Genomic DNA, 206,544 nt, shown 5'->3' with positions numbered 1-206,544 from the left:
ACTGGGAACCCCCAGGACTGAACTTGAGAGCCACATGTCTACATAATAAAGAGTCTAAAAGGGAAAACAGGGTCACCTCGGACCCTACCACGACAAAACACTTTCTGTTGGAATGTTTTGCCCTTCCTTCTGATCACAATTTGGTTTTTGTCACCGACTAATTTTGACTTTCTGGTTCTGCCCTTCTACTGCGTTTAAAGGACTACTCATTGATTTCTGCTTTGGTTCTCCAATCATAATCAGAAAATCAGAATCTTCCGATTTATTGATTTAAAAAAAAAAAGTCATTTTTCAAAATATTTACATATTAGACATTACAAGTTCACAATTACTCAACCTCCACTAAGTATTATTACAAATCTATATTTTACTTGAGCACAAAGGCAGACATTACAAGTTCACAATTACTCAATCTCCACTAAGTATTATTAAAAAATCTATATTTTACTTGAGCACAAAGGCTTTCCTGTGGTAGGCTGGTGCCCTGCCTGGGGATTTGTTCCTGCCTTGTGCCCTGTGTTGGCTGGGATTGGCTCCAGCAGACCCCCGTGACCCTGTAGGATATAGCAGGTTGGATAATGGATGGATGGATGGATAAAGGCTGTCACATTCTAACAAACTTTCAAAACATGGGCAGATCAGGGAACCTCTCCTTAGCTTTGTGCTGTTGTACTCTATATCAAAATGTCTGAAATCAGTGAAGCCATAGTATCCGCAATACAAACTTCATCCAGTGTCCATCAATGCCGACATATTTCAGAACTACTTCATCAATGCCAAACAAACTTGGACATAAAGATTAAAGCTTTTAAAATTGATAAAGTATTACTAACACTACAGGATGTCCTAAGGCAGACAGTCTTTACCTTTACTTACAAAGGATGCCTAAAGTCAAGTTCTGCTCTGACAATAACCTCAGTGTATCAATTAAATTATTAGGAGCGTCTTAAGACCACACAGCTTGAGGATTGTTATAAAATATCATTAAATAAATGACAACTCAAATTCCCAACAGAGTACATGAAGTGTATACTGATTGTTCTGGTTTGAAATTGTGTATAATCCAGCTGGTTTGTTTTAACTGTGATGCCTTATAATTAATTGTCCATTTTGGGCTGGCTATTTTTCTCCTTTTTCGACCATAACAGAAAGTTCTGAATTTGAAAGAAGGAAACGGGTGTCTATATAAATCCAAATCATTTCTGATCACTCAACCCAGTCCCTAAAAGATACACACTTTACGTACAAATGCGCCACCTTACTGAGTTTGCACATTATCTCCATGTTTCGCATTTCATTTTTCTGGGTATGCGGATTTCCTCTCATAGCCAAAAGACAAGGATGTTATAGTAATTGGCAACTAAATTAGCTCAGGTAGAATGAGAGAAGTGTGCTGTTAACTGGACTAGGATGACATTCGGGAGTGATTCCTACCTCAAACACACTGCTTCTGGGATTGCTCTGAAAACAGACAAAGTGGCTTCATTAAATCAAGGAGTGGTTATTGTTAAACCTTGGTTTACCACGTACAAGCCCTGGTGACATGAACCAGTACATCACACTTAGAAGGCCAGCTTTGAATAAAGCTCACCTGTTGGTGAGATCGAACACATCAGTGCAGGTCTGTGGCACAGGTGATTAAGTGGCAGCCAAAAGCATGCAAGGGCCCATGAATTGAACATGTATCCTCCAGACAGTCAGTCTACAAAAGGGGATGCTGGATGTCCAAAAAACTCTACAGCACGTGAAAACGTTTCCAGGTTATGCATGCCCTTTTGTAAAAAAATCCACTTGCCTCTGGTCTTCTCCGTTTATTTTATGAGTTTTTAATTTACACAAAATAAAACCGCTTATTTAATACTTGTGGCCATACATACAGTAGCTGCATGCAATACAATCTATGCCCTTAACAAGTCAAATTCCTCTATAAAATGTGACGTGTTCTCCCTTTTTATTCCACTTTCATGCTTGCTTTGCTATTAAAAAAATAGAAATGTTGAATTCTTAGCCTATTTGATGGTATTTTCAATTTACCAATATAAAAATCTGTGAAACATGTCAAAAATCTTCTAAAAACCCCTTTTTTTAATCTGGCTTTCCAGTAATTATCATAATATAGTGATCTAATTATAAGCTTAGCTCTTTGATGTGTTAATAAGTACCCTGCATTATTCCATTGCTTTTTTTATTTATTTTTGTCTCCCATCCTGTGTGGTGGTGGCGCTATGTGCCCCCCGCACCTGCTCAGAGTACTCTATTCTGCAGTCAACTGGAATACTGGAGGAAACGTGGAGGACTTGGAAACCTATCGACTGTGCTAACTGTTACAAGTGTGCCCAGTGGAGGGTGGGCGACCAGCTGCTGTAGATCATTCTGAATTTCAAGATGCAGAAACTGATTATCATCAGACCTAACTACTGTATTTGATTTGCTCGTTTCTGTCTTCTGACCGTGGCCCTCCAGAGGTTGATTTTTCTCCTATTGCCCCAATCTTAGGAATTTTTCTTTTCTTCTCCTCTGTGCCAACTGGTCAACCAATTACATTCAGGAATCAAGAACTTCACCTACATCCTAAACCAACGGAAAGTGCTATGGACTGTTTTATTTGCTTTTGTATCTTTTCATTGACTTTAATAACATCAAATTGATTCTACTGTTTCTTCATTGGGTTGACATGTACATATGGCTAGATAAAATGTAGGTATATATGGTATATATGTATTTTTATATATACAGTATATTAATTAGATCTGGTTGTTCTATTGTGAACATTATTGTATAACTATTTTAATTAGAAAACCTTTTTCTGATAAGAGTGAAGGTTTGTTTTGCACTTTAGTGATTAGATATTGCTTTACAATAACTGGTTGATTTTGTATTTAGTATACTTAAATTTATTAGAAATTACCATTATTAATAAATGATAATAAATAAGTAAACGTGGTATATCTTTGTTTTTGTTGATTAATCAGTGGAAAGCACCATGAGTTGCATGTAAATGTATGATAACGTACTATATAAATATAGTTATTATTTTTTAGAAGGCTGCCAGGAGGACACACCCTTATCATTATATTTTTTTACTTTACATGATAAGTTGGCCAACAGCATATGACTGCATATTGCATTTGTAAAATGCCATTGTGAAAAAGGATGATATTCTCATCATGAACAAACGCTTAATTTATCTCTACAAGGTTATTTTATAATGCAAAGTTAGCTCAAGTGTGACACTGAATACATTAGCTATTAGAAGCAACCAAAACTTTCCACTTGTCTATTTTATTAGTGGTTCCACACTAAATAAAATAAATCAGTTCAATAGGGCCATAAACTAGCATGTGCTTTATCATTTAATCATATAGATCCATCTTTTCCCAAAATACTACAAGTACATGTAATAATTCACTTCACTTACTATCACCTACCTTGTCCTGAGTGGCATCTGGTAACATTCTCAGCTAGACAGACAACATTACCCTATCCCTGGCTACTTCTTCCAAGCTCTCCCTGAGAAATACCTAAATGCTCCCGGGCCAATTCATAGATATAATTCCTTCTTGATTTTGGAGAAGCATTGGGTTTACTTTCAGTTCCTCTCATTTTGCTAAACCCCTCACCTTGACCTTGATTTTGATCTCCACCCAGAGCCCATGACAATAGGCGAGAATGGAGATGCATACTGACTGGTAAATCAAAGGCTTTCTCTGAGGGCTTATCTTCCACTCTACCACTACTGATTAATTGGTCAATCTCATGATCAAAGACCAAGAACTTGAACTGCTCCACTCAATACCTAACTAGAGTGGAAAAACCACTGTGCCAGCAGAGGGCCATGACCATTTCAGTGCACATCAGTGTTCATCGTCTGTTGTGGCCTAAACATCATTATCTGTAAATACTACTTGATAGAGATGCAACACTTTAGGTGCCCAGACTTGCTACGTCCAATCACCTTGATATTCAGTTCATGAAAATCTTGAAAAGGAGAGCAGACAATATAAAGCACTGGCTGAGACTAAGGCTTATAGCAAACAGACTCAAGTAAATAACAAGTCTGTACGTGAGCACAACTGTGACTGCAAATACAGAAACTGAATGGCATGTAGAAGCACCCCTAGACTCCCATACTCTTGTAGCACGTTTCACAAGATACTATGGGGCACATGATTATAAGAAACATTCAGATAGGGATGACAAACTTTCATCACTGCTGAAATATCTAAAGAAGGACAAAGAGTTGGTGCATATTTCCAGAACCAGGAAATGATGAGGTTGATGTCTCTTTCCTGGCATAGTCTTTCTTAAGGAGGCAGAGGAAAGTGAATGTACCCACTTGGCTCCCTTTAAAATGGGAGCCCCCACTCCAAACTGGCAGACCCAATACACTGTCCCTATCTTCCATGCTACAACAAAAAGTCATATTACCCAAAACACTTCCACATTATCCAGTATTTCGTCCACCACCATGCAGCTTTTAAATATCTACAGTAACCTTAGTCTTAGAGATGAAGCCATACCCAAACAATGCTTCTGGTACTACTGAAGCAGGTTTTATTACACCCTCTACTGCCAACCTGTTTGTCTGAAAAAAAACCCATCCTTCAGCTGCCATGTATCATGTTTTTGGTTAAAAAAAAAAACATTATCTAGTCAAACTCCCAACTGATTGTATATTATCTGAAAATGAATTTAAGAAAATGTCATCTATTCTTAATTTTGCTATAATTTAAACAATTAACAACACAAGCTTCAATAGGTTTAATTTAACTTTCATCCCCTCTTAAATGTCTTCATTAAATCTGGGAATATTAACAGGCATTTAAGATTGAATTAAGTGGGTTCAAAAAATGAATAGAGAGACAAACACTTGAATCTCTGCAACCTGCCATACTTAGAAAAAAAATCCCAGCACTTAACATTTTCATACTTTGTTAATCAAGCTCAGGAACTCTGGGAGCCAGAGCCTTTCTTGGCAGAAACATAGGAACCGATTCTGGAAGGAATATTGTCCATAGCAGGGCTAACTTGTGTACAAGCAGACAACCACATGGAACAGATTTAAAGCTACCATTATGTGTCAGATTAGATTTTTGTGTATTTTAGTTTTTTTGTTTATATTTAAAGTTATTTATGTATTATTCCTTTAAATGTTCTTATGTTCTATTATTCATTCTTTATGGATGGAGCCCCATAAGGGATGGGTCCACCCTGATGTCACTGCTAGTGAATCCTCCCTTTAGCTATAAAAGGCTGACAGCCACAGAGATCCAGTAGTGGTTCACCAAAGTTGTTTTTTGTAAGTATTCTTTTTTCATTGGAGTTACTCTTTCTTCAAGTGATGGGCAGATGAAGCCCCATGAAGCTTTTGAGGCATCTTTCTGATTATGCCTGATAATAATAGTGACATCTGGTGGTTTGCAGAAATCATAGCAGCCATGAGCTCCACACAGCCTGAGGATGAAGCACACGTACAACATACAAAGCCTTGCTTAGTGCATAGTTTCAGTTTGACTGGTGCGCTAAAATCCTAGGAATGCTCTGTGGGTTCATTTTGATCTTATGATAATCATGTTGTCATTAAAATCCTGCAATAAATGTACATGTTAGTATGGGTGACAAGTTTCTAGTATAAAGGTATGTTTACATGGGTTGTCCTGAAGTGTAATTTGTTGCTTTTATGAATATTGTAGCACTATGTCATGCTCACCTGTGCTGTGTCAAAAGATTGTTTGCTCTTTACATTACTATTTTAGGTAACTCACTAACCTTTGATGGACGGCTCACTTTTGCTGCAATACTTTTAATTCGTATGCAGCTTTTGCCGTTTTTCTCAGGTTCTCCAGCAGCTGGCTCAGAAGATGATTGCTTGCATGATGGGATGCCTGCTCATTCTCTTAGCAACTCATCCCCAGGCTGATGCAAGTTCTCGGCACTATTGGAATAGCAATGTAAACAACGAGAGCTGGCAAGCACTGGCACAAGGCTAACAGTACATTATAAGCCACCACTGACTTATAATTTTGTGATGACATTTTCACGTCAGGGGTTTTTGCTGCATAATATTTTTCCATCAGTATCTGAGAAATAATTGAACTGCGGGACAAAGGCAATAACAACAGGACTTTACAAATGTGCTTGTGGAACTGGGCACATATAAGGGGGTTTAGAGAATGTGCCCACAATTGACTAAAGAATTAATGGCATGTTTTAAGCTCCAGTACTGAGAATAGTATAACATTGTATTTATTGTCAGATAAGAAGTTCCACAATTCTGGACTCCAAATTTATTTCAGTATCTTCTCTGTATAAAATATGAGCATTAGTTATGAATCCCTTTTTATAGAATGAGGGACAGCACAAAACTTCAAGGCAATCAGAGCACTCTCGTTGCTTCAGTGACATTCAAAGATCTGGGCATCATCAGTTTTGAGGAAATGAAGCTTCGATACAAGCTTTAATAAACAAATTCAGCACAGTGTGTTTTTATTAAAGAGATACAAGCTTCAAAGCTTGTGTGTTAATTGTCCTATCACTAGTTCTTTTTTGGTATCAGCTTGCTCTATTTCTTGTATTAAAGCTCTCGGGTTAGGTTTTGAGACTTGTTTCCTGTCAATTGCCTATTTAGGCAGATACTTCTTTCGTTTTTTTTTTTGCTCTGCTGAGCATTTTGCCTTATTTTTCAATATTTGGTAGTAAATCTCTCAATTTAAAAAAATACCAATTGGATCTTTCAAGAGTTTCTAAGGTTTTACCTCCCTTGTAAGGCATTTTTTTATAATCTCTTTCTTTTATAGGCTTTTTCAATTTTCAAAGTCAAGTTTGCATTCTGGGGTCTGCTTGGCTAGAAGCTATCAGCTGGTTGTTGACGGCAAGATGGTCTGAAGTGAGCCTCGTCTGGGCTGGCCATGTTTCATGGTTATTTTTGGAGGCCTCACCCTAATTTCACCATGTTTGTGACTCCTAGTCCTAATGTCCCTGCAAATGTTGTTCTTATTATTTTTCTCCAGCATCTCACACCTGTATTTTTACATTTTTTTTTCTGTCCTCCCCAGGTATCTGATTTTATCATTATAGTCCTCTACATATAAGGACTCTACTTTTCTATTAATTATACAGACTCACCATCCACTTTATTTGGTAAACATTGTAACAAAGGCGCTATATAGGAGCCGAACCGACACAGACTGACACCGGAGGCTCGTATAAAAGTAAATAAATTTTTATTTTTCTTCACCTGTGAAGCATTTCTTCCCCATGTCTCACAGGCAGTACACAGTCCCAAAAGCACCAACTAAAGCAAAACACACACCACTCTTTGCACCTCCTCCCGACTCAGGCTCCCGGAGTGGTGGCTGCTGGCCCCTTTTATAGCTCACCCGGAAATGCTTCAGGTGCTTGACCACCTGTCTCCCATTGCACCTCCGGGTGTGGCTGAACTACGGCCCAGATGGGCCCTGGAACCCTTGCAGAACCTCCTGGTGGCCACATCCCAACAGGGCTGTGGAGAACTCCATCTCCCATGGAGCCCTGTGGGTATCTGAGGCACCACTGTCACCCTGGGGGGCTGCCACCAAGTGGTCTGGGGGAGGTACTATGCAGCCCATGCTTCCTCCCCTAGAACATTCACAGAAGGGGCGTTCCATGCCCAGCCGTCTGTCACAATATGTTCAACTGCTTGTTAATGCAAATACCTAATCAGCTAATCACATGGCAGTAACTGAATGCATTTAGGCTTGTAGACATTGTCAAGACGACTTGCTGAAGTTCATGAAGTTCAAGCTGAGCATCAGAATGGGGAAGAACGGTGATTTGAGTGACTCTGAACTTGGCGTGGTTGTTGGTGACAGACGCGCTGTTTTGAATATTTCAAAAACTGCTGATCTACTGGGATTTTCACACACAGCCATCTCTAGGGTTTTCAGGGAATGGTTCAAAAAAGGGAAAATATTCAGTGAGTGCCTTGTTGATGCCAGAGGTCAGAGGAGAATGGCCAGGCTGGTTCAAGCTGATGGAAAGGCAACAGTAACTCAGATAATCATGTGTTACAACTGAGGTATGCAGAAGAGCATCTCTGAACAAACAACACGTGGAACTTTGAAGCAGATGGGCTACAGCAGCAGGAGACCACACCGGGTGCTACTCCTGTCAGCTAAGAAAAGGTAACTGAGACTACAATTCGCATGGGCTCACCAAAATTATACAATAGAAGATTGGAAAAAAACGTTGCCTGTTCTAATGAGTCTTAATTTCTGATGCAACATTCATATAGTAGGGTAAGAATTTGGTGTCAACAACATGAAAACATGGATTCATTGTGATGTGTATCAACAGTTCACTCTGGTGGTGGTGGTGCAATGGTGTGGAGGATATTTTCTTGGCACACTTTGTGCCCCTTAGTACCAACTCAGCAATGCTTAAATGCCACAGCCTTCCTAAGTGTTGTTGCTAACCATGTCCATCCCTTTATGACTGCAGTGTACCCATCTTCTGATGACTACTTCCAGCAGGATAACATGCCATGTCACAAAGCTCAAATCATCTCAACATGGTTTCTTAAACATGACAATGGGTTCACTGAAATCAAATGGACTCCGCAGTCACCAGATCGCAGTCCAATAGAGCACCTCTGGGATATGATAGAATGGGAGATTTGCTTCATGGATGTGCAGCCAACAAACCATGCTATCATGTCAATATGGACTAAAATTCCTGAGGAATCTTTCCAGCACCTTGATGAATCTATGCTATGAAGAATTAGATAGATAGATAGATAGATAGATAGATAGATAGATAGATAGATAGATAGATAGATAGATAGATAGATAGATAGATAGATAGATAGATAGATAGATAGATAGATAGATAGATACTTTATTAATCCCAATGGGAAATTCACAGTTGAATGAATGGCAGTTCTGAAGGCAAAAGGGATTCCAACCCAGTACTAGCAAGGTGTACCTAACAAAGTGGCCAGTGGGTTTATTTATGTCATGGAAGTGCATATTGACTTATTTTTATGTATTACTTTTTGCATGTTATTTACTCGTCCTTATTCTAATCTGTTTTTAACTTTGAGCTACATCCTGTCAATGAAAATGTGCTATAGACATAAATATTGTTGGAGCACTTGGAAGAAAAAACTAGCATGGGCACAGGGACAACTACAAACTCCGCACAGACAAACTTTTAAGATTTAAACCCAATCAAGGAACAGCACTAACCAGTCCACCACTAGACCTCCCTGAAGAAAATAGGAATGGTTTGATTAGCAGCATAGTGTCACTGGTGAACACTGCCACCTTAGAGCACTAACAATGTGTGCTCAAATCCTGACCTGGTCACAGTCTGCATGTGGTTCGCACTGTGTCCCACTGCCTGCATGAGTTTTTCATCAGATACTCCCACATACTGTACAGTACCTCCAAAATTGCCAAATACATCAGTGTTAAGTTATTTTTTGACTGACCTCATATCAGGAAGCATATCTGTGTTTGGGATCATGCTGTGTCCTGGACTGGCTCCTCACTCAAACATGGTCCCTGCCTTGCACCAAATGCTACTGGGAAAGGCTTTGGCCTCAGCCCTTAAGAACAAAGTTTTGAAAACGGATAGATGACAGTACTTACCCACACACAATGAGATGCACAATCTTAACTGGGCCTTCAAGTCTGTTATACGGTTTCATATTGGGCTTAAGAGAATTAGTTAAATTCACTTGATTGTAATTTGCTGGATATTAATGGTTACTGGAGTCTATATTGTATGTCTGAACTGATGTTTAATTTGTATAATCTTCGTAAAACTAAAGTCAATACAAGTAACGTTGCCATGAGCAATTAAGCAAAGTAATCTCAAAGAAATAAAACTTTTATTTTTAATGTGGAGGCTTACGATATGATTAAAATTTTGCTTAGAAGCGAACTGAACAATGCCACTCACAAAACAAACATTACCGCCATCTGTCAGAATGTCACATGCAATAAGATGAGAACTCCCAATTACATGTCTCCTCTATAATGACTCCCTGCATTTACAATGTAAAATATTAAATACAGTTTAACTTATCACTGAAAGGTGACGTGAACGAACCTAAACACAACAAAGTACCGGTGCCTGTTTGTGCCTCTGACGCAGCACCGTTTCTCCCAAACAAGAAAGCAAAAAATACATTTCCCACAATGCAACATGAAACATCGCACCGGTCTTGCACTTTCTGTTGTTTGGTTATTGGCTGTTGGTGAGAGGTCGCTATGGGTGACGCGGACGCTCAGAAGCGATGCATTTTGGGTATCAAGGCCAATGTAAACGTTAGCGCTTCCAATTACGAGAAGTTGAAATATGAAGGTAAATTAAAATTGTTTTGCATTTTATCTTTGCAGCTTGTCATTTTGACTAATATGCTATTCAAAAATGTGTTTTAATTGTTGAATACAAATATATATGAATATTTGTTTGAAAGAAAAAAAGCAAAACCTGCGTCGCCAGTGGTAACTGCAATGTAGCAATACATTTATCAGTTTATTTAAAAGTAGTTTTACATTTAGTTGTTAACAAACTTGAGAATATGAACAGTAGCGGTTGTTTTCTAATTAGGTACTGTAGGTAAGCTACATCATATCCGAATTTTAATGGTAGCAAAAATAAACGTTTTTAGAAGCCTGTGTGCATTTCATTCCAGACGCTGTCATCCTGCTGCACCCAGGGTCCGAGTAGCCGCTCAGTGTAAGGTGCTGTCCTCCTGCTACCTAATAGATCTCACTGTATATTCATTTACAGAGAAGTTCGGTGTGAATCCAATAGTGTGTTTTACCAGATGTTCCCCTGCTCTTTTAAGTCACTGAGTCACCTTGTATCAAGAGTTGAAGTGCTACTCCAGATGCTGAATCCCGTTCTATTGGGTGTTTTAACGGTTTATTGTTCTTGTTTCCACGCAGCGCGTGTTCTCCCTTTCAGAGAAGGCTTGGCAAGGCTCAGCTTTGTTGTACAGGTGGCAAAGAACTTTGGGGAATTATCTTGCAGTCGCTGGGTAAGTCAAGTTTTCATCCTTTTCACGTTTGCCCCTTGCCTTTTTATGTGTGTTCAATAAGGTGCAAAACAGCAAGCTATTTTTATTGCTCAGTTTGATCATTCTTCACAAAGATGTCTTGTTTTCCTCAAAGCAATTTAAAAAAATCTGCAGATTTTATTCACATGGAGAATAAAGACTTATTCTGAAGTCATGGAGCTATATAAGAACATAGACCTAGTAACAGATATAAAAATCAGAACACTGCAATTACTGGGATCCATGGAAAGGTTAGATGGTGATAGATCCCTTAAGAAACATGTAAATAGTAATTCACAAGGCAGCAGAGGTGTTGGATGACCAAGAAAGTACTGGAAGGTGGAACTGGAGGCTGATCCGAGGAAACTCCAAGTGAGAGGATTGAGAAAATGGGGCAGGATCATTAAGCTGGCCAAGGCTGTCCATGGGCTATAACCACACTGGGAGCGCATGATGGAGCATCTGATGCTTCTGTTACAGACTTTTGCTCTATACAGCACTGAAGTGTAAAAGTTGGTTCAGAAAATTGATTCAGTTTAGTTCATATTGTGTTCCATTATCCAAATAGTAACGTCATAAAAAAGACTTTTCATCATTTTCTTTGGAAATTTAAGTATAATGTATTTCTTCAGATCAAGGATATGGCATTGCAAACTTGCAAAAATTATGCATATATTAAGCTAAACAAGGTTTGTTTTTAAAATCATTGTAGGTTTCTTTCAAAATGTATAGACATTTTTTTCCATTGGTTCAGCCATCCATTTTCTGATCCCACTTATTCCATTATAAAGTCATACGGGATGCCAGAGTCTACGCTTGTAGCTTCATGTGCGGAGTAAGGCCCAGTCCAAAATGGGACACTAAGCCATTACAATTTATATCAAGAGTTACAGTTTTGTAAAATGTGACAGGAAACTGGGGCATCAATAGAGAACCCATTTAGACAATGGGAGAAAATGACCAGTTTAGCATATGAACTCAGCTTGTTGAATTTGTCATAAAGCAGAGTTAACATATGTCCTACTATATCACTAGCTAAACATTTAAATGGGCAATAATATAGAAAGGATGAAATTGTTTGGAAGCAGTGATTTGTGATACATAAGTTAACTATCTCCGATGCCATCTATCACTTTTAGGGCATGTTGATAAATTAGTGAGAATTTATTCACAAAGTATAGCCATTGTTCATAACATAGGTTCATTTTTATACTTTACTAGACAAAGAGCCTGTTTCGCCAACGTAAGATGAAACGGGCACGAGTGGAATAATATAATATATAATAAGTATAAGCACCACAAACCTGATATAGGTGTATTGAATGAATGTGTAATTAGGCCTTGAGCTGTAGTCGAAATCGCCTTTCAGGCCTCTAGAGCTTTAATCGAAGTCGCCTTTCTCTTTGAATTTTCACGGCCGTAAATCTGCCGCCTGCCGCGATGTCGGTCTTGTAAGGTTTTTCGGGCAGCTGCGCTGAAGGCGACTGCACATTCGGCTTCGGACGGACGTGAGTGAGTGAGTGAGGAGACTGGCGAATTATGTATTAAGATACTTTACACTATGCAGCTTTGTTTTTATATTGGATATGGGGAGCACTTGATTGATTTCATTGCATTTCGCTTTCTAGAATCCCTTAAGGTTTAACCTTTCATTATTTAGATATGAAATAATAATCATTGCATTCTAAATCTTGGTGAAGTGTGAGAATTTTACTTGTAACTAAGATCATTAGTTAAGTGAATTGTCCTGAGCACAAAGTTATGAACTATATATGATATATATAATATATATATATATGATAAAAACTGATAAAGATCAGTTCAGACATCTTGAATGTCATTTGAAAACCCGCGGATTGAGCATGACAGTAGATACTGTGTTTTTCATGCATCCAGTGTTTTAGCAGATTTTACTCGACTGCTGTTCAGAATGCTATTTGAAGGTTTTTTTAAAGAGACATAGTAAAAGTATTTAGCTACAAAAGAACAAAAAATCTTTTTCAGAAAGTTTTTTTTTGTGTCATGTGTTTATAATAGACCTCACACAGTATACTTAGGACTCAATGGTTAGATGAGGTCCAAAAGCTCTCAAGCCTATGCTACTCTCCTGGATTTTACTTTACAGTCCGCTTTGAATGACTGCTTGATAATGTAAATTGCATTAATTACTCGACGAGTCATTTTATTTGATCTACTGTGAATTATATACTATGGGAGCTGTTATATGCATGCTTGCTTTTCTAAAGGGAAAATGTGAATGTGAATTCTGTTACCTTTGTTATATAGTATATAGTTCAGCAATTCTGCAGATAACTATACTTTGAACACTAATAACAGTTGTTAAAGAAAATATGCTTGAAATCACAAAATCTGTACATTTTAAATATTTGCCTAACTTGCAGCTTTTTTTCTTGATTAATAAAAATGCATCATTGTACTCTCTCTTTCATTTTAGCAGAAGTAATGAATTAAATGTGGTTTAAGGATCCAGCTTTTACTGTATGTAAATAATCCACATTTGAGACCCTTTCTTTTGACAGAGCTGATCAAGTGGTGAAGATCTTTGACAGACATGGACAAAAGAAGGATGAAATTAATCTTCCAGGGTATGTACTAATCTGTTTGAGGTTTTCCATAGCTACCCTTCACCGTCACAAAGTAGGCTACCTTTTTCAGGCAACTGTAAAGCAGAATTTACAACTTAAAATAGTCCATTAATCTTCAGGAAAATGTGGGCGAATCTCATCTGTTCAACTCTTCCATTTTTAAAAGCATTATCAGTGCTGCTAATCTCCATATACAGTGTGATAATATTTCTGGGTTCATTTTTAGGAATTGTGTCGCCATGGACTGGGACAAAGATGGAGATGTACTTGCAGTAATTGCTGAGAAATCTAGTTCCATTTACTTGTGGGATGCCAATACACTCAAAAGCAGCCAACTGGAGAGTGGGATTAGGTGAGTGATGAAGTTGACTTTTCTGTTCTTTACAGAATATCATTGATTGTAGTTAGCAACAACCCTAGGATCTGCACTGAGTTCCCAGTCTGTTCTTTGTCAGTGTCGCATTTCTATATTATCCCCAAGTCCAAGTGCTCCAGTTTCCTCCCATCCTCAAAGACTTGAATGCTATGTTAATTGTCAACTCTAAATTGACACAATACTAGTGAGTGTGCATAACAGTAACCAGCAATAGCCTGGCTCATCAAGGACTAGATACTGCTTTGTATCCAATGCTATCATGATAGGTGGCACTTCTTGGCCTTCTGCATCTGAAAAATATGGCACCAAAATGGGTGCTTCGGTTGGGATTAGAGAAATGACAACATGTACATGTAGTTTGTTTTGCATGTGTCATTTGCCTAACAAAAATCATTTGCTAGAAAATACTAATTTACTTGTGAAAGTTATAAAATTGCTAAATATATAATATTTTGTCATATGTTAATATGCCATAAGTCAGCATTAAAATAGAGATTTACAGTAAATTACACATTTGCAGACATAAAAAAACTGTTTCAGGATTATGCTTTAGTTGTATCACTTTTTATTTATTGACTAAAAATATTACTTTGTTTTTAGCTTGTTATCGAAAGGTTTGCTGCAGGTAACAGGCGCTGATAGTCCAATCAGATCTGTTATCTCCTTTAGTCGTTTTCATGGCTTTCCAGATCTTTTTCTGGTTCTCTCAGGGCAGTTCTCCCCATCATGTCCTTCTACTGCACCATGCTGGGCCCACATCATGCAAGGTCATCCTTATCAGATGCCTTCACTATCTGAAGCAGCAGTGACTATTAAGGTTATCACCGTTAATGAAAACTGTAATCTAAAACAACTGAAAAGCTTAAAAAAATTAACTCAGAGTGTAAAATTAACATTAAGGCTGATATTAAAATCACATACAGTACTTGAAAATTAAGTGAAATACAATTAAAGTGGGTGGAAGCTTATGCTCGATTCATCAAAGAGAGGTGAAGACACTACCATGATAAAATAAGTAGTGATACCCTTTTAAATGTACCAGTTGACAGTGGTCTACTGATCAAGGTTCCTTTCAAAGACACACAGAACATTTTGCGGAAGTGCTCGAAAAAAGCAAGTGTGGAAAATCTCTCAACCCATCCCCTGACTTGTTAAAACTCTGCAAAGGAAGGGCAGCACAACAGCCCTCCTTCTGTAAATCAAATATTAAAACTTGGAATGTCTGAAACCCATAGGTAACGTCTTTGAAAATTTACATTAAGGTGACACAGTTGGTTGTTTAATTTTAATCATATTTCTATCCAGGTCAAGTCAAGTTGGGGAGCATGCACTGGTATAGTGCGTTGCCGCACCCACCACACCATTTACCAGCTTGGGATCCCAGTTGGCAACCCCCCAGGCAGATACGCAGTCCACTCCCACCCTCCGGAAATGACTTTCTATCTGCCACAGCCAGGTGTTATGTGGGCGACCCCTTGGCCTGGTCCAGTCACTCAGGTCCCCAACAATGAGGATCTTACGAGCTGGATCACCCTCGGGGAATCACACCACATGGCCGTAGTGCCGTATCTGACTTTCCACTCATTCGACACAATTTCAAACCAACAGTACCCAAGGATTTTCTGGAGAGACACAAGACCGAAGGAGTCCAGTCTTCATCTCAGGTCACTGGTTAGCATCCATGTCTCGCAACCATATAGCAAGACAGTAAGCACCAGTACTCTAAAAACTTGAACCTTTATCCTTTTGCATAGATATCGGGAGCGCCACACTCCCCTTTTCAGCGACCTCATGACCCCCCATGCTCTCCCAATCCGCCTACTGACTTCATACTAAGAGTCACCAGAGACATGAATGTCACTGCCTAGGTAAGTAAACCTCTCAAAAAGGTCGACACTCTCTCCGTAAACAGACACACTGTTTCTGCCCAACCGTTATAAATGTTGTTTGTGCACAGTTGGTCAATTATTCACTTAGACGTATCATCAGTATGTGGAACATAGCAAAGCAAAGCCCAGATGACCAAATATCTTTACCCTAAGTTAAAAAAAGAAAGCCCTAACATTTGTTGTAAGATCAGGACATGGGCTAAGACAGGGAGCCCTAGCAACTGCAGATCAGGACAATTTATGTCCACCAAGTTGACAAAATTTATAACAATTAGATTATTCTGATAACTCACACTGATTTTAGTTGTAGTTGTATTCATATTGTAACTGTTTTGAAGACAATATACTGTAGCTGCAAGTGCCACTTTCTGTAAAATGTACCAACACAAAGATGCACTAGTATGCATTAATGCTGGATGATGACATGAAAGTCAACTCAGTCCTCCCTCGTCGGACTCCATTTGCAGTAAGCTTAAACAATATATAATACTTATTGTCTGCTGCTAACTTTTTTTGAAGGTGGCTAAATGCTTGGACAACCGTTTTCCCCTCAATTTTCTTTATTATGTTTTTCTTTTTTGAAATCTATAGTAACTTTTTGTGTCTGGGTTTGGTTTCTGCCTTATACCTGATGCTATCCAGTTAGGCTTTGGCAAATTGAAAAATTTAATCATGAATGAATGACCTGATGGGAGAAATTATTTATTAAAAAATGAGATACTCTTCAGGCCAGTAGTTATTTCAGCAATTCCAAAATTGGATGAGACAGGCAACTCCCATTTCCAATACAAAGGTATGATTTTTAGCAATTTTATCGTTAACCTCATTTAAGTAATTTATATTGTTTATAATTGTACATTTAGGGGTGGCATGGTGGCGGAGCAGTAGCACTGCTGCCTCACAGTAGAGAGTCACATCCCTGGTGTTCCCTGCCTGGAGTTTGCATGTTTTCTTGGTTGGTTTCCACAGTATGCTCCGGTTTCCTCCCAAGGGCATGCAGGTTTGGGTATTTGGTGATGCTTAAATGACACCAGTGTGTGTATGTGCTTGCATTCACCTTGGGATGAGCTGATGACCTGTCCAGAGACTGTTTCTGCCTCGCACCCGGTGCTTGCTGGAATGGGCGTGTCCCTTAATTGATGGATTTTAATCTTTAAAAATCCATCCTTTTCAGAGATTTAATGGATATTTCGGCAGATCACAACACATCGAAGCCAAACGTTGTGTTCTCACTGTGATGATATCTCGCACTGCCACCTGGTGGAATCTTCCAGATTTACATAAAGTACACGCGCAAGTATAAATAGTACACTGCGTAGCAGAAGCGTCCTCAGGTGCAAGCGTTGTGTCGCGTGAAGTATAAACCGAGCCTTGTAAAAAATGTTAATATGTGTAACAGAAAAACATATAAATATCAAAACGTCAACATAATTAGAGTAGGAAAGGTACATATAGTGTCAACTGTACAGATTTAGTGTATATGATGTTTTAGTAAACAGTACACATATGTTTTAAAACTGTCATCAGCACACATTGGCACTGTTCAAGCAGACATCAAAAGAAGTCTTGTGCAATATTCCAGATGTACGCAGAGTTTGCTTCACACAACATGTAGAACTTGGTACTGAATGGTGCCCTTTTGGATGTGATATACTGTCTCCACAACAGCCTTCCCTTGTAACCAAGAGACTTGTCAATACTTATGTCATGATTAGGAATATACACCTTCTGCATATTTTTGATGATCACCTGATACACATCCCACAGTTTATACAGGGTCAGTGCTGTGCAATTGGCGTCATCATTTTCAATGAAATGCAGATATTTCATGAGTAATAAACAATACTCACTCATAATTTCACCCAAAACTGGTGTCAGCAACAACCGGTTTGTGGACCTGTACCATCTCTGTAATGATTTACCCACATGACCCTGCAGTTTCAGGAGACTGAAAAGCACCCACATGTCCTCTGCAGTGACAAGGCTGACAGCGACTACAACAAGCAAATGGTTTACTGTGACTTTTCCATCACTACACAGCACAATAGTTCATTTCAACAGTTAATTTCTCCACCAAATTATCATCGATAAATGGTAAACTGTCCAGATAATCATGATCAGGGGTTTACCTGTAAATGGGAAACAAAAAGGTACAGGATTATCAGCAGTAGTATTAAGCCAGCTCCGACACTGCTGAAATTTGGCAGGTCAGAATCTACAAAGCAAGTGTCAGTTTCCCTGTTTCCTGTTCCAGAATTCACATCATCATCATTATTGCTTGATTTGAGTGATGGTTCAGTTTCAGTTCATTCTTACACTGCCATCGCAGCGTTTCTTGTTGGAGGCTCTGCCTCACTCATGAATATTGATGAGTTACCATAAAATGTCAGAATGCATAGAAATATTCATTGTTGTTTACAGCAGCATTATGTTATTTAATCCACTTGATGGCAGCAGAATACTGACCTATCAGTTATTCAAGCTTAATGATGTAAAGGGAGATCGTTACACCTCACTCTGAGTCTGATTCGGGCTTGACCATATTTACATAGAAACCTGAGCCCGAGTAGTCATTCTCAGGCTAATGCTAAGATGGTTAATTTATCTGCAGATGACTCATTTTTGTAATTTTTGTTTTTTACTGAGCATACGGTTTAGTGCAAGTGAAATTTATAATCTCACAACATTTTAAAAATTTTAAATGATTTGAATTCTTGTACAAGGCACTGAAGACAAGATTGCATTTTGTAGTCTGTGATTCAGTGTGGTAGTACTATGAATGAGTTTTTTTGCTTTGTTGAATACAGTCTAATAGTTTTTTGCTTTATATACTGTATAGCACTTTTCATAGTGAACACAACTGTTATCTGCTTTGTAAGGCAAATTAAAAGAGTGGAAAACAAAATTAATTAAATAAGAGCTTAAATGTATCCTGTGTGCAGAGAGTAAAGTCAGCTTGACAGCATGTCAGAATGGTAAGAGTTAAACAAAGCTCAAAAATTCAGTCACCATTTTCATGCTGGGATGATGGAAAAATAATGTTCATACTGTGCAGAAAGAGAGATTGAGGTTTATAACTCACAAGAGACAGAGGAAAAAAAACATGAATATGCATACTGAATTTTAAGAGCCAAAGTCTCTATGGAAATTTGAACAGGAGCTTTTTAGATTGGATCACATTGTGTTGCTTTTTGAAGACTCTCTCTTGAGGTCTTGTTGTGGAAAAAATATAGTGCAGGCTTTTCTGACTTACTTTTGGGATTCTTTGTTGTTTGTTATTTTCATTCCTTTTTAGGTTCCTTTCTTCAGTCTGTATTTGAGGTGTTATATGTCTTCACAGCTACATAATTAAATGCAGGGTTATCAGGGCACAGAGCCTGTCATGGAAGCATTGGGTGTACATGGCCTACTCATTTACACACCCACATTCACACTGGCATAGACCAATGTAAAGTTGCTAATTAACCTAACAGGCATGTCTTTGGGTTGTGGCCATAGAACCAGACTGAGCAGAGGAAAATTCATGCAGACTCAGGGAGAACGTGCAGCCTTTATGAGAACAATGACCAAAGTGAGGATTCAAACCTAATGTCTCTGAGGCAGCACAGTTAACCACTGTGCCATGTATAATATTACTAAAAATAAATGGAGAAGAATATTTGCAATGATCACAGTGGCCATTTAAATATTCAAAATATCACCGTTTGAATTATGAGTTTATATTGTTTACCAGGGGTTTACAGTATATGAGAAGATCAGTTCGAGATATTTTTAAATTTGCGCCTATTAAAGGTACTTAATATGGAGGCAAGAATTTAGGGGTACATATGGATGGCAGTGCAAATAAAATAATGTCCTTAAGTTTAAAATACTGTATATTTACTAGCTGTAATGCCAGTCTAAGATGGGTTGAATCACCGTAGACCTCAGCATTAACGTTTGTAGTGCACCGTCTATTGGAACGCATTTTGTAATGCATGTAGTAATAAAATGCACTGCATTTGTCATTCCAACAGATGGTGCATTGAAAACATTTGTAGTGATAAAATGCATCAACTACAAATGTTTGTCATGCACCATCTGTTGGAATGAAAATGCAATGCATAAATTTCTATTATATGCCATTTGGTATTGCACTTGTAAAAGCAGTGTAAATATTTGTCATGCGCCATGTGTCAGAATGACAATTGCAATGCATTTTATTACCACAAATGGACAAACACGTAGACACTCTTCATTTTATTAAGGTGGATGTATACAGTATAGTTAAGAATGCTAAACAGCAATAAATTAAATGAAATTGACTAATGTATTTTTGCATTTTCTGTAGTCAGTATGACATGTTTGCATTAGTCATTTGCTTGTTTTTTTTATAGTAAGTATTAGTATTATTTTAAGGGTTCCATCTTTTGAATAAAGTCATGGACATGCCACTTCTTATTTAGATATAAGGTTGTACAGTATTACTAGTTCTTTATAAAACTGCAACATTTGCAAAAGCAGCCATGGAAGAAGTACATTTCCTTTTTAATCTGCATGAATTATATTAGAGAAGAATACAAAAAATATGGATTAATGTCCCATTTACTCAGTCTCAGTAAACTAATGATTGACTTGAGTTAAGTTTAATTGAAAAAGTTAAGCTGGAAGTTACAGTGATGCTGCTTTACAGCTCCAATGTCTGGGGGTCAAATTCCATGCCCAGTCTTTGTCATTATGTGTGGAGTTTAAATGTTCTCCACGATTCCAGGTGGACTATCAAAGATGCACAGGTTGATTGGCAAACCAATATGGCCCTTTGTAAGTGTGGGAACATGTGTGAGTGGGCCCTTAAATGTGTGCCACCACATTCATCAACGGTTCTTGCCTTGTGCCTAGTATTGCCAGGATAGGCACCAACATCCCATGACCTTGACATGAATTCGGTTTGTTTTTTATGCTGTGTTAAAGTTAACCAAACATGAATATGCTGCCAAAATGGGTTAAAGGGCTTAAATGGTTATTTTCAGTACACCAATTAATAAATTTTTTAAATTTAAATTTGATCTCAAATGGCAAAAACTGCCTTATTTTATTTATTTTAAATTTTCTATTTTAAAACGTTTAAACATAAATTAAATCTCTGAGAACGCTTCTGTTGTAAAGATGGCCATGGACATGTACAATATTATGTGTATTATCCTATTAAGGTAATAATATATGATGTCAAATGAATTTCAGTGTATTTAAAAATATATTGCAGAGATCAGATGTCTTTTCTTCTGTGGTCAAAAGTTGGAAGCTTGCTAGCAGTCGGCACTTCTAAGGGGAACCTTCTGATTTATAATCAGCAGACTTCACGCAAGATTCCAGTTTTAGGTAATATACTTTTTATATTTCCTATTTTAAAATCTCTCTTAATTAGTCTGACAGCATGATGCCTTTAAAGATGAAAGAAAATTTACACATACTCTTTAAGTAAGGCTTGTGCACACTATTATTTTTTTGAGATGTTATATGATATTCTGTTGCACATGTTCTTACATTATGCTTATACAGTACAAAACTGAAGTAAATGTCCTTAATTGTATATATTAACAGATTTTCTAATTTGTGAGAATTTTCAAAGCTCAAAATTGTTTTTTTCTTTTCAAAACTGACAAATAACAGCAGATAGTCCCTAGGCTGTCATTTGTTCCTGGCCTTTTAAATGTGGATCAAAGCTGTAGACTTTATTGGCTCAATCTTAACCATAAAAATTTTTTTTAGAGATCTGGTAGCCTCAAAGTAATTTTAAGATGAGTTTAGATGGTAGTTTCTTTCCTATGCTTAATCTACAGTTTAAATTTAAAATGGTGTGGGGAGTTGCGAAAGGGAATTCAGTAGTACTGAATCTGAGATGGGAAAGTGGGCGAACCACCCTCTTTGACAGTCAAAAACAAAACCTTTGGCAAACAGGCAGTTTCAGTGAATTTGTAGGGTTTAGTTTCCTTTTCTGTTTTGTTTGCTACTTAAGTACTATTTTTTTTTCTTTTTTTTGTACATCATCAATGACCTCCTGTGTAATATTTAGAATATAGCAAACTGTTTTGTCCCTTTGGTATTTTTTAGACCAAAAATTGTTTTGTAGAAATTTACAGCAATAATTTAATTTTATAGGAAAGCACACAAAGAAGATTACTTGTGGCTGTTGGAGTTCTCAAAATTTACTTGCCCTCGGGAGTGAAGATAAGATGATTACTGTGAGCAATCATGAAGGAGACACAGTTAGACAGGTCAGCTGACATTTTGCTATTCTCGCATTATTTATTGAAAGAACAAGAAAGGCAAAAATGTGATCATTCCTACTGACTTCTTCTACTGTTATTTTTTTAGTAAACAGACATTTTTGCTCAGAAAGAAAAAACTTTGATCATATCGGAAGTTATCTTATTATATCTCCCATAGCACTATGTGTTTCTTTTCTCTTAGGCTACAGTTCGGGCAGAACCCAGTGAAATCCAGTTTTCACTGATGAAGACAGATGAAAGGGCCACTTCGGGAGAAAGTACTGTAAGTTTTAACATTTTTGTGTACTTAGGACACTCTTTATAACTCACACTATATTTACTTTTTGCTAATTTATTTTCTGAATAAGGTTAGATATGTTACACTGAGGCACATATAAGATGTTACGTTGCTTTCACATCTTGTTTAACACCACATTATATAACTCTGATATGTTAAACACTCAATAAGATCTTTAAGAAGGTGTGGTCTCATCTCTTGACTCTTGCTGATGTTTGTTTTTGTTTTGTTTTGCTTCTTATGGCTGTTATTCCATGACAGAAAATGTATATGCTGGTTAGCAGTCTCCAGTGTATCCCAGCACCAGTAAGGTAACACTGAAAATGGTTACAGATAATAAGGTCTTACAGGACTTTGTTTCATCCTGGTTGAACATAGTTCACTATCCTACTTGTGAAAATTCTTCTTCTTGTGGGATCAGGGATCACATTGTGTGTGTGGTTTTAAGAGAGAGGAAACGCACCACAGTAGCAAATATTTGAAACATGCTATTTCATACTACATTCTTTTCTTTTTTTATTGACTACCAAAACTGTGAGAGAGTAAGAGATTAAAGAAACACACTTCTGCTGTCACTGTTGCAACATTAGGCTGTGTGTTGGTGAATGTTTCAAAATATGTCACACAAAGTAGGTGTACTAAATCTGCATCAGTACATCAGTGGACACTAGATATACCTTTCCTATTGTATTTATGTTGATGCCCTGCAGTGGGCTAGCGCCCTGCCTGGGGTTTGTTTCCTGCCTTGCGCCCTGTGTTGGCTGGGATTGGCTCTGGCAGACCCCCATGACCTTGTAGTTAGGATATAGCGGGTTGGATAATGGATAGATGGATTTATGTAGATGTTTGGGTATTTTATGTGTTTCTGTTACAAATAATACCATGTTATTGTTGGAAAAAAAATATACATTTGCCTTGGTTTTTCTGGGGGTAAACATAATGCTAAGTAGGATACTGGGAATCATTGTAACAATTTTTTTTTCACTAACTTATTTTCATTTTAATTAATTATGCTGTTGTACATTTGCAATTTAAACTGGCTAATGGTCTGTCATTAAGTATGAAACGAATACCTGAAAATATGATTGTTTTGCTAAATCAATAAAGATATACAAAAATACATTTGATTCTACCAATAATGTACATGAACTTTTAAATCTCCTGAAAGCGCATATAAATAGTAGACTAGCATTACATTTTAAAAATAATTATTACAAAGGTTTGGTCCAGCATAGCATTCTGTTTATTTAATGGCTCAGCTCTTTATCAACTTCAGTATACGTTGCATAAGAAAAACTGGGCCAAAATAAAGTTTTGCAGATTTTAAGGGAAGGTAAGCTAAATTGTTGGGGACAGAAAGAGAGCCCTCCAATGAGAGCCAGGCAGGGATATTGGAAGAGAAAACCTCAAATGTATTGTTCTGACAACAAATGTCTGTAAGAGGAACTCTGCTGTGTCCCTGGGGTGATTAATTGGGGCACTTAAGTCTAGGCCTCTTTCCATTCTATATAAAGTGGAGGAAAGTATTAATTTCACCTAATTCCAGTAAGGTAAAGTAACTCTTGTGGGGAGAAGGGAACAATAATAATTTTAATAATGGTAAAGCAAGCCTAAAGTGACAAAGCACATTTAGTAGAATTAGTTGAGAATAAAGCAATAATTAAATTTGGCTATGAAACAGAGGGACAGACCATTTCAATTTCAAAATAATTAAATTGATTTAGGATTGGGATAATGAAGATCAGCCACTGGACATTGACTATGTAATGGAAGTGGAGTTGGCTTAGTCCAGTTTATTTATATCCAGATACTGTTTCAAAATTATACAATAGGTTTAAAATGTGGTGAAAGACTGTGGGGGAATTCCCTATAAAGAGATCATCGTCTGTGTATAATGATAGTGATTTATTTGATCAGAGCCACTGGAGGAAATGGCCAGTGGTTGTAGTGATGATACAAAAAATAATAGTGACAATGGGCAGCACTATCTCATGCCTTTCATATTGTGAGAGGAAATGCTTGCAGCTGTTATGGCAATTTGTGCTTTGCACTCACCCAGTTTATTCATTATTACTCCTATTGCTATTGGTTTGCTTTTCAATTATGTTTTCCTGATAGAATCTTGTAACAAGCCCAATGCAGCTTTTCCATGCTACAAAACCCGTACTTTTTCCTCAATTTTCTGTCAATAATGTCAGAGTTGAATATCATTATACAGTAAATTTATGCTGCATTTACACCCCTACTTTCATCCAGCACAGTTCTTTTTTGTTTACTGGGCATAAATTGAATTTACCAGTTATCTTTATCATCAGATTATCAGATGCTTATTCTAAATAATCTGAAGTAGGATGTAATAAATTAGTTTATCATCAAATTTAGCGTTTATGTCTATTGTTTGTTTTTTGTCAACAAATTATGGCAAATAGAAAAAAAATTTAAGAGTAAGGAAGTTTGATGGAAGATGAAAACATTAAGGCTGGTGCAAGCTGAGCAGATGTACATTATAGCATTTTACTTCTAAGTAGAAGTGTACAGTTGTGACAGGGATGCTGCTTAGAAGTTGTGGGCATGGGATCTTCCAATCTCCTTGTGGGCAGAAATGGATGGTCAGAATTGAGAATACAGGACAAATGCGGGTTGACAAATTACCTATAATATTCAATGAAACCCTAGTGAAAAATTGCATCGCTCTGAAGAAGGACAAAAAGCATTGCCTTATAAACTTTTGTCTTGTAACAAGGTAAAAATCTGATTGTAATGCATTTATTTTTGTAATGTCATTCCTGAGTTCCAGAAATGTGACTGGCAGATCTGCTAAAAGGCAGTCAAAATCAACCAATGTAGCACAGTTAAAAAGATGGTGAGGTTGAAGTTTTCGCTGCCTTTAGATTCAGATGGAAAGGAGCTGCGACAAGTGAGGCAAAGTTCTAAGATATAATGGACAATATTGGGTACCTCCAACTTCATTTAACATGTTTGTATAACTGTCTGTGGCCTATCCAAATTTTGTTTCAGCCCTATTAAAATTACATAGGAAACAACAGCAAAATATGTTGAACCTGTGTGTCAGTTTGGTGACTATGATTTTGTATTTGGTAAAGACTTTGTGCAGCATGATCATTACTTTATTGGTAAAGCTGTGACACACGGAAAATTCAGTTTATCTAAAATATTGCCCTATAGCACGCTCTTTCTTTCTTTCTTTCTTTCTTTCTTTCTTTCTTAATTCTAAGACTACCACATTAAAAAACCTTCTCACGTTGTATATCACAAAGTTGTTTTCTAATGTGCTGTGTTATTTGTATGTCTTTTTTTAACTTTTTACATTTTATTTAAAGTGTTAAAATAATCATGTATATTTAATTGTAGTGATTTGTATTGTTGTCTGAAGCTTCATTGTAAGCAATGCTGAACAAAACAGCATTCTAGTTTTTTTTTCTAAATAAACCCCATAACCCCTTAGATAAGCTTCTGTTAATTGAAAATGGTTTCCTAGTTAATTATATAAGCTGATTAGTATGAAATTGATTGTACCATTAATACAGAGAGGAAGTACACAAATCGGACACATGTATTTATCTATCAATGCCCTTTATCCAGCAATAAATCGTAACATCCTGATCCTAATGATAATACCTATCTTGATGGAATGATGCAGCTTTCTATAATTTATTTCATAGGTCAGTGTTGTAGTTGGAAAGAAGACCTTGTTTCTCTTGAATCTGAATGACCCTGATAACCCAATCGAACTGGCATTTCAACAGCGTTACGGCAACATAATGTCCTACAAATGGTAAGCTTTCACCTGAAAGTAACGCGTGGAAGTGACTTTTTAGTTAGCTATTTTTGATTTTTTTTTCTCAGAGTATAATTCATAATTCATTGAAGTAATCCTGTATTTTGCAGAACAGAAAATGGTGAGCATTATTAGATTTAGAGAGTTTGTGCTGATAGTGTTATGTGCAGCAATGACCATAGTCATTATTGTGTGTGTGCCATTCCTTTTTAAAGACCTAGACAAAAAACAGTAATTTGAATATGTCTGTAAATGAAAGGATCAGTGCAGCTTAACAATGTATTTCCTTTGAAAAACATACCAAATGTTTGTAAAAGAAATAGTTAACTATGTTGGTGCTGGGTTTTTCAGGGTAAGTGATATAAGGTAATGATGGGTAAGTCTACTTTATGGACCATACTGATAATATTTCTATTTTCTTTAATGTCTTCTTGTTTGTCATTAACCAAAGCTATGTATATAACTATAAGAAATATATGCACTAGAACAGTTAACTCAGAAACAGTAAAAATTAATCTTGCTAAAATAGAAATACAAATATCTTAAAGGCTACTAATGCGGAATATCAACATGTTCCTTTGTAAATCTTGAACAGAAACAAATTAATATACTGTTTTAAGCAATATAAGAAAAACGTAATGCAGGATAGATTAAAGCAAATTACAAAATAATTAGCCAATAAATGCTTGATGTTTTTACAATGATCCCAGTCTTGGTGGTGGGTTCCAACATAGGAAGCTACCATCAACATCAAAGTACATTTCATTCACTTAGTGAAGTTGAACTTTCATAGATCCCTCCATTATCAATCTCATAAATTGCAGACCTCAGTCGGAATTTCTGTTTTAAATCAACCTTGATATCAGCGCACCTCTGTCAAAGGCCATTCCCTTAATTTCACGCAGATGATGTAATATGTTGCTTTTTCTGCATCACTTGATCCTCATTACACTATCTTAAGGTCAAGAGGTTATTATAGATCACTGTCTGCAGTGTGGGACTTTGAAAATGCAAATCAAGCAACATTGAATTTGAATGTTAGCATTTTTAAAATTAGTACATGTAGTGGACTAAGTGTGGTAATCATACTGTCATACTCTTCAAATATACATAGTTGTCCTTGGTTTGAAAATCTGTGCAGAATCTTGGGGGGTGGATGCATCTAAAATAAATAAATAGTTAAACTGTACATCTGACATGAGGTGGCACTATTTTAACAGTAGGTTAAACTACTAAGTGTTCTTGCTCTTTAATCACTAGTTCCAGTTGATTTAAAGTGTGTAGTTCCGCAACTCTGTCTTTTGTTTTAAGAATATAAGCACAGGATTTTAGATTAACAAATGCAAGTAGTGTTAAAATGACATAAAGTAAGTTAGATAACCTAATTCATACAAGGATACTGGTTTCTTTGTTTTGTAGGTATGGAGATGGGTACATCATGATTGGATTTTCTCAAGGCTACTTTGTTGTCATTTCTACCCATATTCGTGAAATTGGTCAAGAACTCTTCCAAGCACACAATCATAAAGACAGCCTTACAAGCATTGCCATCTCACAGTCCCTCAACAAAGCAGCATCTTGTGGTGATAACTCGTAAGTTTGTAGAATGTCAGCAAAGTGCAGTTTAATTATTGTGTACAGTCATTACAATTTTAAACTTGGGTTGATTTTGTCTTTTTAACATTTGTATGACTGTTGTGTTGTCTTTGTTATAATTTTTACTTCTCATCAAAACATAATTATTATATTTGCTTACTACATTTTAACAAGTCATTTTTTTGTACTTTATTTACAGTATAAAAATCCATGACTTATCTGAACTGAAGGAAATGTATGCAATAATCAATCTGGATGATGAAACCAAAGGTAATCGGCTTTTCTAGGGAATTTTAAGTTCTAACTAAATAGCAAATGTTGCCAGTCCAGTCTTTGATCTTGACAGTATAAATCTGCTGCGTGCTTTGAAGATCTCAGCAGAGGGTTCTCTCCCTAAAAACTATCAGAGCTAGGATTTTTATTGTAAAGATAAGAAATGGTGCGTTTATGGAGCCGTATGATATTAATCTGTTTGTACTTTTTACAGTTAAATATTTTATAAATAGCATTAATTATGCACTGCGGTGGGTTGGCACCCTGCCCGGGATTGGTTCCTGCCTTGTGCCCTGTGTTGGCTGGGATTGGCTCCAGCAGACCCCCGTGACCCTGTGTTCGGATTCAGCGGGTTGGAAAATGGATGGATGGATTAATTATGCATTATGTGTTAATTTTTGAATAACTATAAAATATTTAAGTAAAATGACACCTTTTATTGGCTAACTAAAAAGATTACAATATGCAAGCTTTCGAGGCAACTCAGACCCCTTCTTCATGTGAGATGTAGCCTCGAAAGCTTGCATATTGTAATCTTTTTAGTTAGCCAATAAAAGGTTTCATTTTGCTTGACTTTTCACTACATTCATAATGGCTAACACGGTACAACACCCTAGTACTATAAAATATTTTGAATTCTGGTTTTACTAATCTTCTAAATAATGTTAATCTTTTTTTGGTACCTTTTTTTGTATGTATACTTAAAACCTAAATAATTTACTCCTGATGAGATATGAAGTATTCCCAGATTTTTCTTTTAGCCTAAAGTTGTAGGACAGAATCATTTTCAGGAGGTGATAACACATAATCAAATAATGGAAAAATGACAATCCGGCTGTGTCAAAGCTCAGGCATAAAATGTACAGGATGCAGTGTAATGAAATTGTTATAAATCTAAAAATTGTTTTGGACCATTAGTTTAAAAAAATGTAGTTGATGCTCTTTTCCCAAAGCACCCATTTCTTCTTTAGTCCATCCATCCATTTTAAGAATCCACGTTTTCCAATACTTGCTCGATGAATTGCACTCACAGCATCAGACACAAAGTAGTGTTCACTTCATCACAGGTCTCACCTGCATAACCTCACACCCTTTTTATATAATACGTTTCTCAAAAGATCTTCTCAGACCTCTGTCCGAACTGTACATTTGAAAAAGATTATTCATAATGTAGAATTGGTGGTGTAACTACAGTATAAAAGAATACACAATATAGAAAGACACTAACTAGAAATGTGCAAGGTGCAAAAGAATTAATGTCAGCACAGGTAATATATGCAGTTCAGCGGTTTATTTATGACATATACTATTTTCAAACTGAAACAAAGGCATTGGCTTACCCTTAATTACCACTGACTACAGTAGTGTGCACATGATATTAATACCATGTGACTGCTTTGGATTTGTTGCTCATGTCTATGTGATTTCATACAGTGTTTTAAAAAGAATCTTGCAGAGTTTGCCTTCAGGTGTTCTGGGTGAGAGCCTACAAGACACATTCTTTTTTTATTTGCCAGATCTTAAGGTAGACACAAATTTAAATTACAAAAAGTATGTGACCACTCTTTCAAACATTTATATTTGAAATTTTTTAGCACAGTAGAAAATAAACATCTCCTCTTCCAATTTTGAGCTTTGACTAGATATATTAGGCACTTATTTATTTTAAAAAATTACCTGGCCTTTTATACTTTCCTCTGTTTTGACACATCAGTAGAGGAAATATTTTTTTTTTGTGTAATACAGTATAACACTCTCGGGAATGAATGAACTGAAAAGAATTATGAAAGACAGGGTTGGAGATGAGCAGAGGGTAACATGAACTGTCAGTAGCATTTCATGTCATGCCAGTGCAAAGACAACAACACTGCTGGGGTGCTGTGCTGTCTGGACATACCAACAATTAGAAGTCCAAACATTAAAGATTGAGAAGTTTGACCTGGGCAGATGCATGTAATGTCCCTTCTGAACAGTAGGGGGCATATTTTCCCAAGAGCTCTCCCTAAAATAAGCAGGCAACTAAAAGCCTACCTGGGAGACTCTAGGATGTGCTCTTCTGCTGAGAAAAGAGGTCATGGCTTGGAGAGAGTAAGATTGGAGATAAAGAGAGTGTTGTGAAATGGTCATTTTTGAGAGAGCAGAGAAGGGTTAAGTACCCAGTGAGGTTTTTGATGGGAAGTGTAGATTTAGTACTTTGTGTTCTCCTGTATTGTTTCAATAAATGTCTTATATGAAAACGTTGGCCTTTATAGCTTTATTCCGGAGTGAAAGGTTCCTCATAAAATACAAATGCTTTTTTTTTATTCCATTTAAGTAAAAATAAGCATGTAAGATAAAAAGATGTATTGCATTTCATGTCTGAAAGTCAATGTGTACTTAACATTTTTTTAACAGTTTAGGGCGTATTAGCTCCCAAGTAGTGTATAATATTTTACTTTATCCAACAATCAGTCTTCATAATGATAATAGCTTGTATTAGAGAAAGATGTATTTTGTACAATTTTTTTTAAAGATATGATCAAAATAATAATGCTGATAGCTAAAACATTATGTATAATAAAGATAGCTTGCTACCTTAGTCTTGCAATATTCTCCATATTACTTATGAATTTATTAACCTAAAAGTGTATATTATGATGGAACAATCATCATGTAATTTGTGCATGTAATAGCACTACCTTATGTTCTACATAACCATATTCATGCAAATAGCTTAAATTTTGGAGCCGTTGATATCTACAGAAATTGGAAGACAAATATCACTATGCCAACAATAAATCAATAAAGAAGAAAAATAAACCAAAAAAAGACAGTCACACTACACTTAAATTAAAATTTAAGGTCTCTTCTCTCAAATGCATGTTTACGGCTGATTTGGACTTTTGGCAATTTTCACATTGCATGCATGCATTATTATAGCTACAGTAAAGTCAAAGTTAGAGCTGAATATGTCTGCAAAAAAAAAAAAAAAAAAAAGTGTGGAGTGCTGCTGTTTATGACGGCTTACGGTTCTTTTTTTTTACTTCACATTTACAGAAGGCAAACTGGATATATGAGCTTCTAAACTTTTCTCCTATGTCCAAAAGTTTAAATCTCAAACACTCAAAAGTAAAACACTTTCTCATCATAGATTTGGATATCATAAACTCAGAAGCACTATTAATACTGTACATGCTTGCTTTGCACATGAACTGGATGAAGCATATTTGGTTATGTAATGTTATGTTACTGATTGAATAGACTTATACCATTTATATGTTTTCCAGGTCTTCATTACTTGTCATGGACAGATGATGGACAGTTGCTTGCTGTTTCTACAATGAGAGGGACACTTCATGTTTTCTTAACAAAACTTCCCATTTTAGGAGACACCTGTGGAACACGTTTGGCATATCTCACGTCACTGCTGGAAGTTACTGTCGCCAATAATGTTGATGGGGTATAAATTATTTTTAATATTGCTACACAGTAAAGCAAGTCTCCAAACTAAGGACCCTGTGGATTTTAAGAATTTGAGCAGAATTAATTTTATTTAATAGAATTTTATTATTATTATATATTTGCTTTCTTAATTTTTCTGCTCTAACTTTTAATGCCAATATGATATTTTAAATGCAGTGCTTTAAATACAATTTTTATTTATTTATTAGTTTGTTTATTTATTTCGTAGGATCTTCCAATTACAGTATCAGTAGAGGTAGAGCCTAATTTCATTGCTGTTGGCCCTTACCATATTACTGTTGGAATGAACAACCGGGCCTGGTTCTATGCCATTGGTGAAAAGGGTATGTAACAATATATATATTTATATATATAAAATATATAAATACTGGCAATTACAAGATGTTCTCAGAAATTAAGAGAAATGATACAGTATGTTAGATGTAAATTAAATTTGAAATATATAATACACAACACCACCAGAGAAGTTATACAAAGATTTTCTAAACTAACTGCAAAGCTACCGAGTATGAGATATAAAGAAGAACTTTAGAAAGAATTAAAGGCTGATAGTTTTAGTATACATTCAGTGTGGAAATAGTAAAGAGTAAAGTCATTTTAGAATACATTACATGATGTGCAGAACTGATGTCGCTGAAAAGAGCATCCTTATGATGTGCCGCTGTTGTCTTAAAGTCATTTTAGAAATGCTGTTTGAGTAGAGATTGATGTTTCAGTATTGACACATTAAAATATGCATTTGTTTCCTACTGAGGTTTCACCAAGGTTTTTTTTTTTTTTTTTTCATTTCTAAGAAATTCATCAATATTTGTATTCCTTGCTGTACCCTAGCTTTAAATACTTACATTTCTTTTGCCATTTTCTGTAAAGGTTGCTCCCTTTTTTCTCTCCAAATGTTGATTAGAAATGACAAATGTACACAAGATTGAATGCTAAAGGAGAGCAATGACTTCACTGCCATTTTTCACTTTACTTTTTACTACAAAGCACTTCTTATAACTAAGCAGACAAATGTATATTACACTAAAGTAATTGTTCCCCTTTAGCATTCAGTATTGACAGCATTTGCATACTTGTAATTTTTATATTACTTTAACTGTATAATCATATGACTGATATCAGTCTAGCGTACGTACACCTTTAACTTGGATGTCTTTTGGTGATTTAAATAATCAAAATTGTGTCATCTGTCAACGCAACATAGAAAACATGACATTACTATAGATTACTTAGATTCTACTATAGATTACTAGATTCTATATGATGTAGAAAAAATAACTATCACAGAGAAAGGAAAAGATTTAGTCTGTGAATAAAGCTAGGTTGGAAGGACAGCATGTGTGCATAGAAAAAGAAAGAAAGAAAGAGGTGGTCAAAGGTATATCTGAATTAAATTTCAAGTTTACTTTTTTGAGTATATTATACAATTAAATTATTACTTCCATAGACTAGTGACAGTAATAAAATCAAAAACAGACAAAAAAATTAATACACAGGATATGTTTAGGAAAAAGATTTACAGAACTTCGTAATCTGGCTCCAGTACAAAAGTAGATGGGCGCAACACTTTTTTAACCCTTTTCCTTGGAGGCTGATGAAAAATATCATTAACTTCACAATGTCTGCTCCTTTAAATATGTTGCACTTGGTAATTTTATTAAACTTTTATTAAAGAAAGTTATAAATGATTATTCTGATACTCAGTCACATGTAATTTGTCTTAATATTAAAAGTGTGCAGATTCAGTTCAGTCACAGTTCTTAAATCTGTGAAGTTCAGGTTGCAGAATCAATAGACATTCACTTCTGGGCCTCATTTTTAGGTGTGGTTTTATTGTTTTGGTGTGCCCATGAAGAAATCTACTGTACATCAAGTACAGAAAATTGATAAAGAGGAAGAAAATGTATTCAAGAAAAATGAATGTCAGAAGACTATTAGTTTGATTCAACTGTACAAATAACTAGTAAATACAAATTGAAAAACATTAAAGCAAAGAGAATAATGTCACAGGCAAAAAGATTTCCTTGACAAGCAAAGAGTAAGGAAATTGCTCAGAATTTCTTCACTATTATGTCAAAACAAGCCATACAAAATTCAAGAAATGTTAGGGAAAAAAAACTGTAATCAATGTCCTTCTGGTGCATGCAGCCATTTTAATACATCACCTGAAATATCACAGAATACCCACTGGAGGGCACTAAAGATCCATACATACATAAACTGAACAACCTCTGTAAGATTAGGGTTATGGGCAGCCTGAACCTTTAATGTTACTTATAAAGCAATTGATAATCTCGTTTCACAGGGTGAAGAAATGACAGTCTGAACATGAGAATCTTATTTAATACATCAGGCATAACATGTTTTTAAGACCCGGGCAGGGGCTGATTTCAACATCCATATTGACACCCCCACATCTAAACTGAGAAATGAATTCCTATCCTTACTGGACTGTTTTGACTTGACACAACATGTTGATTTTCCAACCCATTCTGGCGGTCATATATTGGACCTGATCTGCACTTCTGGACTATCTGTTGCCAACATTTACAGCACTAATTTGGGACTCTCTGACCATAAAGCAGTATTTTTCACTGTCTCATTGCCTCTCCCACCTCTTACCTGTAAACGACAAATTTCTTACAGAAACCTTAAAAATATCTGTCCCTCTATCCTTTCTGGATCCATTTCTGATCTTTTACTGTCTGCACCTATTCCACCAACACTAGATAGTTTTGTTGACCACTATAACTCAGCCCTTCACTCAGCATTAGATAAAACAGCTCCTTTAAAACATAAGGAGGTTTCCTTTAAACGCTCAGCTACTTGGTATAACTCAGAATTGCGATCTATGAAAGCAGCTGGCCGACGCCTTGAGAGAATGTCACGTAAGACTGGCCTCACCGTGCACATCCAGGCTTTCTCTGACCACCAAAGAGCTTACAGAGAAGCACTAACTTCTGCCAAGAACACCCATTATGGCAGAATAATAGAAAGTGGCCATGATAAACCAAGGGTTTTGTTCTCTGTAGTTAATAAACTACTCAAACCCGCATCTGGTCCAACTACCTCTTCTACTGAAGTCTGTGAGGAATTCCTCCACTTTTTCCGTAACAAAATTAAACATCTAAATAATTCAACTAACATAAATATATCATCTGTTTATATCTCTCCCTGTTTTCCCACTCCATCCAGCTCCTTCTCTAAGTTCTCACCAGTCACCTCTGCGTTTGTTAATAACCTACTTTGTAAGATGAGGCCGACTACTTGTGTACTGGACCCCATCCCCACCACACTACTTAAATCCTACCTTCATGCCATAATCCCGACTGTTACAACAATAATAAACTCATCCCTTGACACTGGCTCCGTGCCGCTCACTTTTAAAATTGCTTCTGTAACCCCAATGTTAAAAAAGTCTGGTCTTGATGCTGACAATCTTAACAATTTCCGGCCTATTTCCCACTTACCTTTCCTGTCAAAAGTTCTTGAGCGTGTTGTAGCTTCCCAACTCACCAACTACTTAACCTCTAATAATTTGATGGAACCCTTTCAGTCTGGTTTCAGGGCACGGCACAGCTGTGAAACTGCTCTGCTACGGGTAACCAATGATTTGCTTATGGCAGCAGACTCAGGACAAACTAGCATATTAATTCTGTTAGACCTCAGTGCAGCATTTGACACTGTTAGACATGACATCCTACTGTCCAGAATGGAGAACATGCTGGGTATCTCTGGCACTGCCCTCCAGTGGTTCAAGTCCTATCTGACTGATAGGCAAGAGTTTGTTAGTCTTGGCAACAGCAGATCCAACTCCGTGCCAGTCACACAAGGAGTCCCTCAGGGCTCTGTCCTCGGTCCTCTGCTTTTCTGTATTTATATGCTTCCCCTTGGCCATATTATCCGTAGTTATGGATTGGGTTATAATTTTTATGCAGATGATACTCAGCTCTACTTCAATGTTAAAAGTGGAACTTCATCAGAGCTTTCTCAGCTCACAACCTGCCTTAGTGAAATTAAAACCTGGATGGAGCAGAACTCTTTAAAATTAAATTGCAATAAAATTGAACTCCTGCAAATTGGGACTAAAATGCAACTTAATAAAATGAGCTCCTTCCCAGTCCATCTTGGCAGTGATCTCATCAGACCTGCCGCTACTATAAAAAATCTTGGTGTCATTTTTGATTCCTCCCCTACTTATTCCGCTCACATAAATCACATTAAGAAACTTTCTTACTTTCACCTCCATAACATATCCCGTGTTCGCTCCTTCCTCTCCTTCTCTAATGCTGAGAAACTTGTCCATGCTTTTATCACATCCCACATCGATTATTGTAATTCCCTACTGGCAGGTGCCCCTTCTAATCTTATATCACAGCTCCAGCTTATTCAAAACTCAGCTGCAAGAGTCCTTACTCGAACCAGCAGCAGCGAGCACATCACACCCATCCTGCTCCGTCTTCACTGACTCCCTGTGTCCTACAGAATCGAATATAAAATCCTACTAATAACCTACAAAGCTTTAAATAACCTCGCACCAAACTACATCAGTGACCTTCTCCATCACTATGTGCCTGCCCGCCCACTAAGGTCCTCTGATTCTGGTAATCTTGTTGTGCCCCTCACTAATCTACACTCCATGGGTGACAGGGCCTTCAGCTATATAGCGCCTGGACTCTGGAATGACCTACCGAAATTAATCAGGTCAGCTGACTCCATGAATTCTTTTAAAAAACAACTCAAAACTCATCTGTTCAGGAAGGCTTTTAGCTCTACTTGACTTTATTACCCTTCTCTCAGTTTACCTCTCTGTCAAGATGCCAATGTAACCTGTGTGTGTGTGCTAGACCATCAATTATGTTGTCTGTTTTTTTTTTCAGAATTTACTGTCTTAATCTTCTTTATTTATTTATCTGGTTTGTACAATGCTATATACAGTACTGTATATTCTGCCGTTCTTTATTATATTCTGTAAGTGCCTTGAGCATGGGAAAGGCGCTATATAAATAAAATGTATTATTATTATTATTATTAATAAGCAAAATATTAGGTCTCCAATATTGGAATAAATTTTTTTTTTAAATACTAATATGCGTAATGATTATTATTTAGAAACATTTATTTAACGTAGTTATTATAAATGTACCTTTTTAGTTGTGTTTTAATAATATGTGTGCACCAATTCTATTTGTATATCAGACAGTCATGTTGTAGAGTCTAATGTTTTTATATAATACAGTATATATTAAACTAGTCAATGTCTAATATTTAACTTTTTGGAGTCTTTCTACTGAGTAACACTGAGCTATTTTTTTTTTTGCAAGATAACTGTACTTTACAACTAACCTTCTGCTTACCTTTTCTGCTTTTGTTACATAATTCACATTTGTTGGTGCTCCTGATTCTCGTCATTTGCTAATATATTTTTCAAGAATATTGTTCTTTGGTTTTAAAAAGTAAAGGCTGACAGAACATCGTTATCATCTGTAAGATTGTTATTTGGTAAACTGCTAGCTTTGCGTTTTCTGTTGCTGTCTTAGAACTTCTTTGACACAGTCAGAGTAAACTGTATTAACCCCACCAGTTTTAAAAAGAAATAGTTTTCTATCTGGTATACACGTAAACCTACCTACCCTATTAGATTTGTCGCTGAAGATTGTCTTGCTTTACTTATCCTTACGTTTTGCCCTGTTTCTCTGTCAGACCCTCATTTGACCACTGTTTTGTTGTGATTGACACACTGCGTGCATATCTATTAAATTGTACTGTCAAATCTTTTTATTTGCAGGTGTGAAAAAGCTTAAAGATATGGAATACCTTGGAACTGTGGCTAGTATGTGCCTTAACTCCGATTATGCGGCCGCACTCTTTGAGGGAAAGGTTCAGTTACATATGGTGAGAAGATCAAACAGAATATGGATTTACTATTGGATAAGTTTTCATTAATACTTTAAAGTAACATTCTTGTTACAGAAAACTCAAACGTTTTTGATTTCAGTGCATTTTTAAATCCAGGTTTGGGTTGCAGGTGGCATGTGCTTATCTCAGCAGCATTGAGTGCAAGATAGAAGTTAGCCTGTGAAGGAACAAATATTCATAGCAGGACCTACTAACATTCACAGCTTTACACACACAGGATCAGTTATAATCTGGAAATTGGGTAGTGCAAGGAAATTTGAATACTTATCAACTGGTGAATGATTTGAATCCAAGAGATGGGGGAAGAATTCAGACATTTAAGTATTGCACTTTTTTACATCACCATATATCATTGATATGCTAGGGATAAATATCATGAGGTCTTTGCCTGTTTCGCAGCATATATGGTTATAGATACAGTATGTAGAACTTAAATGATCCCCAAAGGGAAATTCACTTTTGTTAAACAAGATCCATTGATTCTACAGTCTCACAGATGGGACATCAAAAATATTAGTACTTATGCACAGCTCCCCATAAAAATACTTTGTCAATGGTTATGATAAGCTTTTGGGTTTATTTTACTGTTCACAGTGATACAGCAAAGAAAAATCTTCATATGAAACATGTATTTTGTAAGGAGTGCCTTTTTAAAATCAGCTATTCCAGCACTATACAAAAAAGGACTGTCTCTTCAGCTTCAATTGAGCGATGCATTTGAATGTTGATTATATTGAATCTAGAATTCTCAAAGAGAAGGTGGTGAAGCAAAAATATTGGAAACTGAATATTGCTCAGCACATTTTGCTTAGAAATAAAAGTTTGATAATTTATTGTAAAAATAGTGCATTAATGGTCTACCCATAGTACTAAAATGGAGTTTCAAACATGGTGAAAATGGGGAGAGGCTTTCAGAAAACTCTAGAAGGGCAGACTGGAACCTTCTCTGTCATGCCCAGATGAGGCTCACCCAGTCCGGCTAACTCCCAACTACAAAAACTACTGGATTGAAATGAAGAACTGGCTTAATGTTTCAAAAATGTCTCACAATGAGGTGAAACTGAGGAAAATCCAGCTTACGACCAAAAGGCATCAAGAATGCTTTAGAAATGAAAACTGTTGTTAAAGGAAACAAAAACGCACAACCATGTATATTGTGGAACCATATAACAATCATGATTTAACATTTAATGTGAGGAATGTCTACACAGATGCAAGTCTAACATTAGAGGCTGGTGAAAAATGATGAGGGTGCCAGTTATAAAGGCAGTAAGGTGGAAGAGGTGAATCTGGGTAAGGCAGTACCTACCCGTGGTTCATGGTGGAATTACAAATTGTTAAGCCCTGAAATTTTCTCCTAGGCATGTGTGTGTGACACTATTTATTTAAACACAATATAAATAACAAACTGTGTTCAAAAGAGTAGAAGGGAGTTGTCAAAAAGGCATTCCTAAGGCAAGCAAGTCATAATTCACTATCCAGAAATCTAAATCCAAAGATAATCAAAGAACTGGCAAAAAGCAAAAAAATGGCAATACTTACAAATCTTCAATGAAATCACTGTCCGAGCTCTAAGTCAGAGGGCAGGCACAGGACTGGTGAGGTCGAGGTGTCCCTGAGTCACCCACAAAGCTGACTGAAAACTAGGGCATTTATATAAATGGTACATAATTACAAACATAACAGAAGTACATAAAAATATGAAAAATGATCATTCAAAAACAGAAAAATAATAGACCATAATATATACATAAATTCAGACTGTAATATAACAATGCCTAATGGCAACAGTTATGTAGCTCCAAGAATTTTAAACACACATTTGCATTTATTCAAAAATATTTTATATACAGTATAAAACATTCTAATCTTTATTATCGGTTGATCAGCTTACACACAGGAGGGTTTATGTCACAAAGCTTCCAGAGATAAATTTAAGTGATGCTACTGTGTGTATCTTATGTACTATAATAAAGTATTCCCATTCTGCTAGAGAGTGCTGAAATACTTGAAATCCATTTCCACATTTAAATGAGGTTTAAGTTGTACAACCTGAGTGAAGGGTTTTTCTTACTTGGTTCATTGACACATTTTTTCATAAAGGTATATGATTTCAACTTCAGTTAAGTATAAGGGAGAGTGACATATTATAAAATTAGTTTGCAGTCCTTAATATGGCAATATTGTGATTTCTTTTAATATATTCAAGTTAAAAATCAAAACGTGTTAGTTCCAAAAATAAGACACATGAAATTGCTTTCATTACTGATGCATTTTATATCTTAATGTGTAAGAGAATATAAACTCACACCAGCTCCTTTGTAAAACGGAATCCATTATCCATGAATTTGTCCATTCCTTTGCCATGCTTGCTTAGTCTATTTTAGTCTCATATGAAGCAAGCAGTAAGCCAAGAATCCACCCAGTATATCAGTGTCTGACTGGAAACATGAAGGTCACAACTGTATATCTGCTGTTACTGTAGCAGTTTAGAATTGGCTGGGAACGGACTGAATATAAAGTGCAAATTCTTGCTGAAAATCTAGTGCCTGTCCCAGCAGCATCAGACCCATAACAGGAAGCCAGGAACCAGTCCTGGGCTGGGTTTCACTTCTCCACATGTACTACCACAATCATTCATTCTTGGCCCCACCCCATGCCATTAAGAACTGTAAAAAAGACAACTCAAGGATAGAGAATACATTTTTACATTTTGCACACAGAACTTTTACTTTTAGCATTGGTTTTCCAAAGAAATTTTACTTAAAGGCATGGATGGCCTTTATAGGTTATGGAACTCATCAAGTCTCACTTTTTCAAAATACATTTTGAGTTTCTTCTATACATGTAATATTAGATGCAGCTTTTGGAAAATGGGTATGTTTATTTTTAAACTTGTCTGCTTGATTGTCCATGTTAAATTTTTTGAAGAATGATTAGCCCCTGAGGGTTAAAATAACATATTGTCTATGGATTTAACCATAAAAATGTTTAATTTCAGATTGAGAGTGAAAATTCAGAAACTCAGGAGGAGCGAGAAACCAGACTGTTCCCAGGGCGAGATGATAAGTGTCGAATTCTCTGCCATGCATTAACTGCAGACTTCCTTTTTTATGGAACAGATGTAAGTTTTTTTTTACACTGAGCTACAATAAGAGGATTTAAGATGTCAGGGTTTTTTTTTGTCTTATTAGACTGAAATGCATTTGGAGCACATCTGTTTTGCTGTTTTTATAGACAGGTATGATTCTGTGTTTTTACATTGAAGACTGGCAGATTGTGGATGAATTCAAACATTCAGTGGGCATCAGAAAGATATTTCCTGATCCAAATGGGACCCGACTGGTGTTCATTGATGACAAGAGTGATGGCTTTGTGTATTGCCCAGTGAGTAACTTACATTCATTCATTCATTTTCTACCACTTATCTGAAGCTGGGTCACAGGGGCAACAGTCTTAGTAGTGTGGCCCATACATCCTTTTCCCCAGCCACACTTGACCACTCATACTGTGGAATACCGAGGCGTTCCCAGGCCATCTGCTATATTTAATCCCCCCCAGCAAGAAATGGATCTTCCCGGGGTCTCCTCCCAGCTGGTCTTGCCCACAAAACCTCCACAAAGAGGCATCCAGGAGGCATCAATTTCAGATGTCCAAACTACCTCAATTGGCTATTCTTCATTTGGAGGGTCAATAGCTCTCCTGCAAGTATCTCCCGGATGTCTGCGCTTCTCACCCAATCTCTAAGGGAGAGCCCAGCTAACCTACGGAGAAAGCTCATTTCAGCCATTGCACCTTTAATCTTATTCTTTCAGTCATTACCCAAAGTTCATGACTATAGGTGAGGGTAGGGATGTAAATCGACTAGTAAATCAAAAGCTTCACCACTGGTGATCTGTAGAGCAACCACACAACTGCGCTCACTGCCCCAATCTGTCTGTCTGATCTCATTGTCCCTTTTCACCTCATTCGTGAACAAGACCCAGAGGTACTTCTCCCACTTGAGGCAGTAACTCACCTCTCAACTGGATGGGACAGTCCACCTTTTACCTACTGAGGACCATAGTGTCAGATTTGGAAGTGCTGGCGGAGTCCCACAAACACTGGAAACAGTGCTGATGTTTTTCAAGTATGCGGACACAGCTCTCACTGTGATTATACAGGGACCAAATAGCCCCTATTAGGTGCCCCAGAACCCCATATTCTCCCAGCACACCCCACAGAATCCTTTGAGTAACATGGTCATATGCCTTCTCTAACTCCACAAAACAAATTTAGACCAATTAGGCGTACTCCTATGCCCCCTCCAGAATCCTCATGAAGATAATGATCTGGTCCACTGTTCCACAGCCTGGATGGAATCCACATTGTTCCTCCTAGATCTGAGGTTCAGCAACTGGGCTGAGTCTTATTTTTAGTACCCTGGCATAATCTTTTCCAGGGAGGCTGAGTAGTGTCATCCCCCAATACTTGAAGCACACCTTCCTGTCCCCCCTTTTAAAAATGGGGACCACCACCCCGGTCTGCCACTCCAGAGGCACAGCTTCAGATGACTACGCAACTCTGAAAATGCATGCCCACCATGACAACCCAACAATGTCCAGAGCCTTCAGCATTTCTGGGAGGATCTCATTCACCCGCCTGGGACTTGCTACTGCGGAGTTGCTTACTACCTTGGTGGCCTCCCTCAGGTAAATAGGCATTGATCCCCCATCAGCTTCTGGCTCTGCCTCCTCCACAGAGGGCATGTCCATCAGATTCAGGAGCTCCTTAAAGTGTTCCTTACACCGCCAGACAGCATCTTCAGTCCGGATCAGCACTCCTCCACACTTGCTGAGAACAGCCTGGATGAAGCCCTGCCTTCCCTTTCTGAGTAACCTGATGGTTTGCCAGAACTTCTTTGTGTCTGATTGATAGTTGCTTTCCATGGTCTCTCCAAACTTCTTCTACACCCAGGTTTTTGATTCTCTGACCTACAAGGCTGTAGCCCTTTTGGCCTGTCAGTACCACTCTACTGCTTCAGGAATCTCCTGTGCTAACCATAACCGGAAGGCCTGCTTTTCCAGCCTGAAGGTCCCTTACCTCTTATGTCCACCATTGAGTCCTTTGGATGCCACCTCGAAAGTCACCTATGGGCAGCCACTTCCACAATGGAAGCTTTGAACTTGCCTATTCGGACTCTATGTCCCCAGTCTCCCCTGGGATACAGGAAAAGCCCTTTCGGGGGTTGGAGTTGAAAGCCTTCTGGACAGGGACCTCCCCCAGACATTCCAATTCCACCCTCACTACTCGCTTGGGCTTTCCAGACCTTCCAGTCGCCTTCCCCACCATCTGATCCAACTCACCACCAGGTAGTCATTAGTTGACAGCTCTGCCAATCTCTTCACCCAAGTGTCCAGATCATACATCTGCAAATCAGATGATACGATTATGAAATCGATCATAGATCTTTGACCTAAGGTGCTCTGGTACCAAGTACATTTATGAGCCACTTTATATTTAAGCTTGGTGGTCATTATGGACGAACCATGCCTAGCACAGAAGTCACATAACAAAACACCATTCGGGTTTACATCAGGGAGGCCATTCCTCGCAATCACGCCTCTCCAGGTGTCTCCATCGTTACCCCCATGAGATTGAAGTCTCCCAGCAGAATTTTGGAGACCCCAGCTTGGGACCCTTTACAGTATCCCCCCTTCCTGTGACTCCAAGCAGGCCTGGTACTCCGAACAGACATATGGTGCATAGGCACACTCCGCAACCTTCTGCCGCACAGAGGCAGCCCTTTCATTCTCTGGGACAAACAACAACACGGCATCTATGCCTTCCCCTCTGGGCAACTCCAGAGTCAAAGAGAGTCCAGCCACTTTCTAGGGGTTTGGTACCAGAAGCAAGCGAGTGTGTGGACATGAGCCCAACTATATCTAATTTGTAGTTCTCTGCTTGACCCATCAACTCCGGCTCCTTCCCCCCAATAGAGGTGACATTCCACGTCCAAAGAGTCAGTTTTTGTGTCTGGGTTCTAGCCCGCCTAGGTTTCTGCCTTCACTTGCCACCTAGGTCACATTGCACCTGGCCCCAATTTCTCCTGCTGGTGGTAGGCCCACAGGAGGAGTAACCTACATGATATTTTTTTTTCCTAATTTGTATTTTTTTATGAAGTCGACCAATCTTTAATTGCTCAACTATTTTTTGAAAATTAGTGAATAATTGTAAATAACCATGGCAATTCTTTGTTGATCTTAATATATTGTACTTAGATATGACAATAAAATTCAGTAGTCGTGTAAATGAATATATATTGCTTCTATTGACTGAACTGTTGTCTCTTTATTGTAGATTCATGACTCTCTGTTTGAAATTCCCAACTTTTCTCCAACCATCAAAGGCATTTTATGGGAAAACTGGCCTATGGATAAAGGCATGTTTATTGCTTTTGATGATGATAAAGTATATACTTATGTATTTCATAAAGACACAGTTCAAGGTATCAGTTACTTTTCTCTATGTTTCATTCTCGGTAACGTGGTGAATGTATTTCAGAGTAAATATTTTCTAACATTTTTGTTTATTATTGGTCATTTGTTTTATTTAATATTACAGTATTCTAATAATAAATTTTGACTAAGTCAAATCACAATCTTATTTTTTACATATCATATAAAAATTAACAGCATTTGTTTGCATATAGTATTCAGTTTTTACGATTTACAATCTCGTTTGCTTTTTTTAATTCCATAGTTAGACCCTGCCAAGTGTGGAAAACAGATGTAGCTGCTGATTGTTTGGCAAAGTTCAGGAATTCTAATGCTTTCCCTTGATTTTTCTTCTTTGTACCGTTATAATAAAGAGTGAAACTCGTTGGGCACTTTTGAAATAAAAATAAATTATTGGGTATTTCAGTTTCATTTGATATCTACAGTACATATCCTTGTGTCCACCAGTTTTACTGATGACATGCGATTTTAATTTGATAAGAGGAAAATAATCTCACAAATTTTTTATACTTTTACAGTATCAAGATTTTTCATTTTTGGTCAATTATGCAAATGTGTATCACTTAAATTATTATTGTTTTTCCTTTATACCCAGGAATAAGATTTCAGCAGTCATTGCAAATCGTGTATTTCCAAATTTGTAATATAAAGTCACACATTTCTTTAAAGTTATTTATATATTCTATAGACTTGAAAGATATATATAAATTATATTTCCTTATTTTTCTCACCTGGTTATTTTTCTTTATATTTTACCCAGGTTCAAAAGTAATCCTTGCTGGAGGCACTAAGCTGCCATACTCTCATAAGCCGCTGCTGTTGTATAATGGAGAGCTGACTTGTCAGACGCAGAGCGGTAAATGCAATACCATCACCTTAAACACTCATACCTTCTTGAACACCAATAACGAGACTCCCATCAGTGATTTGACACGAATGCTAACTCAAGCTCTCATGCTCAAAAGGTGTGTCTTCCTATCATTTGTGTAACAGTACCAAATCAGTATTAAACCAGTATTAAGTACTAAATGCTTTTTCATTTTTGCATTCCCTTACTAAACATAACACCAGTGTCTTAAGCAGTCATGAACTGGAGAAATTTAACAGTTTATTGTATACTGTACATTACATACATTAGCACTCAATTTCATTTACTATCATTACACATAAGTATTTAGTGTAATATCTACTGTTAGTAAATTCATTATAAAACAGTTTAGTAGCAAAGGTGACAAGCTTAGAGAACTTCCTAGTAAATGGTGGCATACAGTCCCAACAAGCAGAAGTATCTAATCTAATATTTGATGGCCTTTATAATACTACCTGTTGGTAAATGACCACAATATGTTTTTATGCTTTTATATTCATGCATTGCTCCTGCCCTGAATAAAACTATTGTCAGTATGCTGTCCTCAGTTACCTTTATAATAAGTAAAGCAGAAAATCTTGTCTTTTTTTTTTTGACTTGTTATTTTCATAGCCTCAGGGCTGTTTTATAAAGTCCATTTGGAATTTACATTAGATTTCAGGTAGCCTAAAATCAGGCCCGGTCTTAGGTATTATGGGGCCCTAGGTGAAAGGGGGGTCCAGGGGCCCCCTGAGGGGGGCAGAGCCCCCCTGGAAGCTCTGTGAAATGCGTGACAATGAGACCAAGGAGTCGATCCAGGGCCCCCCAGACGCCGGGGCCCTAGGCGGTCGCCTACTTCGCCTATGCCTAAGGCCGGGCCTGATTGGGACAAATAATGCTGTAGTATATTTAAGTATATATGACAATTGCTCACTCGGACAATTTGTTTTGGGGGCCCCCAAGAAGGCGGGGGCCCTAAGCTATAGCTTGTGTAGCTTATACGTAAATCCTGCACTGCCTAAAATAAAGGTGTAATCTATAGTTCAGTTCAGTCCAGTCCAGCTGCTCCCCCATATTGGTGTTTTGTCTGGCTGTACACTGGGCAGTCGGCGTTACTGTTTTTTGCTTGGTACCATGTGAAATCACTGGACTGTAGCAGTATGTAGCAGAACATTCCTGTATAATATCACATGTAGAACTCCCCTGATTAAATGTGCTCATCCTTGACCATTGAAACTGAAATTTGGTTTGTTAGAAACTGTTTAAACTCCTATTCACTTTATATACAGAAGCGACCTATTCATTTGAGTAAAGAAGTCGTCCTTTTTCCCAGGGGCACAGTTAGTTTCATTATTTTCTGTGAGGGGTCGTTACATCACTGTATAGTAAGCAGGCTTGCATTATCATTGTTACAATATGGTCATTGTGCTTTTCATTACAGAAGTAAAATATGAGTAGGAAAGATAAACTTTAGAGTTGTGGAAAAGGTTAGGGATTTAAAGGTGTACAGCTGTCAAAGTAAACACAGAAAGCATTAAATTGGTAAAGAAGGGAGGGAGGTGATGTACTGAATGTCAAGACTGTCGCTAGTAATGACATTCTATCTAATTCTAAGTGACTCAAGAAAATCTGCTGCTAATAAATGAATGCGTTGTTTATCGTGCTTATTTTTAGCCTTAATTATGATCATGTGTATATTTAAATATTTATTAATTCTTAATAAATTACGTGGTCATCCTTAACAGTCTTTAAACAACCATGGAATGGATTTTCCTTTTATCTCTATATTTTATTTACCATTACGTATGCTATAGTTAGATTTTTGTTACTATTAGTGCCTCAATATCTTTCACTCATGACATTATTTTGGACATGAACTACTGTGTTAATATCCTAGCACAGAGACCGTGTACAGTAGTTTAACAGTTATGGTTAGTACAAACATTAAACTGGTTGACTGCTTGTATGTATATAGATATTAACTTTATTGTCCTTAATGCTTTTGATAGGTGAGTTATTACAAAACAATTATTCAGGTCACATTTTTATTTTTATTGGTATGTTAATGCCGTTATACTTTATTTTGGTCTCGATATTTTTTCCTCTCAGATTTTCCGAGGCCTGGGAGTTGTGCAAGATGGTAAATGATCAGACATCCTGGAATGAACTAGGCAGAGCCTGCCTTCATCACATGGAAGTGGAGTTTGCAATTCGAGTCTACAGAATGATCGGGAACGTCGGGATGGTTTTGTCTCTAGAGCCAATTAAAGTAAAATAACTTGTTTGAAACATATGGAATATTATTTCTAGCATTGTTATTATATTTTACCTCTCTTACCATTCTGCTTACTGTGCTTTGGGGGGGGGGGGGGGTGGAGAGTAAACTTGGGTCCTCTTCCTAGCAAGTTGGTAAAATTTCCAGTTGATGTTAACTTTTTAATTATTGCCTTAACTGTATGTATGGGCATTTTTAGGTGAGTAGCAATTTTTTTAGCCATTGTCTGACTTATGAAGGTCAACACACTTTTCTCTCATTTGAATTGTGTGTTCTCTTGTCTTTCACATGTTCATGAATGAATAAAAGAATTCCGCCTCTGCGCCACCTCATATATATTCCCCAATAAAACAGGAAATCATGGGTTACTGCTTCAAAGTTCCAACACACTCTGAATAACTGAAATAAATGAAAGATACAGATGGAAAAAATGCTCCAGTTACACTTTGTACAATAACAATTTTTAGGGGTGCCAATAATCGTGGCACATGTGGTTTTGTTAAAAAATAGTTTTATTTCTTGGTGAGGGATTAGTTTGTGTTTCTCCAATTTTTTTTCAGTGCAAGATTAAGCTAATTCACCAAAACTTTTTTCAACTGTTTTTACTTATCTTTTCAAGGGGTACCATTAATTATGGAGGGGTCTTTCTCTATAACTTCCACAATTCTACATGTGTATAATGTAATATTTTGGTGAATCAAGCAAGCAGTTTGGCTATAAAATTACAATCCATATCAGAACTAGGCAGTCATACCCAGTATATTACAGGAGAAGTCTAGATGCGTTTCAACATGTCTGTATTGAACATTTTTAATGTATTAATGCTTGATCCACCGATTTTTGCGGTTATTAAAGACACAGCCCCAACAAAGTAAATTCACTCAAGAATGTTGATATAATATAAAAAGTGTGTTAATTAAAAAAGGCTTAATTGTACAAGTGACTGAAAAAAGTTAGAAGCCTGCCAGTCTGAGCAGGCGCATTCAATGCTCATCAGTAAAAAAAACTTTTCTGTAGCTTATTGAGTGATTTGAGAAGTTTTTGGGAAGCCAAAGAGACAGCGTTGAAAACCAGTGCCAAATATTGGGATTTTCTTTCTCTTGAGTTAACAGAAAATGGGTTAACTGTTGATTTACTTTTGTTTATATTACATACATATTATAATTTTAAATTAAGCATCAGTTAAAATTTTCAATCTGGAAGCATTTAGAGTTTTATCTGAAATAAGGATGGACCCATGACAAAGTACTAGAAAAGTAAAAAAAAAAAAACTGAAAACAAATGAGTGCATTTACCTTTACAAAATAAATAATTAAATTATGACTTGGGCATGAGTAATATATTTTGCCATTGGTATGTATATTTTATGGACACATTCTATGTTTTTCGAGCACTAGATAGCAGTATGTTTCATATATATAGTGTTCTTTCTGGACATGATATGCGTAATGTTATGAAATAATATAATGTAGAAAAGTAGATTTTGTAGTATTACTTTACTGTGATTTATTTCCAGTAAAGGATGGAAAGTGACAATTTTTTATTATTATGTCTTGTGAGTTTTTTGACTGTGTTTATCAAATAGCTTGTTGTAATTACCATGTATTTCTTGTATTGTATTGTTGATAAATTGAAAACTCATTTTTGTCATTTATATTTAGGGAATTGAAGATCAGAAACTTTTGGCAGGACACCTTGCTATGTTTCTCAATGACTTTAACCAGGCCCAAGACCTGTATCTTGCATCAAGCAGCCCTATTGCAGCTTTAGAGGTAAACACATGTTCACCACGTGGTTTAGTGTGATGCATTCTGTTTCACATATTTTACAACATTTTGGCTAATGATATAAATTGTGTTTTTGACTGCACTTGCCAGTAAACTTCATATTCTGTCATACCATTTAAGTTGTTTCATTTGTTATTTAAATTAAACTTTAATTTATTCTCAATACCGTCATCTTCATAATCTCAAGCAGTCATTTTTTCTTAAATAAATTACCTCTAATATATTTAGTATGATATCACTTCTCATGCTTTATAATCTCCTCACAGTATTTTAGTACACAGAGCTGAATAATTAACAAGAGGCACAGTGGTTCAGCCTTTGGGTTACTTCCAGTTCAGTATGTATATCCAAGTACTCACACATTTCCAGTAATGTGCAAATTAGTTTGACTGTTGTGTTTTAGTTTTTTGTATGTGAATAAGTGTGTTAATGCGCATACATGTGCCTTGTCATAGACGGAAACACATCCAGAGCTGATTTCTCCTTTGTACCTGGTGTTGCCAGACTAATGAATAAATGAGTGTTCTACATTATTCTGAATATAAGAAAAACACACCAATACAGTACTGTTAATGTTTTCTTATCTGTACTTAAATCTTGGTGCATGTCACAAATATGTTTATCCCTTTCATTCTTTTGTCTTCTTTTAGATGAGAAGAGATCTTCAACATTGGGACAGTGCTCTACAGTTGGCTAAACGACTGGCTCCCACTCAGATTCCCTTTATCTCTAAAGAGTATGCTATCCAGCTGGAGTTCACGTAGGTACCCCATTTTGCTACTCCACCCAATAAATGTCTTTATGAAGATCAAAAATGAAATCATTAAAGAGCCTTGAAAAAATTGATGAATTACTTAACTCACAACTTTTCAGTAAAGATTTTTTTTCTTACCTTTTACAATTATGAGTTATTGGTAATGATCTACATCATCAATTAATTTTTGTTGTAATGGCCACTTAGACTTGTTGTTTAATATGAGTTAAAAAGTAGTATTGGTATTTTTACTTTATTTACATGGCCCATTCGGCAAAAAAGTAATCTTACGTTTGTATTCTAGTGGAGACTACGTGAATGCCTTAGCCCATTATGAAAAAGGAATAACAAATGACAATAAGGTTAGTGTTTTTTGAATGAGGTATGTTTGGGTAAAAATCTGGCTTTGTTCACTCTTATGTAATTAAAATTGAGAAACATATTTTCTTGTAAATCATACATATTAGAAGACTGAGTTAGCTAACATTAATTAAGTAGATCAAACCGATGTGTATAGACTTAGGTTTAGATGGGAAAATGATCAAAGGGAAAGTTCTTCATGTAGCTTGCTTCTTTACTGTTGAACATAATAATGGGTACAAAATGCAACTTTCAGACTGAATTACAGATATTGAAGGCATATCACTGTTAGATGCATTTGCTAGGAAATAGCTAAAGGTATCAACAAGATTATAATCTTGAATAAGGTTACTACCGTAATAAGAATGTTGTCTTCTAGTTTCAAGAACATGATGAGGCGTGTCTAGCTGGAGTAGCAAGAATGTCAATCAGAATGGGAGACATTCGCCGAGGAGCAAATCAGGCCATCAAACATCCCAGCAGAGTTCTAAAGAAAGACTGTGGGGCAATACTGGAGAGTATGAAGGTATCCAATATTTATATTTTTCTCAATGTTTTTTTTAGAATACCTGTTAGGTAGCAGGATTACTCTAACAAAATCAATTTCATGCACAAAATACTTCCACTTTTTCTAGGCACAAAAACTAGCTTTTGTTTTCTAGTAACATTTCTTAGTTGTAAGTTAATACATTAAGGTAATTACTAAAAATGAGAAGACTCAGGCTACGTCCACACTACTATATTTTCATTTAAAAATTTTAAATGGAAACTAGCTCCATCCACGCTAGTGTTTGCACGTTGTTTACGAAAGTGTCTCCAACCCCCATAAATGCATGTGGCATTGCTGTCTGCCTACACTGAGCATGTGTGCATCAGGAGTGAAAGTGTCCTCCACACTAGACATTCATTTGAAGCTTGTATTTACACATGGAGAACAGCAATGGTAAATTTGAAAAAAAAAATGAGACTGTTTTGTTTGGACTGATGATGAGGTTGAATTGTTATTGAGAGTAAATCATGACTAATAATGTAATGAGCAGGATGCAATCAAGGAAGAGCCATGTAATAAGTACAAACTATTCAGATCATGATTAGAGTCTGCATTTTCAAAGTTCTCCATTTTCACATCTCCACATTACATTGCATTGCTGATCTGATGTTTTCAGAAATATACCGCTCTGGAAACATTTTTTCAAAAGTCTCCATTTTCCAGGTTTAAAAATTCTAGGGTAGAGCAGACAAAAAGTGAACACTAAGACAAAAATATGCATACGTAAATGAAAACGTAGTAGTATGGATGTAGCCTCATTCAAAAGGATGGAAAACTTGGCAGAGGACAGGTGCTTTATTTTCAGGTGAGGCTATGAAGGAGTTCTGGTCTGCCAGTGATTTGTAAAATGTTAATAGCAAGCATCAGTAGTATCCTAGATGTACTGCATGCTTCCTGGTTTTCCCCTCTGTAATTCAGTTTCTCCCTACATCCTTGAGATGTGAAGGCTAGGTTAACTATTAACTCTTATAAGTGAGGTATAAGAAATGTGATAAGTGAGAGGAGACCATTCAGTCTATCAGGCCCGTTTTTTTATCTAATAATGGAAAAATGGATTCAGAAAATGGATAGATGGAGACATGTATCAGTCTAGAAATGCTAGTAAATAATAGTACTGTGATAAATTCCACTTCAGAAATTACCAGAATGGTAAAATCAAGTTGATTATACGGCAAGAAATCTCTTATTTGATTTTATCTTAATTCTTATCTTCATGATTAGGATTTACTCATCAGCTATGAAAATGTTAGGAGCCGAGTAATATTTTTATTTTGTTTTTCCCAAATTAACTGCTCAGAAATATCAATTTTTGCACATCAAATTTTGTTAAACAACAAATTTCTGCAGCGGCCAATTTTATAGGACAAGTGATGTCAAGGCCCACTTCAAGTTAAAAACTTAGAAAGTTGTTGTTGTTTCTTTCACTTTTTGTGTATCTCTGGGTGCACCTAAACGATCTTTCAATAATGTATGTAACATAAACAAATCGAATATTATTTTACAGAGAAAAATTGGATGAATGTTAAGCAATCTGAAAAATAATTACAGGCACTGTTTTAATTTGTAATCTTTAGCAATTTTCTGAAGCTGCTCAGCTGTATGAGAAGGGCCAGTATTATGACAAAGCTGCATCAGTGTACATCCGTTGCAAAAACTGGTAAGTTCCCAAGCACAACCTTTACATTAGATGTTTTTATAAATATTATTGCCATGGGGAATGTAGGGCTGTGCAACAGTCCATTGTGGTGAAGAGTTTGGTGAGGCTGTTGATTTACCAGTCAATCTATGTTCCTACCCTCACCTATGGCCACGAGCTGTGAGTAGTGACCAAAAGAGCAAGATCGTGGATACAAGTGGCTGAAATGAGTTTTCTCCGCAGGGTGGCTGGTCTTTCCCTTAGAGATAGGGTGAGGAGTTCAGTTATCCGGGAGAGACTTGGAGTAGAGTCGCTGCTCCTCCGCATTGAGAGGAGTCAGTAGAGGTGGTTCGGGCATCTGGTCAGGATGCCCCTGGACGCCTCCCTAGAGGGGTGTTCCGGGCATGTCTCACTAGGAGAAGGCCACGGGGCAGACCCAGGACACGCTGGAGGGATTATATCTCCTGGCTGGCCTGGGAACGCCTCAGGGTCCTCCCAGAGGAGCTGGAGGAGGTGGCCGGGGAGAGGGAGGTCTGGACTTCCCTGCTTAGGTTGCTGTCCCCGCGACCCGACCTCGGATAAGCGGTGGCGGATGGATGGATGAGAATGTAGTGGAGAGCTCAGCTAAACAAGCATGGGTTCTATTTTTTCATTATTGTTACAGTCTCCATAGTGTTTACACATAAACGGTTACATGCTGACATGTTTTTACTCAGTCAGCTTTGTTACCCTCCAACATCCCAAAGTGTCTCTAAACTAGCCTGTTATGAGTAAATGTGCCCTGCGATGCCCACACTAACACAGGTTTGGTTACGGTCTTGAACCCAATACTGGTGGGATAGACTTCAGTACTTCATTACTTTGTAATTGTATACAGTAGGTTCAGAAAAAGAAAGGACACATGGATATTAGTTACATAACTTTTTAAACCTCTGTGCATTTTCCTAGAAACTGACCATTTAATATTAAATACATTGCCATAGTTCTTACATATCAAAGCCCTTAAACTCATCTGCACAGATCCTTGGGAGAGTTGTCTTCAAGCCAGCACCAACATAGACCACAGAATACAAAAACAAAGTCAGCAGAGGTGGCACAGGGGTTAGCCTACTCCTTAATAGCTCTAGAATCGTGAGTTGAAGTCCCAAGCAGGCAATACCTGTTTTTGAGATTGCATATTCTTCCCTTGGCTCTGTGGGTTTCTATCTGAGTACTCAGATTATAATCTCATAGGGTTGGTTTCAAGCTTGTGCTCACAGCTGCTAGAAGAGCTACTGACTCCTCATAACCCTGGATTAAATAAAGGGGTTAGAAAATGAATAGACAATTCGCAAATAATCAAATTCATACTAAAATGAATCCTAGATATTGCCACAGTTTTTATGTATGTATGTAAAAAAAACCCAGTAGTTGGTTTATAATTTGAATAAAACATGTCCATACACTCTACAAACAGAAATAAATCTATATTGTAGTTTTTATGAAGGACAAACAAAATGAAAGTGAACGTTAACAGTATGTGTGTATTTGAAAATGTACATCAAAATGCACTTCTGCCAAATTAGCTTTTCTACTTTTCTACATTTTATGTCTAATGGTTTTAAATGACTATAATTTTGAAGTAAAGTTAGTAAAGGGTTATGCCGTCATGTATCTGCAAAAAGGAAAAGTAAAGGTTATTCCCACATTGAAAGAAGAAAACAAACATTAGAGATGCAAAGTTTCTATTTTGAAGTGTTCATCAGAATTAGTGCTGGGCAGTATGACCAGAATTCTACATCACGGTATTTTTCAAAATTATCCCAGTTTCACGGTATTCAACGGTATTTTTTTCCCATGCATGAGTGGATGTTAACCACATTTTCTACTGCTATTACTGCAGTAGACTGGCTAAGAATAACCTATTCCACTGTCATGAGAATTGTACATTGTATAAAAAAAATTATTTTATTTAAAAAACAAGTATTAATACAGGTTTGCATGGCCCCATAAAGTTATAGCTTTCAAGGGGGTGGCACTAATGAAGAGAAGGAATCACATTGCATGACAGTTGCAGTCAAAATATAGAGCCTTTTTATTGAACAAATTTTGCAAAGAACTTAAAGTATAATTTTGACAACATATTTTCAACCATCCAAAGAAGCATTTAGACTTAGTAAAATATCCAGAGATGCTTGTCAAAAGTTGTATTGCACTGAACATGTCTTAGAAAAGGAATAAAGAGTAAATATTTTTTGTAAACCAACTACACTTTCTGTTAATGTTAACAATCTCTGTCCACTGACACTTTAGCTATATGGATTCTAATGGCGTTGGTTATCTTGATCCACTCCTTGCTTTTTTGTCATAGGCAGTACCTCTAAGCAAATGCGTCTACAAGTGACGTCTGACTCGAGTGTCCTCTAGCTTTTTCAGTTTTACCTGAGGATGTGGAGGTTGCCAATCTTAGTTCCATACATTCTTGGTACTCCAAAGCATGTTTGCGGCTAAGGTGGTGCAGCATATTGCTCGTGTTGCCGCCTCTGGCGACAACTTTAGCTCAACAGCATTTGCAGTAAATAGTTGTTTGGTTTTAAAAGGTCAGATGTGGACCAAAGTATCTCCAGACAACAGACACGGCTCCTTTTTTTTGGCCAAAGTTCTTCTGTGTCATCATGTTCAACTTTATCGTCTGCTACAGCTTCAGTTTCGGAATGTTCTCTGTCCATTTTCTCTGGTCAATACCTCCACTAACGCATGTACTCTGTTGCATGCGTGTTTAGCAGTGTAGCAGTAAAAAAAAAGGTCCTTCCTTAAACAGTTTCCCTCTGCGCCACATTCCGAACTTTGTTTAAGCTATGTAAACCATGTGTTCTTGTATAAGAAAAATCCATATCATAACAAAAAAAAAAAAATGGTTTTTGGTATGAACCGGTATACTTCCCAGCACTAATCAGGACAGATAATGCTATTTCTTCTTCAGATTTGCCCAGATTTGGAATTTTGACTCATTATAAAATAAGTTTTTACATTTTCCTGTAGTTAACCTGTGGATTCTCTACATTAAGGGAAGATAGAGGACTGCCCCTCCATCTCCCAATAGATGGCACTGTTGTGCAAAAATTAATCAAGTAGTAAATATGCCTCTACATTTTTAAAATGTTTATAGCAAACTAAACTTTGTCATTATAATCATTTCTTTTAAATTTTCCATGATATGTTTTTCTTTTAGGCATATGTTAGTTTTTTTGTGTGTGTGGTGCCACTAGCCTGTTTCTAGGTTGATTGGAAAGACCCTTGGCTCCTGCCCTATGCTAGGCATACCTTTGCTCATATGTACACTTGGAGTTTTGATGCTGGAAGGCTAGAGCCCTTTTAACTTTCTTGCCATTAACCCGTAGCATTTCTCAGGCTCAGGCTTCTATGTAAAAATGGTTAAGCTCGAGTGTCCCTCAGGTTAAGCTGTTATGATCCAATGTAAAGTGTTAAGCCCAAATAACACTTGCAATAATATTCTGTTGCCATCTAGTGGATAAAATAACCTCATGCTGCAAAAAAACATCATAAATATTTCTGTGTGTTTTGCCACAGAATTATTGTAGTTCATCAGTATTCAGCAGTGGGGCACATGACTTTTAGCTTAACGTAATGTTACCTCGCTGTCCAGTTGCTCAGGATAATTTGTGTGTGTATTATACTATACATTGTTATTAGTTCAGGCTTTTCTTTTAGTGTTGAATTTATTATTTTACTCTGGTTTATTGTCTTTTATTCTATTTAATGCTTTGTAAATCCTGTATTTGTCTGTTTTAGTGTTCGATGCAGGAAATATTTGTATCCAATGTTGCATGTACCCTGCTGTTTAAATAAGTGCAATGAGCTTGGGAAAGGCACTATATAAATAAAATATTATTATTATTACTGTTGTTGTTATTGTTATTATTATTATTGTTGTTGTTAGTAGTAGTAGTATTTTTTTAGCTATGACTTTACTAGAGCTACATAGAACATTTGTTGGTTTATTTAATAATATCTCTTTCTAAACCTTGTAATAATTGTAATGATTAAATGTACATCATCTTGACCAGCACTTTGTAACTGTGTGAATTGTTAAGTTACTGATTTGGAGATTTTGCAGTTATGTATGATGTTTCTGAAATTATCCTCTGCTGCCTTTTTTATAATTAGGGCTAAAGTTGGTGAGCTTCTTCCAAATGTGACTTCACCAAAAATTCACCTGCAGTATGCCAAAGCGAAGGAGGCAGATGGCAGGTAATGTGGTGCACTGTAATAAATATACTAAACTATAATATACTAAGAATAAATATACTAACCCTATTTAGCCTGTGAATTGTTGCTGCCTCACATCCAGGGTTTGACTTTTACACACAGGCCAAGTGTGTGTGTATAGGTGCGTGAGCAGTCCCTGTGATCAATGGCATCAGGTCCAGAGGTTGGTTCCTGCCTTGCCACCTATTCAGTCATTACAGGCCATAGCAGCCCATATTCCCTCCCAACCAACAGTTGTAATAAGTGGGTTTCAGAATGTTATATCATTTAAACTTGCATTCCACCCTAAGATGGTACTGTTGTATCTAAAATAGTTCAGGTTGAGGTTACACATATTTTACAGGTTAACCTGGGTGTAAAACCTTTTAAAATACAATGGTTTTCCTGCTGCATTTACACAGTAGTGTATGTTTGCGTTCTTTACAAAATATTACTGTGTATTTCTTTGTTATTTTATAGTTCCAGAAAGAATCAGTGCCAGGAATGAAGTATGTCTCTATAAGTAATTATGCTCATTCTGCTTTCTAACTCATTTTGGTCAGTTCTCTGTTTAAAGTATTGCTACATAATTTTCTGCTGTGGGCTAATCTTTGTATTACCAGTGCATTATAAATCTAATCAACCTACAATACAAATATTCATCATTCGTGGGAGATTATTTTCTGAAAAATAAAAAAATGTGTTAGGACCCACTTTTATGATGCTTGGAAAAATTAAGTGGGGTAGTAATGTGCTCTAACTTGTGTTAATGTGAGAAGATCTTACTACGTTTAAGCAGAGTCTGTATGGTGGCACACTGGTTAGTTAGCACTTGTGCCCTCACAGCTTCAGAGGCTCTACTTTGATTCCCAGCATGCTCACTGTCTGTCTAAAGTTTGTGTACACCGAGTGTCTGAGTGTATGTCTCTCTCACATGTCACACACCAGTTAGAATAACTGGTAACTCTAAACTGGTTCTGTTTAAGTTAATATTAGTGTGTGCATAAGGTGCTCTGTGGTGGACTGGGATCCTGGTTTCTTGTACTTCATGTTGCTGGCTTAGACATTCACCTCCCATGACCTGAATGGAAAAGAGGGTTTAATAAATACATGCATAATGGCTGAAAGAATGCTCTTTTAATTTAGATCATTATGAGCCACTTTGCTTTAATGTTTATGCAGTCTCTAACAGATAATACTTGGATAATAAATAATGGATATGCAGTACCACTGAATTCTCTAGCTAAGCTGATTATTAACAATGAAGAAGAATAACTACGATTGTTCTTGTACTGCAAAATTATTTTTAGCATACTTAGTATTTGTGTATCTTATTTTTTATGGACAGTTCATACCTTGTCTGGCTAGCTGCTTGAGCTACCTGCATTTTCCTAATATTTGTTTTCAGTGCACATTCAGTTCAATTGAACTTAATCTTTAAAAGTGCTCTTAATGGAGTGTAGGCTGAGAAAGCTTATACATCTTGTCAGTTTCTTCCAGTGCCATTTATAAGCATTTACTCAGCATATTTAGAGTTTACCAGGTTTTTCTTTACATTGGGTGGCAAAACGAGCTGCATCCCTCTTAGGCTTTGTTTCCGAGGATAAACAGGACTCTTCCATTTAGTGTTTTGAAACATTCCATTTGTCCAATTAGGAGATCCATATCATTGATTGTAAGAAAACAGAAGAAATGTCTATGTGAATGACTGCCAAGTAGAAAGCACCTCTTGAACTTAGCTTCTAAATCAGAACAGGAAACAAAAAAAAACAACTTAAAACAAATTGGCGTCATTGCGCCCATATAAAAAGTATTTTATGTGTAGCTGATGTGAGCGTCTGCCTCAGGCTACTTTTGATTTTGAATTACGGTTACTTACTTGTGTCGCATGCTTACCTTTTTCTTTTCTTTGTGTCATTTCTTGCTATTCTTCCTTTGAAGTTCCGTTCTCAGCTCCCTTTCGTGCCTTTTTCCCTCAAAATGACTTTAAAGTTCAGAATACTTTCTTGGGGGCTACAGAGTCTCTGAATTAATTCAAGGTGCTGGTATCTCAGGCCAGTCAGTGACCCACAAAAAATGTGAGTTTTTTCTTCTTTCTACAATACAGAAACAACAGGCAGCCTGTAATTGAAAACAATCACATGTCTCAGCTTTTTCTTTGAGCTCCCAGCCTTCCCTCTCTGCCATGTCTGTGTGAGGTCAGGCACTGTTGCTTAACAATTGAAAGAATGGATGAAAGTTTTGACCCTTGTTCCCTGGGGCCCTTTGTCCAGGAGCCTCTAATGATAAGATGCTGTGCTACATATTTAGTATTTTGCATCTAGTGCTGACAAATACATTTATGCTAACGTGCCTGACACTGCAAGTGAACTTTCTAAAAGACCAATTTCAATTGAATACATTTAGAGAAAGGCCAATGCTTCACTTTGGAAGTGTGATTTATTATAACGAAAAACTGTTTATAACTTCAATTGGACCAATCACTAAGATGAATGATTTTTTTTATATGTAATGTTTCTTTGTTACTATTGATTCTTTCACAGTCCAAACACTTGGCGAGTTCAATGAAATGTCACCTAACAAAGATAAAGGAATATAAACTGAAATGTCCTTAAAAGATGGTGGACCTTTTACCTTCATTTCATTAATATTTTCCTGTATACCTAAATGTGGCCTGTCTGGACACCACACGGTTCAATTCTTTCAAGCTATCAAAACCTTTACCCTTTAAAAACTGCGAAACACATTATAATTTAGTTCTATATAACAAAAGTGTTATATTTATTTAGTTACAAAGGACTATTTTATAGTTAAGAATATCTGTTCGGTTTTTCCCCAAAATATATTTGCTTTTAAAAAAAATTGGTCTGTGAATACTATACACTTATCTTTTTAATTTTCCCCCATCCTTGTTTTAAGCACAAACATATGCCATGTATTTTCCTGACTCATATTGTATAATTAGCACATTTTCATTGCAGACCATGCAAGGGTTCATCTTTCATTTCAGGCCATCTCTCAGTAGGAGCAGCCTCACAAGGCTTTGTGTTGGGCTGAAATGAGAACATTCTGGAGGCCATCGTGTTAATTTCAGGTCCCCAGCTTACTCTTTGTTTGCTAAACAATTCTTTACCAACATGCCAATGTGCTCTCGACCTTTGAAATGCTGAAAGGCAAAAACTCACCTATTAATCTCTTTTGAGACTTTGTGGTCGGGTGCTAGAGAATGAAGCCTCTTCAGATTCTCTCTTCCTAGATTACAATACCACATTCATATTCTGTTACTTTGAAAAATGTGTAATATCTATTCATCCATCCTACATTTTCATTTGCCAGCTTTCTTTATACTATGTGCATTTTTCTTCTTTCTGTGCCTGGATCAGTCTCACACTCGCCTGTCACCTGACCCTCACCCCGCTCCCTGTGGTTGGTGAACGTACATGGCGGCCTCACTGAGCTTTTAGAACTGAGCCCTACAGGACTACAATGGTCATCCAATGAGGCACTTGGCAATGAACACGGAATTTGTGTGCACTTCTCGTTGGCTTAACTGGAACCAATATGTTCATTAGCTCTGGGTAATGACCAAAAGGATGAGATAGCAAGTACAAATGGCCAAATTGAGGTTCCTACACAGGGTTGCTGAGATCAGATGGCCAAATTGAGGTTCCTACACAGGATTACCGAGATCAAATGGCCAAACTGAGGTTCCTATACAGGAGTGCCGAGATCAAATAGCTAAATTGAGGTTCCTACACAGGATTGCTGAGATAAAATGTGATGAGGTGAGGATCTCAGCAGTATGGGAGAACCTTAGGGTAAAACTGTACCTTCTCTAAACTGAAAGGAGACATTTGAGGTGGTTAGGCAACTGTTTGAATGAACACACTGTTAAGCGATGCTTACATTTTTAATTAATAATGTATAGTTAGGTCCATAAATATTTGGACAGAGACAACTTTTTTCTAATTTTGGTTCTGTACATTACCACAATGAATTTTAAATGAAACAACTCAGATGCAGTTGAAGTGCAGACTTTCAGCTTTAATTCAGTGGGGTGAACAAAACGATTGCATAAAAATGTGAGGCAACTAAAGCATTTTTTTAACACAATCCCTTCATTTCAGGGGCTCAAAAGTAATTGGACAATTGACTCAAAGGCTATTTCATGGGCAGGTGTGGCCAATCCATCGTTATGTCATTATCAATTAAGCAGATAAAAGGCCTGGAGTTGATTTGAGGTGTGGTGCTTGCATGTGGAAGATTTTGCTGTGAACAGACAACATGCGGTTAAAGGAGCTCACCATGCAGGTGAAAGAAGCCATCCTTAAGCTGCGAAAACAGAAAAAACCCATCCACGAAATTGCTACAATATTATGAGTGGCAAAATCTACAGTTTGGTACATCCTGAGAAAGAAAGCAAGCACTGGTGAACTCAGCAACGCAAAAAGACCTGGACGTCCCCGGAAGACAACAGTGGTGGATGATAGCAGAATCATTTCCATGGTGAAGAGAAACCCCTTCACAACAGCCAACCAAGTGAACAACACTCCCCAGGTGGTAGGCGTATTGATATCCAAGTCTACCACAAAGAGAAGACTGCATGAAAGTAAATACAGAGGGTGCACTGCAAGGTGCAAGCCACTCATAAGCCTCAAGAATAGAAAGGCTAGATTGGATGTTGCTAAAGAACATCCAAGAACAAGCCAGCACAGTTCTGGAAGAACATTCTTTGGACAGATGAAACCAAGATCAACCTCTACCAGAATGATGGCAAGAAAAAAGTATGGAGAAGGCATGGAACAGCTCATTATCCAAAGCATACCACATCATCTGTAAAACACAGTGGAGGCAGTGTGATGGCTTGGGCGTGCATGGCTGCCAGTGGCACTGGGACACTAGTGTTTATTGATGTTGTGACACAGGACAGAAGCAGCCGAATGAGTTCTGAGGTGTTCAGAGACATACTGTCTGCTCAAATCCAGGTAAATGCAGTCAAATTGATTGGGCGGCGTTTCATGATACCGATGGACAATGACCCAAATCATACAGCCAAAGCAACCCAGGAGTTTATTAAAGCAAAGAAGTGGAAAATTCCTGAATGGTCAAGTCAGTCACCTGATCTTAACCCAATTGAGCATGCATTTCACTTGTTGAAGACTAAACTTCAGACAGAAAGGCCCACAAACAAACAGCAACTGAAAGCCGCTGCAGTAAAGGCCTGGCAGAGCATTAAAAAGGAGGAAACCCAGCATCTGGTGATGTCCGTGAGTTCAAGACTTCAGTCTGTCATTGCCAGCAAAGGGTTTTCAACCAAGTATTAGAAATGAACATTTTATTTCCAGTTATGTAATTTGTCCAATTATTTTTGAGCCCCTGAAATGAAGGGATTGTGTTTAAAAAATGCTTTAGTTGCCTCACATTTTTATGCAATCATTTTGTTCACCCCACTGAATTAAAGCTGAAAGACTGCACTTTAACTGCATCTGAGTTGTTTCATTTAAAATTCATTGTGTTAATGTACAGAACCAAAATTAAAAAAAAGTTGTCTCTGTCCAAATATTTAAGGACCTAACTGTATATGTTACCAGCAATGTATGAAAAGCAGACATTGTATAGAATGCCTAGGCAATATATAGAATGCCGAAAATTGGACGTCAAAGTATGAAACGTTTAATTTTTCACACATTTCCTAGGCATTCTATGCAATGCCAAAAGACAAACCGGCGAAGTATAAAATACTCCTGCTAATGATGTTTCTAATGCCACGTGACTTTCGACGATCACCTCAGACAGAGATTTCCCCATTTGCATTCCAGTCTTTGTTCGGGAAGTGACACAATACGCTACTTTGAATTTGTTCAGCTAAGACTCTAGCCCATACTGTGCTGTGTGAAAATGGAAGAGCAAGGTGTAGTGTCCGAGAAGGAATCGTGGGGCATGTTGACATGCAACGACGATTCTATGATGAACTGTGTAAATAAAAGCCTTTTCATGACTCTCTTTTAATACTTTGCCTAAATAGCATTTGTCATTCTATATAATGCCTAGGTATTACATACAATGCCTAGGGAAAGTATATATAATATTAAAATAATTTGGATATTTCCTACTTTGCCCAAAAATGCCAGTGTTAAACAATTTAAAATTATTTTGACATTCAGACTCCACTCTTTACAGAAATTCTAATAACTGAACTGCAGTCTGAGGCTTGTAATGCACTTTATATACATAACTGATTACCAATTGAATATTAAAGACACTTATTTCATAATTATTAATTAATATTGATTCATTGCTTAGGTATAAAGAAGCTGCAATGGCATATGAAAATGCGAAAGACTGGGACAACGTCATTCGAATACACCTGGATCATCTGAACAACCCAGAAGAAGCTGTGCGAGTTGTCAGAGATACTCAGTCAATTGAAGGGGCCAAGATGGTAGCAAGGTACAGCACCTTTGCAGTCATTTGCAGTTCAATACAGGTACTCTGTAAACAATGGAACACATCCAGAAGCCACTTCATTAAAAAACTGAAGGAGTTGCTATCCATTAACAAAACACATTAGAGTTAGCGGGGGTCTCGGGCAAAAGCAACAATATTCAAGCTAATAAAAATCTCTTATGCTCTGTATCTGAATAGTTTGGTGTCCCCTCTGTGTTTGTGCTTAAGCACACTCCTGTAGTTTCTCTCATGTGTTACAAGGCTGCTTCTTCACTCACCCGAGAAGTTTTCATTTCTGCCTTACACTCTGTGCGAGTCTGACTGTGGTCCTGGGTAGCTTTGTAAGCCCATTCCTTGGTTTTATATTCAACTAGCTATTCTTAGGTTTGGGCTGCAGCTATGCTCCAGTGTCCTCACTTGGTCATGTCGAGTAAGTATCACCCCATGGACTGCTTATGCAGTGATGACAGTAGGTGAGGGGAAGGCTTTTTAGATTGATTGGTAGATTAAAGGTTCTGTCAGAGCACCACTAATAAGACGCCCTCAGTGTGCCATTGATACATCAGTCTCCGTTATCAACATCACCCTTATGCGTGAATGACACTCAGAGTTATTTAAATTCCTTAACTTATGACAGCTCTTTAACCTCAGCTACAGCCAGCAAGCCACTCATTTCAAGGGCGGAACCATGCTTCAGATCAGAATGTGCCAGTTCTCACTTCATCTGCTGTGTTGTCACCTAAACCACTACAGTGCACTCTACAGATCACAGTCACATGTGGTCAAAAGTGCAGCAACATTTGCACACAAATGCCCAGAATGATTACTCTCCAATCCTTAGCTGTCCATTAAAATCACTGGTAACACTGGAGTCAAATCGTCTATTCACCTTAAATGAACGTAGCTGCAGCTGTACTCCCAAACCTTCCTGCATTTGAAGCACCTGTTATAAGATACTCTAAGGTGTCTTTGAGACCCATTCCTTGTTGGATGCCTAGATGATTGTCAATACTGCTTCTCCTTTGGAGAATTGTGTAGAATTGTAAGGGAGGTAATCAAGGACAATCATTGGAGCAATGTCAATTGCTTAATTAAATTGTGACCGATTTCCATTAACAACTCACAATCCAGTACCAGCAACCATGACACCCTTTGAGTCATGAACCATAGTTTAAGAAAACATGCTCTGAAGTATACAGTCTTAAACCATCTCCAGATCCATGTTTAGACAAACTGACACATTCCTTTTAAATATCTGTATAAGGACAAAGAGCTGCTACTATCTCAGGTCTAGAATGAAGTAATTCATCCCAAACAGAGTCATCTGCTATGAACTCCCAAGACACTCACTCTAACTACCCATTTAACTCATTTGGATGTGACCAGGCTATTTGAGTCGCCTCTTAGCCTAGTGACAAACAGTTGCTTCCTCAGCATGTCTCCTTACCCATTTGTTCAGAATATTCAGCCTCAGAGCAGATGCCATTACCACAGATGATCGATGATCGAAGATGCTGTGCTAGCAGGTAGTCTTACGAGGATCTTTGTCTGTATTATGAAAAGTACATGACTAGTTCATAACTGTTCACCACTCAGATGCAGATTAGGGAGAACACTGCTGTCAACCATACACTTTTTGATGCCTTTGTTTTACTCCAAAAAAGAGCTGAAGTTTCCAGATAAAATGACTGTGTAAACAGGTGCTTTGTGTTCCAATTGTAAAAAAAAAAAACTTGTTTAAATTCAAGTTTATTGTCACATGTACAGACTACATTGAAATTTTTACTTGAATTTGTGACCAAAATGTTATAAAGTAATAATTTCCAAAACTCATTCATTCTTGTGTTAGCATATACCTGTGTAATGTTATCACTGGAAAAAGATGAAACTCTATTTCGACAGATATAAATATACAGATATACTATGTGTCCATACTACATTCAGTGTCATGCACAATAAAGATACTGCTATACATGAAGTCTGAAAGTCATTTTTTAAAAACTGAATACTTTTAATGTATTCCATCATTTCATATCATTATTTCATAACATATTTAGGATGTATGCAGTGAAAATGTCACATTATGTTTGTAAGACTAAAGCTATGATGCACTTCATTAGCTGTGAGAATCAGGAACAAACTACCAAGTCATACAGTTGAAGCAGAAACTTCAACAACCTCGAAGAAGTATCTGGGTGTGATATTGGGGCAGCTTCGCTAATAGCTACATGAATGAGCTTGATGTACTGAATGGTCTCTCGCTTGTCAAATTTCTTATATTATTATGTTGTGATACTGTAATAAATATTAATTAATGTGTTTCCTGTTTATAGATTTTCTTGTTAGTTGTACTTTAAGAATGGTATTTTGGAGAAATAAACATTGAATGTCAGGAGCGATATTGAAATTCATCCCTAAAATGTAAGACTACTAAGTTTAGTTTTTTTTTAATTTATTTTCAACAGGTTTTTCTTGCGTTTAAGTGACTATGGATCAGCAATCCAGTTTTTGGTTATGTCAAAATGTAATGATGAAGCTTTTCAGCTTGCTCAACAGCACAGTCAGATGGAGATTTATGCAGAGATCATTGGTAGGTGTGACATGTTAATGCGATATAGTGGACTCTGTCTTTATATTTTTGTTGAATAAATGTAATTTAGAAATAATAATAATATTTTGCTTACTTATCTTTCTGTTCCCTTGCTGTCACTTCACTGTGGCTTTATTGATTCAAGATACGATGTTCCTTTTTTATCACTTATAACTGAAATGGACTTCAGTACTGCTTTAGATTTCATGACGCAACTGGCCTGCTTTGAATTCTAACACTGGTAAGGCAGCCAGTGTGTCACACAGATTTGAATGTGAACAACATGCTGACTGGACATACAAAATGTACTCTTAATGACTGATACAAAGTCTATCTAATGATGGTTAAGGTCTTTTTAGAAACATGCAGTGTGGCATCATTGAATGATCTGAAATAGTCCACAGGTTTAAGTTAGCTGTGTATGAGTGAGTCTGTTTCTATGAATGTGTTCTGGGATGAACTGGAGCCCTGGGTTGGTTCCTGCGTTGTGCTCACTGATGCCAGGGAGACTCCATGTACCAGAAACTCCGAACTGCAGAACTGGATACATGGCAGTGGGAAATTAATTAATGAATTGTTGTCAGAAACCAGCATGTAAGCTAAATCCCTCTGTATGTTTGAAATCATATGGAGGTCCAATCAATTGCTGCAGATTTAGTTTAAGGATCTGAATCCATTATATTCACAGTTATTGTTTTATTTAGGGTCTGATGCTACTACTGAGGACTATCAGAGCATTGCACTGTATTTTGAAGGAGAAAAGAAACACTTTTTGGCGGGGAAGTTTTTTCTACTTTGTGGTCAATACGCAAGGGTGAGCATGACAAGTTCTAAACTGTTCTCTCATTCTTTCCTCAAGAGTAATTTTTCCAACTAGATCATAATTTCCTTTATACTGTATAACTTATAGATTGTTTAGAATTTTATTTATAATGTAGTTTTCTGTAGCAAAATATATATCCTTTGATTCAAAAGACATTAATAACTTAGGTTTCAGAATCCCATGTTCCTGTACAGGATTAATGGAGAATGTTAGGTTAATTAGCGTAGAGAGAGATTCAAGGCAAGAGAATCGGAGGTTATAATGCTGGAGTATTCTCATGAAGTGAGGGTGTGCCAATCTGTTTTCATGACAGATAGATTTTATACATTTTAGAAAATACATTCTACTCCTTCTGTCCTGAGAAATGACTTGATATGAACAATACTGTTTTTGACACTATCCATTACATTTATCACAAATATTCTTCCAAAACAGAATTAAAGAAAATACACAGAAGTCTTTGTGATAAAGCATTAATTATGGAAAATGCAAATACCATTGTAATTAATCACTGTAGTTCTTTTTGGCAATATTGCTTAATTTATATATTGTGTCCACTATGACCTATGCTGCACATGTTCTCAAGAAGACCACACAATGTTACTATGGTTTTAGAACTGTAACTGATACATTAGATGAAGCACAACTGCAGCCGGACTTTGACCAAACATTTAATTGTCTCTTTTCAGGCACTAAAACACTTTCTTAAAACCCCAAATACTGAAGATAACATGGCAATTGAAATGGCAATAGAAACGGTGAGTTTTACAACAATATTCTCTACATTTGGTTATGTTTTAGGGAAAATATAGGACATTTGTTTACATGTATAAATTAAAAAAAAAATCATGTTACGATATTCCTAATGGAGTTGAGCTCTAGTGTAGCCAATTTTTGATGCCATTTTAAAGTCTCAATTTAGCCACTTCAAAATGAGATCATTAGAGTACAGAGTGTTACAGACCTCTTATTGATTCCCGTCAACTTGAGCAGAATAGCTGGGAAGTGACCAAGAACCTTTCAGAAGGTACATGATAAGGTCCCACATGAGAGGCTAACAACACTAGATGGGTCTGTAGATAAGTAGTCTGGTTAAAACATAGGAAGCTAAGGATTATGGTGAGGAACCTTATCAGCATTTGATGATATTAAAAGAGGTGTCACTTATGGGTCAGTGCTAGGGCTTCTTCTATTTTTAATATATATACAGTGCATCCGGAAAGTATTCACAGCGCATCACTTTTTCTACATTTTGTTATGATACAGCCTTATTCCAAAATGGATTAAATTCATTTTTTCCTCAGAATTCTGCACACAACACCCCATAATGACAATGTGAAAAACGTTTACTTGAGGTTTTTACAAATTTATTAAAAATCAAAAACCTGAGAAATTACATGTACACAAGTATTCACAGCCTTTGCTCAATACTTTGTCGATGCACCTTTGGCAGCAATTACAGCCTCAAGTCTTTTTGAATATGATGCCACAAGCTTGGCACACCTATCCTTGGCCTGTTTCGCCCATTCTTCTTTGCAGCACCAGGTTGGATGGGAAGCGTCGTTGCACAACCATTTTAAGATCTCTCCAGAGATGTTCAATCGGATTCAAGTCTGGGCTCTGGCTGGGCCACTCAAGGACATTCACAGAGTTGTCCTGAAGCCACTCCTTTGATATCTTGGCTGTGTGCTTAGGGTCATTGTCCTGCTGAAAGATGAACCGTCGCCCCAGTCTGAGGTCAAGAGCGCTCTGGAGCAGGTTTTCATCCAGGATGTCTCTGTACATTGCTGCAGTCATCTTTCCCTTTATCCTGACTAGTCTCCCAGTTCCTTCCGCTGAAAAACATCCCCACAGCATGATGCTACCACCACCATGCTTCACTGTAGGGATGGTGCCAGGTTTCCTCCAAACGTGATGCCTGGCATTCACACCAAAGAGTTCAATCTTTGTCTCATCAAACCAGAGAATTTTCTTTCTCATGGTCTGAGAGTTCTTCAGGTGCCTTTTGTCAAACTCCAGGTGGGCTGCCATGTGCCTTTTACTAAAGAGTGGCTTCTGTCTGGCCACTCCACCATACAGGCCTGATTGGTGGATTGCTGCAGAGATGGTTGTCATTCTGGAAGGTTCTCCTCTCTCCACAGAGGACCTCTGGAGCTCTGACAGAGTGACCATCGGGTTCTTGGTCACCTCCCTGACTAAGGCTCTTCTCCCCCGATCGCTCAGTTTAGATGGCCGGCCAGCTCTAGGAAGAGTCCTGGTGGTTTCGAACTTCTTCCACTTACGGATGATGGAGGCCACTGTGCTCATTGGGACCTTCAAAACAGCAGACATTTTTCTGTAACCTTCCCCAGATTTGTGCCTCGAGACAATCCTGTCTCGGAGGTCTACAGACAATTCCTTTGACTTCATGCTTGGTTTGTGCTCTGACATGAACTGTAAACTGTGGGACCTTGTATAGACAGGTGTGTGTCTTTCCAAATCATGTCCAATCAACTGAATTTACCACAGGTGGACTCCAATTAAGCTGCAGAAACATCTCAAGGATGATCAGGGGAAACAGGATGCACCTGAGCTCAATTTCGAGCTTCATGACAAAGGCTGTGAATACTTATGTATATGTGCTTTCTCAATTTTTTTATTTTTAATAAATTTGCAAAAATCTCAAGCAAACATTTTTCACATTGTCATTATGGGGTGTTGTGTGTAGAATTCTGAGGGAAAAAATGAATTTAATCCATTTTGGAATAAGGCTGTAACATAACAAAATGTGGAAAAAGTGATGTGCTGTGAATAATTTCCGGATGCACTGTACATGATCTGGATAGGAATATAAACAACAAGCTGTTTAAGTTTGTGGATGATACCAGGCTAGGTGGATTGGCAGATACTCTAGAATCCATTGAATCATTACAGAGGGGCTTGGACAGTATACAGGCTTGGGACAGATTTATGGTAGATGAAACTTAAAGTAAATAAATGCAAATTATTACACATATGAAGTAAAAATGTTAGATCTAAATACACAGGGAGAAGTCTGAAAATGTAAATTGTACCTTATGAGAAGGAATTAGGAGTAATAATAAACTTGTTTTTATAAGCAATTAAGAAGGCGAACAGAGTGTTAGGATGTTAGGTTATATAGCACAATGTGCACATTTCAAGTCCAAGGAGGTTATGCTCAGTCTTTACAACACATTGGTTAGACATCATCTGGAGTACTGTGATGATGCAGTTTTGTTCTCCTTTCTATAAAAAGGCATAGCAGCCCCAGAAAAGAGCGACTGGGCTAATTCCATGTCTGCAGGGGTTGTGGTATGAGGAAAGATGTTGAACCTTTTCAGTTTAGGCGAATGCATACTAAGAGGTGATATGATTCTAGTTTTTAAAATTGTGAAAGGATTCAGTACAGTTAATCTAGGCTGTTGCTTTAAAATGAATTCAACAGGAACATATTGACACAGTATAAAACTTATTAAGGGTATATTTCCACACAACTGCTGTAAAGTTGTTCTTCACCAAGAGAACCACAAACACATTGAATAAATTACCAAGTAGTGTGGTGATCAGTAGGACTTTGGGACATTCAAAACTTGAGTTGATGTCATTTTGAAGAAATTAGGTGGACAGGATTGGTGAGCGTTGTTGGCCTGATTGGCCTGCTCTCATCAAAAATGTCCTGTGTTGTAAAAAAACAGAATAACAACACCATTAGACAGGGGTACAGTACAGCATACAGTACATCACTGTTGAGGGCAGGAGAAAGGCTAGATGGGAAGTTTCTCAAGTACAATAAGAGTTTACAACATAGCATGTGGTACGTTCTGTGACCTGAGGCTTGATTAAAACAAAACAAATCTTAGGCCTTTGAAAGGATTTTCCTAATGCAAATTGCACACAGCTCATCACCTATATAACTTTGTTTCTATCATGAGGCTTGGTGGTGACAACTGTGTTCTGTGGGGTGCCTTTCAGTTGCAGCACCTGGGACACTCCTTAAGAAAGAGGGAACGATGAATAGAGCCAACAACAGAGAGGTCCTTCAGGTGATCATGCACGATTCCATGAAAGAGCAAAAGTAACAGCTGAATGGCCTCTGAACAAGAAGAGTTATTTTTTGTGTGAGCCAACTAAAACCCATACTCAAATTCCATTGTAAACCAGTGTAAAAGACTAAAAGATAAGGGTTCATCAATGTTGCCCATCCATCTTATCATATTCTGAATGACTCTTCAAGGATACAATTCAAGTCACAGTTTTTGTAATTTCCCCGATCAATCATAAAATTCAGAAAAACAAAAATATTTAAGAAGGGTGTACATCATAGTTATTTTAAAACTGATATTTAATGTTTGCTAATCTTTAAAATGTGCTTTTGAACATCTCTTTTGTAGTTCATATACTTTATTGTAGTAAATATGTCTATTTCTTTTTTATTGGAAAAGGTTGGACAAGCAAGAGATGAATCGCTGACCAATCAGCTAATTGATTATTTGATGGGCGAAAGTGACGGAATGCCAAAGGTAAGAACATGGAGGTTTTTGGTTGAAAGGTTTTTCATGATTTGGAACTAGCAGACAGCTTTCAAAATACATTTGCTGTGCCTGGTCCCCAGTAAAAAAACTTCACCTGATATGGAATAATACTGTCTTTCATGTCTCAAATTATTAAATGCATTCCATTTCAAGTAAAATATGATAGGAAATTAGAATAAATAGGATAAAATTTCAATTGCAGTTACTGCCTTTATAGTTAGTATTAGTAAATTTAGATTACTTTTGAAACATGAGGAGCTTAATGTTTTTAAAGCATACATTGTATGACAGTATTTTGAAGATCAATAGACAAATTTTTTGCTGAACATATCTACTGTTTAATTTCTCATGCATAGTGTTTGAAAAATATCTACCAGCATAAATCTGTTCTTTTGACTTGATAAAAATTGTTTTCTCTTTGGTTAAACATGACTGTGGTCAAAAATTAATCGACTAAATTAATTTATGAAATTTTTCATTAATCCATTAATTAAAAGTTCAAGATTTGCCTGCTTGTGAGCAAAATGGTAATATTGCCTCATTTATATCTCACGTTTTCTGGTTGCCACAAGTACAATAAGTCAAGTTTCTATTCATCCATTTCCCGCAGGTGTCAGCATCTCATTCATTACCATACGTTGTCCCTTAGCCTACCCTGACAACAGCAGGCTCATGGCAGCCAGTGTGCGGAGTCTGTGTCGATGCAGTGCTGTAACCATTTGGTGCAAATGAAGATAATGAAAGGGCAGGTTCTTACAAAGCAGACTGCTCACAATGGCCGAACTGTGGGAATGTTAACACACGTTGGATGCTGTTCAAATATTGATGGACAACTAAGGTTAAATATCTAATAGAACATTATCTGCCTTAATGCACATGCAGAAGAATATTTAATACTTTAACCAGGCTTATCATCAGTACCTTGATTAAAGCAAATAATCAAGTAGCTTAAGCAGGTTTTATCAGCCAGTTAACCGACTCTCACTGAATGTCCCATGGTTATCCCACTTGTACTATCTGTGATGCACAATACCATTTTGTTCAGGGATATCTAAGATAACAGACAATTAATACTCCCACTGAAGCTCCTAGAGAACACATTAAAACACATTCACAGTTTACATAACTTTACATAAACTTGACTTTACGTAACTTCTGTATTTGATACTTCCATCCTTCATTTCTGTTACAACTATGCTTAAATGTATATAACATAGTTAAATATGAAAACATTTCTTATTTTTAAACTAATTATGTAACCACTCTGGCAAATGACCTTGAATGTTGTTCCAGATTAATTATTTAACTTGCAAAAACAAAATAGGCTGCTATTTATTACAGGAAACCAGCTGTGCACAAAATTCATTTTATTTTGTATAGTGTACTTTCCAGTGATAGGTTTTGCCATGCTTATTTACAAATTTAATGTAGTCAAAAGCACAAATTACATTTAGCTTAACAACACACGATGGGCAAAAGTAGGTTTACAGTTGTTTGTATGGAGAAAGACGTGCAGGTTATGATTGCTACACTCAAGCACACTTTAAACGTCTACGCATAGAAGTGTGTGTGTGTCTGTCTGTCCGGCCCAGAAGTGCGAGGCTACAGCATGAAGCTCAAAGAAAGCAACTCTGTCGCCAAAGTGAAACCGCCAAGAAAAGAGAAACTTGCTTAGTCGCTAATGCACAGCCAATGCGATTGATTGATTGAAGTGCCAGAATCCATGGTTTCTAGGACCCCAGGCTTTTTACAGCATGGGGCTTACACAGCTAGTTAATAAAAAGAAGAAGAATACAAATACTGTAATACAAATAAACAATACAACAATTAATGAATAAATAACAATACAAGAATAAACTCTGTGTTTCGTGCACTCACAACTGTAAACCTTCTTTTGCCCACCCCTTTATACAAAGGTATATAGGTGGTACAGTGGTTACTTGCAGCTGTAGTGCTTGGGTTCAAATCCTGGCCTAACAGATGTCTCTGTGTGGTTTACATCTGAACTTGTCCAAATGGACCTGTTTTTTTCCCACATCTCAATGATTAGGATTAATCAGATACTTATAAAACGCTCTAGTATGAGCGAGTGTAGGTGTGTGCCCTGCGACAAACTGGCAGACCCACACTCTTCATCTAGTGCTGCCGCGGTAAACACCAGATCTACACAACACTAAACTCAATCCATCCAGCAGGTTAGGAAATGGATGAATGTAAATTTATGTATGCATTTATTCATTCAATTTTCTTATCCATTTATTTTAATACAGAGGTACAGAGATCTTGAGCCTATTACTGCAGCACAGGGCATAAGTTCTGAACAAACCCTGGAAGGAGCACCAGGCCTCGGCAGCACATGTTCATTCACTCATTCAGGCTTCGCCAATTTAGAGCTGCCAGCCTAATCTGCACATATCGTTTGAGTCAAAAATAAACTATATTTTGCATGCCTCACCGCTAAGACTCCACTACTGCAAACTGGATGTTGGCATACCTGTCTCATATATTATTTGTCCTTAATAAAACACTTTGCAGTTTAGAAAAGGATTGTGAGTCACTCCCGGGAAATCACATACAAAAACAACACTCCATCACAGTCATTTGTTAAAGGTGTGTTTATTTTTCCCATTTCTCTGCTTTTCATTTTAGCAGCCACAATTTAAAGTTGGTATCTTCCATGAATCAGACTTGTGCAGCGACTTCATTAATTTGATTTCTCACAGGCTAATTGCTAAAAGAAAGCAGCATACAGTATGTACAAGTAAATGTACCTGCTTCCTTAAACTGCTTGTACTATAACATCATTTCTGTCTGCAAATGGCTTTTGTTACTCTATACTGTAGAGTTTTTGAAAGGTGTTCATTTTTAATTACACAAAATGTGATGTTTATTTGCTACTCACAGTACAAAGTCTCATTGACCTAACACTGTCAGTGTTCATTTCTTGCATCACTTGCAGTGTGATCTGCTTGGAGCCACTCACCCTTGTCTTCTAAGTGACGTTGTTTTTCTTATTTGTTTCCCTTTTTGTTAACCATTTTTTAGACATATGTACTAACATCTCACAGACATTTACATTGTTGATGGTGCCATCTTTGTGTGCACAATGTGAACTTCAGCTTATATTTGTCCATACCATGTACTGTACAGTATGTTAACCACAAACTTACAGAACAGTAAAATGTATATTCTCTCTTAATTCCATTCATGCTAGAGTACTTTTATTAGTGGTTCAATTTTTATTTAACAAAGGTTAGCTCTCAAAATACCTTTTGGTATGGCTATGTTCAATGATCTTGTCCTTATCGCCAAACTTCATCCAGTTGTGGCCAGAGCAACATCTAAAGTAGAATTTTTGCACCCATGGTATCACCAAGTGAACTGAAAATCCTCTGGGAACATTTGTCTTTGTATTCCTATTCACAGATTGTGCCCAGCAAGGACAGTCACCCCTTATCTGTAACAGGACGGGTTTTTCTTAGCCACTTCTTGTGTAACTAATGAGTCGTGTCTTGTTTAATGTGCTCTCAGCACCTGACTGATAAAATAAAAAAGAGGATCAGGCTACGGGCCATCTTGAGTTTTAAATCCCTGCTTTTATTTATATACATGTATATTGTGATAAAGGCACTTTATTGGCGCCGACCTGACACAGACTGACACCAGAGGCACAGGCAAAATAAACAAAAGATTTTATTTTCCTTCACCTGTGGGGCACGTCTTCCCCGTAATCCCCACAGGCACAACACAGTCCCAGAAACACCCAAACCACTCTTCTTTTCCTCCACTCCTCCCAGGGCCACTTTGTCCTCCTCCTCCCGACTCTGGCTCCCTGAGTACTGGCTGCAGGCTCTTCTTATAGCCCACCCAGAAGTGCTTCAGGTGGTAATTAGCCTAATCAGGCTGCACTTCCGGGTGTGACTGCATCACAGCCCAGACGGGCTCGTTAAGTCCTTGCAGCATCTCCTGGCAGTGGCCACAGAACCCAACAGGGATGAGCTCCGAAATCCCATGCCTGTGGCCCTGATGCAATCCAGGGGGCCTGCCACCAAGTGTTCCAGGGGACGTAGCGTGGATCCCATGGCTGCTCCCACGGATCCAGTGTTGAAGGGGTGTCCCGGTCGGGAATGGGTCCTGGCCGTCTGCCACAATATGTATTATAATCAGGTAATCTAAAAGATTTGTCAGATTATAGGATATTAAAACTCACATTAAAAATATATGCCAAAGTTTTAATACACAAATATATATGTCCTTAAGTATATTGTTAACATGAGTTTCACCAAAATAAAATACAAAACATCACAGCTACATTATGATTTTGGCCTTAGAATCTCAATGAGCATTTAACAGCAAGCATGTGGCTCTGGATCCAAACGTTTTATGGTATTTTGCATACACCTTTGAAAGAAAAGTTTTCAAAACTGCAAAAAGAACAGTTCTGATAAGCAGTTTTTTGCATCATGTAACATTTTAAAATTTTAAAAGCAGAAAAAGTCAATTTGTTGTGTTTTTCGGGTGCGATGGCAAGAGTTGCTCATACCAGACCTAACTTCCCACACCCCAGCAACAATCTCTGGGTCATTTTGTGGAGTTCCCAGGTTCTCCTAGGTCAGCTGTGAGATTTAATGTCTGCTTCTGCATCTCCTCCCAGTGAACTATGCTGATGAATCTCCCAATGGAGCTATTTAGGGGTTTCATTGCTGAATACCTAAACCACTTCAACTGGTTCCTTCTGATCCAGAGGAACAAAGACCCTACCGAGAGGTCCCCAAAACTGTCAAGCTACCTAAAAAAAAAAAAAAGTTTCTTTGATGTGCCAACCTTAGTAATATAATCCATTGCAGCTGTTGCACTGATCTCATGATTGCTTTTACTCTTCCATGTAAATCATACCAGACATTACACTTGTTTACCTATAGAGAGAAGGCTATCCTTTTCCACTATTTACATTTACTTATTTGGCTGACACCTTTATCCAAAGTGACTTAAAACATTTATAATACAATTCATTATTTTTCTTTAGGTTTTTCAGTTGGAGCAGACTTGCTCAGGGCCGTACGGTGTCAGTAGCGGGATTTGAACCCACAACCTCAGGGTTTGAAGTCCAAACCCTTAACCAGTACATCACACTATGTCACACAATGATGTGAATGGTTCCTTGTCTCACTAGAGATTAAAATCCGTGAGGCCAAGAGAAATGAGTACCTGTAAGTGGTAAAGGTACAATCTTCAGGACACCAAAGTAGATACTGCCTAAGCCTTCATGGTTTCATTTCTTGTTATCTAGAATTTTTAAGTCATGAGCAGAAGAGGAATTGCACTTGAGGCAGCCTTATAGTCACTTTGTACAAATATGACTTAATGCAACAACAGCACTTGCTGTGGAAATACAGGGCTAGAATAGCATTTATCAGAATCTACAACCTTGGACTTGTTTCTTTTTCCTGGGACGTTGATAGTCATGAACCAATATGGACTAGGACAATAAGGCACAATCAACAATATCTGGTGCAAAATGCATAGTGTATTTACAGTAATCCCTCCTCCATCGCGGGGGTTGCGTTCCAGAGCCACCCGCGAAATAGGAAAATCCGCGAAGTAGAAATCATATGTTTATATGGTTATTTTTAGAATGTCATGCTTGGGTCACAGATTTGCGCAGAAACACAGGAGGTTGTAGAGAGACAGGAACGTTATTCAAACACTGCAAACAAACATTTGTCTCTTTTTCAAAAGTTTAAACTGTGCTCCATGACAAGACAGAGATGACAGTTCTGTCTCACAATTAAAAGAATGCAAACATATCTTCCTTTTCAAAGGAGTGCAAAGCAAGCAGTCAAAAAAAAAATCAATAGGGCTTTTTGGCTTTTAAGTATGCGAAGCACCGCCGGTACAAAGCTGTCGAAGGCGGCAGCTCACACCCCCTCCGTCAGGATCAGAGAGAGAGAGAGAGAGAGAGAGCCACAGAAAAACAAACAGTCAAAAATCAATACGTGCCCTTTGAGCTTTTAAGTATGCGAAGCTCCGTGCAGCCTGTCCTTCAGGAAGCAGCTGCACACAGCCCCCCTGCTCACACCCCCCTACGTCAGCGCAAGAGAGAGAGAGAGAGAGAAAGTAAGCTGGGTAGCTTCTCAGCCATCTGCCAATAGCGTTCCTTGTATGAAATCAACTGGGCAAACCAACTGAGGAAGCATGTACCAGAAATTAAAAGACCTATTGTCCGCAGAAACCCGCGAAGCAGCGAAAAATCCGCGATATACATTTAAATATGCTTACATATAAAATCCGCGATGGAGTGAAGCCGCGAAAGGCGAAGCGCGATATAGCGAGGGATCACTGTATTCACACAATCAAACATTAAACAGTGTTCAAAAAGTGCACTGTAAATTAATAAATAAATAGATCCAATACATTTGGTAAAATCAAGAATAAAAGCAGAGTGAGAATCAGCTTAATGTCCTTATCTTGGCTTTTGAGTCCCAGTCTCTCTCTCTCTCTCTCTCTCTCTCTCTCTCTCTCTCTCTCTCTCTCTCTCTCTCTCTCTCTCTCAACTTCCCAGCTCACCATCCTGGTCTTCACAGCATGGCTAAGCTGCAGGCGAGCACAGTAAACCATTTTTGCCCCCACCACCTTGCTTAAGGGAACATAGAGACCCACCAAGCTCAACTCCCTCATTCCACCACCATCCTTTTTCATATATAGAACAATCCCAGGAGTAATCGGCCATTCCTGCACTTTGTAATGTTCAGTAGGAGCAACCCCACCCATGGAATGCCGTTCCTTTCACTCTTTCATGAGGCATCCTGACCACCTCGCCTCCTTTCCTCTGCACTGGCTTAATCCCCAGTTCTGCAACTCTCTCTCTCTTCCTCTCTCCTTTGAGTTTTCCTCCACTCACTTCTTGAACTTTTCTTTTTCCTTTCTTGTTTTCTCTCTCTCCTTACTACTTGGATCTTTTTAATACCCAATGAATGCTGTTACAACAAATGATCTACAGAGCCAAATTTGAGAGACGACTGTGCTAACTGCAACCCGTGCCTACAACACACAATTCTCTAGTTCCCTCATTAACTTCTCTGTGGCCACACAGCCTTTCTTTTGCATACGTTCACTCACAGAATCTGAGCTAGTCCATTATTTTCAAAAACCTTGCAGCACCACAGGCCCCTGATTCACTGCACCACAAACACCTCCTATAAAATCTCATAGGATGCATAGTGATAAGTCTTCTCAAGTCCACAAAACATTTAGATATTTCAGGCAAACCCTAGAAATCCTCACATATCAACGTAAAAACAAAGTTCCAGTGTTCCAAGGACAGGACAGAATTTATGTTACTCTTCCTAAATTCCAGGTTCGGGAGTCTTCTTTCTAGATAACTATGCATATAACTTGTCCTGAAAGGTTTAATTTCTTAGTACGTAGAATATACCATTGTTGTTCACCTGTGGTCTTGCTATTACAGAATATTTTTAATCTCCACAGTGCAGTCAAGAATGTAAATGGACCTATCCCACCAGATGTTTTCTACTCTGGACAGCATACCCTACTGGTTTTCTAGATCTTTAAAGTGCACCTTCTAAGTACTGAAAATATTTAAGGTCAACATTTTTCCAATCTTGCTGGAAACAGCTTGGATGACATTCTATATATCGTTCCTGAGTCACTGAATACTCTGCTACAACCGCAATGAGGCTTCTGAAAAGTCAAGTGCAATAATAATAATAATAATAATTCATTACATTTATATATAACTGTTTACACAGTGGTTTTCGGTACTACCATATCTCCTGTGTGTTTGCAGTTGTGCTTACTTTCTGGCTTATCTGGAGACCCTCTTGCTAACACTCCATGTATGGCCTTGTTAATTTACATCACAACTTCCCTGACCATTGGAGTCCACTCGCTGATCATAGCCTTCATAACAGACAGCAGCTGCCTCGATTGCTGAAATCTTAAATTTGGTCCTGCACTCCCCCAGATAAATAAGATGTTCTTAAATAAATGAGAATTTAAGTTAACGGTATGTTGAAGAGGAGCATCTGCCAGCCAGGCTACAGACATCATCGCTGCACAAATGGGTCTTCTGGCTCGGCCCATGTGCTGGTAATCTCAGCCAATAATCAGTTCACAGCTTAGCACCTCTCTTTACCAAAATGTCCACAACAAATGGCCTTAGATCAGATGACGTGACTACTAAGTGCACCACTCTCCTCTGAAACTGAGGTACTCTGATATCAGGCACACTTTCATACAACTTTGTTTTTGAATAGAGAGCTGTTATATACACCATACTTAGCAATTCACCACTTGAGTATAGACCAGGCTGGCCATTCCTTTCAATCAAGCCACTCTGGTAAGTGGCAGCCTTTAAAGGCCTGCCTCTAAATGGGCAAAATACTCTGAATGGTTGTTGGGTACATTTGGGCAAACAAAAACCTAAAGTTTCCTCTTCTAAACTGAAGTCAGAGTCAACAGAACAGCTCTCTCAGCTACTGATGCTCCCACTGTTGACATTCAGTGAAGAGTTTGTTAGAATCCCACTCCTGCCAGGAACCCTTCTAAGTGAAAAACCCTAAAGCAATACTGAGAACACCCGCAGTTGAGACGTCTGGTTCCAGAGCCAATGCTGTTAGTGTAAAGGTGAGGCCTATTACATGTGTCCCATGTTTTACAAACTGCTTCACAATCATGAAATTCTTCCTCATCAGAGAAGCTACTTTTCTCTTTCTAAGAGCCACTTTCCATCACCAGCCCCTACCCCACATCTCATTATGACTTGAACTGGTTTTGTAAAGACAATATACTGAAAACACCAGTTTGAAACAGAGTTGAGCTTACACATTTATTGATATTGTTGTGTATAAATAAAAAATAAATTAAAAAGCTTGTTTAGCCAAAGTTTCTTCATGGGGTCATTGAAATTTTATGCTACCCACCCTCCCTTCTCCATGAGTACAGTTCCTAATATGTAGCCAAATTCCATTCCTACTCACATGCATATAGGAGCACAGATATGTAATGTGTTCAAAAGGACATCCAATGAATGTTCTAAGGAGTCTTGAACTCCTTTCATACTAGCATTCCACTCCAGACTGTCACCCCAGTTTGATTAGAAGGCATCTTTCCAGGTAGGAAGAAAATGGACATAATCAATGTACTTGATTAGGTTTATTATAGCTCTGTGTTTGGTTTACTGTCATGTTGTTTTGTACATGGACCTCTATGAATCATGATATTAATATTTTTAAAAGCCTAACATCTCCATTTCTTGTGACTTACCTTTAATTACTTTTAACCATGCTTTTTATTTTTGTGTTTTGTTTCTCTTGATGCCTTCATCTTCATTTCACTTTGATGTGCCAATAGTCTCTATCTGTGAGTAGCTACAATAAATCCTAAGAATGCAGGCAGTTAGTGTTCTAGTAAAACCTAGCGTAATCCACCATGTCAACCCGTCATTAGCCATCAGTTGCAGATCCTGCCGCCTGTGTTTTTAAGATGAAAATACTCCTTTGTGCAATTGCATGTGTGTTTTTCTATGTAACTGTGTGTATGACTCTCTTATGTGATGTTTATTCTGTGAAGAGAGCAGGTTCTTTTCCAAAGAATCACCATTTCAGTCATTTTTCCTATGAACTGTGGTCCTTTTATCCTTAAATTTCTGTACATGTACATGGATAACGGATGTGTCCCGTTTTGTATTAAAGGGGATCTGAAATTTTTTAGCTGTAGCTGGACCTTATTAGACGTGGGATTTGATGAGCTTCAGTACTCACATTTGTTTTCTCACAATTTGACCATATATTAAAGTTACATTATAATTTTGTAATGTACCAGATTTGAAAATTATTTTACCCATGAATAGACGGTAGGTGCCCAGCTCCAGTTATGAAGGAATCTACGCATCCGTTCAATTCAACATTGCCTTATTCCAGTCCTCAAATGCCACAGAGCCAAATTGGTTTCCTGCATGTTAATGTGTGTCCTCTGTGTTTAAGATGAGAAGTTCACCCATTTTGACATCTGTGCTCAGTATAACACTTACATGGGTCAGTGTTGAAACTCCAAACTGAATTTTAATGTATGAAATCGGACGTGAGGCCTGTATGGGGCATCTCATGTCCCCAAACCCTTAACAAAATTTTACCAACACAGTTTCATTACAAACACAACTAAAGCCCAGTCCTTTCTCCTCCTCTCCCAGTGCTGACTCTCTGTGAGAGTGGAGGTGGCTCCTTTCTGCAGTCTCACTGGACTGCAACTCCCAGCATGCCCCACGCCTTATGAATGGGCACACCAGCACAGGAATGCTGCCAGCCAGCGTGTTGGGGAAGCAAGCATTCTTTAGGGGTTTTCTTCCCTGTCCATCCACTATCCTGTCCTCCCTGCCAGGTAAGGGGACAGGGCTCATCCTGACCATGATGCCAGACTGTCCCAGCTATTCCTCACAGATGTTATGCAATTTGGAAGTTGTGTGAACACCATATTATATATAGTATTTAGCAAAGCTATGTGGGATACTGCAGTGTACCTGTTTTGACTAAATACAGATACAGATAATGCTGCAACACTCAAGAGACGTGCATTATGTCAGACTGGTTATTGCTGCTGCCTATGAGTCGAAACATAAACTATTATATGGTAAACTTATTAGTAAGTCAAGAAAGTTCACATTAAAACAATGAAAGAAATCACGGTACAGTACTGGTAGCATAATCACTTTGTATACAAGAGATGTGAGATACATGTGTTGTGTGTGAGAAGCTGTTACGTTCATTACTTTTGGTTATGTCTGCTACATTCTATTCTCTCATTAGGATTTCTGAACTCTATTATAACCTTAAGAGACCATGGATATATATGTGATTGGACATTGCCCAAACAAATATTATGCGGCACATAGCTGTATAGGATTAGAGCACACATCTGTCTGTTATTGCAAGCTAAGGCAGAACATAACTGCTGAAGAAACAGAATTGCAAAATTCAAATAATCAGCAAAATATAGCTTGATGAAAGGGGTGTCATAACTCCAGCCTTGGTGCCCACTGCGAGCAGACAAGCAAACGAGCAAACAAGAAATGTATCTTTACCATGAGAAAATAGTACTGAGAATCTCTGATAAAATGTATTATTTCCAGTCTTCTTTTGTTGTCACAATATGGAAGGCACATTTTAACTCGAAACCATTGCTACTTCAAAGTGGATGTATTTGGTACATTTAAGACTTTTTTCACAATGGGACCCCAGTACCCATTAGCTCCATTATAAAACACAACAGCAAGCCAGTTATTTCTTAAAATGTTTAAAATATGCTTTACTTTAGAAAGCAGTTTCAAGTGGCAATTTAATATGTACCGTGATTGTGAAGAAAAAAACGGGAGTGGTCTCCCCTAGACTTTCTCGTATACTCAGATATGGGGATGGATATTTGAGGAGTAAACCGCAAGACAATGGTTACATTTTTATATTATGTACATTAAAGAACCATTAATTTGAACAATTATTATAAAAGTAAAGTTGAATAAATCGGACTCTGCAGCTGCATGAATAAAAGGTAAAGTGGCACTTCTGGTTAATGAACATAGCCCAAACATTGATAGAAATCTATGTTTTGTACCTAATACTTGTATGTAAAATTTTATTGACCTAAGTAAAAGCGTACTCAAGTTATCGTACACACACACACAGACATAATTCCAAAAATGGTATTTTCGGACTCAGGGAGGTCTAAAATGTCAAGATTCATCAAAATCTCAAAATGGAATTTTTGGAGGATTCCAGTACTTTCCCTATACTTCGTGTACGAGAAAGTCAGGCAGGTCTAAAACATCGAGATTCATCAAAATCTCGAAATTGAATCTCTGATGATTACAATACTTTCCCTATACATCGTTTACGAGAAAGAAAAAAAAAAAAACTTACTCAGCATGTGGTATTGACACAGGCCTAAGTGTTGCAGTTGAAATAGTTGGAGTATAAGCAGCCCATATGTCATGACAGTTCAACGTTTGGTTTAACGGTGGAACAGTATATGGCCTGCAGATTAGACTGAGTTACGTGAATGGCAGGTAATTGAGATCTCAGATGGAACTGAAATGGGACACTGGAATTACTATTACTATTTAATGTGGTAAATTTCTGAAGACAGTAGTCTTGAAATACCCAGGGTTTACAAATTTGAATGAATCTATTAATGGTTTAAAATCACAATGAAGATCATGTGACCTTCGTGGACTGGATTTCAACTGCCTGTTTTGAAGATTCTGCTAATAGGTTGCATGTTTCAGATGAACACACTGTATTTGGTTTCTGTTTGTATTTGTTTTATTTTCCCCTAACTGTGACTACATACAATCCAATTGGCATTGAAGAAAAAGGATTATTATTCAGCAATGTTTGTTTAAAACAGGTTTGATTATTTTAAACAAGAGGTTACTTCATGGTTTCTTAATTTTAAGAAAGCCAAGATAAGATTTTTTCAACTGAGGAGTTTAATTCCTTTTATTAGATCATAAATCTTTCCAATTTAATATTTTAGCAATTTAATACAGTCATGAAATATAGGTAAATGCAGATTAGGATAATAATTACAAACTTTCCCATATTTTTAGGATGCAAAGTACTTGTTTCGGTTGTATATGGCTTTGAAGCAGTACCGAGCAGCTGCAAGGACGGCCATTATAATCGCACGGGAGGAGCAATCCGCAGGTAATACGGGGGTCTCCTGAAATATTAACATTTCACATTTTCCTAAAATTATGATAGTGTTTCCTGAGTGCAATATGCTGCCAGGTATTTTTTGTTTCTTTATTTAGTTCTTAATAAAGAATAAAGATTACTTTATCCGTTGCACAGTGATTTATATTTTATCCTTTTGTATTTCGACCTGCTTTTTTATCTGTATGATATAAAATGCTGTATGATATAAAGATTGAAAGACTGCATGTACTTTGTACAGCATGATAAACAAATCACTAACTGGATGTCTTAATGTTTTGGTTTTTTTTTTCACTAAGGCAACTATCGAAATGCCCATGATGTTCTGTTTAGTATGTATTCAGAACTGCAAACGCAAAAGATTAAGATTCCAGCTGAGATGGCTACCAATTTAATGATCCTTCACAGCTACATACTGGTCAAGGTAACTGTCATTAAATGAGATGGAAGTTACAAAGAATATTTTTCTGAAATCTCAGGTAGCTTTTAAAGACTGATGTAATATTTACAGTATATTTTCTTACTATACAAATAATGTTCATATTTAATACTACTTTTATGTATAAACACCTAATCCTCAGCTTTTGTTAATAATTGTATTGATTTTTACAATTGTTCTCATTTTTATAACAGATACATGTGAAGCGAGGTGACCATCTGAAGGGGGCACGCATGTTAATCAGAGTTTCTAACAACATCAGCAAATTTCCGTCACGTAAGTAAACATTGGAAAAAATGGCACTAGAGAACCTTTTAATCTGAATTGGTTATAAATTTCATGAATTTCCTTATTAAACCCACATTTTTAATATTATGATGATATCAGTATGCAGGCAGTCCCAATTGATATCTATAGATCATATTCATTATTTCTATGTCTTTGGTTGATGGATACCCTTAGAGTTAGACTTTATCAGGCATTTAAATAAAAGGCTCGCATACATTATGCAACATAATTGAGAGAGGGTTTGAACTAGTACTGGGTGATAGACTGGTTGATCCGGTAAACCCTTTAAGTACGGATTTTAAGAAAGCCATTTTACCAGTGTGGTAAAAATTATAGGAAAACCTGCCAAAACATTTAAACATACAACACAAAGCTTGGCTGCAAAAAAAAACATGGAATGCAATTTTGTGTTGGCATATTAGTGTCTTAAAGTGTCTTTGTGTATAGACTTGTGTGTGAACTGTGTGCAACATGTGAACCTACCCCTTCAGGAGAATTACCCAGAGTGTTGTGCACTTCAACCTGATTAGTGAGCCAATGCACATGGCAGGCAGTAACCTGATTCAAGTGTTTAAAATTTAGAAAGGATTCATTATGGTGGATCCCAGTTACTACTTTAAAATAAAATGCAACACGGACAGTGAGACATAGTTGGAAACTTGTGAGGGGCAAGTTGTTAAAAAGTTTTTCTTCACAAAAAGGACCACAGACACATGGAATAAATCATCAAGTACTGTGGTGGGGAGGTAGGACTTTGGTGATCTTCAAATCTCAACTTGATGTTATGTTGGTGAAAAGGATGGATAAGCTTGTTGGGCTGAATAGTCTGTTCTCATCATCACACTTTTTCTAATGTTCCAATGTGTTTGCATTGATAAATTTAAGTAAGTAAGTAGGGCCAAGGCCATTTAAATCCTTAAATGTAAAAAAAACAGATTTGAAATCAGCCTTAGGCTTAACTGGAACCCAGTGTAATGACTTAAGGGGTTATAATATGTATAATTTCTAGTTATAATAATAATTCTTCCAGCAACATTTTGGTGTAACTGGAGGCTACTAACAGACCAACTTTGACAATCTGTGAATAATGCATTGCAGATCCACTAGAAATAAAATTATATTTTGAAACTGTCTTACTTTTCTTATGTTTTTAACTTGGGGAAAAACAGATTTTAGATAGTATTAAATTGTGTGTTTTAAAAGACAGACAAGTGTTAAAGATAATGCCTAAGTTGTGTGCCAGTTCAGTGCAACTAATATTTACGCATACTGAGTTAAAAGATGACAAGACTTTGTTGCTGTCTTTATCTTTCACAGCAGTTAATAACATTTCTGTTTTTTTTCTGTTTTCAAAGACAAGTAGTTATCGCTTTTCCATTCTTATATCTTGCTGATCCAATTAATCCAATTAATTAGGGACACTAAAAGAGAAACATCATTTGGCCTGAAGGAAAGCAGTAGCTGAGTATCAGCTGCATTCAAGTTTAAACAGATATATTTTCTATCTTGCAACAGGTGCTATATTGGCACCGACCCGACACAGACTTACAACGGAGGCATGTTAAAATAAACCAAAATGATTTTTATTTTCTTCACCAGTGGGCCACGTCTTCCAAGTGTCCCACAGGCAGTACACAGTCCCAAAACACACAAGTGAACACACAAGCACCAACACTCTTCCTTTCCTCCACTCCTCACAGCAGCTTTGTCCTCCTCCTCCTCCTCCTCCTCCCGACTCAGGCTCTCGGAGTGGTGGTTGCTGGCCCCTTTTATAATTCACCCGGAAGTGCTCCAGGTGCTTGATCGCCGAGTTCCGGCTGCACTTCTGGTTGTGGCAAAAACACTGCCCACAAGGGTTCAGGAGTCCCTGCTGCAGCACCCAATGGCGGTGCCTGCAGGACCCAACAGGGCTGCACCCAACTCCAATTCCCATGGTGCCCTGCGGGAGACCAAGACACCGCTCCAACTCATGGGGGCTGCCATGGCTGTTCCCCCTGAACATTCACTGAAGGGGCATCCCGGCTAGGCATGGGCCCCGGCTGTCCGCCACAATCTATAAATATTTTGAATATTAGGGCCCGGCTGTGATTTTTTTTTTTCAATGGTAGCCTAATAACCATCACTTTTAATGCATTAGGAACTGTGTCAGTCTAGTGATAAGGTTAGGAATGGGTGCTGCCAGGACGTTGACTGAGCGTTTCACTAGTTTTTATCGAGATCTGGTCGAAGGAAAAAAGTTGTACGTTTAATTTTAGAAACTGAAGCTATGACTTCCTGCTCTGTCATAAAGGTGACATGGGGTTTGACATTTTAATGCCACATTACAGTGGCATGACCGTGAAATCAGGGATCTTACATTGTCAATTTTATTATTAAAGAAATTTAAAAATGTGTGCTGATTATGTTTGGCAGTAAGTAATGCACAAGGATTGTTTTTGTTCTCATCTTATAGTCTGGAAACGTATTCAAAAGGGGCCATCTTGTTATACCTTTTAGCATGCAATTCATCCTGTATCCTTGTTGCTCTCTGTCTACACTCGACTTTTGGGCACTCTAAATTATGAGCGTGAGTGCTCTCATTACACCAGGGTGAGATTCTATGTGCCCTTACCACTTTTGTCACTTTAGATGCTTTCTAAAAGACACAACAGTGCTGGAAATACTGTTCAGTTATACTTTATCAGACATTGTAACAAATACTGTTTCAAATTTCCACTTAATGGAACCCCATTTCAGAGGCTGAAATCTCCCAGAGGTGCACTTCCACAAGTCTAGTGTTTATTTGCATAAATATTGTCATGGCTTTTTAAAGTTCAGTTAGCTTGTACATCTCATTATGACTCTCGCAAGTTATCATTCCATTAGTAAGCAGTAAAAATTGGAGTCTCGCTTAAGGACTACATTCACGTTGTTAAAAATAACAAACAGAGAGAACTTTGTAGTCAGCATCACACTCCACCACTTATTCTTTCTTTCACTAATCTACCATGTCCACTTTCAATCATTATACGTATTGTTCACTGACCTCCAGCAATCCTGTGCTGGCAGAGGAGTTGGATGAAAATCTGTCACCACTGTCACAACCATCTGCCTTAGCGGTTTTTGCACACCATCCATCTCTGCTACACTTGTTGAGTTATCAATAAACAGGTGAATTCTGCTTTTTTCTTTCTTCCTGTGGATTCTCTGTACTCTCTTACATAACACCCAGAGTGTGTGAAGCCAGGGCAATAACACCTAAAAAATATAAAGGTTTGTTGGAATTTGTGGAAATTAATTTGTAATAACCACTGATTTGAGATATTTTGTAAACTAGTGCAAAATTGTCTTTAAATGGTTCCTTATTTCATCCTCACACATATGTTGCTGTAATTCCACTGTGGAGTAACACTTTTTCTTGTTGTAGATGTAAACCATACGCTAGATGACTATTGTTGTATTGTTTTATGCTCTGTAAGTGACTGTTATCAGTAGATTTTATTCCCATACTCATTTTGCAGATATTGTTCCAATCCTAACATCTGCTGTAATTGAGTGTCACCGAGCTGGTTTAAAGAATTCAGCATTCAGCTTTGCAGCCATGTTGATGCGCCCTGAGTACAGGAACAAAATAGACCTCAAGTACAAGAAGAAGATTGAAGCAATGGTTCGGTGAGGATGTAGCTTTGCACTTCTGCAGGCCAAGTTCAACTCATTCTAATTCCTCTTTGTAAAGTTAGCTTGAGATTACTGTGTGTGCTTAACAATGAATGCATTAAAGACGTGAGTTTATATTTAGGCTCAAAGGTGCAGACTTTAATTGAAACTAATATTGTTGCAAATAAACTCCAAAAGCTGTGTGAAGCTGTAAAGCCTGTTTGTTTGTAATCTTCAACTATCCTGTTTTGGAATCTGGTGCCTGGATGTTGTCTGTTTACAGTTTGCATGTTCTACCCGTACTTGAGTTGGTTTTCTTCTGAGACTGCCAGTTTTCCTCACACATCCCCAGCTACATGCAGGGTAGGTTAATTGGCCCCATAGGTGCAGTGGTTGTGTGCACGAGTGAGCCTTTAGGTGGACTGGCACCCTTTCCAGGGTTGTGATTCCTGGCTCAACCCCATGGCCCTCACTTGGATTAAGTGAGTCTGAAAATGATATGCTTTGATATGAACATACGGTCAGTTTCAAGTACTAGTGCATTCTACCTACTAAATACAGAGGTACTCACACTTTTCTTTTTCTTTTCCTGTAGGCGTCCTGACACAGCAGAGTTGGAGGAGGAAACAACACCATGTCCATACTGCGGCTTCAAGCTACCAGAGACTGAACTTCTCTGTCCAGGCTGCAAAAACAATCTGCCTTACTGCATTGCAACAGTAAGTCTGAATTCAGACGGCATCAGTTTATCAGTTTAATTCAAAGCATTTTTATCATGAGACTTTGTATAAAACACTTTCTTGCATGTATAGTCTGCTTTTCATGATATCAACCTAATTTATGTTTAATCGACTATTTAAAATGTTTATATTTCTTTAGGTAGGATAGCATGTTGGCACAGTGAGTAGCACAGTGATTTGGATTCAAATTACGAGGCCACTCATTGTCTGAGTGGGGTTTGCCCATTCTCTCTATGTCTGCAAAGACATTCTTACCGGTATTCCCAGGTTTTCCTCCCACAGTCCCTAATATGTGCAGCTCTACATTAATCCTATCCAGGGTTATTTTTTACCTTGTACTTATTGTTGCCAGAATAGGCTCCAGCCTCCCGCGACCCTAAACAGCATCAAGTGGGTTTGAATGTACATACATTTCTTATGTATTATTTTTGAGTCAATTTCATGAAGCATAATAATTCATATTCAAATACAAGCAATGATCATGCAATACATAATCTCTCAGAAAAACATCATCTTGTCTAGCTGCTTTTTGTCCTACCCTGATAACCTGTGTCGTCTTTATTTCATTCTCTAACTGATATTGTATTTTTTCTTTTTCGTCTGAACAATTCTGGTATCTTTTTTTTTCTAGTTCTATTACTAGATGTTGTCAATTCATTGCTTAATATACCTTATAACTGTGTATTCAGTTCGGGTCAATTTATTCTCATTAGATGCATTTCCACATAGACCCCAGCACATTTTATTATTAGAAATGTAATATGAAAGGAAGAAATGTAACATAAACGTCAAACATAATAGTGAAAAATAAAATCATGTTTTTTTTTATATATATATATATATATATATATATATATATATATATATATATATATATAAATAAATATTCATAAATGCTAATATATTTATTTTAAAATATACATATTATGCATCCATAATAGAGCGAGTGCCACTAGAAAAGAAAAAGCTGGAATACATACAAGCAGTGGCAAATCAAAACATAGTACAGTCAATCAGAAAGCAATATGTTCAATTCTGCGTATGCTACAATAACAGCATGTTTAGTCTTGATTTAAATGCTGAAGCCAAGTGAGCTTCTCTGATATTGCCAAGTATAGTTGACCGCTTAGGTGCCCTTTGACTAAAGGCTCCGCTTTCTATGCTGGTTGTTATTTTTCCTCTCAAAGCTAAAGCAACGTCACATTACATGACTTCTAGTCACAGGGGATGTCAAACTGGACAGCTGCAGTTGCTGATATCTTTGCCTGAGGATGTTAAATTACACAACCGGTTATTGCAGGATTTGACATTGTCACATGACTCCGTGATGAGTTTCCAGCACATTTCCATATTTCCGAAGCATCCAGAGGTCGCCGTTTTTTCTGACAGCCCTGCCTGACAGTGGAGATGCCATGTGAATGCTTTCCAGGATTTGGCCCTTTCTTTTTTTTTTCCCATTCTGGTGTGGTACGTAAAACATGGCACATCAGGCAGATATGCTACCTTTTTGTTTACGAGATCCCGTTACAAACATTGTGCTTCCAGCTGAGAGCTCACTGGTTGTCAGCTTTTGCGCATGTAGTGCCTGCCCCTACAATTTAAGACAAATTCAAACCTGTTTGATTTTGTCAGGGATAGTCACAGACTGGTTGGACGCTGGACATGTCAGACTACAAGACCAGTGGTCACAGGAGTTTGCCGCAACTGTCCCCGAATCGCTAAGGTTATGTAAATGAAGTCTGCAACTGAACATCAATGGTAAAGTTGTGTAATGTGTCACAGCCTTAAGAAGGCCTGCATCTTCAGATCACAATGTGCACCCTGGCCTGTTGGCATTAATTAGTGCTGTAAACTAAGCTGCAAGCTATACCATTTATGAGTTTATATACAGTAGGCGATCGTGGATATTTAATTGGTTCTAAACCTAATTGGGAGACAGTAAAAATATTTAAGAACTGGATTTACTGTATATCATTATGTGTAGCTTGCTGCTATGCTTTTAATTATTAAGTGAATGTTTGGATCAGTCTTAAAATCCTGCTGTTTAAAAAACTAACTTAAATTTGTAAGCTAGAGAGAGCAGGCTTCACAGAAATGTTTAAATCTTTGTCAGACATAACACATACATTCAAGTGTACTCAGCCAAACTGGATTTTAAGCCATTCTGAATGAAGGACGTTTTAGGGTTGTTTCACTCCTCACACAACTACCATTTCTTTAATTATCAGCCTTACTCAACCTCACATCAGTACAGCAGATGATTCATCATGTCACAGAAGAATATGATTGAAAAATATTATTTTTCTGAATCCTAATGGTAGCATATTTACAGAGAAAAGAGAATTGATCCTGCACTGAAATATAGTACCTTCTTTATCACGCACCCTCTTAATACTGCAAGAGCCTGAATAAAATAAAGACAGAAACAGTAACTGACTGGGGGAGGATACTAAGTAGTTACAGCAGTTAGTAATTCTATTATACAGTATACCCATCTTATTAATGCATCATTTAGAATTAGATTATTAAAAATGGTCACCAGAAGGAGCTTCCCAAACTCCGCCAAACTCTCCATCTCTCATCCTTACATGGCGAGGCTTGCCGTGATCTCAGAGTCCCCAAGTCAGAAGTGATTTGTTAAGAGTTTCCTTTGGATCAGCTGAGCAAGCTGGCATCTATAGCATTGGCGAGGGTGTCATATGCAGGTGTCATGTGATTTTTTTTTTTTTTTTTTTGACTAGGATGCTCTGCCCCCTGCTCACTTCGCTCGCCAATCCCCTACACGCTAGTCATTTCCTGAATCTGCCGCTTGCGATGAATCGTGCTCTGCATTTGGATAAACACGAATATCAACTCTGTCTTTGATATCTCCGTCTTTTGAAACTATTATCGCTGACAGTTCGTTACATGTTGGTTTATTATATATGCGAGCATGATCTTTCGGATTCATATAGAAATCCAAGAAAACTTCTTTGTCTGTGTTTTTCAGATAAATTTTCGTGTAAAGTGCGATGCTTTTGGACGTATGGATTTGTATCCATTATTGGCTGTAGAATTTCTAATACGTCCAATCGTTTAACTCTTTCGATTCAATGTTGCATTGCTTCTCCGTGATCATAAATATAAACCTGACTAAATTGTGGTTTCTTTGAAATTAAACTTTTAGTAGCTTTAATTATTACGGGACCACAGATTCTCATAGTATATGGTCCTGAATCGTGTAAATCTACGTTTTGAGCATTGAATGATGCGAATGCGAACAGATTATTGTACATTCATATATTTTGCCTGTAGTGTTTGCGGATTTCACTTTCACCAAAAAACAAATCTTTTATTTCTCGCGGATACACCTCTTCATTGGGAAGAAACACTACTTTTCCTCGATGGCAACACGAATTAGACGATCTACTAGTCTCCGACTTAAACTTTAAAGCCGACCAATATCTACATACTTCTGTCATATCATCCATCCATCCATCCATCCATTATCCATCCTGCTATATCCTAACTACAGGGTCACAGGGGTCTGCTGGAGCCAATCCCAGCCAACACAGGACGCAAGGCAGGAAACAAACCCCGGGCAGAGTGACAGCCCACCACAGTCTATCATATCACCTAAGTTCATATATTCACTCTTTTCACTGTTCTGTTATTTCACGGAGTAATAATTTCTGTTTGTTAGCGCTAATGCGATCTTTACTATCAGTTTTTTGAGACTTTAGAATTTTAGTACTTTCATAATCTCAAACCTGCTCTGCATGTGCATCGTGCCAACGTTTTTGAACTTCTTTAGAATGTTCTACTTTGTCTTCTACTCTTTGTCTTTTATTTCCACCCCCGCAAAAATTTATAAGAGCTGAGAGCACAGGAACCGTGTCTAACAATAGCATTCGTACAAATGAGAGGTGAGTGGACTCTGGGCGTAGTTAAATCTCTTGGCACAATGTCTTGTCTCGCGGGACTTGAAATTATCTCTCTGAAAAAGTCTCGTCTTGTCCAAGGATATTTTTATATAATAGAGATATACTTTATTAATCCCGAAGGAGAAGCTTCTCATTTTGCATGACCTTTGGAGATCAGGGCACAGGGTCAGCCATTGTACAACCCCCCAGGTTAAAGGCCTTGCTCAAGTGCCCAGCACGGTGGGGCCCCTTCTGGCAGCAACAGGATTTGAACCAGGAACCTTCCAAATACCAGTGCAGATCCTTCGCCACAGAGCCACAATTCTGCCCTATATGAGGTATCATGAGGGCATTTTGATGGTTCCTGAGGTTATCATATGCAGGTATCATGTTACACCAGGTAGACATTCAGAATTATAACATTTCCAAATATTTTTTTATCTAAGAGCAATTGCCTTACAATTGAATGGGAAAAATATTTAATTCATCTAAGCAAAACATTTTTATGTATAAAAAAAATGTAATAGTAGGATTCGTTTACTGATTTGGAAACATGCATTGTTGTGTGCCTTTAAACTATAATTCTAACTTATAGGTCTTTTGTAAATAAATCCTCTCAGAAGGATTTTGTCGTAATTTTTTTTTTATTCTTTAAAAATGCTTCACGTTAGTTTGTGCGAGAGACCATCAAACTGACTCTTTTCCACATGCTGACTTGACGCCACATAACATTTCCAAACTTCAGTCCAGGTGGGTGGGCTCCAGGGCCTGGCAGCATCTGTTGGGTCTGAACGCGATGGCGGTCCCTCACAAGAACCTCTTGTGCACTCACACCCTCAGTCACACTCACATTGGTTCAATTACAAATATGATTAACCTAATTTGCACATCTTTGGGGATGTGAGATTAAAAGTATATAATAACTTAACAAAATACCATTTATTATTAGTTAATAGCATAGAATTTACAGGTTTTTGCTCAATATTTACTTTTTTTTATTATTCTTGCTATTTATTACATAAATGTCACTTGACAAGCCACATATTACTGGTAATAAAAATAAAATTTTGCAGGGTCGCCACATGACTAAAGAAGATTGGACAAGTTGCCCCAAGTGTCATTTCCCCGCTCTGTTCAGTGAATTCAGATTGTAAGTAGTCATTCGCATTGCTCTTCACCCCAGGGTGCCATTGCTCTTTGTGACTGTTGTTTAAATATTTTTGGTTAGATTACTGGAGAGTGAATCAGCATGTCCCATGTGTTCAGACAGCGTATCTGCGGCCCACCTTACCAAAATCATGGACTGCACACCTTACCTGAAACCTGAAGACGTCGAGCAGTAAGCAGTGTGTCCTGCTAGCAGGTATTTAGTTCTGTTGTAGCTTCACTGATCAATGTAACCAGTTAGTCTGTTTAAATGTGTGTGTGTGTGTGTTTGGGCATTCAGTGGATTAATCAGACAGCTGGCATTGCCCCTTTTTTGGGTGACATAATGGACTCTTGCTGAGTAACACCCCGCCCAAAACATGTGACTGTAACCAAGTGTGCCGTGAATGGGGGATTATGCGCTGAACTTGGGCCCTAGCAGGGTTGCATCCTGCCTTGCAACACAAACTGCTGTGATTGGCTCCAGCCTTTATGACCCTGGAATGAATTAAGATGATTTTTGGGGAGATAATCTGAGATCAATTTCACAGAAGCATGGTGGACATGTCTTAAAAAAACAAATTACCATAACGAACATGTAAAAATAACAAAACAGTCATATGTTTTACCTTTTGTCTGGTGATTCGTCCTTTCATTTTGGGAAGCATTTAGTGTGGTCTGCTGTGTCTCCAGCAGTGGATATAAGGTCTGATGCCAGCCAGTCAGTCACAGCATACAGCAAACCACTGGCAGATTCATAAAATAACATGGAAATGAAGACAGAATGCACACGTTCTGATTTCTCAGAGCTGCAAGCAAGCAGACTATTTAAACAATGCAATCATTACTACTTAATTTGATCGAGCAAGTTAAGTATAAGGCTACACTTATTGTATGCATATTTATGAAATTCTCATTCAAATAATTAAAAGGTACAAGACATGAAGCATCGTTTAACCTAAGCTTAGAAAACTTAGCCTCTAAAGTGTAAATGTCTGGCACTTGAGGCTTCTAACCAACACACTAGTATGAATTAGACACGCTGGAATAACCCAATGAGGACAATTGTGCAGATTGAACAAGCAGAATTCACTCAAACTCATACGTTATGTACTCAGCTGTCAACATGTTCTTGATTGTGGTCCAGATTCCAGCTTAGGGTCGCCTGCTATCCCGGCTACAACAAGGTAAAGTAGAAAGCAAACCTGGGCGGGATCACCAGGACCAATGGAAAGTCACCTACTGTTCTTAGTTTCACTTTAGCAGTTGCAGTCTGACTCTTATTCTGGCTTCCAGTAATACGCATATTGGCAGGTTCATCGATTTTCTGAACCAACTTAAAAGAATTACCCAACCAAAAATCTTTTTTTTTTCTTCACATGTTACTTACCACAGTAGTTTGTAGTGATGGCCAAAAAAAATTTTTAATGTCATGTTTTCATGCAGAACGGAGGTAATGTTGCTGATAGAATAGGTGTCTATGGTGACCAATGCTGAATAACAGCAAACTATAACCAGAATGCTCATGGCAAAATTTCCTGTTACTCGTGTCACATAATCACAATGTCAAGTCATGCAGTTGTATGTAAACACATGTATTTAATGCTGGTAAACAAAGTACTTCCAGAAAACTGCAATGGAACGCACTCAGATGTGACTGAGAATTTCAGTTGCAGTCCCACTGTCTGCTTTTACTGGAGTACTTTGGGATTATTTAGCGACACCCTATGAAACTGCACAGCTGAATCAACTTTGTGGGACAAAGTGGGCATTGCCCATTCTGCTAGACTTTAGTGGCATACCAGGCCTGCAAAGCAGCAGATTTAACAAACATCCAGCTGCATAAAACCCCCACTTACATTCCAATGGTAGTGACTCAACTCTTCGTACCACGGTCTACCTGGACTTCATCTGATAACAAAGGTGTAAATCAGTGTTGAACTGACATCTTCTTGAGTCAGAAGGTGTGAAATGGACTTAAGCAAAAACAAAAACTTGTAATTCTAGGAATGACAATCCTGCTGGACAGAAAGAATCGCCTATGAGCGAGCCCTGATTTTGTAATTGGAAGTGACTTTCTGAAACCTGGAAACTAAAGAGATTGATGAGCCGTTCTCTCTCTGAGGAACTAAAACTAACAATTCTCTTCTTGACGTGGAAAGCTGAGCAAGCCTAGGTTGTGTGCCAATAGTCCGAATCTGCTGAGAAGCAGTCATTGCTTTAAGAAGAGAACTTCAGCATCCAAATGTTTATGCCAGAAAGAGTAAACGCCTTTCCCTGTGAAGGTGCAGGGCCTAACTGAGAAAAGCATGGCACACCACAGACAAAGGACCATGTCACAAAGAGAAAGAGTGAACTCCAACGCAAGAAGAATCCTCCACTTGAATCTAGAGCAGCAACAACTGCACACAACATCAGACGTCACCTTTAAAGGCTTCATAAAACAGTTTATCTGTGCCTAGATAAATTAGAACCCTCAACAGCAAGTGAACATCCTGACTGTTCGATGTTATATGTTTGTCTGTCTAGTCTGTCTGTGTCCTGTCTCAGATAGCTAGATAGACAGACAGAGTAAAAGGGGACACAAATAAACAGAAAGAGTTAGGGCACCACCTTGGTGAACCTGTATAATTAGATGAGAAATAAACAAAGAAAAACATGCAGTTAATGTGGAGAAGACTTTTCAGACTGGAGTTCTCAATTGAACTGAAGCAAGATGGGTTCAAGTGGCATGAAGGGAAGGGTCCAGGTGGATGGACACAGAAGTGACATCAGAGAGCGAGTGGAGTGGAGTGGAGTGGAGTGGCTGTCAGTCTTCCCTTCAGTGCCAACCCCTGGTCCGGCAGGTAATCACCACCACCAGCAAAGCCCTGTCTCTTATGAGCATGCACATTACTCTCTCTTTCTTTTATTTATTTATATATATATATATATATATATATATATATATATATATATATATATATATATATAATATAATATATATATATATATATATATATATATAATATAATATATATATATATATATATATATATATATACACAGTGGGTATAGAAAAGAATCACCCCTTTCAAAATAGTCCCTTTTTTTTTTTTTTGCTTTACAGCCTTAAATGAAAACACACAAACCAATATTTTTTCCAGCTTTACTTACTCAATGCAATCTATAACATCCAAGTGAAAGATTTCACAGCTACAGTTCAGAAGAATCATAAAAGATAAAAAACAAGAAATACTGAAATTAATACAGGATCACCCCCCTCCTAAACAATATTTGTAAACTCAATCAGGTTTGAGTAACCACCATTTCCATTGCAGACCATGGTTACTGGCCTCCACCTGTGATCAGTTGTAATCAGTGTGATTAGTGAAGAATAAAACCAGCTGTTTGTGGAGCATTCCCTTGCTTGGTAGTGCAACTGACAGCAAACAACTGACTATGGGTGGCAAGCAACTTTCAAAAGATCTCAGGGAAAGAGCTGTGGACAGACATAAGGCAGGAGATGGAAACAAAAAAATCTCAAAGGCTTTATCAATCCCAAGGAGCACAATAAAGCCCATAATAAAGAAGTGGCAAGTGTTTGGTACTACTTGGACCCTACCGGGATCTGGATGTCCCTCCAAACTGGATGGAAGAGCAAGGAGGAAACTGGTAAGAGAGGCTACCAAGATGCCAATGGCCACTTTGAATGATTTTATGGCAAAGAGTGGTCATTGTATGCATGTGACAACAATTGTAGCTTGTTCGGGAGGGTCGCAAGGAAAAAGCCACTTCTCACGAAAGGCCACATTAAGTCTTGTTTGAGCTTTGCCAGAATGCACCTTGAAGATTCTGATGCCAAGTGGAAAAAGGTCTTATGGTCAGATGAGACCAAAATCGAACTATTTGGCCTCAATACCAAACGGTACACCCGGCGGAAATCCAATGCAGCTCACTATCCACAACACACTATACCTACAGTAAAGCATGGAGGTGGCAGCATCCTGTTGTGGGGGTGTTTCTCTGCCGCAGGGCCTGGGGCTGTCATTAGGGTAGAAGGAAAAATGGATGGGGCAAAATACCATCAAATTCGTGAGGTAAACCTGCTACTCTCTGCCAGAAAGTTGAAGATGGGCAGAATCTTCACCTTTCATCATGACAACGACCTGAAGCACACAGCAAAATTGACCACACAATGGCTGAAGGAGAAAAAAAGTGAATGTCCTCGTGTGGCCCAGTCAGAGCCCAGACCTAAATCCCATTGAAAATCTGTGGGAAGATTTGATGATAGCAGTCCACCAACACTCACCATCCAATTTGACGAAACTTAAAACAGTTCTGTAAAGAAGAGGGGCAAATATTGCTCAATCTAGATGTGCAAAGCTGATAGAGAAGTATCCCAACAGATTCAAGGCTGTCATTAAAACAAAAGGTGATTAAACAAAATATTGACATTGGGGGTGATCCTTTATTGATCTCAGTATATCTTGTTTTTGATTTTTTTATAATTTTTCTGAACTGTGATATCTTTCACTTGGATGTTATAGGTTACATTGAGTAAGTAAAGCTGGGAAGAAATATTTTTTGTGTGTGTTTTCATTTAAGGCCGTAAAGCAAAAAAAATGGGAATATTTCGAAGGGGGTGATTCTTTTCTATACCCACAGTATATATAGTATATGCAGTTATCATATTTCTATAATCCTTCTGTTTACCAAAAAAATGTATTATTCTATTTCTTAAAAATATGGTTCTTCAGTTTCCTTGATATAAACCTGTGAATCAGAGAGACCCCCTCATAAAACAGGGAAAGATGAGATAAATAAAGTAGGAGTCTTGTCAAATTATTGGATTAATTGCCAGTATTGCTGAAGCCAAGACTGATAATTGGTTAACGGAGTTCAATCTCTCCTCCTTCCCACATTATTATGATGGTCCCTGGATGGGCCAGTTAAAATTCATGTTTCTTTTCGTACAACATCCTGCTTGTGGCAGCACTTTGGATATGCACACGTTCAGGGCACATTCTCAACTTGATGTATTCACTCACTTTTTAATTTAACTTTTGATTTTTATTTTTATTCATCCCTCAATGCACTTGCAATGTTGATATCAGGTGAAGTGCAATGTTAGCCAGCGAATAAGCACCTACGAGCCAGGAGTCCTGACCAATGAATGAGGGAGGAGGTTGGGCTTCAACTGAAATTCGGTCACTTTTGTGCACATTCTATTATAGTTCACCAGGTTGTTTTCCAGAGGTGGTTCATTTATTAAAAAAAAAAATGTTAGTAAAAAAATGTGTGTTTTAAACATTCTGAGCATACAGCTGGATAACTTAACACTTGGCTTGTGCAACACAAACAATATAAGACTTTTTCTATGGATATTTCGTATTGTTTGCTGCTGTCCAGTGTTGGTCACCATAAATGCCTATTCTATAAGTTTATCTCAATTCTGCATAGAAATATGAGATTAAAAGTTTTTTTTTTTTTTACCATTAACTACATGGGGTAAGTAATAGATAATAAAAATACTTTTGGTGGGGTATTCTTTTAATCCAGTTTTGGATGCCAGGCAGAAGACTCTGAAAGTTTGCTAGTCAGACAAGACAGATACTTTATTAATCCCAAGGGGAAATTCACATACTCCAGCAGCAGCATACTGATACAAAAAACAATATTAAAGAGTAATAAAAATGCAGGTAAAAACAGACAATAGCTTTGTATGATGTTAACGTTTACCCCCCCGGGTGGAATTGAAGAGTCGCATAGTGTGGGGGAGGAACGATCTCCTCAGTCTGTCAGTGGAGAAGGACATTGACAGCAGTCTGTCACTGAAGCTGCTCCTCTGTCTGGAGATGACACTGTTTAGTGGATGCAGTGGATTATCCATGATTGACAGGAGCCTGCTGGGCGCCCTTCGCTCTGCCACAGATGTCAAACTGTCCAGCTCTGTGCCTACAATAGAGCCTGCCTTCCTCACCAGTTTGTCCAGGCATAAGGCGTCCTTCTTGTTTATGCTGCCTCCCCAGCACACCACCACATAGAAGAGGGCGCTCGCCACAACCGTCTGATAGAACATCTGCAGCATCTTATTGCAAATGTTGAAGGACGCCAGTCTTCTAAGGAAGTGTAGCCGTATGAGTATAAATATATAAGTATATAGTATATATTGTATTGGTATATGTAAATATGAAGATGCCATCTGATGTAATGTACATTCAAAAAATCAAATTCTCATTTTGAATACTCCAGCATGCACAAGTTACCACTCATCCATGAAGTCACTTTATTTGTAGGTCTAGGGTGAGACGCCTGTCTTAGTGTCCATTAGCTCTTTGGCATTATTCGGGTAACAGGCTCAACTTCTGTCTGTTTTTCTTCCAGGATGACATCCATAATCATTGAAGGCTGCTGTCCACACTTTGGAACACTGGGAAGTAAAAATGTATTCCTTATTCTTCCGATTGCTTTTCTGTAAATATTTTTTTTAACACAAAATTGTATATAAAATATTTAAACAAACTGAAGTGATTCCCCTTATTGTATCTTTTACAAAACACCAAAATGAGGGCAATGCACACAAAATAGAACTTTATCAAACAATAATCATAAAAGTGTCTTTAGTCTGAAGAACAAGATGCCCCTTGGGGTCATGGGAGGGTCTTTGGAGTCCCAATGCCACCTCTGACGGCTGAGCTCTATTGAACCCATGTGTATTGGCTTTAAATCAGTGCGGCTTTTTGAATTTGTCATTTTTTTCTTTGATAATTCTCCTCGACTATCTTCCATTTTCTCTTCATCTTTCATCATTTTTGAAAGTGTTGCAACCTGTGTATATAGTTGTTTATATCAGGTGGTGCACATAAAAGTAGCCCCTAAAGTCATGGAGTTCGCAGAGACATGACTTTCATGATACTCCCATCAGTCTGTAGTGACCTGAAGATGACAGTAGTGCAGTCGGCATGTTCTCAGTGCACATCAGATCAGTTTCTAAGAACTTTTGTCTTCTCTGATACCCAGCTTGAGTACTTGACAAGTGTTCCAACTTTAAAATAACTTCAACACTTTAATTATGTCCTCTCTTAATCTGCACGTGCTTAAACTGAAAACGTTCATCGCAGTTCATACCTCTTGGTCCTCTAATTTCGCTAGTCGCCCTTCTCTGGACTTTTTCTAATGCTGTTATGCTGTATTTTTGTAATTTGGAGACCAAAACTGTACACAGCACTCCACATGAAGCCTCACTAGTGCGTTACTTCCCCTATCTTATACTCCACACATCATCCACCTTAATAAAAGGATAAGTGTCTGTTTCGTTGCTATGTCTGTCCTTCCAAAACATGGCACATCCCTGACATTTTTAGTAATAAAATACATTGCATTTGTTATTCCAACAGATGGCACATCAAACATTAAAACTGCTTTTACAAATCCCATACCAAACATCATATAACAGAGACATATGCGTTGCATGGTGCACTGCCAAGGTCTGCGTTGATTACTTACCTTTCACCCTGTCTTAGATGGGTAGCACAGCTCATGATGTCTAGCCTAACATCCAACTAACCTTCTTGAGTACTTCAGTACACTGCTTTGATGACAAGTAGTGTATGCTGCTGATCAAGATCGGCCAGTTTTGATCCCAAATGACTCGGAAATTAGCTGATACCAAAAAACTATTTTTTTCAGAACCTGCTTTTTGTAATCTTTACGGTAACTTAGTTGTAGTGCTCATATATACAAGGTATTATGGTAGTTAGGGTAGTTTGTCATATGTCCTGGAAACAGAGAGCCAACAGCCAGACTTTTGGAGAGAGTGACGGCAGGCATATTGACTTTTACATTAAAGAAAGTGGAGTAAAAAAACAAGAAGAGAGAGTCTGGGGTGTTGTATCGTGCATGGAGGCATGTCTTCAGCAGAAATTAAAAGAAAACAAGTTCAATAATTAAAATGGACACTCCTTGTGCGAATGTGGATGGTGAGTGAGCTTGTGTTTAGTACAGCCGTTCACATTTTTAATTAGAGAAAGAACAGATAAGGAAGAGTTTACCCTCTCTGCTTAGTAAACGATTTTAGCTTAGGAGACCAATTTTTCTATTTTATGTGTCAACTTGTTAATCATGTTAGTCTTCATCTTATTAGAATTATGGTTTGCAAATATGCTATGAACTTTTATTTTAATGGATAAATAGGTTTGAACATATTTTATTAGTTTTAAATGTTTTAAAGTGATTTTATTTATTTCAGTAGGTTTTATGGTCACTGAATAGTAAGCCTGACACCAGTGGTCAGCAGTTTAATTATAACAATACTACATTAATAAAAAGTATACAGCTTCTACATGGCTGGTTATGCTGCACTTTAGTGTAATTAAGTAAATAAAAGGATAAATAAAACATCTGAATCCAAGTTAGCCAATTCCAGTAACATGAAATTGGCATCTGCCCTAAAAGCACCTGATAGGAGCGTCCGTAGAGACAAGTCTGCCATGACTCCTTGGTCCTTCTCGTAAGGCGAACTTTCAAGTTGCAGACATGTAACATTTTTACTTCTTTACGTTTACTTTCATGAAATGCTTTCTGCCACAAATCTGCCCAAGTCTGTATGCTGTTCAAGTCCCTGTGTGACCATTTAGCCCATTCTACATTACCCACCTTTCCACTTTGTTTGGCATCATCTGCGGACTTAACCAGCTTACCGATTTTATTCTTGTCCTGATTGTTTCTTTATATTAAAACGAGCAGTGGCCCCATCACTGATCCCTGAAGGAGAGCACTTTTAACATCACCTCATTCTAAACACATTCCCCCCACCATAACCCTTTACTTTGTGACTTTGAGCCAATTTCTCCCCCACCTACAGACCACACACTGAATTCCCACTTCTTTTAGTTTGATTATGAAACCTTTCATATGGTATTTTATCTAAAGCTTTCTGAAAATCAGGATAAATATCATGTGTGCCTCTGTTATCATGTGCTTTTTCTGCTTCCTCATAGAATTCCAGCATACCAGTGAAACACAAACTTCCTTGACTGAAACCATGTTGAGTATTTGCCAAGTCTGCTACCCTAGACAAGCGCTCCTCAATCTTTTACTCAATAATTGCTTCCATTATTTGAACTGTGTTTCACATTAAGCTTACTGGCCTCGAGTTACTTGGATCAGCCTGATCACCTAATAATAAGCTTTTGGAATTTCCTCAGTGTGCAGTGACATCATAAAATATGTGCCAAGGGTTTTTACACTCTATGTTGGCATAGTCACACACATTTTCACGGTAGCTCGAACCCTGGCATACACAAGTTCTGCGCTCGGTTTTGCAAACTGGTGGCACCCAGCGTCAAAGCAGTGCTGCTGTTCCCGGGTGGTTTCCCTTTATTTTTTACATCCACAACACCGGCTTTATCAAATACACTGAAATTAACCGCATATTATTCATTTGTTTAAGGCATCTGATTGTAATTAACCTGTAACAATATAATGTTCCACAGAATGGACAAACTATTCTAAATACAATAGCTGCTTTAGCGTTACTCTCACTGCACCTTCTTCTTCTTCTTCCAGTTGCTCCCGTTAGGGTTGCCACAGCGGATCATCTTTTTCCATATTACTCTCACTGCACCACTCAGAGCAGCTGATCGGAAAGAGAATTATCAGTATACAGCATCAAGCACATGCTGCTTCAGCCATGCTGTCTATTGAACTGCTCTCATATGGCAAACGCTTCAGCGCCTTTCCTCGCGGTTCAGAAACAGTTTCATCCCAAGAACTCTAAACACACTCAATCGGTCCACCAAGTGCTCCTTGTAGAACTGTTTGTACTTATTAGTACAATTACTTCACTGTAAACTTGCGATACAGTTATAATATTGCACAACCTGAGCCACTTCATAAAGCGCGTATTTACATATGATGACGATATCATTTTTAAGATGAAATGCAGCAAAATGTTTATTATTACATTATACAGATAAAATGTTAACATAATTTAAATAATCTGTATTGTTAATAATTAAACGTGAGGAATTTCGCTGAAATTCTTCTATTTTCCTCGTACTTTTGCCATTGCCTTTTCACAGAACGCTGAGCTTAAGGCCTATTTATATTGATTTGCATATTCAAAGAGTTGGGGCTGCAGGCGCGTGCACATGCGTTACTTTTCACGCTGACCGGGATTTATGTAGCGGAAGAACGTGGAAGTTGGCGTTTGCACAAATTTATGCATCTGGATTTTTTTTGCATATGAACATTTCCGCTTTTGTCCGTATGCCATGTTATAGTGTGAATATTACGCACGCCGTTATACATGAGGCCCCTGGTGATTTGCTAGGTTTCAGCCTCTTTAATCTGAGCAACACTTCTCCCTCTGTAATGTCCAAATCACTAAGTACCTCCTTTGTAGGCCCTGTTACTTTTAGGAAGATTTTGACTTCTTTATACATATAAACTGCAAGTTCAAAGCATTTGCTATTTCTCTTGTCAATATACAGGTTCATCTTAATAAATCAGAATATCATCGAAAACTTAATTTATTTCAATAATTCAATTTAAAAAGTGAAACTCATACAGATTCATTACACACAGAGTGATATATTTCAAGTGTTTATTTTTCATTTTGCGGATTACGGCTTATAGCTAATGAAAATCCAAAATTCAGTATTTCAGAAAATTAGAATATTGTGAAAAGTTCAATATTGTAGACACATGGTGTCAAACTCCACTCAGCTAATTAACCCAAAACACCTGCAAAGGTGTCCTGGGCCTTTAAATGGTCTCTCAGTCTGGTTCAGTAGGCCACAAAAGGTCATTGCTAAAGAAGCTGGATGTTCAGAATGCTGTATCCAAGCATATTAATGGAGAGTTGAATGGAAGGAAAACATGCATCAGAAAATGGTGCACAAGCAACAGGGATAACCACAGCCTTGAGCAGATTGTGAAGCACAGCCCACTCAAGAATTTGGGGGAGATTCACAAGGAGTGGACTGCGGCTGGAGTCAGTGCTTCAAGAGCCACCACAAACAGAAGTATCCGGGACATGGGCTACAACTGTTGCATTCCTTGTGTCAAGCCACTCCTGAACCAGAGACGACGTCAGAAGCGCCTCACCAAGGCTAAGGAAAAACGGAATATTTCTCATTTCATTTGGAAATCAAGGTCTCAGAGTCTGGAGAAGAGTGAAGAGTCACAGAATAAAAGTTGCTTGAGGTGCAGTGTGATGTTTCCACAGTCAGTGATGATTTGGGGAGCCATGCCATATGCTGGTGTTGGTCCACTGTGTTTTATCAAGTCCAAAGTTAGTGCAGCCATCTACCAGGAAATTTTAGAGCACGTCATACTTCCCTCTGCTGACAAGCTTTATGGAGATGCTGCTTTCAAATTCCAGCAGGACTTGGCACCTGCCCACACTGCCAAACGTACCAATACCTGGTTTAATGACCATGGTATCACTGTGCTTGATTGGCCAGTAAACTCACCTGACCTAAACCCCATATAGAATCTATGAGGTATTGTCAAGAGGAAGATGAGAGACACCAGATCCAGCGATGCAGATGAGCTGAAGGCCGCTATCAAAGCATCCTGGGCTTCCATAACACCTCAGCAGTGCCACACCACATTGATGCAGTAATTCATGCAAAAGGAGCCCCAACCAAGTATTGAGCGTGTGCATGGACAGTGTAAAAGGTGCTATATAGGCACCTGACTTGACACAGACTCACACCGGAGGCACTTGTAAAAATTAACTTTTTATTTTTCTTCACCTGTGGGGCACGTCTTCCCTGTGATCGCCACAGGCACAACACAGTCCCCGGTACGCCAAAGTCACCCAAAACACACTCTTCTTTCGCATCACTCCTCCTCCAAGCTTCATCCTTCTCCTCCTGACTCTGGCCATTGAGTGGTGGCTGCTGGCCCCTTTAATAGTTCACCCGGCTGCACTTCCGGGTGTGGCGAATACTTTGCCCATACGAGCTCAGGAGTCCCAGCCGCAGTACCCCCTGGCGGCACCCAACAGGACTGCACCAAACTCCAATTCCCATGGAGCCCTGTGGGAAACCAAGGCACCACTCCAACCCAGGGGGGTGGCCATCTAGCGTCCAGCGGGAGGTATTGCACATTCCATGGCTGCGCCCCCTAAACATATAACGAAGGGGCGTTCCGGCCAGGCATGGACCCCCGCCATCCGCCACAACATACTTTTCAGTAGGCCAACATTCTGTATTAAAAATCTTTTTTTTTTTTATTGGTCTTATGTAATATTTGAATTTTCTGAGATACTTAATTTTGAGTTTTCATTACCTGTAAGCCATAATCAGCAAAATAAAAAGAAATAAACACTTGAAATATATCACTCTGTGTGTAATGAATCTATATAAGGAGTTTCACTTTTTGAATTAAATTACTGAAAAAAAATTAAACTTTGACGATATTCTAAATTATTGATATGCACCTGTATTTCATCTCACCTTTACTATTTCTAATATTCTTCACTTCCTTTTTGACTGTTGTTCTACTGTTATATTGAATATTGAAAGAATCTTTTCTCGGTCATCTTCACCTTTTCAGCAGTATTTCTCTCCAAGTCTCTTTGAGCTTCCCGAATATTCTTTTTAACTGTTGCTCACATTGCTCACTGCTGGAGTTCCGACTCTCATGCTCCTTACTTATACAGCAGGTTTTCCTTTGTAACTTCATTTTCAGTTCCTTATTCATCTACCTTTGATCTACCAGATGACAAACCTATGGAAGCATGGAGGTGTTTAGGAGAGATGGCAGTGGAGTTTTGAAGAGGATGCCTGAGGAGTGGTGAAGTGTACTGGTGCCGATATTTAAGAATAAGGGGGATGTGCAGGACTGCAGTAACTACAGCGGGATACAATTAATGAGCCACAGCATGAAGTTATGGGAAAGAGTAGTGGAAGCTAGGTTAAGAAGTGAGGTGATGATTAGTGAGCAGCAGTATGGTTTCATGACAAGAAAGAGCACCACAGATGTGATGTTTGCTCTGAGGATGTTGATGGAGAAGTTTAGAGAAGGCCAGAAGGAGTTGCATTGCGTCTTTGTGGACCTGGAGAAAGCATATGACAGGGTGTCTGGAGAGTAGTTGTGGTATTGTATGAAAAAGTCGGGAGTGGCAGAGAAATACGTAAGAGTTGTACAGGATATGTACGAGGGAAGTGTGACAGTGGTGAGGTCTGTGGTAGGAGTAACAGATGCATTCAAGTTGGAGGTGGGATTACATCAGGGATCAGCTCTGAGCTCTTTCTTATTTGCAATGGTGATGGACAGGCTGACAGACGAGATTAGATAGGAGTCCACATGGACTATGATGTTTGCGGATGACATTGTGATCTGTAGTGATAGTAGGGAGCAGGTTGAGGAGACCCTGGAGAGATGGAGATATGTTCTAGAGAAGTGAGAAATGAAGGTCAGTAGGAACAAGACAGAATACATGTGTGTAAATGAGAGGGAGGTCAGTGGAATGGTGAGGATGCAGGGAGTAGAGTTGGCGAAGGTGGATGAGTTTAAATACTTGGGATTAACAGTACGGAGTAATGGGGATTGTGGAAGAGAGGTGAAAAAGAGAGTGCAGGCAGGGTGGAATGGGTGGAGATGAGTGTCAGGAGTGATTTGTGACAGACAGGTATCAGCAAGAGTGAAAGGGAAGATCTACAGGACGGTAGTGAGACCAGCTATGTTATATGGGTTGGAGACGGTGGCACTGACCAGAAAGCAGGAGACAGAGCTGGAGGTAGCAGACTTAAAGATGCTAAGATTTGCACTGAGCGGGACGAGGATGAATAGGATTACAAATGAGTACATTAGAAGGTCAGCTTAAATTGGACGGCTAGGAGACAAAGCTAGAGAGGCGAGATTGCGTTGGTTTGGACATGTGCAGAGGAGAGATGCTGGGTATATTGGGAGATGGATACTAAAGATAGAGCTGCCAGAGAAGAGGAAAATCGGAAGGCCTAAGCGAAGGTTTATGGATGTGGTGAGAGAGGACATGCAGGTGATGGGTGTGACAGAGCAAGATGCAGATGAGAGGAAGATATGGAAGAAGACAACCCCTAGCAGAAGCAGATGAAAGAAGAAGAAGATTCATCTACCTTTGAGTTTTCTTTCACTTTTTACTGTTTCTAAATTTTGGCATACACTTGTTCTGTATTATATGTAAAGCACTTTTAGCCCTGCCCTATACCTCCTCAAATGCCTCCACACTTATAGTTCATTTTAGTAGAGCACATTGTAAGCAGATGAGGAAAAGCTAAGTAGGATAAATTAGGATAACCTTTTAAAAATTTTCGGTTTTTAATATATACTCTATTAAAAAAACTCTGAAATCTATCATATTTTGGCCCCTAGATCCTAACGGTTCTATCACCTTTACCCCTGCAATTCTCTCCTGATTATTACAGAAGACTAAATCTAGACAGAGAAAACCCTTCTAAAAGGAAGAAAGTGGTGACCAGGAGATGTTTTACAATCAAACCCTGCGTTTTAATTACGTTTTACCCCCAAACAAAACACAGTACCACTCAGACTTCTCCACCAGCAGGGATCATGTCAGCATACTCTCTATATCGATAAAGCAAAAGTTTTTATCCCAGTATACTCAAATAAGAATTTACAGTGAATTTTCAGTATCTGCCTGCAATCTAAGATTTCTTTGTATCATGGTATCTTAAAAAAAATAAAGTACATTTCAACCGCTATGAACAAAGGTATTAAAACACAGCAGGGCTCACGTTCACACTTCCATAATCCGTAATATTTTAAAGATAGTTGATTTTAATATTAACCATGTGAAATGTTAAGTTTTTGTTTTCAGCATTTATTTTATTCTATATGCAGCTTTAATCTTGGCCTTACTCCAATTCTAATAAAACTTCTCGTGTGGACATACATTCTCAAAGAATCATCACCATCCTGAAATGAACTTCATCGTATTGAACAAGCAGGATTTAGGCAAATAATATAGCAAGGATTTTCTTGTTCCAAACTGATAAAGGCAAATTACCCAAGATATACAGTATTAGTTGGAAAGTGGTTATACTAGTCCCCAGAAATTATTATAAAGTTGCTAAGTACACCTTCTAACAGATAATTTCATAGTAAAAACTGGTGACTGAACTACTGACAAGTTCTGGACTAACTATATATAAACAAGAAATAATATGTCTTCACATTTAGACATTTCAATGAATAATGTCTAAATGGTCATTACCTAATGTAAAAGAGCTGCAAAGAATATAGAAAAATGCACCCATCCATTTCCTGAACCCACTTAACCAAAGTCCAGAATCACTGGGATTGGCAGTCCACCCTGACAGCACGGCCTGCAAGGCAGGAACCAAGGCTCTACAGCGTCCACTTTCATGCAGAGCATCAGTCAGACTTGAGCACATTGTAACTTGATTTATTTGGGTAATCTTTGGTAAAAATGTGCTTCTTTTTTAGTTTAGAAATTGCATTTACTTCATGTTTTAGGAATTTTCAATGCCTTTACCAGTTTGTTATCTAGATATGATTAAGAATCTAAAATTAGAGACATGGAATCTTACATGCCAAGCCAAATGATCACAGGGAAGTTTCCTTATGAGATCTCTTGCCAAACCACATACTGTCTATGGAGTATGTTTTAGGCTTCATCTCTCATTTTTCAGGTCGTTTGTGATGATTCTTGCTCAAAACATCAAAAGAATAATATAATACAAATAAACTGTATGAAAACTATTTTTATTTTATTTATATAATACTCTACTAGTTTCCTACTAATATACACAAATCTGGACATTTTCATAGTTTTTTTTCATTATTTACATTAGCACTTATTTTTGTCATACCAGTGATAAATGACCCATCAAAAAAGTAGAAGCTTCTTAAAGAGTCTCATAAGTTGCATAAATGATCCTTTGTCACTTTAAATGTTGCTTTACACACAAGCAAAATGTAAAAGTAGTTTTAAAATTACTCAGTTATTTTGTTTTCTTTCCTTTCCCCTTTCCTTTCGGGACAGTTGCTTTTTCCTCTTTTGAAGTCTTTGCTACTTTCTTCTGCTGCAAAACAAAACAATCCTTAAATTGATAAAACTGTTGGAAAAATGTTAAATAATAATAATAGACAGTTCTCCATCAAATATTTGTTGCTTTCAGCACGTTACATTTTAACTTGCACCTACTGTATAACTAGAGTACAGAGAAAAACCTCAGATTCAAACTGACTGGAAATGAAGTTTATATGTTGGCTGAGACATCTAACATTTTAAATTTGACATTTCTATAAATCGGCCTTTAAAAAAAAACATTCAAAATGCACACAAAAAAACTGAAGCCTCTTCTTAATTAAAACGCGAGCAAAACTGCTGTTATGTTCATTTGGTTAACACTGAGAGCAATCCATGCTTTCTGTCAGCAATAAATGTGCTTCCTTACTATGTAATATTTTGAATTCTGCTTTGAGGCCCCACACAAATATAGCCTCTCCACTGCGGTACCAAAGTACAGATTAGCACAATGACACCTGAACATCTGAAGAGTGCTCTACATATTTAGCACCTTCAGGGATGGGATGGGGTTTAAACAGCAACGGTAGTTTACAACAACATTTATTTCTATAGCACATTTTCGTACAATTGATGTAGCTCAAAGTGCTTTACAGGATGAAGAAAGAGAAAAAAGACAAAATAAATAAGAAAATAAAATTAGGCAATGCTAATTAACAGAATAAACGTAAGGTCCGATAGACAGGGAGGACAGAAAAAACAAAACAAAATCTCCATACGGCTGCAGGGGTTCCGAGGCCACGAGACCACCCAGCCCCCTCTAGGCATTCTACTGAACACAACTGTCTAAAACATAACTGTACAGTTTAGAAATAAGGCCAATCATTTACAAATTTTTATGATAAATATTAACCCTTAGTGCTTCCAAAACTACTGAAAAATATTCTCAAATGTAACAATAAGCTTTTTTGACAGGCAAAGAAACCGCACATGGCTACCTTGCACAAGCTGCATCTTACAAAGTGTCGGACTTGTGGTTGGTCTTTTTCACTCTGAATCACTCAAAGCAGCTTTTGGGATGCCACTTGTGACATCTCTCCTGTGCACTTCTGTCAAGTTCATGTGAATTTCTGGCCCACAGTTTCAGAGAATTAGAAGGTTGCTGTGGATTTGCTTCTTGGTTTGCTCAAAATGCAATAAAGAAGTAAACTAAACGCATTAAGGATATACTGCATCAATCCGAGTACAATTTTAACCAAATAAAAAATACCATATCTGGCTGAGGGGGTTATTTTTTTTTTATTTTCCACATTGAGAGGCAAGGCAAACCGTGGTTACATCAAAACCTGTTGAATTTGAGAAGCTTTATTTTTTGTTCTTGCTAAATGACCCACCACCTGCATGGATAGTCACATGAAATTCCAACTAGGAAAACTCCCCTTGGTCCCGTGGCACTCGAATGCATTTTTTACTGATTACTGTTCAAACAATTTCAAGCAGGAGGTAAATTTTTAAGCAAAAGAAAGAAAATACCTTTATCATGGCATCCATTTCAACTGTGTCTTCAGTTTCGTTGTCCTCTGGCTGAGTATTGTTGGTGCCAAACTCCTCTTCGTCTAAATCAACAGTAGCTGCTCTACCCCGTTTTCCTTTACTCACAGCCTGAAGGGAGTATGGTGTTAAATGCACCTCTTTGTTGTAGGTGCGTGTAAAAGCCGCTTTAACCTGGTAAGAATACATCAATAAATATATTAGGAAAGTTTTCCATAATAGCAAATTGCAGATCACCAACTGAATTGCAAGCTCCCATTTCAAGTTTTGAATAAGCCTCACAGCTTCAGAGCCTCAGCACTGTCTGTGACATGTTTTTTCTCCGGGTTGTCGAGTCCCACATTGACTTAACCAGAATCCCAAAATTTGCATTATGTGAGTGGTAAGAATCTACCTGTAGCTATGCTCATTGCGTTCCCTGATCTCATTTTGTTAAATCTCCACAGTACAAGAGGGTATGTGGTTAGTGGGATATACAGTAGTCAGCCTCAATGCGGGCAATCAATTTAAAGAAATCCATTATTATGCAAACATAAAGGCTAAAACGGTCTCAGAAACATGCAATTTCTAAATTGCTGCTGCAACCATATTAGAAATAAATACAAAGAACAGGCATTCTATATACACTTCAATACTTTAGTTTATCCAAAATTATCTTTAACAAAACTCAAATAATACATTCTATTATTCTACATGTAACTGTACTGTGCAGTCTGTACAGGCCATCCAAACTCTCACTATTCTGTAATACATTGGAAAAAGTGAATTTGAATTATATTAATGGATGGATGGCTTAAGCATGAATTTTTAAAGCACAGCTAGCATGTCCACGGAGTTAAATTTAAGACAGGAGTGTTCAAACTAAAAACTGAAACTAAAGAAACTGGCCATTTTATCAAAGATGTCCGAGTTGACTTTTTTTTGTGGTTCAGCTCACAGATAATACGCTTCCTCCACCACACTTGAGATTTTTCAGAAATTTCATCGTTAGACTGCAGACTCCCGGATGGCTTTCCCAACATGGAGGATTTAAAATTACTGCATTATTTCCTAACCTTATTATCCACCGAGAGCAACATACTAAAACTTGACATCTTGCAATTTTATTTAAATTTTATTCGTTTTACTGACAACACGGGTACTAATGGCATCTATGCTTAAACCCATATTAAACAAAGAACATAATTTTTTTTTGTATATGAAAATAAATACTATCAAGAATGCTGCTCTTATAATGTAGGAGGGGTAAAGGTCAAATATGCATAACAGACAATTAGAGGCTGCAGGAAGCCATGAAACCAGCAAATTATACAGCATACTGTATATAAGTGATGGGCACATGTACACTTGTAGTCAAACGCCTATTTGTATAAAAGTATCTGATCAAATGTTAGAGTTTACAGCAAAATTGAAAAAAGTATAATTTTCCTCCAGCCTTTCTGTGAAAGAAGCAGATTCTTTTAAAAGCAAGGGGTTGGTCAGGCTGACATGAGACAAGCCCTAAAATATACAATAATTTACATACGTAAATGTCTCATACTTTCAAATTATGCTGAACCTTTCAGCATTTTCTAAAATGGCCAAATCCTTTTATTTAGGGTAGTGAGTGACATTTTGTGACATGCTGTAGACCCATAGACCCAAGAATGACACTACAGTGTCATCACTCAGCTACATCGCATTATCCCAGTCTGAACGTAAAAAACAGTGCATATGGAGAAAGTGTGATACATCCAACGTGTGCTATAGACAGTTCAGTATAAATCATATATGCTGTAAAAGGCAGAAGAACATTTACCTTAGAGTCTAACTTGGAATAAAGGTCTGGCTGAGCTCCCCAGTTGCTAATTTCCATAATGCTGTCCACATCTTCCTTAATGAGATAATACTCATCCATGACCTGCACTGCCTCAGCAACTCCATCCGTACCTTTGTGCACCAAGGGCTTAACAATGGCATCCCGGATATAGGATAAATACTCCAAATTCACTGCCTGTTTACTGGAATGTGTTCTGTGAGTTAAGAAGGAACAGAAGGAAGCTCTTAATATTCATTTCAACTATTTAAGTTACTCAAGTATTCACAAAATAGCAAACAATTTTACAAATGGGTTAAAAATCACAGCGGAAATTTAGAAACATTCTACTGTAGCTCTCTGACTTGATAAGTTCAAGGTCATTTATAGAATTACAAACAAAGACATATTGCTATTTTAGACTTTTTGTTGAATTATTGTAACGCCACTGTTCAATGGCTGCTAGGCCATACAACACACTGCATAATCGCCATAGAAAGCCAACTCTCTTACTACACACACACAAAAAAAAGAATATAATGGGTCCAAATGTTCCAGTCACAGAAACCCTTCAATGTGGACAACTACTCCCATTAATGCATACTTTCATTCCTTTTTGGTCACCGAATTAAATACAGTATTCATTTAAACTTAAAAAAGTACATACCAAGTGATATTATCTAGAAGAATACAGAACCTTAAGCAATTGTCATATCTGTCTTAGCAGGAATGGTGTTTACTGTTATGTAAAGTTTGAGCAGCACTGGTTATGATTTTGTTCTTTCATCTACTTAAGTAGCACATACTGTACTAGAAAAACATACTGCTAACAGAACACATTTACCTGCACTTTCTATGCTTTTTGTAGCATAGCTGGAACTAAGAGGACAAGGGGGAATGCATAAAGCAAACCTTCGTCCAGTAGTATTTAAAAAACATTTAGTGCATATGCTTGTTTGTCTGATTAAAAGGGAGATGCTTTTACATTTTAAAGTTTCAAACAAATCTCTCTTTTGTATACCCCTTTCATAGAATACTTTTAAGTAAATGTTTAAGCAAACAAAGATTAACAGGTGACGTGATCAAAGTGTTTAAAATTATTTAGTACAGTGGATCCCTGCAATTACTTCAAAATAAATTCTACTAACACAGGAACACAGTTTGAAGCATATTAAGGGCTGATTTGGCAAAAATTTCAGAAAGCTGTACCCCCCTCCACAAAGAACCACCAATTCATGTAAAAAATTCCGAAATATCGTGGTAGATAGCAGGAATTCAGGGGCCCTCAAGTCTTTACTAGCTGTTATGTTGGAGAAACTGAAGGTGAATAGGATGGATGAGCATGCTGAGCTGAATGGCCCGTTTTTTTTCCCCAAACATTCTATTTCTACATTGTGATCATATTTTGAATCCTTAAAAATTTTTAATGAGCTGCAAGATCGCTGATTCCACCATCTTTCATTACAAATGTCTTAGCACAGCAGCCAGCAATGGCTCTGGTCATATCTTTAGGCAACCTGCTCAAGAAAACTTTCAGAGAACTGGACTGGGAATAAATTAACTTTTTTGCTGGAAGAACTGGTTACTGTGAAACAGAATACAAGTTTAAATTGTTTCACGTCAAGTTAAGTGTTTATTGACTTGGTGAAAATAAAGTACACCACACCTACATGAGGTACTTAATTTCCTTTATTGATACGAAATAGCGCCTCCCAGCTAAAGCGAAAATAGGATTGACGCTGAATATGAAAAGCAATGTATTTTGTAAGAACAACAGGAACTGCATTCCAATCTGTTCCTGGAGATTTTTAACAACAAGGGAAGCATAAACTGCTTCTGTCAGCTGTTAAAGTTTTAACAGTAGCTACATATTTTTGTTATGCACACTGTGCAACTTTTTTTTTTTTTTTTTGTACTTTTTTGCAAGTTGACTTCTGAGGCCTCATTTGACTCTCAATAAATTACATCACTTATTTCGATTTTGAATGACGTCTCTCTTCTTTATGTTTTCACCAGCAACACAATCATCATTCTACTTTAAGAATAAAAATGAAGTGACATTTATAGATTGTTAATTTGTCATCTAAAAATCTAATTTTGCAATGCTGCAAGAATCCAAATGTGCTTTACTCCTCTCACCAGTTTACGTAAGTTTTTCAAACAAGAAGAAAAAAAATGAAGCTTTCTTTTTTTTTTATAAATAATTTCTACACTCTTGTAACTTTTTGGTACCTTGGGGGCAGTGGGGAAGAACAGAGAATAATGCAACTTTCTCTTTTATTTGTATGTAAACTAATGTTTTACTCAAAAACGACACTAACCTGAGAAACATGTGTGTCGATAGCTCCTCAATAATACGTGAATGTTTACCCGTTGAAGAAAATTTACCCAGCCAACTTGGAAAAGAAGGAAACTGAGACATGTAGCCCCTCATTAATTCTCCAGGAAGAACACTGGCATAAATGGCCTGAAAAAGTGAATAAAAAAATACTAATTTTAAAATCCATAGTTAACAATATTGATTGAATTGAAATATTAAAAATTAAGATGGTTTAAAGCACAATGCATGTATTTAGTAACTTAACGGCTCCAATTGATACCAGCTATTTGGCCATATGCCAGTCACAAAGCGTGCAGGGCACTGCAACTGAGGCTCTGTGGGTCTGGTGTGGGTCACTGGTACGCATTCTTTAATTGCCAGTATGCAGTAGCACAAACTGGTCCTCCAGTCTCTGCAGGGAGCCACGCAGCACTTTTGAACTTCCACTTAGCTGTTATCATGCCACTCACTCCCCTTCCCACGCAGCAATTTCAATCAATACTTTATGGGGGAACCCCGCGCATCATTTACGTGTTAGAGGGAACATTAGCCATTAAGTATGAGAAGCCTCAACGCGGTCAACTTTAAATTAGTGCATGACTGCATATAAATTATTATGCTATTAACAACCAATAATTTAGTCCTTACCTGGGTGGGTAACAGTGACCACATTTGATTTTTGCGAATCTGTTTATCTACCAGATCTCCATCACAAATACTGTCTGCTGCCTTACTCAAAAGCGTCAGGTGTTTTTTCAGATTTCCACTGTGAAAATCAAATAAGATTATGTTTTATTAAGGTGGATGAAACAAATTCAGCAGTTCAAGCAATCTTTTTTATAGCTAATCACTTTAAGAAGATAAAATTGGTATATACATTTTTAATAAAACAAATATAATTAATTACAAAACAAAAAATGATTGCAGATATTGCAGCAAATAACCAATGTAACTGGCTACCATGTATGAACTACTCCATCCACCTATTCATTTTCTATGCTCAGATAATGAAATCTATAGGAGCATGTGGTGCCAGACCCTATACTATACCATAAATCTTTTCTGCCCATTCCACCAGAAAGAACTGCCTTAACTTATTCAAGTGTCTAGAACACCAGGAAAAAAAAACAGCAATATGGGCAAGATTTGTATCACATTACCATCTGCATGACCTGTCAATGAGTTTTATAGTATGAAGTGCACAGATGTAGTTCTACATACTGCCAGTATGCTGAAAGTTTGTGTAGAAGCAAAGGTCCACTGTCCTCTTTCCTCCCTAACAGTATATGACAGCTGCCTACCAAATGCAGTGGTAACTTGAAAGCAGCCAATGAATAAATAGCTAAAAAAGCCAAATAAACAAAAATGGAAATACAGAAAAAAGTTTTACAGCTTCCTTATCAGATAGCTATGAAGAGTGTTCAAAATTGTGGAGCGGTGCTATATATTTAAAATTCAAACAATCAGCAATCTGCAGCTTATTACACTGATTTGTCTAAATATGTCATGTTTATTGGCAGATGAATTTCTTAAAGATTTGCGTGTGCTTGTAAAGCTGACATAACTCTTATGTGATAAATAAGATGCATTAATGCCCTTTCCTTTGCTAAATCGCCTATTAATAAAAAGCAAGATTTTCCAGACTAAAACCATCTATTATCCAAACCGCTATATGCAAACACAGGGTCACGGGGGTCTGCTGGAGCCAATCCCAGCCAACACAGGGCGCAAGGTAGGAAATAAACCCCGGGCAGGGTGCCAGACCACCGCAAGGCACACACACACACACACACCCACACCCATACACTAGGGACAATTTAGGATCGCCAATGCATCTAACCTGCATGTCTCTGGACTGTGGGAGGAAGAAACCCACGCAGACAAGGGAAGAACATGCAAACTCCACTCAGGGAGGACCCGGAAAGCAAACCCAGGTCTCCTAACTACGAGTCAGCAGCGCTACCACTGTGCCACCGCGCCGCCCAGACTAAAACCAGATAAAATCATGAAATTACTTATTCCTAATATCACAGCCAGTATGAAATCAATCGATCAATACATTAGCGGATGTGAATCCAGTGTTTTATGCTTTACCATCCACCTCACCCTGCTGCAACTGGCTTCACATGTACGTAATTTTCTTGGACAAAGAGAGGAACCAGAGAGTAATCGTGGAAGAAGAGATCCGATTTATCTACAAGTGTCATGTGAGCAGTTTCTTCCCCAGTGATAAATACTTTTCGGCAAACATCAAATGGTCCCTGACAAGCAAGAAGAAAAAAAAAAACAAATATAACAATAGTAAATAAAATTCAAAACTTTATATCAAGATAATACTAATCAAAAGACCAAAATGTTACTGCACTTCTTTTAACATAATCAAAAATGAAGTCAAAAACAAATGATCTGATTAGGACCTATATGTAATTCACATTTACAATAATCTATAACTTAATGGAGTGCAGTTTGTTAAGTGAAAAGACTTCTTTCAACCCCTTTTTTGCCTTAAGTTAAATACTAGAACCTCACCTCTATTGAACTATTATTTATATAATATATAAATAAATAAATAACCTAAAAGACACAACCAGACACACAGTCAAAAAAAAAAAAAAATATTTTAATTTTGTTGATAACAAATCAAATAAATCAATTACACTTTCTACACTTACTCTATAGTTACATTGCTTATTCTACAGACAGCCATTTAAACTAACTGACTGTAAACTATTAACAATTTAAATAGCTAAAGTGAGTATTGTTGACACTGATTTTATTCTAGTGTATTAATAGCAGAAGCTACTACTTATATTTCTCACTACATGTCAGTATTAGGGAGTAGTTGTAAACATGTCCAATTTCAATTGCGAATTCTAAGTGGCCCAACTACTCACTCAGGTGGATGCTACAAATTTCTAGTGGTTGAAAAGCACTATATAAATGTACATTATTATTATTATTATTATTATTAAGACCTGCAAAACTTCATACAGAATATGGGTATAAAGTGTAAAGCATTGTACATACAATCTTGATATCCTTTCTTGCTTTGCTGGCATCAGCTTTGGCCTGATCGTATGTGAATACTTTGTCTCTAGCGGACCACATGCTAAGATTGTGCAGCACCTAAAATATCAAAAAATAATAATTACATACCCTTAAATATAATAAAACATATTCAATAAGATTGATTTAGGTTTTTTAAGTTTAATGAATTTCAAAACAGAAATAGGAAAAAATCCATTTAAGGATAACCTTACTCAGATTTGCTCACTATTAGTAGCAAAATATCATACAAACACATGCAATTTTAATAATGCCAGTAAGATTAAAATTGCATCTGAAAACATTTTGCACTCAGTTAAGCACAATTTAAATGAGTTCCAGTGCAGATTTAAAAAATATTAAAAGGCACTAAAACAAGGATATATTAAAAAAAAAAAATTAACTTTTTTTCCCACAAACACTGCTAGCTTGTCAGTCTTGCCTTAGTTGGAAGCTCTTCGCTCAACCCACCAGTAAAATCTAAAAAAAGAATTAACACATCTTAAACTAGATTAAGTTTTACTTCTGTATGATTTTTGGGCATTCTTTTCTGTATACAGTTCTTCTTTTTCAATGCCCAGAACAATCTCAGAGGTTATATTTTTCTTTCTGTGTAAATCATTTAATTATGTCATCATATGAGGGGTTGCCATATTCAAAGAGGAAAAATATTGTATGTTGTTTTAATGAATGCACTACTGCCATTTTTATTATTTGAAAACTCGACACAAAACTAAACATATTCTCTTTTTATGTATACTGACTGAGCTGCTCCTCTAAGATTCTTTCTAAATTGCACATTAATCTTCTCAATGTTAATCTAATATCTGTGCAGAATCTGAAGTAGCTCAATTTAGCTGAAGAAAGATGGTTAGACTACTGCATATAAATAACACAAGAGTAAATGGTAAATCCCTGCTACATTTCTATGAGAAACTACATGGTACTCTATACCTTCGGAATCAGTTTAACTAATACAAGATATGATTTCATAGTTAAAGTAGAAAAAAGATTATAAATTAAAAAAAAAAAATCAGAAAAAAAACAACAAAGACAAAACTAACAAAACAGAAATGGTATGGAAAGTTGGGTTGGGTTCTTTTAGAAAAATTTCTGATTTGAAAGTACCAGAAAAATTGTGTTGCTGAGAAGTTGAATTTGGAATGTAATTGTTCATAAGATGCAAAAACATTAACCTATATACAGTTCTCCCGGATGCTTTCCAAAGACTAAATAATCTGTAAGTTTGAGAGGGCTGGAAAAGTTTATAATCTTTAGAGGAGCAACAGATAAAAGCTTCACTGCCTTAAAGTACATCCTACATTGGAACATTGAAATATTCTGAGTGATTGATAGACAATTAGATTATTGGTGTACTAGCAATTATTAGTATTTACTAGGGCACAAAATAAGGCATATAAATAAGTACAGTAAGATTTTATTTCCATTGCAGACCAGGCTGGTATAAATTCATCATTCTGTGTCAGTTTCCAGGGGCCTCATGTATAAACGGTGCGTACGCACAGAAATGTTGCGTACGAACTTTTCCACGCTCAAATCGCGATGTATAAAACCTAAACTTGCCGTAAAGCCACGCACATTTCCACGGTACCTCATACCTTGGCGTACGCAATTTCTCCACTCGGTTTTGCAGACTGGCGGCAACCAGCATCAAAGCAGTGCTACTGTTCCTGTGTAGTCTTTCTTAGATCCACATTCCTGACGCGGCTTTATAAATACACTGAAATTAACTGCATATCGTTTATTAGTGTAATGCATCTGATTGTAATTAACCTGCAGCAATATAATGGTCCAGGGAATAGCCATAGTATTCCAAATACCATAACTGCTTTAGCGTTGTTACGCTCACTGCATCTTCTTCTTCTTTCAGCTGCTCCCGTTAAGGGTTGCCACAGCAGATCATCTTTTTTCCATATTACTCTCACTGCACCAATCGGAGTATTTATATCACTGTATCTGAGTGGGGAATCACAGCAGCAGCTGATCGGAAAGAGAATTATCGGTATACAGCATAAAGCAGACGCTGCCTCATCCACGGCAAAACGCTTTAGAGACTTCCCAGTACGGACTTCGCGGTTTAGAAAAAGTTTCATCCCAAGAACTCTAAACGCACTCAATCAGTTCATCAAGTGCTCCTTGTAGAACTGTTTACTTATAAGTACAATCACCTCACTGTAAACTTGCACTACAGTTATAATATTGCACAACCTGCGCCACTTTATAAAGAGCGTACAGTGGAACCTCGGTTCACGACCATAATTCGTTCCAAAACTCTGGTCGTAAACCGAGTTGGTCGTGAACCGAAGCAATTTCTCCCATAGGATTGTATGTAAATACAATTAATCCGTTCCAGACCATACGAACAGTACGTATATATATATTTTTTTTAGTTTTTAAGCACAAATATAGTTAATTAAACCACAGAATGCACAGCGTAATGGTAAACTAAATGTAAAAACATTGAATAACACAGAAAACCTTGAACAACAGAGAAAACTAACACTGCAATAGTTCGCGCTATAGTGCTAGGAACCGCTCGCTAAAAACACTTTTTTTAATGAGTTTTAAGCACAGGGGAAAAAATGAACATTTGAAAAACCCGTAATTTAATAAACCACCAAGAAAAGTAACATTGCCACAATGCAGGCTACGAACCGATCACTGTAAATAGAACTGAAAACAAAAACAAGCCTTCTCTACCTTATGCGTCCCTCGCTCTCTCGCGCCTGTGTATGTGTGCGTGCGTCTCTCTTTTGCGAGCCTGGAGCGCCTGTGCGTGTGTCTCTCTAGCACGCTCCTGTGTGTATGCGCCTCTCTCTCCCCCGCCTGTGTGTGTGTGCATGCGTCTCTCTTTTGCGAGCCTGGAGCGCCTGTATGTGTGTCTCTCTAGAGCGCTCCTGTGTGTGTGCGCGCCTCTCTCGCGCGTGCTCCTTTGTGTGTGCGTGGCTATCTCTGTCTCGTGCTGCCTGTGTGTGTGCCTCTGTCTCTCGCTGCCAGAGAGAGGCAGCGCTGCCTCTGTGTGTGTGTGTGTGTGTGTGTGTGTCGCTCTCTCTGCTCGCTGCACAGGGAGAGACTGAACATGTACAAACTGAAAGGGAACCTGGCTTGTTCATATACCGAGTGTGTGGTCGTGAACCGAGGCAAAAGTTTGGCGAACATTTTGGTCGTAAACCGAGTTGTACGTGTACCGAGACATTCGTGAACCGAGGTTCCACTGTATTTACATATGATGACGGTATTCATTTTTAAGATGAAATGCAGCAAAATATGTTGATTATAGTATACAGATAAAACTTTAACTTCATTTAAATAATCTGTATTGTTAATAATTAAACATGTGAGGACACGGTGCCGCAGCGCTAGCTAGTTCAGGGATTGTTCCTGCATTGCGTTGTATTCTAGCGCTGATGCGACACTGGAAAGTTAGACGGATAGAATAATTAAACACGTACTACGAAGATATTTCAATGTTCCTTAAAAGTTTTGAAGAATCTGTGTTCTAAGCTTACAAATGGCTTAACGTCTATTACAGAGCTGATTGTGTGGCGATTGGGTATTTGGAGAAAGAAAAGTAAGGACAGGAATTGGAGGTTAGTACGTTTGAAAGAGACAGTACTGCTGTGATAAATTATTTCATTGAAGGTCGCGCATGGCACAGCAAGCCTCTTGCGTGAGATATGAACAAGCACTGCACCACCGTGTTCCCATGTTTAATAACATGCTTTCATTCCTATCATCATGAAAAAGATATCACGTATACATCTCAGTATTGTAATTATTCAGAGAGCTGTAATATCACGAATGTAATGGATTATGTGTCCTATCGGAGAAAGAGAAAGCCCGTTTAAGAAACAGGTAGTGATTCACACACAGAGCACAAAGAAGATCAAATACAGAACAAAGCATTTAACGTCCTACTTTAGTTACAATGGGATTTGAGAAACTAGTAAATAAAACGATTTTAAGATGAAGTTTATGATGTTCTACTTTAATAGCAAAATAAACTACGTGATTAAAGTGGAAATTTTGAGATTAAAGTTGACATTTCATGCTTTTTTCCCCACTGTGTGCCTATTTTTTTTTGTCTGTACCCTAATAAGCTTTCATATGACACTCTGACGATGAGCTATGACTTGCCTTTTCACGGCGACTTTGATATGTGATTTCTTTTTTATTTCGGGCACTGTGCGACTTTGTGAACTTGAGCTTTCGAGTTTCTCCGACACTCTGTCACTCGATCAACTTCCTTTTGTTGATTATACCACTGTTTAAACCAACAAATAGTTCGTTTTTCCTTTGCCTCCACTTGGTATTCGCTGAAATTCTTATATTTTCCCCAGTGCTTTTCCCATTGTCTTTTCTCAGAAGGCTATTTATATCGATTTGCATATTCAAAGAGGCATAATTCTGGGAGGAGTTGGGGTGGGACAGAAGGCACGTGCGTTACTTTTCACACTGATCGGGATTTATGTAGTGGAAGAACGTGAAAGTTTGCGTACGTTCAGATTCCTGCATCTGGATTTTTCTGTGCGTATGCACATTCCCGGTTTTGTGCTTACGCCATGTTATAGTGTGAGTTCTATGCACGGCGTTATACATGAGGCCCCAGGTCCTTATAGCTTATCTATTTGCCAGCATAGTGCCATGCTTTAGGTCTTCGTAGAATCACTTTTTGAATATGTGGACATCTCCAGATAAATTACTGTAGGTTATATTTGAATCTAGTTTCTTAAAGTATGTAGGGATGCTTTGAAATTAAGAAAACAAAGCTTGGGAAGGATTGTTCATCTTGACAGTATTGATTCTACCTGCTAATGTGAGATGGAGGGGTAGAGTATATATACACATCTTGCTTCATTTTTTCCATGCTGATAGCTAAATGGTATTGAAAAAGATCTTTACTTATGTACTTGTGATGTTTACCCCTAGATATTTAAACTGTTCTCATAAAATGTATGGAAAGATGTACAGTCTAGTATGGTGGGAACTCGATGTACATTCCGTTATGCTAGAGAGTTCACTGGAAAAAGCACACTTTTAGTCAAATTGGGTTTGTGTCCAGATATCTTTTGAAATTCTGCTAGTGCATTAAGGATATCATAATTCAGAAGTGAAACTGGTCCATATTATGCACACTGTAATAAGTGGGAATTATTGGCAAAAAGTCTGAGGTAGAATTTTGTTGTCTCAATCTTCTACAAATGTTGCTAATAATAGTGGAGCTAGCTTAGCTGAACATTTTTTATAAAATTCCACTGGATAACCATCAGGGCCTGCTGCTTTCTCACTTTGGAGTGAGTTTATATCATCCAGTAGTTCTGAGAGTGCCAGAGGTTTGTCCAGCGTTAAGAGTGTCTAGCTCTGGTATTTCTATTACATCAAGAAATGTCTTAGATAGTGTCCCGTTTTCGTTAAACACAGTAGAATATTATGACTTATAGTTTTCCCTAAATGTGTGAGTTACAGTGCATCCAGAAAGTATTCACAGCGCATCATTTTTTCCACATTTTGTTATGATACAGCCTTATTCCAAAATGGATTAAATTCATTTTTTTCCCTCAGAATTCTACACACAACACCCCATAATGACAAAATGTTTACTTGAGGTTTTTGCAAATTTATTAAAAATAAAAAAACTGAGAAATCACATGTACATAAGTATTCACAGCCTTTGCTCAATACTTTGTTGATGCACCTTTGGCAGCAATTACAGCCTCAAGTCTTTTTGAATATGATGCCACAAGCTTGGCACACCTATCCTTGGCCAGTTTCGCCCATTCTTCTTTGCAGCACCAGGTTGGATGGGAAGCGTCGTTGCACAGCCATTTTAAGATCTCTCCAGAGATGTTCAATCGGATTCAAGTCTGGGCTCTGGCTGGGCCACTCAAGGACATTCACAGAGTTGTCCTGAAGCCACTCCTTTGATATCTTGGCTGTGTGCTTAGGGTTGTTGTCCTGCTGAAAGATGAACCGTCTCCCCAGTCTGAGGTCAAGAGCGCTCTGTAGCAGGTTTTCATCCGGGATGTCTCTGTACATTGTTGCAGTCATCTTTCCCTTTATCCTGACTAGTCTCCCAGTCCCTGCCGCCGAAAAACATCCCCACAGCATGATGCTGCCACCACCATGCTTCACTGTAGGGATGGTATTGGCCTGGTGATGAGCGGTGCCTGGTTTCCTCCAAACGTGACGCCTGGCATTCACACCAAAGAGTTCAATCTTTGTCTCATCAGACCAGAGAATTTTCTTTCTCATGGTCCGAGAGTCCTTCAGGTGCCTTTTGGCAAACTCCAGGCGGGCTGCCATGTGCCTTTTACTAAGGAGTGGCTTCCATCTGGCCACTCTACCATACAGGCCTGATTAGTGAATTGCTGCAGAGATGGTTGTCCTTCTGGAAGGTTCTCCTCTCTCCACAGAGGACCTCTGGAGCTCTGACAGAGTGACCAACGGGTTCTTGGTCACCTCCTTCACTAAGGCCCTTCTCCCCTGATCGCTCAGTTTAGATGGCCAGCCAGCTCTAGGAAGAGTCCTGGTGGTTTCCAACTTCTTCCACTTACGGATGATGGAGGCCACTGTGCTCATTGGGACCTTCGAAGCAGCATAAATTTTTCTGTAACCTTCCCCAGATTTGTGCCTCGAGACAATCCTGTCTCAGAGGTCTACAGACAATTCCTTTGACTTCATGCTTGGTTTGTGCTCTGACATGAACTGTCAACTGTGGGACCTTATATAGACAGGTGTGTGCCTTTCCAAATCATGTCCAATCAACTGAATTTATCACAGGTGGACTCCAATTAAGCTGCAGAAATATCTCAAGGATGATCAGGGGAAACAAGATGCACCCGAGCTCAATTTTGAGCTTCATGGCAAAGGCAGTGAATACTAATGTACATGTGCTTTCTCAATTTTTTCATTTTTAATAAATTTGCAAAAATCTCAAGTAAACTTTTTTCACGTTGTCATTATGGGGTGTTTTGTGTAGAATTCTGAGGAAAAAAAATGAATTTAATCCATTTTGGAATAAGGCTGTAACATAACAAAACGTGGAAAAAGTGATGCGCTGTGAATACTTTCCGGATGCACTGTATATATTTTTATGATCAATGATTTTATCTCCATTTGCATTTGCAATTTCTGCTACTGTGTTGTGAACTTCCTGCTTGTGGATTTGTGGAGCTAAGACCATATTAGCCTTCTCGCTGTGTTCATAATTATAATGTGTTCACAAAGATGACTGGTTCAGTTTCTTTTGATGTCAAAACATTACATTCTGATTGTAGAGGAGCTAAACAAATTATTTTGAGTGTATTTAAATTTCTTCATGATAAAGAGAATATTTGGCCACAACCCCTATGATACTTTATGTTTTGAGTTAACTGTGAACCCAGTGGGCTAGTATGTGCGTGCATGTGAATGCAAGTAAAGTTAAATCTTAAACAGCCTAAGGAAGAATCTTAAAGGGAAGAAAGCTTTTTCAAAAATGGACATTCAGGAGTTTAATGTTTTTAAAACCAATACTGATACTGACCTGTCTAATGTCTTGATTTGCAGCCAGAATAATTGCATTTAGTGCTGGTGGTGGAATTTTCAAACCTTCTTTGAAAGCTATGGACATCATTGCACCCTGGAGAATAAAACACAGCATTATATTATTATGTTGTAGTTGTTTGCATAACCAATAATGATGGGGGTTGGGAAGCAATGCGTATTTATATTAAACTAAAGAAGACAGTTTTAATTTGACTTTCACCTGTATTCATGGGAAAAAAATATAGATTAAGAATTAGAACCTTAAAGAGTTTACTTTCTCCCACCAAAGATGCAGAACTAAGATTTAGTAGGAAGGCTAATGGCCTAGTTTCAGGTATGGATACTCAATTAGCATTTGACTTGGTCTCTGGCAACTGAAGTTTACACCAGTGGAAGAGGTGGTCACCACAAATGTACTTTGACTTGAACAGAAAACACTGAGTGTTGTTTGTGCATATGCATCTAACAGTTGTACAGCCTATTCAGTTGTTTTGGGGACGATGGATTTGGTATTTGGGAGGGTACTTCCTACTGACTCGGTAATACTTACCAGAGTCATTAGTGCTCACATGAGGAATTATGGATATATGAAGGCTGGTGACTGGGTGGAACTGCCTGAATCAGATTGGTGAACTGTTCTTGGATGTCTGTACTAGTCATGATTATATACAGCAATCCCCAAACTTGAACACAAAGTAATTTCATAACTGTGCCTGGCACTGGTGGACCCGGATTGTAGCTCTGTCTCCTGGGCACATTGTAGAAGAGAGGCTGGTATTGGATACAAATCGGTAGTCTTGGTAATCTCACAAACAGATACAGCAGTCAACCAGGTGCAACACACTAGGTAATGACCTTGAGCAGAATCTAAACACACTATAGATGTTAAATTTATTGGTTGCCCAGAGAATTCTGCACACGCACTGCAAATTGTTACTATGTTTTATTTATGGACTTATGTAACTAAGAGAAATAGTAAAACTTTTCCAACTGTTCCAGGGTTCTGCTATTTGGTAACAGAGAAAAAACAAAACATGTAAGCTTAAAAAGATGGTATCAAAGATCTACACTTTACTGTATACAATGCAAACAGATACATACAAACAAAAACACTTCTGTGAAGTATTTTTAACTTTTTCATTCTATAAACACTTTGCATATGCTGCTCACCTTAATTTGTTCAACCCGTGGTCTTTGAAAGCGAAGATCAAAGCAGTAGTTTACCAGGGATCTCATCTTTTGATGATTTCGATCATTACACATACAGATGATAGGAATTTTTGTCTGCTTAATCAGGCCGATTAACTCCTGAAATGGGGAATAGAAAGTATATGTTGATTTGTCAAAAGTTAAATAAGAAGGGCAAAGACATACATTAAATATAAAGGGCAAAAGACATCTGAAGAAAAATTTGAACTCCCGTATTATTTTGAATAGCAAACTAATTGTACTTATCATCAACATAAATATTCAAATTACTATCATATAGTTCAATGATACTCTTAATATCTAAGCTTTGAATGTTAATTTAATAGCAACTTCTTTTTTATATAACAATATTTTTTAAACTCTGCATAATAAAAATATAGAATATATAAATATAAATATAGAATATAGAAATTCTAATATTGCCACTTGAGTTAAGAACCCAATTTTAGCAATATTAACAATATTTTTATAACAAGTGTTGAAAACATTTTACTTTGGAGAAGCAAAAATATTTCTTACATTTCTAATGGTTTCAATTAAAATTAACAGCTATTTAATCTTACATACTAACAACTACTTTCATGTTTAAAAGTATCATTTAAATCTTGATATGTTTATGTTAATAAGATGATCAAATTTAACAATATACATTCAAAGACACCAGCATTATGCACACAGCCTCATGAGAAAAGAATTGTTACTTTGCACTCGCATATCTGTTCAATTCCTTTTAAGACAGCTTCACCATCATCGATCCACGGACTATCTCAGATCCCCACTTGGGTCCTCCTACCTGCTGAAGAATACCACCCCAAATTCCTTTTAAAACTAGTTCCAAAATAAAACTATACTGTAGTACACACCACAAGAGCACAAAGACTCATTAATTGAGGTATTCACAGAAGATTTTTAACTTTGCTCCACCATCATTAAATGGGATATTCTATAGTGAAGAGCAAAAAGATTTGCAAGAAGTTAAATTTGCAGTGAAAGTTGAGGTTTTAAATTTGCAAATTCTGTTATGAAACCAGTGAAATTCATACCATTTTTATATAGTAACTTTTTCGCCATGTGCAGAATCACTGCACAGTTCAAAGTGCAAATTCACAGTTCTGGTGCAGAGCATAGAAAGAAGGATGCAGATAGAGAGTATGTGTATAAATATATCCTGCCTGAAGTCAACAGTATATGTGTAGGCAGAAGATCATTAGAACAACTGTGATGAGAACAAGCCATTCAGCTCAACAAGCTTATCCATCCTATTTACCTAGATTGTCCAAAATAATAGCAAGTCAAGAACTGAAATCCGTAAAAGTTCTATACTCTGGCACAAGTCCATGATTGTTTACATAAAAAAAAACTTTCAAATATTTGTGCAATATCTGCCCTTGACTAGTTTCCAACCGTGTCCCAGTGCTTGTTGTAGAATTGTCTTTAAAGTAACAGCTGGCTAATTCCTTTCATAATATTGAACACTTTGATCAATTTAGCTCTTAATCTCCTTTTTCTTAAATTAAGAATGTTCAGCTCCTTCAATCAGTCACTCCTCTCTAGACTTTCTGTAGTGCTGTCTTTTTTGTAATATGGAGACCAAAACAGCATAAAATACTCCAGGTGAGGCCTCACTAGTGCATTATATAATTTGACTTACGATATACAGTTAATACACACTTAGACTTAACGATCACTTCTGTACACTGTCTGGATGTAGATAGTAACAAATCCACTAGGATTGTTAGGTCCTTCTATTCAAGTTTTAAACCTACCATTGTTTTTTCAAATCTAACATTTATACTACTTATGTACACTGCCTTACATTTACTTATTATTAATATCATCTGCCACAAACATACACAAGCCTGTATGCTGTCCAAGTCCCTTTGTAATAATTTAGCTGTTTCTACATAATCTGTCCATACATTTAATTTAGTATCATTTGCAAACTGAACCAGCTTGTTATTTATATTACTATCCAGATCATTTCTATATTAAAAAAGCAGCAGCTCTAGCACTGAACCCTGAGGAACACCGCCCTTAACATCACCTAATTCTGATACAGTTCGACAAACCATAACCTTTTGTTTCCTGCGTTTCAGCCACTCTAAGTTCTTTTATGTTGATGAAGAACCTTTCATGTTGGATCTTATTACTATATTTTATTGAGGATTACTTGTGTTCTGTTCTGAATGTTGTATTGTGTTTACCCCTCTTTTTTGACACAAACTGCATGCCCAACTTACCTGGAAAGGGGTCTCTCTTTGAACTGCCTTTCCCAAGGTTTCTTCCATTTTTTTCCCCTATAAGGCTTTTTTTTTTGGGAGTTTTTCCTTGTCTTCTTAGAGAGTCAAGGCTGGGGGGCTGCCAAAAGGCAGGGACTGATAAAGCCCATTGCGGCACTTCTTGTGTGATTTTGGGCTATACAAAAGTAAGTTGTATTGTATTAAATTTGCCTTCTGAAAATTAAGATAAATAATATTATATGCACCTGTCCGATTGTATGCTTCTTTTGCTTCCTTTTAGAATTCCAGCATATTTATAAAAACTTTTCATATAATGGTATAATATTTCCAATTTTCCAGTTCCTAGAAATTTCCCCAGTACGCTGTAACTTTCTCATTTTATCTCAATTTATGTTACCTAGACGTTGTCACATCTGCTCAAAATCTGCCCTAAAAGATGACATTTAACTGTTGAGATATGTGTTCTTCAAAAACACTGTGAAATACAGTGCATCCAGAAAGTATTCACAGCGCATCACTTTTTCTACATTTTGTTATGTTACAGCCTTATTCCAAAATGGATTAAATTCATTTTTTCCTCAGAATTCTACACACAACACCCCATAATGACAACGTGGAAAAAGTTTACTTGAGGTTTTTGCAAATTTATTAAAAATAAAAAAACTGAGAAATCACATGTACATAAGAATTCACAGCCTTTGCTCAATACTTTGTCGATGCACCTTTGGCAGCAATTACAGCCTCGAGTCTTTTTGAATATGATGCCACAAGCTTGGCACCCCTATCCTTGGCCAGTTTCGCCCATTCCTCTTTGCAGCACCTCTCAAGCTCCATCAGGTTGGATGGGAAGCATCGTTGCACGGCCATTTTAAGATCTCTCCAGAGATGTTCAATCGGATTCAAGTCTGGGCTCTGGCTGGGCCACTCAAGGACATTCACAGAGTTGTCCTGAAGCCACTCCTTCGATATCTTGGCTGTGTGCTTAGGGTCGTTGTCCTGCTGAAAGATGAACTGTCGCCCCAGTCTGAGGTCAAGACCACTTCACTGTAGGGATGGTATTGGCCTGGTGATGAGCGGTGCCTGGTTTCCTCCAAACGTGACCCCTGGCATTCACACCAAAGAATTCAATCTTTGTCTCATCAGACCAGAGAATTTTCTTTCTCATGGTCTGAGAGTCCTTCAGGTGCCTTTTGGCAAACTCCAGTAGGGCTGCCATGTGCCTTTTACTAAGGAGTGGCTTCCGTCTGGCCACTCTACCATACAGGCCTAATTGGTGGATTGCTGCAGAGATGGGTGTCCTTCTGGAAGGTTCTCCTCTCTCCACAGAGGACCTCTGGAGCTCTGACAGAATGACCATCGGGTTCTTGGTCACCTCCCTGACTAAGGCCCTTCTCCCCCGATCGCTCAATTTAGATGGCCGGTCAGCTCTAGGAAGAGTCCTGGTGGTTTCGAAGTTCTTCCACTTACGGATGATGGAGGCCACTGTGCTCATTGGGACCTTCAAAGCAGCAGAAATTTTTCTGTAACCTTCCTCAGATTTGTGCCTCGAGACAATCCTGTCTCGGAGGTCTACAGACAATTCCTTTGACTTCATGCTTGGTTTGTGCTCTGACATGAACTGTCAACTGTGGGACCTTATATAGACAGGTGTGTGCCTTTCCAAATCATGTCCAATCAACTGAACTTAACACAGGTGGACTCCAATTAAGCTGCAGAAACATCTCAAGGATGATCAGGGGAAACAGGATGCACCTGAGCTCAATTTTGAGCTTCATGGCAAAGGCTGTGAATACTTGTGTACATGTGTTTTCTCAATTTTGTTATTTTTAATAAATTTGCAAAAATCTCAAGTAAACTTTTTTCACTAGATACTGATGGATCAGTCCCCTGAATCCTATTCCATTTATGACAGACTACAGAAGAACCCCGATTAACCAAGCTCAATCTACCAAGGCTCTGCATTATCCAAGGTGAACCTGTAAGTGTAATACACTACTATTTTCATATAGTAATTCATCAAAGCTTTTCCGTGGATTCCATACCGAATGCATATTGCTTCAACACAACTGGGATTTCACAGGGAACAATTCACTGCTTTGACATGATCAGGACTTCACAGCAATCAACAGGGAAGTGATGCATAGTGTGGTACAATGACACGGTGCACAGTTGTGTGGTGCTCCATATATGCCGGAGTATAACAGGGGAGTTTTATAGTTATTCCTCTGATGTGATTGGGACTTCATGGCTGTCAAGAGGGAGGAGGTGCATAGTGCAGTGCCACTGCATGGCGCACCAGGAAGAGGGGAAATAGACAGGGTTGGCTTCGATACATTGGTACTGAGGTCTAAAAGCTTGTATTGATGCCAAGGTCAAAATTTTAGTACCAATCTAACACAACGAAAGTTTGAAAAGAGGCTTAAAAGTGACACTACACTATATAAATTGGCCCAAGTATTATTCATAAATTTTTGCATTTGCAGGGATCTTCCGTCCCTAACCAATGTTTAAGAGTGACTGTACAAAATAGCATGTTTACAATGCAAGCTGACGGAGACTGAATTTCAGGAGTCTGTATGCACATTTTTACATAACAAAGAAATTGTGGTGTAAATATTTTTCTATTGTGAAGACTTGTGAGAGGGTATGGTTGTTCCCTATCCTAATACTGAGTGATAGGACTGGCATTATTTAATGAAACACAATAGACCACACATACATTCAATACACATTATAAAATAGGGTGTGCACTTCAGAATGCATGTTATATTCACACCAACACCAATATAATACAACTAAGGCAGTAGGAATTCCAACCTTGCTCTTGGTTAAGTTGATGCACACTTCATGTCTGATGCAAAATCAAACACAAATTAGGTCGAATAAGGATAAATAACATAATTCATTTTTTTCTGCTGAGGCACTAGATTGTTACCTGGATTCCACCTCTGTCTTCATTTCCTGCCATTCCATCCACTTCATCCATGATTAGTACATGCATACTGCTAACTGTTTGAGACTTCCCTGTAATAACAAGTTCACATTTATATGAACTGTTTAAACTCTCCGGTGTACATATTTAATTTCTTTTTACTCCATATAACTTGAAAATGTGTTTTCTGTCAGGCTAATATGACAGGGTACCAGACAGACAAGACAGTGCCAGAAAGAAAGAGGCTTGGTTCAGTGTTGTTAATGGTAAGATCTGAGTTGAAGGTAGTGCGGGAACACAGACAATAGGACACAACAGTGCACTTGGTGCCTTAACAGTGAAACAGCCTTGAGGTACCTGCACAAAAGAGTGAAGACTGTAGCCTGGATACAAAAATTCAACACTTCCTCTTGATGCCAAGAGACAGGCAACACAGTAGATTATAGGTATGCCCAGGCCTCTGCACAAAAATTGGACACAGAGACCAGATAGGACTGAAAGAACAATTCCCACTAGCTGCTGGTAAACCTGAGCAGTGCTACATCCTATGACTTGCGATAGGTATGAGCAGAACACTAAAGCTTTTTAAAAATGTACTGCAGCTCAGTTTAAGGGCTGAACTTTGCCAATGGCTCAATGACGTTGAAGTCAGAAGGTGTGTTGGGTCAAAGGAGACAGTGAAGTAAGAGAAGTTGGGATCAGGTTGGGTGAGAGAAGTGAGAGAAAGGGACAAAGTTGAAGATTTTGAAAGGAGAGCAAGTAAGTTATCTGGGGATGGTGGCAAAGTATTCTGAATAGTAGGCAAATGGGTCAGCCATCCCACTAAGTAGACAGGGAATTCTGTACTTGCAAAGTGAGGCACCAAAAGGGTTTTGTCTCTATGTATTCATTTGTTACTTGTATGCTCCCTGTGCTTATCCAAACCTTGTGCTTTGACATTTCAATAAGTCTTTCTTTATACAGTATAAAGACTGTAATTAAATTATTTTGCTTCAAGTTAGGCCGATCCTCATCAAAATAGAAAAACTTATTTAATAAAAAAACAGCTGAAATAAATTATGAAAGAAGCTAGAATCCTACTAAAAAGCACATAAATGTGTGTATACATTAAAAACCACCAATTACCCATAGAGAAAGATTTGATGCTTGTGTTGTTGAGGGACTCCGCAATCACCTCCTTCAGACTGTTCTTACTTCGAGTACAGCTAGCATTTAATTCTACATAACTGTAACCCAGCTCCTAAACCAAAAAAATTTAAGCAAGTTTATTCAGGGAGGAGAAAATCAAGATGTATACCAGTCATTTTATAAGTACGTAATCCAATAATAAAAATATATATAACTAACACTTCCAAACAATGGACATGAGCAACACCAAAAAAAAAAATCATGAAATGTACACATGTACACATTTACATAAATGTAATTACAAAGTGACTATTCAGCAATGGTGAACCCTTGGAAAAAGTTGCTATTCAATACAAAATAGGCATCTGGGTGGTGGTGTAAGAGTGAATTATGCATAAGCGTTAAACCAGTCTCCATCTACTTTTGTCTTTCACTTTTTTAATTAAGAATTACTATCCTTAAAACTTTATTACTAGAAGATTTGAAAGGAATTATTAGCAATTATGATAATGTTTTCATGACGAAATTTATAGCGTACTGCTAAAAGGATATCCAGTTTTTAAATTTGGCTTAGTACCAGACTGAATACAAATCAAACCTCTAAAACCGATGAACTCATAAACCCAAAAAGGGCACATTTTTGAACCAGGTTCAATAAAAGATGCAAGATTAAAATTAGAAACTTGATGATGGATTAAAGGTAATGTTTAGGAATGCCTTGCTCTAGCTGCTTGAGACAGAGAACGCGCTTATAACTTCAGGCGTGATAAGGTTTATTAAAAGTTATGACTTATTTTTAAATATTAGGTTTTAAGTTACACAAGTTGTTAAAACATCTGTACCTTGCACACATCTCTTGCCTAACACTCACCTCACATACAAGAACAGCAGTAGTTGTCTTGCCTATGCCAGGAGGGCCTGAGAGTAAAGCTGCTTTAAAAGATGAACCATCATCTTTTCCACCAAATTTGCCAAATTTAGCTGTTTTAAAGAAAAAAGACAATGAATAGTAATAAAAAGAAATAAGAAAAGGTAAAAAGAAGTAAGCATTCTAAGTACAGACAGGATAATGAAGGAAGGATACTATGTAGCACTAAAGTCACTACAATTAAATATATAAATATAGCAGGTCTACTCCACTTTTAGGCTACCATTTAAAACAACAATGGAACACCTATATACTCCAGTTGGAGGAAATGTACCTTAAGGTCTTCAAAATTTAACTAAGAAATAATCTGATACAAAACAGTTATTTACCCAGCTCTCAATCACACAGATTCTGTCTGGAAAACAACCAGCTATATACAAGGTGTACAATTAATGGGAAAAGCTATTTAAAAGATATACATCAAAATGACAAGAATTGATTTTAAGATATCTCTGAATCAAAGCATCTTATTAAAAAATTTGATTTGAGTTTAATATATCTTAACATTAACCTGGCTCAGTCTTTATAGATTCTGCTTTTGCACTCTCTAAAACACAATCTAAAAACTGATGTTATTGAACACGAGAGAGGCCTCCTGATCTACACATATCTAACTAAGGTTCCTCGTAACTTCAAAGAAAATATAAAAACCTATCCCATTCTAATGGACATTATCTGCTCTTATATGGAGGTTTTCATGAAATACTTTTGATTAGAACAAATGGCTTTAAAACTAGTGGTAGTGTTTTTAGAATTTTTTTTAGAAATTCACTATAATAATAAATATCAAATTTACTTTGACTTTTCAGAGCACTTTACATAAATTCTGCCATGTGGTGTGAAGAAGATTAACTTTATGCCAGTCTGTCTCTTCAAATCTGTACATACCTGTTGGCTTCTTCTCACCACTGTTTTTCTGATGCCAATTACGAAGCCAGCGGATCAATTTCTGAGCACAGCTTTGCTCCCCCTGCTGACCTATGATTGACTTGAGTGATGTTGGTTTGTACTTGTCCACCCACAGAAGGCTCTCTCCATCCTTTACAGTCGGGGTGTCACTGTTTATATCAGATTTTTCCTGCTTGAATGACAGGCTTTTCTTTACTTTAGGAGAGGAACATATTGCTTTTTCTGACTCCTTTTTCAGAGGGGTTGTTCTTTTTTTCTTTCCAGATGATTTTACAGGTGTGGTTTTCTCATTCTTTTCAGGAGTTTTCTGTTTACATTTCTTGCTCTGTTTTTACAAAGAAAAAAAATCAATTAAATAAAATGACTACATGCAAGTACAATAAGGTAATGGCAAAGAATGAGGAATAAAGGTTCCCGAATATCTGTTTCACCCTTTAAAAGTTTACTTTCTGAGGTAAAAACACATTTTTATTATACCAAATTAACATTCTGGTATAAGCAGGGATTTTGGATATCTTACTGGAATATGTGTTGCTTTACCATACTAACTAATAAATAAGCATAAGCATTTAAATAAAAACACTGGCAGAATAAACCTAGCAGATTTATTTCTGAATAACATATATTACTTCTTCGCAGATTCTAAAAAAACTTAGCACAGATCCACACAAAAAACTAGATGTTTGTCTAAGCAATACAGTGTAATACATAATACAGTGCTTTCCCATTGAGTTTTGGAGGGTGCACTAGAATTCTTCCAAATGAACGATATTAGTTAACATGCAAACAGTGTAGTACAAGAAATCATAGCAAGTTTATTAATAGATAATCTCACTAGGGGGCTCTGCCCCCTGCTCGCTTTGCTCGCCAACCCCTGGTGTTGTGAAATTACAAAGAGCGTGATGTATGAATGAGATATAGCATAGTGTGAAGGTGTAGATGACGCATATAGGAAGCAAATAAAGTTGTCCATGTCCAAAAACGGGCTCAGAGAGGTAGATGCCAACTTTGTCCATGGTTTGTCCTTGTGATTTGTTGATGGTCATGGCAAAGGCAGGTTGAATGGGGAACTGTCGCCGTTTAAGTGTAAAAGGTAATTCCAGGTCAGAACTTGTAAGGTCAATTCTAGGAATTAGAACAGTATTGTGAGCATGTGATCTTGTAAGAAGTTTTGCTTCAATAACATTGTATGGCATGGTGTTGACGACTAAACGTGTACCATTGCATAAACCCTGTTTAGTGTTAAGGTTTCTTAATAGCATGATTATTGTTCCGTTTTTAAGGCTAAGATTGTGTTGTGGTAATCCGGCTGGGTTAATAGTGTTCTAATATTCTAAGGGGAAATTGAGATGGTCATTGTCGTCATCAGAGTCAACTTTGTCAGAGCTTAGAAAGAGCTGTGCCTCTCCAGGAAGTAATGAAATGACCTGGTTATTAATGTGATCAACATTAATATTTTTTGGACATAATATAGTTCGTTGTGTTAAAAGGGGTATTTGGTGTAATGAGATTGCTGTTCCAAATATCTCCGTAACTCTTTTGAAAGCAATGCCAATTGTCTGCGTATTTTAAGGTGGACAGAAGAATAGCCAAGCGCATGGCATGTGGAACAATAGCTAAGCACTGTGTAAAATCTCCTCCTAATAAAAGTACCTTTCCTCCAAAGGGAATATTATTATTCATCAACGTTTGTAGAAGTTTATCAATGGTGTTGAGTAAGTGACTGGATGCCATTAGATGCAAAAGCAAATGAACTATTGTAGGATCTAATGCAGTTCATAAAGTTTTTACTTTCAGGTACTTCGTTAGTTAGAAGCTTCTGTAGATATGCAGGATATGAATGTAAAGGAGGCAGTCTAATTTGACCCTTTTGACAACAACGTGTAAATTCATTACTTGTATTGCCAGTTGTTTCTTCAGGGAAGTTAAGTGAATGACAATGATTGCAAATGACATTCATTAATCCCAATGAATTTTCATGAATAGTGGACTCATTATTGAACGCGTTGTCAGCTAACTGGCGCAATCGTTTAGCAGGTGTCTGTCGTTGATGTCGTTGACGTGTATCTTTTGTCTGTGCCGTTTGAGAGGCGCGTCGTTGTATGTGCAGGATTTGGGACGTGCTATTCTGGAGCTGTAATCGATTTGCCTGTGCTGTGTGAGAAGCCCGTTGCAGTTTACGGCGTTCATTGTTTGTACTGAGCCTTGCCCGTTTTTGTATGTCGGTTAGTCGAGCTTTCTCTTTTTGGAGCCTTGCCTGCTTGTTTTCCGGCATTTCAGATGCGCGTTGTAGACGTCTGCGTTTATTTATTTTTGTCCCTTCGCTGCTGTTTTTGTATCTCTGAGACTCGAGGTGTTTCGTTTTGAACCCATGCCTGTTTCGATGCAGCACTTTGAGACGCGCGCTGCATGCGTCTACGTTCATTGTGTCTGTCCATCTGCGCTCGTTTCTGTAACTGTGTTAGTTGAGCTTTGCGTTTTTGGAGCCGAGACATTTTTTCTTCCGGGGTTTCAGAAGCGCGTTGTAGGCGCCGACGTGTATTGTTTTTTTTCATGCGGGTTCGTGTGTTTGGTCCCGTCACTCGAGCCGTATCGTTTTGTACCCGTGATCGTGAATTCATGACTTGTTTGTTCTTCAGCGTTAGAAATATGGATAAGTAATAAGGAGGATCGCACTCACTGTTAATATGGAGCCTTTTCTGTGGTTGAACGGTTAATAGTGCATCAGTGTAATGAGATCAACCTATGCTGCATAATTTGAATGTGTTCAGATGACGTATGTTTAATACGGACGGTTCGTTCAGTAATGGGGCTTTGCGTCTCATTTCTTATTTATGTTAGTGTGGTCGTGGGTCCGAATCGTCCTTTTTGTGTATGTTTCGTGTGCTATGTCCGTAGTCTGTCCCGTTTTGTGTCCAATGGGTTTGTGTGGCGCTCGCGTCCGACCTCTTTTTTTTTTGTGTGCTAGGGGCGCGTTGCCTCACTTTTTTTTATCTCTATTAGTGGAGGGGGTGTTTGTGTGTCGTGGGTCTGAATCCTCTTCTTTGTGTGCGTACCGTTTCGTGTGCTATGTGGCGCTTGCGTCTGACTCCTTTCTTTTTGGTGTTCTAGGGGCGCGTCGCCTCATTTCTTATTTCAGTTACTGGAGGGGGGCTTTGTGTGTCGTGGGTCTCAATTCTCTTCTTTGTGTGTGTTCCGTTTCGTGTGCCATGGGCTTCGTGCGGCGCTGTGTGCGGCACCGGCGTCTGACTCCTTTTTTCTGTGTGCTATGGGCGCCTCATTTCTTATTTTACGTTGCTTTCCATCCGGTTTCCGTTGCTTGGAAGGGGGGTTTTGTGGGGGCGCCTGCGCAGTACGTCTTTTACGTCCACGGCCCATGTCCGGATGTCCCTGCGTCCATCCGGTTTACCATTCTCGTTTAGTAATATGGATCTGATAATTACTTTAAAAAGTACTGTAAGAGGGCTGTAAATCCCACAACATTTGATAGATAAGCCAATATTGTTACCCAAAATGCTGTTAATTTATAAAATATATGACCATGCAATTAAATCTTTGACTTGGATGTTACAGGTTGCATTGAATAAATAAAGCTGAAAAAATATTTTGTGTGTGTGTTTTCATTTTAGGCTATAAAGCAACACGATGTGAATATTTTCAAAGGGGGAGGTTCCTTTCTATACCCATTGTTTCTTCAAGTGTGGACACTAGTGAGAGAATTAGTGAATTTGTGCCTTAAAAGATTCATTTTCAAAGCTTGACTTATAGTGAGAGAAATAATTGTGTTAAGGGAATTTCATATTTATAACAGAGTTTATCTAAAGGTGCAAGTGCAGTGTCGACATACAAATCTCTGATGGTCTAGATATCTGTATGGCTTTCTTAAATTAAAAATTGAACAATCAACATAGATCGATAGATAGATAGATAGAGATAATTTATTAATCGCAAGGGGCTCGACATACAAAATGATCATGTTATGCAGCTACAGAAAACATAACCTCCGCCTTAAAGTGTTTTCTACATTGCATTCATATTTTGAGTGAGTAAAGCACGATATGATTACTAGTAACCTGAACATAATTATTATCGAAAAATGCATTCTTACCTTTATGTACTTCCAATGACTACAATTACAAATATTTCAACCCAGTACAAAATAATGGAGTTCTCAATAATCTTCAAATTAATATTTTTTCACTCCAGAAACCACTGCCTTAAAATGTATAGCTTACCAACTTACCTCAGCTTCTGCTACTATTTCATATTTTGATTTTTTGCCAGGTAATGTGCGAATCAGATTGAGAAGACCATCTTCATCAAGAATTCTTGTGCCTAAACTTTCTGCCTGTAAATACATATCATTTAAAACAATTTGCATGGAAAACAATAATATGTCTTATATATTTTAAATAGTATAGCTACTTTGAAGTGGAAAACAATATCAGAAATTCAGTTAGTACAAAAAAAGAAAAGTGTTCCTGTCTTTATGCTTGTATTTTCTTCATGCTGGTAAAAATATATTAAGCTAGCAAAAATTACATGTTTACAGCTATCCATTTGAAATACATGTATGTTAAAATATAAACCCTATTACTTTGGAGAACCTATGATGTTGTGATGTTGTTTTAATGCCATGTACAATAAAAACCGAGTATATACAGTTTTAGTTCACTTTACACTTATAAAGCAATGTTTACATAATTAGCTTCCTCTTACATTCATTTCTAGATAAGTGACATTTACTTTGTTGTTTTACTTTTATGGCTAACCTCTCACAGCAGGGGATATAAACTGATTTACCAGTATCGTGGGTGGTATGTACGTTTCTCCCTACATTTTACAAATTTGTACTGGGGATCCAATTTTGCTGTATGAGCAGCTGTATGATGAGTAAAAAGAGAAAAGGCTACAAAATACACAATATGAAGTGACCTCTCAAAATGTAAATATGAGATAGTTCACTAATCTGTAACTGAAGTCTCACAGAATATGTAATCTGTTTTAAGATAAGATGAGCTTGAGAAATTTCCAGAATGTCTACAGCACACTCTATTTGAGATATCTCAGTGAAAATCAAAGTGTCCCAACAAATTTCCTTAAATTAAATGTGCCATATTTAAAGAACTGGTCAATTAGGAATCAGATTGTTTCATGTCGGGAGGCAGACAGACAGACATGGCAACCACACATGGTGATTTTAAAATAATATGAACTTACACATTAAAACAGTAGATATTTCAACTTGATCTACCAGCACTATCCCCTGAAGTGCACACTTTAGGTTAAAAGTTTCTTTTTCTATACTTTAGTGATATTTCATGAGACATACACCAAAACTGTGACACACATTTTTTCATTATAGGACTGTTTATTTGTTTATTCATACCTATGGCCTTCTGGAAAAGCTCCAAACTGCACTAGAAAATGATAATTTAAAAAATTCATTTTGTTAAATCAATGCTTTCCCTTTTAAAGCATGTCAAGAAAGTTGCTTCATGTAAGAAATTTAACATGTATTGGATTTGTAAAGAACAGAAGCCAATGCAAAAAATTTAAGTAGCTATCAAAAAATGTGCATATGTTGTCTTCTATGAGTCTTATCTGTATTTGTCTTTCCAAAATATCAAAATTTACTGTAAAATATGAAAACTAAGCAACTGAAAATTGTTTTATATGAAGCCATTAACTCTTTTATTTTCTTATTGTAAGATTTACCAAAAAATGTTTACTTTAAAATTATTTAGCTTAAGAAATCCTGACAAGTAAATTTTGCTTTACCATACTGGGAGATTTTTTTGCTTAAAACAAAAACAAAAAAAAAACTTCACTTTCTAGCTTTTTTTTCTTGTTTTTGCATATGTATTTTTTACAGTGTATCTGTTTTACAGGCTTGACAGTACATTTATGCAAAACATATCTTTACATATAATGTTAAAGAGTTCTAGCACATAGGCATGGACTCCTCCTTTGCATGCTTCTGGTAGCCCCTCTGAATAAATACAGTGGAACCTCTAGATACGAGTTTAATTCGTTCCAGCACTGAGCTTGTATAGCGAATTTCTCGTATCTAGAACAAACTTCCCCATTGAAAATAATGGAAATCCAGTTAATCCGTTCCGCACCCCAAATATATTAACATAAAAATCAATTTTCCTAACAAATAACACTGATAAATTATATATACTGTAGTCTACCTTTAATAAATAACACTGGTAAATAATATAACTGATTATTAAAAGAATCAAAACAGGTGTCCAAAGTGCAGTAGAGCATTCAATAAATCTTTAAATAAATAATCCTTAAAACAGTTGTGAAGTGGAGGTTTAAAATACACAAGAATAACAATCCTTTAACACGAGGTTAAAACGTCAAAAGGATGCAGTCTTTAAAAAACAGATGACAATCCCCGGTGCTTCTTCTCTGTTAGCGTCTCACCTGCGGGCTCTGCAACAGGCGAGACACTCTTAATGCAGCTGACCTTCTCTACACCGTCCTGCTTCAGCTGTTTGGCTCGCCTGTTCAGCTACACGCGAGCCTGCACTCGCTTGCTCTCCCGCACCGACTTCCTACGCCTGCCTGCCTGCCGCAACCTCCGTTCTCTCTCCTCTCTTTTCTTTTACTTCTTCTCCCCCTTAACCAGCTCGCACTTCTCTATATACGCGGGGAGGACATGGCAGCTGCAGCCCATCAGCCACAGGAACAATCATGGATGTGGGCAGTTTCCCACCTGTGCACTTAAGTGAGAAACGCAGACACCGCAGATCGCGGCTCGCAACTGCTACCACGCCCCCTCGCTAAGCCGCGAGCTATACCCACAGCCTGGCTCGTGGCTCGTTACGCGAGCCAATGCTCGCATTTAGATCTGAATTTTTCGCTCATACTTTCCTCGTATTTTGAATTTCTCGTATACAGAGGTGATCGTATCTCGAGGTTCCACTGTACATCTGAAAATGATAACATTGCTGCATTTGGATTTGTTAACTTACTTTAAATGTTTCCCTTTGCTGCCACTTATGACTAAACCTTTTTTTCTTTTTTTGTTTTTTTAACTGAACTACGCTTTCCAGAATAAACTAACAGAAAAAGGCAAACAAGATAGCACACCAGCTCTTTTGCTTCAAATCTATGAAAGTTCCTCTCTGATTTATTTATACTATGCAGATTAAATTATCTGAATTTATGAACTCAAACTAATTACAAGGTCACCAAAGGGCATCTGTAGGTACACATATACTGAATGCAAATTTTAAGCTTCCAATGCAACTGGCATTACTGAGTTGTATTAGTACACAAAGTCCCACACACAGGTATAAATAGCTACATAAAGGCACAGAAGAAAGAGTGCATTTGTCATTTTTTTCACACTGAAAAAAGGTATCCTGATTCACTGACACACAATGAAACAATTTATAAAAGAACAAGCAAAAAAAAGCAGTTTACCTTTTCAGTTTTGGAGGCTCCACTATCTCTGCCCTGCACCAAATAGTTTGTTTTCTTACTGATGTTTCCAGTCACTTTGCCACCATAGCGCTCTACCAGTGATTTGGCTTCATCGCGCTCCAATGATTCAAGAACTCCAGTGAGCACAAATGTCAAACCCTCCAAACAATTATCTGCACCCTAAAAAGGAAAACACTTATTGATACTTTAGCAATTACCTTTATTTTATAACTTATCTATAAAAAAATAACATACTGTTATCAGCACTAAATATGTTAATTTACTATACATCACTTAAATTCCTAAACATGACAATGAGTACTGTGAACTGCAAATTGAGTATTAAAACATATGAAAAAACCTACTTGATACTGGATGACATTTTAATTACTAATAAATTAACATTTTTAGTATATATTTTTCATATTTTATCGAACTGCACAGCACACATTCAGAATTGCTCATAAATTTATAGCTTTTTTCTGGCTTTCATATTGGCATCCCAGATACACACAGGTTCAACACAATACCCGGTTTATTTACAAAGTACACTGTACACAAATCACCAACACACAACACAATTCTTCTCTTCTTTGCTGCCAGTCCATTCACCTCCACTCCTCCACAGGCTTTGTCCTTTTCCACCCAACTCTGACCATCGAGTGGTGGTAACTGGCTCCTTTTTATAGGGCACCCAGAAGGATAGCAGGTGCCCAACGAGCTTCTTCTGGCCACACTTCTGGGTGTGGCGGAAGTGCAGCGAAATAGGGTCCTGTAAATGTCCATGCACCCCCTAGCAGGGACCACAGACCCAACAGGGTTGAGCTTTCATGCTCATGACCCGTTGCCCCACTGCACACCAAGGGGACTGCCCTCTGTCAGTCCGGGGGAGAAACATTCTTAAAAATACACTCTCCTCCAGTCCTTCCATGCTCTGGGTGTCCCGGCCGGGTAAGGGTTCCAGCCATCCGCCACACAGCATACTATGAAACATGCCACAGAGGGTGTAGAATTTAAGACACCAGAAAAACATGGATAAACCAGCTTAGCATTAGAAAAAAACAGAAAGGAGCTAAATATGAAATCTATATGTTTAGAATAATTTTATTTTGTATGGACTATTTATTGTTGTTTTTAGCTATAACTAAATTGATATTTAAACTTCAGTTTGTTTTTAACCTAAGGTTAATGTGGAACCAGCACATGATGCAAACTAGTCCATTAATAACTATTGGCTCCTTTTTCATGTAATGTACAGGAGAATACCAGAGGAGCAGATACATGGTAAATTTACAGAAACAAGGCGGACATAGTGTGTCTGCAATATTCTCATACTAGGTCTGTAAATATTCAATGTATTTCTTACCTGGGGGATTTCTTTAGATCCCAGTGCTCTTGGGCCTTCCCTGTTAAGGTAGTTGCGATATGCCTGGTAGTTTTGTCGTTTACTGGCAGATTCTTCTGGGCTTTTTGACTATAAATAAATAAACAGTTTAAACACGGTACAAAAATCTTTGGAAATAAATATGCCTCAATTAAAAATACATTTTATGAACATGTGTATTAATGCTTCCGTTTTTTAATGCTAGAACTACATTATTTAAATTCTTTTTTACCTGAGATTTCTTTGGAGAAATTTTCTCAGTCGTTTTACAGCTGGTTTTCTCCTCCTTCAGAGAAGCAGAACTTGATTTAAATGAAGTAGATTCAGCTCCATCCATACTTGCTGTCTGGATTGAAGCCTCTTCTTTCCTCTTCATTTGGGCTAACTTAGCACTGGCTTTTACAGGTGAGGGCTTTTTGGGAGATTTCTCCTTTATGGTGGACTGTGAGTCTGTAGTTGTTTTATTCAGTTCTCTCGCACTATGCTCCAAATTTAATTTTTGAGCTTTCAAAGGCAGAAAATTATAGCACGTTAAAAATTTATTTAATTAGAAACTGGCCATTCAAATGATTCTGACAACAGAAAAATGAAAATTCATTCTTCAACACAATCTCTGTGCCAAAGAAAAAAAATTCTACAAAACGTTTAGCTCCAGTATTTGCACCAAACATCACTAATAATGTATATTGTTAGTGCATTAAAATCAGTTATTCCGTTCAAAAATATTAAACAAAATCAATTATGAAACTTTCAGCTTTCATGAAAGAGACTATTGTTCAGCAGAAATATTATGTGCATTCAAATAAAACAAACCCAGGATTTTTACCTGATAATTTTTCATTTTTTTTGTCTGGTTTATCTGGACTTTTTCCAGTTGATGATGATACAGATGTCTTTTCATCATCTAAGTTCCTCTTAACCTGAAGATGACACTTAAGAGTTATTAATATGATTAACAATATATGTAAATAACAGAACAATGAGAAATCAAACAAAATGACACTTTTTATTGGCTTACTAAAAACATTACAATATCCCAGCTTTCGAGGCAGCTCAGGCACCTTCTTCAGAAGAAGTACTGTATGCCTAAGGGAAGTAAGCAGCAGGCTTGCAATTGAGTATAGGGCTGCAGTAAGGGCGCTCCTATTGGCTTAGCAGGGGGAGTATGAGTGGCCCCGCCATGCATCTCCCAGGCAGAGGCAGGTGAGTGGGGTTCAGGGGGTGTCCTACAGATGCCAAGGAACTGGCAGCTGGGAACTCGAACCCAGGAAAAAGGGATGACTGAACCTGTTGGCAGGTGGGCATCCTGCAAGACCCTGATGGGATAAGCTGAGGAGACACCAGATTTTAGGAAGGGGCATTGGGTCTTGTGTTTTTAAGGAAGGGACTGCCTGGGATTTTAACCTTGTTTTAATTGGATTATTCATTGATATCAACCTCCACTTTGCACATTATTTTATTGATGATTTATTAACTATAAGTGAAGCAATGCACTTTTGGACAATGCTTTCTTTATGGAATAAAGCACTGAAACACTTTGCACCAATCCCTTTGGTGACTGGGTGTGTCCTCATTTGCCCACCTCAACCTAGGGCACATTATCAATGGTTCTGCGTTCAAATGGCTACTGGAAGTAACATGGAGTGTGGAGCCAACACGGATTCTCACAGCTAGGTATTCTACTGTGAAGTCTACAGCACATCGAAGGGTATTTTTTCCCTGTGGAACCTTGAACACATCAAAGTTTTCCCCCAGATAAGGAATTAGACCTTGAATGGGTGGAAAACTAACATTTCCTTCCAGTACCAAAGATACCAAAATGCTGGTACTATACTAGTTTTAAATACTGGGGTTTTTCAGAACAAGAATACGGTGCAACCTTAAAAAAATAATTTATAGATATTGTTATAGATATATATATATATATATATATATATATATATATATATATATATATATATATATATATATGGTTGAAATAGTTTACTGTCAAATAATGCAAAGAGTACGCGACACGTGTTTCGCCCTAATTCTGGGCTCATCAGGCGTACTCTGTGCGTTGTCCCAGCTGCACTGAATAAGCGCAGGCGCTCTAACATCACCCCTCCCCTGATCTTACTTAGAGAGTCAGGGACAACGCACATGTTGTTCTTTTTTTCTTTCAGTACACGTGGCTTCCCTGTTTATTTCTATATCTAGTGACTTCTCTGCCTGTCTGTCTCTCTATTACGCAGTGCTCTGTCTGTCTGTGTGTTATGGATCTTAAAAATAAGTTATAAGGACAGTTGTTCCTGTTAATTGCAGTCTCAATTGTTAAAAAAATATTTGAAAAGGAGCATCCCACATGAAAATATAACGATCTCAGTAACTGACAGTGCATACCAATGTATAAATTTTATGTCCGTTTGAGGTTTAAAAGAAAAGAAAAAAAAAGCAACACTTCATCCCCAGCGGGGAATCGAACTCAGGTCTGTGAGGCAAGGAAAAGCAGCTCTGCGTTAAGAGGCAAATCTTAACGCACTACGCCACAGAAGCTGTTGAATCATTCTTGAAGCTGTTGTGAAAGTGTTTATTTGATCTTTGGAACTCGGGCTTTATATATTCTATAGTTTATGCCTACTACATTTTGTAACATTTATTACTAAAATATGAAAAAGTTTCTGTTTTAACAATGTGTTTACACAGATTACTTTAGAATAATGATCTGTTATTTCCACTGTAAAACTCCACTTCACTCCCAGGTAAACAATCAATGCGTGAGCTGGGAAAACTTCGCTCACGTTCTAAGTCGGTGGGGGGATGGAATAGCCAGCTGCTGGCAGCTTGTCTTTTATCAGCACATTTAGAGGACAAAGGATGCTGGCGGAGAGGTGTGAACGGATTTAAGAAGCGATTTAAGGTGGGCCGGATATACAAGTTTTTTCGTAGGCTCTGGTAATTCTAGTGTTAAGAGGTGCTTAATTCAATTAAGTCATTATTTAGCAGTGCATTAAGACTCTACAGTAATTTTGATTGTTTAATTGTACTTTGACACTTCTGTGTCTCATATGCCATACCAATTTGAGAATTAATACATTAGCCTCATTTTCTAATTGCCTTCTTTTCAACTTGTCTTTAGGAAGGCATTCAAATTCAGGTTGCACTTGCTCAAGTAGCATTTTGTTAGACAGTCAGATTTCAGGTCATTGTTTAAGTTTAAACTAAGTCATTAAATTTGTAAAAATTCTTTTGTTTTTATTCTACATTAATTTTGCGATTCAGTGTATACCTACTTCATGATTTATGTATTTATTTTATGATTACTTATTTTAAATGTTAGATGCAATTAATCATGATTAATTCCATACAAACACACACAAAGTATATACACATATACAATATATAAATAAAAATATATATATCTCTAAAGCCAAGCCCAACGTTTCTTTTGAGTTTTTTTTTTTGTATATATGTGTTTATTGTAATATTTACATTTGTGTTTACTTATTAATTGAACAGCTGTGAAAAGACACATTTCCAAATAAAGTTCTATCTGTCCATTTATTTCATTATGCAATACTATTTGTTCTCACTATTCACACACACAAAAAAATCAATTTATACCTTTTTATGTTTTGGAGATTCATCTAGCATTGCCAGTGTTCTTGCAAAATCTTCATCCTCATGAAGTTGTCTTTCTAACTATAGGTAAATAATAAAACAACATTTACAAATGCTGAACAAAAATTATGTATTTTATAAACTTGCTTTTATATCACAGGATGATTGAGCGCCAGAACCTCTGTCCTCCCACAAGGCAAGAACAGCAAATGGGACAAACCAATCGGAGTTACACGGCTAGGACGTATTAGGGATAGTGGAACTTGCCAAGAAAAATCTGCCAAAAACCAAATCGGTATCCTGGTATTTATCAGACTACTGCACTGACCACTAAACCATCATGTACCCCTTTGAACAAAATATCATTAAACATGTTTGAAATAATCATTTTCGTCAGACAAACCAATGCTATTTTGAATCTCAATGGTCAGGTGTCAACTCACCCCAGAAGCAACTAAACCAATGTGACATGTCTTGTTGATTAGGATAACAAAATATAACTAAATTATAAAGTGAATAAAACACTATACTGACAACTAAACACAGTTAGGAATACGAACAGTACAGTAATCCCTCGCTATATCGCGCTTCGACTTTCGCGGCTTCACTCTATCGCGGATTTTATATGTAAACATATTTAAATATATATCGCAGATTTTTTGCATGCTTCCTCAGTTGGTTTGCCCAGTTGATTTGATACAAGGGACGCGATCGGCAGATGGCTGAGAAGCTACCCAACCAGAGCACGTATTACGTATTAAATAAAACTCCTCAACTATATTGTGAGCACAGGGGCTGTTCGCACCCCTAGAGGATACGGCCACTCCTCAAAAAACGCTGAAAGATTACCTTCACATTGCTCTCTTCCTTGCTGGGCTTACATATGGCTGCTTTATCAAGCAATATGCTTCCCGCACTGCGCTTCACATACTTAAAAGATCAAACAGCACGTATTGATTTTTGATTGTCAGAGCAAGAGAGAGAGAGAGAGAGAGAGAGATAGAAAAGAAAACATTCTCTGCTCCTGACGGAGGGGGTGTGAGCAGGGGGGCTGTTCGCACCCCTAGACGATACGGATGCTCGTCTAAAAATGCTGAAAGATTACCTTCACGTTGCTACCTTCTGTGTGCAGCTTTTAAGTAAGCTTATACTTAAAAGCTCGAAGGGCACGTATTGATTTTTGATTGTTTTTCTCTGTCTCTCTCTCTCTGACATTCTCTGCTCCTGACGGAGGGGGTGTGAGCAGAGGGGCTGTTCACACACTGGCCTAGAGGATACGGACGCTCCTCTAAGAAATGCTAAAAGACTACCTTTACATTGTACATCCTTGCAGCTGCTTTGTCCGGCGGTGCTTCACATACTTAAAAGCCAAACAGCACCCATTGATTTTTGTTTGCTTTTTTCTCTCTCTCTCTCTCTGACATTCTCTGCCCCTGACGCACACTCCTTTGAAGAGGAAGATATTTTTGCATTCTTTTAATTGTGAGATGGAACTGTCATCTCTGTCTTGTCATGGAGCACAGTTTCAACTTTTGAAAAAGAGACAAATGTTTATTTGCAGTGTTTGAATAAAGTTCCTGTCTCTCTACAACCTCCTGTGTTTCTGTGCAAATCTGTGACACAAGCATGACAATATAAAAATAACCATATAAACATATGGTTTCTACTTCGCGGATTTTGACCTTTATGGGGGGGGGGGGGGGGGGGGGGGTCTGGAATGCAATCCCCCCCCCAAAATCAAGGAGGGATTACTGTATACAAAATAGTAAAAGGACAAATTCAGACATTATTATCATGTAAATAATCACTGCAGGAAAATATCAAAAAGAATGCTGGCATTTTAACTCAAATGAATATGTAGGTCTTCACTATAGATTCTGCCAAGATTAAACTGAATTTCAAAGACAGGCAGCAAGTATACGAGAAGTCAGGACACTAATCCTGCAAACTGAAATAAGGTTTCACAAATGCTTGTTTCACATCATACTTGGTCCTAACAATATGCTATACAGATGGAATCAGAAAATATTAAAAGCAGTATTTTTCTAATAGTTAGTTGGCTTTCAGTAATTTTCCTAAAGTGCCTTAAAAGTTATTAAAATATCATTTTTTGAATACATAGCATCCCAACATCTTAAACATTACCATTATGCTAATTAACATTGATGGTCCACACTGGCCATCGGACCTTACTTCTTTTCTATATTAACTAATGTTGTCTTATTTTAATTTCTTATTTTGTCTTTCATTTTTCTTTTCTTCATTATGTAAAGCACTTTGAGCTACTTTTTGTATGAAAATGTGCTATATAAATAAATGTTGTTGTTGGTGGTACCACACAGGCATTTCCAGAAAACCTTCATTATAACCAATGTCATTATAACCAATTGTCTCCATCATTATCAGCTAATACTAATTTTACTGTTCATATTTCGATAAACAAAAAGATTAACTCACATATATAGTAATATGATTAGTTTTGCAATAAGAACTGTTATATAATTGCATAAAATCATATTAGGATTTCCAGTCTTGTGTGTGCATGTTCTATCAACAGAAGAAAGGAAGGAATGGTTTCCTGCCTTGTGCCCAATGCTGCTGAGGCAGGCACCAGTGCCATTCACCAATCCAATTCTCTTACAATTGTATGTGCATTTACAGAAGTATTAACTATCACAGTAACACACAACTAACTGAGCCATCTTCCAAACTAAGGTGTCACCTTCAAAATCATTTGATCATGTTTATCTGGCAGCTAATTACTGCATTAAAAAAAGAGGAGTCATTGTATTGCGTTATCTTAACCTACAGTGCTCCATGGATAGTAAAGTACTCAGCACCTGGGTCAAACACTGTACCTTATGACTGTTTAATGTACTGATCCTTACTGTTGTGCTTCGAATTCATTCACTCTAGTAAGTGAAAATTTGAAAAGTTTTACCATAAACCATCACAACAGACAACTCTGCATGAAACAAAGGAATCAATTACCTTTTCATTATGCTGTAAACAAAGAAATCATACATTTGAAATATTTCAAAACTAAGGAAAAGCAGGTTTTAAAAGGTGTTGAACTATTAATTTTTAAAAATTTAGTACAATTTCTAAACAGAATACTAATAGGAAAAAGGCAAGAGTTTACACCACTGGCAAAGAAAACAGTTTATTATCTACAGTACAGTACATCTCAATATTTTTCAATGCCTACTGGATGGAAGGAACAGTGCTTTCACTTCTCATACACAATATCGACACTGGAATACGAAGGGGGACCCAAAAATAACCGGAAATATTTTTAAAACGTGTTTAATTTAATTTTCTGTACAAACTACAATTAGTCTCCTTCAAAGTACTCTCCATTGGCGGAAATACACTTATCTAACCGTTTGTTCCATTGTTCGAAACATTTTTTAAATTCATCTGAAGTAATGCCCATTAATGCTTTGGTCGTTTCTTGTTTTACCTCTTCGACGTCAGCAAAACGTCTTCCTTTCAAGTCTTTTTTCATCCAAGGGAACAAAAAGAAATCACACGGAGCTAAATCCGGTGAGTAGGGTGGGTGGTTCAGGATTGTCATAGCGTTTCTTGCCAAAAACTGGCGAATGCTGAGAGCAGTGTGAGATGGAGCGTTGTCAAGATGAAAGAACCAATTGCCCGACTCCCACAAATCAGGGTGTTTCCTTCTCACACTGTTGCACAACCTACTTTTATAAAAAAATTCACTGAACACAAGCACAACCTTCCAGACTGATGGCACTTGGCAGACTGACTTGTGAGAAGTGTAACTAGATCGCCCCAACCACGTACTACAAGTACCAACCTAACAACAACAAAATTCCGGTTATTTTTGGGTCCCCCCTCGTATATATATTCAGATTTCCCTGGCAAGTCAGAGAAGAGATCAATTCAAAAGAAAATAGAATTAAATATACAACAAAAAAGATTCCCACCTCTTCATCCTCCTCCATTTGAAGTTGACGGGCAATTGCTTCATCTTCATGAGTGGAGTCATCAGTGCTCCCCACAGTCTGCAAAAGTAAGTATAACACCAAACATTTTATAAGAAATCTAGAGTAAACATAAAAGATGCATAAAAGTACTCTGTACATTCAACAGCATGACAACAGAAATAAATGCAGAAAAGACTTTAAAATATAAGATTTGTACCAATTACGTAGTATTGATGGGAGAAGTTTGCCAAAGCGTTTTTTTGTATGCAAAAAACACGTTTCACTGTGAACCTTGTCTACTGAATGTTGTCCTGGAAATTGATGTGTGGCTGGGCTTTGGCAAACTTTTGGTAATCAAAACCAGCATGACATCACAAAGCTGTAGGAGCCATGCACAAAACAAAACATTCATGTACGCATACCATAAGATTGTTGCTGATCTCCTTTGAACATACTTGATGACATGACCGGAACAGAATTTCAGCAGGTTTTCCACCTTGCATGCTTTATTTTATATCTATACTAATAAAAGGCAAAGCCCTCACTGACTGACTGACTCACTCATCACTAATTGTCCAACTTCCCGTGTAGGTAGAAGGCTGAAATTTGGCAGGCTCATTCCTTACAGCTTACTTACAAAAGTTTCATTTCGAAATTCTACGCGTAATGGTCATAACTGGAACCTGTTTTTTCTCCATATACTCTAATGGAGGAGGCGGAGTCACGTATCTCGTCATCATGTATTACGCCTCCTACGTAATCACGTGAAGTGAAAACAAGGAAGAGATTTACAGCCCGAGTCAAACGCGGGAACGAAGGTAAATGACGTTAATTGTTGAGTGTCTTTTAATACTGTGTAATTGTTGAGTGTCTTTTAATACTGTGTAAGCATACATATTAACAGATGTGCAATTAAACGTGTGCATTTACGGGGTGATTTCTCAGGCTTAAAGCTCGAAGTGATCACTCGAGTGAAGGCAGCTTCACAAAAAAACAGATCCTTAACAAACTGTTATTGGTATATTTTACCTCAATTTTAAAAGATTTTCTTTTCTTCTTAATAAAAATTTAAAAGCAGAACTTCGCCGGTGCGAACCACGGGGATTTGAGCGACTGACGCATACAGACATATTCATGAGTGCAGGTACTTCGGAAAGAAAGCACCGTGTAAACCTAAAGTTTAAATTAAGTTCATAGACCTACAAAAGGTTGCCATTGATTTCAGGCAAGATTGCTTTTCTCCTGTACAACTATACGTTGCATTCTCAAGAGTGTGCTTGCACGGCTTGGTCATATTACAACCGGAGTGCTGAACTGACAAACTGGTATACAAACAGAACAATCATAAAAACAGGATTAAATAAAAAGGCTGCTTCCGTTGGCGAAGCAACAAAAAAGGAAGACCTTATATGACGTTCGTTTATAAAACAGCGGAGAGGCTGTGTGAAGTCAGCTACACAAAAAAACAGATCCTTAAATTGTTAGTGGTATATTTTACCTCAATTTAAAAAGGTTTTCTTTTCTTCTTAATAAAAATTTAAAAGCAGTACTTCGCCGGTGCCAAGCGCGGGGATTTCAGCGATTGACACATACAGATATATTCATGAGTGCAGGTACTATGGAAACAGAGCACCGTGTAAACCTAAAGTTTAAATTAAGTTCATAGACCTACAAAAGGTTGCTATTGATTTGAGGCAAGATTGCTTTTCTCCTGTACAACCATACGTTGCATTCTTAACAGTAAGCTTGCAAGGCTTGGTCATATTCTAACCGGAGTGCTGAACTGACAATATATATATATATCTATTAGATAGATAGATGTGTATGTATGTAGATATGTATATTTGTGTATATATATATATGTAGATATGTAAATATGTATATGTATATATATGTGTCTGTATGTGTATATATATATGTGTGTATGTATGTATGTATGTATGTGTATATATATTATATATATATATATATATATATGTGGATGTGTATATGTATATATATATTGACAGCATTGTGGGTCCTGGCAGTGGATATGTAACAATGATCCCTGTGTGGTGGAGCAGCCTCTTGCATAGCACAGCATGGCTAATTATGCATGCAACTACTAGTGTACTGTGAGCATTGCACCTCCCACGACATTGCCACTACAGTGATCCCTCGCTATATCGCGCTTCGCGGCTTCACTCTATCGCAGATTTTATATGTAAGCATATTTAAATATATATCGCGGATTTTTTGCTGGTTCGCGGATTTCTGAGGACAATGGGTCTTTTAATTTCTGGTACATGCTTCCTCAGTTGGTTTGCCCAGTTGATTTCATACAAGGGACGCTATTGGCAGATGGCTGAGAAGCTACCCAACTTACTTTTCTTTCTCTCTCTCTTGCGCTGACTATCTGTGATCCTGACGTAGGGGGTGTGAGCAGGGGGGCTGTTCGCACACCTAGACGATACGGACGCTCGTCTAAAAATGCTGAAAGATTATCTTCACGTTGCTACCTTCTGTGTGCAGCTTTTAAGTATGCTGCACGGTGCTTCGTATACTTAAAAGCTCAAAGGGCACGTATTGATTTTTGACTTTGTTTCTCTCTCTCTCTCTCTCCCTGCTCCTGACGGAGGGGGTGTGAGCTGCCGCCTTCAACAGCTTTGTACCGGCGGTGCTTTGCATACTTAAAAACAAACAGCCCTATTGATTTGTTTGCTTTCCTCTGTTTCCTTTGAAGAGGAAGATATGTTTGCATTCTTTTAATTGTGAGACAGAACTGTCATCTCTGTCTTGTCATGGAGCACAGTTTAAACTTTTGAAAAAGAGACAAATGTTTGTTTGCAGTGTTTGAATAACGTTTCTGTCTCTCTACAACCTCCTGTGTTTCTGCGCAAATCTGTGACCCAAGCATGACAATATAAAAATAACCATATAAACATATGGTTTCTACTTCGCGGATTTTCTTATTTCGCGGGTGGCTCTGGAACGCAACCCCCGCGATGGAGGAGGGATTACTGTATACTCCATCCATCCACAGTGTAAATCCTACCCTTGTCACCAATTCCTTTTAGTATGAAGATTTGTTCTGAAGTGAGCCGTCAAAAGCAAGGCATAAAACCTGCAGTCTCCAACTCAGAGGCGAGCACTTGCAGCATGAACTAAATGGAAAAATTCCTTTAGTCAGCCATGCAGAGCCTATCTCTGAGCCGTGAGTGATGCACCTCCTGGTGACGTCAGCTGATCTTTCTCTGTGCCAGTCCCCACCATCTCAGGCAGCTTCACCACTACACTCCATCCGTCCACAGTGCAAATCTCACCCTTATCGCCAATTCCTTTTAGTTCGAAGATTTGTTTTTTGGTAAGAAGCTGTGACCCACAGTCTCTAGCTCAGTGGCATGTGTTTGCAACATGAGATAAATGGGGTACTCCTTTAGTCAGCTGCACAGATTCTATCTCTAAACACTATAAGCGGTGTGTCTCCTGGTGACATCGGATGATCTTTTTCTGTGTCAGACCCCACCACTACATTGTGCTTATCATTCAGCTTGTCAGCAGTAAAGCTCCAGAACTACCCGATTTATTGTAGACTGCAATCTTGATATGTCATGCAGAAACAAACAAAAAAAAAAAAACTTCAGGTGTTTGCTTGACTCATCTGAGTGTGTACTTTCCAGCAGCACAGAGCTTGGCGAGAACCACAAACGAATAGCTATTTGAATGGTAGATGTCCATCAAGAGTACGGCTGTAAAACTGATAATGAAATTCACTCTTAATCCTATTCATTGTTTATCATTGCAGTTGATTGCAAAATTAATATTTATTTTCCTACATATACATGTACCCAAATTGTTATTTATTCATGGATTTCTTTTTTTTTCTTGCTTGTTTTTTAATCTAATTCAGAACATTGACATTCAGCTACCTATTTGGTACTTAAAGTCTAATATTAATTTTTATCCTTTGTTATTAATGTCTTTACTTTTAATCCTCTGGTATTCACTTGAATATTTGTGAAAAGCTCTGGGCATGGTAAAGGTGAAATAAACAGTGTCCTCCATAATGTTTGGGACAAAAACACATTTTTCCTAGATTTAACAATCTGCTGCACAGTTTAAAATTACAAATTCAACAATTCAGACGTGTTTATAGTGTACATTGCAGACTTTAATTTAAGACTATTTGTATACAGTTCAGTAACACCATGTAGAAATGACACTCTTTATACATTATTATTTATACATTATTATTATTACACAGTGCCACGAGTTCAGGTTTGATTGCTAACCTAGTCAGTGCATTATGGAATTTGCATGTTCTGTGTAACTTCAGATATTGTTTCATAACTGGATATTTGATGTGTATCATTAAGCAATCTCAATTGCCAGATTAAGAATTTCCTGAAAAAAATACACTGTTAAAGTTTACAAATTGGTAGATGACATCAGCATCAGCAAATATCAAAAAAATAAATATAAGAGCAAATGTGTGCAGTGATCTTATTGCTCACAAAGGAAATCTCACTAATAAAAATTAAAACACTTTGAAATTAACATAATCTATATAAACCTGTTGCTGGTTAAAGTAACAAATGACATCAGAGCACACTTATTTGATTCTTGCATATTTTGATTATACTGGTAGCCTTAAACTGTCACATTATTATGAGAAAATGTAATCCTGTCACAGACAGTAAAACTGTCAGTACTGACATGTTATTTGACAACTTTAAAGAAAACTATGCTTTTACACTTACACAACTTTGTCATTGTGGACATTTTTGACAAGTAACACAAAACTAAAAAATGAGACAAAAACTAACAGTTATTTGCTTGGAAAAAAATAAAAATAAATAAAAACCAAAATCGATAAAATTAGAAAATAACAAAAAAATAAAAAATAAACTAAAAAATCTCATAAGTAGCATTATGCATAAACATTAACTGTGCTACCATCCACAGCTAAAATAGCATCAAAAACAGCTCAAAATGTCAGCATTCCACAGTTGTATCTTATTTTTCAGTTTTGTCTATGCAAGCATATATCCCCTTATTCTAACACACACTTTCCCAAGGAGAGCCATATGGTTTCTGTGGTTCTTCACTACTAATTAAAAAGAAGCAGATTATTATATGTAGGGAAAACTTATTAATGAAATGGTTTACTCATCCTTTCAGCCTGTCATTACTCAGAAATAAAATCAATTCATTATCTTCCTCCATTTATTGTTTGACCTTATGTAATTAGATGTGGGATTCAAGGATTGTATTTTCTAATGGAATGGATAGTACATACTGGAACAGAGCAATTTCATAGAACATTTGTGACATGCTTTCAAATAATTTGATAATTTTAAATTCACATCCAAATAGTTGCGCAGGAGCAAGATATATGTGAACAAATAAAAAAATTAGATTATTAGTCACTATATGGTATAAATTATTTTTTATTTAAATTACAGAATGCAAAAGATGGTACTGGAAAATTCAAAGAAAATTAAAAGATATGCTTTCAGACAATAAAATAATCTAATATAAATAGCTAAATCCACAACACTGGACCAATCTCTAACAAAATTTGCACACCTCCCTCATTTGATCAGTGGAAGATCATAGACAATGCCTCAACTCAAAACTTTGACCTTAGGGGTACATTTTTTTTGAAAGAGCCACCTGATGGCTCAGAGCAACCAGAACAGACTAAAGCTTGACTAGCAGACAAATGGACTACATCTTAAAATGACTTACCCTTGCAACACCAGTATGCTTCTAGTATAAAATAAATGCACTTCATAATACATAAGAAGTGGATAGAAGACAAGAATGGCTCAATGTTGTGAACATTAAGTGTTTTAGAAAACGCGGGACAATATTTTTTCAATGACAAGATTGATTTTTTATAACATTTACGTAATGATGAAATTTGTCTCAAACCATAATGCCACTGACTTAGTAAGACATGCTGTAGTGCTGGGCAATATTAACAATTACTATATACATATATATATATCTCCAATATCCTGATTATTCCTACTAATTAAAATTTTATTTAAAATTAAAGAACACAGTTTCCTCCAAAATTGTGTTTTGCAATGAACATCAACCTAAATCACTAGGAAAAGCAACAAGTGATCTACAGCAGGAATGTTTTACACATGAGCAATTGTATGTAGCATGGTCAAGAGCAAAGAGTTCTGGTGAACTAATAATAAAGGCCCTGGTAGGGGTATATTGTATACAGAAAAATAGTCAGATAACACGGCTAGTAATTTCATTATCATTACAGGTAGTTGCTGAGATATTTACATTTACATTTACATCATTTAGCAGACGCTCTTATCCAGAGCGACTTACAACAGTGTTTGTTAGTTTTTTTCGCATACCCCTTGGGGTCAGAGTGCAGGGTCAGCCATTGTACAGCGCCCCCTGGAGCAATTACAGGTTAAGGGCCTTGCTCAAGGGCCCAACAGAGTAGGGTCTCTTTTTGGCACTGACGGGGATTTGAACCGGCAACCTTCGGGATACCAGCGCAGATCCTTAGCCTCAGAGCCACCACTCCGCCCCATATATAAATAAGCATTAAGAACCCAGAGAAACGTTACACAAATATGTTTAAAAAGTAAATACTTGGGAGTTTAATGAAGTATGATATACAGGAAAAAAGCAGAAAATAACTGAAATGTTACAAAAAAATTAGTGTATCTGTACATACCGCTTTTCTCTTTGAACTTGCCACAAGCTTTTTGTCAGAGCGTTGCACAGAACTGTTCCCAAAGTAATCAAGTACTGAAGTAGGAGAAAATTTGGCAGGACTTTGCATTTTATGGGCTATAGGTTTAGTCTCCTTGGGCTTCGAAGCTTGCATTTTTGTTGTTCCAGAAAGGCTGTTTGCACCTAAGCCATTTTTTTGGGGAATCTGTGTTTTTTTCAAAGTTTCAAAAGTGTCTTCTTCATCTGAAACAAAATGTGATATCACATACACTTAATAATTTCCAGTAGAAATTGTGTTAACTAATAACTAAAAAAAGTATTTATATACTGTTTTGAAAATATATGACTGGGGATTGTCGATGTCATCTGCTTTCCCTCTCTCTCACCTTATGTTTATACACATATGCATGCTAACACAGCCATATATATTTATTTATATATATTTATATGACTCATAAAATGTAGGCTTACTATTGTGTATTGTAACCTTTATCAGTCTTTATTTTTTGTTACTTTAATTTTTTTTAAAGGATTGTAGCTATTTGCCAACCGTAACTGGCATATGGTCAGAATTCCGACCATAGTCCATCAAGTTAATTTTTTTTTTTTTTGAACATTTTAATTTCCCTTCTCATTAATTTTATGACACTGAGTGCATTATTAGTTTGAAAACATTTTGTTGAATTTTTAAGTGTAATTTTTTTTATATAAAAAAATCAAAAATGATTCCCTTGAGTTCAGACAACAAATTTTTACTGTAGAGTATTTTCAGTCTTTGTGCAGTTAGAGCACTTTTTTTACATATACAATTGCTGCCAATGTGAAATAGTGTAACTTGTGTACTGAGAACTTTTATTATCTCTGATGTTCTAAGTTTCACTTTCAAATTCAACTTTAGGTCTAAATATTTTTGAAAAAAGGACTAACACCTTTTAGCTATGTGTGTGTGTATGAGTTTTGTAACATTTGTACTCAAACACATGATCACTGCACATAAAGAAATTTATAATACCTTTATAATTGCTCTGTTTTCCTTATGAAACTGTACTTTGAGACATTAAGTGTAAGGTCAACATTATAAACATTAAAGCAAGGACACAACAATCAACATTTAAATACTATAAAAGTATATAATAGCAAAAAATATTATGCAATCTGGTCTGGATTAAGGCATATAGACAGCATAATCAAATTATAATGAACTAAGTAGAATGGATGCAGAACAAATGGATTATTCATGGTGCAATTTTTACATTTTTTCACATAAAATGACAGACTTTAATTCTTCAAGCAGTACTCAACAATTATAAGGCTTAACGAGTGATTAGAGAAAACATGGAAAGAAACCAACCCCTTTAGATTTGGTCTTCACTTCTGGTGGTTAAGTGTAGAAAACAATTTGAGTTACTGAATGATATGGAGTATTTTAAATTTAAATCAACAGGGCCACCCAAGGTAATCTACAGACCCAATCCGGACTAATATGTGGTTCCTGCTGAATTTAAGATTGTCTGAAATTGGATAAAGGAAATCTAACATAGTAAGCTGAATGTGCATTGGTCCCCCAGATACTGTATATACAATCATTCCCATTGAATCTAGTTCTGCCAGATTGTCCAACTATAGAGAAAGGTTCATAGGCTTTGTTTTGTTCCAAAATTTTCTCCTTGGGGAAGAGTACTTTGTGACCTCCTCTGCACTTTATTAGAGACATGTCTCTCAGAAGCACATTTAGGACTTAGCACAGATATGCAAAGTTCCTCCCCGTGGTATGTTTAGTCACTGAAATTTTTATTTCAAGACTGCACCTACACTTTATTCTACCTTTGGCAGAATGGGGTACACTTGGCAGTATACAATATTACAATGCTTATAAATATAAAGTGCTTTGAACATGGGAAAAATGCTACATAAGCAAAATGTATTATTATTGTGATTATTATACACTCAATCAGTAAGTGTTGTCAAGCTAATAGGTTATAGATATTAGGAAGACAAGAATGTGGAAACACAAAAGGAGGAAGGGCACTCAAGATTTTAGGACTAAGGAAGAACGTATGTGTCATTTAAGCAGCTGTTCCTCATTTTCACTCAATAACTGCAAGAATTTGATGCCTGCTGTGGAGGAGTTAGGAGGATGGCATATAGGTAAAGAACTAAAGTGCCTTGAGCATGGGAAAGGCGCTATATAAATAAAATGTTTTATTATTATTTAACTCTTGTGAACAACGATCAAAAAGTGATCTTAATCTACATGTTCTCTTTCTGGTTACATAATTATACTTTTTACTGATTTTGATTCATGTCTTGTTGATGATTGCAGCTTAACGCAGGAAGTCTAACCCATGCAGTGTTTCAACTCTATTTAATTCTGGCCTCTTTCTACATTTTTAACATATAATGTTTCCAAGTAATTTACTTTACTTTGCTGTAGTTCACCAAGGCAAGAGTCCTCTTACAGAAGCTGTCTATAATCCTATGAGTCAAAGAAATCACAAAATCCGTACTGGACACCAGTACCTACGAATCCCCATACTGGGACTAAATGAAAACTTGCTATTAGAGCTGATGAAAAACTTTAACAGGCTACCATTTAGAACAGTTACAGTTCTCACAGTTGAGGGTAGAAATAACCAGTATTAAATCTAAACAATACAGATCACACACAAAGATAAATTGCCATACAATCCAGCATCTCTTGAAAAGGTGAGGAAAATGGGGCCCTATATAAAGAAATCATAGCACCCAAAATGAATCTGGTCAATGAGAAGGGCAGAAGTAGGCAAAATAAAAAAGCATTATAGGACTGGTTGGATAAGCAGGGACAAATTATACACTTTCTTTTCTGGTCAAGGCTTTGCCAAAATGGTTTCTTGTGCTAAGCAGTCTTGCCCTGGAAGCTGGATGAGCCTACATAGCCTACTTCAGTATGGAGAGACAGATTCAACAACTGTGTTCTTAGCACTGATTTTTTTAAAAAAAAATAAATAAAAAAAAACCTGACAGACAGCAGATTCAGAACAAAGCCTGTTATGACATCAAATACTATTTATTAGAGTACCTTGATCAATTTCTTGGATTTAGAAAAGTAACATCCCAAACTAGTCTTTAAAAGAGTACAGAAAGTGGCCTAATCCTTTTTCGTTATCCTAAAATGCTGAAGCTTCACTTGGGTAATTTCTATTGTCTATTTGATTCACCAAAATATGGTCTGCAAGCCACTAAATCCTTTCAAAATACTAACACTAAATTTTAACACCTTATCTTGTATTTACTTAGTTAACTTTAAAAGGTAACTTAATTAGAATGAGTATTTGTCTTTCTATGCATCTTTCTCCTAGATTATAGTTAGTGCAAAAGCTATTTAAACGATATGTGTTTGTCTTTTATCATACTGTAATTTGTTTTACTGGGTACTCATTAAAATTTGCTTTATACCTTATATTCAAGCTTCATATGATTACATCATATGGTTAATTTCGATCATTTTGCTTCCTGCAAGTTGTGGAGAATTTTTTGTTACACATGAAGTCAGGCCAGTGAGATGTTTAGTGACAACAACGTCTTTTAAAGCTCTGCCCACCACCGGATTCACAGCACACCATCAAATGTCATCGATTTTTCTCACCTCTCAGTGTGGCAAAATATTCTTGATATAAAAGATAATGTTTTTTTTTTTTCTTCTTCTTCTCATCTTATGGGTCATGGGAAAAATACTGACACACATACAAAGTACAGTTAAATTCCTTCTTGTATATGCTAATCAACATGCAAAATGTCACCACTTGCCAGGATGTTAAAGTAAAAGTATTACATTTTAGAGTTTACATCATTTTATAATTACAACATGGAAACATGTTGTATTTAACAGTCCTGTTGAACTTTGTTTTAACTTAAAACTAGAAACCTTCAGGACTAAGGGACTCTTTAAGATATTTTTCCCATTTAAAGTAATGGTAATTATAGGTTTACAAGGTCATTATCTGTACATATAAAAGAATAGGGATTTTCTTACTTGCATGTGCTAATCAATATACAACAAATTACCACTTCCTGACATTATGATTATGGAATATAACTACTTTACCTTTAAACTTCTTTACCCTAAAAATCTCAGAACAATATTAGCATTATAGGAGAGAATTTCTAAACAGTTTGAACAGAAGAAACTTCCAAAATACCACCAGGCCATGGTAATCAGAAGCTATATCTATGTTGCATAATGGACATAATTTTTTATGTTACATAAAGGACAGTGACGAGTCTGTATATAGACGAGAGGTCGAACAGCTGGCCCTCTGGTGCGGTCAAAACAACCTGGAGCTGAACAAGCTTAAAACTGTGGCAATGACAGTGGACTTCAGGAGGAGCACCCCAGTGTTACCCCCCTCACACTACTCAACAGCTCTGTGTCTGCTGTGGAAAACTTTAGGTTTCTGGGATCCACAATTTCTCAGGACCTGAAGTGGGCACCAAACATAGACACATTTGTCAAAAAGGCCCAGCAGAAGTTGTACTTCCTGCGTCAGCTCAGGAAGTTCAACCTGCCTCAGAAGCTGCTCATCCAATTTTACTCTGCAGTAATCCAGTCTGTTCTCTGCTCATCTATCATAGTCTGGTTTGGTTCAGCCACAAAACAGGACAGAAACAGACTACAACGGACAGTCAGGACTGCAGAAAAAATCATTGGTGCTGATCTGCCCTCCATTCAGGACTTATATAGATCTCGAGTCAGGAAACGGGCAGAAAACATCATTGCAGATCCATCACACCCTGGTCATAACCTTTTTCAACTACTTCCCTCTGGTTGGCATTACAGAGCACTGTACGCCAAAACTACCAGACATATGAACAGTTTCTTCCCTCAGGCCATCACTCTCATGAACACTTAAGTCAATCTTACAGCATCAGAGACAATTCATGTAATAAACCAGTCAACAACAATCATCCACTGTACTGAACTGGTCTCCATGTGTATATAATGTAACTGCTTACCCATTCCATAGTCTGTGTTTATTCCAGTATCTCATCCCTTTTTTTTTTTTTTTTTTTTTTTTTTTTTTTTTTTTAAGCACACAGAGAGCAAGGTAAAACCGGAGTCCAATTCCTTATATGTGTACATATACTTGGCCAATAAAGTTGATTCTGATAAAGAATAATAAAAAGTAATGTCCTTTACTTATCCAAGCGGATCAGGTATTAGATGTCATACTTGTCATCTGTACAGTAGTAGAGATTATGGACTAATTTTATTGTGTCTGTTGGCTTGTAATATGAATGAACAGACATTTGTGATTATGAGTTCTAGCTTTTTTTAATTTAGTATTTATACAAATGACATGAATAAATATTTTTGCTTTTTGTTTCAAACTTCTTATCAAGAACACAGTTCATTTAAATTAAACTGAGTAAAATGTGCTACTTCCCTGTGTCTCCGTGGGTTTCCTCCGGGTACTCCGGTTTCCTCCCACAGTCCAAAGACATGCAGGTTAGGTGCACTGGCGATTCTAAATTGTCCCTAGTGTGTGCTTGGTTTGTGTGTGCGCGCCCTGCCCGGGGTTTGTTTCCTGCCCTGCGCCCTATGTTGGCTGGGATTGGCTCTAGTAGACCCCCGTAACCCTGTAGTTAGGTTATAGGGGGTTGGATAATGGATGGATGGAAAATGTGCTACATGCTATTTACTGTACATTGCTTTTCAGGAACAAGCATAATCCCAACCCCTGTTATGTTGCGACATGTCCGACCATTTACATTTCAAGACAAGTTTGGTTTTTGATGTGCCTTCTCCTTCCACTCGAAAACTTAATAATCCATAAAGTTAAGAACTGATGCTTTATGGGCCATGTAATATATTATTATTAAACTACTAAAGTAAGGGAAACAATAATGTATTAAAGAACTAACCTAAGTCATCAAATGTAGACCAACAAGTTAAAGATAAAACAGAACTAGTGGTTTTGCATGTTAATTTGAATTTCTAATAAATAAAAAACCAGTCATTGAGTATTCTTACCTGTTTCAGAGACATACTGAACTTGATGTTTTTTAGAAGAATGGGATGATTGTTTGGAAGACGGTGAATCTTTTGGAGATGGTATGCTTGATTTCTTGTGCTTCTTAGGGGGTAACTGAACTTCTTCTTCAGAATCTGAGATGAAAAACCAAATAACGGAACTCTTAAAGCAAATCACAGGTGTCAGAAATTCACCCCTTTAATAAAAATCATAAAATACCAAAATTACTGAATATTAAATAAACATTATGCTCACAACTTTAACAAGGAAATAAATGCAATAATTATACACATGCACAAAGCTTTATAAAGCTTGAAAGCTTTCATGAAGTCATGAGCACTAGCCAGAAATATCTATATATATAATTCACTAAGCAGCCGACCAGGGCACGCAAGACAACCATGGGATACGCACGACATAGCCATGCCCACCAACTCACAGAGCCACGCCCACCAACTGTAAGACCATGGGATACAACGACAACTCACAGAGCCACACCCACCAACTCTAAGACCATGGGACGAGAACGCTTGCTTGCCCACCTGCCTGACTGTTACCAGCATTCACCGCAATGTACTGGAGTGTAAAACTATCGCAGCTGCTAAGCTTTCAGCCACGTGAGATTGAGCAATAACCGGTCTGTGATGCCCTTAGATGTCCGGGGCTGCACGCGCGCTACACTGAAAGGATCAACGTGTGTCTACCCTGCGCCGAGAGGCGTGGGTAAGCCATTGAACCCCATTCATGATGGGGACCGGGGCTTGCAATTGTTCCCCATGAACGAGGAATTCCCAGTAAGTGCGGGTCATAAGCTCGCACTGATTAAGTCCCTGCCCTTTGTACACACCGCCCATCACTACTACCGATTGGATGGTTTAATGAGGTCCTCGGATCGGCCCTGCCGCGGTCGCTCGCAGCCTCTGGCGGAGCGCCGAGAAGACGATCGAACTTGACTATCTAGAGGAAGTAAAAGTTGTAATTCCGTAGGTGAACCTGCGGAAGGTTCATTACCGGTTGTGCCGACACGTCATTGGATGGTTAGGACCCGAAACCTCTCGGGCCTGCTTCCCCGCCCTCTCTCCAGAGAGACGGAGGGGGCGGAAAGGGCATCCTCCCTGGGCGTCCTTACTCTCTCCCCCCGTTCCGCCCTCCACACCCGACCGCCGTCCAGCCCCGTCCCTCGCTCTGGGAGGTGGGGGTGCAGCGGCGGTCCTCCGTTTTTCAGTCATGGACAATTATATGTTGCTCTCTCCAGAGTTCCATCTTTTCATTCACTTACAGTCGTATCCTCAAACCCACCCCATTTGGACAACTGTCTCTTTCAGGAAGTGTTCACCCATCAATACATAATTATTCGGCGGCGTATGCTACGCCGCGGGTTGGCTAGTATTAACTATTATCAGAACACTGAGATGACTGGTTGAAAAGGAAGCTCTTCGAAAAGAAAAAAAAATAATAATAATTCACTGTAATGATGAAAGTTTAATGCATATTAAAATCACATAGTTCTGTAATTGCACAACCACGATACTGGGAAAAATAAATTTTCCCATTACTGCCAAAGATAATTCTTCAGATGTCAAAATGACAATTCCCTAATGGGACCTTCTCTATGCACATCTCATCCTTAATCCAATCTGATTCTGGATCTCTATTGATTTTTAGCACACTAACTAAGAAGGAGAACTGCCATGAACTGCCATGTTCACTTCAGAATAACTCCCATGTTGATATTAAAGGTAATAATTGCTAAATTAGTAACCAATGCGGCTCGCACTCCCTATTTACATATCATGTGTTGAAAACATGGTTTCCTCACAATTAAGTAGGACTATAAAATTCTGTTTTACATCATGTAGTATTTATTAACCAGCAAAGCACAGAGATTGGACGTTCAATTCCTGGTGAAAGCAATCTTAACAATTTTTACATCTAACAGCTTCAAAGTCTGCAGCTATGGCATTATAAAGCAGAACATCAGCAACTTTACACCAAATTTTCTACATATCCAGAAACAAAGAGCAGTTCACAGAAGGCCTTACAAAAACATAAATCCTTGGAAAGATTTCAGGTTTTCTAGTATAAAAAAATTAAACTTGGACTAGTGATTTTTGTTTTATATTAAAACTTATGCGCAAGCCTTTTGAGAAAGAAATGTAAGAAAATAACTGCAAAACTCAAGTCATGCAACCAGTTATCAAGGATGTCACGTCAGGAATAACTATACTACACAAGAGCATATTTCTCTACTCCAGCTTTACCCATCCCTGTACTTTAGAATATTGTCTTAAAGAGGATTTTTCCATATCAACATCAATATTTTATCACACCCAAAAAAATGGTGCCTGTCTGATTTGATAAGTTGTGAAAAAAAGTTTCTAAGTGCTTATTGCCATCAACATGCTATGCTTACAGGTATGGCTTAGAATTCTAAAAGTTAAGGTAAAAAGCTTTTATGACAACTGGGAAAAAAATAATTGATGGATATAAACAACTACATTTCATCCACAGGCTGGCAGGCCTAATTTGCTATGACAATGAAAAACAGACCCACTAGAAACAGGAGGGATTCTCTCTGTCTCAGATGGAGAGAATCTCAAACTCTTAACAAAGAATCATACATTACTACATAACTCTACAACAAAAACTGTCTTTAATATTGATGATTTTAAAAAATTTTTGCTGAACATATTCACTTTTATGTTAGAATTAAATACGAACACATTTGCTAGTAATACAGTATGTTCTGCATTACCAACTACAGTATAAAATTATTTTCCAAATCCTCCACTAACAAACATTAGTAAGAGCAGACTATGGAAAGTTTATATAACTGAGCCAATTTACTTCAACAACTAGTTGTTACAACCAACATCGCCCATTTTCAAATTGTACTAACACTTCATTTATTTTGAAGTTGCAGTCACTTATATTTTGCATATACTGCCTAGCATGCAGTAAAATCTATTAAATTACTTAAATTATATTACTTAAAAAAAAACCCACAATGTTCATGCATTATTTTTAAACAATGTTTTTTGTGTAAATATCATTTTGGTTTAATACAACTGTACGTGCTACAATGTAATCTGACATAGTTAAAAACTTAAATGCACAACATCACTAAACCCCCAACAATATTTCTTTTGAGATCCTGGCAAATCATAAACTCTGATGACAGTTAAGCTATAAGCATATGTACTTACAACTATTTGTGCAGTAACTTGTAATGATGCAAAGTATCAACAAAATAAAAAGAATCCAGCATACATCTTTTAAATATGATGTTTAAAATATGTCTGTAACTGTTATCTTAATTTTATCAATTGTCTTAACCACACTGTTTAAACAAACACTGAATCATTTTAGATGAAGATGTTGTAAACATTAAGAAGCACTCTAGGATACTCCATATGTCGACTGGCTAAGATGTAGATATTGCTCTCAAAATTAAAAACAGGAAAGCAATTAACAATTAATTGTTTAATTGGCACAAAACAAAATAATTACATATGCAATCATTTTCTGAACTTTCTTATTACAATACAATATCCCAGAAGCAAAAAACAGGAACCAAACATGAACATTATGTCAAGCTGCTACATATGTGCACATACTTGCACACACACTTTCCAACTCAATTTACAATTCCCAATCAATCTAATCAACCTGTTTTTAGTAAGTCTAAAGAAACTTGAGTGTTTCACACATTAGTTCAGAATTTTAATTCAAGACACTGTCCTAACCACTATATCACTATGTAGGAGAAAATCGCAAGAAAAAAAATAAAGTGTGTGCAACAGTTACTCTTTTGGTATATTTTTTTAAAGACAGCTTCAGGCTCAAAAAGAAATATTACCTACTACATTTCAATTCAAGTATAATAACCATGGACAATTGAAAAAAACTAATCAAAAAAAGCAGAGGATTAATAAAAGTTTATTCTTTTTAAAATAAATAAATGTTTTATACATTTGACTGACATTCTTATCCAAGGCTGCACTAAAAACATGTTCAAATTTGTCTCCTGAAACCCTATGCTGGCCTAATAGCTTAAAACATTTTCTTACTTATGTTAGTCTCTTTGTTTATAGGCCCATTTGTAATATTCAGATAGTTCCTTTTCTCAGTCTATGCTAATCTAAACTTTAAATTTAAACCACAGGCAGTTTACTGCTTACCTTTTCACCATTTTAGGTCAAAGAAGAGGTCATTCATTACATTTCAACTGATTAAATTGAAGAAAAACTGGTGTTGTAAAACTATTGACCAGTAGTGTACGTTATTGCTAAACAGATAACTGCTTCACATACGACAATTACAACAGTTAACAGAAATATTTTTACATTTGCAATACACTGTTCAAATATATCATAATTCTGAAGCATAAAAATCATAAAAAAAATGCTAAGTCATAAACCTGAGTCAATAATGTTTCTTTTCTTCTTTTTTGAAGGCTGTTTCTTCTTCATAGATGAATCTTCATCATTATTAGGACTTTTTACCTAAAATTAACAAAATACACCGTGTTAAATGCAGCTTTTCATTACTGTTGAAGTCTTTTGTTATGTGTTCATAGTATAATGAAATTCTTTAAAACTACCTGTATTTCTAAATCATAATATAAAAAACAAAACCTTAAAACCAGTTATTATATTATACCGTGTCCTTTACAAAGCATCACATCTACAAGGCACTTTACAAAGCAAATGACAATATAATCCATAAAACCCAAAATAAGAATTCAATGCATGACAAAATATAGGAACAAAATTTTGAAAAGCAAACATAAACTAAGTAAATATGAACTTAGAGTACATAGGAATATATTTGCAACAGGGGTTAAAAATATGATGAATTATTGAAATATCAGAGTCAACAGGTATGCTCAATTTAAATGTCAATTCTTAAACATGTTTGGAATGTGGCCACAGATGATGCTTCATGGACAGGCTATTCCTGAAAGCCGGAGCTCAAGCTAAAGGAGTATTCAATTCATCACACTAGTGATCCTCTGTTCAATCAGCCAGCATTCTATATCAGCCAATTTTAAATACAAAAGAATTGATTGGTGATCAGTAAATTGGACAACCATAAAAAAATAATTTTTTTCATCTTAACTCCTTTACGGGAGGTATTGTGGTTGTACATATGTCTTTGTACTGTGTTTATTTGTTTGTGTGTTTCATACAGTATTATGTTTTTATAAAAAACTGTATAATTAAAATGGTATACTGTATTCATAAATACACCTCAAGAATTATGAAAGTCCTGCTTGTACACTGTAAAAAAAATAAAAATTAACTGTATAAAATATAGTAAAACATATATTTTAACAGCAATTAAAGATGTTAATGATTAAAAATGATTAAAAACTGTAAGTGCATGTATATTTACATTTAAGCAGGGTTTAACTGCCAATAGCAATTAATTAATTCAACATGTGGGATTTTTTTTTGAGAGACAAATGGTGAAAACTACTTTGTTTAAGCTTTGTTTCAGATAAGTACATTACAAAAGAAATTACACAATATGACAACCTGTAATCATGAGAATCATTTTATTTTCTTTTATGCCATAAGTATTATAGATTAATATTTTTGTACATATTGTCTTAGTTAAAAAGTATGTATTTTAAAGGTAATGAACATGTTCACCATACTTTTACATTTTTATTGCATGGTAGAAGTGTCATCATCTTTACTGCATAACAATTCTGGAGTGCTGGGCTCAAATCTCAATCTCCTTTCCGTCTGTCTGGAGTCTGCCAGCACTCCCTAGTGTTTCTGATGGGCTTCCTTTGGGCACCTTCGCATTCCTTCACATCACAAAAACATGAAAGTTAGCAGATTCTGAGTGGTGCCCCTGTGGGTAAATGTGGGAATGTGTGTATCGGTGTATGTGTCTATGCATGTTCTGCAATAGAATGGTGAATCCTAGTCTTGCACCAAATGCTGCAGCCTTGGCTTCAGCAAACCTGACCGGGAGTATATGGGTTTGACAATGGATGGACAGATAAGCTGGTCCCTTATGAATGAGTACAGAATGGCAGATGGTATTTTATAGTATGGGACTCCTTTATCCCCACAGCGAAACATCTTTAAAATGTCTCCCCTTTTTTATCTTTAACCAAGTCAGAAATGTCTTTTTAATTCAGGTAAGTATTTGAAGGGGGTTGTTGCTGTTTGTTACACTAAAGCTGCATTTCACTTTTGGACATGTCTGCCCCATCTATGGAAGCGTGCAATCCCAAGGCCTGCAATGGACTGCAAGAAGACCAAACACAAGGTTATTTTCTTATTCGAGTCCAATACAACCTAGGTAACAGTATGGCTGCACAAACCTGATAGCCTGAAACCTTAAGTGGGCTCAAAAACATTAATGCATGAATACACTTTTTCCATCTGTATAACTAGCAAGTGAAATACCAACTGACCATTCTTGATCTCAAAATAATACACCATATTGAACTTTCTGCCTATCATGGGCAGTTTCCTACACTGGGTCCAAAAATACCAGAATAACTACTAGCTTCTAGCAAAGCTGATCTAAACAAGCAAGTTACAAGGTGGTCGGATGGATTAACCGAACAGGTTTGCTTCAAAGGAAGTGACATATTTAGGGCATACCATTTTCAAACATAAACGAACCTTTGTGACAGCATTTCCATTTGTACGTGTCTTCTTCTTTTTCTCATTTTCCTTTGATTTACCATTTGTTGCTGGTTCACTTGTGGATTTTTTTGTCTGCACCCCAAAGAATTTTCTTATGTCCTGCATGGAGAAATCATTCTATACTTAACATAACAGAAAGAGCAGCAGTTTTCATTTGTACCTGAAGCCTATAAACTACATCATTATATTGATGTCTGGGAAAACTAATAACCAGTACAGTCATTTGATGGCCTTCACGTTCACTTTATATCATAGTAACATTCTACATCTTATAAAAAATACAATAAAAAAAATATTTAACAAAAACAAACTCCTGATAAAATGGTCTGACGCAGTAATTCCTGAGGATTTATGTGTGAAGAGGTGAACAGTACAGCACAAGTCCGCAGCATGAGTGTAATGCGTGCGTTATACGCAACCAACAAGCATGAGAGGGTAACTGACAGTTCGGGCTCTCATCGCAACCTACCAACACCTAGGAACACACTCTCGTTTCCGTTCATATTCAAGTGTATTACAACTCGGTGTAAAGAATTATACTGTAAGTATGAGGGCTGTGCACACAAGTTGAAAGTGCAGAGATGCACATGGCATTACAAAACTGCAATATTTATTAGGTCCTATGTGCCACAGTCTAATGAATTATTCTGTATTGCATTTATAAAGCACTTCTGCCCATGTTGATGAAAAATATTAAATTATGGCGGCGGCTGAAGAGTTTGCATAACAATCTGCGTATTGAGGGAAGCATGTCTCCCCATCGGTTATATTAAACGCTATCGCGCGTAAATCCCAGACAACTCCGGCAGCGCTCTAAACATGACCATTACTCACCATCGTTACTTTAGAACTCTTAAATTTTGCTCTCCAGTTTTCCCATATAAACTCGCCCCCTCTCTCTCTACGTTGGCGCCAACCTTGTTTGGGCGCCTCTGGATGACGTCAAGACGCAGGCAGTTTCAGTAGAGGATGAGATGCTTGGTCAAGTTAAGGCTCTATAACTCCTCTCGGGTTCCCTTTAAACACACGCATTCCCGCGATGTTGCAGTGTGGGATGCGCTAGGCATTTGAGCAGCACAAGACGTAATTAGACTGTGTGTGTATTTCCTATCAAGATGTAATTTTACTAACTATAAATAATGCTCGCCTCTGATGGAATGTAGCGACTGTGCATGCTCTTTTATTCTATTTTATTTTTTGTCATCATTTTTTAGTGATGTCAAAAACAAATAAGGCAACAAAAAAGTAAAGATATTTTCATGAAGTCTGGGAAATACGTCAGGCTCTGGGGCAGATTTTCTCAATTCTTTGCGATAAAGTAGTTTAATATTTAAAACATTCTTTTGTAATAGAGCGGCCATTTTATCCTTCTGTCCGTCTATTTTTTAAACCCACCTTTTAATACTGGAGGTCACCACGTACGGCGGGTGCAAGGCAGTTCAGTGTTGTTGCTGTATGTGGATACGCAGTGGAGATTCCTGTTCCATGAAGACAATGACTGGGGCGTATTCTGAAGGGAGTACTTTAGAATATGTGCCTAGAACGTTAATTTCATATTTAATTACAAAATAAATATTTAAGCCAATTTCAGTTTCACTTATACATTGTGTTCTAAAGTTTTTAAATCGCCTATTAGGCTACGTATTGAATAGACGCGGCACTATCTGTGTAGTTTGCATATTCTTCACATTCTGTCTGGCCGTATTCTCTGAATTCACAAAACGTGTTTTTTTGAGATAACTGGTGAATCTAAATTGATGTAATCTACATGAGTCTTTGTGTGTGCCTCTGTGCTCCTGGATACACCCGCACCTCCCTTGGCATCGATTCCTGCCTTTCAACCAGTTTCACTAGTAACTCTAAAAGTGGATTCAGTGGGTACAATAAGTGGACGAATAGATGGACTAATTGATCGATGATAACATGAATACTGCGTCTATCTATCTATCTATATACTGTATAATTGCTATTTGGAAAAGCTAGTTTAGGCAATAGATTTGGAGCATAGTTTCATATCACTAAAGGTGAAGAGTAGGGTTTTAAAAAAAATAGGAAATGTACAGAAAGATAATATAGGTTAGTCAGACAAATGGAAAATTGTTATGCCATCTGATATTTGTTAGGACTATAGCTGCAACATTTTGAACTGTAGGGAGTGCAATCCAACGTTTAACAGGGTTTGAATCCCATGCCTAGTCATTTTGTGTAGTTTACACATTTTGCCTCTGTCTTTGTTATTTCTTTTTCCCTGTATTACAGTTTTCCTCTCCCTGCAATAAACTGGCTCCCAAACTTGCACTTATTCATGCTTGGCATCCAATATCACCAGGAAAGACTCCATTCCCCCCAACCCATAAATTTTGTTAATTAGAACATTAGAAAAATATGGAGGTCTGAGGAATGTATTTTATGTAATATCCTATCAAATGTACTTGTGACACTTTGTTGCATACAACTGCACCAAAATAAATACAAATCCTGAAAGCAAAAATGAATAGGTGTATTTCAAATTATTGACAACACATAATTGTATGTTATTTAAGTGGATTTATGACATTTATGTATACATATATATATATATATATACTCCGTGTATATTTAATTTATATGGCATGACTAAAAGGGCAACGTGATTAACTGGGCTTAAATGGAGCTAAAGTTCCAGTCTGGTCACTTTCTACATGAAGCTTGCATGTTCTCCCTTTGGTATTGTATATTTTACTCTGGGTACTCCAGTTCTCCACCCACATTTCAAAAATATGCCTATTATATTAATTGATAACTCCAAACTGGTCCTGTGTGAGTGAATGTGGGTATGAGTGTTCTTTGTGATAGATTTCTAACCCATCTGTGTTTAATATCCTCATGATACTGAATTGCATTAGGAATGTTAAAAAGTAACTAGAGGGGTGGTATCTAGAAATATATTGTATTAATATCTCTCTTTAAAATACAAAGTGCAATATGTGACAGAGGAGAATTAGCCAATCTGTCTATTTACTGGACCTGCTAAATATAAAGGTTCAGAACCCACCACAGCAGAACCAGTTACAAGGCAGAAACAAAAGCCAATAAGAACAAAGATAGTGTTTGAAAATTATTTATGATTTTGCATTTTTAACATAATATTTAAAATTTTAGTCACACTTACATACATATTTGAAGTATAGTATTTCAAAATCATACAAACTTAGCCTAGTTTGTTTTTTACAGCATAATTAGCACTATGCACCACTATTTATACGTTTCCACAAAAACTTGTAATCTGAATGAAATCATGCTTAAATCAAGCATCTCTGTTGTTATAAAGTAATAAAATTGCGTGTTGCAATATGTTTGATATCTTCTAAATTAGTAACTCGACAGTGTACCTTAAAGTTTACAATGAAAACACTCAGTGCACGCCTGAAATTGCTGTTTAAATTAATTAAGTTTGTTACATTGGGAAACAACATCTAATGGTGTTCCTTTCTCATTATTGTCACTGAGTTAAACAGTCCACAGTAGGAAGGCGTGAATACAGATGCAAAGTTGCCTCCCCAGAGCGGTGCTCCCCTTGTGACCCGTGCCTGAGCTCACAGTTCAGGCTAATCATTGACAGGGAGCCTGTCTGGCTTTTCCCTAATGCAGTAACCAGGCAGTCCAGCCATTCATTCTACAGATGCAAGCCAGCCTACTGGTTGGGCACTGTAGCTCATCATTGAAACAGAATATAGGCAAGTGCTATATTTTTCTTAATTCCTCAGAATCCAAAATTTCTCTTAATGTATTGCATCATCTGTCATCATGTACCTGAGAAAATGTTTCTCTGTTATATTATTACTTTATGAAGGATTTGTAGCATGTGAAATAGGAGATGGAAGAAACGTTTGGAACAAATTTTCAGGATCCAGTCTTCTAAATGAAACACAATATTTCCAGGCAAACCGATTCCCTAAATCTTTTCTCTGGGGTGTTGGTACAGCAGCTTTTCAGACAGAAGGAGCTTTGGACTGGGATGGTAAAGGACCTTCTATCTGGGACCATTTCATTCATTCTCCAGACTTCAGATATAATGATGCAAGTTCAAAGAGCTATACATTGTGGGATAAGGACTTGGAAGCACTTAAGTACCTGGGAGTAAAATTCTATCACTTCTCCATTTCATGGCCAAGACTTTTTTCTGATGGAATAGCAAATGTTGTGAACATGAATGGTTTGACTTACTACAACCAGCTGATTGACTCCTTGAGAGAGGAAAAGATTGAACCAGTCGTTACATTGTACCACTGGGACCTACCCTTAGCACTCCAGCTCAAATATGGGGGGTGGAAAAATGAGTCCCTAATTGACATTTTTAATGACTATGCAGCCTTTTGTTTTCAGGCATTTGGGAATCGTGTCAAGTACTGGCTTACAATTCACAATCCCTATCTGATTGCATGGCATGGCTATGAAACAGGTATACATGCCCCTGGGGAGACTGCAGACTCTTCGGCTGTCTTCAAAGCAGCGCACAATCTAATCAAGGTGAGCCTATGTCCTGATACTATATCACGGGGTACGTTTTTGTTTGGTCTTGCAATAATTTCGAAATAACAACAATAGCATTTATTTATATAGTAGATTTTCATACAAGCAATGTAGCTCAGAATGCTTTACAAGATGACAAAGGGAAAGTTACATAAAAAGAAAAACAATTAATATGTGTTTTAGCTTATATGTCTTATAATCTGTTTAGAATATAACAAGTGAGAATTTACTGTTGCCAAATTACAGTATGCCCTGTTGAAAGACAGCAAATGTGTTAATATTCTTATCTTTGTCTTATACAATTTTTATACATGTTTGTATTTTCCACATGCCAGATTTCCCCCTGGGGACAAATACAGTTATATCTATATATTTGTTTAATGTGACACAATTAGTTGACGCAATAATTCATTTTTCATGAACAAGATGTTTCAAAGCTTAATGTACAGAATACTGACTGTACCTAGATTTGCAGAAGAAGTCAGTTTCATTTCTTAGATTTTGAGGTATTTGTGTAATTTATAGTATGTTCTATTCCATAGAAATCCGCTGATCATTAACATAGTTTCTCCTCATTAATAGACTAAACTCTTACAGCTGTAGAAACAGTTTGACATGTAGAAATATGGTCATCTTTGTTTTAGCTGTTTTCACTCCAGCAAAATAAACATGATGTTTCACTAAATGTAGAAATCAACGACATTATCAGACAATTCAGCTTGTTCGCCTGTCTTAAGAAAGAAAAAAGTCCAGTGCCATAAATATTGAAAGCAAAGTGTCCAGTCCATGTGTGAGATAGTTACAAACATAATCTAGAAGTCCAAATAATGCAAAGAAATGAAATAACAACTTATATAAATGTATATAAAATACCATACTATTTTGAACATTGAAAAAATGCTTGAAAAAGTACATACAAACAAACATTGTATTTTTCCTAGTGTAGTGGTATAATAAATATTCTTGCAAATGTTCAGTTTAGCCTGATCAATCCCAGCATTTGTGTTAATAAATATGAATGAATGTCAATTTTAAAAAAGTGTTATCTATCTATCTATCTATCTATCTATCTATCTATCTATCTATCTATCTATCTATCTATCTATTGTATCAGACATGATTTTCATATAAACAATATGCTATACTGTATATATATATATATATATATATATATATATATATATATATATATATATATATATATATATATATATAAATATCTATATGTATACAATATATATAATTTAGTTTACAGTTCTAGTACCATGGTAGAACTGCAGTTCGGGCTACTGCCCCATCATCCAGATATCTGTATTCAAATCCTACCCAGGTGACTATCTGTTGTACAGATAGTAAGTTCTGTGTGGGTTGCTCCTATGTACTTCATTTCCTCCCAAAACCCAAAAATATAAATGTCTGGCTGACTATCAGCTCTATACGCCTGATGTGAGTGTGTGTGCTTCAGTGTGTTCAACAATGGACTTGCATCTCGTTATTGAGATAGCCTCAGGGTTCACATGACCGTTTAATGGAAAAGGTGATTCTAAAAAATCCATCTTTACAAGTTATTTCATTTATTTCAGTAAATGTCAGTTTTCCCCAAATATAATAAATGGCAGTGTGACATTATGGCTAAGAAACTGGGCCCTAAACCACAAAGTTGCCCTTTCAATTCCTTCCTCCCATAACTCAGCCAGTGGTATAAGTTATATAATTAAACATTTGCACTATGAATTTAGTCTTGTAAAGAGCCATAGAGTGGAATTTGCAATAGAAACACATTATATAGGGTCAACTTTATTTGCATTATACTTATAATTCAAAATTATACCTCCCACTTGTTCTGGTAGAGTATATTTCTCTAATATGGTATAGTACAGTTTTGTATTGATTATGGAACATGTATGCCCTAAATATGTACTATCAATGGAATAGTTTTCACAAAATATATACCACATTTGTATTTAAATACTTGTGAATATACACTATAAAATAAATATATGATTGGAGTAGATGCAGTATTTCACACATGTATTTCATCAGAAGTAAAATATGGAAAGAAAAATTGTTGCTACTAGGATCATGCTTTTTTGCAATATGAATTTCTTCTCACAATGCCATAGAAACTAAACTGAAAGGGTCCTTTTCATTTAGTCAATAGGTACTGTAAGTTTATTTGGAATTTGGCAGGCTTCCCAGTATGGGAGTATATTAACTTGTAATTGTTGATTTCAGCTTACAATCTAAATTTATTTAAATAGCTGTAGCCAGTCATGTGCTACTTTGTTAATGACCACATTTGCTTAAGGTCACCTTAAAAAATTATGAGCCAAACGTTTTTATGGAAAAACAAGCAGTATACTTTTTAGTCCAGAGAATGGAGATGGTCTGGTTAAACAAATGTTTAACATAATTGTTTATGGTACTGTCGAATAACAAAGCAATCAGTTAATTCTGGTCTATTACAGATTTTGTGAGTACAACATAAAAGCAATGTAAGACTTATAATGTTATCAAACTAAGCTATTTTATTTAATCATCTTTAATCAGCTGAGTATGATCATAGGCATCAGCTTCACCTGACCCTGAATTGGATAAGAGAGTTGGAAATTGGATGAATGGATATCAAAATTGTGATGATGCTTCATTTTTTGATATTCATTTGTACTGTAGTAGTATCAATGCTACACATTTGCTGCCATGCTTTTCCATGTTATGTACAGTTGTCCTTTAGCTAACTTCTTATGAGGGCAAAGGCACAAAATGGTAATCAAATTTAAGGAATATGCTAGTGTGGTATGAATACTTAACTTTCAAGTATAAATAAACACCACATACAGTATATTTAACAAAACATGTATCTTCTATATTTGGATTCTGTAAAACACTAAAGCAAATTAACAGCATGACATTACTTTAGTGTTGTTTTTTTTATGTGCTCCAAGATTCTTTAATTAAAAAAGAAACCTGGTCATACAGTACTATTTCCGGTTACTTCAAAATAGTATCTGTTCATTTTCTAATTTTTCTGAAGCAACTTTTTCTGTGTTGCGTTTTGTGGAGCCAAACATATTATCCTGAATTACATGATTCATTGAATGAGAAATTCAGTTTTAGTGGGTTTTCTACAGGTTCTCTAGTTCTATTACTGCATACTTGAAAACTGGTCATGTTCAGGTAACTGGTGACTCTAAAGCAGAAGTGACTGTGGGTGTGTGAGTATGTCCTCTGATGGACTGGATAGCTTCCTGCCTTGCACCCAGTGCTGCCAGGGTATACTCCACCTCCTTATCACCCTGAAATAAAGTTGGTTTAGTAATGAATGGATGAGCACTAAAAAGCGTCATGTTTTCATGACATTTCAGATTAATAAATATCTTTAAAGTAACACTCTGTGGAGTTTTTATTGTCAGTCAGTCATTTTCCAACCTGCTATATCCTAACACAGGGTCACGGGAGTCAATCCCAGCCAGCACTGGGCACAAGGCAGGAACGAATCCCAGACAGGGCACCAGCCCACCGCAGGGCACACACACCAACCGCACACTAAGGACAATTTAGGATCGCCAATGCACCTAACCAGCATGTCTTTGGACTGTGGGAGGAAACACACGCAGACATGGGGAGAACATGCAAACTCCACGTAGGGAGGACCCGAGAAGCGAACCCAGGTCTCCTAACTGCGAGGCAGCAGCACTACCACTGCGCCACCCAGTTTTTATTGTTCAAGTGTTTAATCAAGAAAGAAAACAAACTTCTGATTTGCTTATGAGGAGTTTAAATATATGTGTAGCTAAAGAATGGCAGTAGCCTAAAGTCAAAATATATGTAAATTTACAAGTTTTTAAAACTAAATGCCACTGTTAACATATTAACACGAATGCATGTTAAATAACTGTTGTCTGTGATGTTGAAAGAGTTGAAAGAAATCCCCATATAAGCCTTCTGCAGCTTTTATTGGTTTTCTTATTGATTGGCATTTCTGACCTGCAACAAGCAGACCGTAGTGCTCTTTGAGTCAGAATTAAAGTTCAAAGGACTTCCATATCTGCTTGTGCTGTTGTCAGGTACTTTCATGGTATTGAGAACCAAGCATAAATATTTCCTTTCCTTATGCTGAGAAATATAGAATGTTTAAACTGTGGTCTCTGGTAATTATTTGTTTTCTAGACATTGTATTGTATATGTCACAATGGGATTTTTAAAAAATATTTTATAGTATTGTGTTACATGTGTACATGTTGGAAATTACAATACTTATTTTATGAAGTCTATCTTACACTCGTCAAGAAAGGCAGAGTGCAAACAAATGAATGAATGTCTTAAAATGCTTTTAAGCAAAAACTTTTTAGTGGATATTAAATCAGATAATTGAATTGATCGTCCTTCAGTTATCTTTATTTGCTTTGTGTCTCAGAGCACAAAGATCACAGGTCACAGCAGTATCAGATGTTAATCGATCACAGGTTACTTTAACACACGCACACAATGTGCCAGTTTATATTTTCCTGTTACCTTACTACCTGTATTTTTTGGAGGTGGTATGAAAAAGCCTCTGGATTGGAGTGCAGTCTTCTGGAGATGTAAGTCAATACAAATGTGACGCCATGCATCAAATGTAAATATGAGCAGAATGCACACCTGTTCTCCATTTTTTGGTGACTATCCCTTAAGCAATATGCAAACAAACTCTAGAAACAGTTTAAAGAATCTGAAATGCATCAGAATCATTAGTTCTTCATTCATTGATTGTATTTTAACACTAACAGGAATAGGTTTTAAAATAAAATGTTCACATGTTGTTGAAACTGACCTGATAACCTCATCATGTAAAGAAAGTGAATTCAGGATGGAAACCGGAAGCACTTCTTTACACCAAGGTTCGTGACAACCTGAAACTTACCTGACTGTTTTTTAAAAAAAAAAGGTGTGGATGAGACATTTGGACAGCTTATCAAACGCAACAAACTTGATAGCCTGAATGGCTGCTGATTATTAAAACATTCCTACTTTCTAAGTTAATAATCCATCAGAAGGCAAACCTTATAGATCTCAGTATAAATAAATATAATGAGAAACCAAATACTATTTCAAAGCCTCAGACTCATGTTAAATTTGTAAAATGAGAGACCCCTGTTGAATGTTTTATGAGACAGGCATTGGGCAAGTATTTACTGCTTTGGTTCTTTCTTTTTTGTTGATAATAAAGGTTGTACATATTGATTCCAGTTTGAACTTTAAGTTTAAATGATATACTCAGAGACAATTCAAAGAGTACAATCTGACAACACCCAAGACAAAACTGCCCAACACTTATGCAATTCTTTGAACAACATGATCTTCATGTATTGACAAGTAATATGCAAAAAAATATGTATCTGCTGATCTTCTTTGTTCTCTTTTATTTCCAGGCCCATGCAAAAGTATGGCACACATACGACCGTCACTTTCGTCACACACAACATGGTTTTGTGTCTCTCACTTTAGGCTCACACTGGGCTGAGCCAAAGAAAGGAAATCTAAATGATTTCACCATTGAAAGCTGCCACCAGTCGGTGCAAGCAGTACTGGGATGGTTTGGAAAACCAGTCTTCGGGGATGGTGACTACCCTACTGTGATAAAACAGAAAATTAAGCATTGGATGCCATCCTTCACAGCAAGTGAGAAAAAATACATTAGGGGAACTGCCGACTTCTTTGCTTTTTCATTTGGACCTAACAACTTTCGTCCAGCAAGTACTTTTGTAAAATATGGTCAACCAGATTCTCTAAGCATAAGGCAGGCCCTGAACTGGATAAAACTGGAATACAACAATCCCAGGATTCTTATTGCAGAAAATGGATGGTTTACAAACAATAATATTAAGACCGAAGATACAAGCTCTATCTTTTTGATTAAATGGTTTCTTAATGAAGTTTTGCAAGGTGAGTCAAGGGATTGTATGGTGAAGTCTATGCAAGTTTCTTTTAGAAAATGATGAGGCTAAACAAGTAACTCCTGATTACTTTTCGTTATAGTTCTTAAAGTCTTGTTTTGCCTTTTGTCTTATGGTCTGGCTATTGTACCAAAGCTTACTATTTATTTACTTTATTGAAAGCTTTACATTTCCTACATTTGTTTCACATGCAGTGCCTATTCTCTCCCATGTTTACGAATATTTTGAAAGGAGGAATTGTTTCAAGAGTGATAGCAAATATCTAAACTGATCTTGAGGTAACTGGTTTCATCAACAAAGTCAAGTGGCAAATATGTATTTTAATTCATTGATGAGTTCCAGTTCAGCCTGTTGTTAGACTGATGTCTCGTCCATAGTTAATTTTGTGTTGTGTACTTCTATAGGTTCTGGCTTTCCACACACACCACTCTGTTTTTGCAAAAATGTCCCATTCTTTTAATTAACCTGTTGAGTTTTGTGGAGTTTTTGACCATTTGCAGCACCTGCAAATTACAAATAATTAAATGACCTCACCAGACACCATACTCTGACAAAATATTACCTACACATTGCTCTAAAATTTCCTAAAAATCAATACCATTCATACATAAGAGTTTCATAACAGAAAAGTTATATAAAGATCTTGAAATGTGCCAAACAAAGTACCTTGACCACCAACTGCACAGCTTTTTTTTGGGGGGGGGGGGGGGGGGTTGCTTTATTTATTTATTTGAATATTAGTTTGCACAACATACTCATATCAAAAAGAACTCTCCAGACCTGCCTATATGATTTTTCATCCCTCTTTACCAAGTAAAGATGGCTTCTATACCTGCCCACCTACCAAGTACTCTAAAGAATGCACTTTTTCACATTCTGATTCTCTCATTTCATTGACACGCCAGATGGACCACTGCTCAAACTCTACTTCCAGTTCTAGAAACATAGGAACTTAGGCCATCAGGTAGTTTTAAATAACCTCTTAGGGTCACTCACCTCCGGGGATGGGTTGTCCTAATACTAGTAAGTACAAGAGAATAAGGTTAGAAAACCCTCTATCAGTGCATTATGCCCAACTGACCCTTCGCTTGCCCTTAAGAGCTAGGTAAGGTAATCTTCCAAGGTAGTCTTTCAGTTGTTCATTCCTTTAACTATGTTGTCTCCTAGCTAATGCGTGCAAGAATAATGGCTTCCTATCAGTCCCCAGCAAGCTTGTTCTTAATTGGGCAACCTGTCCTCAGCTTCACAAACTGGTAGCCGCAGCCTCCCACCTGCTCTTCCAAGTAATTTCTAAGTCTCCTGCATTTTAACATCACAGGAGAATATTGCATACTTCTGTCCTGACCAAATCTTTCTCTCTCACATATTAGTGTACCAGCCTATTGCCGCTATTGCTCAGCACACATTCAGATATACAACCTCTTAGTACCTCTATGTTCCTACACTGGCCTTTGCAAGGCCACTTCTGCTGCTATTGTGGCTCTATCTTGGAGGTTCAGTGTGGAAATTTGGCTTCCCTGTATCATCCTGTAAGCTTAGCAATCTCTTGTCAGCTGGTTACCTGCAGTATAGTGTAAAAAATGATACCATCCAGCAGTATTAGCATGAAGGCGTCCTTATTCATACTCTATTGTGGCTCAATTAAAGGCCCCAGAAATATCTGCCCCAAAGTATTTGAAGCAGACAAACACCTCCACTAATTTTTCATCATTGCCAGTCGAGCTGCAGGTCTGGGCAGATTCCACAACATAAAAAGACTTCCATGCGGGGCCACAAAGCACCCATCTTTCTTTATATTTTTGCTTATTTGACTTCATCCATCTATACAACAATGAAACAACACTAATCACAGTATAGTAGACATTGTCGAGTTGAATGTACCTTTTGGTCACTCAGTATAAAAACACAATGATTCAGGAAGCAATATACAAGATGTCTTCATGGATTAGTGCCATTTTGAAAGAAGTATTGGAGAGAACCATAAGACATTTTATTGAGTCATGTGCATGTGTTGTAAATAATGATTACAGGTTATTATTTTGACAGTATATAGCTTATTCAGACTTGAACTTGTTCATTTTTATTATGTATCATATTTTTCTATTAAAAAAATGGTGACATTTTTAGTTTTGGCGGCACGGTAACGCAGTGGGTAGCGCTGCTGCCTCGCAGTTAGGAGGCCTGGGTTCGCTTCCCGGGTCCTCCCTGCGTGGAGTTTGCATGTTCTCGCCGTGTCTGTGTGGGTTTCCTCCAGGTACTCCGGTTTCCTCCCACAGTCCAAAGACATGCAGGTTAGGTGCATTGGCGATTCTAAATTGTCCCTAGTGTGTGCTTGGTGTGTGGGTGTGTGTGCCCTGCAGTGGGCTGGCACCCTGCCCGGGGTTTGTTTCCTGTCTCCAGCAGACCCTCGTGACCCTGTAGTTGGGATATAGCGGGTTGGATAATGGATGGATGGATGGATTTTTAGTTTGATTGAGCAGTTTTTATAAAAGAAAGAAAAATGTATGCTTGTAAATGAGATGGTGAAAGACAGAAAAAGTGAAGAGAGGGGCAAAGAGCAGCTGATACTTTGTAAAAATCATGGCCTTTCTTAGATATGGCCATTGGCATCTATCATAGTAAGCACAATCACCTGGTGTTATGTAAGGTTAATTGTTTTGTTCCTCCAATGAGCTGATAGTGCACATTGTAAACTTGGTGCTTTGCTGCACTTTGTCATATGGTGCCACTTCTCAGCTTGTCTATTGCATATATTTAAAGAAATATGATTCATTTTCCTGGTACTGTTTACTTGCATAGAGAGTTGACTAGTGATAATCACTGAGTTGCAAGTAATCTGCTTTGAACTCACACCTATTCAAACTGCTTTAAAGCGCCTGTAGTTACCACCCAAACTGAAATGCACATGTGCGATGATCAAATGACCTGAAAAATAAATTTTTCACAGCGAAAATATGAAAGAAGTTTATAATGAAGGTGTTTAAAATGCTATTGTCAGGCAACATAATTGCTAGGAATTTGGCTTGCTGTTAGGAGCTTACAGTAAAATATATGACAACCCCATAAACCTGAATTAAATCAAGCAGGTTGGAGAATGGTGTGTTATATACAGTCACTGAGCCAGTTATTAGGAACTCTACGCTAATACTAGGTAGGGTCTTCTTTTGTTCTCAAAATAACCTCTTTCTGGCATGGATTCCACAGTATATTGGGAACATTCTTGTGAGGTTCTGGTCCATTGCTGTGTTCACGTGGTCTTAGACTATTTGGAGCTCCGACTTGTGACATTTCACTTTCCAATTTAAATGCATTTACACTACTTGACTTTTTAGAGAAAAGCAAAGTCACTGTTGATTGGTTATTTTGCCTTCAGAAAAAAGCAATTAAAGATAAGTGGCATTTCTGTGAAAATAAATAGCAAAATAAATGTATTAAATGTGTATCAATTTGACCAAAAATTTCATTTCAGGCTGACCAGGTTATATATTTTATTTTAAACAAGAAAAGTCAGCATTACTTCATAAGTTGGACGATTCAGGTAGATTTATTTTGTCCGAATTGTCTGACTTTATTGTATTTCCAATATGGTAGGACATTCGTGTGAAATTTCCAACTTAGCAACTTCATGCAATTGCTACAGATTTTATCAGTTACACATTCATGCTGTGACTCTTCCATTCTGTCACAACCCAAAAGTCTTCTACTGGATTCAGATCTGGTGACTGGGAACGCCACAGAAGAACACTGAACTTGGTGTCATGTTCATGAAACTTGTTTGAGATCACTTTTGGTTTGTGACATGATGCATTAGCATACAGGACATAGCCATTAGAAGATGGATAAGTGGTGGCCATGAAGGGATGCACATGGTTGGCAACAATACTCAAAAAAGCTGTGGAATTAAAGCAATAAGTAATTGGTATTAACAGGCCCATAGTGTCAGGTCAGGTCAGGTTGGGGAGCATGCACTGGTACAGTGTGTTGCCACACCCACCACAGTACAAAACAGCTCAGGATCCCTATAGGCAATCCCCAGGGAGACACACGGTCCAGTCCTACCCTCTGGAAATTAACGTCTATCTGCTACAGCCAGGTGTTACATGTGTGTCACCTTGCCCTGGTCCGGCCTCTCGAGTCCTCAGCAATGAGGATCCTGCAAGCTGGTTCACCCTCGGGGAATCGCGCCACATGGAGTGGTGCCGTGACTGATGCTCCCTCACAATGCAGGTAATGTGCCTCAATCGGGACTCTATGAGTACCCCCTCGTTTGACACAAAGTCAAATCAGCAATTCCCAAGGACTCTCAGAAGAGTACACAGCACCAAATGAGTCTAGTCTTTGTCTCAGGTCACTAGATAGCGTCCATGTCTCGCAACCATATAGCAAAACAGGAAGCACCAGGACTCCAAAGACTTGGATCTTTGTCCTTTTGCAAAGATAAGAGCTCCATAAACCCCTTTCTGGCAACCCCATGACCCCCCATGTTCTCTCAGTCCAACTACATACTTCATAGGAAGAGTCACCCATAGTGTACCAAGAAAAAAACATTTGTATTATTTAAGAGCTCAGCAATCCCACTCATTTACTTTTCTCCCTTGTCTGTTTTTGTAAACGATATGAGGAGTACTAGCACTTGCATTACTAGATTCAGGGACAATTATTGTTCTCGGGGTCATAAGGCTACTCATCAGCCTTTTGTGCGAACATTATATAAGTGCACCTGATGTGTATTTTTTATAAACCTCATCTGGTTTTGTATGGTCAGGGCCGGATTTACACATTTCTACGCCCTAGGCCAAAACACATAATTCTGCGCCCCCTCCCCACCCCTCAAAAAGTTGATTTATAATTGATCTGCCAAGTTGTTTTGCCTGCCTAAGGTAAAGTCATCCCTGATGGAGGATCGCAGGAATCGTGAGAAAGAGGGGTCCTTTCATCGGATTGGCTGGCCCAACACTGTTTCAGCCGTGGAATGGCCAAATGAGGGAGGCAGCTTGATGGATGAGGTCTCCAGGAGTCTAAAATTATCTAAATCTTATTATGTTATATCATCTACTGTTAAATTCTGCTCCGTACTCCTAAAAAATTTTTAATTTTTTATTGAGGATTGGTTCTGTTCTGTGTATTGTATTGTATTGACCCCCTTCTTTTGACACCCACTGCACGCCCAACCTACCTGGAATGGGGTCTCTCTTTGAACTGCCTTTCCCAAGGTTTCTTCCATTTTTTCCCTACTAGGTTTTTTTTGGGAGTTTTTCCTTGTCTTCTTAGAGAGTCAAGGCTGGGGGGCTGTCAAGAGGCAGGGCCTGTTAAAGCCAATTGTGAGCACTTCTTGTGTGACTTTGGGCTATGCAAAAATAAACTGTATGTAATAGTTTATTTTTTAAACATATAAGCACTTAATATAATCTTTATAATCTTTGAGCCACATTATATTTTTAATTCAAAACTATACTACTACACTACTTATGAAATTGCATAATACGTATTAACACCTACAAAAAAACTTTCCATCGAATTTCTTCAAGTCGTCTTAAATACCTACTAGAATTTCTTCCTTCACGCTTTTGTCCATGAAAAAGCTTCAATTGTTTTATTGAAGTCGACAGATCTTGTTAAATCTGCTTCAATGCAAAGAAGTTCAAGGGCATTCAGCTTATTTTGCTGCACCATAGATCTTAAATGATCCTCGATTCTTTTCAGAGAAGAAAAAGACCTTTCAGCCGAGGAACTTGTCACTGGCGTGCAGACAAACATTCTTAATAAAATGTCAACGTTTGGATAAACTGTTTGTAGTCCTTTTCTTGTAGCCACTTGCAAAGTGCTAAGGGGTTTTTAGTCCCAATGTTGCAATCAGTTATGTGAGATTTCAGATGGACAAGTTCATCGCATAGAGCGGGTTCCAGATCATCTTTGAAAATCAAAAGCAGGTTTCTTCCCTCTTCTTCAAGTTCAGGAGAAGTCATGGCAACATAAATGTACCGCTCAATTTATTTAATGTATATTTAAAAAACAGCATTTTATTTGGCCTTTTCAAAATAATAGTGAAAAATTTGTAAATATTTGGTTGTTGTTTCTTCTGTATATATGCCCCCCCTGACTGCTGCACCCTAGGCCATGGCCCAGATTGGCCTAATGGGAAGTCCGACCCTGTGTATGGTGTTGTATTAGTTGTATGTTGTTGGTAATATGCTACAGTAAATTAGTCTACGGGAGACATGCAAGTAAAAACTGCATTCTATTATGCATAATACACAAGACAATAAACGTAGACTTGAACTTGAATACCAGGACAGCTCTACTGTTTGAGCCACTGTGCAATCTCTATTTGTTATTAATATAGCATTTAAACATGGGTAATCAGTGAGTTCATGTTGATTTTGACCTTGGCTGCTGCTGGTTTCATGAAATCAAAAATGAGTTTTTCTGAAAAATGTATATTCCCTTTCTTTTTTAATTATTCACAGCTATCATTCATGATGATGTGAAGGTGTTTGCCTATACTGCCTGGTCCTTGGTGGATGGCTATGAATGGTCATATGCTTACAGTATCAGAAGAGGACTATTTTACGTAGACCTCGACAGCAAGGAAAAAGTCAGAGTTCCCAAAACATCAGCAATATTTTACAAACACATAATCCAGCAGCATGGCCTCCCCAGCATGGAAGCAAGTTTCACAAGTCAGTTTTCCTGCGACTTTCAGTGGGGTGTCTCGGACTCTGTTATACAGGCAAGTAAACAAAATTAGATTGATTATTAAAATGAAACACTAAAAGTATACTGTGAAAAGGTTAAAGCCTGAAACTGGTTTAGCATAATGATTCTTTAGCATGCTAGGATGCCTTAAACAGTTTACACCATCTATTGCTGCATTTTTAGACCTGTTTAATCCGGTTCACAGTACTGAGAGCTTAGAGTCTGTCTTAGTAAGGCAGGAACCAATCCTGTCACAGAGCCATTTTTGGGATGTGTGAAGGTATCTGGAGAAACGCACCTCAGACATAGAGAGAATGTGAAAACTTTACCCAGGCAATGAGAGGACTAGGATTAGAACTCAGTTTCCATTAAGCAACAAGGGCAAGTACAAACCTGCCATGATGAGTATTTATTTCAAATTAAGTTGTTAAGGGGTGGCAGGATGGTTCAGTGATTACGGCTGCTGAAACATATTTCTGGTGTTCATTCTCAACACAGTCACTTTGTTGAGGTTACAGGCTCTCTCTATGCCTTGGTATTTGTGGCGTTCTCCACCTTCATACTATAATCCCAAAGCATACAGTTTAAGGTAATTGATGTCTCTAAAACTGACTCAGAATGAGTGAGTGTGGGTGCATGTACTAAAGATGAACTAATCTGTCATTCAGTAGTCCTTTACCTGGAAGACCTCAGCATCTTCCCCCTCAGAAATGGACAAAGGGGGAATAAAGGCATGGATAAAGTGACCATTTAGTCATTTTTCTAATGTCTTTATTCCAGTACATGATTACAGGGATTAGAGCCTATCTTGGAAACAATTGTACAATGGGCAGGAATCTAGGCAAGCCGTTACAGAGTACAGTATTACGCTGAGCAATACCAAGCAGTACAGATTAAGCAATTGATAAACTCTGCACATTTTTTGGACATGGGAAGAATCTGGAAACAGCCGCAGGAGAACAAGTAAAATCCACATAGACATTCACTGAGTTGCAAATCAATCTCTGGTCCTTGTAGCTGTAAGAAAACAGCACTAAGCAAAATGCCTCTGTGCCATCCTGGTTATATAAATGACATTTTTATTTTTCTCAGCAGAGCTGTATCTTCACTTTGACAGTATAGACAAAAGTTTGGCTGTCATTTGTCATGCATTTTAAATATGCAATAAAGTAGACACCCCCTCTATCAGTTTTACATATCAGGACATAACTAGCATTCATGTAGTCTTACCATGCCCTAAAATTACAAAAGAATCTATCTTCAGGTGATAAGAATATGTACCAAATTTTACTTTGTCATTTTTACTCTACAAAAAATACAATTTTCAAAGCCAAGTAATAAAGTAAATGCTCCCTATCAATCAGCTTATCTTGAAATAATCATTTCTGTATTACTTTATCAGTCTCTTACATTGTATTGGAGAAATTGTGGCCCAGTGCTGTTAATGTATGACTACCAACATACAATCAGCATTTCAAAAAGGATGCACTTTGGGCATGGATGAAGTACTAAATAAATTACATATTATTATTATTATTATTATTATTAAGAATACTGTCTCTGCTCTGGATAAGTAGGTTTGGAACACGAATGGGGGGATGGATAAGAACAGCACATTATCTTCCTAAAAATAAGGGAGTAACGGTTAATTACTCCATGGAGCAGAAAGTGGCACAGTGGTTCCCACTGCTGCCTCACAGATCCCGTGTCCTGGATTTAAATCCCATGCCTGGCAGTTGTCTGTGAGGAGTTTGCACATTCTCTTTATGCTACAGTTGATATGTCTGCCACATGCCAAACTGGCTTTATAGGTTAACTGGTAATTCCAAACTGGTTCTGTGTGTGTGTGTGTGGTAGAAAGTCCATGACTGGTTCCTGCTATCTGTGCTGTAGGGATAGGCTTCAGTGACCCGTGATTCTGTATTGGATTAAGTCAGTTTATGTTATGTTATTATCAGCTTATGTACAGTGATTCTCAGTATATAGAAGTAGATGGGTTGAGGAAATATAACCTCTTGCTAAAATAGACCTGGATATGCAGACTATCATTACAATCTGCTCTGGCACCTGTCACATTACTATCACCATCTTATACACACTACTGTTTTTTGCATGCATTAGCATGCTTTTCTTCTGAATCTGTGTCATGCTGCAGTTTTTGTTTTTCTTATCTTCACTGCCACTCAAGCCTTTGACTTCTGATATATATTTATATTTTTCTGTTTGCACTGGCAACCCTAAACAGTTCCACTGTGAACAGTTTAAATTTGTGACTGAGTGAGGGAGTCCTGTCATTTACTGGCTTCAGTGATGCGTCAGTATTCACACAAGCTCACGCAGCAGTAGTCAATGTATATTTGGCTTTTGTATTATTAAATAATTGATTGATCTTCATATTACATGGAGAGCATTATACAGTTTATTACAAGTTAATACATTTGGGTTAATACATCTGCTTCTCTGCATTGAGAGGAGTCAGATGAGGTGGCTCGGGCATCTGATCAGGATGCCTCCTGGACGCCTCCCTGGTGAGGTGCTCCGGGCACATCTAACCGGGAAGAGGCCCCGGGGAAGACCCAGGACACACTGGAGGGACTATGTCTCTCGGCTGGCCTGGGAACGCCTCGGGATTCCCCCAGAAGAGCTAGAAGAAGTGGCCAGGGAGAGGGAAGTCTGGGCATCTCTGCTCAAGCTGCTGCCCCCGCGACCTGATCTCGGATAAGCGGAAGAGGGTGGATGGACATTTGGGTTAAGGAGCTTTAGTCACTAATACACTAAATCAGAAATGGCATTTGAATCTGCAAATTTGTTTTTTTTTTCACTGCCTTGAGCAAACTGAGCACTGCTGTTTCAGCGTTTTTACCTGGATTAGGCTGCTTATCACAGACCACTAGCCCAGCTCTGGAGTTTTGTTTTTGTCATATGAGTAGCCCTCTAGAGGTTGTATTTTGAACTTCAGATAAATATAATTTGCTGCCTCAACCCACTTCTTATACCAATTATAATAAGATGGGCCTGTGGAGGTCTGCTATGGGCCCACTGAGGCCTGCAGTGGCCCCATGTTTTTAGTATAACCACAAAGATGTGGGTTAATAGAACAAATTATTGCAATATAGTGGCGCTTCTCTTTTACATTTAGTCAATACAAGTAATAATATGATTGAATCTTACATTGCTTGTCCTTGTGGAAGAAAACTAAGCCATATTAATAAATAGTCAAATAGGATGGATTCAAGTCTTATCTAAGATCTAAATAGCCTTCTGTGCTTTGAGATACCATATTTAAAGGTTCTTACATATCATTCATAATTTTGCTGACTAGTTAGCTCTGTAGAAACAAGAAACACATCATCTTTGGTTTGTTAATTAGAAAACTGATTAATTAGTTCTTATAAGACATTAGCAGAACTCCTGTCTCACCTCCATACCCAGTCCTAGTTCCAAAGCCCTACCCACCACACTACATGGTCTGACAATAACATTAGCCCTTGCTAAAAAACCTACAAATAACGTATACAGAAAAGTACTTAGTTACATAGCACTTCTTATATACCCGATAACCCCTGATGGCACTTGTCTTTCAAAATTTCCTGGGTAACACAGCTAGCATTTCTATAAACATATCAGTTTTGTTGATGAAAAAGGGTATTATTTCTGTAGATTATGATTATTAACGTCTGTAAATGGTGAAGGTCATTCTCATCTCAATTTGCAATGGACCTGTGAGCCATCAAGATTACATTCCTGCCTTGAGTCTTCTGTTCTGCAGATAGACTTCACTGATATATATTATACCCGCAAAATTGCCCAATAATAAAAAGTAAGTACAGATTATATATTACCAAACTTTTTTTTTTTTTTTTTACTATCAAACTTTGTTTATTTGATTCCTGTCCTCCTTATTACAACCTTGACTTGTAAGTAATATCACAATCCATTTTCTGATTCCATCTCAGTTTAAACTGCTGCAGTGCAACAAGTTTCAAATATATCATCTTCCAAAATGTCCTAAATCTTACTATTAAGTTCTTTTATGTCTGAAAACCCCATTAACAGTGACATTGATATGCCCATTATTTTTGGAGGCCAATGAGAAGGCTGTAAAGATATAAAACAAAGTTCAGATCATGACATAAAAAGTCCAGGACTTGAAGCAACATTGTAAATCGAGAAACACAGCAAGAGAGTAAATAACCAGAAAATGTTAATTAGCCCAAGCCAAAACACAAGTGATAAAGTTAATAAACAAGAAAGAGTTTATAACCAAAGATATATGTTTAACAATAACAGCCCTAGGGTTATTCTTTTATTTATCCTGTAAATAAAACACACAATAAATTCTGGGGTACCTGAAGGTGATATAATTGATTAAAAAAATTCTCTGTAACAAGAATGTCAATGCAATGAGCATCATCTCCGATATGAGTCCTCTCGACTGCCATAATACTGAACTGGTGGTGGCTTTAAGCCGCTCCAGCCAGAAGAGGCATGTTCAGTGTTTTTGGGCCAGAAGTGACGTCAATCTTCTGGTCTGATGGGGAAAGAAGAGGAATTAGGTGACAATACCAACTCTCGGCCCAAAGTGGAATTATATTTAGGAAAGGCCTGAAGTAGTTTCCCAAACACACAGTGTGACAATTCCACAAAATTGGGCAACGCTGAACCTGATACTATTGCATTTATGACATCACACATTGCATACTCCCAGTCTTCCTGGCAAACAATGGCATAACAAAATGGTGCAGCATGAAGACGTATTTCAAACATAATGTCTTCAAAAACAGTCAGTCATTACCCAACCCGCTATATCCTAACACAGGGTCACGGGGGTCTGCTGGAGCCAATCCCAACCAGCACAGGGCACAACAAGCACACACTAGGGACAATTTAGGGTCTCCAATACACCTAACCTGCATGTCTTTGGACTGTGGGAGGAAACTGGAGCACCCAGAGGAAACCCACACAGACACGGGGAGAACATACAAACTTCACGCAGGTAGGACCTGAGAAGTGAACCCAGGTCTCCTTACTGCAAAGCAGCAGCGCTGCCACTGCGCCACTGTGCCGCCCTCTTCAAAAACATCCTAAATCAAAAAAAAAAAATCAATCTGAGCATTAAATTCCTTCACATCAAAAACCCTGCAAATGATAGTCCCTTTGTTTTTAGAGACCAAGAAAAGGCTGTAAAAATTTGAAATGAAGTCCAGATCATGACAGGAATCTTCTGCTTTTCATGGCCACAAAACATCAGTATGGTAGAGCAAGCAAAGTGAAGAGTGTAAGCCACTGTTGTGATTGCTTGACCATCTTTAGATCAGATCCAGGTTTCACCCACTCGTTTCTAAAAAATAATATAATTCATATTTGTGATGATGATTACCTTCATAAATCATGTGTTTACAGGATCTTCTTAAACATCACCTCTTAATCATGAATCCAGATGGCTTTCACTCATTAGAGCCCAAACTTTAGGCAAGTTATAAAGAGATTTGAGGAAAATATTACCTTGAAATCTGACATGTCTCCATTCATTATAAACAAATCCACATTTACTCTATTTTCAGAATGTTTTCAAAAATTTACTTTTCAGTTCATTAATCTGTAATGAATAATTCTTGTCCATCATTTTGCGCTCATTGCATTTGCTGTTTTGTGTATTTTTGTTGATTTTTTTATTTATCAATACATTGCTTTAGATCTATTTCAACTGAAATGCAATCTATTACTCTGCATTGTATTTTTAGATCACTTTTACAATGTAGTAAGGCTGGATCACAAGTGAGTGTGATTATGCCAATGATAGACGGGTGAGTCTACCACATTTGGTGCCAACCTTGTACCCAGTGCTGCCAAGATAACATCATTCTCAAATACACTTAAACCAGTTCAGAATCATGGGGGGAGCTGGTGCCAATCCTCACAACACTAGGCATAAGATACAAAACAGCACTGAACAGGGTATAATAAACATACCATAATATTTTATTACATGCTTTATTCGTTTCAGTGCCATGGGGTAGGCCAAAGACTATCTTAACAGCATCAGGTACAAGAAAGGTACCAACTCTGGGCAGGGTAGAAGTTTATCGCAGGACCCACTCATATATGCCAATACAAGGCCAATTTGGAATTTCCAGTAAACTTAAAACACTTGGATTTGGAATTTGAGGGGAAAATTAATGTCTTTGGAGAAAAATGTGTTCCTGGTCTCTAGCATTATTGCTGCCCTAGACAAAAAGGAAAATATTGTGCCCAAGCCACACACTGTCTGATGGAAGAGCAGGGCATCTGGAGCACCACTTGGGGTTTCACAATTACAGTATGTGTATATTTGACAAAATACCGGCCCCCAACAGCTTTGCCGTTCTGCAGGACAACCTACTTTGCCTGTAAGGTAGAGCCAGAAGAATATGCAATCCCCACATAGACAATATCTGGGCATTGGATTTGAACCTATGATACCAGAATCAGTGAAGTTTCATTGCTAACTACAACTTATTCATAAACACATTCTGTCTAAATATTATATCACAAAATGGTAAGTTTTTCAATAATCCTAAGCATTAATGACATTTTCTATGTTACAAGGTTCAAATATGAATCAAGTTGCAACAATCAAACCAGTATACTTTGTCTTCTTTTCTTCACTACTTATTTTCTTGAACTTCTGTTTTAGGCAGATCCAGATCTGAAAGGGTACTCTTTTCTTTCATATTGCAGGTTCAGCTAACACCATCATCACCTCAGTTCACTGATCCCAACTTGTACCTCTGGAATGCCCCTAGAGATGGAGGTCTGCGGAAGGTGAATGGAGTCAAGTTGCACACCAGGGCATCCCAGTGCACAGATTTTAATGCAGTCAGAAATCACATACAAATGTTGAGCAGGCTTAGTGTGAACCACTATAAGTTTGCTCTAAACTGGTCACTCATTCTACCCAATGGTGATCTCTCAGTTATCAACAAAGAAGCTATATATTTTTACCAGTGTCTGATTAAAGAGATGATAAAACGCGGAATCAAGCCATTGGTGACATTGTACCATCCAACTGATCATCACACTAATATGCCAGCTCCTCTCTATCAAGAGGGAGGTTGGCTTAACCGGTCTACTGTTCATGCCTTCAGGGACTATGCTAATTTGTGCTTTAAAGAGTTTGGAGAACACGTTGGGATGTGGATTACTGTGAATGAGCCAAACAAATTAAGCCAGACTTATAAAATCAATAGCAATGACACCTACATAGCTGCTCATAACCTGATTTTGGCACATATGATGGCCTGGCACTTATATGACAAACATTACAGAGTTTATCAGAATGGGTTGGTCTCCTTTGCCTTGCACGCAGATTGGGCTGAGCCTGCAAACCCATACCTGACCTCTCATGTGCTTGCTGCAGAGCGAATCCTTTTGTTTGAACTGGCCTGGTTTATGGATCCATTTTTCAAGACAGGAGATTATCCAGAGAGAATGCTAGACTACCTCAGGTTAAAAAACAAGCATGGCCTTTCACAGTCAGCTGTTCCTAGCTTCACTGGAGATGAAAATAAAGCGGTGAAGTTTTCAGCTGATTTTGTAGCACTAAACCACTTCACAACCCACCTGGTTATTCACCAGCGGCAGAACGGGAGCAGTTATGAACATGACCGTGACAGCATCCTCAGGCCTGATGTCACCTGGCCTAGGTCACCTAAGGGCCTGTCTGTGGTGCCATGGGGTATCAGGAAGCTCCTTAACTGGATCAAGACTCGGTATGGAAATGTGCCCATATACATCACAGCCAATGGAGTGGATGACAAGTCCTCTCACAACGATGAACTGCGCAAATTTTACATCAAAAATTATATCAAGGAGATTTTGGTGGGTAAGTTTCAATGAGATTTAGTTTTTACTGCCTGGATTTCTTTCTTGATTTGTTCTCTCCCATGCATTTACATACTTTTCCGTAAAAGTGACGTCAAAGCCCTTATTCAAATTATACTTTTAAATATCATTCATTGTTGACAATTTTCTCAGTTAAATGTTATTTACTGTATATACTCGCATTTAAGTTCTCCTGCGGATAAGTCGGGGCTTCACTTCACCATATAATTTCCGGTATTTTATAATGTCGGTCATATTAGTCGAATGTGGAAAATCACAATATTGGTCCAAGAGATTATGATATGCTAACACCCACCTGAGAGAGTAACCACGGAGCACACTGCCCTTTTTTTCCTATGTATTGTGCCTATGTGACCACACAGTAATACCCGAATTATTCCGAAGCAACGTTTGCACTAATTTGTGTTTTTTGTATCTCACACCCTCATACACCTTTATAGTAAGAGCATCCCTTATCTACGATGGAGTGTTCGATCAGAAGAAAATGTGAAGCTGATTTTAAATTAAACATTGTTGAAGTGGCGAAAGAAATTGGTAACTGCGCTGCTGCAACAAAATTCAATGTGTCTGAGAAACTGATGCGAGATTGGAAGAGGCAAGAAGATGTAAAAAAAAAAAAAATTAAGTGTTGTATTTCTGAATGGCCATATAAGTCGGGGTCTGATTTTATGATCGATTTTTCGGGTTTTAAGACCCAACTTATACGCAAGTATATATGGTAGTTGTTTAAGTACATCTAATGCTTAATGACCTCAAATCCTGGTTCATTTGCTGTCTGTTTGGAGTATACACATTCTCCTTGTGCCTGTGTGGGTTGTTCTCCAGTTTTCGATAACCCAAGTGAGTCCTGAGTTAATGAGTGACTCAGTTAGACCAATTATTGTAAATGTGGCTGTGGAGTTCTCCTTCAGTGTTGGATTTCTATGAGTCAATATGACTATGTTGTGTCACTCATCGTTGGCTTTTTGTGAAAAAAGACAAAAAATCAGGGTCAATAATAAAGCTAAGGTTAAAATACTAGGAGGTCAGAAAAAAAGTCGGAGACATAACCAAATATTACATAATAATCTTTTGGCCTCAATATTTCTCTTGTAAATGAACTCTAAAATCATTGTGTCTGATTTTACTTTAGGAATCCAGGAGCACCTCTTTGCTTTGTATATTTCTAAGCAATGATGTAATCATGTGCAGCTTACAGGCATCATGTGATGGCAACAGAAAATGTTGCTATCAAAAAGATAGTTGTCAAACCCAAAACAACACAACAAAATGGCAGCTGTAAAAAGATAAGCAAGAAAAGCCTGCACAACCAGGGGATGGAACATCATCAAAAGTCAAACAAAGATTCTTTAATCAAAAGTCGATCCAGTCTTTCGCCTAAACTGACAATCGTTACTTCAATCATAGTCAAAGAACAACGCAAGGATTCTATTAAACCACAAAATTAAACACAAATGTGCACACCAACAGGGAAATGTTTGTTATACAATTTTTGGTACCAGGAAGTTTATGGAGCTGACGTTTATAGAACTGACATATACTGAGATTCGTTACCCAAAGCAATACAATAGCAACTGCTACAACAACACTGCACAAATGAGAAAACAAAATGGCATCAAGGGAAGGTTCAAAATACTTTTACAACCATTAAAACAGCAGAATCCCAAAAACTGACAGCAGAAATGGACTCAATATATAACAAAATCTTTAACAACAAAAATGAAAAATCTTTTAAAAAATTAAAATAATGCCAGACCAAATTAGCTGTGAAACCAGATCACAACAGTAATGAAAATGTACTGCCAAAAATCAATAACAAAATAATAAAAAACTAAAAATAAACAAAAGTGTATTGATAATTATTCCAATAGATAGATAGATAGATAATAAAGTATCTGTCTATTGGAAAAATTATCAATACACTTTATTTTTATTTTATTTTTAGTTTTTTATTACTTTGTTATTGATTTTTGGCAGTACATTTTCATTACTGTTGTGATCTGGTCCAATAATGATAAACAAATCACTAAACCCATCAAAATCATAATAGCAAAAATCCCATTATGAAATTTCATGTACTTCTATAAAAATATTTCATAACTAGAAACAATGATGTACATAAATTTGCAGAAAACATTTCTAAGAAACCATAAACAAATTCACTTTATACAAATATACTATCACACATCTAATGTAGCTGTGAGAACTGGATTGGTGGCACACTGTGAAAAAACAAAAAGAGGAGAAGACAGAAAACTAGGGAATCCATTAAAGTTTATGGTGTTTGGGCTGACGTGTGCAATCGATCTGCTTCCCCTCTGGGAAGTTCTGTCAGATCAAAACAATGTGCGTGTGTTTGCATTCCTATTATACTCTTATCAGCCTGACAAATGTTTGGAATTAAAACATAATTCAAATTATTATATTATAATAGAGTATTATATATATTGTGACGGATGGCCGGGGCCCATGCCTGGCCAGGACGCCCCTTCACCGCATCTGCCAGGGGGACAAGGGTGGGAAGCCTAGTATCTCCCCCTGGACGCTAGATGGCAGCCTTCCTGGGTTGCAGCGGTGCCTCTGACTCCCCCAGGGCTTCATGTGTGTTGGAGTTTTGTGCAGCTCTGTGAGGTTCTGAGGCACTGCTGCAAACCAGGGAGGCTGTATCTAGCGTCCAGGGGGAGATACTGGGCTTCCCACCCTTGTCCCCCTGGCAGATGCAGTGAAGGGGCATCCTGGCCAGGCATGGGCCCCGGCCATCCGTCACAATATATATATTTCATATATATATATATATATATATATATATATATTTCATATATATATATGTGTGTGTGTGTGTGTGTGCGTGTGTGTGTGTGAGTGTGTGTGTGTATTATATAATTATAATAGTACTGCAACCCTCACCAGGAAAAGCAGAGGGTAAGATGAAATATTATAAAATATAATTTATATTATTTAGTCAATCTATTATGAAAGGGAGGTTTTTGATTTTCACTTCTGTTCAAAATAAATATATATTTTTAAAAAATCATTACAACAATGCTTTACATCCTCAGAAAAGGTGCCTTGCTCCCCAAAAGGTGCATGACCCCAGTTAAAAACCACTTCTACATTAGAATACCTAAAAGTACAAAATGGACTGGGCAGCATGATGGTGCAGTGTTTAGTCCTCATGGAGCCAGATTTGAATCCCACATAGTCACTGTCTGTGTTGATTTGCCACATGCTTTCTGTGTCCATGAGGGTTTTCCTCTCCCTCTCACACAACCCTCAAAGATGTGTGTTAGATTGTCAATTCAATGGACCTTGTGTAAGAAGTGGGTTGGTTCTGTGATGACCTTGTCCTGGGCCATACCCAGTGCTGCCAGGATAGGCATGGGCCCCCTGTGGCCCTAAAATGAATTAAGTTGGTGTGAGAATGTTATGTTACATTACAGAATGGTTTGAAAGATAAGCCATTTCACGGATGAATCTTCAGGAGTCTGGTCAGTAGTCACCACTATTCATTTTGAAAGCCAAATCTGAAGAAAATGAGTGATTAGCATTCTTTTTTTTTTTTTGTAGCATATCCTGGATGGATTTTAAATAAGAATGCATCTAATTAGGGGTTTTGAACTTATAAGATTCTAAATATTACATTGAATTTTTTAATTTAAAAACTAAAAAAGTTGAAAATATTTATTTTTGTTTTTTATGAGTTTGGGAATGATTGCGTGAGTTGTTGTCATGGCAATCTATCCCAGAACCACCTGGGAAAATGCAATGTATGTCATCACTGGAAAAAACACCTAAAAAGCGACAACTGCTTCCTATTTGTATCCGAGTATTGGATAAAAACAGTATTAATCATTAATAAAAGACTTCCTGGACTAAGAATTATTTTTTCATTTGACATTTTGAATTTGTCTTGCATTTTAAACCAGCTTGCTGTCATTGGTAATGACCCTGGCATGAACTCCCGACTAAATTCCGATCTCCTGATAACCTTCCTAAAAAATACACATTTCTGTCTTGTTCTGAGTCAGTATAAGCATGTCTGAGCTCCTTGTAAAATACTCACTCTTATTTCTGTTGTGTAAAGCAGAATTTAACAAGTCAAAAAGAAATGGAAGCCTCCAAAAGAAGCTACACAAGCAGGCCAGGGCATTCACTGGCGAGCCCAACAGAGGCTCACCCAGTCCACTTAATCCTAGAAAACTGCCTATGGGATTCAGTCCAGTGAGGCCGAAATGGGTGAAACTGGTTAAACAGTTTAAAATATAAAGAAATGTACCAAAATATATCAAAATGCCCTACTTGAGGGGATACCCGCCAACCACTGGCTTGTTAGAAAAATCTAATGCTCATAAGGCTAAAGAGGAGTTGTCTAAAAGGCAATTCAATGCACACAAGTTCCAAACCAACATCCTCAAGCAAAATCTAATAATGGAAGTGAAAAAGTTCATAAACCAGAAATCATAACTGAAACAATCCTCATATAAAGACTCGTAACAATTGCAATGAACCACTGGGTGGATCACACCCTCTGGTCCCCAGATAAAGGCAGTGGAAGGATCCATCCATGGTGATGTCATGGTGGCTCCACCCACAAAACCCATGGAATGAAGGCACATTTAAAAGGACAGTCCACACAAAAATAACAAAATACATGGAAATAAAAATAATTTTTCAAAAATAACAAACGCTTATTGTAACTCAGGTTAATACATGACAGTTTGGAAATCCCATGATGACCAAAAGGAATGAAACACAGATTTTAAATATGCTCCAGAACATTTGGATACCTCCCCATCATTAATTGATATATTGAATAACTTACCAGTACCAGGGAGCCTGGAGTCAGAATGGGGTACAAAGTAATAATGAGTTTCTTGTATCACTATTAGAATATTCAAATGGATTTTTGGTTAAAAAGGATAATTTCTGAGTTTTAGTTTATCAATAATAGTTGTGCCTCAAAAGAAAATAGCAGATGCACCCCTGGCAATACAATTTTAACAGCTTTACTTGGAGAAATAAGGAGTGTTCTATGGCTTTGTCATTTTGTACTGACTGACCGCCCATTTCCTTCATAATTCTGCTGATCCCTAAGCTACTTTGTGCTGTGCTATTGACTAAGGGGTACAAGTAAATACAAAATAAAACCTCACAGAAAAAGAATGATTTGGACCACATTAAGAAAAAAGAGTCTGAAAAAGTTTAATGTGTGTCTTTTTTTCTCTTCTAGCTAAAGAACATGATCAAGTGAATGTAAGAGGTTACTATGGCTGGAAACTGCAGGACAGACAAAATTCTCACTTTGGATTTTTCAACTCACCCTTCTTTGAGTCCAGAGCAAAGTTGTCTTCCCTTTTTTACAGTGAACTGATCACCAACCGAGGAGTTTTCTCTGAAGCAACAGCAACCAAATCCTGCAAGGAGCAGGAGGGACAGGAGCTCACAGGCTGTGAAGCGTGCACTTTCATCCTCAAGTGGAAGGCTTTTCTCTTCTTCGGCATTTGCCTGCTTATCACCACCACACTTCTCATCACTGTGCTTTTCACATATGTCAGGAAAAGAAGGAAGCCACATTAAAGGATCTGCTATCTTTTACTCTGGGCCAACCCCTTCTCTTAGCAAGAAAAGCACCTCCAGTTTACCTCGTGTGAATATAAATTATAAGAAGTATTTGTACCTTCTGAGTGAAAAACAAAGAGGTTTGTTGCATTTAACTTTAAATGAAAGGCTACTTAGAGAGAGAGTAACAGGGAAAAGAATACACCTCAAGAAGGAGGAGGCAGGAAGAAATACTGTAAAATGATAAAAAGACATCAAAGGTTTTCATTACCTGCAAACTGATTATCAAGTGGGGTGGACAGTTCAAGTCTGTGAGGGCTGCAGGCAGGTTTTCATTCCAACCAATTCCAGAACAAACAGCTCTTTGTTTAAGCAAAGGGTTTGCTTAGCTGTCTGTCTGCAGTTGCACAATTCCTAATGAATCGGCTTTTACTTCCTAGTAAAATTCAGGAGCATGATTACTGCTGCTACAGCCTTTCCTACACGCCAAGCTGGTATTGTTTGCTTCAGTTTAGTTCCTTAACAGCTGATTAACTGTTGTCTTAATTAGGTAACTGCTTTTAAGAATGTCTTTTTAAAGCAAAACAGACAAATGCTGAGAGGATGACATTTTCTAATTCTCCACGTTCATTTTAAGGAGAAATTTGGGTATCAAAGCATTTCTAACACAGTAGAAAGTTTTGTGAAATGGCTGGTTCTGTAAAATAAAAGTTCTACATGGGTAGGAACAAAACCCTGCAGCTAGTGCTTCTACCTAGAGCTAAACTGCCCCTGATCTACACAGGAGTGAGCTCTATAATTGCTATAATAAAAAATGTATATATAGTATATAGTAAATGCTACAGCATGTAGTATATGCTGTCTGTGTACAGAAAAAGAAACACATACACATACATGCCCACACTATTATTATTTCATTCTTGCTATGTTTTTCTTTCCGTCCTTCTCTCTCTTATACAGAGACAATATATTTATATTGTGGCCTTTAGGTGGTGTCTGATATCCCCAAATACCCAGATACAGCTACACTAGACAGTCCCATGTTCAGATAAGCCTTTTATTCTTCTTTTTCCTTCCTTTAAACAGGCCACATACCATAACATAATACGATTTAACTCACTGCTTTTTCTTTTCTTGCTTTCCTTACTTCACCTCCATGCTTTGTCTCACTCCGCTCCTGACTCTGACTCACCTGGCTGAGAATGATGATCTTCTTTAAAAGCAGGACCCAGACTGGTACATCACCAGTATACATTGGGAGCACTTCTGGTTTGTACAGATGAGGGAGTGCAGCTTCCCCATATACAGCTTAATAAAAGGATACATGTCTGTGTTCCCATGTGTCCATCCCGTCGTTATGTCTCTGTCATTCCAATAGGTGGCTTGTCACAAACATTTGTAGTAATAAAGTATGTATAATTTGTCATTCTAACATATAAAATGGCATATAACTGAGACAGACGCATTGCATTTGTTATTCCAAAGGATGATGTATCACAAACATTTGCAGTAATGCATTTTATCTGTGGTGATGCCTCCCTCTGTTACATGCAGTGAGTGTCTTGGGTGGGCAAGGTTCCTAATACAGTTCTGGTGGGATTACCAGCCTCGGCGTGGCATCCTTCATGATTATATATATATATATATATATATATATATATATATATATATATATATATACACATACATATATATATTTTTTGTTTTTGGATATTAATAACAAGTAAATGCCCACGCCCACACCCACCCACACACACACACACACACACACACACACACACAAGATGCTAGCTATGTCTGTACTTAAAATTCAAACTCTTAGGCACAGGTATACATGATCAGTATCATGTGATACAGTACCAGCTGTTCATTCCAAGTTCCGTTATATCAACTGGGGTCCCAGTGGGCCATATTGCCTGCAGATTTTTCTTCCACTCAGTTTCTTATCTGGAAGTCAGTAATTGCTGCCAACGTAATTAATTTTAGTTTGCTTGTTACAATTCCCAGCCTGTCCTTGATTCTGTATGTCTTAAACAGCTGCACTCACTCCTTTTACTTGCTTCTCATTTTTTTAAGCAGCTATGAATTGATAAATAGACATCAATACAAATCTCCCACCACTTAACTTGATCCCATTGACACCCACATGGATTCATTTAAAATTATCTTTTTCATTATAATATGTGGAAAAAAGCAACAAAGGTATGCGATAGACCCAGCAGTGCCAATGTAAGTAACAGAATTAAACAACAGGCTCATTAACAGCAAATAAATTAGCTACAGCAAAACTGTGAAGTCCCTGTGGCCCTCTAAGGCGGAGTTTCAGTTGCGTTTTTTCCAGAAAATAAATCTATATTACCTTTTTTAAACACTTTTACATTTTTGGACAGAATGGGGTTGGGGAACCCCTTGGCCAAAGCACTTCCATGAATAGTGAATAGTAAAATGAACCAATTTATTGTTCTTAATACAAACATCTGTCCTAGCCACCGAAGACCACAGTATGCTGGTACCCCTCAGGACCTAATATGCCTTACCCTTCAGCTATCAGCTTACTTTCCTGGTCTGTAACAATCATTCATTCATTTATAAATGTACTAATTCTAATCAGAGTTATAAAGCCTAATCTAGCAGCTAGAGGAATCATGTAAAGTTATGGAGTTGCTGAAGGTACAAACTTAGATTTTTTTCAGTGGCACTGTTGGGTTTTTAATTTTAAGATATGTTACTACCCGTTTTTAGGTGATGTTCTTTGATGGAAATATTCAAGAAGTATTTAATGTTTGGGTCCTTCATCTACAAGTGTTTAATATAATTAGCTTTACGCATAAGGAATTAAAATGACAGGTATAAAATATGTACCAATGTTAACATTTGATTTTATGTGCTGCAGTACTTTTTCTGGATATCATCTTCAGTGCGTGTTTTTGTTGTTTTTTTTTGCAGGCAGTTGTAATTTTTGGTGCATATGTGTCATTTAAATGTACATATTGTATATGTCCAAGTTAATTTATTATACTAATAAACATCAAGATAATACATTTTATTTCTTTTTAAGCTAACTCTCCCAAAGCCTGATTAAAAAATGTATTTGATATGTTAGATGAATATGCCTATCTTTAAGAGTTTTGTTTGATTTTATTTTTATTAAAAACTGCTTTGAAACACAAAATGAAGTTTCTTGATCAAAGTGTGAAAACCAACACACGTTAATGTGCTCCATTTTAAAATGTTTTCAAGGCACCAGTTAGGTCCAGACAGTGTGCAGAAGCTATTAAGAAGGCAAACAGAATATTAGGTTATATAGCGCCCTGATGTATGGATTACAAGTCCAAGGAGGTTATGCTCAGTCTTTATAATGCACTGGTGTGGCTTCATCTGGAGTTCTGTGTACAGTTTTGGTCTCCAAGCTACAAAAAGGACATAGTAGCGCTAGAAAAGGTCCAGAGAAGAGCAGCTAGGCTGATTCCAGGGCTACAGGGGATAAATTATAAGGAAAAATTTAAAGAGCTGAGCTTTTTCAGTTTAAGCAAAAGAAGATTAAGAGGTGACATGACTGAAGTGTTTAAAATTATGAAGGGAATTAGTACAGTGGATCGAGACTGTTATTTTAAAATGAGTTCATCAAGAATACGGGGACACAGTTGGAAACTTGTTAAGAGTAAGCTTGACGCAAACATTAGGAAGTTTTTCTTTACACAGAGAATCACAGACACTTGGAATAAGCTACCAAATAGCGTGATAGACAGTAAGACTTTAGAGACTTTCAAAACTCGACTTGATGTTTCGTTAGAAGAATTAGGACTGGTGAGCTCTGTTAGGCTGAATGGCCTGTTCTCCTCTAGATTGTTCTAATGTTTTACTGTTGTCCTAATGCACAGTAAATTTAGGACCTTTACAGCCCATGGGTATACTTGGAGGTAGAAGGAAACTGGAGCACAGCTATGCACAAAGTAAAATGCCCAAAAACCAAAGCAATTCCAATAACACTTAAATATACTAACATAGGCGTTGATCAACAATCTCTGTATATATAAAATCTATTGTCTGTCTGTCTGTATGTCTGTCCGCTTTTCACGAGAAAACTACTTAATGGATTTAGATGGGTTTTTTTCTATAATTTGCTTGAACATACCGGTTGATTTTGCGACTTCTCTCATTGCACTAAGTATCATAGTTCGCTTAACGGTACCAATTTATTTGCATGAATCCAAGAGAAACACAGTGGGCTGAGGAGAGGGGTCAGGGTCCTTCTCACTCACGTGCCAGCCTCGGGGTGTTTCTTACATCTGCTTAGCTATCGAACAAGAGAACTACTTAACGGATTTAGATTGGGCTTTGCTCTAGAATTTGCTTGAATATTCTGGTTGATTTTGCGACTTCTCTCATCGCGGTAAGAATCATAGGTTGCTTGCAGGAGAGATATTTTTGCGCTAATCCGAGACAGAGGCTGTGGGCCGAGGGAAGGGGTAAGTGTGACGTCAAGAGTAGGGAGCTGGGCAGGGCCCTCCTTACTGTCCTGTTTTACTTCTACGCAGGTGAAGCCACGGGGGACGACTAGTTTACAATGTAAACAAGGGCATTTAGTAGGAAGCGTAAAGAATGTCTATGCCTGGTGTTATACTGATAATTAATATTGCCCCCAAGATCAGCCCCATCTCTGGGATCAGTTCTGTTTGAGACTGGCTCGGTGTAGGGTCCAGCCAAGAGCAATTTACAGTTCTTACTTCAGCAGACTGCATGCATTGACACACAAAATACACTCCAAGGTCAGTATTGGACCAACGCCTCAGCCAATATGAGGTAGCAGGGTCATCACCTATGCCATAGTATCAGGCTTATGCTCTCAAATATAGCACACCAAGTGGGCT

General features: G+C 37.5%; 3 protein-coding genes across 6 annotated transcripts; 2 read left to right on the top strand and 1 right to left on the bottom strand.

Annotated features, from left to right (window-relative positions):
• Nucleotides 1-10,271: 10,271 nt before the first annotated feature.
• Nucleotides 10,272-100,244, top strand: wdr19 (WD repeat domain 19). Its single transcript, XM_028801973.2, has 37 exons — nucleotides 10,272-10,347; nucleotides 10,938-11,029; nucleotides 13,588-13,653; nucleotides 13,880-14,005; nucleotides 21,161-21,276; nucleotides 22,057-22,172; nucleotides 22,369-22,449; nucleotides 26,148-26,260; nucleotides 27,683-27,856; nucleotides 28,059-28,129; nucleotides 31,399-31,571; nucleotides 31,803-31,917; nucleotides 37,383-37,489; nucleotides 40,515-40,637; nucleotides 40,751-40,900; nucleotides 43,853-44,000; nucleotides 44,771-44,975; nucleotides 46,967-47,126; nucleotides 48,794-48,904; nucleotides 49,570-49,679; nucleotides 49,978-50,035; nucleotides 50,413-50,559; nucleotides 52,158-52,240; nucleotides 56,387-56,470; nucleotides 62,771-62,917; nucleotides 65,380-65,504; nucleotides 66,209-66,318; nucleotides 67,017-67,085; nucleotides 70,770-70,847; nucleotides 83,479-83,575; nucleotides 83,884-84,008; nucleotides 84,218-84,299; nucleotides 87,812-87,962; nucleotides 88,543-88,666; nucleotides 93,663-93,739; nucleotides 93,818-93,952; nucleotides 100,102-100,244. The coding sequence occupies exons 1-36, from the start codon at nucleotides 10,342-10,344 to the stop codon at nucleotides 93,930-93,932; spliced, it is 4,035 nt and encodes a 1,344-aa protein (XP_028657806.1). The 5' UTR covers nucleotides 10,272-10,341; the 3' UTR covers nucleotides 93,933-93,952; nucleotides 100,102-100,244.
• Nucleotides 100,245-109,439: 9,195 nt separating this feature from the next.
• Nucleotides 109,440-172,077, bottom strand: rfc1 (replication factor C (activator 1) 1). 4 transcript variants are annotated; one of them, XM_028801972.2, is made up of 25 exons: nucleotides 171,921-172,077; nucleotides 171,063-171,185; nucleotides 168,833-168,917; nucleotides 164,412-164,546; nucleotides 158,400-158,641; nucleotides 151,706-151,783; nucleotides 147,759-147,836; nucleotides 144,982-145,075; nucleotides 144,388-144,659; nucleotides 144,138-144,245; nucleotides 142,772-142,951; nucleotides 139,572-139,676; nucleotides 135,308-135,653; nucleotides 134,363-134,472; nucleotides 133,489-133,603; nucleotides 132,367-132,455; nucleotides 127,153-127,290; nucleotides 125,981-126,076; nucleotides 118,417-118,515; nucleotides 117,496-117,650; nucleotides 116,038-116,155; nucleotides 115,391-115,536; nucleotides 113,073-113,286; nucleotides 111,257-111,448; nucleotides 109,440-109,778 (listed from the first exon to the last, which is right to left on the bottom strand). In XM_028801972.2, exons 1-25 carry the CDS (start codon nucleotides 171,921-171,923, stop codon nucleotides 109,698-109,700), a joined length of 3,402 nt encoding a protein of 1,133 aa, XP_028657805.2. In that variant the 5' UTR covers nucleotides 171,924-172,077; the 3' UTR covers nucleotides 109,440-109,697. The 4 variants fall into 4 exon arrangements, with proteins under 4 accessions (XP_028657805.2, XP_051783340.1, XP_051783341.1 ...); XM_051927380.1 differs by having other exon boundaries at nucleotides 109,440-109,775; XM_051927381.1 differs by lacking the exons at nucleotides 168,833-168,917; nucleotides 171,921-172,077 and having other exon boundaries at nucleotides 171,063-171,177.
• A 2,682-nt stretch (nucleotides 172,078-174,759) lies between these two features.
• LOC114651897 (beta-klotho-like) lies at nucleotides 174,760-203,129 on the top strand. Its single transcript, XM_028801968.2, has 5 exons — nucleotides 174,760-175,595; nucleotides 181,010-181,523; nucleotides 188,002-188,264; nucleotides 194,951-196,094; nucleotides 201,345-203,129. Exons 1-5 carry the CDS (start codon nucleotides 174,873-174,875, stop codon nucleotides 201,689-201,691), a joined length of 2,991 nt encoding a protein of 996 aa, XP_028657801.1. The 5' UTR covers nucleotides 174,760-174,872; the 3' UTR covers nucleotides 201,692-203,129.
• The last annotated feature ends 3,415 nt before the right edge of the window (nucleotides 203,130-206,544 follow it).

The sequence above is a fragment of the Erpetoichthys calabaricus genome, chromosome 5 (genome assembly GCF_900747795.2).
Source record: "Erpetoichthys calabaricus chromosome 5, fErpCal1.3, whole genome shotgun sequence".
In the NCBI taxonomy this organism is placed as follows: Eukaryota; Metazoa; Chordata; class Cladistia; order Polypteriformes; family Polypteridae; genus Erpetoichthys; species Erpetoichthys calabaricus.
Note: the sequence above shows the minus strand (reverse complement) of the source record. Positions and strands in the feature narration are given on the sequence as shown.

What these genes read in the sequence shown, in the direction of transcription:
- wdr19 (XM_028801973.2), top strand. An exon ending in AAAGTGACGGAATGCCAAAG is followed by an intron (nt 70,848 to 83,478) that starts GTAAGAACATGG and finishes CCATATTTTTAG; the next exon opens with GATGCAAAGTACTTGTTTCG. An exon ending in AAGATTGAAGCAATGGTTCG is followed by an intron (nt 87,963 to 88,542) that starts GTGAGGATGTAG and finishes CTTTTCCTGTAG; the next exon opens with GCGTCCTGACACAGCAGAGT.
- rfc1 (XM_028801972.2), bottom strand. An exon ending in ATGGAAATGCTGTCACAAAG is followed by an intron (nt 168,918 to 171,062) that starts GTTCGTTTATGT and finishes TGTTAATTTTAG; the next exon opens with GTAAAAAGTCCTAATAATGA. An exon ending in AAATGGATGCCATGATAAAG is followed by an intron (nt 109,779 to 111,256) that starts GTATTTTCTTTC and finishes TTTGTTTTGCAG; the next exon opens with CAGAAGAAAGTAGCAAAGAC.
- LOC114651897 (XM_028801968.2), top strand. Translation starts at nt 174,873, where the DNA reads ATGTACCTGAGAAAATGTTTCTCTGTTATATTATTACTTTATGAAGGA. An exon ending in CAGCGCACAATCTAATCAAG is followed by an intron (nt 175,596 to 181,009) that starts GTGAGCCTATGT and finishes TTTTATTTCCAG; the next exon opens with GCCCATGCAAAAGTATGGCA. An exon ending in TCTCGGACTCTGTTATACAG is followed by an intron (nt 188,265 to 194,950) that starts GCAAGTAAACAA and finishes TTCATATTGCAG; the next exon opens with GTTCAGCTAACACCATCATC.